Source organism: Delphinapterus leucas, unplaced genomic scaffold (genome assembly GCF_059928025.1).
Source record: "Delphinapterus leucas isolate spDelLeu-1000000601 "Yukka" unplaced genomic scaffold, BTC_Dleu_Yukka2 spDelLeu_asBTCV2_sq25, whole genome shotgun sequence".
Lineage (NCBI taxonomy): Eukaryota > Metazoa > Chordata > Mammalia > Artiodactyla > Monodontidae > Delphinapterus > Delphinapterus leucas.
The window spans coordinates 7,590,907-7,865,656 of record NW_028322234.1 but is presented as its reverse complement, the minus strand read 5'-3'; the positions used below and the strand labels follow the sequence as shown (position 1 = coordinate 7,865,656).

The following is a 274,750-nucleotide window of genomic DNA, read 5'->3' as shown; positions in this document are numbered from 1 at the left end:
ACAAAATAAAGTGTGTGTGTGGCGGAACAAGCCGGCTGTGGTCTCTGCTGAGGGGAGATGGAAGGGTCGAGCCTCTGGGGAGAGGCCAGGGACCCCAAACTCAGGCCTTGGGAGAGTTGGGGGCCTGCCACTCTCTCCCCCCGTGACTGGCTGGGGCCCTAGAAGCCTGACTAGGAGTGTCCGGCCCTGCTGCATCCCACTCACCCTCCTGGGGCGTCTGCCCCAGGATCCTGGGGTGTGTGTGTGAGGGGCTCATGCCTGCGTGTCCGTGTGTCTGTGTCTGTGTGTGTGGCCCCTGTGTGGCTCCTGCCTGGTGCGCCTGCAACACCCACAGTTCATCCTCCAGAGGGGAGGAGAGGGCAGGAAAAAAGGGGAGGAGGCAGAGATGAAAACATTGTATTTTTATTACGTTTCATTACAAAGGATGCAAAGGTACACAGACGATAGCGTCCACGTCAGAGAGGATGGGCAGGGGCCGGCCAAGTGCGCCCTGAGCGCCCGCCCCCGCCCGCCATGGGCACCCACGCGTGCGGCCCACGGGACATCTACAGCACAATGTACATGCTGGGGGTGGGGGCAGAGCCAGCCTGGGGGAAAGAGGGACATGAGTGGGACAGGGCTTGGACTGGCAGGTTTGCATATATCAGTGCCCAGTCCCTGGAGGGGCAGGGGCAGTTTCCAACGGAGGGCATGGCGGGGTCAGTGGACCTTGACTGCCAAAGCCCTCCCTTCCGGAGTCTGGTAGCAAATGCCACAGCTGTGTCCCCTTGTCCCCGGTTGGCAGGAGGCCAGAAACGACAGGCTGGGCATCGATTACCCCCAAATTCCACAACCCTGCAAGATGGGGGCAACCCAAGTGTCACTGGCTCCTCGGGACAGGGTGCTGGGCACTGGCCAGGAGGGCAGAAGGCAGAGGGAGCTGTCTGGAACCAGTCCCTGACGTCCAGCCCCTGCCTGGGATGAGCCTGGGGCCCTGAGACCCGTGGGCCTGAGCTAATGACAAGAGGGAACTGAGGCCCGGGTCACAAGGGTCTTGTCTGTCCGCCGGCGCCTCCAGGAGCACCCCAGCGCCCAGGCCTGGGGGTGCAGGTCACCCCACCTCCATTGGGGTAGAACTCTTGTCTGTGGCCAGCCACCTGTGGCACACCAACGGTTAGGAGAGGTGCCTGAGCCCCACGCAGCCAGGACCCCCAAAAGCCGAGGAAGCCAAAAAGAGTTGGTTCAGGCCAAGCTGGCCGGGCAGGGCCTGACAAAGGAATGTCCCAAGGACCCCTGTCATATGATGTGAGGCCCCCCAAGGGATGGGGGCCCAGCGTCCACGGAGAACTCGGGCAGAAACAGACCTGTCTGCCCACTCACCCCAGGCAGGCCTCCCAGGGTAGGCGAGGTGCCAAATCCTCCCCCAGCTCTTCAGGTCACGTGGCGGGGGGGGGGGGCGGCGGCGTGGAGCTCAGGTGGCCACAGCTCCCTCACCTGAAGCGTCACCTGCAGGGGTGGTAGGCCAGGCCCAAGAGCAGCAGGTACCCTTGACCTTGCACCCCTGTGCCCCAACACTACGCCAAGGGCAGGCACCCTGAGGACTCTGACTATGGCTCCCTCAGAACCCAGTGAGGGTGATGGGTGCTGCTACTGCTGTGTCAGGGCTGGGGGCGGGGGTCTCCTGACCCCACCAGGCCTCACCACACCCAGCCTGCACCCTGGGGTGGGGATGCCTTCTTTGGAAATGCAGAAGACTCAGAATCCAGTTGGGGGCAGGAGCTCGGCAGCAAGTTTGGTTATGAACTAGCTCAGGGTGTGGAGGTCTGGGGAGGGGTGTACCATCCCAGGCGTTCTCAGCTGCCTGGAGGCCTCCAGGTCAACAAAGTTTTCTCTAGGAGAAGGTGATCATGGGGGCTCATTAGGCCCAGGAGGCTGGACAGAGGGGGGTCACCCCTGCTGCTTGAGTCCCACCCAGCACCTCCATGGGCCTCGTACCTACTCCCGTCCCCTGTGACCAGGCCGTGGCCAGCACCCAGCATGCACGCAGCCCCCAAACTGGACACCCACCCCAGCAGGATGGATGGACGACACGGGACGTCTCGCCCTCCACGCAGGAGTCTCACAGCATCTGATGGACGGACAGATGGACAGCTGTCCTTGCCCGCGCCACTGTGACACACAGGCCTCACGATGGGCCCACTTGGCTGGCCGCCCTCCTCGGAGGTCGGAGGTCGGCCACCTGAAGAAATCTGGTCAAACACACCTACGACGTCAGAACCCTCCTGCCCAGCCCTCAACACCCACAAGGAGATAACAGCACACAGGCTGCAAAGGCCGGCCAAGCACTCCCAGTGAATGGAGGCGTTGCTGGGGAAAGGGCTGCAAACACACACACCTGCCCTTGCCTTCCAGCCTCGCAGGCCTGGTCCCAGGGAACTCCGTGGACCACACTGGGGTTGGGGGCTGGACCCAACGCAATTAGGGTCCCTTCTGCTGTGTACTTGTCCCCACAGGGAAGCCTCACTGGTTTTTGGATACCGCTGGCCGTGGGCCTCCAAATTTTGCTGAAGGGTCGACCTGCTCCCTGAGCTTTCCACTGAGGGTCTCAGGGCCCCCTGCCCCAGGGGACTGGCCCCTACCCTTCTTGCCCGGAAGAGCGCTGGGGGGAAGCAAGGCGTGCAAGGAAAGCGGGGGGGGGCGCTGCAGGGTACCCCAAACAGTGCTGCCTGTCTTCCCTCTGCTAAGGGCACGGTGCGGGGGGAGGTCCTCACGGGTACCTGAGACAGGGATGTGACCCCGATGAGACTCCTCCTTCCCCAAGTCAACCCTGGGCACTGCAGGGGGTGATGCTGACAGGCGGAGGGTGGGGACCAGGGGCATGAACTCTCTTCTCTGGGGGACACAGAGACAGGTTGACCCCAGGTCTCATCCTCGGCCCATGGAGCCTCACGGGGGAACAAATTTACCACCCTGGGGGCTCAGAGGACAGAGGGTAAGCTGAGGCAGGTGGGGACACGCTGGTTGGCTCACGCTCCCGGAGGAAAGGTTTGCACAGCTGAGGGGGGCTCGGCCACAGCGAGCGGGTCTATATACACGACGCAGGGGCTCCAGCTCACACCTCACGGCGCAGCTCGTCTGAAATCACAGTATTTTCACGTCACAAGTCAAAGGGCTGATTCCCTTAAGCTGTCCTGTTTCTAAAAGTCTTGGCAACTCATATTCAATATTTAGTAGAGAAATGATATTTAAGAAAAAACCCCAAATCCCCTGTTGTAGACCCCCAGAGGCCTGCCCAGGCCCAGGAGGGGGCAGTGAACCCTTTGAGGACGCCTGCCCGCTGGCTCCTGGCTGGATCCCCTCCCTGGGAAAGCTCTGCACCTACGCCCCTCATGGGCTGAGGCTGCCGTGTTAATACAGTGTCACCTGTGCTCCTGGCCTAGGGATACTAGAAACGCGCCATGGGGCTGGACAGTCCCTCCTTCCCTGCCCATCTGCACCAAGAACCCACTGCTGGGCAGATGGGAAATGTGGGCTGACGGGGCTCCCTCACGGGGTCCCCAACTCCTTGTTTGAAAATTGCATCCAGGAAGGTTGCTTGTAATTTTATTAAGGCCATTTTTTTAAAAAAGTTCTACATACAAGTCTAATGGTAATCAAACCCTTCTATGTACATACATGTAGTTTTTCTTTAAAAAAAGAAAGAGTCCTCAACTCTTTGCCCCCAGCCCTGGAAAGAAGACGGGCCCTTGACCTGGATGGACTGACACTAAACCTAACTCCAGTCCAGACAACAGCGGCGGAGGCCAAGTGACCGAGGACAGGGGGCTTCCCGTCTGTGGGGCCACGCGGCCACTTGGCCACGTGCTAAGAGCCCGGCCAGGGAACAAGAGAGAGGGATGGTCGCTAGGATCAAATCTGGCTCCCACAGATAGAGGCGGGCGCTCCCAAGACCCCGACGGAGGCGGAAACGCACCAGGCAGGAGGTGCCAGCCCTGCTGGCAGGTGGAGGAGCGAGTAAGAACTCGAGATGCGATGTCGGAGGGAATGAAACGGACGTTCCTATTCCAAAGCAACTGACAGAACACAAAGCCAGCCCTGTCGCCCCCTCGCAGGGCCTGCAGGGCAGACGGATGGCCTCTGGTGCGCCAGTGAGCCCCGATGGATGGTCACCTGGGCCTCCTGAGGCACTCTGAGAAGCACCTGGAAACCAGCCGCTAAAATGCACACTGTTCTTTGCCTCCAAATCCAGCCCTGCCAGGAAGGGCTACGAAAGAGATGGCGGGATGGTGGGAGGGGATGAATGTCGGCTGGACCTCGGGATGGGGGTGCTGAGGACAGGCTCGTCTCTGGGGCATCTCAGAACAGAGGGGCCGCGGCTGCTGCCGCCAGCCACGGGGTCTAGGACAGGCCTGCCCTGAGGACTGGCTGGCACCTTTGGGAAGGCCGGGCAGAGCTGGGTCTTCACAAGACCCCTGATGGAAGCCGGGGCTCCTTCCCAGAAGTCCGTTAGGGATCAGAGCAGAGGCCCCTCTGGCCGCTGCTGCCAGCTTCTGCCAGAGTGCCCACCCAGGCCAGCGAGCCCAGCCCAACCTCATGTCCTTCTGTTTTGGGATAACGGAGCAAAAGTAAAAAGGCCGGAGATGCAGCTCAGACCCGGGCAGGCAGCAGACCGCTTCCAGTTAGCTTACAAATATTATAACGCTGGATTTCTAGAATAAAAACATGCTCTCAGGCAAGTGTTGGCTTGAAGGAGTCAGTTATTCATCTACAACCAAAATGTAAATACAAACCGAAAGAAACAAACCAAAAAAATGCCCCGGCCGCCTCCACCCGCCCCCCGCCCCCGGCCATTCTTTAAATAATAGTAACAGTGACCACGGTACAGAGAAAGAAAGAGGAAACAAGTCGCAAAACCCCCTAGAAATAATCCCCCCCTCCACGTGCATCCCCGACAGGCCTGGGTGGGGATTTCACAGCAAAGGTGGCCACCAAGGGGCCCAGCTGGGGGTGGCGAGGCGGGGGCATGGGCTTCCCTACTGGCCCCCGGGGGAGATGTAGCTGCTTCGCATGCTCCTTTCACATGTTCGCATCCCACCTCCGTGGGATGGAGTCTAGTGTTCTGTGTGTGCTCAGAAATATAAAAGACGGCAGTCCAAATAGTGTTTATTTCTGCTTCATGTCCGCCCACCCCCCGCCCCCGGCGCCTTCTCCTTTCGGCGGGGTGGGGCTGGCTCGCTACCTAACCAAGGGCTGGGGGCGCGGGCGGGTGGGGGGATCGGGGACAAAGGAAGGCAGTGAGAGCTGGACAACAGTCGCAAGATGCACCTCATCCCACCACCGTCGCAGAGCACGGCGCCCCCCGAGGCCGGCGGCCCTGCCCAGCACGCTTTCCGCATCTTACAGGGGGACGAGAGAGCAGGGAGGGAGGGTCCGCGGGGGCGACGACACGCGGCCTCACGCGGGAGGTGGACAACCGGGGTGGGCGGGCGGGTGGGCTGGGGCGCTTGGCGGCATTGCAAGCTCAGAATCACAAGCTCGGCCGTTTGCGAGGGACGGAGCGCCACCGTCCCCAGGCTTGGGGAGACGCCGTGGGGACCACTGACCAGTGGGGTGACGGAGCCGGGGGCTGGGCGGCCGTGTGCCGAGCGTGCGGCTCACAGACGGTCCATCCGGAAGGTGTCCTCGGTGGCCGGGTCGGCCAGGACCATGTCTGGGTCATTGAGCATGTGCAGTCCGTCCAGGGTCAGGGGGTCAATCTTGAGTTCGTCCAAGGGGAACTGGTTGTCAGAATCGAAGCTGACGTCACCGACCCCGGCCAGCGTGCTGGTCAGTTCTTTAGAGAGGCTGGGAGGGGACTCTCCTGTCACTGGGGGTGGGGGGTACACACAAAAGGCTCAGCTTGGCCCTGACTCCCCGCACCCCGACTCTGCGCCTCCATGGCTCCCATCAATGCTCAGGCCATACCAGGGAGCTCACCTGAGTAGTGTGTTCCCCAAAGGACATTTGCGATGTCTGGGGACATTTTTAGTTGTCACGACTGGAGGGAATGCTACTGGTATCAGGTGGGTGGAGGCCAGGGATGCTGCTCAACACCCCATAGCACACAGAACAGTCCCAACCCAGATGTCAGGGGACCAGGGCCGGAAAGCCCTGGGATGAGGGCTGCGACACAGACTTCAGTGTGACCTGGAGGGAGCAGGGGCCTCTCAGTCTCTGCCAGGTTCTGCCAGGCAGTCTGCTCCATGTGCATCAGGGGCCTCCCTGTGGGTTGGAGGGAAGCCCGGGTTTCCCTGCAGAGACCCAGGTTCACACCTGGGCTCCTTCCTCTACTTGTGGTGAGATCCTGGGCCTCAGTTTCCCAATCTGGGAAACATATATGAAAGTTTCGTTCTTTCTGGGCTGTTGGACAATCACAGAGGCCTGATCCTTCTCACACAACCTCCAAGGCCAAGGCTTCTACAACCAGAGCATCTCCTGCAGACCCTTGGGGCGGGGAGGAGGCACTGGGTCTGCACTCCGGCTGTGGGGAGCTCTGGGCGGGAACCCCTTCCATCCTAGAGATGTCAGTGGGGACTGCTGAGAGGGTCTCACCCTCAATTCCCCGACAGCCCTGGCTTATGAGGAAACCACCTCCGTCTTTGATAAAACCTAGGACCTTCAGGGGCATGACGAGGGGTGGGGGTGGGGGACTGCAGCGTCTGAGCTCTGCTGGGAGAAGACTCACTCAACATGAGCGTGCGCAAGCCTGGGTGCCTGGGCACTGTGCTCAGGCCGCTCGGGGCGGCCCGACGCAGCATGCGCGAGCTCTGTCAGCTGCACGGGACAAGCCCCAGCAGGCAGGGCCCACCCCACAGTCACATGCATCCCCGGCACGTGGGGGTTCAGGGGGCTGGGCAGGAGGTGAAGGGCTAGGTGAGAGACCGGTTTCATCCTGTTCTCACTCTTGAGCCTGGGACACCGGACACCTGGTCCAGGGTCCAGTGTGCGTCTCCCCAGCCTGTGTCCTGTAAGCCCAGCAGTGAGCCGAGGTCGGTGGGTTCTGGCCTCCTTGGGCAGGGACACCTCAGCCCCGTTGCGCCTCACCCCGCAGGGCAGGGACTCCATCTCCCCCGGCCTCTCACCTGTGAGGATGATATTGGGGATGCTGCCGTGGCTGGGGAAGCTGAGCTGCTGTGTGTCCGGCAGGCTCCCGTGGCTGCCCGTGAGGCCCATCATGGCCGCCTGTGAGTAGTTGAGTGTCGAGCCCGGGCTGTACAGGCTGCTGGAGCTGATGGCATTCTCTATCATGTTGAACTGCTCCAGCTGGGACAGGAAGCATACAGGTGTGAGGCCAGCCCCCCGAGCTGGCCACCCTGGGGCCCCGGCCGTGGTTGGCTGGCCGGCCTGCCTGCGACCGCCAGCACCTCCTCCCCTACAGGACGGCCAGCACCCGTGCCAAGGTACACTTGGGGCTGCCAAGCATGAGTCCCTCTGCCTTGGGGTCTCCCCGTCTCCGAACCTGCCTGGGCCTGCCGGCACACGGCCCCCTCAGAGCTTGCTGGATGGATGGATGGATGGATGGATGGATAAGTGAGTGAGTGAACAGCTCCAGGCTGCAGCCAACCCTTCCCGTGCCCACACGCCCCCAATCCCGGCCTTCACGCAAAGCCACTGCAACCTCCCGGCAAACCCACGTGCACGGCCCACACCGAGGCACCGCTGTAACAGCCACTGCCCGTCCCTACCAGCGTTCACCGCCTACCCTTCCTCCCCCCTCCGCTGGCGGCCTCGTTCTGCAGGCAGGGTGCAAACGCCAGGAGAGGCCAAGCCAAGCCACCCCCTCCAGGGCCTGGGCCTCTGCAGTCTGGAGACTGGAGAGGCTGAGAAGCTCACGCAGAGGAGCGGGCGGGGTCTGGCGAGCGTCTGCGGTGGGCGCCTGCTCACCTGGTGGGACAGAGCATTGGCCTGCCTGGCCGCCATCTGCTGCTCATAGTATGAGTCCCCAAACACGCCGCCCAGGGTGGAAGAGTGCTGCAGACAGAAGAGAGGCCCACTGTCGTCAGGGTTCCCAAAACCAGGCAGGGGGTGAAGCTGCTATGGCGTGGGGGGTGGGGGTGGTGCTCCCACGGGCTGGCTGCACCCATACCCTTCTCCCAGGACCTCACCACCGGCCTGGGCTGGGAGAGGAGGGAGGCCTCTGGAACTTCCTGGAAGATGCTCAGGACATGAGAGGCTGATGACGTCTATCTCAGGGCTCCTGGGAGAGCCCACACCCACTGGGGTGGAGGGGTGCACCCCTACTCTCGGGATGATTGCTCCTTTCCACCACCTGCTCCTGGGGAGGGGGCCTCTGCCGCCCAACTTCTCCCAAAGTGCCATCCCATCTCCTCTCCTTAAGCTCAGGTGTGGGTGAACCCGCTGTCGTCTGATGGAAGACGAGGGGCCACAGGGACCGGAAACCCCACCTGACAGGGGAAAGTGTGTGAGTGGGGCAAGGCGGGAGATACTCTGGGTGCTCAGGGTGGGATGCGTACCTTGTCAGACACGGGAGGCGCGGGACAGGCAGCAGGCCACACACACGTGGGCAGGAAGGGTGTACAGAGCGAGCACGGGACAGGCACACGGAAAGCCCCTGCCCACCTGTCCAGCCGCGGCTGCCTGCCTGCCCGTGAGGCCCTGGGGCCTGGGGGATGGCAGGCAGTCCCACTCCGGTTTGCCCAATGCCAGCTGGGGCAGAGGGATGGGGGCTGCCCCTGGGAGAGGAGCAGGGGGCTGGGGATCCTCTGAGGCAGTGGAGATGCCAAGAATAGGACTGTGGAGCTCCCGCCCATTCTCAAGATGCTGCCAGGGAGATGGCAGGACAGAGTCTGGCGGGATGTGGAAGGGAGGAAAGGGATGGCCGTGTGTGTCGCCAAGTCACACCGGAGGCAACAGACCTGGGGAAACAGATGCCCCGCCCAGGGCCCTCGGCGTCCCCGAGGCTGGGAGCTCTGGCCTGTTTCCTCCTCTGTAGAACAGGGTGGCCCTGCAGAAGTCGCTCCCCTGCGGCCGTTTCCAGGTCAGAGTCTTCACGGACCACAGGCCCTGGACCCCCCCGCTTTGAGCTCTCTATTCTAGAAAGGCCCCCGCGTTCTCTGACAACCGCCAAAGCTTGACTCTCAGGCCTCCATCCCAGAGAGGAGTTGGCCACGAGGCCCCCAGCCGCTCCGGGTGTTCAGTGGACTGACCGCAGAAAGGGACAGTCACTCCGGCTGGTGCGGTGGCTCCTGGGGATGCACATTCCATTCAAACACCAGGAAAGAGTTAGAAATGCGAAAGGAGTAAGAAGCAAAAAAGACAATGTGGCAAAAAGGCCACACCTGCCCTAAAAGGCGCCAGCCTCAGGTTTGGAAAAGGGGGCTGTGAGGTTGCGGGGTACCTGTGAAGCGGGTAGATGATGGCCTTGGCTGGGGCCGGGGGCAGGCTGTTCTGCGGCCCCTGACCCTGTCCCCATGGCCCTGACCCCAGAGAGGCCCGGCACACGCAGGAGACCCCAGATATGGCTTCTCCTGTGAAGCTACCATGAGGGTTTGCCAGAAAGGTCTGCCCAGAATGGAAGGGCTGGGGCTGGAGGGGGCAGCACAAAGGAGCCAATTCTAGCTGCCTAAGGTTCAGGGTGCAGCCGGACACACGCGACATCCGCTTGGGGCCAAGTGGGGCAAGGCGGCTGCCTCGTGCGTCCAGGGGAGATGCTGGCTGGGCCGGGGAGGCGTGGGGTGACCCAGGCCCATGGGGCTGATGAGTATGTCCCCAGAGATCCAGCTGCAGTGGGAAACCATGGTTTGCCCCCAAGCGAGCCCCTGGTTGGGGCCAGACAGCCTGCCGGCCCCGTCCTCACATCTGAGTGAGCAGCCTGCCTCCCTGGCCAGTGCCCAATTGACGGACGGACAAACCGACACACAGACACGGGCTTGATGAGACAGCGACGTGCTTTCCGCTCAGAATGGCCCACTTTGGTGCAGGAGAACCTCTCCTGAGAGTGATCTGCTCCACCCTTAAATTCCTGTCCTGCCTCACGTACACCAGCCCCAGGCAGGGCTGCCCACCTCGGGCAGGCGCCCCCTATCGCTTCCCCTGCCTGGACCAACTTCTCCCACTCCCGCGTCCCCTCAGCACCACGTGACGAGACCAGCCGCGAGAGCTCAGAGCCGACAGGGATGGACAGAGAGCATGCAGACACCAGGCTGACCCCCGGCCGGCCCCGAGCTCACTGCACCTTCCCTGCCTTCTGCGGAGTGGGGGGCTGCACGCCAACAGTCCCAGCGGGACCCCTGGCTGCCGTGGGTGGTGGAGGGAGCGCCCCTCCTGTATCAGTGAGCCATGAGAACAGCCTCAGGTCCCCTGAGGACTAGGTCTACTGTCCTGACACACAGGGCCTGGCTCGGGGTGTGCTGCTGCGAGCCTGGGAGATGGACAGCGGGGCATGTCGCCGGGGACAAGGGAGCCCACGTCCAGCCTGGAGGAACAGCTCCTCCCCCTGCTCTACCCGGGAAGTAAGGCCCTATCTTCCCCTGGCTGAGAAGGAGACTTCAGGGTCTTGGGCACTGCAGCAGCTCCTGAGGTTTCTCAGCCTGGGGATGGGGTGGTGGGGTCCTGGGGAGGCTCTGCTGCTACAGCAAGAAGTCTGGGGCCTGGATGTCAGTTTTGCAGGAAACCCTTCTCCCCTGATGGAAGGTTCGAGACAGAATGCACCCATGGATGGAGCAGAGCCAAGAGGGATTCTGAGGAACCTGGAAGGGGTGTGTGTGTGTGTCTGTGTCAGAGATCGGGGTCCTGTGGTGCCTGGTATGGAGGGAAAACCTGAGTCTGATAGACATGATCTAGCCCTGCCTGTTGCCTGGGGCAAGCCTCAGTCTCATCTGTGGGAAGAGGACGAAGACACTGGAGGGGCTGCTTCCTGTGCTGGGGGTCTGAAGGCGAGAGACACGCCATCCTAAGGGGCAGAGGGGGCTGAAGAGTCAGAGCCCCCATCACACGCTGGCCGTCACCTCAGCTGCACCCTGACGCAGGGGGAGCACGCCTCCACCTCCAGAAGCCTGGAAGCAGGAGGCCTCAGGGCGGGCAGACATGGGTGGGGACGGGTGCACGGGCTGCTCGATGCCTGCTCTGAGCCGCACGCTGGGCTCAGCATCCCAGCCACGGGGTGAAGAGCTGGGGCGAAGGCGACACCAACGTCACCGATGCGAATGGGGAGCCCGCCAACCCCACTTGGGGCTTGGCGCGGACCACAGAGGCGCCGAGGGAATGTGACAGCTCCGGGAGAGGGTGCCTTCTCCTTGGCCACTGCCCAGGGTGGCTACCCCTCACCGGTCCCCACCCCGGTGGAGTGAACAAGATGGCGTGGAGTGAACAAGATGGGGTGGAGTGAGACGGGAGGCACAGACGGCGGACAAACAGGTGGATGGGGGACACGTGGGGGGGTGCCAGCTAGGCTGGAGTGGGGGAGGCCGGGGAGGGGAGGCGGCGTCCCTTACTTGCGGGGAGCTCCCGGGGGAGAAGCCTTGATTGGAGACGGGTGAGGTGGGAGACTGGTTGGCTGGGGAGCCAGCACTAGTACGGTACTGCTGCAGAGCCGGCGCCTGTGACGACAGACAGGTCAGGATGCTCGCGGGGCCCCAGGCCTGGCTTCCCGGGACTGGCTGTTCGCTGCTGACACCCCCGGCAGGGCCCCCATCCCTCAGGTGAGCTGAATACCCAGGGCACCTGCAGGAGGGCACCTGAGCCCAGGGCCTCAAGGGGCCCTAACTCCAAACCCAACTCTGGGAAGGGTGGGGGCATTCTGTCAGAGAGCATGGAACCCAGCCTCACAGAATCGCCCTGGGGGGCTGGGGAGGGGCGGAGGGATCAGTTCTACTCAGCAGGTTTTAGAGCACTCACACGACCGCACACCACACCCACGTACGTGTGCACACAGCCGCACACGTGTGAACACGCACACCCGCAAGGGCAGGGAAGGCCAGGGCCGGTCAGATGCCCTCGGGCTGACAGCCAAGGCCACCTGGGGCACACTGCAGGGCTCCTGGCGCCAGGTAGTCACTACCACTGGTATTGCTTGGGACAAGTCCGCCGGTTACGCTGTCCACAGACTTCCAAAGGACGGCCACCTCCTCACTCGAATGACAAAGGGTCTTGGCTTCTTATCAGACTTCTGGGGGGCAGGACGAGCTCGGCCAGGACCTGGATTTAGACGCTGCTCTGGTCCTAACCAGTGAGGCCCTGCTGTGTGCCTCTGGGCAAGCTGCCTGACCTCTCTGAGCTTGTTCAGTGAGACCCAGCCGGCCGGCCCAGGGCTCCTTAAGTGCTATGTCTCCTTCATTTCCTCAGCGGCCTGTTCTGAGCAGTTTGGGATGGCGGTTGAGACCAGATGGGGCAGGGGGCTCGTGCAGGAGGGTGTGGGTGTCAGAGACATCAGCATGGTCACTTGGCAATGACCAGCTCAGGCCTTCTTCGGGTTGGAAAGAGGAAAATGACCAGAGGGACATTCTCCTCGCTTGGGTGGATCTACAGAAACTCACAGAGGAGGCCACTGGAACCTGAGCCCTGAGGGATCCACCACTCCCACGGGAGGGGAGGGGGTTGCCCGACAACAGCGCCCTGACCTGAGAGCCTGGCCTGGATAGCCCATGTCTCCTATGTCCCCCCAGGTCCACAGAGAGGCACTGCCATGGCAGGGTGTCATGGAACTGGGTGCCCCAGACAGCCCCACTGTCAGAGCCACCTCCATACCTGCTGTGTTTCTGCCCAAGGCAAGGCTTGGGTGCAGTCCCATCCAAGGGGACCCCTGAGGTCTGCCCTCTGAGGGATCAGAGCAGCCTGGAAATGTGGGTTTCTACCTGTTGGGTTACCTGCCCGCCCTGGCCAACCCAGGGGGAGCCTGTTCTTCACAGAGCACATGATGTTCTGATGACATTTATCCTGGGGCTGGCAGCCATGGGCCAAGTGAGTGGAGAGGGCTGGCTGGGCCCCAAAGGTGGGTCCCTGTTCCTCTGGATGTGGTCAAAGGTAGCTGTGACCACTCCCTTCCCATCAGGGCAACCTGGGTGAAAGTCTGAACAAGCAGGAAGGTTTGGGGTGCAGGGGTCAAAACCTAGCACTTGTTACCCCAAGCCTGGCCCCAGGCAAGGGGGTCCCATTGTCTGAGCTGCAGGCCCCCAGCCCAGGGCACTGTGCTGTATGAATCACAGAACTGGCTTCATCCCTTCTTCTCCTCCAAGTTCATCTCCATCCCTCTGGCTCTCAGAAGTCCATTCCCGAGGCCCTGAGAGCTCCGTGTTCTCCCTGCCCCCGAGGAAGCCTTGTCTTGGGTGGGAAGGGCTGAGGGGGGCAATCGGGGCTATGGGGGAGGGCTTGGCAGCCAGACGTGGGGTGGCCCGTCCTGGGTGAAGTCTGGGGCACCTGACCCCTGCTTGTGCCTCAGTTTCCCCATCTATACCGGGGTGACAAACTTGGCTTGAGGATTCGAGGGAGAATACCCCACTGAGCTCCCAGCCCCAGGCAGTGTTTGCCTCAGCCCCAACCCCTGGCCAAGTTGGCCTCAAAGTGGAGCCTCAAGGTGGCTGCAGATAAAGCCAGGCACCGTGACACTCCTCCTGCAGGTCTGATGGGGGTCTCCCACAGCCCCTGGGCTCCTCCTGCACAAGCCCCACCCCCCGCCCCCCACCCCCCGCCGTCAGGCCCCGCCCCGGGCTTACCGAGGCAGTGTCGATCCCCATCGGCGGCTGGCCCGAGTTCTCTGGGGGGGACTGGGGGAGAGAGGATGGTACCGTGACCGCAAGCGGGGGCAGTTGGGGCCCCCGAGTCAGGCTGGCGCTCGGCATCAGGGAGCCGCCCTGGGGGAGGCCGACAGGCACCTGCGGGGGCGGCGGGGGCGGCTGCTGCTGGGACGCAGGCGGGGGCGGGGGCGGGGGCTGAGGCTGAGGCGGCGGCGGCGGCGGCTGAGAGCCCGCCTGGGTGAAGAAGGCGTAGGGCAGCTGCTGCTCCAGAGACAGGGCATCCATGGCCACGGCCTGAATGGAGAGGAGGGCATCAGGTGGGACACATGCTCAAAGGAGTGGGCCGAGCGGGCTGTGAGCACCTGGCCCCCAGGGGACCCCCATGGCCTGGCGTGATTGACACTGAAGTGAGAGATGAACAGAGGGATGTCCAGACCCTGGACCAGGGAAGCGGAGCGGGCTTCCCCCAAGGCCCACGGAGGACTGGGCTGCAGCTCAGTAGGCCTGCCCCCAGTGAGCCTTTCTCGCTGCACACCCTTCCACACTTGCAGAGACTCAGGATGCTCCGCCCCCATCCCCCGCCTCTCTGAGCTGGAGTTTCCCCACTGTGGGCAGGCACAGGGCACCACACTCTGGTAGCCCAGCGGGGATCCAGCACCTAGCCCCTGTGGGGTCCTGCCGGGGAGAAGGAACCCCCTCCCGCCACCCTGCAGCCTGGGCACCAAGGGGAGGCTGGAGACGGTGGGGCTGACGGAGGCTCCTGTGTGGTCACTCGGCAATGACCAGCTCGGGCCCCTCTTGGAGTTGGAAAGAGGAAAATAACCAGAGGCAAGTTTTCCAGGCTCATGAGTCTGTGCGGACAGTTCCTCAGGCAGGCAGGCAGGCATGGGCTCCTGCCCTCTGAGGGAGGCTGGATATGCCCAGGAGCTACAGGATGTAAACACTTAGCAGGACGCAGGAAAGGAGTGGCCGGAAGGCAGTTTCCGGAAAGGGAAGGCAGGCCTCAGGGGTGGGGCGTGGCGGGGAGGGGAGAAGAGGCTGGGGTCACGGATGAAGAGACTGAAGACACAGCCGCTAGGAGCCACGCATGGCTCTGTTTGGATCCTGATCTGAACAAGAACCGTACAAGAGACAGAGACACTGTGGACAGCCGAGACCAGGCCGGGCATCAGAAGGTATAGAAGAACTACTGTTAATTTCGTTGTGGGTGGATAAGACCATCGAGGTCATGTTAAAAACCGAAGAAACAATATTATCTATTAGGGACTGAAAAGCAGACAAAGCGGACAAATTCCTCAGAACACACAGACTACCGAAACGGACCCAAGAAGGGAAAGGACGTCTGAGTAGGACCGATATGAGTAAGGAGGTGGGATCAGCCACCAAAAACTTTCCAGTGAAGATCTGCCAAGACCGCAGCACCTTCACTGAATTCTACCAAATGTTCAAAGAAGAATTAATACCAATGCTTCTCAAACTTTTCAACAAAATAGAAGAGGAGGGAACACTTCCTAACTCGTTCTATGAGCCTGGATTGACTAAAAAAGAGAAGATTCCAATTATGGAAATCGGAAACGAAAGGGGCAACGTTACTAACCACTTCACAGAAATGAAAAGGATTATGAGAGTACTACGAACGACTGTGTGCTGGCACGTGGGATAACTCTGATGAAACGGACCAACTCCTACACACACACAAAACTACCAAAGAAGCAGACAAAGCAAACATGGTAAATTGGTGGTGGTGGGGGGAACCTTCTCTGAACATTTTATTTGGGGAAATTGCAACTAGATCTTAAAGAAGAGAACAGCATAATAAAGAATGCCCAGTCACACGGGCACAAGCTAACAGCCATGATGGGCACAGGGGAATCCAGGCCACTGATTTCTGCATTCCCCGTGTGTTTGAAAATTTGACAACAAAAAGCAAAAAAAAATGTTGGCAAGATTTTCAGGATTCTGCTCCCTGGAAGGAGCGTGAGGCCTCCCAGAGAGGCAGAGCCGGGCCCCACCTCCCCCGCCCCACTGAGCCCTCGCACCTGAGTGATGGGTGACAGTGGGGAGAGAGTGGGCGACACCTGCTGGGCCTGCTGCCGCCTTGCCTCCGTGCTCAGGGACAGCGGGCTGACGCCGGCCGGGCGGTGCTGCGGCGAGGAGACAGGTGTGCTCATCCCTGAAAGGAAGGGAGGGTGGGCATGATGCCAGCCACTGGGATCATGGCAGGGGGCACTCACACACCCAGGGTCATTGCTGAGGACAGTCCAATCGCTCAGACAGACGCCAGTGGGCACATCCTGATCACCAAACCCGGGATGCCCCCTCTGAGGTCCCGATACCCTGACCTCAGGGTCCCCCAGCTCTGCATGGGCTCCCACCTCCAGTGCTGACCAACACTCTCCCCACAGATCCTGCCATCCCTCCAGGAGGGGCGTGTCCCGCAGGCCCTGCCAATCAGCGCTTCCCCACCTCTAGGCTACCGCATGATTGGCCCCCAGATGGACATGTGACTAGGCTGGCCAAATGAGACCCTGCCCGGGGGCTTTTGATGGAACTCCAGGAAGGGAGGTCCAGAATTGTGTGAGGAGGCATCCTGGTAACCACAAGGGAAATGAGGGGCAGAGATAGCACCTGAGCCCCAGATCCAGCCATGCTGGCACTTCCCTGGTTTCAGAGACAGTCTCCCTCCTTTTTTTTTTTTTTTTTCCTAAAATGGCTTGGGTTTTGGTTAGCTCCAACCAAATCGGTGCTGCCTGATGCTGCAGTTTCTTCTTGAGCCTCATCGTTCTCCTCACCCCCATTCCGTGAACGTGCCCCTTCCCATAACTGCTCCATTGGCCAGATCTCCTCTTGGCCCCGACCTCTGTATCTAGCAGCCCTTCCCCCCACAACACGCACCCACAACCTTCTCCTCCCACCTCATGCACTCCCCATGCTGCAGCACCAACCCCATCAGGATACCTGAGCAAGAAACTCAGTTATTTTACCTTCTTCCTGATGGAGCTTTTGCTGGGGGCGGGGGTGCTCCAAGTCACCCCTTCCCTCACCCTGGCCCCCTCCCCCAGCAATCTGATCCCTGGATGTGTCTGCTGTGAAGGAGCTAAGTGAGGTCAAGTTCAGTGTGTTGGGGCCTGCCAGAGGATCCTGGGGCACTGTGCCAGGGAAGCAATGGGCCCCCTGATGCTGGGGGCAGGAGGGGAGCCCTGGGGGCCTGGCCTGATCACCCCAGACTCAGTTTCTTTGTCCTCTCCAGTTCACCGCGAGGCCCTGAGGAGGTCGTGAGCAGGCTCCGAGAGAATCTGGCCAGCAGTCAAGGCCAGGTGAAGGTGCCTGACTCACTGGGGGAGCTGGGCCCACCCCGCGGAGGGCACCGGATCAACCTGGTTCCAGCGGGTGAGGTGGCAGGTTCCAGGGCTGGCAAGAACGCACCCAGCATACACTGACGGGAGATGACGGGCAGCCTTCCCTCTACCCCAGGCAGCTGTTCGCTGGGGCTGTGTCATCTGTGCAAGGCGAGCCCGGTCACGCCTGCACTTCCCCTCGGATGCCCTGGCCGCTCCACTCGGCTGAGCACTGCTGGGGGGGCCTGGCACCGTCGACAGCTCCTGTAGCGGAGCCCCCGGGGGCCAGTTTCTGCACAGACCTTGGGCCCAGAATCAGGCTGCTGCAAACACAGCGACGTCAAGGGAGCCATCGACAGAGGCCTAGTCAGGAGGAGTCCGGAAGACGCCTGCTGAGAGCACACTGGGAGTCGGGACCCTGCACTGCTCCCTCGTCTTCTCTGAGCATCTGACGCTTCATGTGTCCAGCGGGCCGAGGAACGCTCAACATGCACGTCGGGAGCAGATGTCGGGGCTCGGTAAGCAGCGGGGGCAGATGCCAAGAGTGGCGGGGACAGAGGGGCGACGGGGACGGGAGGGGCCCGCAGCAAACTGGAGTGCTCTAGCCCAGCTTGAGGCACACGACCTTGACCCACCATTGCTGGGCCTGACTCTTCAAGAGAAGCTGGAAATCCAGGTTTTTATGTGCATATTTGAATGTCAATTCAAAGCATCACACACACAATCGTGTAAGAAAGCCAAAATACGCTGGGGGGCTGGATTTGGCCCTTCAGCTGCCGCCTCTGACGTCTGTCCTGAAGACAAGGGAGTTTTTAATCCTCTGCTAGGCTGTAACGTGAGCTCCTGGCCTCACATGGGGCGGCCACCACCCCCTGAGACACCAGTTGGGCCAGGAGGGCCGAGGGATGCCTTGCTGTTGAGTTCCTTTTGACAACCTGGATCAACTTTAGGAAAAGAAGTGGGGCCAGCTGGAAGGGAAGCCTAGCGTGGGCAGGGACAGCTGCCAGGGGAGGGCAGCCCAGGTGGCAGGAGCCCGCCCCAGTGGCATGGAAGCCCTGTGCACGGGGCTAGCTGGCCACGGAGCTGTGCAGGGAAGGAGGACCTCAGCCTGCCCACTTCCCGCTTCCGGCATGCAGCCAGGGAAACGACTTTGGCAAACTTGGAAGGAGATGAGAGGGGCCACTGTCTCCCTGGCGGCGGAGGCCTCCGTCCTCCTCCTCCACCGGCTCCCGTCCTGACTGCAGGGTGGGCCGGGTGGTGTGGGGGGCGCTCTCCATGTGTGCCAGGGGCCGGTGGCTCTGCTTGATTTAAAACACACCCGGAGAGTGAGGCCCCCGCCAGGCGAGCTGCTGGAGCGCGGCAGGTTCGCAAACAACCGAACACATGTCAGACATTACCGGGCCGAAGCTCTGAGCCAGGCAGGCTGGGGTCTGGGCCCCACGCTCGGGGTCTGCACTCATTCCCGCATCTATGGTTTTCACATGTGTTGTGTTTTCCTGTACTTGTTTAGACTCGGCGCGGGCTGGAGGTGCGAGGCGCCCGGGCGGGCGCTGGGGGGCTGCCAAGGGCCCTCCAGCGGAGGGGGTGGTGCCCTGGAGGCTGCTGCCAAGGCGTGAAGAGAAAAACGGGGGCCGGGAAACAGCGACTCTCTGCCCGAGGGCCAGCAGCCCCAGGGCCGACCTTCTGATTTCCTTCCTTGCACGGGCATCTGTGGACGCTGCCCACCCACTGGTGGGAGGGCCACGGATCTGGGGCTCCCCTGAATCTGCTCGTTTTGCCTTCTGGGCCTTCCCTGGAGGTGTGGGTGGGTGAGTGGGTGCACACGGCCAGGGCCAGTACCCTCTGCCCGATGGCTGAGCCTCAGCGAGCACGGGGCCAGGTGCATGGGAAAAAGAACACGGCCTAAATGGCATGAGGCAGAATGTCTCTCTCCTCTTCACCACTCTGGCCTCTATCTCCTCGCCTAAATACCTAGGGAACGTCTGCACCACCCTCAACCACCCTCACCTGGCCCTGGCCCGGTCGGCACCAAAGCCGGGAATGACTCCAGGCTCCTTGCTCTCCTTCACTCCCTGAATCAACCTGGCTCCAAGGCTGGCCAATTTCACCCTGAAATCTCTCTGCAAAGCTCCCAATGGGGCTCTGCCCTGGCCCAGGGGCTGCCGCCCATTCCTCACAGTCAGCTTCTCCCCGGGGCAGTCAGAGGAAGTGTGGCAAACACGAACGTGAGTGTGTGATTCTCAGAAAACCCTGCGCGGCGCTACCCACCATGGTCGGGGCGGAGGTGCCGTGGGCCTGTGGACGGGGGCTGAGCGCTGACCTGTGCTGTGGCTCCAGGACACAGGGAGAGCACAGCGAGGCAGTGCTCTCACCGACCGCCGAGTCCGGACACATGTGGGGACACATGTGAGTCCCCACGGCCCCTTCTGCCAGTCCCACCACCAGGCTGTTGGGGGCCCGTCCTGTCTCCTCCCTGGGCGCAAACCCACGCCTCCCACAGTCAACGTGGGTAGAGGGGTCAGATCAAGGGCGTGGGAGATCAAGGCCCAGCCCAGGGGACAGACGAAAGAGCAAAATAGTGACTCAACAGCAGCACGGTGAGTGCAGAAAAGCAACCCAGTGTGAGAGGGGGCATGGGCAGGGGCATGGGCAGGGAGTCAGGAAGGCCTGCAGAGGGGAGGGGAGGCGGTCTGCGTAGGGAACGGGGTGAGGAGCCTGGAGGAGCGCTGTGTGGGTGGGGTGGCATGTGCAAAGGCCCCGCGGTAAGCCTGTTGGCTGGAGAGGAGTCGGCATGGGCAGCAGGAATTAGGGGGCCCCGCGGGTCTCAAGCTTTCACTAGGGAGGAAACTGAGGTGCTGTGCAAGGTCCTGACCAGAGGAGGGCCATGAGCTGATGGCCCTTCTGGGTGGAGAAGAGGCAGGGGCTGGTCAGGGAGCAAGCAGATGGAGGCCACGCAGGGGAGAGGGTCTGAGTGGAGGGGGACACCTCCAGGGTCCCTGCCTGAGTCATAGGAGGACGGTGCTGCCGGAAGTCCCGAGGAGGAACAGGGTTGGGGCAGCACTGGGGGATACTGGGACAGGCCAGGGGCCCATGAAACGTCCTCAGGGGAGGGGGCCGGGCTGGAGCATCCTAAGCAGGCAGCCACGGTCGGGGGATTGGGGGGTCGGGGTGGGGGGAGTGGGAGAGGCGGGGGAGAGGAACAGATCAGGCCTGTCCCTTGATGAAGGGCATGAGGAAAGCCTGGCACACCCCAAGTCTCTGAAGCCCCCAGCCCCCCCTAAGAACCATGGTCCCATCCCTGGGAGCATGAGCTTTCCCAGCCCTGGTCCTCTGCCCAGGCTGTGCCCTCTGCCCAGATGCCTTTCCCCTTGGGTCAGCCTGGCAACCCTGAACCCCCGTGGTGGACTCTGTGCTCCACCCCCATGCCTGGCATTTTGGACGTGACCCTGCTAAGTCATCATTCAAACACACTTGTCATTCTCACTAGACGGTGACCTCTGTCAGGGAAGGGAGTGTCCCCGCCACCCAGCCCAGCCTTACCCTGGCCGGCACCGCCGATGCCCAGGTGTGTCAGGTTGGCTGCGAGGTTGCCGGTGCTGCTGGAGCTGCTCAGCGCGGGGAAGGTGGGCTCCTCGGGGTCCAGCGGGGTCGGGAGGGGGGAGGGGAAGTGGATGTTGGTCAGGTCAGGCAGGGAGCCCCCCGTGTTGTGGGTGGCAGGGATCAGGGCTGTAGTGTTTTCCTGGTCGGCGGATGGAAAGATGCTGGGGGGAAAGGCCAGACAGAGGGGGCGGTGAGCTCTCGGGGTGGCGGCTGGCCTGTTCTCCCACGAAAGCTGTGGCAGGGGCAGAAGAAGGCTGGTGCAAAAAAATTCGTAGGCGCAAAATGACACCCCATAATTAGGCACTGCCCTGCTGGAGAAACGACTGTCAGCACCTCCAGTGGAACCTCAGGAAGCAGCCTATCCCTGTGGGATGGGGGCCGGGGTGAGGGTCCTCCCACTGTGTCTGAGGGGTGAGTGTGCTGGGGCTAGGACAGGGGCTCTGTCATCTCAGGGAAGGAGCGGTAGGCGTGTCCCCCTGCGGTGGGGCTTGCTGGGTGGCTGCCAGCGGCACAGTGTCCCTCTTGTCAGGATATGTAGCCTCATGAACGGAGGGGAAGCCCTGGCATCGTCCAAGCAGCCCAGGGTGGCCTTGGGCACACAGGGTGGGCCCTGCTGAGACTTACTTGATTCCAGGGACCTCGCAGGACTTGGGCCTGGACCCCGTCTGAAAGAGAAGACGGCAGAGGCTGAGCTGGCCTCCTCACGTGCACTGCTCCTCCTCACAACATGGCTTCTCCCCACCAGGGCTAAGAAATGCTCAACAAGAATGGAGTTCATCTGCAGATGAAGAACACGTGGCCCCATGGCACTGGGGGGGCCTGCCCCAGACATACCCAGGGGCAAAACCAAGAGTTGTGTGGAGATGGTCTTTCTACAGCCCCCTCCCAGCTTCAACTCTGTCTACCTGTGGGCACAGCCCAGGGGTGGCGTGGTCCCCTGTGAGAGCAGGCATTGGGGAAGAAGAGGAAGCTTGCCCACTCTTCACATCTGAACCCCCACAGGGCTGTACCATGGCTGTTAGCAGCCAGCCGGGGGACAGGGTTACTGAAAACTCCAGGCTAACACCCTGTGTCACTCCTGAATGGAGGCAGGCAGGGCTCCAGTGGCAGGGGCTGCCTCTGTTCTGTGTGCCTCTGTCCATGGCAAGGAAGGACACCACGTGGAGAAGCCTGAGGAGGCTCAAACTGCATGCCCTAAGTACACAGAGGGCGCTCCCCACACCCCCTGCTGACCCGCCTTGCAGCGGTGCGGTGCCCCAGAGCTGCGACTCCCACAGGTGACCCTGCTGCTGACGTGCTCCCTGGCCCACGCGGCCCAAGGAGAGACCGTGGCTGCCCTGGAGACCAGCCCTGGGGAGAGGGTCCCAGAGAAACCCTGTTTCCCCTTCTGTGAACCCGGGACACTATCACCATCCAAGAACTGCAGGATCCCCAGACCTGTTCAAGGACAAAGGAGGAAACTCTCTTCCGATGGCAGCAGACATGACTGGACAGAACCTGGCATGCCAGTGGCGGGCTTGGCTGTGTCACGTTCCCTTATTCCTCTCTGCGTCTCGGGCCCTGGGGCAGACACTCCTGGCTGACGTGTTACAGGAGCATGGACACACCAGCGGGGGGGGGGGGGGGGGTGGGGGTGGGGGTGGCGGGGGTGCTAGGCCTGCCTCCCATGCACACACCCAGTGCGGTGGGGTGGGGGAGGCCCGACTGGCATGTGACCAGCAGGCATTTAGCCCCTGCAGGGAATGCCGGAGGAACGGGTTTCTACTTGGCCACAGGCTCCTTAATTCCGTGGGTAAACACTCGCTTCATTACCAGATTTTTTACAAAGCACTTTGACAATGACTTTTTCTAAAGAATCTTTTCAAAAGCATTCCACGAATGTTATGGGATCCTAACAGATTTCTAAACAGTATTAAAAATTCACCCATCACCCCCCGCCCCACCCCCAACAAATCCACAGGAATTCCTTTACTGACATCCTCACAGATGCATCGTTTTGAGCGGCAGTTAAAGGAAGTCTCGCCAAGATGCTGGGCTCTGCCACCATCTTCTCACTCCCAGGATGCTGGGGCCGTCCCCCTCCCCAGAGTCACGACGCTCGCCATCTTCACTTTCTTTATGGCAGCACCACATTTGGGCATGTGTAGGGACCCTGTTGTCCTTACTGACGCACCTCTCTGCAACTAGACGTTTCAGTTACTTTTTGACTTTGTTTGGGTTCTTAGAATTTTTAAGTTTCTCCCCCCAAGTTTGAAAATCATATGCGTTCCTTGTGCAAAACTGGAACATGCAGACGGGGATTAAAAGGCCAGGGCTTCCCTGGTGGCGCAGCAGTTGAGAGTCCGCCTGCCGATGCAGGGGATACGGGTTCGTGCCCCGGTCTGGGAAGATCCCACATGCCGTGGAGCGGCTGGGCCCGTGGGCCATGGCCGCTGAGCCTGCGCGTCTGGAGCCCTTGCTCCGCAATGGGAGAGGCCGCAACAGTGAGAGGCCCGCGTACCGCAAAAAAAATAATTAAAAAGAAAAGGCCAACAGTGCTGCTCACACCTGCACTCGGGTCTCCCCCAGGGCCTGGTCCTGCACACCCAGGGATCTGTTGGCATCTTTACGTGTCTTGTGCCTTTCTAAACAGCTTTATCCTGCTCTTTCCACACACCAGTTTTATCACAAGTCTCTCATGCCTTTAAAATTCCTTCAAAGATCCCAATTCATACACACAGAGCTTTCCACACGAGGGACTAAGGACAGTTTCCTTATAAATCCCCTACTGTCGAACACTCAGGTTGTTTCCTGTTGATTTCAAACGTTCTGAACACATGCCTTTGAGAAACATAGTGCTGTCTGCTCGTTCATCATCTCCCTCCGAGTTCCTGACAGGGTTTCAATTTAAAAAAAAAAACATTCAAAATTGCTTTAGTGTTAGTGCATTTTTGTTCTATTCAAATTCATTGGGGGCTTCCCTGGTGGCACAGTGGTTGAGAATCTACCTGCTAATGCAGGGGACACGGGTTCGAGCCCTGGTCTGGGAAGATCCCACATGCCGCAGAGCAACTGGGCCCGTGAGCCACAACTACTGAGCCTGCGCGTCTGGAGCCTGTGCTCCACAACAAGAGAGGCCGCGATAGTGAGAGGCCCACGCATCGTGATGAAGAGTGGCCCCCGCTTGCCACAACTAGAGAAAGCCCTCCCACAGAAATGAAGACCCAACACAGCAAAAACAAATAAATTAATTTAAAAAAAAATTCGTTGAAATCTGTATTCATGGCACAAATTCTATCTTATCACTAGACATTTTTGTAGGCTGAACTTGAGAAATTTGTTTCTGGACCTTGAAATAACACAGAAATCCCAATCCAATTGGGAATTCCAAGCAGACTCTGTACTCTAATAAAAGCTGCAATTATTGTGCAAGTGAATGGAAGTTTACGTTTAAGAATGAGGACAGGGAATTCCCTGGAGGTCCAGTGGTTAGGATTCCGTGCTTCTACTGCAGGGGGCACAATTTCAATCCCTGGTTGGGGAACTAAGATCCCGCGTGCTGTACGGTGCAACAGAAAAAAAAAAAAAAAAGAATGATGATAAACGATGATAATTACCCAATACTGTGGGTTAGTAGAACGATCACAGGCTAAAAATTAGGAGGTATACGTTCTAAACCCTAAGTATCTTCACAGCCTTGGGCAAATCACTTAACTTCCCTGGCTTCAATTTCTTTCTTTCTTTTTTCATTGAGGTATAATTCGCATATAATATTATATTAGTTTCAGGTGTACAACATAATAATCCGATATTTGTATATGCTGCAGTGATCACAATAAGTCTAGTTAACAGTTAACATCTATCACCGCACATAAAAATATGGAACGCTGTGTGAATCTGCACATCCTCCTTGTACAGGGGCCACGTTAATCTTCCCTGCACTGTTCCAATTTTAGTATACATGCTGCCAAAGTGAACATAGACTTTAATTCTTTACATGGTTTTCACCAGTGTAACAGGCCTGCCATTAGTATTCAAGGCTTATGCAACTGGTCAAAACTGAACGAGGTTTAGGCAATTCCCTGGTGGTCCAGTGGTTAGGACTCCGAGTACTCACTGCCAAGGGCCCCGGTTCAATCCCTGGTTGGGGAACTAAGATCCCGCATGCTGTGCAGCACAGCCAAAAAAAAACATTGAATGAGGTTCACACTTCAGGGAAGGCGACACTCCCCCAAGGTGCTATTCCACCATCTTCACATGGGTTGTGCTAAAAAAAAAAAAAAAGATCAAGAAGGAAAACCACTTCCGAAAACCCTTAGGCTCTTACCTTCTTGGTGTCCCATGCCTGCTTGGAAAGGTTCTTGTCCATCTCTGATGTGGTCTCCTCCATTCCAGGGACTGTTAATAGTAAGACTGGGGGGGGGGTGGGGTTGGAGAAGAAGGAGAAGCAGAAAAGGAATCTTTGCAGCTGTGTGGTGGCACCAGGAGGGCACTTCCCTGACATACAGAGTCACGACCGTGATATGAATGAAACTACCCCAACAGTAACTTCTGGGGATTGTACTAAAGTAAAAAAGAGTTTCGTTAAAAAAAAAAAAAAGAAAGAAAGAAAGAAAAAGAAAAGTTAAAAAAAAGAAGTCAGAGAACTTGTGACTTATAAAGAAATGAAAATGAAAGCTCTGGAGCTAAGGACGGGTGTCAACTCTGCCTCTCACAGGACCCACTCAGGCCTCGGGCTGCAGAGGACAGCCGAGAATCTCTCCCCATCTCCCACGACTGGTCGCCTCACCCCGTGCACCCCACCTACAGCCATGTGGACACCTGCCTCCCCCTCTGGGCTGTCAGCACCCAGGGGCCGGGCCCTTCTTGGGCTTTTGGCACCAAGCCACGTAGCTCAATGTAGTCTGAGGTCGATCCAACCATGGTAGCTATGGCTCTGTGAGTTAGCTGCAATGCCAACCAGTCCCGGAGGAGGAAAGGAGGAGAGAGAAGGTCTAAGGGACTGGATGGGCATCGGTCGAGGCCCTGGAACCAGCTGTGCCTGAAGGCCCCTTTCCTTAAAACTTTCAGTTAACGTGAGATTCAACACTTTCTTTATGAGATCCAATTTCCTGATGCCTGTTGGAGGTTCAGTGCTGCAATAGCGCCACTATGAACATAATTAGAAGGAGGAGGTTAATTCCTCCTTCTAGAAACCTGGACTGGGGGATGGGAGGACAGCCAGGCTAACACCAGACTTCGTTACTGCCTGGGCCCTTCCTAGAGCAACGGGGAGAGGTGATGTGTCCCACCCCCCCACCCCCACCAAGGTCAACTGGACTCTGAGCTACCAGGGGTCCTTCCACGGTCACAAAGAGTCCCTGGGGAGGGCGAAGCCCACTCACCCACCCCCAAAGCCCCAAGTTCCTGGCGGACCTCCCTCAGGATAGACAGCGCCCTCTGAATTGCCCCCAGCATCAGGAACAGGAGGGAAGTGCCAGGTCCATTCTCGTCACCCCTAGGCATTTGGAATCCTCGCTTTTATTATGGAGACATTCCCTTCTGCAATCTCGCCTTTGATGCCCAATGAGCTGGAAAGATCACATGAGGAGAGCCCCTGCCCACCAAGGGGTGAAGTTCTGGTTGACCATCCTTCTTCTATCAGCAAAATCTCCCCGGTATGTTTACATACTCACACAGTGAAATGCTACCAAAGAAGTGGTAAACGTTTGGACCTGCAGTGTAAATGATTAACTGTCTGGTTTCAGTGTCCTGGAGCAGATCAGGCCCACATGGGCTTCTAGGGCTGGCCTCATAGCATCACACTCCCCTCTCTGGGTGACACTGCCCCAGTTTTTAAGATGCCATGTACCTTCCTGGAAGGTCCCAGGGATGCTGCCTCCATACCTGGCTCCAAGGAGGAACTGAGGCCTGGGCACAGATCTGCCCCAGCTGCAGGGGTGTGTGCATGACCCAGTTGGAAAGGAAGCTCTGGACAAGAGTTAGGGAACAGTTAGCCTCTTTTCCACACACTGTTGCCAGGACAGACCCTGTGGACCAAGAGGTTCTGAGCATCAGAGCCGGGAAATGATCCAGTGTGAAGCCCTGGATCAAACGATACCTGAAGCTGAACATCTAGCTCCGACTGTTGGTCACGAGCTGATAAATGCCCCTTTTCCCCGGGCTTGCTGCTCCCAACATTTGAAAGAATCTGCAAGGCCCCCAGACTGCACGGCCATACCCTGAATCCATAATCAGAAACCTATCTGAGTTTGCAGGGACTGTTTTCTCTGCCTAGAAAACTCCTACTCACTCCTCAAAATCCAACTCAAATAGCGCCATCTCAAAGTTTCCCTGAACCCCTCCCCTTGTCCCACAGCACCTGCTGAGTCTTCCTTCTCAGGTCTGTCCACCTACATATTTGTGACCTCTGGGAGCACAGCGGTCAGCCACTGGACCTGCCTGACCCCAGGAAAGACACCCATGGGCCCCGTTGATACCTTTTTTCTGGTGCACGTCCTGGGACCCACCCGTAAAAGGCTCTGGCTGGGTTGGCGTCATTGTGCTCTGGTGAAGGGCAGAGTCAGAATTGGTCCTGCGGAGAGGAGAGAGACAGTGAGCCTTGGCCCCAAAGGGGACGAAGGGACAGTCCTGGTTCCACTCTATCTGGGACCCACCCGATGGAACAGGGTGGCAGTCATGGGTCATTTTTGTGAGCTGCATACCTGAGCAAAAACCCTGAAGAACCACAACAGTGATTTTGGTTTTCGTCTGCAAAGGCTGCAGCAGAGCTGTCCCTTCGTTCCTAACCAGCCCCTGCCCATCCCTGCCCCTTCGATGGCCTTCGCGGCTTTAGGGAAAAGGTAGTGCTTTCCTGTTGAAACCCTGAAGAGAGAGGGCCTGACAGTCCCACAGTGGCCCAGCCTTGGGAGTATGAACCCATCATGGAGTCCCCTACTGGTGACCCATGGCCAAGGGGGGGGGGGTCTTGCTCCAACCAGCCCAGTGCTCCCAGGAGTCTGGGAGAGGCCCCACTCTCTGCCCCAATAACACAATCTGCCCCCAGCTGCAGGTGCCTGGAGGGAGGGTCCTCAGAAAAACCCCTCAGCTGCCTAGGAAACCAGGGGCAGCCACGGGGAGCTGGGCAGACACGCAAAGGGCAGGTCCAGCTGCACAGCCAATTCGGGGAAACAGCCACACACCCCCAACGGGGATGTCCCAGACACTGAGAGTGACGTGGAGGAAACTTGGTTCAAGGACAACAGCAGGTTACAGAGGACCGGGCTGCCTCTGACCCAGGGGCCAGCTGAGCTGTGAGGAGCCAGGGGGATCCTGGCTCCCCACCAGCTGTCTGTCCCTGAGCAAGTGTTCTGACCTCTCTGCGCGCTTTCTTATGCCTAAAATGGGGAGGATAACAGCACCAACTCCACAGAGCTCTGTGCGTCTTACATCAGTTAATGTATGTGATGGTTGAAATAGGACCTGGTATATGAACACGTGCTTGGTGGGCATTTAATTATGTTATTTTTAAAATTTATTTATTTATTTATTTATTTTTGGCTGCATTGGGTCTTCGTTGTTGGGTCTTAGTTGCTGCGCGTGGGCTTTCTCTAGTTGTGGCGAGCGCGGGCTACTCTTCATTGCGGTGCGTGGGCTTCTCACTGCAGTGGCTTCTCTTGTTGCAGAGCTTGGGCTCTAGGCGCGCGGGCTTCAGTAGTTGTGGCACGCGGCCTCAGTAGCTGTGGCTGACGGGCTCTAGAGCGCAGGCTCAATAGTTCTGGCTCACGGGCTTAGATGCTCCGTGGCATGTGGGATCTTCCCGGACCAGGGATCAAACCCGTGTCCCCTACATTGGCAGGCGGATTCTCAACCACTGCGCCACCAGGGAAGTCCCTAATTACGGAAGTCCCTAATTGAATGATATATTTTGTGCTGTGTTTTTTTTTTAACAGCTTGTTTACTTTGGGTCTTTGTTTACTGAAGTCACCTACATATGTTTTTTTGTATATGTGTGCTAAAATAAATATAAAACGTGCCTTTTTAACCATTCTTCAGTATACACTTCTGTGTCATTAAGTACATTCACACTGGTGTGTAGCTATCATCTGTGTTATTGTAGGGATTTATATTAACTATATCATTGTTGTTATCTTAGATCTTCCTAGATGACGGCATTATGGACTTTTTTTCATCTTCTAGATGCATTTATGTATTTTCCTAATCTTCTAATAATAAATATATCATACTTTTCCAATCAAATTTTCTATGGCTTTTCAGGAATGTGGGAAACAATCATAATAGAGCATTAAATAAAGCAAGCGACAACAATGAATATTCACTACAATCCCAACTTTGTTTAAAAAAGAAAAGGAAAAAAAAAAGTCACAAATAAAGGGGAAAAAAAACTCCCTGGAAGACCCCAAAACTGTGACCTCATTGTTTACAGGGATAGAGCTGATTTCTAGAAACTTCTGGATGCTTCTAAGTTTTGTCATTTTTAAGTGACTGCATATTGGTTTTCCAAGCACGGCCACGATGAAAGTATAGTTTTGTTTCCAATGAGAGGGCTGGGGGTTGGTTCTGGGTCACTGACCTTCTCCAGCTGGTGTCCGCAGGTGGCGAGAGGTACACGGTGCCATATGGGCAGCTGTCCGCGTGAGTATAAGTTAAGGGGATGGTGCTGTCAGCTGAGGCCCTGCCCTGAGCCCCAAGAACCCTGCGCTGGCCAGCCCGAGTAGCCAGGCTGCTGGGAGCCGGCAAACAGCTGGGGCCTCGGGGCGGGGGCCTTTCCTGCCTGGCTGCGAGCAGCCCCCAGGGTGCAGCCCCATCCACCTAGCACTCAGCACTCACCCCCTGCAAGCGCACGTGCAGGCTGCACCCCTTCCAAGAGGGGCCTCAGCCATGAAACGGGGGCCCGTAGGGGGGGCTGCAGGGAGTCTAGTTCAGCTGACCCTGGTCTTGACTCTTAACTTTGGGCTGACGGGGTGACTCCCAGGGCCCGAGGGCTTGGTCTGGCGCCCAGCTGCTCAAGCTCCCCCAGCCCATGGAAACGAGAACCAGGAAAGAACAGGCTTCTCTGTTCTAGAGAGCCGGGGTTCCCAGGAGCAGCCACTCAGACCGCAGTGGCGGGGGAGCCTGGCTGGTTAAGTACCAGGGGGCAGCCAAGTCGGTGGTGGGGGTGGGATTCCTCACAACCTCTCTGCTTGGCAGAGGTGCAAAGGCAAATTTTGTGTCTTCAGATCAAGCCTCCCTCTGATCTGTCTGTGTCTGGCTCAGATCTCCCTCGGCCCCACTGCCTTGGCTCCATATGGCCCCCAGAGGGGTCCACCACCATGGCCCTGACGTGTGGGTGCCCTGCTCACAGCCTTCCTGGGCCCCACTGCCCAGTCAGGCATCTGAGCGTACCCTCCCAACTCTCATCTCAGGCTGTGTGCTCCAGTGGCCTACTCTGTGTCACTGTTCCCTGTGCTCCCTTAGCCCCCGCCTGGCTAAAGGCTCCTCAGCTTGCACTGCCTCCTCCAGGAAGTCTTCCAGGGTTGCCATGCAATGGCACCCCCCTCTTGGTGGGGCCCGGTAGCCCTGGAGGACTGGAGCGGCCCTGATTCTATCACAGAGCTGGCAGCAGGCAGGTCCACCAGCTGGATGAAGTGCCCCCCCCCCATCCTCTGGGAAAAGGATATCTGCCTTCCATGTTTGTCCACTGACAGAGGCCGGCGATGTGGGGAGCCAAGGCGGCCACGCTCCCGGTACACTCTGTCCACTAGCCCATGGTGCCGGGTAGTTCGGCTGGTGTCCAGGCCTGAGGACTGGAAGGGTGTCTGGGGGTGGGGAGGGAGGAGAGGAAGAGATGGAAAAAAAGAGAGAGGAACCCAAACCACGGTTACCAGCTGTGGTCCAAGATCTGACCCCAGCTCTGCCCCCAGGATCTCGCCTCAGGGTCCCTCTACAACCCCCCTGCCCAGTTCTGGAGACACCCTCGGCTACTCCAGACGGGCTTCCTTTCCTCCTCGGCCCCTGCCCCCAGCCTCCGAGCACTGTAGGGGTGGCGGCGCGCTGGGGTTCCAGGTGCCGGGGCGGCAGGCGTGCAGTGCAGCTGGCATGCACGGGCCAGGCAGAGCGGCGCAAGCTCGGGGCCCGGAGCCGGCCAGGGTGCCAGGGGTGCAGACGGCCCGAGCACCCCCTCCCAGGCTCGCCAGGTGCAGACAGGCCTCCGCCCTCTCTCTCTGGGCCTGGCCGGCCTCCTCTCCCCACCTACGTCATCCCTGGAGGGGCCTGCCAAGAGACAGCCCCAGGGCTTCCAGCCCAGGACTTCAGGGGCCCACCTGGCCAAGTGCTGGCTCCCTGGAGGCTCCTCGTGGAGCCTGGGGCTGGTCCTGATTGAGACTCGGCCCCCACGCACTCTCCCCCACAGCCTTGTCCCAGCACCACCGGCAGCCAAGTGCAGGCACTTTCCGGAGCCCTGGCCCACAGCTTGGCTGGACGGGGCTCCCTTCCAGCACCTGGGGCTGGCATGAGGCCCCCCGGTCACGCCCGGCTCCCGCTCCTGGCTCCATGCTCCTGAGGTCCCCAGGAGCCTGCTCTCCACCAGCCCTGGTGCCATGGGCCCCTCACCATCTGACTGGGGTGAGACTGGCAGCCTTAGCTAGCTCTGGAGGCAGCTACCAGCCTCCTACCTGGCCATCTGGCCCTCGGGCCCTTCTGTCTTCTCTGGGCAGCCAGGCAAAAAGCAATTTCCTCCGGAAGAATGCCACTGGCTGGCTCATTGCTCTTCTCCACCTGTCCAAAAACCTCGGCTAGCATTCAGGGCTGACTGCTCTCCCTGGTGTTTGGGGACCCCTGGCGTCCGGGGACCCCATCTTTCTCTGACCCAGCAAGGACGCTGCCAGCTTGGGTCTTTCTGTGCTTCTGCCTCCAAAAGGCTGTGGGCCCGGGAGATAGCAGTGACCGAGGGAGGGTAGGAACCTCACTGTCCAGGCACAGACACCAGAGGACAGGGGCCGTTCATCTCCTCCCAGAGATGCCTGGAAGCCCAGAGGGGAAACCAAGGCGGCTGAAGCAGAGCCAGAGGCACAGAGAAGCTCGGGCCCAGCCACAGCCCAGCTCGCCAGGCCGAGTTAGGATCCGCGCACACGCATGTGCATGTGTCATAGGAACGAACCATGCAGCGTTGGCACGCATGCTAGGATCCCCCGGGGAAGGGGTCTCTCGACGCGACCATATGCACTTCCCCAGACAAGGGGGTGCAGAGCGAATCTGCTTCCGTTTGGCAGATGGGACACCTCCCGCTGGGCCACGGGGGCGGCCGCACAGGAATACCCAGCGCCCGCACACGTGCCGGGGATGCCGAGGCCTCAGCCCAGGGGCTCATTTACCAGAGAGACAGGAGCCGCTGCCAGAGCCTCCCCCAGATATCCGCTGGGCTGAAAATGCAAAGAACCAAGACTTTGAGACACTCCTGCCTCGCCTGGCCCCCCAGTGGGAAGCCCAACAGGCCCCCATGCACCCTCGGCCCTCAGGGGCTCTACAGCGGCCTCAGGCAGGGCCAAGTTTGGGGATGCCCAGAGAGACACTGTCCTTGACGGAGGAGGGGATGGGGAAACAGAGGAAGAGGGGAGCCAGGGAGGAGAGGAGAAAACCCAAACTAGAAAGGGCCCTGACAAAGAGGTGAGGCTTTTGGAGCATGTGAAGATCAGCATGACAGCCCCATGCATCTATCTGCTCTGATGTGGAGGCCATGTGAGGAGGGCCGTGCTCCAAGAGGCCCTGGGGATTCAGAGCTGAGCCAGCCGGACCCCAAGCCAGCCTGCGGGACCCTGGGCTGGTGCCCTGACACATCCCAGCAGCAGTGTGGGAGGAGTACAAGCTGAGGAATGACTGCGGGGTGGGTGGGGACTGAGCTCCCTGTGGGAGCGACCCAGCTCCACCTGGCCTGTCAACATGCTAACGGACGTGGCTGTTTCTGGGGCTCTGTCCCAGCAACGGGACAAGTGCGTGGCTGTTCGGTGGACCTGTCCCTGCAGGAGTCCAGATACCGTGCTGGGGGGCGGGGGGCCCAGCTATCGGCCCAGCTCCTGGGCCCACCGTGCCCCCACTTCCACCTGCAGACCAGGGTCGAGGGACATGGCCCAGGAGAAGAGGCCGGCCCTGCACCGGGCAGGCGGTGGACCTTATCTGTTCTTATTTATGATAAGGACGTGCGCGGCAGCTATGCGGCCTGCGGGAGCCGTGCTGTGTGGGTCTCTGCCAGAAAACGTTTGCAGACAAGTGGGGTCAGGCTGAGGGGCCTCCTTCTGAGAATTGCTGGGCTTGCGGATTAGTGAAGCGGGACGGAGCCAAGCCCCAGAGGCCCTGAGCAGTTCCCGCTGCCGCACAGCCGGCCAACAGGTGTAGCGGCTGCCGAAACACTCACAGCCAGACCTCGGCCTCTCTGCGGGCTCTGCTGACAGAGGATGGGCAGGGGGGATCCGGGTGAGGCCTGGCCAGGCCATCCCAGGGGAAGGAGTAGGCGGGGGCTGGGTGGGCGGCGGCAATTGTCTGGTGACCCCAGCTGTTCACAGGCTGTCATGCACGCTCTCTTGCTCTGTGGCCAGGGCCCAGACTGCAACACACTCCAGGTGGGAGGTGGTGTGGGAGAGGAATGGGGGCTCACCTGGAAGGGCAGATCCACGGTGCCGCTCCCAATCTGGTTCACGTTGGGCAGGGACCCGCCATAGTACTGGCCACGGCTTGGGCCCAGCTGCAGGTACTGGGACTTTTGGAGTTGGAGCTGCAAGAGAGAAACCGACAGCTATAGTGTGGGGGGAGCGGGGGGGTGTGGTTCCTGAGCACACCCTGCGGAGCACCATTCCCGAGGGCCCCAAGTAGTGGAGTCAGTGGCACCGGGCACAGAGGGTGTGGCACCCCCATGACTCAGATTCTCAAAGGAGCCATGATTCTCTCCACCAAAACCAGCAGAATCAGAGACCCGAGACGCCCAGGTGGCCCTCCCCAGGCAGGGAAACTCGCCCTGGGGGTGCTGCCTCCATGAACTTGAGGGGGCGTCGCCAGCTGATTCAGACAATTTGTGAATAAGCAAGAGTATCAAGTGGGCCTGGAGCCTAGAGCCTATGCAGGAGGCCCCTCACCCCCCCCAGGGGAACCATTTCTTATCACGCCAAAGGCTGCGTTCCTGGGGTGCGGGCCAGAGGCTGCGAATTTACGCCCGGACACAGGAGAAATTGTCTTTCCACTGGCCTGAATCAGAGAGGCCAGCTCAAAAGTGCAGTGCTGGCTTTCAAAGTGCAGCATGTACAATCCCTCTGACAGCACATACAGGGCGAGAGGGTCTGCCAGACCCCGCCTGAGTTCTAAGGAGTCCTGCCCAAGCCCCCAGGATCCTTCTGCCTGCCCCACCAGCCTCACGCATTACAGAGCCTTCGCATTACAGAGCCTTCGTCTGGGGTGGCTGCATCCCTGCACAGTCCTCTGCCCATCACTCGCGTGGGGATTCGTCCTGCTGGGCCAGGCCTCAGAACCAGGAGTCCGGGGCTCCCTGACCAGCCACGGCTGCCTTGGTGCGGGGCTGGGACCGGGCCTTTCCTCGCTGGAGCATCGATTCCACTTTGCCAGGAATAGCAGATGCTCGTGACCTGGTTGACACCACCGGTGGCCCTAGGCCCTCAGCCAGGTCCCCAAAGCCCGTCAGTCTGCCCAGGCTGGGATGCAGGTGCTGTGACGGAGGGGTGGCAGCTGGGCACCCGGGGAGAGGTGGGTGTCCGCTCCAGCCGGCTGGGGCGGTTGCTAGGGTCGACGCTGTGTACACAACAAGACCGGCTCACGTTCCCTCACAAACAGCTCCTGGCAGCACTCCGTTTGCTGTCCGCCCACACCGCCCGGCTCTCCCACGCCAGTCCCGGCTTCCTGGGGGGCCTCCGACACCGGAGGGGGAAGTGAAGCTCGGGAACTGGCTGCTCGCCCGGCCGAGCACCTCACCCAGGTAAACAGCTGTTTCCTGCGAGCTGCGGTGGAGCCAGGAGGGAGATTGACCTTGCTCCGTTCCTCCGCGGGTGGTTCTCAGGCATCTGTAGGGTCCGGCCCAGGCTCTGTCTCCAATGGCTGGAGACGCTCACCGTGAACACCCCACTGTGTCCCTCCCTGCGGTTGCACGAGATGAAATAGGCCAAGTAGGATGGGCGATGGGCACGGGTTACCTTGGGCCCGAGACCCGCCCCCCCCTCCCCAGGCCCTTCTTGTGTCTGAGCCACGTGGCAGGAACTAGCCTTACATCCACCTCTCAAGAACCACCTCTCGAGTACCATGTGGCCCTGGGGAGCTACAGCCCCCTTCTGGGCCTCAGTTTCCCCCTCTCTAGAGTGGGTGGTCCAGGTGAGCGTGTGTGCACAAACGCCGGTTGTGTGAGATACAGGAAGTGCTTATAACACACGTGCTTCTGTCCCAGGCTGAAAGGCCAGCTCTGGAAACCGCAGCATTCAGGAAAGTACTCTGCAAAGCTGCCACGTTCCGGCCCAGAGGGAGCCCAGACTGGGGACAGGCTGCTCGTGGCTTGTGCGCTGCTGCAACAGTGGCCCTCTGGCGGAGCCTTTCTTTCCCTTGATGGTTCCCAACCCCCATCCACTGTGCTTTGGGAATGTCAGGCTTTGTGGTGTGGCCTCTGGAGTGGACACAGTACGGGGCTCCACTCGTCCTTTGGGGGACCCCTGTGCTCACCCTCGGTTGTATGTGGGGCTGTGCAGGAGAGTTAACCTGGCCCAGGGCAGTTTGACCTTTGCCCCCAGCTCCTGGGAAGTGAAAGCCCTGCCTGATAAAAGAGTGTCTCTGTTTGCCTAGGTCCTCGGGCCACGCTGGGTATCTATGCCAACAGTGTGACTGCGGGTGGAGGTCTCAGGCCAACGCAATACCAGCTCACCCTCTGCGGCAGCTGCAGACAGCAGTCAGCAGAGTCTGCGTGGCGAACCCCAATAAGAACCCTGGATACCAAGGCTTGGGGCACATCCCTGGTTGACAGCCCCCATGTATGTCATCACACACTGGTGCTGGGAGAAGCAAGCACTGTCCATGTGATTCCCCGGGAAGGGACGACCTGCAGCTCTGTGTTGGGAAGTCTCCTGGCCGCCGCCCCACGCCAGCTGTGATCCGTGTCCTTTCACTGTAACAGACCCCGTGACCGTATGATGGTTCTCAGTGACTCCTGAGTCCTTCCAGTGAACTGCCGAGCTGCATGTAGTCTTGGGAACCCTCGAATTCTGCAGTTGGTGTCAGATGCGAAGGTGGTCTCAGGGAGCCCCTTAACTTTTGCAGGGGCTGACTGCCATCCCAGGCCTGGCCAGGAAACCCCAGGAGTAAGGTCGTCCTGGGGTGAGGAGGTGCCAGCCTGGGCTCCACCCATGGGCCTGATGCCTCAGAGGGTCCACAAGGAGGAGAGCAGAGGGACACCACCAGTCAGGGTCTAACAAGCCGCCTGACGCTGACGTTCATGCCTCTTCCCGCTGTCAAGCCACAGTCCCTCGTGCATCCCTCCACCCAGTGGTCCTCACTCTGTACCCCCTCGATGGCACTTCCTACCCTACTCTACCCCCAACCTCGCCATAAACCCGGCATCCAAGCCAGGGTCTAAGACTCAGCAGCACCTGCTGGTGGAACAAAGAAACACAGAATACATGAGTGAATGAATGGATCAATGAATGAACGCCACTGCTCCCGCTCTCAGGAGGTGACTGTCACCAGCCAGGCGACAGTCCCATTTGGAGGCCATATAAGAACGTTTCAGGACACCAACGTAACTCCTGATGCCCTCAGGAGGCTTGGGCCACCCCTTCCCCTCACCCCGTCCTCATGGGTTTTGGCAGAGGCAGGCGCAGACAGGGCAGTGAAGCCTGGACAAGGCCCACCGGCTCAAAGGAGCCGTGACTCCCAGGCTCCCCCTTGCTTTTGGCCTGTGGGTCAGACAGCCTGGGGTCCAAGTCCAGGCTCCCCAACTGTGAGAGTGGACCCCACTCCAGATGCTGAGGGCAGGCAGGTGCCCCATCACCCACGCTTTCACGGTGGCCTCCTTGCCTTCTGCTCTCCCCACTCTTCATTTCCTCTGGCCACCTGACCCCAAAGCACCCCGAGTTTGTGACTCCCCCCAGGGCCTCAGCCTGTGACAGCTCCCCCTCCACACCCACCCTGGGGGGGCCCTCCCTGACACCCCACCCAAGGAGCAGGCCCCCCCAAGCCACCTTCACACTGGCCTCTGGCTTTGTTGTTGTTGTTGTTTTTTCCCCATTGCGGAGCACAGGCTCCGGACGCGCAGGCCCAGCGGCCATGGCTCACGGGCCCAGTTGCTCCGCAGCATGTGGGATCCTCCCGGACCGGGGCACGAACCCGCGTCCCCTGCATCGGCAGGCGGACTCTCAACCACTGCGCCACCGGGGAAGCCCTGCTGTTGTTGTTTTTAATAAAGTTTTCGGTTCACAGAAAAACTGCAAAGATGGCACAGGGAGTTCCGGAATCACCCTGCCCAGCTTCCCCTAAAGCTACCCTCTTCCTTTACTGGGTCAAAAGGAAGAAAAATGATAGCACCACTGACTGACCCAGGCGTTTTCCATATGCCCCTTGGTTTGTCTAGACACGTTTACCCCATCCAAAATGCCTGGCCCATGAACCCTGTCCACCATCCCCATCCTGTAACCGCCAGGTGGCGGGCTCCCGAGATTCACGGTCTACTGGTCACAATGTGTCTGGTGCCAGCACTGCATGGGGCCACGCCGGACCCTCAGGAAGTGCTGCTTTATGTCTGGCATTGCCTCCCACCAGCATCCTGCAGCCCCAGATCTTTCCAAAACAGTCCAGTTCGTGACTCTCAAATCCTCTTGCTCCCACGTGTGAACCAACCAACCAACGACGTGGCGCCACGCCCTAGGGGTCAGAGGTGTTTCAGGGTTGAGGCCAATGGGGACACGACAGATGACCAGGAAGCACAGCATAGACCTTAGGCACCCTCTGAGCCACCCTCCCACCCCAAGTGTTGCAGACGGCACCCCTGAGCCCCCGCCATGGGCCACAGAGCCCTTCTCAAGTCTCAGCACATTTAAGCATCACAACTGCCCTGTCTCAAGTGTCCTGAGGCGACCATAACAAATTACCACAGACTGGGTGGCTTATAACAACAGGAATTCACTCCCTCACAGTTCAAGAGGTGGAAGTCCAAAATCAAGGTGTGGACAGGGTTGGTTCTTTCCAGAGGCTCTGAGGGATGATCCGTCCCAGGCCCCTCCTGGCTTCGCGGGGGGGGGGGGGGGGGGGGTGCTCCAGGCATCCTTGGCTCACAGCTGCCTCACTCCGATCTCCGCCTCTGTCTCTACACGACCTTCCCCTCTGTGTCTGTGTCTCAAATCCCTCTCTCCTTTCTCTTAGAATAATACCTGTCATTGGATTCAGAGCCCATCCTAATTTAGAATTAATCTCATCTTGGGACCCTTAATTACACCTGCAGAGACCCTCCTGCCAAGTAAGGTCACATTCCCAGGTTCCAGGGGTGAGCACGTGGACGTATTTTTTTTGGGGGGGTGGGGGGGCGTCATGAGGCATGGGGGATCTTGGTTCCCCGACCAGGGATCGAACCTGTGGCCCCTGCAGTGGAAGTGCAAAGTCTTAACCACTGGATCACCAGGGAAGTCCCCAGGACACATCTTTTGAGGGGACACAATTCAACCTAAGACAGGCCCTTTGGGAGTTCCCTGGTGGCCTAGTGGTTAGGATTCCAGGCTTTCACTGTGGTGGCCCAGGTTCAATCCCTGGTCGGGGAAGATCCCACAAGCCGTGCAGTGAGGCCAAAAAGAAAAAAAATAGTAATAAGACAGGCCCTTTGAGGAGGTTACCAGTACACTCCACTTTCCAGATGGGAAAACTGAGACTCAGCAGGCAAGGGAATTGCCCAGGGCCCTCAAGCTCAGAAATGGCCAAGTGGGGCACAGACTCCACTCCTGGAACCTGACTCTCGCATAACCCTGTGGACCAGCGGGTGGCTGGGACCGCAGAGTGTCCCAGAGGCCACATCACATCACAGATCAGAGCACGCCAGCCCTTCTGGGAGCTTATAGTCAGAGCATCAACCCAACCATTTCGGCTCTGTCAAGGGGGACCCAGCACAAGACTCACTATAAAAAGCCACTTCAGGTCCTGCTTTCGCCCGGGGCCCCTCGTTTCCACACAGGGTTCCCCCGCCCCGGCCCCTGACATAGCCTGAGCGAGGACTGGCCCTCCCACCCCCCATACAAAGTCCTTCTCCCCCACCCGACCCCCACTCCCCCTACAGAACTGTGTATAAATGGGTGGCTTCCCCAGCCTCTCCCAACCCCCTTGCTGACAGGACCCCACAGGGTTGCCTGTCAGAGCGTGCATCCCCAGTCTGTGTCCACATCCCTACTGGGCACACAACCCCCGATCCTGGCAGCGTCCAAGGGGCTGGGAGGAGTGCGGGCCACAAGGCCGGGGAAGCACGGGGGCACGTGGCCCTGGGAAGGCATGGCAGATGCAATCACTTCTCCAGGGCAGCCCCCGTCCTCTGGGACCCCCACAGGATACAGCAAATTCCCATCTGCCAAGCCCTCCCAGGCCTCGCTGTCTAGAAGGAGCTGGCCTCGGTCAGGTCCATCAGCAACCACCATGGCAACTGGCCAAGCTTCTAATGAAATTAAGGGGAGTAGCTGAAGGCTGAGCTCTGTCCTGCAAAGCCAGGGCAGGCATGGGGGCCGCAGCAGAGCACCAGAGAGGAGCTGTGAGCTCTCAGCAGACCTGTTTCCCCCTCTCACCACGAAGGCCTGCACTGTCTGGCCCTCTGCTCTCCCTCCCCCAACTACTGTGCTCTACCAGCTGAGGTAACTGCCTCAGGGCCTTGGCACTGGCCCTCCCTCCTCCAGAAGGCTCTTCCCGCTGGGCCAGCCCAACACCGCGCACCTCTCCCCCACAGGGTCACCTCCTTCCTTCCACGGCTCACTATCCAAAACCACCCGACCAAGGTCTATCTCCTCCCATTAGACCGTCAGCCCTGCAAGGACCCTGGCACAATGGAGTAGCTTGGCACTCACACGGGCACTGAGAGACCAGATAACAGATGAACATGTGAATGCAGGAACAACTAACTGTTCGATGTGCTCAGAATCCCAGGCAGGGACAATGTTTCTCCTGCGCCCACATGGGACAGCCCATTCCCCGACTCTGGGGAAACTGAGGCCCGAGGAAGAACAGGCAGCTTCCCAAGTACACAAAGAGCCACTCGTGAGAGGCAGGTGGAGAGCAAATCCCATCTCAAGTGCAGGATCCTTCTGGGGCCTGAGTGCTGAGCAGGACCCCAGGGGATTCGCACACCCTGGCCTGAGCACGGCCCCTCAGGGCTCCCCTAGGTGGAGTCCTCAGCAGGCTGCCAAGAGCAGAGGGGTCACCTTTGGGGGTTATTCCCTGGGAGGGAGAGACCAGGGCTTCATCAGGTTCTCCAAGTATTCCAGCAGCAGTAGGGGCCTGTGGAGGGAGCCCCAGAGAGCCCCTGAAAGGGTCTGATTCTGAGTCACGTGGAGCTGCCAGTGCATTTTCCGGGGCCAGCAGTCCCTGAGAGGTGTGTGCACCCCAGTTAGTCTGGCTGTGTCCCTCCAGGTTCCTTCCAAGGCCTGGCCCCAAGTGCCTGCCTGGTCTTAGCTTGCGCACCAGGCGTGAGTTTGGGGAGGGGAGACGGCCCCTCCCAGGCTCCATTCACAACATCTGTGGGTCGTGCTGTCTCTCCCCACACCTCTCCTGCCCGCTCTGGAAAGGATCGGAAACCTGGGGCTCTGGGGGAGACGGCTGTGCCTGCACAGGTACCCAACCAGGAAGGCCCGGAACCACTCTTCTCCCTTCTTAAACAATTTTTTTCTTTGTTATCAAAATAAAAGTCACACAACATAAAATGAACCCTTTGAGGGGCTTCCCTGGTGGCGCAGTGGTTGAGAGTCCGCCTGCCGACGCAGGGGACATGGGTTCGTGCCCCAGTCCGGGAGGATCCCACGTGCCGCGGAGCGGCTGGGCCCGTGAGCCATGGCCGCTGAGCCTGCGCGTCCAGAGCCTGTGCTCCGTGACGGGAGAGGCCGCAACAGTGAGAGGCCCACGTACCACAAAAAAAAAAAAAAAAAGAACACTTTGAAATTGTACAATTCAGTACCATCTAGTACATTCACAGTGTCATGGGACCATCACCTCTAGCCAGGTCCAGAACATTCGCATCACCCCAAAAGAGACCCAGCGCTCATTAGCAGTTGCTCCGCATCCCCCCACCCAGGGCCCCGGCAACCACTAACCTGCTTTCTGTGTCTGTGGATTTGCCTGTTCTTGATATTTCACAGAAATGGGATCACACGCTATCTGTCCCTCTGCGTCTGGCTTCTTTCTCTCAGCGTGGTGTTTTTAGAGTTCGTCCACACGGCAGCACGTGTCAGAGCTTCATTTCTTTTTATGTCTGAATAATATTCCACCGCATGGATGGACCACATTTTGTCCATTCATCTATTAACGCACGTGTGTTGTCCCACCTTTTGGCGACTGTGACTAGTGCTGCCGTGGATGTGCATGTACAAGTATCTGAGTCCCTGTTTTCAAATCTCTCAGGTATGTACCTCCAAGTAGAACTGCTGGATCATATGGTAACTCCATATTTCTCTTGTTGAGGAACTGTCAGACTGTTTCCCACAGCTACTGCACCATTTTCCATTCCCACCAGCAGGGCACGAGGGTCCCAATTTCCCCATATCCTCATCAACACTTGTTAGTGTCTGTTGCTTTGACAGTAGCCATCCTGATGGGTGGGAGGTGGTATCTCATTTCAGTTCTGATTTTCATTTCCCTGATGACTACTGAGGTTGAGCATCTTCTCATGTGCTTATCGGTCACTGTACATCTTCTTTGGAGAAAGGTCTATTCAATTCCTTTGCCTTTTAAAAAAATTGGGTTGTATGTCTTTTTCTTGTTGAGTTATAAGAGTTCTTTATATATTCTGGATCTTAATCCCTTATCAGCTATATGGTTTGCAAATATTTCATTTTCTTGACAGTCTTTTGATGCATCGAAGTTTTAAATGCTGATATGCTCCAATTAATCTATTTTTTTTTTGCTTGTGCTTTTAGTGTCACATCTAAAACTCCATCACCTAACCCAAGTCCAGGAAGATTTACACCTATGCTTCCTTCTAGGAATTTTATAGATTGAGCTCTTACATTTAGGCTTTCGGTACATTTTTAATTCACTGTTGTTGGAAATTCCCTGGTGGTCCAGTGGTTAGGACTCTGTGCTTTCATTGCCAAGGGCCCGGGTTCAATCCCTGGTCGGGGAGCTAAGATCCTGCAAGCCGTGAGGTGCGGCCAAAAACAGTAATAATTCACTGTTGTTAACTTTGTTGCTGCCCCAGTCCCACCTCACCATGGGCCCCCACGCCAACTGACAGCTCCACAGTGAGGAGAGCCAGGCTGCCCCCACGAAGCGTGCCCGGTACACTGGAGTTTCTCATTACACGTCTACCAAGCATGGGAAGGAATAATGAATGAACTCGGGAATGAATGAAAGCATCACAGGCATGTGGCCGAGCGTGGATTCCAGGCTGAGTCACCCCGGCCCCCGGCCCCCTGGCCGACTGAGACACTCCCCAGCTGCCTCCTCACTCGTTCCCAAAGTGTAAATACAGAACCAGATACACAAACACCGAGTGCGCCTCGGAATGCCTTTAATCAGGCCCTGCTGCCGCTGCCAAATCCCCATCCCTGGCTGAATCGGAGGGTCCGCTCTGAGCATGTTTTGTTTCCCTCGTTGGTGGCCGTTGTTGAGCACAGACGGTCGGGCTGGGATGTAGGAAGGGTCCCTTGGGGTCTGAGTGCAGCACAGCTGGCTCCTGGGGGGCCTCTCTCCCCTGCCCGCCAGCCAGGCACCCACTCTGGGTAGGGCCTTGAAGCAGCCCTGAGATGGGGAGACATGGCTTCACCTCCTTTTTACAAGGGGGGAAACTGAGGCCCGGGGGGAATGACTGGCTCGCCCTGAGGTCACCTGGGAAACGGGACGGGGCCTCGGTTACAATCCAGGCTCTTTTCCTGGCAAACCTCAATTTCCCGGTGGCCCACAAGGCCCTCCCCTGCCTCCTGCCTCTGGGCCCTTGCACCCACCTCACCCTTTTCTGGAACCTTCCATGGAGCTCCTTCTCATCCTTTGGGTTTCAGCTCAAACATGACAAGAAGCCTACCCTGACCCCTTACTTCCAAAATAACCCTCTGTATTAACTCGGGCTGCTGTAACAAAATACCACAGCAGATGTGTGCTTCTCAGAGTTTCGGAGGCTGGAGTCTGAGATCAGGGTGCCGGCACAGCCTCTGGTGAGAGGCCTGCAGAACGCTGCCTTTTCCCAGTGTCCTCACGTGGCCTTTCCTTGGGGTGTGTTCAGTGAGTAGTCTCTCTCTCCCTCTTATAAGGACACCTGTCCGATCAGATCAGGAACCCTTCCTTATGACCTCAGTTCACCTCAATCACCTCTTGCACGCCCCATCTCCACATAGGGTCACACTGGAGGCTAGGGCTTCCACACAGGAATCTGGGGAACACAGTTCGGTCCGCAGCACCCTCTCACGGATAAGCTGCTGGCCTGTGTCTGTCTGGTGGGCCAACAGGCCCTGACAGCTGGGGCCCTGCTTGCCTGGCCTCCATAGGTGCCCCAGTGACCAGCTCCCATCCTGAGCTGAGGAAGCAACCATCGACAGCTGTATCTGTTGTTGTTGTATTTTGTTAATAGTTATTTATTTCTGTGGCTGCATCGGGTCTTAGTCGCAGCGCATAGGCTCTTCGTTGCGGTACGCGGGCTTCTCTCTAGTTGTCGCGCTCCAGAGCGCACAGGCTCAGTAGTTGCAGCTTGCAGGCTTAGTTGCCCCGCGTGGCATGTGGGATCTTAGTTCCCTGATGAGGGATCGAACCCACGTCCCCTGAATTGGAAGGTGGATTCTTAACCACTGGACCACCAGGGAAGTCCTGTGTTTTGTTTCGTTTCGCTGCACTGCACAGTAGGCAGGATCTCAGTTCCCTGACCAGGGATCGAACCCACACCCCCGGCAGTGGAAGCACGGAGTCCTAACCACTGGACCACCAGGGAATTCCTAACAGCTGTATCGGGAATTGGGAAGCCCAGAACCGCCCCACACCCTGAGTCCTCTGGGAACACCCACAGCTAGCCAGGCCCAGGCGAAGCCCAGGGACCCCAGGACTCTCCCAGCAGGAGCCCCTAGGGTGTAGGGTGGGGTGGCCTGCGAGGATAGGTCTTCTCTGGACCTGTTCCGGGAGTCAGTGAGGCGGAGGTGACAAGTGGTGCCTGCTGCTCCGGGGCTGCCGAAGACAGAGATGTGATGGGGTGGACAATCACGGCTGGCGTTTCCAGAATCAGTGGCCCAAATGTAAAGTCCTGTGCCTGTTCACCAGGGTCACGGGTGGGGGCTGGGTGGGGGCACGTGCAAGGCAGCACAGAGGAGCAGGAACAGCCCAGGGTGAATCGGCTCAGCCACTATACGGGGGCTGCATGCCCACCTGGAACCTCAGGATATGACCTTGTTTGAAAATAGTTTTTGCAGCTGTGATTAGTTCAGGCTCTTGAGATGAGGTCATCCTGGATTTCGGGAGATCCCTAAATCCAACGACTAGTGCTCTCCGAAGAAGAGAACACAGAGACGGACAGGGAGAAGGCCGTGTGAAGGTGAAGGCAGAGATCGGAGAATGCAGCTACAGCCAAGGGTTATGAGGAGCCACCAGAGCTGGGAGAGGGGCCTGGGACAGACTCCCACTGAGAGCCCCCAGATGGATCCAACCCTGCACACACCTTGATCTGGGACTTCCCGTCTCCAGAGCTATGAGGGAGTAGATTTCCGGGTTTTTTTTTTTTTCTTTTTTTTCCTGTTTGTTCTTGGTTTTGTTTTGAATCTGTTTGGGGTTTTTTTTGTTTTTTTGTTTTTCTTTTGCGGTACGCGGGCCTCTCACTGTTGTGGCCTCTCCCGTTGCAGAGCAACAGGATCCGGACGCACAGGCTCAGTGGCCATGGCTCACGGGCCCAGCCGCTCCGCGGCATGTGGGATCTTCCCGGACCGGGGCACGAACCCGTGTTCCCTGCATCAGCAGGCAGACTCTCAACCACTGCGCCACCAGGGAAGCCCTGTTTGGTATTTTTTGATCCTTATATTGTTATTAAATTCTTTTTTTTTCCAAAACAACTTTTTTATTGAAGTAGAGTTGATTTACAATGTTGTGTTAGTTTCAGGTGTATAGCAAAGTGATTCAGTTACACAAATATATATATAGCTGTTCTTTTTCAGATTCTTTTCCATTGTAGGTTATTACAAGATACTGAATATAGTTCCCTGTGCTGTATAGTAGGTCCTTGTTGTTTATTTTATTTTATTTATTTTATTTTTTTTGGCTGCGTCGGGTCTTCGTTGCTGCGCGTGGGCTTTCTCTAGTTGCGGCGAGCGGGGGCTACTCTTCATCGAGGTGCGCTGGCTTCTCATTGCCGTGGCCTCTGCGGAGCACGGGCTCTAGGCGCACGGGCTTCAGTAGTTGCGGTGCGCGGGCTCAGTAGTTGTGGCTCACGGGCTCAGTAGTTGTGGCTCATGGGCTCAGTAGTTGTGGCTCACGGGCTCTAGAGCGCGGGCTCAGTAGTTGTGGCGCACGGGCTTAGTTGCTCTGCGACATGTGGGATCTTCCTGGACCAGGGCTCAAACCTGTGTCCCCTGCATTGGCAGGCGGATTCTTAACCACTGCACCACCAGGGAAGTCCCTGTCTATCTATTTTATATATAGTAGTGTGCATCTGTTAATCCCAAACTCCTAATTTATCCCTCCCCCTCCCCCTCCCCTCAGGTAACCAGAAGTTTGTTTTCTACATCTGTGAGTCTATTTCTGCTTTGTAAATTCATTTGTATTATTTTTTTAGACTCCACATATAAGTGATGTCATATGGTATTTGTCTTTCTCTGACTTGCTTCACTTAGTGTGATAATCTCTAGGTCCATCCACATTGCTGCAAAGGGCATTATTTCATTCTTTTCCATGGCTGAGTAGTATTCCATTGTATAAATACACCACATCTTCTTTATGCATTCATCTGTTAATGGGCACATGGGTGGCTTCCGTGTCTTGGCTACTGTAAATAGTGCTGCTTTGAACATTGGGGTGCATGTATCTTTTCAAATTAGAGTTTTCATCTTTTCTGGATATATGCCCGGGAGAGACTTTTGTTGTTTTAAGCCTCCCAGCTTAAGGTACTTTGCTACAGGAGCCCTAGGAAACTAACTCTGGGGGCCCAGAGAGGAGGCAGGACCACTCAGAGCCAAGCTTGGGGGAGGTGGGGACCCTGAGAATGGATGATCGGGGAAGGCCGGTGATGGGGACCCTTAAGGTGATACTCCAGGGTGAAGAAGTAAGGGTCTAGGCAGAGGGAACATTAGGGGCAGAAGTGGAAGCCCAGGAAGAGAGGGAAGACAAAGTCAGGCCAGCTCTGATGGGCAGTTACTGCAGAGTGGTGGGGAGGGAAGCACAGGTGCCCAGTCCGTGACAGCACAGGGAAGCAGTGAACGCCCAGCTGGAGACCCAGGGGCTGGTGACACCATAGTGGACTCGCCAGGCGGGGCAGTCTTGGCACACTGGGAGCTGCAGAAGGGCCCCCCCAAGACACGCCCCTGGAAGGTCCTCAAGGCACCCTTCCCCAACACTATGCCCATCCCACCCCAAGGTTCTGGGGGCTGCACTAGGTGGGACAACAGGGACAAGGGGTCTTACTGGGCACAGAGCTCCGCTGGAGCTGCACACCTCCCTCTGGCCTGCACCTGGGCACTGCATCCCAGCAGGCAGGGGTGGGATCAAGTGAGCAGGGGCCTCAGCAACATGACTGCCCCCAGCCCCTTCACCACATACTGACTGCAGGGCCACAGCCCGTCACCGTCAGGTTCAGAGGGTGGGAGTCGGCGGGGAAGGTGTGTGCAGCAGCCCAGGAGGGCCCGGTGTTTGCTCTCCTACCCCTGCCCCATACAAGCCCTGACAGGTCCTAGAGAGGTGTGAGGGGCCCCAAGTGGGAAGCAGGGGAGCCATGCTTTGCAAGCCCAAAGGCAAAGCCCAGTGCTGCCAGCAGGGCCAACTGGAGATGCTGCTCCCCTGTTCCACAGCCTGGCGTCCATGGGAGAGGAGGCCGACTGCCCCACAGGCACAGGATGGCCTGTACACGAGCGCCAGCCCCGACCCCATCTGTCTAGGCAGCAGGTCCCCACAGCGTGGTTGAGCCTCCCCCAAGGCAGGCGGCCGAGCCTAGCACACAGTGAGGCCCCTTCCAAATGGCCAAACGCACCTGGTTTCACCTGTGACCTCAGGAAGCTCTCCCGGCCTCCAGGGAGCTACTCAGCCCGGGCCCAGCAGGAGGCTCTGGGGGGAGGCCCCGGGGCTGGGGGGCTCGAGGCCAGAGGGGCTTCCAAGAGTGAGGCCAACAGAATAATCAAGTGAACTTCGAAAGCAGATCAGGCTTGAAGAAGTTACTTGGAGCTGCCCATTTCTACTATGACTGTGTCCTAACGTTACTTGATTTCTGGAGCTGATAAGATCTAGATCTCTGATATGTTTAAGTCCAAACCCCTTAGACGCTGCAGTTCTTTCCCAGTTTTGCTTACCCACAATTCATTCTGTGTAGCTAATTAAGCTGGAGAAGCCTGGGAATAATGTTTGGAACCAGGTTAATAAAGTTCCTTGCCTAGTAACAACAAAAAAAAGATAGAAAAGAAAAGAAAGAGTGGGGTGGTGGTTCAGGACAGTGCACACTCCCGACCCCTGGCAGCCTCGCCACGTGGAGAGGCATGGCGGGAAGGGTGCTTCTGTGGGTGCAGGAACCCTGACCCCAGGGGCCTCTATGTCCATCCCCCACTCTGGGGCACTATACAAGTTTCCTGGGGCTGCCGTAACAAATGATCACAAACTGGGTGGCTTAAAAAACAGGAATTTATTCCCTCACCGTTCTGGAAACCAGAAGTCTGAAATCAAGGTGTGAGCAGGGTTGGACCCTTCGGGAGGCTCTGAGGGACAATCTGTCCCAGGCCTCTCTCCTGACTGCAGGTGGCTTTCGGCAGTCCATGGTGTTCTGGGCTTGTAGATGTGTCACCCCGATCTCTGTCTCTGTCTTCACGTGGCCTTCTCCCTATGTGACTCTGTTCTGTCTTCTTGTAAGGACCCCAGGCACTGGATTCGGGGCGCACCCTATTCCAGGATGACCTCACGGTGACTTGATGAGATCTGCAAAGACCCTATTTCCAAATAAGGTCCCATTTGCAGGTTCTGGTTAAACATGAACTTGGGGGAGGGGGGACACTCTTCAACCCATCAGAGTCACCCAGTCCTGTGTCCCCTCGAGTCCCACACTAAGAACCATCCCATAACGGCAACATCTCAAAGCTCAAGCCCCAACCCTGCTCCTGCAGCCCCTGGGCCTCCCGGGCCGTGCTCTCTCCTTCACTTCCTCCGCTGTCACCCAGGGGCTGAGGGGTGAAGCCAGGTCGGCACACAGACCCGCCCAGCACACGTCAGCTACAGAGGAAATGACCCAGACCCTGAGAGGCAGGTGGCCGGCAGCGTCTGCAGAGCCATTTGGCTGCATCCATTGGGAGCCTAAACGATGTTCCTGCCCTATGACCTGTAATCCCACTTCTGGGAAGCTCTCTTGAGGAAGATGGTCCAAAAGGCAGATTTATGCACAAGGATGTTCCTGCAGCGTCGCAGAGCTGCAGAGCGAGAAGCCCGAGCTGCATGGCAGGATCCTCCAGAGAAGAGCAGGGGACACACGCCTGCCCCCAGGGCTGGAGGTGGATGATGGGGAACCCACCTTCTGTTGCAATTTCTAGACCATCTCTGTGGTTGGTCCGTGCAGGCACAGGCTGACCCGGGAGAAGGCTGGGCTATCCCCTTTCCAGGGACAACCCCAAGTGGGAACAGGAGCTGAAGTGTGCAGGCTGCAGGGTGGCCAGCAGCCCCAGAAATGCCCCATGGGACATGGGAGGAACTCCAGGTTAAAGGAAGGGCCACGGCAAATCGCATAACCAGGGTGACTGGGGCCACCTGGGCTTGAAGCGGGGACCCAACACTCCACGTTCGTCCTCCACAGGCCAGAGACTGACATGAACCCGAAAACAGGCCAACACAATGATCCTGACAGTGAGGGGTTCTGAGGGCAGGCGGCTCCCTGGAGGCCATGGGGAGAGATGCCCCAGCTGCATGGAGCAGGGGAAGGGAGGCTGCTTGAGGTGCAGAGGCCCTGCAGAGGTCAGAGGTCAGAGAGAAGGCTCCCCCCGACTCAGGCCAAGGGGCTTGGGGAGTGGTGGGAGCGTGATCTCACATGCAGACAGTGAGTCACAGATTTCCACCCAGTGTACCTGGGGGATGCAGAGAGGCATCCCCACCTCCGGGCAGGCCCACCAAAAGGGCATGGGAGGTAGGAGGGACAGAGCAGGCATGCTGGGGTGACACAAGGCAGGGCTGGGTGGGCGACAGGGTCAGAAGCCCCTAACTGACGAGGGCAACGAAGATGGTGACAGCAAGACCTAAATGGCACCTTCCCACATCCCACCAGGTGCCGACCAAGCACCTGATGTAGGTCAGCTCAGACACATGCAGTGGGTTCACTTACGTCCCTAAAAACCTAAGTCCACATCCTCACCCCAGAAACCTGTGACTTTGACCTTATTTGGAAAGAGGGTCTTTACAGACGTAATTAAGGAAAGTATCCTGGCATGGAGAAATCTTCCTGCGTTATCCAGGTGGGCCCTAAATCCAATGACAAGTGTCCTTATAAGAGACAGAAGAGGAGACACACACAGGGAGAAGGCCACGTGGAGATGAGGCAGAGACTGAGGTGATGCAGTCACATACTAAGGAACGGGGGAGCCCCCAGAAGCTGGAAGAAGCAAGGAAGACTCTGCCCCCAGACTTTCAGAGGGAGCCATGGCCCTGCTGACACCTTGATTTCAGACTTCTGGCCTCCAAAGCTGTGAGAGAATAAACTCCTGCTGTTTGAAGCCCCCCAGTCAGTAGTACTTGTTACAGCAGCCCCAAGACACTCATACCTACAGATCGCCCAAGCCAGGACAGATGCAGCCATCTCCCCTTCCCAGGGGAAGCTGAGGCTGGTGGGCGGGCCCTGAACCCCTCCCCCACGCACAGATGGTGCCCTATTACCTCTCTCTTTTAACTTGAAAACGAAGTTGAACTCCAGCAAGCACAAAGAACTACATACCACATATCCACTCCCTCAGTCTAAGACCTAATAGCTGTCACTGCTCCGTCATCTTGGCCTCTCACTTTGCAAAGTGGACAATGGAGCCCTGAGGAGGCCACCAGGGCACCCACATTACTGCCATGCTTCCCACCGGGCGACACTGGACGCCATCACCCTTGACGCACTGACTCACAATCTGCCTTCTGGGGGCTCTGAGAGCACCAGGGCCTCTGAGGGGACAGAGGCTACTTGGGGACCGTCTAGTTCCATCAGGGCCCCACACCCCTCTCACTAACAGGCCCCTCTGAGCATCCAGGTCACACGGCCCTCTTAGGCACCCCCCTCCCCCAAACAAAGGGCCCAGAGGCAAAAGACACCAAACAGATAAGCACATGCCCGGGCCTTCCAGAGTTCCCCACAAGGTCCTCCGTCCAGCAGGTACCAAGCCCACTACTGGAAACACCAAACCCACCACAGGCATGAATTTCTGACACTTTAAACCTCACGATGGTGCCACCACATGTCCCCAGAAGTCAGACAGTCCCACAGCTAGAACCGGCGGACAGAGACAGAAGTAGGGAGACTGAAGGTCATATGTAAACACGTTTACAAACTGTGGATGGACTGTTCACAACTGCCAAAAGGCGGAAACAACTAAGCGGACGAAGGGATAGAAAAGACGTGGTCCGGCTATACCATGGAATATTACTCAGTCATAAAAAGGAAAGAAGCACTGACACAGGATACGACGTGGATGAACCTCGAAAACATCAGGCCGAGTGAAAGAAGCCAGACACAAAAGGCCACACAGTGTAGGATTCCACTTATATGAGATGTCCAGAACAGGTAAATCCACAGAGACAGTAGATTAGGAGTCACCAGGGGCTGCAGGGGGCGCGTAGGGAGTGACTGCTAATGGGTACGGGGTTTCCCTTGGGGATGATAAAAATGTTCCGGAGCTAGACAGACATGACAGTTGTCCAACGCTGTGAATGCACTAAATGTCACTGAATTATTCACTTAAAAATGGTGGATTCTATGTTATGTGAGTTTCACCTCAATTTAAAAATTGGTGGCGGCTGGTAATCCTTGGTGTTCCTTGCCTTATGGCTCCATCACGCCAATCTCTGCTTCTACCCTCACACGGCCTTCTTAGAAGGACACCAATCACTGGATTCAGGGCCCACCCAACTCCAGGACAATCTCATCTCAAGATCTTTGACTTAGTCACACCTCCAAAGACCCTTTTTCCAAAGGTCACAGTCACATGTTCCAGGGGTTAGGACTTGGACATACATGTTTGGGGGACACCATTCAACCTACTCCACCAGGTTTGCTGTAAGGCTGACAGCCTGTGTCTGTGCCCACCCTCCTACTCCCCAAACCCGTGGACTGCTGCTCTCCAGCCAAGGGACCATAGGCAAATCTGTAACCTCTTGGCCTCAATTTTCTCATCTGCAGCATGGGGCTGGGAGTGCCTCCCCGGCCGGATGGAGGAGGGGTCAGAATGATTCTCACAGGGAAGCACTGCGGGGTGCCTGGGATGCAGCGAGCCTAGGCAGGGACACCAGGGGCCTGCAGTGCACGTCCACAAACCCCCGGCTCTGTGCCCAGTGAAGACCCCACTCATACTAGGCTGCGCCCCCATGTGCTTGAATGAAGGCAGGGCAAATCACTGCACCTCTCGGGGAGCTGGGGCCTCACTGAGGGCCAGTGGACCTGCTTGGTGGAGGGTCTGTTGTGGGTTGAATTGTGTCCCCCAAAAATATACATCCATGTCCTAACCTCCGGTACCTGGGAATCTGACCTTATTTGGAGACGGTGTCTTTGCAGATCTCATTAGTTAAAGCGAGGTTGTACCGTAGTAGGGTGGGCCCCAGTCCAATGACTGGTGTCTTTAGAAGATGAGAAGCGACACAGACACACAAGGGAGAAGGCCACGTGGAGACAGAGGCAGAGACTGGGATGATGCGGCCACAATACAAGGAACATCTGGAGGTACCAGAAACTGGAAGAGGCCAGGAGGGATCCTCCCCTAGAGCCTTCGGAAGGAGCACAGCCCTGCCACACCTTGCTTGGGACTTCTGGCCTCCAGAGCCGTGAGAGGAGATGTATTTCTGCTGTTAAGTCACCCAGTTCATGGTCATTTGTTACAGCAGCCACAGGACACCAAGACGGGCCTGAGGACTTACAAGTGCGTGCGTGCTGTACATGGGGAGAGGCGGGGGACTCTGAAACTCACAGTTTCTCCACCTTTACTCCGAATACACACCGCTTCTGGAAAGTGTGAGCACGTGTCTCTGTTTACAGCTGAAAGAATGGACCCTCTGCAGTTTAATTTTAAATCTCATCACCAACTGGAGAACACAAACCACCAGCTGGGATGCCAGCCACTGGAAACCGGGGCTGCCTCCTAGCAAGCGGCCCCTCGGCCCCGGCACGGAGAGGGAGCCGGACTCAGATGGGCCGTGATGGGTCCTGCGCCTCCCTCTGCCCGGCCCGCCTTGAAAACATCAGAATGAGTTTCTGACAGGTGCCAGATGCAGCAGGGAGCACAGCCTTCTGCACGCCGTAGGGGTCAGCACCTGCCGGCCTCCGGGATCCCCGGCGCCGCGGGGCAGTCTGCCAGCAGCTGCTTCGGGCCGATGCCAAACAAGTGACTTTTAAAAATGGCCTCCACACAGAACTCAGGTTCTGGGTTGAAACCGCCTCTCGCGAGCGGCTCCTTCAATGCTGCCTCCCCCTAGGATGGAAGGGGCCACGGGAAGATAAGACAAAAGCGAGATGCCCTCATTACCACGGGCCCAAAATAGCTTTTATGTTCCATTTTTCAGACATAGCACAACTCTGGAGTTACATATTAACACTGCACGCTGTTTTGTGGTCTGGGAGGCAGGATCCCAGGCCTGCCCAGGCCCACCCTGTGCCCCTCAGGCGCTCTCACAGCCCTGCCTGAGCCCCTAAGACCGCCAGCCCCCAGCGGGGCCATGGGTGGCACCTGCTCCAGGCCTGGGGATGGGCAGGGTCAGCCCTAGGGCTGCCTCACTGCCCTCAGACCACAGTCGGCCTGGCAGGGTGGGCCCCACTCGGAATTGTCGTGTCCAGTGGACATGTCCCAGGAACCGTCACCAGCCTGGGGCCACGCCGTGCCCCCCAAGGAAAAGAAAGCAAAGACAAGGGCTGAGAACGGTGAATGCCAAGGGCTTGTGGGGACGAGCAGCTGGGCAGGGTGACGTGGTGAGGAGACCACGCGAAGATGAGGCCAGAGAGGGGGCCGGGCCGGGCTGGAGAAGGCCTGAGTGCGGGGCCGAAGAGGCGGGGGCAGCCAGGGGAGCATCCCACGGCTTCCTCTTTCCCTCTTCCCCTTGTTGTTTCTGTGAGCAAATCCCAGCGGCTCCCCCTCCAGGGCCCCTGTGTGCCCCGTCTACATTCCCAGCCTGCGTCACCTTGCACCAGGATGCCCGCACAACCTCCTCCCCGATCCCCCTGCCCGAAGCCGTCTCCGCACACCGCTGCCAGGAAAGCCTTTCTTTCCTTCTTTAATTAAGTTCAAATTGTGTCACGCTCCTGTTTTAAACACACCAGTAGGTTGCTATCCTAGTTAAAATCAAAGCCAACCCCACTTTGGCAGCTCCTGAACAAGTTAAAAAGAGCTACCTCGGGATGTAGCGGTTCCGCTCCTTGGTACGTGCCCCAGTGAAATGAAGACCTACGTCCACGCTGACACTTGCACACGCATGTTCACAGCAGCCAAAAAGGTGGAGACAACCCAAGTGGCCATTGATGGGAAAATGGATAAACAAAACATGGTCCATTCACACAATGGAACATCACTCAGCCATAAAAGGAACAAAGCACTGACACACGCTACAATGCGGGTGAGCCTCGAAAACATCATGCCGAGTGAAAGCGGCCAGACACCAAAGGCCACGTGCTGTATGACTCCATTTAAGTGAAACGTCCAGAACAAGTAAATCCACAGAGCCAGACAGCAGATTAGTGGTTGCCAGGGGCTGGGGGAGGGGGTGGGGAGTGACTGCTCACGGGCCTGGGGTTTCCTCTTGGGGGGGGGGTGGGAATATTTTGGAACTAGATAGTGGTGGTGGTCACACAACGTTGTAAATATACTAAATGCCATTCAACTGTTCTCTTTAAATGGTTACTTTTATTACATGAAATTCACCTCAATAATCAATCAATCAGTGAAAATCGAACCCAACCCTGGGGGGCTGGCTGTGCCCGCCATCTTCTCCCTTGCCCCCCTGCCCCGTCACTCGGCCCCGAGTTCACACACACCCAGTACTGAATGCACACACACGTGCGTGCGCACACACTCGTGTGGGCACACCCATCCACACGTACGTGTGCTCACTCACTGGTGCACACGCTCACACCCCTCCCACCCGGAAGTGCCTCTCTCAGAGACACCCCCAGAAGCTGAAGAGGCAAAGAAGGATCCTCCTCTAGAGCCCAAAGAAGGAACCAACCCTGGCAGCATCTTGAGTTTGGACTTCTGGCCTCCAGAACTATGAAACAATAAATTCTTGTTGTTTTAAGCCACTAGGTTTGTGGTCATTTGTTGTGGCAGCCCCAGGAAACTAATAAACAGAGTGCTTGAACTGTCCCTGAAGACTCTCAGGGGGCCCTCCCCCAAATCGCCCTCCAGCTGGGTGCAGTGGCACCAGAGCCCAGGGGTAGCAGGAAGGGCCCTGGAAAGGTGCTGAGGGAAGCATGGAGGTGCAGGCAACAGGACGCAGCCAGAGCGGGGAGGCCCCCGAGGTCATCTCCGCCCCTCCGGATGTGGGAATAACATCCCAGTCCCTAACCCACCATCCTGAAACACAAAAGCTCTGCAGAGACACTTCTGGTGAGCGTGGTACAGGCCTACCAGCAGTAACATGACCAGTGGATGGGAGGCTATTGCTGTTTGCTCACAGAACATCAGTTTTTCTGCAAATATGTTCCAGGTCCATACTGTGAGGCTGCCCAGACCCCACCGTGTCTGTACACGCACAATGCCATCTTCCTAGAAATAGAGCCAATATGATTTCTGGAGCGCCCTTGACCCTCTGCTGCTCAGTCTTCCTGGGTGTGTGTCACTTGCCTGGTGTCACACTGGAGGCCCGTGGGGGGACTGCATGGGCCCCAGTGAGCACTGCCACTCTGCTGCCTCTGGGTGGGCCTGGGAGTGAGGGAAGGAGTCCAGCACAGGCTGCCCACAGGAGGCACGTGGCTGCTATTTTCAGGGTGGGTTTCCACACTCGCAGGCCAAGCCTCCGGGACAGGGAGTGGACTGTGTGGGAACAGGGCACAGCAAGGCGGGGGACTTGCTGGCAGCCAGTGCACAGGCATCCAGGGGCACCTCCTTGGGCATGCAGTTAGGTGTGCACAAAGGGGTCCCCTGCTCTGGCCTACACCCTGGGGCTCTGTGCCTGGGCGTGTTATGCAACATCCTTGTGCCTTCACGTCTTCGCATATAAATGGAATATTCCAGATGGACCAGGGCAGGAATCCCAGCCTGCATCGAGCCCCCAGACATTGAGCTAGAAGCAACCAGCTGTGAGCCTCACGGTTACAGGACTGTGTGCAAACAACTCAAACCTCCACAATATAAAATAAGACAATCCCAATAAAATTGGGAGTGAGTGGGGAGGGGAGGTGAAGGACCGGTAAATGGGCACAAAGCCCCAGCTCCCAAGCTGGGATGCAACACAGAACATGGAAAGGGTGGTTTGCAAAACCAGCTGGCTCTTGGAAGATGGTCTGGTGGGTCCTCGAAAAGTGAAACACAGAATTACCACATGACCCAGCAATTCCACTCCTAGGTTACAGACCCAAAGAACAGAGCTCAGGTGTTCAAACAGAAACCTGTACAACCATGTTCATAGCAGCACAAGTCACAATCACCAAAAGGTGGAAACAACACCCATGTCCACTGACTAATGAATGGATAAACAAACTCGATCCATCCATACAATGGAATATTACTCAGCCATAAAAGGGATGAAGCACTGATACATGCTACAACATGGATGAACCTCGAAAACGTCATGCTATGGTACTGGCAGAAAAACAGCTACAAAGTTCAACGGAACAGAATTGAGAGCCCAGAATTAAACCCTTGCATATATGAATAATTAATTTATGACAAAGGAGTAAAGAACATACATCAGAGGAAGGATAGTCTCTTCCATAAATGGTGCTGGGAAAACTGGACAGCCACGTGCAAAAAAATGAAACTAGACCTCCAACTCACACCATACACAAAAATCAACTGAAAAAGGATTGAAGACTTAACTGTAAGACCTGAAACCATAAAATTACTGGAAGAAAATACAGGCAATACACTCTGTGACATCAGTCTTGCAATATTTTTCTAGTATGTCTCTAGATAGGCAAGGAAAACAGAAGCAAAAATAAACAAAAGGGACTACAGGAAACTAAAAAGCTTCTGCACAGCAAAGGAAACCAGCCACAAAATGAAAAGACGACCCGCCGATGGGAGAAGATATTTGCAAAACATATCTCTGATAAGGGGTTAATATCCAAAATATATAAAGAACTCATATAGCTCAACAACAAAAAAACCAATTTAAAAATGGGCAGGGGAGCAGAATAGACATTTCTCCAAAGAAGACACACCAACAGGCCATGAAAAGATGTTCAGCATCACTAATCATTAGGGAAATGCAAAGCCACAATGAGATATCAACTCACGCCTGTTAGAATGGTTATTATCAAAAAGGCAAGAAATAACAAGTGCTGGTGAGGACGTGGGCAAAAGGGAACCCTCGTGCACTGTTGGTGGGAATGTTAAGTTGGTGCAGCCACTATGGAAAACAGTATGGAGGTTCCTAAAAAAAATTAAGAATAGAGGGCTTCCCTGGTGGCGCAGTGGTTAAGAATCCACCTGCCAATGCAGAGGACACGGGTTCGAGCCCTGGTCCGGGAAGATCGCACATGCCGCGGAGCAGCTAAGCCCGTGCGCCACAACTACTGAGCCTGCGCTCTAGAGTCCACGAGCCACAACTACTGAGCCCACGTGCTGCATCTACTGAAGCCTGCGTGCCTAGAGCCCGTGCTCCACAACAAGAGAAGCCACCACAATGAGAAGCCCGCGCACCGCAACAAAGAGTAGCCCCAGCTCGCCGCAGCTAGAGAAAGCCCACACGCAGCAACGAAGACCCAACACAGCTAAAAGTAATAAATAAATTAAAATAAATAAATTAAAAAGAAAAAGAATCCGCCTGCCAATGCTGGGGACATGGGTTCGAGCCCTGGTCTGGGAAGATCCCACATGCCGCAGAGTAACTAAGCCCGTGTGCCACAACTACTGAGCCCACATGCCACAACCACTGAAGCCCACGCTCCTACAGCCCGTGCCCCACAACAAGAGAAGCCACCGCAATGAGAAGCCCACGCACCACAGCGAAGAGTAGCCCCACTTGCTGCAACTAAAGAAAGCCCACGTGCAGCAACGAAGACCCAATGAAGCCAAAAAATAATTAATTAATTTTTTTTTAAAAAGCTCTGTTTGGTTTAAAATAAATTAAAATTTTTAAAAAGTCCCCTCTTAAAAAAAAAAAAAAAAAGAGGTAGTGCTTGTATACAACAGAATACTACTCGGCCATAAAAAAGAATGACATTTTGTCATTTGCAACAACATGGATGGAATTTGAGGATATTAGGCTAAGGGAAATAAGTCAGATGGAGAAAGACAAATACCCTATGATTTCACTTGTATGTGAAATAGTAAATAAATAAGTAAATAACCAAACCAAACGAAAACAAACATGTAGATACAGAGAACAGAGTAGTGGTTACCAGAGGGGAAGGAGTCGGGGGGCGGAGAGGGTGGAATGGGTAAAGGGGATCAACTGTCGGGTGGTAACTAAATTTTTGACAGTGAGCACACCGTAGGGAAGGCAGAAGTAGAAACATAATGTTGTACACATTCAACTTATATAGTGTTATAAACCAATGTTACCTCAATAAAAAATAAATTAAATAAGAAAACATGACAGAAGCCAGACACAAAAGGCCACATAATGTATGATCCCATTTACATGAAATGTCCAGAAGGGGCAAATCCATAGAAACAGAAAGTGGCTGCCAGGGCATGAGGGGAAGGAGGGAGGTGGGGGAGGGACTGCTCATGGGGACGGGTCTCCTCTGGGGGTGATGGAAACGCTCTGGAACTAGATAGAGGGGATGGTTGCACAACATCGTGAATGTGCTAAATACCACTGAACTGTGCACTTTAAGATGGTAAATTTTATGTTATGTGACTTTTACCACAATAAAACAACATGTAAGAGAAAGGAAAAGCATTCCCGAGATTCTGGCCAAGCGCAAAGTGCAAGTCAGCATGGAGGTGAGCGGTGGGTGAGACCCGGAGCGACCTGTCCCGAGCCCCCGCTCGCAAGACAATGGCGTGGGTGGGGGACGGTCGCCAAGGACCACGTCCCTGCCCTCAGAGCAGTGTCATCTAACCGGGAAGCCACCACGGCCCCACATGTGTACGCAGAAGAGGAACACAGACTGCCACGTGGCTTCTTGGCCATGGCACATCCCCTCTTGAGGCAGCCCAGGGTCAACCTGCCAGGCACCCACCCCAGGAGGGGCACAGCCGCCCACGCACTGCCAACCCACAGCGCCTTGGGGTCCATCGGTCCACGTCGGAGCCTGTGATCTGTCAGAGCAGGCAGGAGCACCGAGGCCGCAGCTGTGGCCTTCTTGAGGTCTAAGAAGCATTTTGAAAAATGCAAACTAGTGGCCAACTTCTAAATTTTTTTGAAATTAACTTAAACATCAGAATTGCTGGCTCCTCCTGTAACACTAAAAGTGCCAACAACTTGGGGCCTGGATTCCTGGCTCGTGATTTATTATCAGCCAGCGCGGGGCCACATTCCCCGCGCTGAGACAAGAGGGCTGCACAGGTCCCCTCACGCCCCATGTGCGAGTCTGGGTTCCAAGAGGGCCGGCAGGCCTGAGGTCGCCCAGCTGGCTGCAGACCCAGGGCTGCCAAGCCCAGCTTGTCCCCGCTGCCCCTCCCTCCAGCTCAGCAGCTGTGTGGACCGACCCAAGGCCTGGAGGGAGGAAGCCCCCACCCCACCCCCAGAAGCAGGCCAAGTGTGGGACAAGAAGGTACGGAGCTAGGATGTTGCATGTGGGCCAAGCGAGGCCCAGAATGCAGGTCTCACCCTGAGCCAAACCCTAAAGAAATCCACTGCTGCCTGTCCAGCATTTAACCATGAGCAGCCCCAGCCAGAGTGGACACCAAGAGGTCTGCAAAGCCCTGGGGAGAGGACATGAGCAAAGGCAAGGGGTCAGCAGTCAGGCCCAGCCCCAGGCTGGCTCAAGAGCCAGGGGTTCCTTGGGGAGAGCCCACACTACACTGCCACCCAGGGCCCCCACCTGAGGGAACCGCTCAGCACAGCCCAGGAGCCCTGCCACCCTCACTGGCTCCTGTCTTCACCCTCCAGCCGTCCCAGAAAACCCTGTATGTCTGGCCCAGCCGGCGGGGCTAGTGCCCTCCAGGGAGGGTCCACTAGGCATCGCCTGGGGCCAGCAGGACAGGAGGCCCGAGCAGGCAGTTGGAGACACGGGGAGCCAGTCACCTGAGGGTGCTGGAAAGGAGGCTGGCAGGGAAGCCAGCAGGGCCAGCAGGGGACGAGCTCTGTGGCTCATGTGCTTACCCACCAGCATAAAGAGGTCCTGGGGCACTCCAGGTTCCGGGCTGGGTGGAGGCTGAGGATTTCTGAGTGAGAGGGGCTGTGCAGAAAACAAGCAGGAAAGGGGGTTGGGGGTGGGGGAGCAGGTGGCAAAGGAGGTGACACTAGAGCTGGGAAGAGCACTCCAGGCAGGCGACCCAGTGAGTGCAAAGGCCCTGGGGTCAGAGTGAGCATGACAGGCGGAGGGGGACATGGGGGCAGGCCAGGCCACCCATGAGTGAGCAAGGAGCTAGGGGGAGGAGGGCGCAGAGCCTCACGGGATCTCACTCTGAGCGTGATGAGAAGCTACGAGAAGAATTAAAGCCAGTGACCTAGGCTGCCTTCCCTCACACAGAGTTCCCATGCTCGGAGGAGGTGGACAGAGGAGCCAGTGTCGCGCTGGCGATGGGGGAGCAGACGGCCCATCCACGGCAGGTAGGGCACAGGGCAGGTGGAAATTAGGCCCCTGAACTCAGCCACCTTCCAGCATGGGGCCCAATACGACACCTGGACAGATGAGTGGCTGTGCAGGAACAAGGAGAACCACCCAGGGCAGACGGGACCTGGAGACTCACCTGTCCCGGGGACCAAGCGCTCCCAGGCGGCACCCCTGGGTGCACTTCCAGCTTTCCAGCAGGTCCCAGGAGGGTGTTGACAAGCACACCGGCTCACCCCAATCATCATCCATGACCCCTGGCTGGTCCCGAGGCTCTATCTGTCCCTCTCTTGTCCCCATGCAGGTGCTGGCCAGCCTTCCTCCCAATGTCTCCCTCCTTCCCATCCAGACCCCAAGGCGGGGTCTGCTCCCCTGCTCCAGCGGCTGTGCCCCTCACTGCAGGCTTCCTGCCACCACCCTCAGGATGAAGTCCCACGTGCCCGCAGGAGCGTGAGGCCAGGACAGGCGCTCTCAGGATCCTGTGCCCTTGGTCCCCACCTTCTCACAGGCAACCCCCACCCCACCACGCCAAGCCTCTGCAGCTGCTGTGCCCTCTGCCAGGTGCACCCTCGCCCGCCCCCCCCGGGCGAACCTCACTCGGGGCACCACAGGGCCCAACATGGCTCCCCCCATGCCCCATCGGGCACCCTCTGCTCCAGACGCAGCTGTAGCCCTGCACCTCCAAGCACCATGAAGGCTCAGAGCAGGCACTGCTGGTCAGGCCTTTGTCGACCGGGGGTGCCTCTCCAGCCTGGTGCCCGTGGCTACCGTTGTGAGGAAAACCCCCTCTCTCCCCATTACTTCGCTCCTCTCCCAGCCTCCGCCCTGTGGTTCCCTCCCAGCTCCCTCCAACACGGCTCTCTTAAGGACTCAGCCCTCTGCTTCTCACGTGTCACCCCTTCTAGGGCAGCCCCGGATGCCAAGTCAGCCAGCAACTCCAGTGTGTCACCTGGGCCTGTGCTCGGAACGCTCTCCATCATGCTCACAGGAACCTCCTCCATCTCAGCAGCCCCTCACGAGGCTCTTGTCCGCCCAAGTCCTCCACTCCACACCCCCGCTCCTCCTGGCCCTGGCAGATGACACTGTGATCTTCCCCATGCGGCAGCCAGAAACCCGGGGGTGGCCCCGTTCTTCCCTCGGGCCTCCCCGCCGTGGCCGGCCTGGTGGTCACCTCTCCTCCACAGCTCCTGAGTCCCCAGATTCCCCCGCCCCACAATTGTGCCCCAGACAAACCCCTGCCAGGTCTCTGTGCCTCAGGACATGCTGTTCCTTCTCCTCTGTCGCTCCCTACCCACCTCCTGTCCCACCACAGAGCTCTCCGCCTCCAGGCAGCCCTCCCAGCTTGGCCCCACCCTCCAGTAACCTCTTTTCCCCTCTAAGTCAGTAGCTCCTCAGGGCAGTCAGCAGATGTGATTCCCTCCACAGGGCACCAACTGTGTGCAGGTACAGTCCTAAGGGTTGTTCACACACTGAGATGGTTAACCCCCTCTACAGAACATCGTAGGAGCGGTGATGGGAAAACTGACAGGGGCCAGTTATGTGTTTTCCCAGGGTCACACAGCTGGCAGGAGAGGAGCAGAACTTCATACTGTTAGGATGGCAACAATACCCAAAGCAACCTACAGAGACAATGCAATCCCTATCAAAATTCCAACAACACGGGCTTCCATGGCAGTCCAGTGGTTAAGACTCTGCGCTCCCACTGCAGGGGGCACAGGTTTCGATCCCTGGTTGGGGTAAGATCCTGCATGCCGCACAGCGTGGCCAAAAAAAAAAAAAAAAAAAAAAAAATTCCAACAACATTTTTGGCAGAAATAGAAAAATCCACTGTAAAGTTCATATGGAATCTCAAGGGATCCCAAATAGCCAAGACCATCTTTAAAAAGAAGAACAAAGTTGGAGGACTCATGCTTCCCGATCTCTAAACTTACCACAAAACTACAGCAACCAAGACAGTGTGGTACTGACATAAAGACATATAACACCAACAGAATAGAATACAGAGCCCAGAAATAAACTCTCACATATATGGTCAAATGATTTTTGACAAGGGTGCCAAGACCATTCAAAAAGGAAAGGACACTCTTTTCAACAAATGGTGCCGGGAAAACTGGATCTCCAAATGCAAAAGACTGAGGCTAAACCAATACCTTATACCATATATAGAAATTAACTCAACATGGATCCAGACCTCAAGCTAAAACTATAAAACTTTAACTATGTAACTAAAATTATAGAAGCTCAGAAGAAAACAGGAAAAACTTCAAAACATTAGATTTGGCAATGACTTCTTGGCTGTGACACCAAAAAGACAGTCAACAAAAAAATATATATATAAATTGGGCTTTGTCAAAATTGAAAACATTTGTGTATCAAAGGACACCATCAACAGAGTGAAAAGGCCCCATTCCCATGGAACGTGAGAAAATATTTGCAAATCATGTATCTGATAAGGGATTAACATCCAGAATATATATGGAACTCCTAAACCTCAACAGCAAAAAACAACTCAATTCAAAAATGGGCAAAGTGGGCTTCCCTGGTGGCGCAGTGGTTGAGAGTCCACCTGCCGATGCAGGGGACACGGGTTCGTGCCCCGGTCTGGGAGGATCCCACACGCCGCAGAGTGGCTGGGCCCGTGAGCCATGGCCGCTGAGCCTGCGTGTCCGGAGCCTGTGCTCCGCAAAGGGAGAGGCCACAACAGTGAGAAGCCCGCGTACCACAAGGAAAAAAAAAAAAAAAAATGGGCAAAGTAACACAAAAATACTAATTAGAAAAGATATACGTACCCTTATGTTCATTTCCACACTATTTACAATAGCCAAGATATGGGAACAAAGTAAGTGCCCAATGATGGATGAATGGATAAAGAAAATGTTTTATACATATCTATTTATACACACACACACACACACACACACACACACACACAGTACAACTCAGCCATAAAAAAAGAATGAAGTCCTGCCATTTGAGACAACATAAATGGATATGAGAGTGTTATGCTATGTCAAAAAAGTCAGATGGAAAAAAACAAATACCATATGATTTCCCTCATATGTGGAATCTAAAAAAAAAAAAAAAGAAGAACAAACAAAATAAAATAAAAACTCATCGATACAGAGAATAGATTAGTGGTTACCAGAGGGAGAGGGAAAGGGGGTTGGGGGTGGACAAAATGGGTGAAGGGGTCAACTGTATGGTGATGCATGGTAACTAGACTTGTGTTGGTGATCACTCTGCAGTGTACACAGATGTTGAACTACAATGCTGTATGCTTGAAACTTACATTAAAAAAAAAATAAAATGGGCAAAGGACCCAAATAGATATCTCTCCAAAGAAAATATACAAATGGCCAACATGTGCATGAAAAGATGTTCAACATCACTAATCATTAGGGAAATGCAAATCAAAACCACAATGAGATACCACCTCACATCCACAAGGATGGCTATAATCAAAAAGCCATAAAATAAAAAGTACTGGTGAGGATGTGAAAAAATTGGAACCTTTGTGCACTGTTGGCGGGAATGTGCAGCCGCTGTGGAAAACAGTGTGGAGGTTCCTGAAAAAATTAAACACAGGATGGCCACATGATTCAGCAATCCCACTTTCGGGTATACACCCCCCCAAAAAGTGGCAGCAGGGATTCGAACAGATATTTGTACAGCCATGTTCAGAGCAGCATTATTCACAACGGCCAAAAGGTGGAAGCAACCCAAGTGTCCAATAAATGGATAAACAAATGTGGTCCATCCATACAATGAAATATTATTCAAGCTTAAAAACGAAGGAAATTCTGACATATGCTACACCACAGACAAACCTTGAGGACATTATGCTAAGTAAAATAAGCTAGTCACAAAAGGACAAATATTATGAGTCAGTCCATTTACACGAGGCCCCTAGAGTAGTCAAATTCACAGAGACAGAAGGTGTTTAATATGGGAAGAGAGTTTCGGTTTTGCAAGATGAAAAGAGTTCCAGAGATGGATGGTGGGGACGGTAGCACCACAATGTGAATGTACTTAATGCCCCCGAACTTAAAAATGGTTGAGATGGTAAACCATTACGTGTATTTTCCCACTTTATTTATTTACTTATTTGGCCACGTCACGTGACTTGCGGGATCCTAGTTCCCTGACCAAGGATCAAACCCGGGCCCGGGCAGTGAAAGTGCTGAGTCCTAACCACTGGACCGCCAGGAAATTCCCTCCCACAGTTTGTAAAAAGGAAAAATACAAAAAGAAAATTAGCATTTCACTCCTATGGAATTCCTGCCAAAAACACACCACCGTAACCCAATGGCAAGAAAACAAGACAAACCGCCCTGAATGACATTCCACAAAAAGACTGAGCAGTTCTCTTCAAGAGGTGAAGGTCATGGACATTGAGGAAACCCTGAGCATCATGGATTGGAGGAGACTGAGGTGACCCAACGACTAAATGCAACGTGGGAGCCTGGACAGAACCTAGGCCCAAAAAAGGTCACTGAGGGACATCTGGGAAAATCCAAACGCATACAGGAGTCTAGCTGATAGGCCTGTGACAATGCTGCTGTCCTGGTCCTGTGACGCCGTTCATGGTGAGGGGCTATGGAAACTGTACTGTCTTTGCAACTTTTCACTAAATCTAAAACTCTCTCAAAAGAAAAAGTGAAAAGAAATGAATATCCCTCCCCCCCAATAAAACTGAACAGACAATTCCTAAACTGTCTCTTGGCATCTGTCACATGTCAAGCCAGGGCACATGGGTGCAAAGTGTAAGACCCTGTCCCATGGGGCACCCTGATGCCCCCCGGCACGAGGCTAAGCGCTTAGGGTGGGCACGTCATCTAATCTGTACAACTCTACACGTGGGAAAACTGAGGCACAAGAGGAGGAGTCATTTGGGGGAAGCCGGCAGAGGCAGGGCTTTGAGCCCCAATAATAGCCACTTAGACTTGCAGGGTGGGGGCGTCGCCATGGGGCGGGCTCTTGGGCACAAGTGACCCCCAGAAGGCCCCTGCTACTGACCCTCAGGGCTCCTCCCTCTGCATCTGTTGAGCCAGCAGGGATGAAATTAGCATCTCCTTGGCACCTTGGCTGCTGGGCCCATAAATCACTCCTGAGGCTGTGCATTGATTCTGCGATGATTTAATGAGCCGCTCCCATCCTAATTACAGCTATCAAAGCCCTCCCGCTTGGGAGGACAGAAGGAATCAAGGCAGCACAATGCTCATGGGTACAAAAGGACCCACGGAGGAGGGCCGCAGGAGTTTGTCTCTTCTGAACTTGATCACTGAACTTGATCTCAATGTGAGAGAGGCTCTTTAGCCGGCAGGGCATGGACACAGCAGCCCCCTGGACGTTCCGGCAGGGCGGACAGATCTCGGTCTTTGTGGGGCATGCTCCACCCACCCCACCCCCCCCCGCCGGTGTCCCCAGCCCGAGGACTGGCCAGCCCTGCAGAGCCAGCCCTGGGCACTCTGCCTGGCTGGGCTGACACTTCCTCCCTGAGATTTCCAGGCGAATGACCAGCTGGCATGCACCCACCCACCCTCCGCGCCCAGGTGAGCTGTTGTCAGATGCACGGAGGAAAAGGGAAGTGCTTTGGGTTTTCTGTTTTCAATCCTCATCAAAGTTTTGAGACATAAACAATTTCTTTTATTACTGAAAAAAAAAAAAAGTGTGGCAGGGTATGTCCCTGCAGCCCCAGCTGGCAGGGAAGGGCACACCTCAAAAGCTGTCACAGGGCTTCTCCCGTCATGAGCGTCCTTGCGGGAGCAGGGCAACTCAGGAGGGACCACCGAGCTCCCAGGCTGGATCCAGGAACAGAGGCTCAAATGCTCAACAGCCAACAAGGGAAAAGATCTGTCCTTCACAGCAGAGACTGACCCCTCCGGATAGAATGCCGTGCCCCGGCTTTGGGGTGAAACCCCTGTGACCAGTGGGGTGTCAGGATGGGACCACCTGACAGAGAAGAAAGTTCACATAGGAAATTAGGACTCAAGGTCTCTTCTCTGCTGCAGAAATGCCTTTCCTCATTATGGGGGCCACCAGAGCATAAAGTGAAAGCTATTTAATATAAACCTCCCCCATCCCCACCCTGGGGAATCAGATTCCCGATTCTTGGGTGAAAGAACTTCTGCCAAGTCAGCAAGTCCTGGTCTGTAAGGAGTCAGCGTTCATTCCCTCAGCACCCACCACCCCTTGGGGATGCCTGCCCTGGCTCCCTCCCAGGGGACTAGTCCACCCCAGACCGCTGCATCCCCTGCCCTCACTCTCCCCAGGCCTGTGCCCATATGGTGGCTGGAGGGATCTTTGCTAAACCTACATCGCACATCACTGCCCTGCTCATAACCTTTCTGGAGCACCCCACCACCCCAGAATCGGACTCTGACCCCTCACGGGGGCCCATGACACATCACCCACGGAGTTCGGCCGGGCCAGGCTCTCCCCCAAAACAGGCCTCACATCCCCCAATCCCATGGCTCACCCTTGTGCCTCGGGGCTCAGCCCAAACGCCACCTCCACCAAAGGGCCCCCCTACTCCCATCCCATTTCACTCTCTCAGAGCCATGACTTTGGGGCCAGGGACCAGCTGGCTGCTGGCATGGTTTCCCCACCTGTTCTGCAAGGTATCCCCAGGGCCCAGCACAAAGTAGGTGCTCAATAAATACTGACTGAAGGACTAGACTTTCCAGTCCAAACCCCGGCCACTGCAGGGAGACCTCATTGGGGGGCCCGGTGCTTCCTACGTTCCCCAGCCCAGGGTACCTGCAGGGCCGAACAGGCACCACGCTGCCCCAGGCCCGCCCTCCAGAGCCCACAGGGGTCTGCCAGTCCGCTCCAGACCGCTGCATAGTCAATACAAACTCCAAGTTTCTCCCTCAAACTGTTCAGAAAACTGTAGCTCTGGGAAGATCCTACTACCCACCTGGCTCTGTAGCCACTCGGCACCCGGTACACATTCCCAGATGGAAAACGGGACCCCACGCCACATTCCCACTACTTAAGGGGAGAAGCCTGACTGTGCGGTGGGAAACTGGCCCTTTTAGAGGACACTTGCACCCAGAAGATTCTAAACTGAACTAGAGATAGGCCTGCCCTCAGGGGGGTCACAGTCCAGTATCTGCTTAGTGCCTGTTGAAAACCCACTCTGTGCCTGCTGAATGTCTGCTGTGTCCACTCCATGCCTGCTGCCAAGCGCCTGCTGGGCACCTGCTGGGTACACCCTGTGTGCCTGCTGAATGCCTGCTGTGCACCCACCGATGGTTCACTCTGTGTCTGCTGAGCACCTGCTGGGTATACTGGGTACCTGCTGAGCAGGAGCTGAGTGTCTGCTGAATGCCTGCCATTTGCCCACCCAGTGCCGCTGAGTACCGCCGTGCGTTCACTGTGCACACGCCTCCAGAATCCTAGCAGCAGCAAGCACGCAGCAAGCATCTACATGCGAGCCCCATTCCGGACACGCTACCTGGGTTAACCCGTCTATGTCTCACCACAAGCCTATGAGGCAGACGCCACTGTGACCCCCGCTTCTCCGAGAGGGAGAAGAGCCCAGAGGGGACTCCCAGGTCTAAACTCACGCAGGAGGAAGCAGGGAGAAGCCCAGCAGCATGGTCTCAAGCTGGGCGCCAGGTGCTACAGGACCCCCTCACCCCAAGCACTTTCTCCCCTCCACGCCCATCTGAGAACCCTGAGGAGGAAGCCCCGGCCGCGCCTCATTTCCAACTGGCAAATAATAAATATTGACTCTCTCTGAATCCTTGGCCCGAGAGGCAAGCAGTGGCTTCCTTGTTTGCGCACCTGGACCCCCAGCCAGCCAGCGGCACCAGAGCCACCCCTGGCCAGGGCAGGGCACACCCACCTCTGCTCTGGGGTAGGGCTGGACATGGTGGAGGGAGGGAGGTGAGGAGAGGGGGTCAGAGACGCCCCAGCCAGAAATGGGGGGCTAATCCATCCTACAAGCTCCAAGATGAGGTGAGACTCTCCCATCCCCACCCCTTTCTCACTGGTTCCCCCACCTCGCTCTCCTTCCTGCTCACCTCTGAGTAAACCCTGTCATTATTACCTCTGAAATGTCCCAAATCGGCCTTCCCTCTGTCCTCACCGGTGCAGAGCCCAAGGTGCTACAGTCCCCTCCCTGCTGCAGGGGGCTCAGAGACAGACACACAGGTGGGGCAGGCACAGGGAGGAACACAATGAACGCCTGATTTGCAAAACACCATGGATGACCGCCATGGTCATCAACAGATGTACATGAATCGAAGCTCAGCCTCCAACAGGGTCCCTTATGGCTGCATTAAGAAAAATGTGGGCCCCAGATTCAGACACAGGGTCAATCCCAGCACCTCCACACACAGCAAACCACGTGACCTGTCATGCATTGGTCTCTCATCTGTGCACCAGGGGAAGCAACAGGCTCTTTCTCAGGGTGACCGCCACCACTTGCTGGGTGTACGCACCTGGGCTCTAGCAAGCATGGCCCCTGCCACTCCCGCACCTTCGTGTCACTCACGTCACCATCCTGCTGGAACCTTCCATGACACCCCATGGCCCATAAACAGGGCCTGGCCTAGGGCCCTCCATCACCCGCCCCGCCTCCCTCCCCAGCCCTCTGCCCGTGCAGTCTATGCTCCTCAAGCCCTTCCCTCCACGCACAGGGTTCCAGCAGCCTGGAAGGCTCTGCCCCACCCCAACCGGCTGGCCAACTCCCAGAGCCGCATGAGACAGGGGAAAACGTGTGGTGACCTGGGTCTGTCCAAAGGGGTCAAATCCCAGCTCTTCCACCTCGAATGTTCTGTGACATTTGCTCTCTGAGCCGTGGTTTCCCCCTCAGTAAACCCGGGAGGATGCCATCAGCTGCCTGGGGTGTTGATATGTCGCCAGGCTCAAGGTCTGCACCTCAAGGAACCGGGGGCCTCTACCGACCCCTTCTCGCCTGCACAATCCTGGCACGCGGGGGAGCACAGGAGCAGGGCTTCTCAGCCTCGGCACCCACCGACATCAGGGGCCTTGTGCACACTGCAGGGTGTTGAGCAGCATCCCTGGTCTCCGTTCACCAGATGCCAGGAACACCCACCGCCCCAAGTCATGACAACCCAAGATGTCCCCAGATGTTGCCAAATGCCCGCAGAGGCAGAACCGGCCGGGGTGAGCACCCTGTAGCACCCATTTTTGACACTTCCCCACCACTGCACTCGGGCCGGTCTCTACCCAGGCCAGACCCCACCCCTGACATCCGCATGGCATTTTCCAGAGGGTCCCTGTTTAAAAAGAAATCCCCACAGCACCAAGGACTCTGAATCCCAACCCCTGAGGCACCAGTACCCTGTCTCACGGAACAGCACGGAAGGTAGCCTGTACCACTGAGCTGACACCAGAAGCTCCCGGCGCCGAGAGCGGCAGAGGAGGCCCAGCACTCAGGCTTCGGGACGCCCGCAACAGCCCAATTCTGACCCAGAGTAACCTAAGTGACCCCGAGCAGGACCAGAAGGCCCACTGCATGGACAAGAGTCACCTGGCACTCTGCCCCCGAGCCAGCCTTGGGGACAGTGACAGCAGAACCCTCCCTGGTGGTACGGACCAACAATTACCACCAGGCCACCAACCAAGGGCCAGACAGCCCACTTACCCCTCTGACAGAGGCCAACCCTATCCCTCCACCTGGCACAGCCCTGGTGACCCCGGTGTCCGGACCTCCCAGCAAGGCCCACATGGCAGGGTCCTCAGATCCCCACTCAGAACTCAGGTCCCCACCCAGACCTCCAGAAGCAGGATCTTGGGGGAGCCCAGAGTCTGCATCCTTTAGTTCCAAGGTGGTTCAGAGACCCCCAAGAGTGTCAGAACCACTGCCCACCATCCTCCCAACCTTCCTTGTTGCTCTTGGTCAGTGGGGCTCAAACTGTGGGTGACAGCCATTGGCCCAGGGCCAGCAAACTCCTGTAAAGAGCCAGATGGTAGATATCTCCACCTCTTTAAGCCATCAGGTCTCTGCGGCAATGACTCAACTGCCACAGACAAGGCATGAATGAATGGGCGTGGCTGTGTTCTAATAAAACTTTATTTACAAAAAACAGGTGTAGCTGGCTGAGCCCTGGATTACTGGGCTATGAAACCAATTCAGTGGGTCCCTGGCATTTTATAATAAACAGAAGGGAACCAATTATATCAACTTTGCACACACACAGGGAGGGCTGGACTCCTTGGAGAAATCTGTTTCAATTGTATGTTTGTTGGTGGCTGCTGTTATGACACGAAACACAAATTTCTAACAGTGGGTCACAGTCAAGGAAATGAGTAGGCAGCCTCGGAACTAAGGCCTCAGCTTCCATGCCTGTCCCTCAGCCAGTGACACCCTCCCCTCACCCAGCCACAGACACCCCTGGTTCCACACCTACTGCAGGTCCAGCAAGCCCTCCTGGATTCCCCGGAGCAGGTGGGCCCCAGCACCGCACACCCTGAGCACCGGCCACCACCTGGTGAGTCAATATGCCTGGCAATTCCACTCCCGGGCATGTGCCCACAAGGTGAAAACAAGGGCTTGTGCAAATACTTGCACACACATGTTCACAGCAGCACCATTCATGACAGTGAGAAAGTGGAAACAGGCCATATACCCATCAACAGGTAACAGATAAACTAAATGTGGTCCATCCACACAACGGAATATTATTTGGCCACAGAAAGGAATGACACTCTGACACATGCTACGAAGTGGATGAACCTCAAAAACATCATGCTGAGTGAAAGAAGCCAAACACAAAAGGCCACATGTCGTATGGACCCATTTACATGAAATGTCCAGACACGCCAATCCATAGAGACAGAAAGTAGATTAGTGGTTGCCAGGAGATGGGGGAGGGGAGGATAGGGAGTGACTGCTAATGGGGACGGGATCTCCTTCTGGGGCGATGGAAATGTTCTGATACTAGACAGAGGTGATGGTTGTACAACACTGTGAATGTGCTAAATGCCACCGAAATGTGTATTAAAATGGTTCATTTTATGTGAATTTCACGTCAATTTTTTAAAGGCTTTTTTTTCAAAAAAAAGGTCACTCCGCATGGTTCCCGGGCTGGCCGTGAGCTTTAGGAGGGCTCTCTACACAGGACCCCGGGCTGGCAGGGCCACTCAGCAGTTCCCTATGGGAACAGAACCAGGGCTCTCCAAGAAAGCCTCCTTCCAAATGACAACTGGACCAATTAACCCAGAAGCGTGTCCCGTGCCAGCCACAGAGACTTCGGCACCCAGTCTGATCTAGACCATGGCTTTTATGGGAAAAGAGCCATGGGCATTGCACAAAGGTGTGTGTGATGGTGTCCCAAGGCCGCCGCCTCCAAGACGAGGACAATTAGTGACAGGAAATATGGAGTCCAGGGTCCAAGTGTCATGGGAGAAACAGGGGCGTGGTTGGAGAAACTGAGTCACGTTTCGGAAAAACCAAGGCCCACATGGGGCCAAGCAGGCTCTGGTGAGCTACTGAAGGTTCTAGTTTGTGTTCTTACTTCCTTGTTTCCGACACAGCGCGTGTGCTCATCCCAGAGCTACACGTCAGTTCTGCCTCTTCCCAGCTGGGATGCAGCACTGGGCCTCAGCTTGCCCATCGGCACAATGGCAAAGACGACCCTCCTCTCCGGTAGGAGGGGCTGAGCAACAAGAATGGGGTTGAGTGAAAGCCACACGGTGCCCAGCAGGGGGCAGGACCCGAGAGTGCAAAGGACAGACTTTACCCCTGACCACACTGTGACCATACTCTTGGTCAGCTCCTGACAAGATGCCCCCTCCTGCCCCAGGACCCTTGCTCTAGCTGCTGTTTCTCAGGCTTGTTCACCATCACCACCAGGCCCAGTACAGAGCGAGAGTCCCCAGTTCCTGACAATGGGTGTGTGACGGGTCCACTCAAGGCCTCGAGGGGAACATGACCTGTCAGAGAAGGACAGATGTGCACATCTGCAGACAACCCTCAGGCCCACCGTCCCGAAGCGGGTTCCGCATGGTACTTGGACTCTGCAGGCTCTGTCTCAGCCCAGGGGAGAGTGTCCCGGGGATGCCATCACAAATGACCGCCAAAGGCGGGAGCGGGGGGGGGGTGCATAAAACAACACAAATTCATTTTTGCACAGCTCGGGAGGCCAGACATCCAAAATCGAGGTGTCGGCAGGGCCACATTCCCTCTGGAGGCCCTAGGGGAGGATCCTCCCTTGCCTCTTCCAGCTTCTGGGGGCTCCACGCATCCCTGGCTCGTGGCTGCAACACTCCAATCTCTGCCTCCGTCATACATGGCCTCTCATATGTGAGTCCGGGTCTTCTCTTTTCGTGAGGACGCCAGTCACCTGACCACCCTAAATCCAGGACAACGTCATCTTGAGATCCTTACCCTACTCACAGCTGCAGAGACCTTTTTTCCAAATAAGGTCAGAGTCACAGGTTCTGGGAGTCAGGATGTGGGCATATCTTCTTAGGGGCCCCCATTCAACCTATTATTGGGTGTGGCAGATCACAAGCTGGAGAGCACTGAGACTGCTGGGGCTTTCTGGAGGTGGGGTACAGTGTACCCCATCCTCTCAGCAGAGCAGCTCGGCGAGTCCTGCGTGCGTGTGTGTGTGTTAAGGCTGCAGATGGCACCAGACACTTGAAGCAGCCGGCACAGAGGCAAATGGTGCCAAAGCCCAGGATGGAGGCCAGGACTGGGGGCGGCCTCCACGCTCAGCTAACCCGAGCCCCCGCTGCACGGTGCCTGCGGCCCAGAGGCCCGTTTTCCAACAGCCTGTGCAGAGCCACCCCCGTCACAGGGTAGGGCCGGGAGAACACCCTCCTTCAGCGCAGCCAGAGCTGGCAGCCCTGGCTGGGCCACCGTGGACTGCTTTGCACGCGGGCTTTTTCTGGCCCAGGTGCTGCTCCCTGGGATGCTCAGTGATCAGTTACAGGCAGAGCCTCCTGTGCCCTGAGCCCCCGGCAAGTGGGCGACACGCCCCCATCTCTTCCCCTCACCTCCCACATCCGGTCCACCCACACGTCCAGTCATCTCTGCTGGCAAAACCCACCACTCCGGCCACTGCCACGGCCACCTCCCTGCTCAAGCCACCTTCTCCATTCCCCAACCGGGATGCTACAGCGGCCTCGCACCATCTGCCTGCTTCCCTTCTCACCCCCTTGCCCACTCAGCTCACAGCCATCTTTGTAAGACACGAAGCGTCCTTGAATGATTAAATGGAGAGTTACCATTTGAGAGTGACCAGCAACTCCACTCCTCGGCATATACACCCAAGGGAAAGGAAGACCCGCATCCACACAAGCACTGGGACACAAACGTCCGCAGCAGCACTAGCCACAGTAGCCAAAAAGGTGGAAACAACCCGAGTGTCCACGGGTGAACAAATGAATACGCGAAATGCAGTGTATCCACACCATGGAGTATTATTCAGCCTTAAAGAGTCATGAAGTAATGGACAGCGGTGGCTACACGACACTGTAAACGTACTTAATACCACTGATCTGTACACTTATCAATGGTTAAGATGGTAAATTAGGGACTTCCCTGGTGGTCCAGTGGGTAAGACTCTGAGCTCCCAATGCAGGGGTCCTGGGTTTGATCCCTGGTCAGGGAACTAGATCCCGCATGCCGCAACTAAGAAGTCCGCACGCTGCAACTAAAGATCCCACATGTCGCAACGAAGATCCTGAGTGCCTCATCTAGGACCCGGCACAGCCAAAATAAATAAAATAAATACATAAATGTTAAAAAAAAAAAAGGTGGTAAACTGTATGTTTTGTATATTTTACCACAATTCTTAATAAAGAAAGGAAGAACTGATACACCCTACAATATGCATGAACCTCGGAAACATCACGCTGAGCGAAAAAAGTCAGACATAAAAAGCTACGTGTTATATGATTCCATTTATATGAAATGTCCAGAACAGGCAAATCCACAGAGACAGAAAGTAGATGAGTGGTTGCCAGGAGTGTGGGAGGGGGAATGGGGAGTGACTGCTAAGGGGACGGGGTTTCCTTCTGGGGTGATGGAAATGTTCTAAAATTGGTGATGGTTTCACAACTGTGTGAATATGCTAAAAACCACTGGATGGTACACTTTATTTATTTTTCTGGCCGTGCCGCGCGGCTTGAGGGATCTTAGTTCCCCGACCAGGGATTGAACCTGTGACCCCTGCAGTGGAAACTCGGAGTCTTAACCACTGGACCACCAGGGAAGTCCCCTAGATGGTACGCTTTTCTTTTTTTTTTTTTTTTTGGCTGCATTGGGTCTTCGTTGCTGCATGCAGGCTTTCTCTCTAGTTGGGGTGAGTGGGGGCTACGCTTCATTGAGGTGCGCTGGCTTCTCTTGGTGCGGAGCACTGGCTCTAGGCACACGGGCTTCACTAGTTGCGGTGTGTGGGCTCAGTAGTTGTGGCGCGTGGGCTCAGTAGTTGTGGTTCGCGGGCTCTGGAGTGCGTGCTCAGTAGTTGCGACGCACAGGCTTAGTTGCTCCGCGGCACGTGGGATCTTCCTGGGGCCAGGGCTGTCCCCTACATTGGCAGGCGGATTCTTAACCACTGTGCCACCAGGCAAGTCCCAGTACACTTTAAATGAGTGGTTTGAATGTATTGGGAATGATATCTTAATAAAGCTACTATAAAAACAAGCAAAGGATCAGGCCACTGACCATCACAAACCCTCCCAGGGCCCCTCCCTCAGGGGCCAGCCGCATCTCTCCTCTCTCTCCCTCAATATGCCAGCCTCAACCTCGCCAAGCCCTTCCCACCTCGGGGCCTCTGCGCCTGCCTCCCTCACAAGGGACACCCTTCCCCAGCATGGGGTGGGGGTGGGGGGCGCGGGGGCCTCTGTCTCACTGTCCAGGTGCCAGCCTCCCGCCCTAGCCAGTCCTAGCACATTGCTTTGCTTCTTCTCTTTGAGAGCATCGGCCTCATTTATCTGTAGCAATTCTCTCCTGTCTCCACTAAAACCATGCCGGCTCCCCAAGAGCGTGGTCCTCACATGCCTCATATGCTGCTGGCTCCCCAGTACCTAATACAGTCCCTGGGACGTGCTGGGCAAATAAAAATGTCATTTTGTGGAATAAGCAAGCTACCCTTGCTCACAGATCAGGATTCTGAGACCCAGAGAGGTTAAGAAACCTGCCCGAAGTCACACAGCTGAGCACCACAGCCCTCTCTGCACATCAGGCTGCCCAAGTCTGAGGACGAGAAAGGAGCATTCGTGCACTCACCTCTCTACACTGCGACACAAAAGTGGACGTCACACCCCATCCGCCACCCGAACTAGCCCTTGGGGTACCTGCCCCTGGGTGAAGTGACAGCATGGATCTACTCATCAGGCTCAACACCTGCTGACCGGCCTTTCACAAGGGAAGGCACTGCGGGTGCACCCATCACGACCAAGGGCTGTGCACAGACACACATCGACACGAGTGTCCCCGCTCGTTCCGGGAGTGGGCGTGCTGACCTGTGGAATTCCCCTGAGAAGAGCAGGTACCAACTTGGCCACGTCCCACCTGTTCTCAGGTGAAACGCTTGTGTCTACCGCAGGCGGAGGCAGCGCAGAAGGCTGCAGCCATGGGAGGGTGAGCAGGAGGGGACCCTGCATCAGGCGGGTTCACTCGCCTGCACCAGACACTGCTGATGTACCACGTGCCATGTGCAATAGCCGGAAAAGGCTGGGAAAGAGCTTGCCCATCCTGGTCTCAGGTGCAGGCAAAGCCACCAGCCTGCCCACAGTGGCACAGCCGTATTGGTGGGTGTGGAGTTTTGAACTATCTGCCCGGGTGCAAAGCTCGCACCCCTGCCCACACAGCGTTTCCTTCAAACTGAAGGTATCTCAGCCTTGACACTGCTGACACCTGGGGCCGGATCACTGTCTATGGTGGGAGCCGTCTATGCATCGTGGGGTGCATCCCTGCTCTCTACTCACTAGATGCCAGTAGCAGCCCTTCCCCTAGTCGAGACAACCAAAAATGTCATTGCCAAATGTCCCCTGAGGACAGAATCACCCCCAATAGAGAACACTGCTCTGTCTGTAAAAATCTAGTGTAAGTGCACCTCCGCCCAGGGCCCAAGCCCACCCTACCTCCCCAACTCCCGAAGTAAAGGAAGGCAACAGGGCGAGGGAGGAAAGAGATGGGAAACGGTTACCAGGGGCCGAGAGAACTGCTGTCTGCGAATCTTAAAAATCTTTTCTACATCCATCAACCAATGAATGGATAAACAAATGTGGTCCAGCCATACAAAGGAATACTACTCAGCCATAAAAAGGAAAGAAGCTTCCTGATACACACTACAATGTAGATGAACCTTGAAAACATTAGGCTGAGCGAAAGAAGACAGACACAAAAGGCCACATCTTGTATGATTCCATTTATATGACATGTCCAGAACAGGTAAATCCATAAAGACAGAAAACTTGGTGGCTGCCAGGGGCTGGGGGGAGGGGCAAATGAGAAGTGATTGCTAATGGGTGTGGAGTTTCTCTGAGGAATGATGAAAACATTCTGGAATTAGACAGTGGTGATGGTTGCACAACTCTGTAAATGTACTAAAAACCACTGAATTGTACACTTTAAACAAGTGAATTATATGGTACTATCTCAATAAAGTTGTTATTTTAAAGATATCTTTTCAACAACAATTCAAAAACAAACAGACAAAAAAACACCAATAATTCATTTCCAACCCTAAAGCAGAAACCAGGCCTTGGGTCATGAAGAACTGTCAAGAACCAGTGTGACCCCTTCTTCTTGTCACACCACATACATTTGACACCTACTGCATGCTAGCACACACTACATGCTGGAGACAAGATGAAGTGGACACTCCTGCACTCAGAAGCCCTGACGTATGGGCAACACTCAAGCTGCGTGCTTTCATTCATTCATTCATTCACCAACCACATCCTGAGCGAGGCCGCAAGCGGCTGGAGCAGGGACAAGCAGCACCTGGCCGACAGCGAGCACCCGACTGATATAGCTGAACAAATGCACGGAAATGAAGACACACATTCTAGTCTTAAGGTCATGATCTCAAAGAGAAACAAGCAACTAATTAAAAAGTAACGTCACCCCAAAAGCCCACCTGAGGAATCAGAAACTGAGGCTCACGGCATGGAGGTAGGTCTGCCTAGGCCAGTCAGATCGGACGCCAAATCCAGAAACCAGCGGGGTGGGTGTCTGCAGCTCCCACTCAACCCCTCCCCAAGGCCCCAGGGTACAGCACAGGGGTCCCATCGCTCTGCAGGATCGAAGCAGAGATTTACTGCCACCTGTGCAAAGCATGCTCCCCTCCCTGACCCACGAGGAAGGGCTTGCTAGACACACTCGACAAGGGAGGATACCGAGACCCAAGGAGCTTGGCACCTCACGGTGGTCGCCAGAGAGCTGGGGCCCAGAAGAAGGGCCAGGACCCCCAACCCCAGCCACAGCCAAGCCCCTGCTCCAGGCCTACAGCGGCTTCCCAGATGAGGTTAGCAGGTAACCGGGCCTGCTCCTGCACACCAAAAGCACCCAGCCATCTGAAGAACTGTCCCTCCATCCTGGTCCTGAGGGGCCAGGGGCCATCTGTGGCCAGCTGTACCTTGTCCTAGTGGGAGGAACATCACCTGGTCCCCACCATATGGGCTGCATGGGGAAGGGGCAGCTGTCTGCACTCCAAGCTCCAAGACAGCCCAATCTGCCTTCCTGATCCCGCCCAGGTCCCCACAGCGGAGGCCAGACCTTTCCCTCAGGTATCCAAAAGGGAGATACCTATCCCATCTCAGCTCTGCAAGTGGGGGTACCTGTCCTTCCCCCAACACTCAGGCAGTGAGTGCACAGGTGACAATGATGGAGAGACACCTGTCCCTTCAGGTAGCAATGGTGTGGGGGCAGCTGTCCCCCTCAGGTGCCAATGATATAGGAGCACCTATCCCCCTCCCCAGGTAACAGTGATGCTTGCAAGCAGCACCCAGTTCACACACCTCAGTATCACTGCCCTAGGTAGCAGTGATATAAAGGCACCTATCCCCCTCAGGTAGCAGTGTGGGGACACCTTTCCCCCCTCAGGTACCAATGATGTAATGGCACCTGTTCCCTCCATGTAGTAACGATGTAGAGACCCCTGCCCCTACAGGTAACAATGATGTAAAGACACCTGTCCCCCACTTCAGGTAGCAATGATGCAGGGACACCTTCACCCCTTCAGGTATCGATGATGTGGGGGCACCTGTCCCGCCCACGACGCCCGGGGCGTGGGGACACCTGTCCCCACGGGCCGAGCCAAGTCCCGCCCCCGCCGCGCGCGCCCCGCCCCCGCCGCGCGCCCCCCACCCCGTGCACGCGCCAGACACGCGCCCCCTGCCTCCCTCTCCGGCCCAGAGGGGTCGGCGCGGGCAGCCCCCTTACCCGCGCGGCCCGCGTCAGGCTCAGGTCCTTCATGACCTCCTCGAAAGCCGCCGTCTCCTCCGCTTGCTTCTGGTTGTGCAGGGCGATCTTCTCGCTGAATTTCCGCGGATTGTTCGAAGTCGCCATCTTCTCGCCGCCTCCTCCTCCTCCTCCTCCTCCTCCTCCTCCACCACCTCCTCGCCCCCCCCACTCGCCGGTGCCACCACGCAAGCGCCGGCCGGACCCGCGGGCGGCGGGCAGTGCGCAGGCGCGCCGGCTGTAGTGAGAGCGGCACATGCGCACAGGAGTGGCGCGCGGCGCGGGGGCGATGGCGCATGCGCGCGCCTCGGCGGCGCGCTTAGAGGCCAGAAGGGGAGGCGGGAGAGGGAGGGTGGAGTTTTCGGCGCAGTCGCAGTGAGCTGCCTCCTGGCCCGCTGGACAGCGGCCGTCTGGCTGTTGGGCAAGGGACAGGCTGGGCCGCTGGAGCTCCCAAGAGAGAGACTCCTGGACGCAAACCCTTCCAGGTCACCAAGATGGAGCCAGCACCCATCCCAAGGACAGGTAGCGCTCGAGGCTGAGCCTGGGCTCGGACCAGTTCAGCTCAGAGACCAGTTCAGGGCGTTGCTCATCCATGCATGCATTCATTCATTTATGGAGCGCCTATGTGTGCCAAGCGTACTGGGGGAACGGCGTGAGCAAGCAGACGTGGTCCCTGCCCTCATGGGATGCACAGTCGGGGCGGGGGGTTGGAACATAACCCACCAACAAATGACCCGAGAACTTTTCAGATGGAGAGAAATGTGATGTGGAAAATAAAACCAGTGATGGGCCAGGAGGAGAGTGATGTTAGGAAGGAAGGCTCCTATGGCCAACATGGTTTTGGGGGTGTGATCAGTCCCCAGCCCAAAATCCCAATGTCGTCCTTAACACCTTTCTTTCCCTGTTCCTATCTCCTATCCAGTTCCTATTTTCTGGATCCTTAAGCTCGGAGAACTGGAGCTACATAGCTTCAGCCTCCTCTCTGTGAATTTCTCCAGTCCAATTTTGCTCAAGGAAGCCAGCTTTGCCATGGGGTGCTAAAGGACAGGTCCAGAAATCCCACCCAGACCCAGCAGTGAAAGGGACAGCAGAGTCTCCCCAATGATGAGGTGGGGGGGGGCAGGTGACCTAGAGAGGCAAGAGGGATTCTGACACCTAGTTGTCTCTCCCCAGACAGAGGGACCCTAACCACCAATGTCACAAGTTTGTATTCAGGAGGCTCCAGGGATTTCGGAGCATGGGTGGGGCAGAAGCCAGGAGGGGCAGCCAGGGGAATTGGGGGCATCTCTAATTGCACAACAAGCACACTTTTTTTACCAGGGTGAGGGATGGCTGGAGGGGACACTGATGGAGATCATAGGGGGAAACCAACATTTTCCAAACGTGCTTTTATTTACATTTTACAACAGTTTAATGAAAAGTCCACATTAAATACATACACATACATAGATTTTAATTTGGAGTGTCCTGGGCACTGCCACTGCTCTATTTTGTCCTTCTTGTTCATATGGTTTTGAGCACTTTATTGGACTTCTAGCCTTTTTGCCTAGCAAGTATCTGCCACCTATCTGGGATGTCAACAACCAACTACCCTTCAGGGAACCCTTTCCAACTTTCAGTCCCTGGTTTGTGGTAGAGCTGGTCTCACCACTTGCTCTCCCCACAGTCTCCCCTTCAAATTGGAAGCCTTGGCCAGTCAGCAGAGCCATTGCTCTGACCAGCACGATTGGGTCAGGGCAGGCATGTGACCCAGTTTGCCCAATGAGATGCAAGTCTGGAATTTTTGTTTGAAGCATGGGAAAGAGAAGCACCCTCTTTGCTTGGGTGGCTGATTTGAAGGATAACACAGGTTTGCAGAGCCAGAGGTCACCACTTGAAGAGAGGTGGCCTGGGGAATTCCCTGGTGGTCTAGTGGTTAGGATTCTGTGCTTTCACTGCCGTGGCCTGGGTTCAATCCCTGGTTAGGGAACTGTCCTAGAAGTCGCACAGTACGCGTGGACAAAAAAAAAAAAAAGAGAGAGAAAGGTGGCCTGAGAGTAAACCCACACAAAGGAAAACAGAACCAAATGTAGGCAAAGACACTCTCAGAATTCTTGCATCCAGCCATACCTGAAGCTAGACACTCCTGCCTTTTCAGTTATATGAGCCAATAATTCATGCTCTTTTTTGCTGAAGTCGATTTGAAGTCCATCTTCTCTCCCTGGCATGGAGACTGAAGCTTCTGGGAGTCAGGTAAGGGACTGGACATTCTATTTATGTGACTTTTAGTCCCTGCCACCATCCTGAGATTGGAGAGGAAATAGTGACAGACAGCAGGGACGGCAGCTGCCCGTAACAAGTTAAGCGCCAGAGCCAGGACTGGAACTCGGGCCTGACAGCAGAGGTCGGCTTCCTTCTCTACACCAGGTTTTGTCAAGTTTAAATGAGGTTAATATATGTCAAGTGCCTGGCTCATAATAAGTGCTCAAAAAATGCTGGTTACCCAGATCACTTACATAAGGCTGCACTAAGCCGGTTTCTGCACAGAAAGATGGAGGAGAGAAGATTTCAGGGGGAGCAGGGGCCACAGCAAGAGGCCGTGCCCACAGGGCAGAGGTGAGGGGCCAGTGCTCGCCCTACTCACCCCCGTTTACCCCGCACCCCAGCAGCATCTCGATCCATCCTAAACCCTGGTGATGAGTCAGAGGAAGCCACAAGCCTGCTTATTGCACAATGGCCAGACAGTGACCAAAGCCCTCCTCCCACTCCACTGACCCCCAGCCCTGAGAAGGGTGAGGCCAGGGCGTCTGGTGACCCAGGCAGAACCCAGCCCTGACTCTATCACTTTCTCCCTTCATCAAAGGCACCTTCCACCACCCAGTGTGGCCCTGGCAGGACTTCTGGAGCAGCTCACGGTCTTCGTAAAGGGGGGCGGATCTCATGCTCCCTATGACACTCAGAAAAAAATCCAGTGGCCCGAAGGGTCCTCACACACCCTGGCCCCTCACTCCAGCCACCCTGGCTTCCTTGCTACTCCACCTCCAGGTCTTTGCATGTGCTGTTTCCTCTGCCCGCACTGCTCTCCCCCCAGATCCTTTCATGGCTGGCACCTTCTCATCTTTCAGACCTCTCCTCTGGCAGACCCACCCTGAGGGTGCTATCTAAAGTGTACCCTTGAATGTTTGTCCCATGACCCAGGAACATCCCACCCTCTGAAGGCAGCTGTGTCTGGAGTACTGTCTGCTCCCCTATAGACTGAGCAGAGATCAGAAGCTGAAAGTATGTTCACCCTTCTCAGACACTCCGGGGGCTTGAATTTCCTGTGTGATGCAGAAAGAACACAGACACACCCAATTCCCTACTCCTAAAGCTTGTTCTCTGTTGATGGCTCTGAGCACTTTAGGCCTCATTTTATACTCATCTGTGTTCATTCTGTTTCCGTGGCTCCCCAGAGCTAACACAAGACTAGTCAGAAATGGGGAATTAGGAAGGGTTTGTTAAATGAATGTGCCTGGGAAACTCCTATCTATCCCTCAAAACCCACCTCAAATGACCCCTCCTCCAGAAAGCCATTCCTGACCCCAAAGCAGAGCTGTTCCTCCCTCTGGACTCACACAGCCCTGGATCCTTCTCCAGCCAACCCTGACCCAAAGGGATAAGGAATATCCCATTCTCTCTGTCTCTCTTTTTTTTTTTTGCTGCACTGGGTCTTCATTGCGGAGCACAGGCTCTTTGTTGTGGCACGTGAGCTTCTCTAGTTGCAGCACACAGACTGTCTAGTTGTGGTGCGGTGTGGGCTCAGTAGTTGCGGCACACAGGCTTAGTTGCCCGCGGCATGTGGGAATCTTAGTTCCTCGACCAGGGATCGAACCCACGTCCCCTGCATTAGAAGGCAGACTCTTTATTTTTTCTTTTTTAATATTTATTTATTTATTTGGTTGTGCTGCGTCTTAGTTGTGGCAGGTGGGCTCCTTAGTTGTGGCTCACAGGCTCCTTAGTTGTGGCATGCAAACTCTTAGTTGCGGCATGCACGTGGGATCTAGTTCCCTGACCAGGGACTGAACCCCAGCCCCCAGCATTGGGAGCATGGAGTCAACCACTGAGCCACCAGGGACGTCCCGGAAGGTGGATTCTTAACCACTGGATCACCAGGGAAGTCCCAGGATATCCCATTCTTAAATAGCTTCACTTGAGTTACAGAGCACATCCAAGTGTGAGCTAAGAGGCAAGTCCTATAAGCTACTTCTTGCTGCCTCCATGATATAGTTTTCTCTCCTGTGCTCCATAACTCTGGCTGGCTGCCTTTTTTTCTCTGCCAGCTTCCCTAGCATCCTCTCCCACCCTTCCCTTTCTCATGTCCTCCATCCAGCCTTGCTGATCCTGCGTGGGCCTTTGCACAGGCTGTCTTCCCTGCCTAGAATGCCCTTTCCCCTGCATCCAGGCCACAGCACCCCTCAACGTAAAGCTTCTAAATACAAGCTAAATTAAAACCTAAATTCCTGTGCGTTTCTGCGTGGCCCAGCCCTTGCCAATTCTCCAGCTGTGTGACAACAGGCAAGTGATTTCATGTCTCTGAGCCTCACTGTCCTCCCGTGTGAAATGCAGATAATGGCACTCCGCAGAGCAAGCTCTTGGGAAGATTAAATAGATAATGCATGTAAAGCACTTAGCTCAGCGCCTGCTTCCTCGCAAGCACTCAACTGTTAGGGAAGCAAAACCCTACATCGAGATGTTAGTTTTCATGGCTCACTTTTCTGCACTGCCTTATATGGAATCTTAGTCAATCCAGGGTACCCACATTGCATGAAGGTGAACTCGGGCCATTGGGAGCTGGAAGGCAAAGAGGAAAACCATCCAGGGCCCGTCTTTGACTTCCAAACCAGGCCCTCATCAGACAGAGTTTTGAAAGGCAAAACAAGAACCAGGTTTGATTATGAAGCGAAAGGGAAGAACCCGATGGGAGCCAGAAACACCAGACATGGAGCTCACTCCTTACGACCGAATAAGAGGTTAGATGAGGACCCAGGCCCCTCCGCCCCCCACCGCAGGCTGAGTGTGGGATGGAAGGTAGGACGGGGCGGACTGCCGGACTGCCAAGGAGGCTGGAGTTGAGGGGGCAGGGACCCAGGGGGATGGATCTAGGGTATGGTGGGGCAGAGCCAGCCGTCCAGTCCCCACCACAACAACCACCACGCTGAAGGGACATCTGGGGAAGGCCTTCCAGTGACACCAGAGTGCCCTGAGACTTGGCTGAGCTCCAGCTAAACTGCCTCACAGAGCCCCCCGCTACCCGCTGTCCAAAAGCCCAGGACACTTACAGCCCCAATCTACTCCACAATAAAAGAGAAAGATTCCCCAAGCTCTAGGGGGCAGTGGCTGCAGAAGAGATACAGCTGGCTTTTCTTTTTGGTGGCCCAGCATCTGGAGGCTGGGGACTCCCCATAATGGGAATTCAGCCTCCCCAATGACAACAGAGGCTCCAAAGCCAATGGTGTGATCAGTCAAATTATGGGCCTCAGTTCCCCTTCGTTTCTGTGTCCCACCCTTTGCCACACCGCTGTGCATTCTTCCTGCATAAGGTAGGGGATATTTACCCAGCCCTGATTTTGAGCACATCATTTGCTTTGGCCAAAGGAATATGGGTAGAAGCAGCAGCACAAGAGTTCCGAATCTGGACCTTAGGAAGCCTCATGTGATCCCACTTGTCCTCTGGCACCATTGTAAGAGGAGAACATAGGTTGACTAGCTGCTGGTCCCAGGAAGATGCAAGGTAGGTGGAGCTGAACTTCCTGGTTACTCCACAGTCTTGCACCTGGAAGCAGAGCTGCTCAGCCAAGGGAAGCCTAGAACAAATACCCCACCCCAGCTGAGTCACAGACATGTGAAAAATATTTTTGCATGCCATTGAGACTTGGGGTTGCTTGTTACACAGCAGCAGCAGCTGACTAATACACTGAGGTACTAACTTTCCCCACTCCCTAGGGCATTGGAGCAGGACATGGGTTGGGCCAACAGGATGTTTCCAAGTGATGCAAAGACACAGCATTGGGGCAGGAGCATGTGGTTTCCAGGGGCAGCTACGGCGGAGTACCAATGGCAGTGCCAGTTGAGGCATCTGGATTCTGTGGTGGTGGCAGGAGTGACCTCACCAACCAGTTCCCTGGCATGATTTCAGCTAATCACCCTCGCCTCCTTGATTTCTACCACTTTCTGAGCCTGGTTTTCCAGCCTTCCTGCCACTTTTGTGAGGAACTGAACAGACTTCCAATGCACATTTTTGCTATTTAATTTGGCCGGTGTTTCCGCTGCTTGCAAATTAAAACCTTGACTTACATAAGATGGGGAAACCCCAGCATCTGTTACATTTATATTATAATTTTGGAACTGTTTGGATTACAATTAGCAGAATATCTGACCACTAGTATCTTAAGTGGCACAGACACTGTGATTTTTCATAAAAAGGAGTCTGGAGGTAAGAGGTTCCAGGGTGGGACTGGTGCCCCCATGGTTTCAGGGCTCTGGGAGGCAGCATCTCTGTGCCTGTCTTAACTTGCTCCTCATGGCCACAAGATGGCTACAGAAGCTCCTGGCATCATGTCCCCGTAGGAAACAGTAAGGGAGGGAAGGGGGCAATAAAACCTTTCCTGTGTCCAGAAACCCCTACCCCAGACCTCCCCTTAAAACTTGCTGGCCAGAACTGGGAAATGTGCCCAGATCGAGAAAAACCCCCACAAAAGACGTTGCCAAGAATGGCTCAGCCAAATCCTAAATTAACCCCCGAGGCTGGGCACCAGACCATGGCTCTGTTGGTGAGGAGGGTGAAATGATCGCCAGAATGGCAACAAGCGGGGTCAGCCACAAGAATTAAGCTGGGCCCTTTGTTGTGGGCAGGAGCACGGCTTCGTGGCCCTCTTGCCCTGGGAGTCTGCAGGCCAATGGTGCCCACGGATCCTGGAGTGGATGAGACTCTGCTCCCACCACCCCACCCCAAAAGCTGTCATTTGTGCAACAAACATTCAGGCTGTGGCTCCTGGGACACATGGCCAGGTGCCCCTAATAAAACTGATGCGCCGAGGCTCCACCATGAGAAGCAAAAGCTCCAGGGCCCGTGAGAACAGAGGGGCTGGAGCTGCATTCTCAGAGATGAAGCCAGGGGCGGGTTTCCAAGCTGGCCAGGTCTGGGGCAGATTCCCACCTCACACGGCTCCCCCGAGGCCCCCTTGGCCCTCGCTCACTGTGAGGCCCCAGAAGTCACACTTGGCCTCCCTCTCGCGGGCCTCCATCCCACCGTCCCAGGAGATGGCGTTTTCCCACAGCCCAAGCCCAGGTGCAGAGGGAGGCTCCTGCCGGCCACATCCAGGGCCACGGTGGGAAAGCAGGATATCTGGAAGCAGACGGGCTCTCCACAAGCTCAGTCCCTACGTGCCCAAGCTGCCCTGGGCAAAAGGTGAAGGAGGTGATGAGGTGATGAGCTCCAGACCCCTTCAGGGTGCTGTGCAGAGGAGGGCCAGGCTAGTCCAGGAGCATGTACACACGTGAGCTGTGTGTTTAATTGTGCGTGAGTGAGCATGTGAGCACGTTACACGGCCTATGAACAAGGCTACCTGTGAGTGTGACCACGTGGATGTGGGTGTCAGATGCATGAGTGCAGGTGTGCGTGTAAGCGTCTGCGTGCCTGTGTGCACGCATGTTCCGCCTCCCTCTGAAGGACACAAATGTGCACAAAGTGAAGATGCAAGCCAGTTTCTGCTAAATTAAAAACAGCTTTTTCGTGTTTAAAGTTTACAATACGAAAAATAATTTTCCTTTCTTCCGGGGGGGTGTGGGTGTGGAGAGGGAGGGGCAGGGGGCCCCTGAGAACATTCCATGAACCAGCCCAGACGGTTATGTACAATCGACCCAGTTAGATATGGCAGCACCTCCCCGCCCCCAACTCCGCGCCGGCGCCCCTGCCAGCTCGTTGGGGACAAGATGTTCTGAGGTGTGAGCTGATCTGGGGGGACTTGCAGCTGGCAAAGGCTTCTCCCTGCCCCCCCCAAAGGGGCCGTGCCTCCAGCGGGGAAGGGTTCTCTTTGGGGGAGCTCAGGTTGGGGGTGATGAGAAGGGGCTAGAATGTTCCAGTAAGTCCCTGAGGGCTGCTGTTTTTTCACTTCTATGCCCCTGGCAGTGTGGGCTCCTTACTGGTTCCCAACCAAGTTCTTTTTTCCACCCTGCACCCCCATACACACACCCAGCCTCACCCCGGGCCCCGACGGCCACTGCACAGGAGCACCAGGCCTGTGGGTACGTTTTGAGGATGATCCCAGAAGCCCCATAGGGAAGCACAGTGACTTCATGCTTCCTTTAGGACCTGCCCTGCTCCTCCCCTATCACAGCCTCTGTGGAGGGGGCCTCCCCAGCTTCCCAACCTGGAGTCCCAGGACTGAGCAGATGGAGACAGAACCTGCCAGGGGCTGTGGGGCTGGCTGATGGCAGGGGGCCGGGTCACCAGGCGCAAGGAACCACCTGGAAAGAGTCTCTGGAAGGCTGCCTTGCCCCGGCTGGTTGCCCTCTGTCTTCTGGGCGCCGGGTGGAAGGAAGTCCTAGCCTCCTTTCGTGCTGCCCCCAGGCCTCTGAGCCAAAGGCCGGCCCCACTTCCGGCTCCTCTGCAATGCTGGAAAAGGGCGAGGGGGGAGAGGAGCACCCAAACATGCAAGGACACGAGGAATCTGCGACCCATCAAGCCCACAAGCTCAGCACTGGGCCCGCTCCATCTTTTTACCATAACATTTTTATTAAATAAAAGGAAAGTATTAGGAGACGGCGTCTGCTAAGGTATGAGGTTAATTCTTTACATGGCGAGCGGGTCACAGAGACACGACATCAATCGTCCATTAGCAGCAGAAGAGACACTTTAAGTTGCCCCGAGGGGAAAAATCTCATTTATAAGACAGTGGTGCTGGCCTCTTAAAAAAAAGCAAAAGAGAATAACAAAAAAAAAAAATGGTTTTGAGGTTTAGACACCAAAGCAAATGTGGCTGGAGATGCCCAAAGCCCTTGAAGGCAGAGGCCTCACAGCCCGCCTGACTTCCCACGCAGGGTGGGCACAGGCCTGCGGCATGTCAACCTGAACACAGGGTTGCGGGGAGCAGAGGGCTGGAAAGAGGGGGAGAAATAAAAAGCACGGGACAGGCCTGTGGAATGCAGACGCACTGTGAGATTCTGAAGCAGGCGTCCCCTTTCATTCATGGGACCGGGACAGGGATGAGGAGAGTCAGCCCGTTCTTATTAAAGCCCCACACATCACCCAGGGCCAAATGGGAAGGCCTGATGCCCGTAAGGACGGTCTCTGGGAGCTGGCTGTGTTGTTTTTCCTCCTGAAAGTGGATGACAGAACACCCTGAAGGTGCTAAGACCCAGGCCAGGAATGGAAATGAGTGCCGGCTCCCTCCTGCCCAGCAGCTCAGGCTTCTTGGGGAGGCGGAAACATGCCCTTCTGGCCAACCCGAGCCAGGTACTTGCCAGCCGCTTCTCCTGCTCCTGGAGGTCCATATGTTAGAGACTTGGGGTGTGTTTATTTTAAAAAGGACGCATGCAACTCATGGGGGTTGGGGGGAATTTGGGGATCAACCGGGAACGAGTTCGTATCTGCATTTCTCAGACCTCCAGGCAGGGGGAGGGGAGAGAAGTGGGGCAAAGCCACACCACGACGCCCCAAAGGAGACCCCGATTCCCGCCCGCCAGCCAGCCAGCGAGAACTGAAGGTGGGCGAGGAAACCGCCTTGGGTGTGAGTTTGCTGCCACATCAGCCTTGTTGCTGGCAGCCTCCCCCACTGGGCACAGAGCCAGAATCTGCTTCAGGAAGGAAGGGGGGGGGTGAGGAGGGTGCCTTATGCGAGACCAGCCCGCGGGGGTGGGGATTTGAAGTTCCCCGCCCAGACACGCACCCGCCAAGCCCCTCGCAGAAACAGCAGGCGGCCAGGCCGGGAACCGGGGTCTGGGGAGCTACCTCCTGGTCCTGGCCCGGGGCAGCAGGACGGGAGCACAGGCGATGCCGGCAAAGGACTCCGGGAAGTGCAGGTCGCGCTCCCACTCATCCGTCTCGGTGTTGTACACCTGCACGATGCCTGTCACGTTGTTGAGACGCCAGTTGTAGCCCCCAACGATGTAGATCTTCCTGTCCAGCAGGCAGCAGCCGGCCTCTGACTGTCCAGCCCGCATGGGGCTCACACTGGTCCACTGGTCCGTCTCGGGCACGTAGTACTCCACAGCCAGCACGTCGAAGCAGCGGTCAACGTGGTCCATGCGGCCACCGAGGGCGTAGATGCGGCCGCCGGCGCCCACCATGGCGTGGAGCACTCGGGGCTCGCTCATGGGAGCCTTGAACTCCCACTGGTCGGCCTCGGGGTCGTAGCAGTGCAGGGCCTTCTTGTCCTCCACCGAAATGCCGTAGCCGCCCGAGATGTAGAGGCGGCCCCCAGACGAGGCACCCGCGTGGCCCCACGTGCGGCGCTTCAGTGAACAGGCGTAGCCCCACTCATTGCGCCGCGGGCAGTACCTCTCAACTGAGGCCAGGCTGCCGGCCCGGTTGCGGCCACCCGTGGCGTATACCATGCCGCACAGCACATTCAACTGGAACTGGATTCGGCTCTCCTGCATGGCCTGCAGGCGCAGCCAGCGGTTCAGGTGGGGGTCGTAGCGGTAGCAGGAGTCCACGGCGCCCTCGCCACTGCGGTACTGCAGGTGCTGACCCCCGGCCACGTACACGAAGTTGTCCAGCACGGCTACGCACGTGTGGCTGCAGCCCACCTCCATCTCCGTCAGCTCACGGAAGTGGCGGGACCCCGGCTCGGGCAGCTGGTACACCTTGCTGCTGACCGAGCGGTCGCTGTCGGTGTAGGGCGTGCCACCGAAGGCGACCAGCGAGGGCACATCCGAGCGCACGGCTGTGCGCGGCGACTGCATCTCATGCTGCCGGAAGGGGAGCACCTGGTAGTTGAAGGCCTCCAGCAGGTACTGGCGGCACAGCACATCCTCCACCATGATGTCTAGCGTCTGCACGCTGTCCACCAGGTCTGAGGACCGCATGAGCGGGAAGCGGATGTGGCAGAGCACGTGGCTGGCGCGCAGCCGCCTGGCGGGGTCGTGCTGCAGCCAGCGGACGGCCACACGGAACAGGTCAATCTCAGCGCAGCTCTGCAGCCGGTTGCTCTTCAGGAAGAAGACGAGGCGCTCCAGCGGCAGGTGCAGGAAGTCCTCCTCCTCGGCAATCTGCAGGAAGTGCCGGAAGGTGAAGGTGTCCACCGATTCCTTGAGCGAGGCCAGGCTGAAGGTGGTGGCCATGTGGCCAATGTTGAGGCAGGTCTCCACGCTCATGGCGGCCTTGAGGAACTCCTCACACAGCTCCACCACGGGCAGCATCTGCAGGAACACGGCTGCACCCAGCACGTCCTGCACACAGTCCAGGTCCAGTGTCACCTCGGCACTGTAGGCAAAGTCGATGATGTGCTGCAGGCCGCGGGCCGACACGCCCTTCAGCTCAATAACGTCCTGGCTCGTCTCCCTCATGCCGCCCGTGAACATGGCCCTGAAGGTCAGAAACATAGCATGTGGGCTCGGGGCAGCCAAGGGGCACTGTGGCTGCCCGAGCATGGCCTGGCCCCAGGACACTGTGAGCAGGGCACGGCCGGCCAGGGGAAAGCAGGCTGGATGCTCATTAAAGACAGGCAAAAGGAAAAGAAAGATTTTTAATCCACCCCTAGCCATGCATCTTCCTACAAGCAGCAACTCCCCACTCTGCCCCCCTACGTGGAGCCCTGCCTGGCCTCACCCAGAAGTGTGCGGTGCTCGGGCCCAGCTGCCTCAAAGGGCGGGGACCAGGGGCTGCTCGCTGCGGGGCTGGTGCGGCTGTGCAAGAGAAGACCAAACCTTGGCTTTGGCTTTGGCTCTGGGGACAGGTCTCCAGCCCCACATTAACACCCAGCCCTGGATGACCACGCCGGCGGCAAGTTCAGGAGACAAGGCAGGGACCCCCAAGGGCACTAGGCACTGTGGTTCACAGTGCCCAGCCCCTCACGTGGGCAGCTGGCTCCACGTTCCCCAGCCTGGGTCACTGTCACATGGGTTGGGGAGGGGTGAGGGTGCCCAGGTCAGAGTGCCCATCAGGGGGCGGTGCTAGGGTCCCTGCCACCTCCAGAGGCTTACGTGGTCAGGAAAGCCGCCTGTGAATGGCCCAAAGGAACACCAGCCCATCGTGAGACCCGCCTCCCAGCAGCAAGTAACCCCAGCTCTGTCAGCCGTGCTATCCTGCTCTGAGAAGCAGTGCTAATGCGAGCGCTGCTGAGAGACGTAGGCCCTGGGTCACAGCTCCCCATGGCCTTTGAGGGCCCCCCACCAGGAAGAGGGGTGAGAACCCCAGTGCCTGCTCAGGGTTCATGGCAGGTTCTAGAAGATGGCGTGTGCTCCAGCTTGGGGCAAGCTGGCATTTCATCATAATTATAACTACCATCAGCACACGCCTGTGACAGCCGTCTGAGGGGAGAGAACTTCCTGACATTGCCTGACAGATGCCCGTCCCCTAGTCGCAGGCCCCAGAGAAGGGACAGCTGAGCTTGGTGCTGCCGTGCGGCCACTGACTAACAACCCCCCAACCCTCCACCGCAGTGCTCTACCAGCCCCCTGGACCCTGCCCCTTCTTGTCCCCGCGAGTCCCGTCAGCCCATCGAAGGCAGAAGCAATCACGGTGACGGTGACGGGAGGGAGCATTGCCTTTTAAGGCCTCTCCAACTGCAGTGCCAGCGCAGAGGAGCCTTTAAAGGGCATTTCTGGCTGGGCCAGCCCGCCCGTCCCCAAATCCAGAATAAAAATAGAAGCGGCGCCCCAGATGGCTTGGCTGCTCCAACTCCCCAGAATGGCCCCTCTGAGCCCGTGGCGGTCAGCCAGGGGGCGCACCAGGCAAGGCACCCCAGCTGCGAGGAACATGCAGCCCAAGACGGGCACCTGGGATGGCAGGTGGGAACGCTTCGGCCACCCCTGGCAATGTGGGGCTGAAGAACCACCCCCAGGGCGGCACCCCAGCTCTCTCTGGTGTCAGGAGGAAGCTTGCCAGCTGGTCACTAAGGGAATGAGGGAGACTGTCCCCAGCCTGTGACAGCCCCCAGCTGATGAGAATGGCCCCCAGCCCTGCTCCGTGGGGCCCTCGCTCCGCTGCCCAGCCAGGCACAGGGAAGGAGCTTTCAGGAAAGGGCCTTTAGGGTAGAGAGACCTGTACACCCAGCAAGACCTCACTCATCACGTGGGGCCTTGGACAGAGCCTGGCGCACACAAGGGCTGCCGAGCAGGTGTCCCTCCCATCCCTCAGCCTGAGTACAGGTGCCATGAGGGCAAAGCTCGTGCCTGTCTTATCCCTGCTAAATCCCCAAGGCCTAGAACAGCGCCTGGCACATGCAGGCATCACATAAAGACTTAGAATGAAAACCTGACGGAGTCCTGCCACCTTCGCAGGGCAGAAGCTGCTCATCGGGCACCCACCTCTGTCCCCCAGGCATGCTCTGCTTGTCTGCTCAGTGTCCCCCACAAGTTTGAATAAGTAGCAAACCTGGAAAAACCTGCAGGCTTACTGGACTTCTCTCTAAACCCAAAGATGGGCTAACCCCAGCCATTTTCCCTCAGAGCCATCCCCGGCTAGATGCCCAGCCCTGAGATCTTCCCTCTTAGAAGGGCAGCACCCTCCACCCTGCCCCTGGGGGCCCACGCTCACCTGAAGTAGTCGCTGCAGGCGGCCAGGACCACCTTGTGCGCGTGAAAGGTCTCTTGGTTGATGGTGAGCACGACATCCAGGAGCTGGCCCTGGGCGCGGAGGGCGGCGAGGCCCTGCAGGAGGCTGGTGCTGTGGCCAGGGGCTGAGAAGGTACACTTGAGGGCCCCATTCTTGTCGGCCATGCTGGGGGAGAGCAGAGGTGGGCAGGTGGCTCACCGGCCTCAGGGCCGTCTGGTCCCTGGGCAGGCTTGGCAGGGCTCTGAAGCTGCCCCGGGTGGAGGCAAAATTGCCAGAACCAGCCCCAGACAAGTGGAAACCAGGCCTGGGTCCCAATGGTGTCTGCCACCTGCCCACTGACTGGCCGTGGCAGTGGATGCGCCTCTCCAGCCTCCATTTGCCGCCTGTGAAATGGGCGGGGTTTGATGCAGGACCTGCAGAGCCTCCCGCATCCCTTTTTTTTGTATTTGAGATGAGATTCACATAACATTCATCATTTTAAAGTGTACAATTCAGTGGCATAAAATCCACTCCCAATGTTATGCAACCATCACCTCTATCTAGTTCCAGAACATTTCAGCACTGTGAAAGAAGACCCACCCCCATTACCAGTCACCCCCCCAACCCCCCTCCCCCAGCCCCTGGCAACCACTAATCTGCCTCCTGTAACTATGGATTTGCCTGTTTTGATGTTTCATATAAATGGAATCATGCAACATGCGGTCTTTTGTATCTGGCTTCTTTCACTCAGCCTGATGTCTTCAAGGTTCATCCATGTTGTAGCGTGTGTCAACGCTTCATTCCTTTTTCTAGCTGAGTAATATTCCCCTGTGTGGACACACCATAATTCCTTTATCTGTTCACCCATCTATGAACCTTTGGGTTGCTTCCAACCTTCTCCTCTTTAAAAATTTATTTCATTAGATTTCATTCTAAAATGACCTGTGCTGGGGCTCCCCTGGTGGTGCAGTGGTTATGAATCTGCCTGCCGATGCAGGTTTGAGTCCTGGTCCGGGACGATCCGACATGCCAAGGAGCAACTAAGCCCACGTGCCACAACTGCTGAGCCCGCGAGCCACAATACTGAAGCCCGCGCGCCTAGAGCCCATGCTCCACAACAAGACAAGCCACTGCAATGAGAAGCCCACGCACCGCAACGAAGAGTAGCCCCTGCTCGCCACAACTAGAGAAAGTCCACGCACAGCCACAAAGACCCAACGCAGCCAAAAATAAATAAATAAACAAATAATAGCAAATAAAATGACCTGTGCCTACGGAGTGCTCGTTTTAAGGAACAGGACTCTCCATGTCACCTCACTGTCCCCTGTGCCCCAGTAAGCCATCCCCACAAGTAAGCCCCTCTTCTCTCCCCTGCAGGAGGCGGGGTGGGATTAGTTGCCAGCGCAGAGCTCCAGCACAGGTCTGAAGGAGGAACTCGAAACCTGCAGCCTCCCGGGTGGCACTAAGCCCCGGGGTTGGGGGGTGCCACGGGCCAGCTTCTCACCGTGGGAGAGGGAGAGCCACCTCCAGCGGGTGCTGACCTTCAAGGTCCAGCCACTCTGACACCAGCCAGCATGCCTCTTGTGCCCTGTACCCCAGGGGAGGGCGGCCACACGACCATCAAGTCACCCTGGCCGTTTACGGAAGAATTTGGCTCTGGCTGCACTCGGTGGATGCCCAGTCGAGGGGAAACGCCTGTCAGTCCTACCTTTCAGGGACACGCTGAACAGTCTCTCCGCAGCCCCAGAGCTATAAGAGGACGCAGGAGGACTGAACCCGGGCCCAGGAAACAGGAGGTCACGTGGGATCTTCCTGTCACCAAGGTAAGGAAGCCATAAAACCAAGAATAACTGCCCTAAGATGGATTTACCTATGGGGGCAGTTAGCTGGGGATGCGACAAGTAAAACAGATTCCTGCACCTCAAAATGAGGATGCACAAGGCAAAGGTTGTCTTGGAATAAAAATAAAGTTTTGAAAAGGAGAGGGGTGGAACTAACCCAAATGCCCATCAGTGGATGAATGCATAAACAAAACGTGGTATATGAATACAATGGAATATTACTCAGTCATAAAAAAAAGAATGAAACTGATTCATGCTACAACATGGAAGAAACTTGAAGACATCAGGCTGAGTGAAAGCCGCCAGACACGAAAGGCCACGTGTTACATGATTCCATTTATATGAAATGTCCAGAAATCCATAGAGACAGAAAGTAGATTAGTGGCTGGGGGTGGGGGGTGCGGAGTGCCCGCCTGAGGGTACAGGATTCCCTTTGGGGTGATGAAAACGTTCTGGAACTAAACAGAGACGATAGTTGCACGACATTGTAAAAGCACTAAATGTCACTGAATTATATACTTTAAAATGGTGAATTTTATGTTACATGACTTTCACCTCAAAAACAAAACAAAACTCAAGGACATCTGAGCCTTCTCAGGTCCTGGGCAAAACCCTGCCATGACCTCCAGGGCCTCACAGCATACAAGGTCCTCTGTGGCCCAGCCCCTATCACCCCCACTCGCTTCCCCTCATCCCCTACCACCCCCCAGCCCCTGTCCCCTTTGCTGTTTCATCTCGGAAAACTTTTGTAGAAATGCAGAGATAAATGAGTAGTTTAGGAGGCCCTAATATATCACTTCCTCCTCCAAACACAACAGAAGGGGGCAATGCCCATCAGCCTCCATGGGGTCAAGAGCCTTCCCGGGACTCTCTCAGCCACCACACCCCACCCCAGGCAAAGGCCATCCTCCCCAGCCCTCTGCTCTCTCCCCATGGCCTCCGGCTCTCTGGAACTTGCTTTCCCATTCCTGGGACTGATGCCTGCCCCTGCCCACAAATGAGGGCCAGGAATGTGGGCACTGGTCTTTCCAAGAAAGCAGGAAGAGAAAGAAGGCTCCTCGACTCCTACTGCCCACCAGCTCCCAAAACACAACCAAGGGGTAAAAGAGCTGACGCCGGGCACAAGACACACAGTCGCTGCTGACGGGAGGTCCCCGGCTCGCACAGGCCGCCCCCATCAGCGGCCTTCTGCAGAGCCTAGGGAAAAGGGGTAAACCATCCAATGGGTAGAGGGGCTGCAGGGCCCTGGACACTGCCTGCAGGCCTGCGAGGTGCTCAGGGTTCCGAAGGTGTGGGGACGTGGCGGGGGGACAGGGGACGTGGCAGGGGGACACCTCCTGTGCTTAACGGAAAACCATCCTGTCTCTGGGAGGCAGGAACACATGTGATTCAGAGCCCAGCGCTGTGGTCATCTGAGCTGGTGATACTGGGATGCCAGTGGTGTCGGTAGCCAGATCCTGGGTTTGTCCTGGAGGCTGGGTGTGCAGACCGTGGAGGGAGGGAAGGAAAGGGACCCAGGAGGACCCTGAGTCTCTAGCTTGGCTGAGTCGCCTCTCCCCACGAGGTGGAAGGGACGCCCACCTCACACGCCCCCCTCCTCTCCCAGGCAGGAAGCAGCCAGTGCTGCTGCATCCAACCCATCCTTCCTGACTGGGTCACTGCTCAGATCCGAGTCTCTGCTCTTTTGGTTTCCCAAGAACCCCACCTGACCCGTGTTCCGAAGATCACGAAGAGAATGTCATTGGACCCTCAGGATTCAGAAGGCCTCCAACTGTACCCACCCACTGGCCAGGGCTGCCCTCAGCCATACAGGCCCTGCCAGGACATCTCCAGGGACAGGGTCTTGCTGTGTCCTCTCGGCGACACCCTGTGACGGGCCTCTGGAGCGCCGAGCCAAAGTCACATCCCACATGAGCCTCCAAGGACCCCTGAGGTGCTCAGATCCATCCCCTCCCTGCCCGCCTCTCCTCATGGGCTTTGTTGTCAGCCCCTTGTCTGTTTCTCATGGGTGGGAGGACACAGCATGAATGAGACAGAGCAGACCTGCCCTCGTCGGGTGCACAATCCGGGAAATGGGGACCCAAAGTGGTCACATCATCCACAACTGGCTTCACATCGAAGCTGTGAATGTCCCGGGGGGAGGAGACAGGAGCTGGGAGCAGAGAGGTGCAGAGGCCAGAAAAAGTGGGGGTGTCCCCGGCTTCTCCTCCCAGCTCTGCCACCCCTGAGGTTAGACAGTGACGCCCAGCCTCTCCCTGGGAGCAGAGGGCTTGGCTGCATCCTGGGTGTTGGCCCTAAGGCCCGACTTCCACAGACGGCCGTCCCTGTGCAGGGCCACCTCCCCTCCCAAGACGGGCCCCCTCCTGCCTGGGGCCAGGTGCTCCACCTTCCCTGTGCAGCACAGTGGCCTGGGATCAGGGACGGCTGCTGTGACCCCTTGGAACCTCCCTTCCAGGAACAGGGTGCAGAGAAGAGGTGTGTCTCAAACCAGGGACCGTGTTAAGATGCAGACACAGACGTAGACTTGGCCAGTCTGAGTAGCCCCGGGGATAGCAGTGCTGTTCTCTGCAGATGTCACTCAGCACAGCAGGGGCTGCGGGGTATGAGGAGGTGACACGCAGACAGCACCTGTGTGCCACTTTCATCACCAGGATACCCTAGAGTCATCCAAGCCTGGAGCCTGGCCCTGAGCAGAGTGTCTGGAGGGTTGGGCCGGGACCCAAAGCCTGGGAGGTGAATTTTGGCCAGACCCACTCCGGAAAGACTGCCCGGGCTGCACCACGGCCCTTGCTGCTCCAGGCTCTGGCACCTGGTGTGAGGAGCAGAGGGCAGGATTCCGAGGCTGCCCTGCTATCTGCCAGCTGTGTGACTAAGGCACGTTCCCCGGTCCTCTGGGTCTTCATTTTCTCAGCTCTCAAATGGGGCAGGCAGAACTGCCCTGGTGGTCCAGTGGTTAAGACTCCACACTTCCACTGCAGGGGGCACGGGTTCGATCCCTGGTTGGGAAATAAGATCCCGCATGCTGCTCAGCACGGCCAAAATTTTTTTAAAAGGTGGGAAGAGCTTCCCTGGTGGCACAGTGGTTGAGAGTCCGCCTGCCGATGCAGGGGATGCGGGTTCGTGCCCCGATCCGGGAGGCTCCCACATGCTGCGGAGCGGCTGCGCCCGTGAGCCACGGCCGCTGAGCCTGCACGACCAGAGCTTGTGCTCTGCAACGGGAGGGGCCTCAACGGTGAGAGGCCTGCGTACCACAAAAAAAAAAGAAAAAAATAAACGCCAAGAGAATTACCCAAAATTGAGAAACATGGGCTTCCCTGGTGGCGCAGTGGTTGAGAGTCTGCCTGCCGATGCAGGGGACACGGGTTCGTGCCCTGGCCCGGGAAGATCCCACATGCCACGGAGCGGCTGGGCTCGTGAGCCATGGCCACTGAGCCTGCGCGTCCGGAGGCTGTGCTCCGCAGCGGGAGAGGCCACAACAGTGAGAGGCCAGCGTACCGCAAAAAAAAAAAAAAAAAAAAAAAAAAGGTGGGAAGGGGCAGGGAGGAGCAGACGTCACAGGGCTGCCATGAGGCTCCCCGGCCCCCATCACCTCCTGGGAAATGAGGGATCACAGACCCCCTACTTCCCCCAGCCTCACTTTGGGCTGGCAAAGTGCGGGGCTACATCCTGCCACCAACCATACAAGCCACTCGCATGCCTTTGAATGGGGCCAAGTGCTTGGGAACTTGAAGCTTGGAACCACCCACAGAGCACCGGCCCACGGCAGGTGTCAAGTGAGCCTGGCTGGGCTCTCTGTGTACACCTCACCTCACAGATTTTGTATGTTCCCCCCACCCAGCATTTGACATTTTGCTTTTAGCTGGCCTCAGTTTTTTCTTAGAAGTTCCTCTGAAAGTGTGAGGTGAGCTGGGAGGATTTCCTGTGCTTCCTCTGAGCTCTGGGGACTGGCGTGCCTATGCATGTTTTCACCAGAAGAAAGATCTCCCACCAGAGGCAACTTCAACCTGGGGCTGCTTGGTCCCTGGACATATATTTACAGTGGTCCTCCATATATAAAGAGCACCAAGAAATCAATACAAAGCCAGCAATGTCACAGAAGGATGTGGGTTGACGGTTCCTAGGAAAGGAAGCACAGCTGGCTGGAGAGACCTAAGACTCAGCCTCGCTCACGATAAGGGAAGTGTGCTTGCCAAAGGACTGGCTTCACCCCTCAGGTGGGCAGAGTCATGGGGTGGGCCATCTGGCAGCAGATGCTCTTGTCCATTCCCAGCAGGAGTGCGAAGAGGGACAACTCCCAGGCAGGCAGTTTGGTAGACCTAGAAAAATTCTAAAGGTTCACATCCTTGACCTAGCAAGTCTACTTTTGGGATTTATCTGAGATATACTCGCATGTGCAAGTTGAGAGATGTGTGAGGATATTTACCAAATACCATTTCTGGGGGCTGAAGATGGGAAACAAGCTAAACACCCTTTAAGGGGGTACAAAGGGCTGCCCTCCAGCAGAGCACGGAGGCCGTGCATACTCTGAGCGTTAAAACGCTCCTCTGCTGGAGTTAGGACACCCCGGCCCAGGAACCCCTACAAAGCCCATAGCACTTCTGCTTACAGGGTGTGGAGCCCAAGTTGCACCAAGGGGGTAGGAAACAGCCCCTTTCTGCATGCCTCATCCTGTCCCAGGCGCTCCTCCTCGTGCCCCCAGCAAGGCTCATGGCACCTCACAAGGCTGGTTTCCTCCTCCCATCTCACCGGTGGGACAACTGTCTCTGAAGCCCCCACCGCTACCCCACACACACTTCACAGCCTCTGGGGAACTCAGGGAAGGAGGGAGGAAGCCGGCAGGGGCCAGAGTCCCCAGCCTGGACAGAGAAGCAGGCTTGGCTGGGCGGAGGTGGGCAGGAGGAAGAGGGAGGGCCAGGGCCTGGGACCGATGACTAAGGGAAGGACCCATTACTCAGGCCGGCCCAGACAGGGGGCGGCTGGCGAGGCGGGGCCCCGGGCCCCCAGGAAGGCGGCAGCGGCAGCCCTTGAGCTAGTCCGAGTCTCCAGACGGCCACCCAAGCCACGGTCACCCGCGCTGAGTCATCGGAGCCAATGCGTCAGCAGCCGGGTCAGGGCGTCTCTGGAGGCCACTCACTGCCTCCCCAGCTGCACCCTCAGCCTGGACCTGGCCTCTGACCATGTGCCCCCCACTGTCCTGACCCCAACCCCCGCGCTGTGTCTCTCTACCACTATCATCAGGCACCCCCAGCCATGTGCAGTCCCGTGCTGAACAAGGGAAACAGCTGCTGCCTCCCTCTGGATGTCCCTGCATGGGAGCTGACAGCCAGTGGGACTAGGTGGGGTAAATGCCCACCTGTGGCAGGATCCCCACAACCTCCAGGCGTCCCCAGCCTGCTGAGCCCATTGCCCATGCTGTCGCTGGATCCTTGCTGGCGCCCCCTGTGTGGGCTCCTTCCTGCCCCCCATTCTTCATGGGGTCACCCCCCAAATATACCAGGGGCTAGAGTCCTTGCCTCAGGGCCTGCTTCGGGGGGACCCAAGGCAGGATGGCCTAGTGAGGGACAGCCACAGGAGGTACAGAGCCACACCAACAGTGACAGAGCCCCGCGACGGCGGTAGGGGCTGCCTTGGGAGCAGCACTTGGTGGGGAGGGCGCTCCCCTCCTCCTGCCCTCCCCCGGCTGCTGGCCCTGGTCTCCACGGTCGGTTTCCCAAGCCCACAGGAGAGATATGAAGCCCCGGAAAGTTTTTTTCACTGGAATGTCCAAAAAAAAAAATGGGAAAAGGCAAGACCAAGAAAGAATTTCATGGAAACATTTCTTTGGGGTTTTGTAAACTCCTTTCCCACCCCCACATGGAGCCCAAAGCTCAGGCCAGAACAGAGTCTGACGGTATTGCCCCTTTAACATACTGTTCTTACATGCAAATTCCCTCACTTCCCCTCAAAACAGAGAGCACTTCCACTTTCAAAGCCAATTTTGGTTTTATTGTCCATGTGGCTCCACGGAGCACAGCAGCGCAGTGCAGCTGGTTGGCTCGCACCCCAGCTGATGCAGTACCAGGGAGCTCCAGGCCATTCCACCTTAGGGTCCTGGGTGCATCAGCAGGGAAGACACGCACTTGGGGTGACAAAGGGAGACAGAGACCCAGAGAGGGGGAGAGAGACCCAGAGAGAGAGAGAGAGACCCAGAGAAGGGGGACAGAGACCCAGAGAGAGGGGGACAGGGCCGGGGGTGGGGGGGGAGACAGAGGTTGGGGGATGGGGATGGGGCTCTCTAGCTGCAGATGGAGAAGCGCCGGCAGCCCACTGGTGACCTCTCTGTCCTATTTCCCACACCACCAACCACTGCCTCCTATCCAGCCACAGTGGAAGCTTCTCTGGCTTCCCCTTCCTGCCCGCCTCAGACCCTTCACAAAGCAGGCTCACTGACAGAGCACATGCTGGGCACAGCCCTTCACAAAGAACTTCATGAATCCCTGGCCAGCCCAGGAGGTCAGTGCAGCAAGTGTCCCTTTCAAGATGGAGAAACTGGACTTCCCTGGTGGTGCAGTGGTTAAGAATCCGCCTGCCAATGCAGGGGACACGGGTTCGATTCCCTGGTCCGGGAAGATCCCACATGCCGCAGAGCAACTAAGCCTGTGCGCCAGAACTACTGAGCCTGCGCTCTAGAGCCTGCGAGCCACAACTACTGAGCCCACGTGCCACAGCTACTGAAGCCCGCACGCCTAGAGCCCGTGCTCTGCAACAAGAGAAGCCACCACAATGAGAAGCCCGCACGCCACAATGAAGAGTAGCCCCTGCTCACCCCAACTAGAGAAAGGCTGTGCAGCAACGATGACCCAAGGCAGCCAAAAATAAATAAATAGATTTATTTTTTTAAAAAAGATGGAGAAACTGAGGCCCAGTATGCCCCACCCCCATGGCTGCAGGCAGCTCCAGTACTGGCTCCCACTTCCCGCTCTACTACAGCCTGCTGACTCTGCCAAGGCCACTGCTCTGCCTTCCAGGCACGCAGCTCCATGGATCAAAGGTGCGTCTGAACCAAGGTCCCACATGTCCCACAAAGGCAGACACCCCAAGCCACTGTTGCTGTGGTTACCACAGTATTTCACAGCTCTGGGTACTATGCTCCCAGCCCAAAGGATGGAGTCACCATGTTTTGGCACCTGGCAGTAGCCCTTAAATGCTCCGGCTGGCCAGCAGCCCCCATGCTCACGTCAGCACGCTCTCCCCTGGGGCTGCTCACCCCAGGCCGGCTCCGCCCTCCTCACCCCCAGACAGCCGCAGCCCCACGATAAGGGGCAGCTCCTTCTGAGATGCCTGCAGTCCTCTCGCAGGGCTTGATCCCCGGGCGCGCTGGAGAGCAGATGAAAGAGCAGGGCTCCAGTGTGGACAAGTGTGGAACCCAGGAGCAGATGAAGGTCCTCAGAGCAGTGTCCCAGCAGGCCTGGAGGCCAAACCACTGAGAGAGACTGGGGGGCACAGAGACCCATAGAGAGGGGACAGAGACCCAGAGAGAGAGAGAGAGAGAGAAGAAGATCTGGCCAGGGCCCCAGATCCCATGTGCCCCTGAGCCTGGGCTCTTTCCACAGCATCAGCTGAATTGTTTATTTCTCCCTCCTGGTCATCATACTGGTTACCTCCTACATCTGCGATAATTTAAATCAGGATGCCCAGTGCCAAGGTGGACCTGCGCACCCCATGGGAGGCCAGGTGAGCCAGGCCGCCAGGCAGGGACAGAGCCTCATCCACTCCTTCCCACCTGCTCTGCCTCATCCAAGAGCTGGACCGTGGACACGTCTAGGGCCCACTGCGAGCCCACCCTGGGAGCACGTCGCCCACAGAGACGCTCTCCCTGAGCCCTGCAAAGGGGCGCCAGGCCACAGTTGCCCACCTCATCTTCAGAGCATCACCAGGCAGGGCCACCTCCCACACGTATGTCCTTGGCTCCTGCCTGTCTGTGCCTGCAGTGCAGTGACAGGGTGACGGAAGAGAGGCGGTGCTGGGTGCTGGGGAGTACCGGCAGGAGGGAACCATGCAACCTGCCGGCACCCAGGACTGGTGGCTCCTGAGAACCCCGACATGACAGCCAGGGAGGTTGAGGGTCCAGAGGGTGGTAGGGAAGGCAGACAGGTTCTAGAACCCACGTCCACCTCAAAAGAACCATCATGACTCCTCCCAAGGACCCAGTGACAGGAGCAAATTCCTAGGGGCTGGGAGTAGAGGCAGGGGTGTGCCTGGCCCCACAAGTTACCAGCCTCACAATGAGACCCCACCAGCCATCCCCAAAGCCTGGCTGGGATCCTGAGCCTGGCGCCAAACAGCCTCACGCAGTGCTGGTTCCACTCAAGGCAAGTGGAACCACCCGGTCAGTTCCGTCATCCCGCCCTTCTGAGACAGGGACAAACCGCGTGGATTCCCCCCACTCCCACAATACTCACTGGGTTACAGCCAAGAACTCTACAGGTATGGCCCACCCTCCCACAAGCAGAAGGCAACAATGACATCAAGCTCCATCACTCTCCTGCCTAAGCCCCCTGTGGCTCTCCCACAGTCTTGCTCCTCAGGGGACACGGTGAGCCCAGTGCCCCTGAAGCCCAGCTGTGACCTCTTGCCCAGGCTCTCTGCCCTCACCCCAGCCTCTGACTGGTGCCCCAGGGAGCCCAGGACGTAGGGACCTGGCCACTGCTGATGGACGAGAGGACCCTGTAGGGAGCACTTCCCCAGTCCCAGACCTGCCCAACTCCAGCAACTTCTCAAGGCTAGGAAGATGGAAGGCGGACACCCAGACCCTCCTTCCCTCATCAGCAAGCTCTCTGCCTCCACGTACCCCCACCCCTCCCCATCCTGGCAAGCGAGCACCCACTCCATGCAAGACTGTGGGCCCGGGGCAGTGCCCACCTGGTTCCCAGCTCGTCTCTCAGTGGGCAGCCTGGAGAGGGGTATACCACTATCGTCACCATCTTACAGATAGGGACATTGAGGCACAGAGAGGTTCAGGCACCCACCCAAGGCCACACAGCACGTAAGAGGCCTGGTCAGTGTCGGTCTCTCTGTAGCCCCAGGTGGATGGGCCCCCTGATCACCTCCATGATGCAGACGGGGAGACTGAGGCTGGGAGAGCTGAGACCACTCACCAGGAAGGCCAAGCCAGGAGGTGGACGTGGAGCTGGACAGTAAGTAGGGCAGGATGTGGCTCCTCAGTGGCAGCCAGGGCAAGGGTGTGGACTATCCCACTAACCCTCCAGCTGTTATGAGGGAGGTAACCCCATTCTGCCAGGTCACAGTGGGAAAGCCCCACCCAGGCCTCACACCTCTCTGACCCCAACCCAGCTCTATTTGTCTTGCCTGCCCATCGTTCCATCTGGTAAGCCATCCATCTGTTTCCAACCTGTCTCCTCGAAGCTGCAACAGGAGCCTCGCCAAGCAGGGAAGGGTGGGTTCTGTCTCCTGCTGTGTTCCGGCACCTGGCACCATGCCCAGCATGTGCTCAGAGCTCAGTCACACTTGTTGATTAAATGGCTGGATGGCTGAGTGGGTGGGTGGATGAGTGGATGGATGGATGGGGAGATGGATGATGGATGGATGGACAATGGGTGACAGGGTAGATGGACAGATGGATGGATGGTTGGATGGAAGGATGGGTAGATGGATAGACGGATGGAAGGATGGATGGATGGATAGGATGGGTGAGGTGGCAGGTGGCTGGCTGCTAGGTGGCAGCAGTGGCTGGCGCCTGACTCCTATCTCTGCTTGTTGCAGGTATCTGCTGCATATATCTGCTCTGTTACCCCTCCATGGAACCTCCTGGTCCAAGTCCTGGGACTAGGTATGTTATCCTTTGACGGCTCAACCAGGAAGCCCTCAGCAGGCTCCTCTCTGGGATGTCTGGCCTCCACACTTTACTCATGCTATTCCCCGTGTTGAAGGGCCAACTCTTTCTGCCCCCCACCTCCACCCCTCCTCCCTATGCTGCACTCTCAAGCCCACTAGCTCTTCCACGCTCCTCTATCACTTTCCCTTCCAAGCCTTCTCGAAGTAGAAGGTCTCCCCCATGACCTCCCTTGCCTTCATGGACCAGCCAGGTTCCCCACAGCCTCCATGACCCCTCAAAGCCCAGCCAGGGCCCCAATGCCAGGGGCAGCAAGGGCTACTAATAAGCAGGTCTCAGGCTGAAGCTTCGCCTGTTTTGTTCCCACCCACTGACAAGAGGCTGATCCCAGTAAGAGCCCATCCCCCCACATTATCCCTGCTGCACTGGACTTGGAGATGGGGCCACTTGAATGAGCAGAACCCCTTCACTCTACAAATTAGGCAAGTAGGCACATGACTGCATGGCCCCAGAACACCACTCGGAAACCCTGTGAGAATCCAGCACTGCAAATGCCAGCATTTCAGGACCCAGCCCAGCTGCCTCACCTGGCAGGGCAGGTATTGAGGCTCTGAAAGGGACAGTTCCACCAAATGGCATGTGCTCATGCCCGGTGGTGCTAGGCCATTTGCAGGCAGACACGGTATGGGTATGGCGCAGCAAGGACCTTCTAACAGCAGCACAAACTTGGGCATCAAGAGGGGCCTCTCACGAACATCTTCATTTTAGGGGGTGCCAACATCCCTTCCTTCTTCTGTTAAGAGCCCCGTTTTCCTCAGGGAACCTCCTTCACTCTCAGCCCCAGTGGTAAGGATCAGGAGACGCACCACTGGGCTGAAAAGGGAGAATTCATAACCCAGCCTGGCCAACCAGAGCCTCCCAGGTCCCCAGCCACGCTGACTGAGCCCGGGATAGGGAGTGTGACCCATTCGACCCAACCAAAACCTTCCCTGGGACTTTTGCTGGAGCCACCAGGATGGAAACTTGCCTCCCCACTAGGGTTGCTGGGATGATGGGGAGCAAGGTGAGGTTACCTTGCCCAGCCAAGAGCTAAGAGACGGGAGTCACAGGTTCCAGAGGAATCATCTGAGCTCTGAATTTAATGAATATAAAAACTGGAATTCTCCCTGAACTTATTTTTTATGTGAACGATGAACTTTTATTTTTTAACTGAAGGCAGTGAGTCGAGTTGAGTTTCTGGCTCTCGTAGCCAAAAGGGGCCTTCAATGTCAGAAGCCTCTGATCTGGGGCTCGAATTCCGGACGAGCCTCTGGAAAAACCACTGTGGAGTTAATACTTCTCCAGCTACCACCTCTCCCTGCAATGCACACTGGCTTCCTACCCTGGGAATGGGGACAAGGAAGCCTCACTGGTTGATCTGCAGGTGAGTGGGTGGTGACCAGACCCAGCCCAAGCCCCGCCCGCCCGTAAAGAGACAGTCCAGCCATCTCCCTGTGAAAGGTCAGCAAGCTACCCATGCCCCCTACTGTGAAAGTTCAGCAACTCTAAATGCTAAAATGCTGGAAGCGCGCCTAAGGCTGGAGCCGCAGGGCAGCCCAATGCCATCAGCCTTGGCAAGGAAAACACCACCCAGAGTTTCTGCAAGTGACTCACGTGGAGCATAAACATTTGTGTGTTCCCAGCCTCCCTGCCTTACAGCCCACGGGCTGCCATTACCCCTTGCACAACAGAGGTGGGGAGAAAAGAGAGAGAGCAAGAGAAGCCCTCCTAGGATCGACCAGACTTCACCAAGCCAGCACACAGTTATGACTTTAACTATAGTCCTGGAAGTTTTCCAAGTTGAGGCTGCCTCGGGGGTCTGCAGCGGGGCTCCCCTACATGACTGTTGCTTCACGGGCATTTTGTCACCACCACCCCCCAAACCCTCCCTCAGGAGAATGTCCCACTCTCAGCTACAGTCATGGAAGATTCCGGGTGATCACGTCTCCCTGCTGCTGCTTCCTCCGGCAGACTGCTTCAAATTCTAACATCCCTTTGAGAGGCGAGCTGTCCGGATATCCAGCCCAGCCCAGCCCAGCCCAGCCCAGCCCAGTCCGCTCCTGCTAGGATCCTGTCTTTGACCCCTGTGGAATTTTGCAGTTGTGGCGTCAGAAAACGTCTTCGGCCTCGATCCTTGATCCTCGGGTGACCCCCTCTTGAGGCCTTTAGAAGCCCAAAGATCCACCCCTCAAGATTTCCTCCAGGCTGAGCGTATTCAATTCCGGAAGCTGCTTCCCTCATAGGAAAGGTCTGCGATTCCCCAAAGGTGCCGGTTACTTCCTCCCGAATCACAATATTTTCAGTATGCGGCGAGGTGGTCTGCGGGAAGAGCTCAGCAGCGGGGCTGCTCGGCGAGGGGTCTGAAATCACGCTGGATGTGCCCCAAAACCCACTCCGCCAAGGAATGTTAGGGAAACGCTCTCATAGCCATGGGGGATGAGTTCTGTGAATCCTGAGCAGCCCTCTCTGAAGGGAAACGGGAAAGGGGTGGGGAGGAGGAAGGGACTGGAGACTCGGGGTTAACAAGTGTTAAGAGCCCGTCTGCACAGCTGTGGAGCGGCTACCACAGGAGGAGGGCGGGTCGGCCCGGTGGGGACCCAGCGGGCCCCAGCCCCCACTTCCCCCGGCAGGCAGCTGGACAGGGAGTGCGGCTGGCCCTTTCCCCGTCTTCAACACGGCGCTAAGATCCTGTCCGTGAACTAAATGGAGCTCGTGCAAAAGGGTGCTGCTCACACTGGCTTCTCTCTAACGGGGCTGATTCACTGACAACACACCTGTGAGTCTCTGTTTCTCTACCCGGACCCTGCCATTAACAAAAATCAGAAGAAGAATAGTGACCCTTGCTCGGCTGGCCATGGAGGGCCGTTCGAGAAGCCTCCCAGTCAGGCCAGCTCCCCCTGCAAATCCATCGTAGATTGTATGTAGAATATCCGCTAGACTGTATCAGAGCCTCCACAGTGAAGCCCTGCCTGCGGGGAGCACACATTCTAGGGGACACAGATCCTTAAGAACACAGAATGGACCATGAGCCTGGGGCAGAGGACGAAGAGGGGCAGACGGGGGGAGTCATGGTGGACAGAGTGGCCAGGCCCCAAGGAGGCAACACAGGAGTTGTGCAAAGCTCTGGGACAGGTCACCCCAGCCGAGGGAGGGTGAGCCCACGAGGCCCAGGAGGGGCACCAGCCTGCTGTTGGAGATGTGGGCTGTGGAAGCATGGGGGCCCGTAGGCGGGCAGGGCCTCGCCGTGGGGGCCAAGGGGGTCATGTGGAGAAGTGAATTTTGTTCTGAGACTGTTCTGAGAGTGAGGAAGGCCCCGGCAGGTGTCAGGCAAGGGACGGCCTGGTCTGATACCTGCCTTGGGAGGGTCCCGCCAACTGGAGGTAGGGGGACGGCAGCCAGGAGGGCAAGAATCGATGGCAGCTCAGAGCCAGGATGAGGTGGAAGTGGAAGAAGGGGCCAGATGGGGATGTGGCTCAAAGGTGGAAGCAACACAATGTGCCAACAGATTAAAGGAAAAGAGCAAATAAGTGTGCACGTGGTGAGTGCTCTCAAGGAGGTCAGAGAGGAGAGGCAGGAATTGAACTGGGAAGGACCAGGTCCTGGTTGTTAGAAGACCAGGGACCCTCGAGCAAGGACAGGCACGAGGACTTTCCAGAACAGGGGGAGGACTTTAAGCCCTCCAGGCCAGGTGTCCATGTCTGCTCCCTGTCCCCACTGGATGATCTCGGGTAGCAGAGCCTCTCAAGCCAAGTGGGGCCTCATCCTCCTGCCTGACGCGTCCTCCACCAGCACTCACTCTTTGGTTCACGGCAGAAACCTGAGAGCTGGTGACTCCCAACCTGGCTGCCACCATGGGTCAGCATGTCACACAAGTTCAACCTTGTATCTTCCCCAAACCCATGCCCACCTCACCATCTCCACGCACCCCCCTCAGCCCAGGCCCCCTCATCTCCTGCCAGAGGGATCCTTCCAAAACACGAATTTGACCCAGGTGCCCCCTCACCCAAACCCTGCACCAGCCCCCAGTCTCCCCACTCCTCCCTCTCACCCTCTCTAGCTCCTCTCTGCCCTCCGGACCCCTAAAAAGCCAGGCTCCTCCCCCTCCAGAACCTGCACATGCCACTTGCCTGTACCCAGAAAACAGGCCACCTCCCGAGACTCCCTTCCCCCAAGCTGATGGCACTAACCTTTAGGCTCTGCTCAACCTCATTTTAAGGAGACGCTCAGAACCTTCCGGAGAAGGCAGGAACCTCCAACTCAGCCTCGGGACATTTTATGGCAACCGTGGGGAAATGACAGCCCAACTGCTTCACATGCTGGCACATAAGTGTCCCACACAGGCACAGCCCCTCTGTCTGGGTGTCCGGGGGCCCATATGCCCAACACCAAGCACAGCGGCAGGCACACAGGAGGCATGTGACCATCGACAATCGCCAGGGGAAGAGAAGGGTATCAAATGAGTCCCATCCACAAGAGGAAGGAGCTGGGGATGCCGAGAAGTCACCCTCCTTCCTCCCCCTTCTCCAGGGCCTTCAACCCTAAGTCTGAAACATGCCCCAAGACCAAAGGGCAGGAGTGCAGAGAAGCCCCACTTTTAAAGTGTCTGGCGGGGGAGGCAGGCGCAAACCTCCAACCTGGCCCCTCTGAGCTCTCGCGTGAGGATCGGCAATAAAAAATAACCAGTTAAGGAAAGTGGGATGACACACTACGTCTACTCCCTAGAGATGGCGCAATGCTAGCAGAGGCTAATAACGCCTTTCTACCCCGACAAGAAGGCCATCCCCGAGGGGTCACAGCTACCGGATGGAAGTGGTTCAGCTATGAGACAATCAGGCTGCACAATTCAGGGCGAAGTGTGCAGTTTTCAGAGCAATTTCACATCCTGAGCTCAAGGGACCCTACCAGTGAGAAGGTGAGGAATGGGGCGCCTCACTCCCAGAGAAGGAGCTGGGCTGCGTGACCCAGCCCCCCAGAGCACCTCTGCCCAGCACTCTCTCCAGCTTACCCCAGACTCAACTGCCCCACCCCAATACTCTGCCAAGACCCACCAGCTCATGCTCTACACTCTGTTCCTAGGTGCCAGGTTCACATGGCAGCATCTGTCCTCTCAATGCTGCAGAAGCAGCTCAGACTTGACATGTTCCATTCTCCCACTGGCCCTGCCACTGTCCCTCTCATGGCCACCAAGTAATGACACTACCATCCTCCAAACTGCTCAAGCCAACAACCACAGAATGAATGCTTGTATCCCCCCAAAATTCAAACATTGAGACCTATTCCCTAATGTGATGGTATTAGAGAGCAGGGCCTTCGGGAGGTGATTAGGTCATGAGGATGCGGCCCTCATGAATGGAATTAATGCCCTTATAAAAGAGACCCCAGAGAGCTCCCTAGACCCAGCCACTATTTGAGGACTCAGCAAGGAGGCCGTGTCTATGAACCAGGAAGTGGCCTCTCCAGACACCAAATCTGTCGGCACCTTGACTTTGGACTTCTCAACCTCCAGAACTTCAAGAACTAAATTTCTGCCGTTTATAAGCCACCCAGTCTATGGTATTCTGTTATGGCAGCCCAAACAGACTAAGATACCAACTTTCTCCTCCCAACCTGCCACACTGGCTCGTTAGCAAGACCTGCCAAACACCCCATGATCCCTTCTTGGTCCATGCAGGCACAGCGGACAGAATGCTAACAGCTTCAGGACCGCAGGGCAACATTGCCACTTCCACACACACACATGTGCAACATGCTGGGTGCCCTCTGAGCATACCTTCACCCTAGTTTGCTTCTTCCCAGCTACCCTGCCCAGTGGGTCCGGGGTCCCACTTCCCAGATGAAGACTAACACACAGAGGGTTGCAGATGTGCCCAAGGCATGCAACAAGCATGTGGGTCTGATGAGGTGCCTGATGTCACCAGATCTCCCAGAATTCCTAGGAGGAGTTGAGTTCCTGTCTCTGAAGGGTCAAAGTCCTGTCTCTCCCTCTCAGCTGAAGAGAGGATGAGGCCAAAGGAACAAGAATCGTCTCAGAAGGCCAAATCATTGCCCAGTCTTTCACACAGGGGTTGGGGGGCTGGACTCTTCCAGAGCCTCAGGGATTAGTGGAGACAATCTAGGGTGCAGCCAGAGAGGGCTTGTTAAGAAAGTTTAAACAAGCAAAGGCCACCAAGCCAGGAGCAGACGCCTCAGCTGAACTGTGCCAAACCCACTCACACTGTGTCCCAGTCACGACTTCTCAGAGAAACACCTGTGACCGGCGTGGCCCTCACCCAGATACTCCTGCCTCGCCCCACAAGAAGCAGTGTGAATCAATGAGACTGGGCCCCATCCAGACACCTTTAGGAAAGATGGGCAGTGAAGAGAGGATGCCAAAGCCCCAATGTCTGAAGAAACTTCGTGGCGAGAAGGTTCCTCCAGAACTAGGCAGGCCAGGTACCTCACAGCGATGGAATTTTAGCTGGGGAGGTGTGACTCCTGGGAGAGTTCCTCCACCCCCTCACAACACACTGTAAACCTCCTCTCTCTCCAGAAGCCTGGACCCCCTCAAGGGCCTGAGATGGAGCTGAGAGGGGGCCTGCTGCAGAACAAGTTTCTTTTGTGTGAGTGAGCCTGCAGTTAGGACCCCACCTCCCCTCAGCAAGCGCCCAGCCAAGGCAGCCATGCTCTGTCCATCCCAGAGGTTCGGCTTGGTCATTAACGACCATCTCTACTAGGCAACGGGTTTTTTGTTGATCCCTCGAGATAGGAAGGAAGGAGAATAAGCTTTTCTCTTTCTTTTTTCCCCCTTGGTTGCAGAAAAGTGAAGTTGGAACAAACAAGTTATGTAATGCTGGGGGCGGCTGGGGGAACGCAGTCCCTCCTAAGGACAGTTTTTCGAGTTGTGGGACCGTTGGAAGGGCCAAGGAGAAGACAGGAACCGCCCCCACCCCTGGCCAAATGACAAAACCCTTCATGGGACAAAAAGGCAGATGCAGGCACCACCTGGAAGGCTGGAAAACCAGACTCACAGACAGGGCCAGCCTCCCCCCATCCCTGGCAGGCCCACAAGTCTCCCCGAGAAGGCAAGGGACAGACCTGACCACCTAGAAGGGACGTCCTACCAGCCAGACTACAAGCCCTAGAGAGCTTTTCCACACTCCATTCATCCATCCCTCCCTCCCAGCCATATTTCCTTTTTTTTTTTTTTTTTTTGGCTGCTCCAAGTCTTAGTTGCAGCTTGTAGACTTCTTAGTTGTGGCATGGGGATTTCTTAGCTGCAGCATGCGGACTCTTAGTTGTGGCGTGCATGCAGGATCTAGTTCCCCAACCAAGGATCAAAACCGGGCCCCTGCATTGGTACCGCAGAGTCTTACCCACTGGACCGACCACCAGGGAAGTCCCCCAGCCATATTTCTTGAACACTTCTTTCCTCTGGGCTGCCCGTGCTCCAGGCATACAAGACCAAGACTACACGAGACAGACATGCTCTCTACCTTCAAGGTACTTCCACTAATAAACACACCAAGTAGTGTTGGGTGGTGACTGCATGTTCAAGGACACACAACAGCCATAGGACCCAGCAATTCTGCTCCTGGTATATACCCCTAAGAACTGAACCCAGGTGTTCAGACAAAAACTTGTACATGCATGTTTATAGCAGCATTACCCAAAACAGCCAAAAGGTAGAACCAACCTAAATGTCCTTCAGCTGGTGAACGAATAAACAAAACGTGCTATGTCCACACAATGGAATGTTATGCAGCCATAAAAAGAAATGAAGTACTGACACACATTACATTGTGGATGAATCTCGCAAACGTTAATATGGAGTGAAAGAAGCCAGACACTGAAGGTCACATATGGTACGATTCTATTTATAAAACAGGTAAATTTACGGAATTCCCTGGCGGTCCAGTGGTTAAGACTCTGTGCTTCCACTGCAGGGGAATGGGTTCCATCCCTGGTTGGGGAGCTAATGCCTTGCATAGTCGCGTGGTGAGGCCAAAAAAAAAAAAAAAGGTAAATTTATAGAGACAGAAAGTAGATGAATAGGGACTTGCCTGGTGGTGCAGTGGTTAAGAATACGCCTGCCAATGCAAGGGACACGGGTTCGAGCCCTGGTCTGGGAAGATCCCATATGCCGCAGAGCAACTAAGCCCGTGCACCACAACTACTGAGCCTGCGCTCTAGAGCCTGCGAGCCACAATTACTGAGCCTGCGTGTCACAGCTACTGAAGCCCACGTGCCTACAGCCAGTGCTCCGCAACAAGGGAAGCCACCGCAATGAGAAGCATGCACACAGCAACAAAGAGTAGCCCCCGCTCACCGCAACTAGAGAAAGCCTGCGTGCAGCAACGAAGACTCAACGCAGTCAAAAATAAATGAATTAATTTTTTTAAAGAAGACAAACCAAGTAAAAAATGGACAAAAGATTTGAAAAGACACTTTACCAAAGATCTGAATAGCCAGTGAGACCATGAAAAGATGTCCAACATCGTTAGTTATTAGGGATATGTAAAATGCAACCAAAATAAGATACCAACATACACTTAGAATGGCTAAAATTAAAGACTGGCCACGTGAAGTGTTGGCAAGGATGGGGAGCAGCTGGAACTGTTGCATATTGCTGGTACAAATGCAGTTATGGTTCAGTCACTCCAAACAACTCAGCAGTTTCTTGAAAAACCTACAGTGCAGAGGGACTTCCTTGATGGTCCAGGGGGTAAGACTGCACTCCCAATGCAAGGGGCCCGGGTTAGATCCCTGGTCGGGGAACTAGATCCCACATGCATGCCACAACTAAGAGTCTGCATACACGAGTAAGAAGTCCGTACGCTGCAGCGAAGATCCCGCGTGCCACAACGAAGACCCAGCGCAGCCAAAATAAATAAATAAATATTTTTAAAAAATACCTATGGTGCTTGCTTCGGTAGCACATATACTAAAATTGGAACTTATCATGGCCCCTGCACAAGGATGACACTCAAGTTCGCGAAATGTTCCATATTTTTCAATCTAACCTCAAAAAATAGGAAGCAAGGGGCTTCCCCGGTGGCACAGTGGTTAAGAATCCACCTGCCAATGCAGGGGAAACGGGTTTGAGCCCTGATAGGGGAAGATTCCACATGCCGCGGAGCAACTAAGCCTGTGCGCCACAACTACTGAGCCTGCGCTCTAGAGCCCGCGTGCCACAACTACTGAAGCCCACATGCCTAGGGCCTGTGCTCCTCAAAAAGAGAAGCCACCGCAATGAGAAGCCGGTGCACCGAATGAAGAGTAGACGCCGCTCACTGGAACTAGAGAAAGCCCGCGCACAGCAACAAAGATCCACCACAGCCAAAAATAAATAAATAAGTAAATAAATTTATTTAAAAAAAAATAGGAAGCAAAAGTACAAAGATTCAATGAACAATTTTTTATATTTTCTGGGATGGGGAGGCCCTACTTGTTAAGAACCTCAATTGCTAAGGTGAGGGGTTATGCTACAGTGTGCTTCATTGATTTCCTCTGCCTCTTTTGCTCTGTTTTATTGCAACCCCTAAGTTGTTCATCACTCTAGTATTTGTAGAAAGGTGTTTTGTATTTTGCCACATCATGATAATAATAGTCCCGGTCTGACTGGCTGGTTTATAAGTTTAAGTACAAATAAATAAAAGATCCATTTTACCCTGAAAAAAAGAAAAAAAACTTAAACCTACACCTACCATAGGACCCAGTCATTCCACTCCTAGGTATTTACCCGAGGACGAAAGTATATGTCCACACAAAGATGCATACCCAGATGTTCACAGCAACTTTATCTGCAATTGTCAAAATGGAAACAACCCAAATGTCCATCAACCAGTAAATGGATAAACAAATTGTGTCCGTCCATTTAATGGAATAGTAGGCAGCAGTGAAAAAAGAACGAACTTCTGATACTTGTGACAACACAGATGAAACTTCAAAAATATTCTGTTAAGGGACAGAAGCCAGACACAAGAAGCCACATATTATATGATTCCATTCACGTAAAATTTCTAAAAAGACGAAACTACAGAGAGCGAAAGCAGATCAGAGTGTGCCTGAGGCCAGGGGTGGGAGAAGGGTTGACTGCAACGGGCTTGAAGGAATTCATTGTGGTAATGGACGCATTCTGAAAACCTGGATTGTGTTAATGGGTACATAACTCTATAAATTTATTAAAACTCAGTGAGGAGACTTCCCTGGTGGTCCAGTGGTTAAGACTCCATGCTCCCAATGCAGGGGGCAATCCCTGGTCAGGGAACTAGATCCTGCATGCCGCAAAACCCCACATGCTGCAACTAAAAGATCCCTCATGCGGCAGCGAAGATCCTGTGTGCCGCAACTAAGACCCGGTGCAGCAAAAAAAACAAAAAACTCCAAAAAACTCAGTGAACTGTTCAGCTAAAATGAGTGAATTGTATAGCATGTAACGAATTATACCTCATTCTTGCCCCAGGTTATCCCTAGCCAGGGCTCAAAGCAGGGACTAGGATTCACTGTCCCTTACATGCCACCTCCTACCGGTCACCAAATCCTGTCCACTCTACCCCCTGCATGTCTTCCCAAATCCCCTGATCTCTCTTTGCTCCCCACTACAGGCCTCCAAAGCCCAACTCATGCACCCGGACCCTCAGGCCTTTCTGAGGCACACGAGTATTAACCATTTCATCATTTATCACACTGATGGAAATTATTTGCTCCCCATAAGCTCACCAGCAAGAAAAAGTCCGAATTTCTTCCTTGGTCACCGAGGGTAGCAGACTGTCCTGGGGGACTGGGATGAGAAGGTCTAGCTTACTCTGGCCTTGTGCAATGGGAAGAGGGAGGGAGGTCTTACATCCTAAGATCCCCCCTTTCCCTCTGAGAACCCAGAACAATGCATAAAAATACCTTCAATTGCTATGCCAATTCTGCGGTTCAAACAACCAGTCTCAGGACTTGTCCAAAGGGAAAGGGGGCCTCTCTCAGACCAAAAGGGGTGAATTCTTCCACCATGATCTGAGGGCAAGACCATGCTTCAAGTTCTTTTCCTGGGGGTGAATGGGATTTACAACCCATGGGGCTTGGAGGGAGGAGCCACAAGGTCGGACCCTTCTCATGTATTTTTTAAACCTTCAGCGCTCTCTCACCATCTTCAGGCTTCCCAAGACCCATTCTAGCCCCCCAGGACCCCTGGGACCCCAAGACCTCTCCCTGCCAATCAGGACTCACTGGGACCCCCAGGGCCCCTCAGCTCCCTCTCTCAGGTTCTCCCTGGTCCCTCAGGCCTCTTTCAGGCCCTTGGGTTCACTTGAGCCTCCTACTCCCAACCTTCTACAGTCCTCACCCCTCCCAGGTCCCCTCAGCATGTCCTCAGGACCACCTTTAGGAACCTCAGGGTCCTTCAGCACCCTCCAAGAAGCCGTGGGCCTCAGCCCTCCAAATTCCCCTCAGCCCCTCCTCAGAGTCGCCCAGACAGCCTCAACAACCTCAAGACTTCCTATAGCCCCTGCTCAGGACCTCCCTGCCTCCCAGACCCCTTGGCATCCCCAGTTCCCCCATGGCCACATCACAGTCAGGAGCCCCTGGGTTTCCTTTCAGATCTCCACACCCCTCAAAGCCCTCTCAGGCCCCTAGGGCCGCATGCAGACGCCTGGAGGCCCTGGGGCCCCCAATCCGCCTTCGGATGACCCGTGAACAGCCCTCAGTCCCCTCAGTACTCCATAGCCACCTAAAGTCCGCAGCCCCCGTAAAAATCCTCGAGCCTGCCCAGGCCACTCCTCCAGGACTCCCCTTAGGTCACTCCAGTCCCGGGGCAGGTGCAGGCCCACCCTGCGGGCTGGTTCTCACCTGTTAGGGCGCTCGGGGCCCGGGCCCGCGCGGAAGCCGCCGCCACCAGCGCCACCACTGCCACCGGACGCCGCCATCTTCCCGCCGCCGCCACCGCGCGTGCTAGTGACGGGAACCGCGCGCGCCGGCCCGGGAGACTAAGTCTCCGGGGGTGGGGCGGGGCCTGCTCTGCGGAGGGGCGGGGCCCTAGGCGAGGGGCGGGGCCGGGTCTGAGGAGGAAGCAGGTCCTGGGCCGCGAGGGAGCTGGGTCTGCGGATGCGCGGGGGAGGGCAAAGGCAAGTGTCGGTTCAGCAGGAGGAGGGGGGTGGGGCCTGGGGAGACGGGCGGAGTCTGGGACGAGGCACGGTCGTGGGTCTGAGGAGGGACAGGAGACTGGTGGGACAGGGACAAGGGGCGGGGGGGCATAGTCTACGGAGGGACGTGGCCCGAGTAAGGGGAGGGACCTGTCTGGGAGAGACTGGGCAAAGGAAACCTGTGCGTGTGGGGGCGTGGCCTGGGGGGGCGAGGAATGAGGCGAGGGTGGGACGCAGCTAGGAGTAGGGGCAGCCCGACCGTTTAGTGCTGCACTTCAGGAGCGGGGTTGGCTGTGGGAAAGGGGAGCGGCGGAGCCGAGCCGAGATGAGAGGAAGGACATGGAGAAACTGGTCGAAGAAATCTGAGAAACCGCCCTCTCTCCTTCCAGGGTCACTCCCTCGCCAAGACCTCCCTCAGACTCAGGAACTCACCTGGTGCCCAGGCCTCAGACTTCCAACCCATCTTTGGGTCCCAGCCCTCCCCCATCTTCCCAGAGCCTCCTCTCTCCCATCCAAGAACCTCCACCTTCAAATTCCAGCATCTGCCCTCAGATCCCCAAACCTCCTGCTTCACCCTCGGTTGTGGTTCCCATACCCCCAAACCCCTGCCCTCAAGTTACCTCCCCCATCCTCCGCTCAAATCCCAACTCCACTCCCCCAAATCCTTGCCCACAGACCCTTCAAACCCTCACTTACACCCCCAAAGTCCATTCCACCAGACCCAACCCCCTTGGACCTCCCAGCTCCAGTGCCGCAAACACCCCTGTCTTCAGCCAGGGCGCGAAGTCCTGCATCTGTTTCCCTTTCTTCTTCCTTCTTGCCTCCCTTTCCTCTCCTCCTTTCTGGACCCCATGGAGCCCAGAGCCAAGAAGGTAAAGTTTCCAGAGCCTTTGAGGCCACCCCCCACCCCACCCCCAACCCACTGAACGCCTAGAATCTTCACCCTGGAAGCGTCCAAGCTTCCAGGATTTTCTCTCCAGCCTTGAACCCATTTATTCTTTCACCTTCTGAGTTGGAAAACCCTCCCTTGTGCAGACTCAGACAGGGTCCAAGGGTCCAAATGGGGCTCAGAGCCTTCCTGCAGTCAGCGCTGGGGAAAGGGGGTGGACATGGGGCTGGAGGGCCCAGAGGAGGAAGCAAGGGGCCTCCCTGGGTGGGCTCCTTCAGGTAGAACCAGACGCAACTGATCCATCTCCAGCAGAGGGTCGGGTACACAGTAGGTACTCAATCATTTGTGTAAAATGCTCAGGACCCTGGAAGTTGATAGATACCAGGTGCTGAAGGGCCCTGCTAACTCCTCCAGCACACAATAAGCGCTCGATAAATATTGAATGTGTGAAAGCATGAGCAGCTCACATTCCGGCTAGCTCTGCACACATCCCCTCACCTGCCTGTGGTCTGCCTGCCACTTGAGCCTTTGTTCCGGATGAACCACATGCAGGCATCAAACCCCGCTCAGCAGAGACCTTCAGCTCACACGCCGGACACATACAGCTGTAGGCAATGGCATCCATATGCACCCACACTTCATAAACACACAGATTTGACCCACATGTCAGACACATAGTCAAAGATAAGCAAGAAGAGGTTCACTGGGCCCCTGGTTGCGTGCTTACAGGTAGCACACTGCAGACGCATGGTCTGTGGACACACTAGTTACTTCAAGATCACATAGCACAGGACAGCCAGTGCAAAGGCCCTGAGGTAGCATGCCTGCAGTCTTGCCTGGTGGGGGAAAGTGAGGGAGAGGGAGAGGGAAGGAGAAGATGAGGTGGGCAGCCACGAGGGGTGGTCTAGGTCATGGAGGGCCTTGTGGACCACTGTGGAGGCATTTTCCCTGTGTGAAATGGGGGGGGGGGCTAGTGAGCAGAGGGAGTATAACCAACACTGACAGTTGGAGGCAATATCTTGACTTAGAGACATTACTTAGGAGGCAAGATTTCCTGGCCAAAAGATGTTGCTCATCCCATGGTGGTGGCCAGGGAGGAATGGGAGGCGATCCTTGCCAGGATGTACTTTGCAGGTGGAGCCAACAGGTGATACAGCAGATAGGATGTCGGGGGGCAGGCAGAGCGAGGCCAGGGATCCCCCCCAGGGTTCTTGGCCTGAGCCCAATGGGCTGCAATACCTGGAATGCATCACGGGCAGGTGGGGACAGAGAGGACCCAGGAAGGTTACTGCACACAGTCATCCAATAATGATGACCTATGGTATGGCAGAACGCACAGGCAGGGACATGGCAGACAGCGTCTGCAGGCCTGGCCACCATCTGGCCCACAGCTGGCACAGCTCTCCCAGAGGCAAAGGCCTCACCACCTGCTCCCCGCTCCAGACCAGCTGTGGGACTCACTGCCCCAGGTTGGAGCTGGGAGGCCTCCTTATAACCTCCAGGTGTTACAGAGGAGGAAATTGAGGCCTGGAGGATAGGAGATGCCTTGCTTTCCTACATCCTCACCCTGGGGCCTCATCCACCCTGTCTGCCCTTCACCATTGAGTGGTCTCAGAGCAAGCTGCTGACACTCGGGCGCCTCCTTCTGCTTCTCTATAAACTAGAGAGGTCACCATCAAATAAATTCTCACAATCTTTGCTATTACCCTTAGTTGTGCATCAACTTCTTATGAGCCTCGAGGCCTTGAGTGGGTTGCTCCAGCTCTACACATCAGTTTTCCCATCTTCAAAATGTCCTTGTGGGACAGAGCAGAAGCCCGGATAAAATAAACAATGTACAGTGCTCAGGGCCACTCAGGTAGCAGATCCTAGCTCCATGCCAGCTGTGGGCATTTCCCCTCTCCCACACTCACTCTTGGACCCTCAGCCCTGCTTGATTTTTCTATCTAACAAACTCTGCATTTTAGGTTTCCTTGTTTTAAAATGGAGATATAATTCCCATGCCGTAAAATTCACCATTGTAAAGTGTACAATTCAATGGCATTCAGTGCATTCATGACGTCATGCAATCAGCACCTCTATCTAATTCCAAAACATTTCCGTCACCCCAAAAGGAAACCCCATCCCCGTTAGCTGTCACTCTCTGTTCCCACTCCCTCAGCCCCTGGCGATCACTAATCTGTTTTCTGTCCCTATGGATTTACCTATTCTGAACATTTCATATAAATGGAATGACATGTGTCCTCCTGGGTCTGGCTTGTTTTATTTTATTCAGCATAATGCTTTTGAGGTTCATCCACATTGTAGCATGTGTCAGTGCTTCATTTCTTTTTATGACTGGGTAATATGCCATAGTATGGGGATTTCCCTGGCAGTCCAGTGGTTAAGACACTGCAATTCCACTACCGGGGGTGTGGGTTCAATCCCTGATCGGGGAACTAAGATCCCACATGCTGTGTGGCATGGCCAAAAAAAAAAAAAAATTCCACAGTATGGATGGACCACGTTTTGTTTATTCATTCATCCACTGATGGACATTTGGGTTGTTCCTCTCTTGGCGACTGTGACTAGTGTTGCTGTGAACATGCGTATACAAGCATCTGTCAGAGTCTCTGTGTTCACTTTTGGGGGGGCACATACCTAGGAGTGGAATTGCTGGATCACAGGTTAGCTCTATAAGGAATTTTTTGAGGAACTGTCTTGCATTTTCTTTTCTTTTCTTTTCTTGTTTTTTGGCCTCATGGCGTGCGTCGCTTGCAGGATCTTAGTTCCCCAATCAGGGATTGAACCCGGGCCCTCAGCAGTGAAAGCGCAGAGTCCTAACCACTGGACCACCCGGGAATTCCCTGCATTTTCTTTTCTTCCTTATCCTCTGTCATCTCCTCAAGGGATGGGGACTCTGTTTTCTTCCTCCACAGAGCCCTGGGCAGCACCCAGAATGTTAAGTAAATACACGATGCATGAACAAATCAATGTGACTCTTGGCTGAAAAAGAACTCTTAGGTTCTCTGGGTTCTCAATTTCCATATATGTGAAATGCGAATGGACTCAATCCTTCCCTTGGTAAGAATTAGTCCTGGGCTTCCCTGGTGGAGCAGTGGTTAAGAATCCACCTGCCAATGCAGGGGACACGGGTTCGAGCCCATGCCGCGGAGCAGCTAGGCCCATGGGCCACAACTACTGAGCCTGCACTCTAGAGCCCGCAAACCACAACTACTGAGCCCACACGCCACAACTACTGAAGCCCATATGCCTAGAGCCTGTGTTCCGCAATGAGAAGCCACCACCATGAGAAGCCCACGCACTGCAACAAAGAGTAGCCCCTGCTTGCCGCAACTAAAGAAAGACTGTGCACAGCAACGAAGACCCAACGCAGCCAAAAATAAAATAAATTTTAAAAAAAAAAGAAGGAAAAGAATTAGTCCCCCTTTCTCCAAAAAGGCTGTGAGCCTGACACTCAGATGCCCACAGTGTAAGCACCATGGGCTGCTAACTCGCCCCAAGCAAACAGTCACCAATTCTGCATTTCTTCCTCCCACTGCTGCCTCCACAGATGCTCAATGGCCGGAACCTGAACAGCAGAGAAGGTCAAGTGCAGAGATGGGGAGGGGCTCCTGCAGTTACACAGCAATGGCTTTGGGCTCTGCGCCTTAAGGAGTGGGCCGTCTGGGAGGCTGAGACAGAGACAGCTCTGGGGAGCCCCACCTCAGTTGGAGCACTGGGGGCAGACGCCAGTCCACAGCCAGGCAGGGCCAGGACTGCTGCTTAGAGGTGAGCCAACCCCAGGAAACCTCATGCAGGGTGGGCAAAGGAGGCCCCAGTAACTGATCCCCAGTGGAAGTGGGCTCTGGGCGAGGGGAGGAATCCCAGCTTCCTCCGTTGTTACTATTAATAACATAGTAGCCACTATGGGCCAAGTGTTGTGACATGTCCTCCCAGAGGCTTCTTCCTATGAGCCAGGGGTGCTGGTAGCTCCCCAGGACCAAAGTCACATGTGAGTGTCCGGCAGAGCCCAGCCTCAAGCCAGATCCAAATCTCACCTCGTTTCAAATCTACACTCTTCACAGCTGACTCATCCCCTCTCAGCCTCAGTTTTCTCATCTTTAAAATTGGCGTACACCCAAGGGACGTGAAATCGGGTGTTTAAACAAATACACATGCACACATGTTCACAGCAGCATTAGTCACGACCGCCAAAAGGAGGAAACAGCCCAAGTGTCCATCAAGTGACGAATGGATAAGCAAAATGTGGTCCATTCATACAATGGACTATTACTCAGCCATGAGAAGGAATGAAGCTCTGACACATGCTATAACGTGGAAGAACCTAGAAAATATGCCGAGTGAAAGAAGCCAGACACAAAAGGTCACCTTTTGTATGATTCCATTTATATGAAATGTCCAAAACAGGCAAATCCTTAGAGACAGAAAGCAGACTGGTGGTTGCCAGGGGCTGGGGGAGGGGGGTGGGGAGTGGCTGCTAATGGGAACAGGGCTTCATTTCGGGAAAAATGGAAATGTTCTGAACTAAACAGAGGTGATGGTTGCACAATATCGTGAATGTACTAAATGTCACTGAATTGTTCACTTTAAAATAGTTAATTTTAGGGAGTTCCCTGGTGGCCTAGTGGTTAGGGTCTGGTGCTTCACTGCCAAGGTTCAATCCCTCGTCGGGGAACTGATATCCCTCAAGCTGCGCAGCAAGGCAAAAAAAAGGTTAATTTTGCATTATGTGAATCTCACTTCAGTGGGAAAAAAAAGGGGAGGGGCATAGAGACCACTTCCTTCCAGGATTGTGAGCGGGGCTCAGTGACAAATAAACATAGTTGCCCTTTATCTTGCTCTCTCGCTGTCACCCCAGCCGGCCTCACTGCAGCGCCCCCTTGAAGTCAGATCTGCACCGGGTCCACCTTCTCTAACTTTACCTGCCGTCTAGAACGTTTCCTGCCTGGGTCACCCTCCCGGCCCACCACCATAGCTATACCTCCTAAGATCATACTGGGTACTCAGTGACCTCCAGACTTTGACCCTCATCCTCACAACAACCTTGCAAAGTGGGGAAAGTGAGACTCAGAGAGTGGAAGCGTCCTGCCAAGGCTCAGGAGCAGGAAATGGAGCCCCCAATCTCCGACTCCGAGGCTATGCCCTCTCCAGCACCCCATGCTGACTTCCTCTCCTCCTTTTCTTCAGGCATTCAATGAGCACTTATTGACAGCTTCCTATGCCCCACACCCTGTGATGGGCACGGAGTACATGCTCCAGACAAGGCTGAGACAGCCGTACCCCCAGGAGAACAGTCTCGCTGAAAAGAAATTGAACAAACACCCTCACTGTACTGGATTGAATGGTGTCCCCCCAAAGACATGTCCACCTGGAACCTCGAAATATGACCTTTTTTGGGATAAGGGTCTTTGCAGATATAATTAAGGTAAGGATCTCGAGATGAGATTATCCTGGATTGGGTGAGGGAGCTAAATCCAATGACTTGTGTCCCTAGAAGAAGAGGTAAATCCAAACAGAGGGAAGGCCATGTGAAGATAGAGGCAGAGATTGGAGGGATGTGGCCACAAGCCAAGGAATGCCTGGAGCCACCAGAAGTTGGACGAGGCAGGGAAGGATCCTCCTCTAGAGCCTCCAGAGGGCGCACAGCTGCCGACACTTTGATTTCAGACTTCTGGCACGGCAGAAAGGCTGGTCAGTGTGGTCTCGTGCACCCTCCCATGTTCTTCAAACCCACCACAGGTCTCTTCCTCCAGGAAGCCTTCCTGGCTGCTCAGCAGAGATCCCATTTCCCCTCTGCCTAGTCTGGCTGCCTAGCCTGTGTCCAGATTGGGGCCTTGCCAGGTTTCCAGCCTCTTGAATCCAGCACTGACTGGCAGCAAATCTGTCGGTGAATGAATAATATTTCCTTGTGCTGGCTCTGCTCTGGCTTTCCTTCGTTGCTTCCAGCCTTGCAGCTCTCTTGGGCCTCCCAGTGTCCGCACTATCACCCCAGAACCCAGCCCCCACTGGCTTCTCCTACAGGGGGAGAGGGTCCCCAGCCCGAGCTCCCTGTGTGTGACTTCTTCTAGGGAAGAGCAGAAAAACCCAACATTGAAGACAGATGGAGCCGAGTTTGCACCTTCTCTGCAATTTTTTTTTTAAGTTACCATTTACAGAGTGTTTTCAATGCCCAGAACTGTGCATTCTCGTGTATTCTCACCACACCTCTGAACGGTTATTAGTGTCCCCATTTTAGAGATGGAAAAGTGATGGCTCTTACGCTCATCTGGTGGGAATGTCAACTGGTACAACCACTTGGGACAGCCGTTTGGCAATATTTGCTAAAAGGGAGTATTTGTACACTCTGTGGCCTAGCAATTCCAGCCTTGGGCATTTTACGAGTGTCCCGGGGCTGCCACAACAAATGACCACAAACGAATGGTTTAAAATAGAAATTTACTCTCTCACAGTTCAAGAGGCCAGAAGTCCAAAATCAAGAGGTTGGCAGGGTTGGTTCCTTCTGAGGGCTCCGAGGGAGAATCACGCCTCTTCCCAGCTTCTGGTGTTGTCTCCCATTTTTGTCATCCCTTGACTTGCAGCTATACCACTCCAATCTCTGCCTCTATCTTCACATGGCCTTCTTCTTGTGTCTCTCTGCATATTCATTTCTGTCCCTAACCAAGACACTCTCACTGGATTTGGGGCCCACCTTAATCCAGTTTGATCTGGATTATTAGCTAAATTCCATCTGCAAAGACCCTATTTCCAAACAAGGTCACATTCTGAGGTTCCAGGTAGACATGAATTGGGGGGGATTTGGGGCACCACTCAACCCACTACAGGTATCCCTCCAACAGAAAGGAGGACAGGGATTCACCAAAATATGTAAACATAAATGGTCATAGCAGCCCCAAACTGGAAACAGCCCAAAGGTTCATCAACAGGTTGATGGATAAACAGACAACGACGTGTTCAGTGGTGGGATACTATACAACAAGGAAAAAGAATGACCCACTGCTACATGTATCCCACGAGGGATCTCACCGACACTAAGCAAAAGAAACAAAAAGGACACGCGTTGTGATTCCATTTACTTGAAATTCACAAACAGGCCACACTAAACTGTGGTGACAGAGGTTGGGCCAGGGGGCCACCTGGTGGGGATCATCAGGGTGGCAAATCAGTGACCACAAAGGGACACGGGGCCTTGGGGTGATGGAAATGTCCTATATCTTGATTATGGGGCAACAGGGGGGATTACATTTGTCAAAATTCATTGAGCACTTAACATGGTTGTATTATTAAATGTAAAGTTTGCCTCATTAAAGCTGACTTATTAAACAAAAATAGGGAGTTCCCTGGTGGCCTAGTAGTTAAGATTCCGGTGCGTTCACTGCCGTGGCCCAGGTTCAATCCTTGGTAGGGGAACTGAGATCCTGCAAGCTGCATGGCGTGGCAAAAAAACAAAAACAAAACAAAACAAAAAAACAGGTCGGGGCTTCCCTGGTGCACAGTGGTTGGGAATCCGCCTGCCAGTGCAGGGGACATGGGTTCGAGCCCTAGTCCGGGAAGATCCTACATGCCGCGGAGCAGCTAAGCCTGTGTGCCACAACTACTGAGCCTGCGCTCTGGAGCCCGCATGCCACAACTACTGAAGCCCGTGCATCTAGAGCCCGTGCTCCGCAACAAGAAAAGCCACCGCAATGGGAAGTCAGTGTACCACTACGAAGACTAGCCCAGGCTCGCCGCAACTAGAGAAAGCCCGTGCGCAGCAAGGAAGACCCAATGCAGCCAAAAATAAATGAATGAATTAATTAATTATTTTAAAAAAAGCAGGTCGGATGGAGCCAAGGGGACAGAAGTCAGATGTGGGGCTGCCTCTGGGAAGTGACTGGAAGGGGGCACAAGGAAGCCCCTGGGGGCTGGTGGGTACTCTGTATTTGGGTCACAGGAATGTTACCATTCATTGGGCTGCACAGTAAAAATGGGTGCACCTTGCTGTTTGTAAGTTACATTGGATTGAAAAGAAAAAACCTGGGGCTCAGAGAGGTAAGTAATTCACCCAAGGTTCCAGCAGGATAGTGTGAGAGCTGCCTACCCTGGAGCTCATCCCCACCTCCTGGTCTCATCACCCCCTCTCTCCATTCAATCAACAAGCACTTATTGTGCACCTGCTATGCACCAGGGGATAGGGATTCAACTGTAAGCACATGAGACCCGATCCCCGTCCTTCATGTTCCAGAATATTCTGGAATGTATATTCTAATGGGAAGGACAAACCTGAGACATATAAACCAATCAATGGCCAAGATCTTTCCAGATGTGATAATTGCCATGAAGGCAATGGGCTGAGAGTGACCGAGCGGGTAAGGACTGCTTTAACCAGAAGGTTGGGGAGAGCCCCTTTGAGGAGGTGATGTCCCAGCTTTAATAAAGCAGGAGACAGAATGTTCTAGGGTGTTCTGGGACATTCCAGAACATTGTGGAAGGGCCCAGAATGTTCCAGAATATTCCAGGTGGAGGTAATGTGTATGGATCAAGCCAGGTGCCTGAAAGAGCCTGAGGAACAGAGGTGAGACCACATTGGCTGGGTTGACATGGGCAAGGCTTGGAGCTAGGAGGGAGCGTGTTGACAAAGATGTATTGAGAGCAGCCTCCTCAATGTGTGGGACACAGCTGTGACCGAGACTGCTACAGTGTCGCATCATTTATTAAACCAATCATCACACAAGCAAAGAAGCAATAACTTAATTTTCAACATGATAGAGGCTTGAGCTGGGGCGTAGTGATTTAGGGGGGCTGGGCTGAGCCATGAGATCAAGGAGAGACATTCGGGCTGAAAAGTTGGCTAGGAAGAGATCAGAGTCTTCCAGCCAGAGGGAACAGACTGTGTGGGGACTGTAGGAGCCACAGGAACCTGGTGGGACTGGGTGTGAAGGGGGTGGTGGGCAGCATCACGTGATACAGGACCCCTGGAGACTTCAGTTTCCCTGTTGGGCTCACACCTGGCCCCAAGCAGGGACTTAAGCAATCCTCAGCTGGGATCTGACTTAAGCAATCCTCAGCTGGGATCTGGCCTGCACCTGCCCCCCTCACAGAAGAGAGAGGCATGAGTCCCCATTCTTCCCTCCAAGATCTTGCAGAGTGTCTCCAGGGACGCCTCCCTCCCTCCCTTCCCACCCCTAGGCCCAGAACTCAGGCCTGTCGCCAGGGAACCAGGACCGCAGGTTGCCATGGCAACCCTCACTACCCAGACACATGGGCGCTCCTGCTTGTTGCCATGACACCAGCCACCCACCCACCTTCCACCAGGCCTGCACTGGGGTACGAGAGGAAGGCGGAGGGAGCGGCAGAGAGGGTGGCATCCCAGATGCCTTGCGGAGCTGGGGGGAGGGCTGGGGACAGACGAGGAAACTGAGGCTCAGAGAGCTGCAGCAAGTCAGGACTTATCTGTGGGTAAGCTCTGTGGACCCCTGCCCCTGGGAGGAGCCTCTGATGGAGGTGAAGGGCTCCCTCTCTCCTAAGACTCCAGAAGAGTCTTCACTTGGCACTTGAGGCCCCTTCTCCAGTGAAGCCCTCAGAACAGCAGGTTATGTGAGTAGGTATTACTTTTCTCTGAATGTACACACACGCCTTCAACACGCATACCCATGCACCTGTGACACCCTCCCTTCTCCCCGGATTCTACCCATCCTTCAAAGCCCAGTTCAGCTGCCACCTCTTTCAGGCAGCCATCAGTCACCACCAGCTTGGAAGGGAATCCTCTCTCACCTCCACACATCTACACGGCTCACAGTTTCTACCCGCACCAAATGGCGTTACGCATTCCACAACTATGAGGAATCCGATCTGGGCCCAACCCTGGGCTGTTCACCGGGGTTTCAAGAACTAATGCACTAGGGACTTCCCTAGTGGCGCAGTGGTTAAGAATCCGCCTACCAATGCAGAGGACTCAGGTTCGAGCCCTGGTCCGGGAATATCCCACATGCCGCAGAGCAGCTATGCCCGTGCGCCACAACTGCTGAGCCTGCACTCTGGAGCCCACGAGCCACAACTACTGAGATTGGGTGCCATGCTACTGAAGCCCACGTGCCTAGAGCCACCGCAATGAGAAGCCCACGCACCGCAACCAAGAGTAGCCCCTGCTCGCCGCAACTAGAGAAAGCCTGTGCGCAGCAATGAAGACCCAGTGCAGCCAAAAATAAATTAATTAATAAATTTAAAAAAAATAATTAATGCACTAGGGAATTCCCCAGTGATCCTGTGGTTAGGACTTCATGCTCTCACTGCCAGGGACTCTGGTTCAATCCCTGGTCCGGGACCTAAGGTCCTGTAAGCCATGAAGCAAGGCCAAAAAAAAAAAAAAAGATTTAATGCACTAGACACTCAGCAGCATACAAACAAAGCTCTCTGCCCTTGCAGCTCAGTCTTGAGAGAGGGGAGGGAGGACAAAGAGACCGGGATCAGTCACAACTTTTCAGTTCCAAGGAACCCAACACAAACTGGCTTAAGCTAAAAAATCAAGGACAAGATGGCTTCAGGCACAGCCTGGTCCAGGACTTCCAGCAAAGGCATGAAGATGCTGTCTCTTTCCATCCCTCTAGCTTCGGACTGACATTCTCCCAGCTCAACAACCCCACTTAACAGGGCATGTCTCTCTCCCAATAAATCCCACCAATACCAGAGGAAGCTTGGGTCATGCTGCTCAACTTCCCCTGAGCCACATAGCTTTGATCAAACCAAACCAGAGTTCTGTTAGAAAGGAAGATGAGGGTGACAAGGTGACAGGTAGATTCCTACCAAGTCTATGATGGTGTTCTGAGCAGAGGGAGCAACTATAGCAAAGGTGTGGAGGCTGGAACATTGATGTCCCTTATGTCTTCAGACTAAAAGTTTGGAGGAACATAAGAGGTGGTGGCTGCCAGCTTGGTGAGGATTAAAAACCCTTAAAAGGTAAGCAGAGGAGGCACTTCCCTGGTGGTCCAGTGGGTAAGACTCTCACGTGCATGCCGCAACTAAGAGTTCACATGCCACAACAAAAACAAAAAAAATCCCGCATGCCACAAGTTAAAAAAAAAAAAAAGAAAAGGTAAGCAAAGGAAATTAGGCGGTGTCCGAGGGCAACAGGGAGCTTGTAGGAGAGGGACAAGGTCAGACTTGTGTAGAGAATGGACGTGACTAGGTGAGGCTGCTTCTGGGGTCTGAGAGGGAAACAGGGAGACACCCAAGCAAAAATAATTACTGGTCACCTGCTCCATGCCAGTTCACATGTGAGACCCTAGGGAGCTGCCTTCCTGGAGCTCATAAAATTATGTTAAACGAGGCTGACATTGAAGCAAATAATTATTAATCGACTGTAAATGTGGTAAGCACAGGGAAGATGAACGGGGAGCTGAACATGGGTATAACAGGGGATGCTGGCCGAGTCTGGGGTGGTGGGGATGTCTTTGTTTGAGGAGGAGCCCTTTTTGTTGAGAGCTTTGGTAGAACAGGGCTTCGAGGGTGTTGCTGGCAGAGGGAGATGCAAGTGTAAAGGCCCTGGGGCTGGAAGGAACAAGGTAGGGTCGAGGGATCCAGAAAGAACCCATGTCAGCAAGGGACAAAGCCTCTGTAGAAGCGGTTGGAGATGCTAATTGGGCCAAGTCATGGGGGTCCTTGTGGGTTCATGTGGATATTTGGGCTCCTCACGGCAGCACTAGACCCCAGAATTAGGGTAATCATTTAAATAGATAATGGTGATAATTGCACAACATTGCAGATGTACCTAATGCCCCTGAATTGTACTCTTAAAAACTGGCTAAAATGGCAAATTTTATGTGATGCATATTTTTTACCACCACGAAAAAATAGAGGAAAAACCTTAAATGTACATCAACTCAAACTAAAGAACCAGGAAACAGTCCTTGAGTCCCACTAGCCAGGGCTGTGCAACACCATGTGGCTGCGGGTGGCGCAGACAGAACGTTTCCGTCATCACACAATGTTCTGCTGGGCAGCGCTGGCCTGCCATCACTTCTCACCTCTGCCCAGGTCTTATTTCCTGGTGACGTTCCGGGGGCTGCTCTGAAACCCTACACTGGGCCCAGAAATGTACTCAGGGGCCTAAATTGTCTTTATGTTGAATCCTGATGCTCATGATATCAGGCAGGGTCCTGGCAGCAGGCAGGAGCCAGTCAGAACTGAAGATTCAGGAGAGCAGTAATAAAGGGGATATTTACAAAGGTGCAGCAGGGCTGGGTAACTGACATGGGGTGGTGCAGCACACAGGATGGGCAACAGTGGGGAGCTGTTAACACGCCCAGGCTGAAGGCTCATTTGGTGGAGTTGTGGCATTGGGTTGGAGGATGCAGGGAGAGAAACCCCCAACTTCTCACTCCTCCTTCCTTCCACCTCCTGCTGGTGGCCCCCCGGCTGACTCTAGCAGAGGCTGAGGGCCCAAGTGAATCAACCTCCCAGGACACAGGGCGGGGTGAAGGGTGGTAGGGCAGATAATCAGCCCCACTCAGCTCGCTCTAACTCACCTTCCCCCAACCAGTCACCCATCACCCACAGGCCTCCATCAGACCTTGGAAATCTGTGCCACATTGACCACCATGTCCCTCATCCCAAACTCTTCCCAGAAGATGCGGCCCCCACCAGCCAAGAATCTCTGGTTGCCAGCAACAGAAACAACTCTAGCCTACTTAACCAAAAGATTTACTGGGAGGATCTTGGGGAGTCTGCAGAATGGACAGGAAGGATGGAGTGCCATGGCTGTGGCCTCATCAGGGTGGGCTGTTCCTGTCCTACAAGACTCCTCTTGAATGCAAAGTGCAGGAAAGAATGCCAAGTCTGGACCTCTTGGGTAAGGAAGGGGAGAGAACCTGTGGACAGGACCCTGAGACTGCCCCCAACGGGGCAGAGCTCCATCCCAAAAAGAAAGGCGGATGGAAGCCAGGTGGTGACAAAATTAACAAATGTCCTCTTCAAGATGTGACCTGTCCATTTCACAGGAGCCACGTGGAGGCCCAGGAAGGGGCACTGACCCACCTGGGCCAGGCAGGTGGCACAAGCCGCTTATCCAGAGTCACCCCTAGTTAGGAATGTGATGTGCGCTGGGTAGCAGAGGGGCTGTCCTTCCAGGTGTCAGCTGGTTCTCACCACTCAAGCCACGGGGAGTTCCCGAAGTTCACCTCCCCCATCTCAGAAAGGGCCTGGTGGGCAGGGGTCATGGCCATGTTCAGGCCAGTCCCCAAGAGACGGGTGGAAAGACCAACAGAAGCAGGCTCAGTCCAAGATGGGTTTTATATCATGGTTTATTCCTCCCGACCACCATGCTGCAACTCCCAGCATGGAGCTACCCACCACCTCCCCTCTTGGGGGTGGGGGGCCTCCTCTCACGAGGCTACATCTCCGGTGGTGGGGTGGGGAGAAAGGGGGAAGCCCTGGAACGAAGCGGCTCCCCTGTGGCCTCAGCCCCCCAGAGGGGAGAAAGGAGGAAGGACGAAGGCAGCACAGAACTGGGGTTGAAATACTCAAGAAGCTACACGATAGAAGACAAAAGTAACACGCTCTGGGGAAGCGGGGTGTGGAGGAACCAAGGTCAGATCCCGCCCCCCAGGAGGGGCAGGGCAACCCCAGGATGGGGGGGGGAAGGGGGGAGGGGGGAGGGGCGGGACTGGGAAGAGAAGAAGAATTTGGGGAGAGGAGGAGCCCAAGGACCGTCCCACCCTGACCCGGACTCCTAGGCAACGGGCAAGTGAGACCCAAGGAGCTCCTGAACTTGGCAATGGAGGCCTACAGCTTGGTCAGGTCCAGCTTCAGCTTGTAGGGCGGGGGATTGTCTGCAAAGGCGTGCGACGGGGGAGGGTACAGGGGCCAGTCTGGCTCTACCATAAAGCCCTTGTGCTGCTCCAGAGACAGGGGCTGCAGGGGGAGGAAGAGGGAGTGAGGGCTATGAGTCCCCAACCTGGCAAGGCTCCTTCCTACCCCTGACCTAAGGTTGCCCCTACTAAGGGTGGGAGTTGTTTCCCCCATTTCATAAGGGAGTGAAGAAACTTGCCTAATGTCACGCAGCAAGTCAGGGGTCCCTGCCTCCATGGGAGAGGGGGCAGCCCTATCCAGATGAGGGAGCAGTTCTCCTCCCACCCCTGCCTGTGGGCCCCGCCCACCTGGAACTTGAGGTGCTGGCCGGGTGCGGTCACCAGGGTGGAACAGCTCAGCCACAGCATCACCAGCACGGAAAGAAAGAGGCAGCAGGCCAGGATCCAGCGAGGAAGCCCGGAGCGCCTGCCCCACCCGGCAGGCACGCTCAGTGGCCCTAGTTGGGCCAGATAGTCACTCCCCTCTGGCCCCACCCCCCTCCACCATCCCCAAGGTTCTGCAACCCACCGGGACATGCAACTGAGGAAGTCGTTGTCCTGCAGCTCATCGGACTCCACCTTGGCCTTGCTGCTGGTCTTGACTCGAATCTTGGCCTTCCTTACCTTGTCCAAGGGGCCTACAGGGTCTGAGAGAACAGGTCACCTCTCAGCAGCCTCCAGGCCTTCGCCAAGAGGCGACAGCAGCCATGGAGAACAGAAAGGAGGCCAGGACCTGGGGCAACGGGGCATTGGGTCCTGGAATAAATCAGAACCCTGAAAGATGGACCATGGACCCCTGGGAGATGAACCATGGAACCCTGGGAGATGGACCATGGAAACTTGGGAGATGCACCATGGAACCCAGGGAGATGGACCAAGGAACCCCAGGAGTTGAGAGATGGAAATCCCAATCCTCAAGGGTTCATTTGTCAGGAGAACCCCTTGTGACAGTGGAGCCACCTGTGGAAGGAACTCTGGTCTAGGCTTGGACCTTACCAACATGCACCTCCAAGGCCTCAGGGTGGGATCCCCGCCAGGTCACCTCCACTCGCTGCAGACGGGCCCCCTCGTGCCCCAGGCTCTCTACCACAGGCTGGGTCTGGGCCAGGAACAATACAGCACAGAGAAGCCCTTTAGAAAGGCACCATCTTGGCCCTAGGAGGCACCTCTCTGTGCCCCCTGCAGGTTACATTGTCCCAAGCCCAGCTGGCACCTAGTTCCCCTGGGGATAGAGAGGACACCCTCTATGGAGCTGTGAGCTGTGATACCAGGGATGCTGTTCCCTGCTAATGTGGAGCCCTGATTTGTCTTGCTCCTAAAGTAGGGATGTGATCCAAGGCATGCCAATAGAATCACAGGGATTGGCTGAGAGGTTATCACATGACTGAACCATGGCCAATCCGCTTAGTTAAAACCTCAGAGAGGTTGTCATCTAGAGCCTCAGGCATCCACCCTGCTGTGAGGAGGGATGTGCTTGCCTGAGAGTAAAGCCACCAAAAAGGACAGCAGAGTCCAGCAGTGGAGTGAGACACTGAACCCCTGGATCCAGCTGTGCCTGAAGCTTGTTTCCTGTGGACTTTGCATCCCATGAGCCAAGAACCAACTCATCCCACCTTCTTACCCTGACCACCCAACCACTACTCTAGTGCGGCCCCTGCCAGAGCCCTCACCTGGAACACCACCACCTTCCCATTGTCAGTCTGCAGGTAGTATGTCCAGGTGGAGGAGACGAAGCCCTGCGCCGAGTTGACAAGGTCATTGCAGAGGGTGGAAAACAAGTCCAGGAGCGAGAGGGCCCCACTTGGAGCTTCCAGGACTTTTCTCTGCCAGGGGGAGGCCCAAGGCACAGAAATGTCACCAATGTAGGGCATTAACCAGTGGGAGGGGAGCTGGGAGAATGGATTGTGATCAAAATTCACTAAGTGGTTTGAGGCAACAGGGCTTCATACAATGAACACAGACCTCAGCACTGTATTTGGCTGACTGTGTGCCCTTGGGAAAGCGGATTGCCCTCTCCGAGCCCTGAAATGGGGATGATTCTCTTCCCTCGTGGGGTTGCTATGAGATTTCAACTAGACAATGGTACAAGTGCCTAATATGTAGTAGCTACTATTATTAAAAATATCACCATCATTGTTCTTATTTTGACAGCATCAGGAGAGAACTCAGAATAGGAAGAAATGATAGTGCACTGTGCTTTTATGAACAGTGAAAGCCTGGAAGGGGTGGAGGAAAATGAGTGAAGAGGGAAAGGGCTTTCTGGGGAATCCCAGCCCATGCGTTTCTGGCTGTGATGAAGGATTTCCTGTGCCTCAGCTCCCCCTGATGCAGCGTTTTCTAGACTGTCTCACAGACCCTGATAGGTGAGCAGTTATTATTTCTCCCTGGAGTGGGGGGAGGGGTACTACCTGTGTGCTTGGGAGGCTGCTCCCTGCGCCTCCGTTCTGAGCCACCCCAGATGAGAGTGGCCACTTGTTCATCACGAGGAACGTGATTAGACCAGTAGCTGGCATGTAGGTGGTCAGTAGTCAGCTCTTGTGGCACTGAAGGTGAGGGAGGTGAGGGGTGGTCACAAGCCCTAGTGGCACTGGCTTTAAATCCCACCTCTGCACAGCCCTGTGTGACCTTGGCCAGTTGCTCTGTGGGCATGAAATGAGGATGACACTGTCTCAGGTGCCTCCGGGTGGCCCAAGGAATTGAGGACAGGCTGAGGTCAGGCCTGGACCAGGACAAACGCTTGCTAAGTAATGTAAACGGTGGCTGTTTTGGTGGCAGCAGGGGAGGGGAAGGGGAGAAGTCACAGAGATGATAACTGAGCCTTGGGATGTGAAATGGCTTAATCAAGGACACCCAGTAGGCCCCGAATGGAATGGAGAGCTTCAGAGACGCTGGATATGAGTGCAGATTTGGGGGGTAGAGGAGAGGGGGGATGGGCCTGGGGCCACAGGTGGGAGGGCGCCCACCTTCTGCTCCAGCTCAGGCTCAGCTTCGGGCTCCAGCTCTGGATTCTGGCTCCAGCAGCCCTCGCTGCAGGCCTGCTGCTCTGTCTCCTTCACGTAGGCCTCCACACAGGCTGCAAGAGGCAGGAGAGGGTGACTGGGGGCACAGCCCTTCCCAGGCCACCTCTCCCCACCCTGGCCCACCCATCCAGTCCTTACCTGCTTCACACTCAGCCTGTGTGGCATTGGGCTTGGAACTCCTGGCCACGAATCGGCAGATGGAGAAGAGGCGGCAGCCTCGCTCGCAAGCACTGATCAGGACGGCCCTATTATGCGCATTCGCTTTCCGGGACTCAGTGGGGTCCTCCTCCAACCCCTCCTGGAAGCGAAGATGTGGGGTTCAGGCCAGGGGAGGGGCAGGAGGAGGGCAGCGCTGGAAGCCCTCATGTGAGGAGGTAGAAGATTTGATCCCCCCCAAACCTTCTAAGGAGTTTGGGATGAAGTTGGGGAGGAGGCTAAGCATATTAGCAGGGGCTCTTAGCTCTGATGAGGAGAGAGGGAGAGGGGGCTTGAGAAAGAATAAACAACGGAGGTTGCTGGGTTTGGGTAACGGCTGGAAAACTGGGGAAGATCGAGGGAAATGGTCCCCCCCAAGGCTCCAGGGAGGAGCGCTTCTCAGGCCTCAAGAAGGAGGGGGGGCTCAGAGGAGGTTTTGTCACCCTTCAGGCCTGGGAAAATTGGGATCCGACTAGGGGGTGGGCATGAGGATAGGAATGGGGGCTGGTAGCTCTGAGGGGGGGAGGGAGGAGGATGTGGAAGCTGCTAGGGTAGAGGGGGAAGAGAAGGGGACTGTCAGGCCTGAGGAAAGTGGGGGTTGGACGCCCCAAGGGTCCTTGCGCAGCAGTGTGGAGCCAGAACCCTCTAGGCAGCATCAGGAGCCCCAGTCTCCTCCCTGCCTCAGGCTTGGAGAGACTCCAGCAACACCGAATTCATCGGAAGGACCCGCATCCCTAAACCCTCCCCCATCAGAGGGGCCCCACGGCCCCTCCCCTGCGGGAGGAACATCCCCATCCTCATCGGAGGGACCCCCGACCCCTGCGCTCACTACCATCGAAGGAACGCCAGCCCTTCCCCCACCAGAGGGACCCACCCCTATTGGAGAGCCCCCTTCCCTGACCCCTTCCCCCTCCGAGGAACCCTTGTCTCCCGCTCCGAATGGGGGGAATCGCATCCTCAACCCATCCCCCATTGGAGAGATCTCTGGTCCTCCCGCTGGCGCCGCATGCGCTTCACCTGAGCGGGCTGCGGATTAGGGTAGCGGTCTCGGCACCGCAGCTGGCAGCTCTGCGTGTCCCCGAGCTGCAGGGCGAAGGGGTCGCGGGCAGGCGGCGCGGGGGTGGCGGGCGGAGGCTGCAGCAGCAGCAACAGGAGCGGCATCAGGGCGACCGAAGCCATGGCCAGGCCGGGCGCAAGGAGCGCGGGGGACGCCGGCTCCTGGCAGGCGCGGAGGATGCGGCGGCGGCGGCGGGGACCGGTTAGCTGACGTCACCCGAGCGAGGCAGCCTGGGAAGGGGGGGTGGGGGATGCGGAGAACTGGCGGGGGAGCGGCGCTGCGGCACCGTCAGGGTGCGGGCAGGGCGAGGCAGGTGGATCGTGGCCCCTGCCGTGTGTCCCATCTCGGGGGTGCCATGACACCTCCCTAGTATCCACGCACGAGGGATCTCAGCCATCGCTAGGGGCCAAAAGGAAACAAATAGGGTGGTAGGATGGGGGAGAGATCTATTCTCCAGGGAATCAAGGAAGGCCTCCCGGATAGGCAACGTTGGAGCTGGCCACGCGAGGAGGCCGAAGGAACAGCGAGGGCCCTGAGGAGGGGATGAGCTTGTTGGAAAAGGAAACAGGAGGGCGGTGGTCGTGGCTGGAACCCAGCCAGAGAGTGGAGATGGAGGGTCGTGAGTGTCGCAGAGCTGTGTTAGAGAAGGCCTTCTGAAGGTCTGTGACATCATCTACTTTGGCACCCAAGTCAGAGATCCGGTAACGTGTGCACAGTTTGCCTCCTTTAGGAAGCCCTCCCAGACCCTCCAGGGCTCCCCCAGCCTCTCCTCCCTCTGACCCAGCCCTGATCTACAAACCTGGGGGATCTGGTCCCTGCTCTCCCAGACTAGGGGCCCCTCGGCCTGGGGCTGAGAGGGAGGCGGCACAGAGATGTTGATAGGGGTGATGGGGTGCTGCTAAAATTTCTAATTCTCATGGGAAAACTTGGGACAAGCAGGAACACTTCTGACTTCCATCGCACTCCAAGGTGACAAGAGTGTAGCCCCATGAATCTTGGGTTAGGAGGTCCCCCTAGCTTCCTCTCCGGCAGGCATGGGAGTGAGGGCTCCCCTCTAAGCCTGAGACCTTGCAAAAATGACACCCTCCCTCTCTCTGGCGTGCCCCGCGCAGGTGTCTGCCGCCTGCGCATCTTCCATCCACCCTCTGCCTCAGCAGACAGGGCGGCAGCCACTCGGGGTCGGCGTGTCAGAGGGCGCCGTAGGTTCCGGCCGAGGAGGAGGGGACTTGGGGGGGTGATGGCTGGCAAGCCCCCTCCCCCGGCCGGCCGCCGCCCTTTCATCTCCGCGCCTCGGCCAGCCCCCACATGGCTTAATCAGGCGCGGCTGTGCCTGGAGGACCCTGAACATCTGGATCCCCGCGCGGCCCTCCCCCGTCCCGCCCCTCCCGGGCTAGGCTGCCGCGACCCTGCGGCTAGGGCCTCCAGCCTGCGGTTTGCGCGAGAGCCAGGGAACCCCGCATCTAACCCACCGCGCGCCAGGCCTGCGCCTTGGGAAACAGCCATTGGTTATGACCAATACTGTTCCCCGTTTCACAGGTGGGAAACCTAGTCCCCAGGACCCTTCCGCAGAGCCAGGTTTCAAGCCCACACATGTCAATTCCAGAGCCCAGCGCGCTGAAGCCGTCCACAATTACTGTTCTTCATTCATTCCAAACAAAACACTTCCCAAGTATTTTCTTGTAACAACCTATAAGGAAGAACTGGCAGCGTTGTCCAATTTACAGCTGAGGAAATTGAGGATCAGGGTGGCAAAGGGGGTCGGCCCAGGTGACAAGCGAGGGAAGCCAAGGGAGGTGGGCAGACCCCTGCCAAGACTAGGAGGTGGGGAGTCAGGGGAATCGGGCTTAAGAGGCGTCTCTTAAACCACAACAGGAAGGAAGGAGACCCGCGCCTTTTTAAAAGCGGAAGGGGAAACTGAGGCTGGAGGAGTTGAGACGCTGGCCTAGGTCGCTGGAGAGGAGTGAGAGGGTTTGATTGCCTCCCACTCACCCCCTTTTCCGCTGCAAGAGGCTGCCTGGGGCGGGAGCGGAAGGAGGACTTGACCCCGGCCCCCCAGGTGAGCCCCCGCGCCCCTCCTGCCGTTCCCGAGGGAGCAGGTCCAGGTGAGGGGCAGGCGGGCCGGCGGGCGGCCGGGGTCGGGTTTCAGGAAATCCGCCGACATTCCTTCGGGGCTTAAGAGGGAAAGTTGACTCGGCGCCGCCCCTCGCCCCCCCCCACTTCCTACCCCCCGGGGCGGCAGGCGGGGGGGGGGGCGGGGGGGGGAGGGCGCTGCGGCCGGCCTGGGCGTGAATCAGAGGCGGGCCGGGAGTCCGGGAAGCGGCGGCCGAGGTCAGGGCGGGCATCGGACAAGCGCCCTTTATCCCTTGCCGCCCTCGCCACGACCCTGCTGACCCCCACCCCCAAGCCGGGTACAGCCTGGGGAGCGGGCACGGCTCCCTGGCGCCGGCGGCTTGCAGACAGTGGGTGGGGGGAGGGGAAGGGGCACAACTGTCACCCCCAACATAGCTGGCGCCTCCTGGAACCCAGACGTCCGAGGTTCTCCAGGGTGCGGAGAGGCAGGGAACCCAGGCCTCCGAGGCCCGGTAAACACTGGCCCTGACCTAGACACAGGCAGCTCTTCACTCCTGAGATCTCACCTCCAATGCCTATGGGGGCTGGATTTTTTTAAGTATAGACTGCACAAAGCTTGGGACCCAGGCAACCCAGCTCCCCAGGCTGAACCTCCAGGGTGGAAATGATAAAGCCCCGCCTTCCCTTGCACACATGTCCTGAACCTAGGTTCTGCTGTCCCAAGCCCACGTCCAGGCGAGACCCTCACTGTCCCTGCTTCCTGGGCACACGGGCCTGGAACACAAGGCAGCTAATCCCATACTGAGGGGTCTCAACATGGGAGAGGCAGCTCTGTGCCCTCCTCACTCCCAATGGGACCCTGAAGGGGCTGTTACCACTGCCTTTCCCTGGGGCCCCCTCAGTGCCCTGGAATTATGCAGGGAGCTGGGCTGGAGGCTCTCCCCCAAGGTAATCCTTAGGTGCAAAGACTGAGGAGCCCCTCCCCCATGTGGGGCCCTCCCTCCATCTGCCACCTCAGTACATTCCCAGCCACCTTCAAGGACTTGGGTCAATATTTGTCAGAAGTTCCATCAACGCTCATTCCCCTTCCTGCACAAAGAGGTGGTGGGACTGATGAAGAAGGGGTTAAGCCACCTGGAGAACCAAGGGCAGGGAAGGGTGCACCTAGAGGCCAAATCACTTTCCTTAAAGTCAAAGGTTTGAGGTAAAGGTCACCCAGAGGGCAGAGGGTATGCTCCAAGGAGGGGCTGGGTGAACAACCCATACCCTTCTACAGGTAAGGACCAGAGAGGGGTGGCTACCAGGTTGGGTCACACAACAAGTCCAGGGCCTGGCTGGGACCCCAGACAGCATGATTCACTGGGACTGAACTTTCTTGCTACTCTGAGGCACTGAGAATTCTCCATCCTTTCATTTTGCAAATGTTCACTGAGCTCTTCTCCTGTGGCCCTCACTGGGCCCAGCATGAGGTCCTAATGGCTCTCAGGGTGCTCACAGTCTAAAGAAAATATCTCAAGAGAAAGATGATGTTCGAAGAACTGTGTTACAAGGATAATTTAAAAAGGAGAAGGGGATGGAGGGTGCCTGGGAAGGTTGGGGGACCCCTCTGAGAATACTTGACCTGTGACCTGACGGAAGAGAAGGTGCTAACTGGTGGAAGATTTGGGGGAACTGCATCCCTGCAGGGGGAAAAGCAAATGTACAAAGACCCCCTGATAATAAACAAGCCTATGTGTTTGGGAGAAACGGGTGCAGCAGCTGGAGTGGAGTGAGGGAGAGGAAGAGAGAGGATGAGAAGAGAGGAGAAAAGGAGGGGGGAGAGGGTGGCAGGGCAAAAAAGACCTGCTTTGCTTCTTTTAAAAGCTCCTTCTGGGGCTCCCCTGGTGGCGCAGTGGTTGAGAGTCCGCCTGCCGATGCAGGGGACACGGGTTCATGCCCCAATCCAGGAAGATCCCACATGCCGCGGAGCCGCTGGGCCCGTGAGCCATGGCCGCTGAGCCTGCGCGTCCGGAGCCTGTGCTCCGCAACAGGAGAGACCACAACAGTGAGAGGCCCGCGTACCGCAAAAAAAAAGAAAGAAAGAAAGAAAGAAAGAAAAAGCTCCTTCTGCCTGCTGTACAGACAAGGGCAAGGGGATTTACCCGGGAAGCCTAGGAGGAGGCTGGGCGGCATCCCAGACGGAGATGGTGGGGCCTGGAGCCGGATGGGGTGGAGGAAAGGGGTCCGAATCTCAGAATGGGGATGTGTTTTGGAATCAGCCAACAGGATTTGCTGATGGATTGGACGTAGGGGATGAGCGAAGGAGAGAGTTGTCACGCGCACCTCCAGGTCTCTGGCCCGAGCATCTGGGTGGATGGGGGAGCCTTTTCCCGAGACTGGGGAATGACTGGGGAGGAGCAGAGACTGGGGAGGAAAATAATCAAGATTTTGCTCCAGAAGCCTGAAGTCCTCCAGGAGGGAGTCAAACGTTGCAGGACAGAGGTTGTGGGGGAGGGGGTGGTATATATCCTGGAAACACAATTCCAGCCAAGAACTGCCACCTCCACTTAACTCTCTGGACCACCTGGCAGGTGGGACTATGGCCCCATTTTTCAGAAGTGACAAACTGAGGCTCCAAAAGAATGTGCCCCTGGTGCCAGACACTATGCTAAGTGTTTAGACCGTGGAGCCTTCTGCTACGTTGCAGCTTCCCACAGAAACCCTTAGGCTGGCTAGGAGTCACCCACTGTGCTGAGGAGGAAACTGAGGCAGAGAGGCCTGGTGTGCCCCAGTAAACGACAGTGCAGTATGCCAGGGCTTTACTCTCTCCTTCACAAGCCCATCCAGCGTCCAGAATGGGGGACTAGAGGGGCGCACCCCGGACTCCATCCTTTAATCCTCTTTTCTGACAGTCTGAGGTCTGAGTTGGGGACCCAAGTAGCAGGGGTGGAGGGCAGCCGTGAGCAAGCGAGATGGGAACTCCTGAGCCCTACTCAGACACTTTTACCTGCTTAGCTGGTTAGGGACCAAGACGGAGGGTCCAGATCTCTAAGGGAACCCCTGGAAAGGGGAGTTAGAGCCCTTCCCCTCTGAGGGCACGCGGCTGGGGGCAGGGCTGCGACTCTAACAGCCGGGCTGAAGGCGGCCCCGGAACTCTCATTTCAGGCTCCCCCTCCACCGTGGCCTTGGAGGTCAGGAGCCCTTTTATCGTGGGCGCCCGAATCGGGTGGGGACCAAGAGGAGGGGGGTGATGCGCCCGGGCCTGGAGGGGTCCCGAAACCCAAGCAGTGGCCAAAAATAATAACACGGAGAAGGATCCCTACGCAAAAAAAAGGAAGACAAACTATGCGTCGCTCGGGGCAGCCGGCGTTACCTGGAGTCGGCGAGCGGCGGCCGCCCGAGCGATTAGTCACTGCGTGGCGCACCCCACCCGCGGGCCGCTGAGCGGATTTTTCGGTGGGGGGGGTGTCAGCGAGTCGGGGGGCGCCTCCTTACCGCTCTCCTCCTGGGAATCTGTCCTGCCCCGCATACGGGACCCGCGCAAGCCCCCGTCCCCTTTCCCACGGGGGCCCATTTCTCCCAGCCTCCCCACGCGGGAACTCCCTACTGAGGCCCCCGGGTGCCCCCAAAGAACCTCAGCTCGGTCCCGCTCGAGGGGGACAGCTGAGCCAGGGTAAGGTCCAGGGACGCTGTGCCTTGCGGCTTTTTCTCCGTCTTCCCTCCAGCAAAGCCTGGGGCCGAGGCTTCGCGCGCTGGAGGACCAGAAGAGGCGGGATGAAGTGGGAGGGGGAGCGCTGGGCCAAAACCGGTGGGACCCGCGCGCCGATGGCGTGAGGCGGGAGGGAGGGCGACTTTTAGGCCCCAGGGGAGGAAGGGGGGCTGGAGATGGGAGCAGGCGGGGCTCAGGGACCGCTCAGTGGGGGGCGGGGCCAGAGTTCGGGTGGGGGCCGAGACAGAGGATGGGGGGGGAGGAGCGGGCGAGGGCTGGGGGCCTCAGGGGACGCCGAAGGAGCACATGGCTGAGAGCAGGGTGCAGGGAAGTGGGCGAGGGTATGGAAACCCGACTGGGGGCTCCAGGTCCCAGATTCGGGGTAGGGAGCCTGGAGCTCGCGGGGTTGGAAAGGGAGGTCCCAGGTCGGTAAGGGTAGAGTGGGGGGTTTGGGGCCGCGGGAAAGGGCGCGTGCGGTGCGCGGCGGGGCGGAGGCCGGACGGGTGGGGCCCGCGGTGCCCGCGGGCTGGCGGGCGGCGGGGAGGCCGGTGCGGGGCCCGCCGCTCGCCCCCCCCCCGGGGGCCGGGCCGGGGGCGGGGCCGGGCGGGGCCAGCGGCGCATTAGCGCCTTGTCAATTCGGTTGCTCAGACTTGCTCTGGCCTCCGCGCCCGCGCCCAGCGACGTGCGGGCTACTTGGCCCGCGCCCCGCCTGCGCCCCGAGTCCCTCGCCGCCGCCGCTGCAGCCGCCGCCCGCCGCGCGCCCCCGGCAGCGCCGGCCCCATGCCCGCCGGCCGCCCGGGCCCCGCCGCCCAATCCGCGCGGCGCCCGCCGCCGCTGCTGCCCCTACTGCTGCTCTGCGTCCTCGGGGCGCCGCAAGCGGGATCAGGAGCCGGTGAGTAGCCGGCGCCGTGCTCCCCTCTTCTCGCCTGGGCCGAGAGCGTGCGCCCCGGGGGCAGCCGCGGGGGGAGGGGGCGCGGGCGCCACCTGGACGGCCCGGGAACAAAGGAAGGCGCCCCCGGCGCGGCCCTCGGGGCATCCTCACCTGTGGGGCGCACGGCGCCGAAGTTCCCTGGCCCGAGGGTCCGGCTTCCGCTGCCGAGGCCTTTTTACCTGGGCTCTCCTCTGGAGGACGCCCGAGTCGGCCCAGGGGGGTCGAGGGGCCGCGCGGCCTGGGACCCTCTGCACTCCAGGACGCGGTGGGCGCACGCGATAGCGTCTGCTGACTCGGAGACGCGGGGACCGCGGTTCACCGCTCTTGGGCGGCGGCGCACGCGGTAGGCGCGCTGGGTGCCGGCCCTGAGCGGGGCCCCCCCGGGTGGAGGGATGAGCCCCGTGAGGAAGGCGGGGCGGGAGGGGGCCGCTCTGGCCGCCTGGCGCGCGGCCCGGGGTCCCCGGGGACGCGCCTCTCCGCGGGCCGGCGCCGCCGCCCTCCCCCTGCGGGACCCCGCGCGCGGGGGTCCATGGAGTCCTCTCCACTGGCGGCGCTCAGAACTGTTCCCGGCCACGCTGCGCCGGGCTAGGAGACTCTAGCGAGAGAAATCTTTGTGAGAGAGTGGGTGAGAGTGAGAGGGAGCGGGACCCAGCGAGTCCGGGCACCGCAGGCCCAGCCGTTGTGGGGGGGAGCAGCCACCGGGAGCCCACAGCCCCCGCAGGCCGAGACCCCCGCCCTGCTGGGAGCGCCTGGCCTCCGGTACTCTCCGGTCCCCCACCCAATGCACACCCCCGCCAGGACACGGTCTCCACATCCAGACCCACTCTGGGACACACCCAGAGACACACAAAGACTCACACTGGCTTGTGGCCCGTCACCCTCGCCCTCAGATGTGCACACACTGCATCCCAGATGCACATTCGCACACCATCGGGGCGCACACACACATTCCATCCCTGACACACACACATTCATGGTCACACTCTTTCCGAGGGAGAGGCAACACAGGGCACGCACGCAGGCACAACCTGCCCTGGATGTTCGCGGTCACTCCACGCACCCCATCCAGGCACACAAGTCGACCCGGGTCGGCAGACACTGCACCCCAGGTGGGCCTACACTGCACAGAGCTGTTTGCAGGCTCCCTGCGGTGCTCTTTCAGAAAGAGCAGGGTCCGGTGTCCTGGAGGCACTTGCTGAAAGCCTAACATGCCCAACGCTCCTGGGCAGGTGAGGGGCTGTCCCAGGCCCTTCTGGGGTTCCTGATAGCAGTGGGGTTCCTGCCAGGCAGTGGGCAGCACCTGTGAATGCCACCTTTAGTGGCAGGCTTTGTTTCCCAGCCAGCAGAGCAGCAGGCAAAGGTGGTGGTGGTGGAAGGATTGTTGTGCGTGTGTTTTTTCCTTTAAGGGGGAAGAAATTAAAGATTCTCACACCTCGGCAATATGTTTCTACTTACGGTGTGGTGTGTCTTAGCACCTGACCAGCAGGCGGGTGGGTCGTAAAGCGTCTGCAGGTACCAGCGGGACAGGAGATGGGGACCCCCATGGGGACCCCGGGTGGAGGCCACCCTCCTGCCTTGTTTGCAGAGAATCTCACACTTTTCCCTTTTAAAACACATGGTGTTCCTTTTTAATAACGGCAGTGGCTCCAGATTGGGAAGGGGGAGAGAAAAAACTTTTAAAGGCCCCAGCTCTGCGGGAAAGGCGGGGAGGCAGGGAGCAGGGGAGGGGGGTTGTCCAAAAGCCTAGCCCAGGGATCTGCTTAAGGGAGCCTTCTAGGAAGCCCCCCAAACCAGGCCAAGGGCCCTCCCAACCTCAGTGGGCTGTCCCCAGCTGCTTTGCCTGGGCTGGAATGTGTGCATCCTGGTCCCAAATGCCTTGGCCCATTGTTTGGGGGAGGCCTGGAGGGAGTGCACCAGCCAGCCAGGGACCCCAGAGCTGGGAGGGGCCCTAATCCCAACAGTTGCTAGGCACTGCAGTGTGCTGGGCCCTCTGGACGTGGTGAGCTCATCTCATTCATCTCCCCAGCAGGTAGAACGTATTTTCCTCCCATTTTACGGAGGAGGAAACTGAGAACAGGGGAGGGGAAGCCAATTGCCCAGGTGCCCCAGCCGAGATGGGCACCCACATCCCAGGAGGAGAAGGTCTCCCTGTGACCTTTCCTGCTGGAGCTTGGGGTGCGGGACTGGCCTGTCCAGGCCCGCCTGGCCTTGCCCTCTTGCCCTGTCCCCCGCCCAGCCCGGGGAGGGCAGCTGCAGCTGCTGGCAGGCAGGCCACACCAGCCCAGGCCAGGCTGGTGTGGCAGAGGGGCAGTGCCACAGCCAGCCAGGACCCCCCTGAGAGCCCCCTTCTTGGACTGGCCGTGGGGGTGAGTGGGGGACAGGAGGGCCGTGACCCACCCCTGGAGGTTTGAGAATGGGCCTGGGGTCCGGGCAGGCCTGGCCGTGCCTCCCACCCTGCTGGGGGGGGGGGGGGCCCAGGCAGGAAGCGGTGGGTGGGCCGGGGCAGAGACGCTGGCACGCCCGAGTTCATGCTGAAGGAATTCCGAATTAGCGGGCGGCTGGCTGCCTGGGACCTCCAGGGCGGCCCCCTGGCCCCCCGCCCCCCAGCCGCCCCCGCCTCCTCGGCTCTGGCCGGCACAGCCGGCTCCTTCGCACGGACGCTGGGACCTCCGGCGAGCCCTGGGCCAAGCCCCAAACGCAACTGCGATCCCAGGCTCCAGCAAGACATGGCCCTCAAGCCAAGTTTGCCCCGGAAAATCGTCAGGGCTGGCCCCGGGAACTGTGTCCACCCCATCTCGCCCATTTGGGGCAGTGAGAGCCAGCACAGGGCAGCCGCTGGCATTTAGGGGCCTCCCAGGGAAACCAGGATCACCCTGTCCTTGGCTGCCAGGGAAGCTGGGCTGCCCCTGCCTCTCTGCCCCCCTGCAGTCCCTTCTTACAGCTGCCCAGTGATCCTTTTAAAATATAAATCCCTCCCTTGCTCAGAACCCTGGAATAACTCCTCCCTGCAGGTCTGGCCCCCTGCTAACCTCCCAGACCTCATTTCCTACCACCCCTGCCCCCCCAGTATCTTTGCACTTGCCGCTCCCACTGCCTAGACACTCTCTTTTGTATATTTTCATGGCTACTTCTTTCACTTTATTCACATCTCAGCTCAAATGCCACCTCCCTAGACAGGCCTCTTGGGCCATTTAGCTGCCACCACTGATTCGTGCTTTATTTTCTCCCTTACTTGTTCTCCTAGACATTTATTTGTTCTTTTTCCTACTGCTCCCTTGGATTCAAGGCCCAAAAGGGCATGAATTTTGGGTATCTTGTTCACCATTGTGCCCTCAGGTCCTGGCACACTGTAGGTGCTCCTTGAATGAATGAATGAACAAATGAGTGAATGAGTCCTCACCACCACTCTTGGTGGAGGGAGGGGCCCCTTCCCAGAGTCTCAGAGAAGTAAAAGAACTGGGTTAACCTCCAGAGTGACCTGGGGGCATTCGAACCCAGCTCAGCCTGGCTTAAAGATCCCACAGGGTTGTCCTTAAGACAATATTTTCACTCTTCTCAAACAATCTCATGTGGCTGATACCATGATGCCTACTTCCCAGGTGGGGAGACTGAGACTCAGAGGGGCATCAGGGGCTTGAACTGTGCATCCCCTCCCCCTCTTCTGTGCCTTGGTTTCCCCTTGGATAAAAACAGCTCTCTTTTAAGCTCTAATCTTTGGACTAGAAGGCTTCTCCAGTGGAAGGCAGGAGGAAAGGCATCAACCACGGCATCCCAGAGGCCCCTGTGCCCAGCACCCAATTCACACACAACCCAGTTGAGGAAGTCACTTCCCATCTGATCTTCCCAATGGCCCCGAGGACCGTGATTTTACTTGTTCCCATTTTGCAGATTAGGAAAACTGAATCGAGGGAAAGCATGATGATGGCAAGTCCCTTTGGATGGGGGTGGGGAGCCTAGAGCTTGCCATGGTCACTTTCAATTCCAGTGGCAGTGCAGAGACTGACAAATATAGGTTTAAATAGTGTGCCCTTCTTCTATTTGGTGACCTTAGGCAAAGGACTCGATCTCTCAGAGCCTTGTTATTTTTTTCATCCATAAAATGAGCAGGATTCTAGTAGGGGTCAGGGGACCCCTTTTTAGAAGTGCCTTCCTCCCCACAGAGACACATGTGTGAGGTTCTGGGGGTAGAAGAGAAAGAACACACAATCTGTTACTTCTAACTGTCAAAAATAAAATGGAAAAAAAAAAAAAAGCAGAGTGTGGTCGTTGTCAGAAGTATGTGCAAAGCAAGAGGTACTTGGATCTGAGCGAGGTTTGTAACCACTCAGAAAGCCCTGAGCAAGTCAGTGAGGAAGTGCTTTGGGAGGACCTGAGTTGTGGAATCAGACAGTCCCGAGGCTGAATCTTGGCTTTACCACCAACCTTGGGTTTGTCACTTGACCTAATAGAGCCTCAGTTTCCTTCTCTGTAAAATGGGGACAATCATATAAAGCTCCGTTGCAGGACTACCGTGAGTCTTGGAGGACCTAGGATGGTGGGGGATGCTCAGGGCAGCCCCATCCCAGGCCTGACAGGTGCTCCTCTCTGACCCCAGACACGGCTGTGATCAGTCCCCAGGACCCCACGCTCCTCATCGGCTCCTCCCTGCAGGCCACGTGCTCAGTGCACGGGGACCCACCAGGGGCCACCGCCGAGGGCCTCTACTGGACCCTCAACGGGCACCGCCTGCCCCCTGAGCTGTCCCGAATGCTCAACGCCTCCACTCTAGCCCTTGCCCTGGCCAACCTCAACGGATCCAGGCAGCAGTCGGGGGACAACCTCGTGTGCCATGCCCGTGACGGCAGCATCCTTGCCGGCTCCTGCCTCTATGTTGGCCGTAAGTGGGCCCCCAGGACACCTAGGGGTAGCTCTTGGGGGCAACATCTCCCTCTGGAGAGGGGCATGAATCATGGGTCCTCTGGTCTGGGGCTGAACAATGGGTATACTGGCATGAGTTGAGCGGTACAGGCCACTAGGGTGGGAATGAGAACCTGGAGACCACCCCCCCACAAGACCATCCTCAAGAGAGCCATGCAGGTGGTCCTGCCAACATCTGCTCTGTCCATCCTCCTTCCACTCCAAGGTGGGGGCCCCAGCTGGCAGCCAGCAACTCCCCCTTCCACCTGTCCACGGCCCATCCAGACCCTCAGCCCCTGCACCCCCCTTCCGCAGTTCCCCCAGAGAAACCCTTCAACATTAGCTGCTGGTCCAAGAACATGAAGGACCTGACATGCCGCTGGACGCCGGGGGCCCGCGGGGAAACCTTCCTCCACACCAACTACTCCCTCAAGTACAAGCTGAGGTCGGTGCTGGCCCTCGGGTGACATGTGTTCCGACCTGGCTGTGTGGCCTTGGCCACGCCTTCCCTCTCGGAGCTCTGGTGTCCTCTCTGCACTCCGGGGCTGCTGGGGGGAGGTTTGGGGGCCCAAAGGGACCCTCACGTGTCCTCCTCCCCTCCCGCCTCTGCAGGTGGTATGGGCAGGACAACACATGTGAGGAATACCACACGGTGGGACCTCACTCTTGCCACATCCCCAAGGACCTGGCTCTCTTCACACCCTATGAGATCTGGGTGGAGGCCACCAACCGGCTGGGCTCGGCCCGCTCTGATGTGCTGACACTGGACATCCTGGATGTGGGTGAGCCCTACCCCCCCCACCCCGCAGGGCCAGCCTGGCCCACCTGGGATCCACCCCCTCCCCCTCGGCCCCCACCAGCCCAGCCACACTGCAGCTCAGCTGAGGTCTGCGCTGCTGGTTGGGTGGGAGAAGCTAGGCATCCACCCGTCCGTCCCCAGCCCCCTGAAGCGGCCAGGATACCCCTACTCTGTGGAGAACACCTGGCCTGGCTGCCTCCCCCTCGGCAGCCCAGGTGTGCTGAGGGGGGCCCCCCGGGGAGCCGGGAGGGGGGCGCCCAGGTCTGGAGGCGCCCCAGGAAGCAGCAGCCTGTAGCTGGGGGGGGGCGTGCAGGCGGGAGGCAGGAAATGGATGATCTGCGAGCAGAATTGGGCCTAATCTAATTAGGGTGTTTCTCAGCCCCAAGCAGGCCTGTGCCTTAACCCTTTCGGCCCCTCACCAAGGCCTCAGGGGAAGAGGCCAGCCCTCCCTGCTGCCCAAAGGGCTCCCAGAAGATTCCTCGGAAGTGTTGCAGTGACTCCGTCCTCCTGCTTCCCACTTTGCTTCCTTAAGTCCTGAAGCTGCAGTGGGCATGTTCTAAGCCTCAGTTGTCCCTTTGCACCGAGCAAAGCCGTCACGTTGAGGACCTTTGTGAAGTTGGAAAGAGCAGGAGGTGGGCAGTGGGGGGGTCGGGGGAGCTTCCCAGGAGTCTGGCAGCCCGAGGGCTCCTTGGTCTCCTGGGCATAATAATAATAATATCATCATGCAGGCAGTGTCTGCTTTTTACATAGTTCCCTGAAGATAGGATTATGTTTCTCCTGTCACAGATAATAATGGTGATAACAGCTAACATTAATTGAGTGCTTCTAGGTGCTGAGTGTTTCCTGAATATTATCTAATGTAATCCACCCGTCCTGAAGCGGGGAGAGGGGAGAACGGAGGCAGGTGCCATCTAAGCCACGTTCCCTGGTATTTGGACTCAGACAGGGACCAGCCAGGTCCAAAGAGAGCCCGGTGACTAAGCCCCGCCCCGCCCCCCTAGTGACCACCGACCCCCCGCCAGAAGTGCACGTGAGCCGCGTAGGGGGCCTGGAGGACCAGCTGAGCGTGCGCTGGGTTTCACCGCCTGCCCTCAAGGACTTCCTCTTCCAAGCCAAGTACCAGATCCGCTATCGAGTGGAGGACAGCGTGGATTGGAAGGTGCCCGCACCCACCCCCCAGTTCCCCTCCTCCCTCCTCCTCTCGCCCCTCCCCACCCCAAGCTGCCCCTGCCTCTGACCCTGCCCTTGCCGCCCAGGTGGTGGACGACCTCTGACCCTGCCCTTTCTGCCCAGGTGGTGGACGACGTGAGCAACCAGACCTCCTGCCGCCTGGCGGGCCTTAAGCCAGGCACCGTCTACTTCGTGCAAGTGCGCTGCAACCCCTTTGGCATCTACGGCTCCAAGAAGGCAGGGATCTGGAGCGAATGGAGCCACCCCACGGCTGCCTCCACCCCCCGAAGTGGTGAGCACCCCAACAGGGCTGGGTGGTCCTGGGACCAGCCCCAAACCAGTCTGGGCCTCTGTTTCCTTCAAGAGAGCAGAGGTCTCAAACTCTTGGCCCCGAGGGCCAATTGTGGCCCTTGGATCTATTTTCTTGGCCTGTCATTTGGAAAAAAAAAGTTTGACCTACTGGCAGACTTTTAAAAACAATAAGTTAGAACACAAATATCCTAGATTCCCTAGAAAAATTGTCTAGAAAATGTAATAGGACGCAGCCAGAGTTACTCCACAGCCCCCATCAGCAGAGGCTGCCCCTTAAGTCAGGGCCCTTACTCTTTCAGTTGCGCCATCCCCACCTGGCCTGTTTCACCCACATGTACCCCTTCTCCAGCCCCTAAGGGCAAGTGAGTTGGAGACCCCTGCTTCTAAGACGATGGGCTGCCAACTCTCCCTATGACCGGCTTTGATTTCCCCTTCTGTTAAAGGTAGCGGGATGGGATGATCAGGGGCTGGGTCTGATTCCCTTTGCGGTCGGCGGCGGGGGGCGGGGGGAGGTATCTAAACCCATGGACCTCCCTTCTCTCCTTTGTGAAATGGTATGAAATCTTATTTGGTACGTCTGGCCTCAGCTTCCCTATCTGGAAAGTGGGGATGATAATCATGCCTGCCTCAAGCTACTGTGAGGGTTAGATGAGAGATAACCCATGGAAAGTGCTCTCGTGGCGGCTGCCACCCAAGCGTTTGCAAGTGATAGTTACTGAGACTCCCATCCCCTGCTCCCCCAGTGGTTTCACCTAAGGGAGGGCCCCTTTTCTGAGATGAGGACACCAAGGCCCCAAGGTCACACAGGGATCTGAACTCAGTTCCCTTGAAGTCCTGGCTCATGCTCCTGGGGTGATGGGGAAACCAAGGCCCAGAGAGGATCCCAGAGTCAGGGAGTGGCAGAGCAGGGCTCCAGCCAGTTCCCCAGACCCCATCCCGGGCCCCTCCAGGTTCGGCGGTGGGCGGGAACTAGCACAGCTGGGAGGGGCCTGAGCCTTGGCCCCTGCTCGTGCCCAGCACCTGTGATTCTTGCACGTGAGCCAGCAGGCGGCTGTGTCCGCTGGGGAGGCTGGGGAGGCCAGGGGAAGCCGGCAGGGGCGGTGGGGGCCGGGGCTGTGCCAGGGCCTGTCAGCGGGTCCCCGGCGTTATTTATGACGTGAGGCCAATGTCCTTATCCACCAGCCTGCTCAGGGCTGGCTGCGGCCAGCGACTGGACCGACAGGCCGGCCTCCCACCTGGCCCTCCTGGCCCACTCCCCATCCAACGGGCTGTACTCTCAGGCCTGTCCTGGGGGCTTGCCCCTCCCCCTCAGAGCCACCTCGAATTCTCTGTCTCCCTTCATCTCTCTGTCACTCACTCTCTTTCCCTGTTTCTATCTTTCTGCCTTTCTTGGTTTCTGCGTCCCTACACCCCCAGTGTCTCTGTCCCTCCCTGCTCTGGCTCTCCATCTCTCGAGCCTCTGCATCTCCTTGGCTGTCTCTCATTGCTTTCTCTCTCCCTCTATCTGTCTCTCCTTGCCTCCATCGCTCAGTCTCTGTCTCTCTCTCTCCAGCTCTTTCTCATCAGCGTCTCTCTCTTCCTTCCTCTGCCCCCTGCTCTGTCTGCTTCTCATCCCTTTGGCCCTGGCCTCTCTCTCCTCCCCCCCCCGCCCCCTTCCACTCACACCTGGCTCAGGCCACGGGAATCGGGTTCCTAGAGGGGATGTGGAGGAGGAGCCCCTTCCTTCCCCTGCCCCCTATCTCCTTGGGGGCGCAGCTGGGCTGCAGTGCAGGGCTGGGCCGTGGGGAGGATCGGGTCCCATAGAAACAGGGAGGGAGGTGCCCTAAGGGAACATCCCTCTCCTGCCCGCGCGCGCCCTCTGCCGGGCGCGCCCTGACGCTGCCTCTCCGCCTCCATTAGAGCGCCCGGGCCCGGGCGGCGGGGCGTGCGAGCCGCGGGGCGGCGAGCCGAGCTCGGGGCCGGTGCGGCGCGAGCTCAAGCAGTTTCTGGGCTGGCTCAAGAAGCACGCGTACTGCTCGAACCTCAGCTTCCGCCTCTATGACCAGTGGCGAGCCTGGATGCAGAAGTCACATAAGACCCGCAACCAGGTAGGAAGGAGGGACGCCCGGGCGAGAGGTGGAGGGGTGGGGCCAGGGGGGTAAACGGGCTGGGGAGGTAGGTCCTCAGCCCTCAGACACTGCCTCCTTCCTTCCAAGCACAGGACGAGGGGATCCTGTCCTCGGGCAGACGGGGCGCGGCGAGAGGTAAGGGGGGCCCAGGTGGGTGGGCAGGCAGGGAGACAAGGGCCCCTCCTGGTGGCCGTAGGCCACGGGCCCTCCACCCTCAGCCCTAGTTACTGAGGTGCAATCCCTTCCTCCATCTCTTACCAGCATTTACGTTTCTCTTATCAGCATTTACGTTAACACCTACTGTGTGCCTGCCCCTGTAGCCCTTAGTCTAGTAAGAGCATCCAGACCCCTTTAAAAAGTCCAGAGGGGAATGTCATCCTCAGGGATGAATGCACATAGCCACCCGGTAGCATTATATGAGCGCCTACTGCATACCGGCCCTGTGTCAAGCACATTACCTGCAGGACACCCCATGGAATAGATATTACTTTTCAGATGGGAAAACCGGTGCCTAGAGAGGGGCAATAGCCTACCCAAGGTCACCCAGCTGAAAGTGGTGGAACCAGGACCTGAACTGGGGCCTCCTCATTTGCTCTGTGCTCCTGGCCCCTCCCAGGCTCCTTGCTAAGCCTGGCTTCCCCTCTGCCTGCAGGTCCTGCCAGATAAGCTCTAGAGGCTGGGGCTGCCCTCCCTGCTGCATGGAGACCCAGGGGCCACCCCCAGACTGGGGGCCACCTCTGTACCCTCACCTCAGGGTGCCCCAGCCCTCTCGGCAGCAGCTGGGGTGAGCACTCTGAGCTCCGAGGGCCACAACAGCTCTGGCCTCCACGTGAGGTGCACCCCAGTGGGGGGAATGTGTGTGAGGGGGGCTGAGCTTCCCAGAACGCCTGCCAGGGCTGGGGGTGAAAAAGGGTCATTACTCCCCCCCTACCCAGGACCACTCCAAAGAGTCTTTTTAAATAAACAAACTATTTAGGTGCCCTGACTGTGAAGGTGAGTTTGGGGCTAGAGTGGCCTAGGGTGGGGGCTGACGAGGAATCCTGATGACCCTTTGGGATGGGAATCTTGACCTCCCAGAATTTCTGACTCTCTCCATGATCTGAAATATCTGGTTCCAAACTCCTTGGAGAGTGTGATTCAAAACACCAGAGTTTTTACACTCATGGAGTGGGGGAATCTTGCACCTGCCATCCCTGGCTTTGTGGGATCCCACCGCAGCGCAGAGAGACAGTGGAGCAGCTGCAGACGAAAGGTTCTTTATGTTCTTTATTATGAGAGGTGAGGCGAACTTGAAGAGGGTCAGTGGTCCGGTGGGGCATGACCCCAGCCAGCTGGCAGTCAGGGCAGAGCGCTGTATTTCCCATTTCCCATCTCCTTTGGCTTGTCCCTGGGGAGCCACCATCACTCGGCAGATTCTGCATCAAACCTGAGATCCTGGAGAACCTCGCTGATCGCTTCCATGGTTTTAATTACCCTACAAGAGTGGAAGGGAACTATAAATAAAACCCAGATGGGGCGAATTAGCCGCCGCTGCGCAGCTCCGAAGGGGCTGTAGCCAGCCCCGGGCCCTCTTGCCTGCTGCCAAACCTCCAGGCAGCGCTAGCAGCCAGAAGGACCATTTAGGTGCCTGGGAGGATGGGTGGTCCCACGGGTCCCGAGTGGCAAGAGAAAAGGCCATCTTGGGTGGGTGTGTGCCATCAGGAAGGTGTGCAGAGTGACTGTGGCACATGTCTAGTGGGTGTGCACACGTGTGCGCTTGGGGGGCCAAAGGAAGGAATGTGCAGGCGTGTGCCTGGTGGGGCCTGGGCGACCATGTCCAAGCTCGGAGTTGAGCCATGTGAGCAGGATTGGTGTGTATGAGGTGCGCAGCTGTGTCCTGGGAATGCACAGCGAGTCTAGTGTGAAACTGCATAGCCTGTGCGCTGGGGGAATGTGTGTAGTACATCTAGGAGTCACCAAGTGAGTACTCTGGCGTGCGCACCCTAAGGGTCGTGTGCAGATCTGCCCTTGCCAGCCCTGGGGCGCACCTGGCTGGGGGTGGGTGCCCAAGGGTGCATGTGCAAATCTAGCATGGTCAGCCCACTGGGAGGCGGTGCTCACTTCATCTTCAGCTGGTGCATCTGCAGGTTGTCCTGCCCAGTCAGCTCTGGTGTCCCCATCAGCTGCAGCAGGGCCACCTGGTTGGGGAATAGGCGGCAAGGAGGATGTCACAACTGGCAGAGGCCACCCCCTGCCCTCCCACATAGTAGGGAAGAAGAGACACTGAAGCACCGGGAAAGGCAGCGCAAGGATGGGGCCACAGCAGGTGCGGGTCTCAAGGGGCGGTACTTCGCGCAGGAGGAATCTAGGATTAGGTTTAGGGGGGCTCCTGAGGAGAGGGGCCGAGTGGGCGGGCCCTAGAATCAGTGCAGAGCGCAACATGGTCATGGCCTCATGTAGGCGGGGAAGGGGAACAGTGGTGAAATCTCAGGCAGGGATAGGTGGGCGGGGGCGGGGGTGGGGTGGGGTGGTTGGGTTGTGAGGGTTGTGAAGTAGGCGGAGTCTCAGGGACCTGCCAGGGAGTTACAATCCCAGGGTGGGAAGTAGGCCAAAAACCTCGACTGGGATTGGGTCTCTAAAGCAGCGTGGCCTGGGAATTCCAGCGTAGAGTGTGATGTGGGCGTGGCTTCGCGTGGAGTTGGCCTGGGAATGGTAGTGTATCTTGGTCAGGATTGGCTGTAGAGGCAGAGTAGGCTGGGCCTTGGATCCCTTGCGGGAGGAACAGGCCCAGAACCTAGGCTGGGATCGAGGGTGTACCCGGAAGGGGACCTGGCCTGGAAATCCAAGGCCCCCAATCAGCAGGGGGTTGAGTACCTGGCCTGGGGCGTTGGGACAGGCCAGGGCGGGGTAGGAGCATTGTAGGGGCGGGCTCTGGGATAGAGTGGGCGTGTCCTGGGACTAAAGATCTGGATGAAAAGTGGGGGCGGACAGGAGGGGGCTAACCCTGAGACTCTCGAGTGAACTTAGTGGATGACTGAGGTGGGGCAGGAAGAGGGGGTGCTGGGGCGCCAGGGGCGGGGTTCGAGGGGACGGAATCTGGCCCCTCCCCCAAGGGGTGCACAGTGGGCCAAGGCCCGAGAGACAAGCCGAGGAGTAGGGGGATACATGGAGGGGGGCGGGACCTAACCGTGGCCAGGCGCGTCTCCTCCAGCTGCTGCAGCCTGCGCACGTGGCTCGCGAGCAGCGGCTGCGCTCGGGGTCCGGCTAGCTCGGCCTCCACCGCCAGCACCTCCTGCGAGGCGGCGGCGAAGGCCTGGGTCACCTCGTGCACTGTGCTCCGGTAGCGCGGAAAGTCGTAGGGCGGGCCGTTGCTCAGGTACTGTCGGTGGCCTCTGCGGCAGGCGGGGATCCTGAGGCTACGGCCCCGGCTCTCAGGCCCTGCACCCGCATCGACCACCTGAAAGCCCTCCAAGTGTCCCCTAAACCCCAGAGTGTGGAGGACGTTCTGACTCCCGCAGGGTAACCCGAGACGGGCCCACCCCTGCGCACGCGGAAGGGAGCGATCTGGTCTCCCCGCAAATCCCGCCCCACCTCTGACACCGCGGCCCTGTGGGGACCCAGTTCCTCCCCCAAGGCACGCTCATCCCCGGAGCGGGCTGTGGGCTGACCCCTCCCCTCCCCTATGCCCTCACTTACTCCTCCAGCCGGCGGAAGGCCTGCGCGCGCTCAGCCTGCAACTGGTGGATGCGCTGCACCAGCGCCCGTATCGCGGCATCTTTCTACGGGGCGAGGGGCACGGCTAGGGTATGAAGCCGGCGCCCCCGCGCCTGCACCGCCCGCCCCGCGCCTGTTCCCGCTCGGGCTCGAGCTCACCCAGGGCCACACCAGCTGCTCGCGCTCCGGGGCTCCAGTGGTTTCCGCATCACCGGGCACCGCGGGGACAGCAGACTCTGCCGCGGCCTCAGTGATGATCATGACTGCGCAGCTCTGGTCCCACCCTGGAGCAGGTTGCTCCGCTGCGCCTGGCGCCCCCTGCAGGCCCGGAGGCCTCTGGAGCCAGCTTGTGGCGGCCAGCTAACCTGGAGACCCCGGGGGAAAAATGGGGAGCGAAGACTGGGGGCTTCTCAGGCCTGACACCCTCCACCCACCTCCACCCCTGTGCTTGTTCCCGACCGGCGCCTGCCTTAACGTTTTCGACCTTAAATGTACGGTTCTGTATACAGCAAGGCTGTCCTTCGGCTTGTTTCTATGCAGCTATGTCAAAACCCGACTTCAGGGCTTCCCTGGTGGCGCAGTGGTTGAGAGTCCGCCTGCCGATGCGGGGGACACGGGTTCGTGCCCCGGTCCGGGAAGATCCCACATGCCGCGGAGCGGCTGGGCCCGTGAGCCATGGCTGCCGAGCCTGTGCTCCGCAACGGGAGAGGCCACAACAGTGAGAGGCCCGCGTACAGAGAAAAAAAAACAAAACCCGACTTCACTTCCTCACATCCCATCCCCACTAATATAAAGAAAATTGAATCCAAGAAGTGATAGCTGATAGCCATCATCTAATGCCACAAGGTTGTGACAAGAGTGGGATTTGAACTCAGGTTCTGACACTGGAGAATTCAAGTCACTGGCACCCACAGGTTCTGTGTGAACTGCTTTGAAGAGGGGGGCCTGTGCAAAAGGCCCTGAGGTGGGAGTCTGGTGCAGGCCTGAGGTCAAGGGTGGGGGGTGGGAGGGTTCCTATTAAGTACAGAGAAGGCCTGGGACCTGGACATAAAACTGCCTAGTTTGAGCTTCAGGAAGCTTCCTCCTCCCTTCCTCCTCCAGGAGTGGACACAGGGTAGACCAGAAAGATGGTGGTGGCCTGGCCTTAGGGAGGAGGGGGCAACTGACAAAAATGAAACTCAACTGAGGCCTGAAGTGACAGCCTTTAGCTGGCACTCCAGGTCTCAGCTGTTCTCAAGCATCACTGTCTAGGCCTGGGTTGTCACCTACAGGAAGCCCCAATCACCCCAAGACAAGCAGAAACATGGTGTTGTCAGGGCACTACCAGCCCTCACCTGGCAGACATCAGTCTTGGGTGGGACCCAGGAGCTCCTAAAGGTCAGTCAAAATTGAGAACAGGTATTTTACGCTAGGTGGGGTGTTCCTTCCTACCCCGCCATCCACCTACACCCGAACACCTCCAGGCCCCAGATGTGAGGGTTGTTAATGTGCCTGACCAGGTCCCACCAGTCCCTAGGCTGAGGTCTTTATTCCCATATTACAGATGACAAAATCCAGATGGTCGGGCTCACTTAGGCTATGTGGCAGAGGGCCAGGAGTGAGACTTGCCTGTGCTGTGGTTATGACAACTTTAGACATGAAGGGCAGAGACCATGGCCCACTTTACTGGTAAGACAACTGGAACCCAGGAGAGAGGACCCCCAAGAGCTATGAAGAACTGAGTGACAGGAACTCCCTAAGGGAGATGCCCGCACCTCGGCCACCTCCCCACTGGACAGACCAACCATATGGACACCAGTTACTGCTCCAGTCAACGAAAGGGAAACTTTACTGAGGCCCCAGGGCCATGGGGCTTAGGCAGGAGGCCACCCTGCGGGCAAAGAAGAAGCCGGTGGAGGGGCCTTATTTGACCTTCTTCTTGGGGCGCAGGTTGTTGGTGTGGCCGCACTTCTTCTTGCGGCAGTTGACAGCACGGGGGTGCAGGCGAGCGTAACACCTGTGCGAGGACACGAGCGAGTGGTGAGGGCACATCCCGACCCCCACCAGGGCCAGCCCACACCCCCAATCTGAAGAGTACATACTTGCGGCAGATCATCTTGTCGCAGTTGTATTTCTGAGCGAGCTGGCGAAGGGAAGGCTCGATGATGCCACCTCGCAGACGAAGCACCAGGTGCAGGGTGGACTCTATAGGAAACGAAGGGCAGAGAGAGACAGTGACTGAGCCTAGGCTCACCACCTCAGTCCCACAGGTGCAGGGCAGCCTCCAGTGCCCTGCAGACCAGAGCTTCTCATGTGTGACAGGGACACATCGGAATCCGTTGCGTGTTCTATGTGTAGATGGACACACCAGCCCAGCCCACCCCACAGAACCTCCACGTTGTCATTTCCCACCAGTCCTCGGGGAGTCTGAGACTAATATAAATATACATCAACAGTGGTGTCCATCTGGGTTTCCCCAAGGGCAAGGCAATTTCTAAGTGGTGCAAGGACGACCTTTTATTTTCCTAGGTAAGACATTTAAGTCTTTTGCTGCAAAAAGTGGTGCCGATTTTCTTTACAGTAACCACATTGAGAAACACAAGAATTAAAGAAAAAAAGTGAATAAGAACATGAGAAACCATCACCATTTGGAAATCCTGGTGGAGATCCTGAGATGCTTTCCAGCGATGGAAACAGTACCTTACAAAGCAATACTCCCTAGCCCTATGTGATCCTCACCTTAAGAACAATACTCCTCTACAGCCCCCTCCCGGTGCTGAAGAGGCTGTCAGCTACCCATCCTGGGTCCTAGGCCTCACTGAGGTCCTGTCTAGCCACCCCACCCCCATACCTTTCTGGATATTATAGTCTGACAGAGTGCGGCCATCCTCCAGCTGTTTGCCCGCGAAAATCAGACGCTGCTGGTCAGGTGGAATGCCTAAGAAGAGAGCACTTCAGTTACTAAAGCTCTGGGAAGAATACTATCAGCAGATCTCCCCTCCCTCCACAGGGCTGTGCCAGGATCACCCAACTGTCAAAAGGGAAAATGAGGTAGAGAGGACAAGCTGCCTTCCCAAGATCACACAGGGGAAGCACTGGCATGGCTGAGATCTGTCCAAGCACCCATTCCACAAGGGACAGCAGATCCTCAGGGCTGAAGGGCCCCCATTTTGCGGAGCACCCAGCCCCAACCCAACTCACCCTCCTTGTCTTGGATTTTAGCTTTGACATTCTCAATGGTGTCACTGGGCTCGACCTCTAGAGTGATGGTCTTGCCCGTCAAGGTCTTCACAAAGATCTGCATCTCTGCGTCTGCTGGGGAGACAGGGGGGAGAATGGCCGGATGGAGTAGTGAGCACTGAAGGTTTGAGCAGCCCGAGCTCACAGGCTGGCCAGCCTTAGTTCCTGACAGCCCTGTGCCGGCATCGACTTCAAATGCAGGCCTGCCCCAGTGCCTGTTTCCTTCCACCCTGCAAGCCAGCAGCTTCGTCTTTAAAGATGGAACGAAAAGTACAGGTCTACGGCACCACCTTGCCAAGAACGGTCTGGAGGTCCCATCCTTCCTCTCCTCCGCCAGCCCCCAGTCTTCCTGCAGCCGGGGTAGGAATCCCATCTTAGTAGCAGCCCCCCAACACACAAGCTTTCCTCCCTACAGTCCCTTCTCCTAATTCCAAGCTCAGACACCCAAAACTTTGGCTTCCTTCTGGGTTACGCCCTAATCCTCAGACCACATTTCCTGCCTTTGATCCAATCCATAAGTAACAACTGCCAACCACGTGCCTGATACTTGTTTACACAGGTATTTCCGTTTTTTCACTTTCCAAGTCTAGAAAACGGCTGCTACTACCAAACTCTACTTACAGATGTAGAAAAGGAGAGAGACCCAACTCAAAGGCTTAATATTTTTAAATGGACTGGCAGAGTGTCTGCCACGAGACAAAGTTACAGTTAATACTCCTCCCCATTAAATCGGATCTGCCCCGAAGGACACATCCTCGCCCCAAAGCCTCGTCAGATAGCTGGGGCCGGCGGAGCGGGCAGGCTCCTCTTCCAAAGGCCGGCCGGGGCCCAGTTCGGGCTCGGAACCCGGCCCAGTGTGCCTTGCTAAGCCGCCCCACAGGGCCTAGCTCGCCTAGACGGATTCCAGGCCGCCCTCTCCGCTGCCTGGGCCCCCGCAGGCTACCGCCCAACCCTGGCCGGGCCATCACCTACCTGCTCCGTCGTCTCGTTGACGAGAAAGAGGGCGGTTGAACCGGAAACCGCCGATTCGCCGCCGAGGGCGCCTGCGCACCGAGCACGCTGCGCGCCTGCGTCACAATCCGCGCCGCGCCCCGCCCCGCCCCTATGTTGCGTGCGGGTGCACGAAGCCGGGGCGCCTGTGAGCGGCTGGTGCCCACCTGCCTCGGGGTGCGAGCTCCGCCCGTCGCGTCACGTAGGAATAATGCCGCACCTTTCCTGGTGTTTCTGCTCACTGTTTCCAGGCCGCCTGAAGACTGCCCGCACGTAGCGGGTGCTCCGGAAATATTTCAACAGAGTAGGGGAAACTGTTTTGTGCTAAAGTGGAGGCATTAAGCAGAGGGTCTGAGGGTCCAAGACGCAAGGGTCGAGGCAGGAGGCGGCGTAAGGGCCGAACGTGTTGGAGCCACTGGAGGCCGGCCGCTGTGCACAGATGGATTAAAGGGCGGGTCCGTACAGGAGCACGGAGAGCAGGTGGGGCTGGTGCATTCACCCAAGTAAATGGGGTGGGACCCAGGGTCTGTTTAGGATATAAGACGGAGGAGACTCAAGGATGGCTAAAAAGTGCTGGGCGCCGGAAAGCGGTGAGAACTGAGAAGTTACCTGCGGGTTTGGCAGCGTACCTTATTTCCTTGAACACTTCCCGGCGCCCCCTATGGACCAGGCAAAAGCAGACACTCTGAAGTCTGGGAAGAGGCCTTTAATAACATAATTTCTAAGTGCTCCAAAGATGAGGGGACTCTGTGAGAGTGTCTGATAGGGAATGAGACCCCAGCTCCTTGAGGAGCCCACCTTAGGGCTGAGATTTGGAGGAGGAGTTACTCAAGGAGGTAAAGGAATAATGTTGTGGGCACTGGGAATAGGACATTTGAAGGCCTGGTTGGTGACAGGAAGTGGGGTTATTATGGTTGCCACCACTGGAGACTCCCACTCAAAGCACAGCAGCCCACTTCTTTCCAGCTCAGTGGTGCCTGGCTGTCCATAACCATCCTGTCCCACATCCAGCACTTGCCCCCATTCTGGACTGCTGGGCCCAAGGATGGAAGCAAGCCACTGCTAGGTGCACCCTTCCCTTTTTAGTAACAGAGTCTTTTTATTGATAACTTCCCAACAGCATCTGTAAACATCGGGTACAAAAATATTCTGCTTAACTCTGTTCTCCAAGGTGGCTCGGCTTGCTCCACGGAGGCCCCAGGAGAAGCCTGCTGGGCCCTCAGGGTCCACACCTCTGGTCCGAGAAACAGGGCCTAACCAGGCTCGGTGCTGAGGGGATGGCTAATCTCTGCCTTGAGGCTTCTACAACTGTCTCAGAAACCTCTTTGAGATAATGATTGGAGAAAGTATTCAATACTGTCATTGGAGTAAGGGGCAAGGAGACCAGAATTAGTAGGCACAGGGGTGGGCTGGGGTGAACTCAGACATGACAGTGCTTGGCCACCTTGAGGAGGTCCTGACCAGGGTGCTGGGGCAGAGGACATCTGGCTCTGGTCTCTGGGAACCTTTAGGTGTTGCTCAGAGCAGACCTCAGGCCTGGCTCTGCACCCAACCCGACTCCAGCTGGACTGGTCATCCCCTGGCCTGGCAGAGGGGTCTACAGAAGAGAGATGTTCTCAGTGAGGAAGGAGGGGGAATGATAGATCCCCAGGAATTCCATACCCCAGGGAGGGAGACTTGTCCCCCAGTGAGCCCCAAATGACAGGTAGGGTGGCAAAGCTGACTGTCTCAAGGCAGGGTTACCCACTGCCACCTCAGACATCTGGGCAGTGGCACCGCTGCTGCCCTGAGACCTGTCCGAGCTCCTGGGAGTAGGGCTACTCGCCCGGCGTCTCCTCGTCATCTGTATGGCTGTGGCCATTGATGGCAGGGGAGCCGGGCCGGACGTGGGACAGGTCCTCGAAGCCGGGGCTGAGGGAGGGCGAGACTGTGTCGGGGCTGGTGTCACATGAGCCTGTGCTCTGTTCCGAGGTGGCAATGGTTGTTGTGGTGCTGGGCGGGATGGGGTCTTCATCCTCGTCTTCCAGGAGGGACGCCTCCGGGATGTCTGGGGGAAGGAGGCCCAGGAGTTGGCTTAGTCACCATGCCAGGCACTGTGATGAGGGATTAACTAGGCCCGGGACCCCTGACAGCTACCCCCACCCCATGGGACATAACTTGGTTCATTTTACAGATGAGGAAACCGAGGTCCAAGCAGGTGAGAGGCCTCTCTTTAAGGTGAGGTAAGGTAAAGACTCAGGTTCTCTGGGGTTAGGCCTATGTGGGCCCTGGGGGCAAGTCTGAGCCTGGCTCTGCCCTCTTGACTGTGTCACCTGGGCCAGGCCCCTCACCTGCCCGTGTCTCAGCTCCCTGCTCTATAAACTGGGAATGATGGCATTGCCTTTATGCCTGTGGTTGTCAGCGGCCCTGGAGTGGGGAGCTGTTGGCCCATTCTGCAGACTGGGTAAACTGAAGCTCAGCATGGAGGACGCTGTGCTTCCTCTGACAAGTCACTGCCCCTCTGGGCACAGTCCCCACCTCATAGGTGTTTGTGGGTAACAGCCTGGCTCGTAGGGGTACGTGACATTCAATGGGCTAAGGACTGTCATCATTCTTGTCCACATTCCCTCGTGTGACCTCCCCCAAGGGAGGAGGCTCTAGTCCCAACACCTGCTCCGCAGGTTGCCAAGAAGATCAGGCCAGCACTCCCGCCCCTGCCCCAGGTCTTACTGGACCCACTGCCCACTAGGGCCCGGGCTTGGTGTCAGCCCTTGAGGTGACCTTCCAGAAGCCAGCCCTGGGCTGAGGGCCCTGGCATCCAAGGGCACAGAGCCCAGAAGCGGGATGTAGGAGCTCTGGGTGACACTTACGGCTGAAGGCCTCCGGGTGCTGCCTGGCCAGCTTCCCTTTCAGTGTCCTGCAGGGGAAGGGAAGGCACACAGGGCTGAACCTGCAGAGTGTGCAGGCTGGGCCTGGTGCAGGCCAGGAACCTCCCCGTCACTGCTTGTCATACTCTGCTCCAGGGCTGGAGGTAGGACTGGGCACTCAGCCGGCGGACCTCCCACCCCCGGGACGGATGGCAGCTACCCAGCTGTCACCCAACTTCTGCGTGTCCTTGGTGCTGGCTCTGCGTGCTGGCTGGGCCCTCTACCTGCAATGCCTCATGTCTAAACCTCTTCTACCAGGACAACCTTCCAGGAAGCTTCCCTTCCCCTTGCCTCAACAGGCACTCCTCTGGGTGACTTGTCCTAGCCTGTCTCTCCATCCCCGGGGTGAGGATGTCTGTGGGGGCCAGGAGTGCTGACTATCCACACCCCAAACACCGAACACTGGCACTCACTAAACTGAACTTCACAGAGAAGCACCTGCTTCCCTTTTTAACCTGGTTTTTCCTTTTTACCTGAAGTAACGCAGTTCTGTTTACAAAGAATTACAAAAGGCTCTTCAGAGCAGTCTCTCACCCTTGACTATGGCCAGCCAGCACTGTCCCCCCCAACCCCCGCCCCCCCCCGAAGTACCACTGCTGCTGCATCCCTGCCTGGGTGGACACACTTATCTCCTTCCTGAGTGACACAGATACACACAAAAGGTGTCAACCCTTGTGGTTTCTACTCTACTCCCACCCCTGCAACACCACACGTGGGCAACCAGCCTGGTGAGATGCCCCAGAAAAGATACGCTTTGATAAAGGATTTATCCGGCCTGTCTTGTGATTTCTGCACAGAGCATGCTCCAAGGAAACATGTTGCCCTCAATCTGTGGCACCTGCTCTGCCAGCAGATGCGGCTGCCCCCGGAAAAGAAGAAGCAGCACAGTCAGCCAGAAATACAGCTGTAGTGCCAGCTTGTTCCAGGCCTCGGCGCCCCAGCAGCAGTTGTTAACGGCAGCAGTGGTGATAGGAGCTCCGGGGGCCGTGTCAAGCATTCTATGTGGCTGGGGACTTGGACATCGTCTTTCTCTGTCCTCATGGAAACCAGCTTGAGAAGGACCCGCAAAATCTGGCAATCTCATTTTCCTCTTGAGAGAAGTCCTGGGTGGAGGCCAAGGGGGACATAAGGCTAGCCTTTCACTGTCTGCTCCTGCCTGCCTTTTGCATTATGGGTCTGGCACTATGTTGCATTTTCAAAAAAGGAATAAAATTTAAATTCAGAAACTCCAAGATTTTCAGATCGTCTCTAATACTAAGTGTGCAATGAAGCCTCGTAAAACAAGCTGAATCTCCCCACCGCCCTGCTATGTGGAGAGGACAGCCCTTATTGAAAAGAGGAGGAACCCTCTTTTCAGGCTCAGAGGCTCAGAGCAGGAGGCAGAGACTGGAGAGCCAAGCACCCACCTGATCCTGCGGAAGATGCTGTCCAGGTCCCGTTTCATCTCCACCAGGGTCCTTGTGTGGTGCAGAAAGCGCTCGCTCATCTGCTGCAGGCGGGCACTTGACAGGTTGTTAAAGTTGAGCAGCATCTCGTTTGTCTTCTCAAAGCGGTCCAGCCTGGTGGCGGAAAAAGGGCACCGACTCCTCTGCTCAGCCTCCAGGTCCCTGCCAACTGATCCTGCTAGGCCCTTTCCTGCTCCATGACCTTTGCGTAGACCATTCCCTTGTCTTGTGGAGCTCTACCTGGTGTTTGAGCCAGCTAGCAAACTCCTATTCAACTTTCAAAACCCTACTCAAAAATCCTACTCAAGTGTACCCTTCTCATGTAGCCTTAACCCTCTCCCTCAAGTAGACTCTTTGACACTCTGACTCCCCTAGCCCCAGCTTCTTTCTCTTGCCCAGCCCTGACAGCCCGAGACCAGGAAGGTTCAAGTCTGATTTTGTCTCCCCTCGGTCTGGGAGTTCCCCAGGGTCAGGTCTGAATCTGAACTAAAGACCTAGGAGAGAGATGGGTATGCTGAGACCCAGACATATTCAGCACCACTGTCACAGGGCAAGAAAGGTAAGGTATCAGGTCTGTGCTGTGTTGTAAATGGAAGGACGAGCCTTTGGCTTAAAGACACAAAAATAAAGCCCCAGGAGACCATGTTTCCCCCCGAAGGTTGTGTCAGCCCTTCTTCCCCACAGAGCAGGCCGGAATTAGGGTGAGGCTATGGTGGACACAGTGCCAAGCCCCAAAGAGGGCAAAGGCCATTCACAGCCCTTCCAAGTGACCCTGGGTGCTCCACAGAGACAGCCTAGGCTCTGAGAGAACAGGTTCCCAACAGGAAGTGAGCCGACTGGCTCCCTTAAATCCCCCAGCAGTTCCTTCCTTATCCCCCTCAAGTCTCCCCACCCCAGGCCTCGGGAAAGGAGCTGCTGTGGTCCCCGCCAAACTGTCCGCAGCTGCGAAACTGTCCCAGAGCCCTGCTTCCTGTGCCAAGGCCTCGCCTTCAGACCAGGAAGGAATTTACTTTGGAGCCAGCCAGCAAATTTGCTCATTTCCTTCATTTTATCACCAGTGTGGGCCCGGGGTAGAGGCGGGCAGGGCAAGAATGCTGGCCAGCAAGTGGATTCCTTCCCATACCGGGGGCCCAGGGCCCTTGGCTTCCACTCACATGTTCTTCTGGGCCAGGATGATGGCGTTGACATCGTCCGCATTCACCATGCTCAGGATGCGGCTACAGAAGACCCTCGAGGCCGAGTCCGGGGGGTCCATCTCTTCCTCCTCCTCCGCTGCCTGAAACAGGCAGGAAGAAAGTGTTTTCAGTCTGCATCAGGAAGTGGGGGGAGGTGGGATGGAGAGGAGGGGCTGGGAACCCCACAGGCCACCTGTCCATAAGTGGGTCATGCCACCTGAGCCTCAGCTTTGTCATGCCAGGAACTCGGGGGTGTTTCGAGAACCACAGGAGTTCCTATTTATAACTTGCACCCAAGCACATCACAATCCCATCACCCCTCCCACCTCCACACCTGCCCCTCTCCATGTGCCCAAAGCTACAGGCACCTTCCTCCTGCATAGACCTGCCCCCCTCCTCCTGGCTGCCCCCTCAAATCATCACCCCCTCCAATGCCTTTTCTCCCAAGAGGTCTTTGATGACTACCCCTATTCTGGTCACTCATCACTTCACCTTTTTTTAATTGCTCCACTGTCTCATCGCTTCCTGAAATTATCTTAGTTATCAGTTAACCCTTTTGCCTGTCACCCCCACAGCAACATTAGCTCCAATAGAACAGAGGCGTGTGTTCTTTCTTGCTCGCTGCTCTGTCTCCAGAGCCCAGCCCAGAACCTTGTTCACAGCAAGGGATTGCCCGAATTTAGTTTGATGAAGGCAAACAGAACCTTTCAAACTCAGCTCTGAAGCTAGACTTATATCAGCAAGTTAAAGCCAAGAATTTCAGGCACTGGCAGCCAGGCTGTGGGCCCCAGCAACCCAGATGGCTCTGTGGCTCTTGGCTCCCAGCTTCCCTGGCACACAGATGCTATCCCAGCAGGTGGGGACTTCCTGGACCATGCTAGGGCAGGAGGGACCACAGCTTCAGCACTGACCCTCCTAAGGAGGTTCAGAAAAAACCCAGAATTCTGACATAGCTTGGCTCTGAGGTCTGCACGTTTAATCGTCGACTGAAAGGCCCACTTGCAATTGGTTAAGATTCACACACAGGATCAGGAAGGGCTTTCGGAGCCCACTTAACTACCCTCCTCTTTATTGAGCACCTACTGTATACTAAACAAGACACCAATTTCAAACCCTGGCAATTGTTACCATCCTTATTTATACATGAGAAAATTGAGGCTCAGAGACTGAGGAACTAGGCCGTTGTCACACAGCCAGTGAACATGGGTCACAACTCAAACACCCACAGACCACAGGATCCACAAATATGTGACTCTGACGTTCAGTAGCTACCTGTGACAGGACAGCTGCTTCTTGCAGCACCTGACTCCTGCCAGACTTCTGATTGTTTCCAGAAATAAACCTGAAATATGGATTTCTTTTTCCTGTGAAATCACCTCATTTACAAATGTTAGCAACTAATATTTTTCTTACCCCAACACCATAGAGGCCAGGAGTACGTATCTATTTGTGCCCAGAATCTGGCTATCAGTTTGCAGCCATTACTTGCCTTCTGGAGATAAACTGCCACACCTGACGAAATCCACCACCTCCCCAATCACCATGTTTGAGCTCCTTCTATGTGCCAGGCATGGACACCCACACCCTCCACATTTCCAAAGAAGATCATGTATAAAGAGGACACTTGGGCTCTCAAAGGACAGAATGTGGCGGGAAGCCCACAGCTAGAGCCTGGCAGGTGCAGGATTTGGACCTGTGGGAAATGGTTCTGCTACCAAGATGGGCTCTTTCCTGTCTCTGGCTCCCAGATGTGAGGGCTGAGGGATTCAAGGCACACTCCCCCACCAGCTGCCTCTCACAGGAAGCCTTCCCTGACTAACTGCTAATCTGGCCCACATACAGAGTGGAAATGACCCAGCATGGGCTCTGATCCCTGCTCCAAATATATTTATGGGGGACACACGCAGAGAGGGAGACTGTGTGACCTTGGGAGAGTCACCTCACTTCCTAGATCCATTTTCTCACCCAGAAAATAGGTATAACAAAGAATCTGAGTCTCACAATGCTGTCTGTGGGGACTAAAACCAATAGTGCTAAGAGGTGCTGGGCTCGGAACAGTCATTTTCTCCAAATGGAGTGTGAAGAAATCCTAGGACTGGGCCCGGGAATCAGTATTCTAATGAGGGCCTCCCTAGTGCTTCCAAGAATACAGAACAAACACTTATATAGCACTTCATTTAATCCCCAGTCTCCCCTACAAGGGCATCTCCGAGGGCACCAAAGGCTCCCAGGGGTGGTCTCAGGTCACACACCAATACGGAGAGGCGCCGCAACTCCACCCAAGTCATTTAACAGAATTTAATTTGGCTGCCCAAGCTCAGCAAAACCCGCGAGGCGGGGCGGGGCTCACAAATCCCCTCATGCCCCGCCCCTGTGAAGCGGGAAACTGAGGCCCAAGCAGGTCAACGCCCGATTCCGGGAGACACGGCACAGCCTGAACACAGGCGGCCCCAACTCCCGCGCCTCGGATCCAGACTCGGCCCATGGCGCCGCCCGCGCGTCCACCGCGCAGACGGGGAAACTGAGACCTGTGCGCAGGAGGGGTGCCCAGATGTTGCCAGCGGCGCGCCCCACCCCGCTACAAACCGAGGACCGCTCCCGACCCGGCCCGGCTCCCCAGAGGCCCCTGCGTCCCCAGCCCCACCCCGAACTCGGCCCCGGCGTCGGTGGCAGCAGCACCTGCACATCTGGCGGCCTTGCTCGCGCTTCCGGGATGGCGCCCGCGCCGCCACGACGTCACCACGCACCATGCGTGCGAGCGCGCGTGGCGGCGACGTGCCCTGGGCTGACTTGCGTGCGTGGAGGCGCGGCAGGAACGGGTGGAGCTTAGATGCAGCTTCTATTTGCGGGTGCATCACAACAAATAGCCAATCAAGCAGTCTCTCTCGCGCCTGCGTAGTTTCCAAAGCCTGAGCTCCAAGGCAGACCGGAAGGGGGGAGGGGAATGGGAAGGGAGGATGAAGCAACCAATTTTATAGATAGTAAGACTGAGGTCCGAGAGCGGCAAGCATTCCCACAGGGTCATATAATCCTCGAGTGGGCTGTGGTGGATCCAGACCCAAATGTTTTGCTTTCCAGGCTGGGAATCAGATTCACTCGGGTTCAAATACCCTGCTGCGTTTTTGGTAATCTTTTTCTGGGCCAGGATCCTGCATTGCATTTAGTCATGTCTCCTTGGTCTCTTCCACTCTGTGACAATTCCTGTCTTCCTTAATCTTTCATGACCTTAATACTTTTGAAGAGTACTGGTTTTGTAGAACACCTAACATTATGGGTTTGTTCAATATTTCCTCATGATTAGACTGAAGTTGAGCAGCTTGGGAAAGAATCCCACAAAAGTGATGTTTCCTTCCCAATGCATCATATCAGGAGGCACTGGGATGTTGATATGTCTCATTGTTGGTGACGTTAACTTTGATTACTTGCTTAAGGCAGTGTCTACCAGCTTCTCAACTGTCAAGTTACTATTTTCCTTTGCAATTAATAAGTATCCTATGGGGGGATACTTAAGAGACCATGTAAATACCATTGGTGTTTTGGTCTTGGGTTTTTTTTGTTGTTGTTTACATATTTTTCACCCTTTAGTTTTAGCATCCATTCATGGCTCTTGGCAGCAATAATGATTACTTACTATGTGTTTGCATAATGGTGATTTTTAATTTAATTACTAATTGGAATTCTGTTGTAAACAAGAGCTGTCCATTCTTCTCAAGTATTTATATCACTATGGAGTCATGAGTATTTATTTTATTCTGTGCCTTATAATTAATTTCTATATTATTTATTTTACTGCCCCTTTAATTTAGCTCCTATGTCCTTTTAATATGTCTCCATGTTTCTGTGAGTACGTCCTTACTTTTGGCATCACAAGATGTTCTGTGCTTGCTTTGGAATATCCCTGGAATCAGCCATTTCTCCAAGGAGCCTGGTTCTGCTTCTTGGAGAATGGTATTTAGAGACCAAGATCTGGGTGCTGGGTGTGCTCACTGCTACCCAGGTATTATTGCTTAGAGACCCTCTCAGCAGTCAGAGCTAGGAAATACATGTATGTCTACTAACCCATGCATATACACATCTATTTTTAGTTCTATATCTGTTCCCTTGTGTCTCTACTGAAAACCATGAGTTCATACTGAGATGAGGATGCGTTAAGTGAGATAGCCCAAGTTAAATGCATGAACAAAATGGGGCAAATAGTAATTGCTTGGTAAGTGTTAACAATTATCATTAGTTTCTGGGGTCTTATGAAATGTATGTTATATATTATATGTCTGATTTTTCTGTGTCTCAGTTTGTTAACTGTGAGTCTGGGTGAACCTAGCATCTGCCTCTTAAGGTTGCTAAGCGCTTGAGAGATACACACATACCCTTGGGCACATGGAAGACTCTTTGAGAGCCCTGGAATTGGCATATCTGAGTTCTAATTCCAGCTGTCACATCCTAGCTGGGTAGCCTTGAGCAAGTGGCTTAACCTTAAGAAATCATGCAGGTTAATTCCTTACAAGAGGGGTCCCCAACCCTGGGCTGTGGACCAGTACTTGTCCTCAGCCTATTAGGAAACAGGCTGAACAGCCGGAGGTGGGCGGCGGGTGACCAAGCAAAGCTTCATCTGCCACTCGCCATCACTCCCCATCACTCACATTAGCACCTGAACCATTGCTGGCATTACGGCCTGAACCATTGCCCCACCCCACCCCCATCCGTGGAAAAATTGTCTTCCACGAAACCAGTCCCTGGTGCCAAAAAGTTTCGGGACCGCTGCCTTACAACAGAGTTTGGCCCATTGTAAGCCCTTGGTAAACTGAGGGTAAACTCTATTATTACTCTCACACTCTCCTGCCTTCATTCATTGAAAAGTAAATGATGATCAGGAATCTTGTACATTCTTATAGTTCAACCAACAGTTTTAAAAATTGTTCAGTAAACCCTCTAGTCACCCCTTCTGGGTTTGGCCCATATTCTGAGAATCCAGAAAATACTCAGTCCCTGCCTAGCCTTGGAGGATGAAGGAGAGTCTGACACAGACAATCCCAGCCCTGAAGGGAACAATGTTGGGTTAGAGGGAGGAGAGACTCAAGGCTGGAGGAACCTACAGAATGGGGTTTGAGGACTTCTGAAGGCCAGGAAGCAGGTACATCTGGATGGAGTTTTGAGGTAGGATTAGGAGTTTTGCAGGTGCTGACAATCATTCAGGACTGAGGGGATCACAGGAGCAAAGACAGGATGGTGGGAAAGCACATAGTGTGGATTTGATCTTTTAAGAATTGTGGAGCTCCATGAGCCAGACAGCAGCCAGTGCTGAGAAGAGCCTGGGTGGCAGCTGCTGGGTAAAGTAGAACTGTGGCTCTGTCTGCATGGCTTTGCCAAGCTGTAGCAGAAGAGGCCCAGACTGGAGAAACCAAGCTTTTCAACGGGTCTCTTGGGCTCTATTGGAAGCCAGGGAACAATTACGAGGGTCCTGGAAGGGGTGGGGGCTGCACATTGAAGCCAAAAGGGACTTGGCTGGTCCAAAATGTTTTCCTTTTTTATTTTGTTTAAATTTTATTTATTTATTTTCTTGGCTGTGTTGGGTCTTTGCTGCTGTGCGTGGGCTTTCTCTAGTTGCGGCGAGCCAGGGCTACTCTTCGTTGCAGGGCGCGGGCTTCTGATTGCGGTGGTTTCTCTTGTTGCTGACCACGGGCTCTAGGCGTGCGGGCTTCAGTAGTTGTGGCACATGGGCTCAGTAGTTGTGGCTCACGGGCTGTAGAGCGCAGGCTCAGTAGTTGTGGTGCAGGGCTTAGTTGCTCCGTGGAATGTGGGATCTTCCCAGACCAGGGCTCGAACCCATGTTCCCTGCATTGGCAGGTGGATTCTTTTTTTTTTAAATTTTATTGATTGATTGATTTTTGGCTGTGTTGGGTCTTCATTGCTGTGCGCGGGCTTTCTCTAGTTGCAGTGAGCGGGGGCTACTCTTCGTTGCGGTGCATTGGCTTCTTATTGCTGTGGCTTTTCTTGTTGCGGAACATGGGCTCTAGGTGCACAGGCTTCAGTAGTTGCAGCACGCGGGGTCAGTAGTTGTGGCTCACGGGCTCTAGAGCGTAGGCTCAGTATTTGTGGCACACAGGCTTAGTTGCTCCGCAGCAGGTGTGATCTTCCCAGACCAGGGATCGAACCTGTGTTCCCTGCATTGGCAGGCAGATTCTTAACCACTGCGCCACCAGGGAAGTCCTCCCCCCCCCCCCCACCTCTTCTGACTGGGCAGCCTTCCTTCCTCCCCGCCTTCCTTCCTTCCTTCCTTCTTTCCACAATGATTTCCCTGAATACCTCCCCCTGTTTTGTGCCATGCAGTATGTAGGCCTCAGGACTAAAACAATAAGAAACAATGTACCCTTCTCAGATTTTGGGGGTCTTCCAGTCTACCGGGTGAGGCAAAAGTCAACTGATGGCACAGACACAAGTGAATCAGTTATGAAGTGGAGGTTCATTTTACCAAGACTGCGGCCAATCAGGACACCTGGCCTTGCCATGGGGAGGTCAGGGATGGCTTCCAGTAGGAGGTGACCTCAGAGCACCTATCTGACAAGTTACCGCCAAAAGCCAGTTACCTTCTCCAGTGTTAGCTACCTCCAAAAGCCAGTGTCCTGCTCATTTATTCATTAATTCATTCAATTATTCATTCATCTATTGAACTCCCATAGGGCCTTAAGCATCATTCAAGGAGGTGGTGAGGACAAAACAGACAAAATTCTTTCCAGGCTGGAGCAAAATGGGGGGAAGGGGGGAAGCAAAAGAATGAACAAGATCATTCTGGAAGGGGGTAACTGCTGGGAAGAAAATAAAACAGAGTAAAAAGGAGTAAGTGCCCCCTCTTTTAAAACATGAGCCATAAAAACCCTTCTAATCAATGCTGCCACCTTCTCCTGGGGCCGTGGGCACCTTATCATGCTCTAGCAGAAGGTGCAGGGAGGAGGGACTCCTCCCAGTGGCCCTGCTCTCTCAGCAGTTAACCTAGCCGTTATTGAGTTCCTCCTGTATGCACCAGGCCACCCTCCCGGGATTAGACAGACCAGGTGCAGGGGCGGTGTAGCGGGGCGGAGGTTCTGTGTGCTCTTGGACACGTCGCTCCCCTTCGGGGTCTCGGGTCTACAGAAGTAACTAGCGGTTCAGAGTGGGTTATCCGGCAGTCTGGCTGCCCTGACCTGCAAGCCTGAGCTCCTTAAGGAAATACCATTTAGTGTTGTCCTCCCAACAGCCCCCAAGGTGAGAGTGCGCGCATAGAGGTGTTTATCCCCATTTCACAGATGAGCAGAATGAAGCTCAAACAGGGGTTGTATGTCTTGCCAAGATGCGCGGCACTGACCCGAGAACTGACTCGGATCTTCAGCCCCCCGCCCCGCCTCCGCCTCCGCCTCCGCCCTCGCCTCCGTCCAGGGTTGGCGCGACGGCCTCTGCCCCTTTAAGAACGCCCCACGGATGCAAGCAGGAAGGGGGCGGTGCCTGTGCCTGAGACGGATGTGCTCGCGCACCAATGGACGCTGCAGTCACCGCGGCGGCGTCCAATGGGCGCGGTGAGGGCGGTGCTGGGCGCCAGAGCCTGGTTCCCGAGGCGCGGCGGCCGCGGCTGGGGGCGGGGAGGGGGGCGCAGGACCCCAGACTGGGGTCCCGGAGCCGGAGGCACGTGTCCCGGGGCGCCGGCGGGGTAGCGCTGGCCCGGAGCGCTGCCCGGACCTGGGCTAGTCCGGGGGCCGGCGCGGCAGGGGCTGCGGCTGCTAGGCGGAATGAAGGGCCGCGGGGGAGGCGAGCCGGGGGGCGCGGGGGTTCTGAGTGCCGGAGAGGGCGCGGCCTGGTGAGGGCAGCTGGGGGTGGGGGCCACGGAAGGTCAAGGGCAGCGGCTGGGGGCGCTGCCGGCGGAGACGTGCAGGGCCGGGGGCGCCCGAGGGTTGCGGGGGGTCGGGAGCCCCAGACTGGTGGCGTCAAACAGGCGTGGGGCGTTGGGAACTTGGGTGGGAGGTTGACGGTAGGCCAGGCCGGTGCAGGGGGCGTCTGGAGAGCGTAGGGTGTTATGGGATGGGGAGGGGGAGCGTCTGGGGATATCAAGGTGTTGAGGGGCGACGGGCCAGCTGTGGGGGAAGCTGGCCCGGGCTGGGGTCAGTGCTTGGGGTGGGGGGAGGGCTATTTATGCGAGCGCAGGAGATTGTGAGGGTGGGGGCTGGGAGGGTCTCAGAAAATGGGACCCGAGCCCGGAAGGAGCAGGCAGGTGAGGGTTAGGGAGGGGATGCTGTGGGTTAGAATGACGGCTCTACCACCGCCAGAGCTTGGGGCCTGGGGGAGGCGGACAGTTCTTGATGGTCCAAGGAAGAAGCCGTGGGGGTCTCGACCACTCCTCCTCAAAGGAGGCTACTTTGAGAAGGTGGTAAGAAGGCCTGAGGAGAGGAGAAAAGGCTCTCAAGGAATGGCTTGGGTCAAGGTCCCTGGTGTTGGGGGCGGTGGTATTAGGTTCAGTGTATGGAAGGAAAGCCTTGGGGCTTCTGGGTGGCTCCCCTTAGGAGAAGGGACAGCTGGAGGTGGGGAGCTCTGGTAAAGATTCAGTTATTTTTCCCTTGGGCTCTAAAAAATAGTCTCCCCAAGATCTCAGGGGTTGTCCCCCTGAAAAAAATCCCAGCACCAGCTCTGGACATTTAAGCAGATAAAGCCGTAGGTTCAAATCCTGCCTCCTGTGGTTGGCTTGCTCTGTGACCTTGGGCAAATGGCTTTGCCACTCTGGGCCTCAATTTCCTTTTTTGCAGGGGGAATGTTCCCTACTTCCCCGGGGTGTTTATAAAGATTAAATAATAGTTAATAATAGCTAACACTGTTTGAACCTGATGCCAGGGCTTGATGAGTGGGTTGTTAAGTCCTTTGGACAAACCAGGGTTGTTACTCTACCCACCCTGTAGATGAGGAAACTAAGGCCTGGAGCCCCTGAGTCACACAGCAAGTGATCGGCGGTGTGGAGAATGGAGGCAGAGGAGATTTGAGGGGCTTGGTGGGATTCTTACCCCCATCCATTCTCCCCACCAGGGCCAATTCCCATCCCCCCAGCAGCATGGCATCCTGTGCTGAGCCCTCTGCTGTGGACCCTGAGCCCACTGCCCCGCCACCTGCTGGGGTCCCACCACTTGAGGACTTCGAAGTGCTGGACGGGGTGGAAGACGCAGAGGGCGAGGAGGAGGATGAGGAGGAGGAGGAGGAGGAGGATCTGAGTGAGCTGCCGCCACTTGAGGATGTAGGGCAGCCCTCACAGGAGGAGGCCGAGCAGCCCGGGGCCCTGGCCCGAGAGTTCCTGGCCGCCATGGAGCCAGAGCCTGAGCCCGCCCCGGCCCTGGACGAGTGGCTGGACATCCTGGGTAAGGAGCAGGGGTGGCTCGGGTTGACCGACAGGGCCTGGACAGCTCAGGTTCAGGAGTGACCTTGGCCTAGGCCCTCTCCCCCTGAGCCTCATTTCCCCATCTCTGTTGTGAAGGAGGTTGGAAGTAAAACATGTGGTAACTACGTTGATCGCCAGCCACAGGCAGTTGCTCGAGACACTTCATGTTTATGCCCTTTTCTTGCCTCCCCACCCCATGACTTGCTTTCGCAGACCTGTTAACAGGGCTCAGAGAGGCTGAATCACTTGCCCAGAGCTGCACAGCCAGCACAGCAGGCACTGGCAGCTCCCAATCCCCACTTTTCTTGGCATTTGTCTGGCAAGTGCCTGTCCCCAGAACAATGTGTCCTGAGGTCAAATAGATCTGTGGAACATTCCATTTTGTTCATCCCTGTGTCTGGTTCATAGTATTCATTAGTGTGCTAATTGTTCAGAAAAGTCCTGCAAGAAAGAAAGTAGGAGAACCCACACATGTGCCACCCCCATGTACCCCATCACAACAACTCTAGAAGATAAACACAGCGCTACTAGTTCTGATGTCTAATACACTAAATAATGCTAATGACCACACAAATAATAGTAAAACATTATTACTACCATCATTAGTGCTAATGATACAGTAGTATCAAATAACACTGCTACTGGTAAAATCGAATTGGTACTGATTTCACCTCCACTACAGATATAAACCTTACTGCGCCTAAAAATAACACCAGGTGATATTTACCGAGCATTGGTTCTGTGCCAGGCCTGTGCATCATCTTATTTTATCCTCACAACAACCCCACGATGTAAGTCCTACCATATCCCCGTTTTACAGATAGGGAAACAGGCTCAGAGAGGTGAAGACACTTGTCCAAGGTTGCACAGCCTCCTTGGCTGTATTAAAGTTTGGGAAGCTCTTCTCTAATGATATTAAGAGCTGCCCTGCTCCCTGCCTGAGCATGAGGATGGCTCTGTTTGTTTATATTCGAGCCAGCTGCTTTCTGAAGTCAGAATTCAGGCTTCTAGACAAGGAAACTGAGGCCTTGAGAGGGGATGTGATTCTACATCCCTGGGTTTACCTGGGTGAGAGGCAGTGCCTGGTTGAGGTCCTATCAGCATATCCACTATTAGTGCCCAGAAGCCTCAAGACACAGGGGTCTCTTGGCATCCACTAGATCATTGGTTCTCAAACTGGATGCAGGGGCATGTATAAATTGGGGAGCACTGCAGAAATTTGGAACACTCTAGAATATTCCATAGTATTAATAGATCTCTCTGCCCCTAACCTTTAGACTAGGGTCTACTCAGACTCATGGTAGTATTTCCTAGACCAATGGAATATTGCGGAATACAGGTACTTGTTGGAACGTGGGTGACTGCAAATGATGTCCGTCTGACGTGCCCCATAGGTGTAAGCCCTCTATTGCCCCAGCAGTTGTCATGGCATGACAGTGGATGTCATCATTGCGGGGGCTCCTTGAGTGGATTCATGAGAGCACGGGGCCTCATGCCTGGTACTCAGTAGGTGTTGGCTGTGGCCATTTGGCCATTCCTAAGATCGTTTGGGGTATGGAGGGGAACATAGTGCTCTCTTCGGCAGCTGGAGGGGGGCGTTGGGGGCTACTTTTGCTTATAGGTCCTTCTGTGATGTGGTGCTTTGGTCGGGACACAGTCCTGGCATCACAGGTGCTCTGCTAACCAAGCAAACTACTCACGAGGTGTCACCAGGATACCCCCTGATCACCCCATTTCATGGCTGGGTAAATTGAGGTCCACATGTCACAGGGCTGAGATTGGAACCGGAGGAGGGAGGAGAGGGTAGCTCCAGAGTCTCATTACTGGGTATCCCTGCTGCCCTGATTGTGGTCGGCAGGATGGCTTTTCTCAGCCCTTTGCCCTCACTGAGCCTTGACTTTCTTTTTTCTTTCTTCTTTTGGCCACGCCGCCTGGCTTGCGGGATCTCAGTTACCTGACCATGGATTGAACCCGGGCCCCAGTAGTGAAAGCCCGGACCCGGAATGCTAACCATTAGGCCACCGGGGAACTACCTTGGTTTTCTTAAGATAACAGACCAGCCAGCGTTCACTGAGCCCATCCTTGGAGCCAGTATCATCAGTCCCCAAATCAATCCTTTCATGCCCAGTGTCCAAGCCGGGGACACCGAGGCCCAGAGGCATGGGGCCACCTGCCCAGTAGTGGCAGAGTGGCCACTGAAAACTCAGCTTGTGCCCTGGTGCTGCGCCACCCCCAGGATAGGCAGGGCTGGGGAGGGGGGAGTGCCCAGGGGGCAGCTGCCCATCTGAGCTGCTCAGTGACAGGCTGCTTGTCCCTGCTCCGTGGCAGGGAATGGGCTGTTGAGAAAGAAGATGCTGGTTCCAGGCCCACCAGGCTCAAGCCGCCCGGCCAAGGGCCAGGTGGTCACCGTGCAGCTGCAGACTTCGCTGGAGAATGGCACACGGGTACAGGAGGAGCCGGAGCTGGTGTTCACTCTGGGTGACTGTGATGTCATCCAGGTGGGAACGGTGCAGGGCCTGGGCAGTTCTGGGTGGGGAGGGGCTGGGGTGAGATGCAGGGGAGGTGGTGGTGGTGGTGGTGGCGGCCGGGTGGGTGGGCACTGCTGTGCTGCACCTGGACCCACTCAACTCATGCCGCTCCCCTCCCCGACCCCAGGCCCTGGATCTCAGTGTCCCGCTCATGGACGTGGGAGAGACGGCTATGGTCACTGCTGATTCCAAGTACTGCTACGGCCCCCAGGGCAGGTGAGTACCTGCTGCCTGCAGGGGTCCCTGTGAGGGTTGAGGAAGTGGGTGGGACGGGTTGCTTCCCCATCTCACCCCATCTAGGTGCACATTTTATAGAAAAGGAAACAGGCTCCGGGAGGGGAACTCCCGCACCAAGTCACGGAGCTCAAGAGTAGCAAGAGTTAACTTCCCTTGTGTTTTACTGAGGAGGGGGTGACGGCCCTTTCCCGCCTGTTCCCACTGAACCTAGTGTGTCTGGGGTTCAGTCATGGTGGCCGCTGGGTCTGAGTGCTGTCCCCACCCCATCCCCCAGCAGGAGCCCATACATCCCCCCACACGCGGCCCTGTGCCTGGAGGTGACCCTGAAGACTGCCGTGGATGGGCCTGACCTGGAGATGCTCACGGGGCAGGAACGCGTGGCCCTGGCCAACCGGAAGCGGGAGTGTGGCAATGCTCACTACCAGCGGGCCGACTTCGTGCTGGCCGCCAACTCCTACGACCTCGCCATCAAGGCCATCACTTCTAGTGCCAAAGGTGACTGCCAGGTCGAATCCCAGCACCTCCTCTGCAAAGCCATCCCCACTAGTGCTAGAAACTTCAAGCCACAGAGGGCCCCAGATTCAAAATGTTCTAGAAAATTCTAGAATATGGATAGATGTTTATGCCTAGTCTTTAGCTGTTTCTAGACTTGTATCCCAGGTCCGTGGACTGTTACGGAGGGCAGGTAGGTGTTGGAACGTGGGTGACTACAGATATTGTCAATCCATGATCAGGCCCTCGTTCACTTAGGCTCCATTTTTGTCGACTCCTTGGGAGTGCCCTGAGGACGGCACTGGTCTTGGCCCATGTTAGAGATGGGGAAACTGAGGCCAGAGAGGCCTGAGGTCCCCCAGGGAGTAGGTGGTAGAGGCCCCAGCACTGGCATCTTGAAAACCCCCCATTTCCTGTGACTGGGACGCTCAGAGACCCTTCCCCCCCCCCCAGTCTCCTCCAGTACCAGCTGCAGCGGGGTGGGCCTAGGCCTGGGTCACATAATCCCTCTGCAGATGGTTGTGGGCGGCTGGCGGTGTGGTAACAGTGGCTGTAGTTGAGTGCTGTCCCCCAACAGTGGACATGACATTCGAGGAGGAGGAGCAGCTCCTGCAGCTGAAGGTGAAGTGTCTGAACAACCTGGCAGCCTCACAGCTGAAGCTGGACCACTACCGTGCAGCGCTGCGCTCCTGCAGCCTTGTGCTCGAGCACCAGCCCGACAACATCAAGGCGCTCTTCCGCAAGGGCAAGGTGAGCTGCAGCTCACAGGCAGCAGGCGGGCAGGCTGGCTCCCTGACCTCAGAGCAGTGGCGCTGGTCCCAAACCCTAGATTTGAGATAGGCACAGGTATCAGTCAGCCAAGCTCTCTGGGGTATAAATGGGGAAACTGAGGCTCAGACAGGTGCAGGGGTGTGGCCTGGGTCACAGCAATTCATTGACTGAGGCCAGATTTTTTTTTTTTTTTTTTTTTTTTTGTGGGCTGCACTACACGGCATGTGGGATCTTACTTCCCCAACCAGGGATCAAACCCGTTCCCCCTGCATTGGAAGCGTGGAGTCTTAACCACTGGACCACTAGGGAAGTCCCCTGACTGAGGTCAGATTTGAACCCTGGGTCTTAGGTTCCCCCTACTCCCCGACACTGCCCTTTGGCCCATTGGTAACTGTTCCTTGCATATAACCCTTTGTGACTCCCATCTCCCTCAGAGTAAAAGCCGGGTTCTTATTTCAGCCTTTAAGGCTTTGAGCTATCTGGTCTTCATCTCCTGCCATCATCTTCCAGTACACTCTTGCTTTTTTGCACGCTGCTCAGCTTCTCCACTACTTGTTGCCTGGGCCAGGTCTGCTCCTACCCCCGTGCCTTTGCACAGGCTATGTTCTCTGCTTGAGATATTCATACCCCAAATACACCTATGGGTCCTTCTCTCACCTCCTTCAAGTCTTTGCTCTGATGTCACCTCCTCAGGAAGTCCTCCCTACAACACCCACCTTGACCCTCTGCCCTGCCTTCATGTTTCCTGTGTCACTGTCAGCGTGGCCAGGTGTCATGCCTCTTGTCCATCTCCCTTACCAGAAGGTGGGGATTTTGTATGTCTCATTCACTGCTAAATCTCTAGCCCTTCAAACAGAGCCAGGCATACAGTAGGTGCTGAGTAAGTGCTGGTGGAATGTAGGAGTGAATTTGGCCTGAATGGATTTGACTTTAATTGCTTTTGTCCCCATCTCTGTTCATCTTCACTCTGTTGGGATAGGGGGTGCTTTCAGCATTTTTTAGCAGTAAACCAAGGAAACGGAAGTGCAAGCAAACGCAGGGTCACCTAGTGTGTTAATGAGAGGCCTGAGCAGGCCAGCCAGCATTTTTTAAGTACTTTTTGTGTGTAGAGTTCTGCATAGAAACGGAGAGGAGAGAAAAGATGTTGTCCCTGTTTTTCAAGGGTTTAGAATCTTCCTGTGGGGAGTGAGACCGTCTGCTCATGTAGCCTTATACATGTTTGGGTCTGCTGGTTGAAGGTGATGGAAAACTACTCAAATAGATTCAGCCAAAGGAATTAACGACTTGTGGAACTGCCAAGTCAGGGGTAACTGGCTTCAGGCACAGCTGGATCCAGGTGTTTAGAAATGTTGTGCAGATGCTGTGTCTGTCTGCCGCATTTCTCTCTCAGGCAGCCTCCTCTCTCAGGGTGACCAAGATGCTCCCTCCTGCTCTGCCAAAAGCTCCAGGCTTCCATCCTAAGTGGAAGCACTTAGCAACTGGCCTCTCAGTGGTACCAGCAGAGTTCAGGCTGGATCTCACTGGCTGGCTTGAGTCACATGCCTGGCTCTGAATCATTCGATGTGGCCAGAGCTTTGGCAGCATCCATTTGGCTTCTCGAGCCAGCCGAGGTGGTGAAGGAGGAGGAAAGACCAGCACCTGGGTCTCCTGCACAGGATGAGCCAGACACCCAGGAGAAGGAGCAGGTTAGGGGAGTGACACCAAGCCTGGTGGTCTGCTCATGTAGTCTAAGGGCTCAGGGGAGCAGTGTACGGGTGACTGGACCCCCGGGGCACTTGCTAGAGATACATTTGGGACTAGTCAGGTGGCCAGGAGCCTGGCATGGCTGGGTCTCTTGAAGGAGAACGTGGCCCACCGTGGGTCCAGAATGATATACTCCCCACTTCCTCCCACAGGTGTTGGCTCAGCAAGGCGAGTACAGTGAGGCCATCCCCATCTTGAGAGCAGCCCTGAAGCTGGAACCTTCCAACAAGGTGAGCAGAATGGGGGCACCCTGGGATTTGCTGTGCCGGCCTGTCTGGGAAGTTTTTCCTGTGGTCTGCCCCTTAGCCTTCTTGCTGTGGCTCTCCCTATGGTGTTTCTACCTGGGAAGTGGCAGGGGGTAGGTAGCTGAAGGGCCCCAGCCCACCTGCTGAGACCCTTATTGACCCTTGCATAGGCAGTCTGGACTCACCCCCAACAGGGGTCCCAGAGGCCAAGGGCACTAGCCAGCCTGGCCAATGCCAGTGTCTTCAGCTTTCTTCCCAGAACCTTCCTCTCTCCTGGTCACCCTTGCTCCACTCTATCTTCTGGCTTCCTAGGGGGATGGAGATAGCAGCCCTCACTTCGCTGATGCCCAGAGAATAGCTGACAGAATTCCCATGTCCCAGTGGTTCCAGCCCCGAAGGGCCCCAGGGCCCCAGAAAGGCAGACTGCTAGCAGTGATCGTTGGCTTCTGCTGCCACCTGCTCTCACAGACATCCCCCTCTCACAGACGATCCATGCAGAGCTCTCAAAGCTGGTGAAGAAGCACGCGGCCCAGCGGAGCACTGAGACCGCCCTGTACCGGAAGATGCTGGGCAACCCCAGCCGGCTGCCTGCCAAGTGTCCTGGCAAGGGTGCCTGGGTGAGCTGGGGCCGGCGGGCACAGGGAGGCTCCCAGAGTAGGGGCAGGGGCTATGGGCAGGGTACGCCATGCAGAGGGAGTTTCTTCATTTTGCAAACATTGATGTCTTCATGAACTGGGGTGTTGTGGACCATGCTGGGGACACAGAGAAGCCCCAGTGCTGTGTGACCAGGACTAAAGCAGAAGATAAAACACAATCTGGAGGGCTCAGGGTGGGGCTCATCCAGAGGGGAAGGGGAGGTGTACCAGAGGAGGGGACATTTGGCTTGAGTTTTGATGCATGAGTAGGAGTTTTCCAAGAGGCAGGCAAGGCATTGTCAGGCAGTGGTTTCCTGGGAGGCCTTTTTGGGGCCTGTTGCTAGCTGAAGTGCAAGACATCCGTGTTGACCGCTGACTAGCCTCCTCTTCCCTCTCTTTTATCCACAGTCCATCCCATGGAAGTGGCTGTTTGGGGCAACTGCTGTCGCCCTGGGGGGCGTGGCGCTCTCTGTGGTCATCGCTGCCAGGAACTGACCACCCAGGTGGCCGCCATCCCCTCCACTCACTGTGGACCCCACCCTGCGCTCCCTAACTCCCCCAGGCTCCCTGTCCACTGCCCTAACTGGCCTAGCCCCCTCCTCTGGGGCGGGGGCAGTGAGGTTTGGGGGTCGTGTGGCCCAGCGAGCAGGAGGGACTGAGCCCTATAGGAGGAAAGTGAGGCAGGGCCCGGGCCCCACGTCCAGCCCGGAGCAAGGGGGCCCTCATTCCTCCAGACCCAATTCCCACCCCTGACCCCACCCCCTGGGTTAGGTCCCAACAGGGTCCAGCCTCAGTTTCTCCTTCCCAACAGGCCTGGGGGCAGCCCTTCCCCCACCCATTTTCTGTCCAAGCGCCAACTCCTCCTGCCCCGCCTGCTGCCCTCTGTCCAGGTACCCCACCCCCCACCCCCCACCACACACACAGTGAAATAAAGCCTCCCACCCCGCACCCTGCTGGCTCTGGAGCCTTCTTCCACCATTGCTTGGGGCTGAGCCAGAGACAGCCTGTGCCTTGTCCAGGGTCACACAGGACCGTGGATATGGCCAAGCCAGGGCTAGAGTGGGGGTTGTCTGCTCTCAGGTCACAGCAGACCATCTTTACCAAGGGGGAAACTGAGACCTGGAATAGCGGGGCGTTACGCTCAGGGTCCCTGGTCAGACTCTGTGGGGGTTCACAGCTAGCTATGCTCCTTACCCCACCTCTCTTGACTCTGTTGCCTCATCTGAAATTGGGGACCTTGATGGGACCTAACTGGGGACTCTGCTGAGCCCTCAGTGACCACAGGGGTCTGGCTGTGCAGCAAGAGGACAGCCCCATGTCTGGGCAGCAACATAGCCAGTGCAAAGGCCTTGGAGCAGCATGGAACCTCGTCTGTTCAAAGTTGATAAAGGTGGGTGGTCAGCAGAGCTGGACCCTGCAGGGCCTTGGGGGCTATGGGGAGGGGTTGGGTTTGATACCAGGAGCTCCATCCCATCTCCTTTTCCCTACAACCCAGGGCTGTTGGAGCTTCTTTCCAAAATGTTGCCCACTGTCACAACCAGGACAGCCAGAAGCAGTGTTTGGGCCTTTATTAACCTGAGTTCCTCTCACTGCTGCTGTCTCTGAGATAGACCACACAAGTGTTCGGCCTGCCGCCATCCATTACAGTCCAGGAGTAGAAGCAACTGGCCACAGCCACCCAGCAGAAGGTGGCCATCAGGCCTGGAAACTAGATCTTTGCCCTGCCTGCTCCAGGCCGTTGCTGGGCCACCTGGATTACTCTCGGGGCATAAATCGGGGTGGCTTGGACCTGCTTCTCCTCTCCACCATTCAGCCCCCTTAGGTTTCTACCTTGTCCTCAGACAGGAAGGGGGCTCCATGGAAGGTGCTGGGACGGGGACCATGGGTTGGCCAGGCTCGGGAGACCTGCATCTCAGGCAGGATACCCCCTCTTTCCTCAGTCTCCTTGACTTCAGGCTGGGAAGCTGGCCTGAAGGTTGGCCAGCGGGACTGTGGGCCGGCTGGGTTGACTTCCTGGCCTGGGTGTGAGAGTCACCACCGCTGACATTCCTGAGCACTGATTGTGTGCTGGCAATGGGGTTAGTCCACTGTTTACCCACAGCAGCCTTGTTCTGTGCCCATTTTTCATGTATTCTGGGGACAAGTCCTTTGTCGTATAGGTATATTGTGAACGTAGTTCCCACTCTGTGGCTCACTTTTCATTTTCTTAATGATGTCCTTCAAAGAGCAGAGATTTAAAATTTGATGCAGTCCAATTTGTCAGTTTTTTTTCTTCCATTCCATGTGCTTTTTGTCAATATTTGCTGAGCCCAGCTTGTAGAGATTTTCTAGGTTTTCTTTTAAACGTCCTATGGCTTTAGCTTTTGCATTGAGATCTATGAGCCACTTTGAGTTAATTTTTGTATGTGGTGTGAGGTTGGGGTTGAGGTTCATTTTTTTCTTCTTTTAAAATATTAATTAATTAATTTGGCTGTGCTGGGTCTTAATTGCAGCACACGAGATCTTCGTTGCCACATGTGGGACCTTTAGTTGCAGCACACAGACTCTTAGTTGCGGGCTTCCCTGGTGGCACAGTGATTGAGAGTCTGCCTGCTAATGCAGGGGACGTGGGTTCGTGCCCCGGTCCGGGAAGATCCCACATGCCGCGGAGCGGCTGGGCCCGTGAGTCATGGCCGCTGAGCCTGTGCGTCTGGAGCCCGTGCTCCGCAATGGGAGAGACCACAGCAGTGAGAGGCCTGCGTACTGCAAAGAAAAAAAAAAAAAAACTCTTCGTTGCGGCGTGTGGGATCTAGTTCCGTGACCAGGGATCGAACCTGGGCCCCCTGCATTGGGAGCGCAGAGCCGTAGCTGCTGGAGGACCGGGGAAGTCCCCATTTTTTTCCATGTAGCCATCCAGTTGTTGCAGAAACATCTGTGGGGAAGACTTACTTTTCCCTAGTGAGTTACTGTGGCAGCTTTGTCAAAAGCAACTGACCACACATGTGTCTTTTCTGGACTCTGCTCCATGGTGAGGGTCTCTGTGTCCCCTTGGCAGGTTCCACACTGTCCTGAAGACTGTAGCTCTTTAGTAATGATGGAGTCAGGCTGGGTGTGCCTTCCACCTTTGCCCCTTTTCTCCATGGTTGCTTTGGTTGTGTCCCATTATTAGCTGAGCAGACTGAGGCCCAGAGAGGAGACAGCTCCTGTCCAGGGTCCCACTACCTGGAAGCAACAGGCAGGATTTGGCCCAGGTCGGCCTGCCTCCAGAGCACATGCTCCACCCACCAGCTGGTTCTGCATCTTACTGCAAGTTAAGGCCAGGAGATGAGAAAGGCCTTGAATGCCATGGCCAGATGTGTGACTTTAATGTGTTCACCCCCTTGGTCATTCCATCCTCAGTAGTCTGAACAGGGTTGGGGTGGGGAGCCAGGGCATCCAGGACGAGGGGCATCGACGTTGCCCTAAAGGCACAAGGAGGCCTTTGGTGGGTGGCAAACGGTGCTTGCTCCTGGTTCAGGCATAGCATGTGCAAAGGTGTGCTGGCTGAATGGTGCGTGGTATGTTCAGAGGACAACTAGGATGGATTTTTCTTTCACATCAAAACGTATACCAGTGCCTTCTGTGTACCCTGTCTTGGGCGATGACTCAGCCTGAACTTGCCCTCGAGGGGCGCGACTCTCAGTGGGCTGTGAGTTGGAAGTGAACATGGTAGAATGAGCTTTGCGTGTGAGAACTCATGTCTCCCGAGCACTTCAGTGGGATGACCTTTGCATACTTCCATCTCATGTCATCCTTAAAGAACAACTTCCTGGTGGGGAGTGTTGGCTGGGGTCACCCAGTGTGGAATCATCAGTGTCTCTGAATGCTTGTGCTCTATTTCTCCTCCTGGTGGAACTCACCTTTACTCCTCATCATGCAGATGGAGCTGGTTCCCCACCAGCCTTCAGGGGTGGATCTGCAACCCAGGCCTGACCAATCAGAGCATTCTAGCCCCCTGGCCACAGTGATTGGCTCCTGGGTGGTCACGTGACACACAGTGAACTATTAAAGCCTTCTGTGGTACTTCTGCTGGAGCCATGAGGGCACCTGGAGCCCCACCTGCTTTAGAGTGGTAAAGAAATAACTCATCAGGCCTGGGTTGTCCAAACTATGCACATTTAAAGGACTGGCCCTTGACTGGCACCTGGGAGGTCATCTCTAGACTCTTGGAATGTCCTGACTGGTATAAGTGTTTACCTGAGGTCGTGGGCCACACCAGATAGTCCATGCTAACAATATGATTTAGGGTGGGGGCTTTTGACCACATGGCATCAGTTCAACCTCTGGATGGGCTGGAAACTGAATTTCATCGCATGGGTGGTCAGCCATATCTGCATGACTGACCCCTCCTCCCCAACAAAAACCCTGGACAAGGCTCAGGTGAGCTTCCCTGGATGGCAGTATTCCATGTGTGTTGCCACAGTCATTGCTGGGAAAATTCAGTGCTGTCTGCAACCAGAAGCTTGTGCCTGGTTTCTCTTGGTTTCTGCCTTATGCACCCTTTTCCTTTGCTGATCCTTATCCTTTCGCTGTGATCAATCATAGTCACGAATGTAACAGCTTTTCTGAGTTCTCCTAGTGAATTATCAAACCTGAGGGCGGTCTTGGGGATCCCTGACAACAGATGTCTTTACCCCCATCCTGAGAAGAGCTGTGAGCGCCCCCCTACCCATTGCACAAATGAGTCCTGAGGCCCCAAAAGGTAGACTTGCTGGCTCTGAGGTGCCCAGCTAAGGGAGCACCGGAGCAGGCTGCTTGCTGGCCACCCCACCATGCAAAGGGGCCAGCTCCAAACTGAGTGTTCTCATGGATCATCACGTTCCCTTTGCTGCAAAATTGTTTGCTTCAAAATCACAAAGGTCCATTTGCTCTGACTTAGCATCTCAAGTTTCAGGAAGTTCTGGGACAGATGTGCAGAGATGTGTCTCTAAGGGCTGTGCGTTGCAGAAGTTTTAAGGAGTTTCTAGGATTTCTCATCCTGTGTCATCCCAGGTCTGGGAATGTGGTAGACCTCACTCCCATGATTGTGTTGTTATTGGGCACAGTTTACCTTAAGATAACCTGGGTGGGCCTGACCCTGCTGGTTGTAGAAGAGGAAGTCAGAGGGATTCAACATGAGGGAGGTCTCTATTGCTGAGATGGAGGGGGCCACGTGGCCAGCGCCTGAGAGTGGCCCCCAGCTGACAGCAAGGAAGTGGGGACCTCAGTCCTACGACCACCAAAAAATGAGTTCTGCCAACAACCTGAAGGAGTTTGAACACAGATCCTTCTCCAGTTGAGCCTCTGGATGAGGACACAGTCAAGCCAATACCTTGATTACAGCCTCATGAGACCCTGAGCAGAGAACCAGTTAAAACATACTAGACTTATGACTCACAGAAACTGTGAGATAATAAATGTTCCTTATATTGAGTCACTAAGTTTGAGATACTTTGTTACACAGCAATAGGCAGCAATAGCAAACTAATACATATATTAGCGATAGCCAACTAATGAATAGTGGGTGTTCATCCCAGTGTGGTTTAAAAACCCACAAACTGCAAAGAACATAAATGTCTAATGGAAAGAGGTTATGTACATAAACTCTTGTAAACCCATTAATAATAATAACAATTTCCATGACGATGCCATTTGCCTTTGGTCTAGGGCCAGGCTCTTGGGTAAATGCTGTTATTATCCCTATTTTATGGATGAGCAAAATGAGGAACAGAGAGGGTGAGACACATCCAAGGCTACAAGGGGTGAGGGTCAGGCTAGGGTCACTGTTCCCATCACAGAGCTAGACCTTTTTCAATGGGCTTGTTACGTGGAATGTATGTTGAGAGGCTACTCAAGGTGATCAACTGGCTTCCAATTTCTTGGGTGACCTAGTTCTTAAAGGCTTTTGGAGAGCATGCCAATGCCTGATGATTTCCTCCATTATCATTTCAGGGGTCCTGTTGGGAGCCACTGGGGCATTCAGTGTAAAGTGGAGAAAAATCAATACTTGTTACCAAGCACTACAGCCCATGGTTGCATTGTTCCTAAGTCTTTTAACTTCTCTAAGGGCTCAGTTTCCTCATCTGGCAGATGGGACCAAGCCACTGTATCCACCCCGAAAGGCAGTTGTGGGTGCCAGACACTGAGCACAGAGCCTTGTGTGTTTTAAACACTCTACGTGGGGTGACTGTTACTAGTACTGTTGTCTGTTTCTCAGATGAATCCACCTACACTCAGAGAGGGGAAGTGCCTTTCCCAATGTCACACAGCAAGCTGGTCAGCACTTAGAGCTGGCTCCTCCCATGTTCTACTCCATTCAGCAGTCTGGCTGTCTCTCCCCTCCCCATCCTCTTAACTCCAGACTGCCTGCTCCACAGCTACCCTTCTTGCCCTTCTGCGGCCCTTCTAGGGGCAGTGCAGCCCTGGCCTGCTCCAATATTTTCCTGGCCCAGCCTCCGGATACGCAGTTGGCCACAGCAGTGGGTAAATGGGTCAGCGTGTCTGAGCAAGTGCTCGCATGTTGGTGGTAGGATGATCTGATCCTAGGTGAAGGGTGGAGGATCCCAGAGCTTTGGCCCTGAGCTCAGACAGGCTGGAGTTGGAATCTCTGCAGCAGTATGTAAGACCTTCCAGATTCTCCGAGCCTCGCTCTCCTCATCCCTGAAATGGGCTGATAGCTGTGTTGTGAGGATTAAATGAGATCATTTATTAATTCAACACATATTTCCTGAGCACCTACTCTGTGCTAGGCCCTGTGCTGGGGTTGTTCAATGAGGAAATACAGAAAGGGACCCAGGTACCAGAGGCAGGATGAAGGGTAATCAGGAGGGCTCTGGATCAGAAAGATCCAAGTTCAAAGTTCCAAGCAGCCCATTCACTGGTAGGGTGAATATCGTCACGTGTTGCCTAACCCTTTTGAGCCTCAGTTTCTCCATTTGTAAATGGAGATATTAATGACAGGTATGGAAAAAGTTTTCACAGAATCTAGCATTGCCTTTAGGGTCAGCAGTTCATGATCGGGGGTAAAGAGATGGCAGTGCCAGCCTGGCACTGGTGGGCAGAACTAATGAGACCACCTGGGTAGAGACATACACCTTCACCTTCCTGTCTTGCCTCAAAATATTCATTCTATGACCACCGTAAATTAGATTCAAGCGAGAAGAAAAACAACTCAGGAACTTTTTGCAGGTCAGAAGACCCAGGAGCCCAGGAGGAGCTTTCCTGGGCAAGCCAGAGCTGGTCTTCAGCTTTAGTTTCCCCACATGTAAAACAAGAAATTGATAAAATGGCGCAGTTCCTGTGAAAAACAGTTTGGCAGTTTCTCAGAAGGTTAAACATAGAATTACCATATGACTTAGCAATTTCATTCCCAGGTATAGACCCAAGAGAAGGGAAAACATCTGTCCACACAAAACCATGTACATAAATGTTCACAGCAGCACTATTCGTAATAGTGAAAAAGTGGAAACAACCCACATGTCCATCAGTGGATGAATGGATAAACAAAATGTGGTTTATCCACACAATGGAATATTATTCAGTCATAAAAAGGGATGAAGCATTGATACAGGTAACAGCATGGACTAACCTTGAAGCCATCATGCTGAGTGAAAGAAGCCAGTCACAGGTGGTCACATATTGTATGATTCCATTAATACGAAATGTCTAGAAAAAGCAAATTCATAGATAAAGTAGCTTAGTGGTTGCTAGGGCCTGGGGAGGGGGGTGAGGAATAACCTGCTTAGTGGGTATAGGGTTTCCTTTAGGGGTGATGAAAATGTTCTGGAACTAGATAGTGGTAGTGACTGCACAGCACTGTGAATGTACTAAATGCCACAGTATTGTACACTTTAAATGGGTTAATTTTATATGTGAAATGTTTTTTTTAATAGGAGAACTGGACAACCACCATCTCTCAGGGCCCGTGGGGATGTAGGATTTTATTCTATTAAAAGTCTACTCTTGGGACTTCCATGGTGGTCCAGTGGGTAAGACTCCGCACTCCCAATGCAGGGGGCCCGGGTTCAATCCCTGGTGGGGGAACTAGATCCCACACGCATGCCGCAACTAAGACCCAGCGCAGCCAAAATAAATAAATAAATATTAAAAAAAAAAAAAAAGTCTAGTCTTATTGCGAGCAAAGTTTACCAGCCCCCACAATTCCCCAACAACCTTAAGGAAGCCCCACCAGCCCAACCCAGCGTCCAACGCGCGCTCGGTTTGCATAGTCACGCCCACCCACTCAGCCTGCAGCTGGTTCCGCCCCCCCCCCCCCCCACGTGTTTTGCGCCGGCCTGGCCCCCTCCGCGCCCTCGTTGGGGCTCTCAACAGAAGCCAAAGGCGGAAGACTTGGAGAGACTGCATAAGTAATACATCACGTCAGCGGCTGGTGGGGCGGGGCTTCGACGGGCCTGGTTGTCAGGGTCATGAATAATACACATTGAGGCGGGGCCTGAAGGTGGGCGCGTGTCGGGGCGGAGTCCGGGCACGAAAGTGGACACCTCTAGAGTCTCGAGAGGTGGGGCCATCCGCGCCTTATGAATATGCAGGAAGTCGGGGCGGTGACTGTGGGCCTCACTAGGCCCGCAGGGTGGCGTGGCCAGCCGCGTCTCACGAATAATGCAGCGCGTCAGTGGGGGGTGCGGCGGCGATTGTGGTTCTCGCTGGATCCGGAGGGGGCGTGGCCAATCGCGTCTCATGAATAATGCAGCGCGTCAGCGGGCGGCGGGGTGGGGCGTGGCCGGCGCGCCTCTGGCCCTGGAGCCGGGAAGCGGGGGGCGGGGGAGTGATGGTCGCAAGATGGCGGCGCTGAAGGAGGCTCGGAGCTACGGGCTGTCGTGCGGGCGAGTGAGCGAGGGCAGCAAGGTGTCCGTGTTCCACGTGAAGCTCACCGACAGTGCCCTGAGGGCCTTCGAGAGCTACCGCGCCAGCCAGGTGAGCGGCACGGGGCTTGGCGCGGCCGTCGGGGACGTCGGGGCGCAGGTCGGCCTCACGCGTCCCTCTCCGTGACGTCCTTGCCTGGGGGCTCGGGGTCCGGCGTCTGAGGTGCTGATCGCGGGTTCCTGGGCCAGTGAGGCGCGGGGTGGGCGCCTGTCCGGCTCGGAGCGCGGGGAGCCTCGGCGCGGGGAGACGACCCTGGCGGGCGGCCCAGGGCGGCCGAGGGGCCCGAACTCGCGCGCCTGGTCCCGGGGACGTCTGTGTGGGCACCTGGAGGCGTCCGGGGCCTTTCCCGACTTACCCGGCACCTGGGCAGGAACTCGTTTTTTCACCTGACCAGGGGAGGGGGTGGAGGCAGCGCCGTCCGAGCACGGGAGGTGGGGGTTTGGGACTTCTCAGTCTGGCTCCTTGCAGGGTGGCTGGTAGGGAAGGCTGACTGCACTCCTGGGGAGCAGCTTTTCCGTCTAGGACGCTGGCAGGGTGGGTCAGTGGGGCACCGCTGTCGGGGCATCTGTGGGGTCCTGTTCCGTTTGTTTATGGAGGTTGTGTCTACACTTGGGGGCCGTCTTTGATGCTTTCCAATGAGGCCTCTGGAGTTGGGTTCACTCTTGGTTCTTGTGAAGGGGAGTTTGGGCAGGACCTGACAGCTTGTCTCCAACTCCCTAGGTGAACCTGAATCACTGGACACCTTTAGAAAGTGGGAGTGTTTTGGGGAGGGAATTGCTGGCATGGTGCCTCTCCCAAGCTGGGAGCCTGTTGTGGGCACCTGGGGAGGAGCTCTGGCCACTGCACCTGGCTGCTGACTCAAACTTCTCAGGGGCCGATTTGGGCCCATCTCGGGAAGTTCGAGGCGTTTCAGTTCTGCCACCTGGCCCGGGGGGTTGGAGAGAGGCTTCTTTCTACCTTCTTTCAGGCCTGACTTTGGGGCACATCTGGGGCCCGTGGTCAGAAACTGCTTCTTCCCATTTCTGTTTGTGTCATGGCGCCCTCCTCCTGTGTTGGGACAGAAGTTGCAGGTGCCCAGTGGTCAGGTCCTGAGGGGAGGTGGTTTGGGAGCCCTTTTCCTCCTTTCCTGGAAAGTGGGGGCTTCATAGTCAGTGGCTGTAGGGGGAGGGGTCTGGCATCAGGTTCAGGGAGGCCCTGCCGTGTGCGTGTGTGTGCGCGCGCGCGTGTGTACTGGGGATGGGGGGGCCTCGGGTGGGTGAGGAGAGAGACTAACTAGGAAGGAATGTGGCTTTCTTCCTGCCCTGGACTTGTTCGGCACCATTAGCTAAGCTGGGAATTTCTTCCCCTGTTTTGTTCCCAGTGCCCACCCTTCCCGCTCTTCTTCCCACTTTTTTGGACAATTTCCTTCCTGTCCTCGTGTCTCAGTTTCCCCTTCATAGAACCGGGATTTCATCTTTCTGGAAGAGTGAGTTCTCACCTTGTCAAAAGGAATTCCCCAAGGTGAGGCTGGGGTGCCAATGCAGGTGAGGAGGAGGGGGCACGGTGGCCAGCTTGAACCTCCCTTCCTTGTGGAATTCCAGCCGGGAGTCTTTTTCCCTGGGCAGTTCTGACTTGTTCCCCTGGAAGGCAGGATTTCCTAGAAACAGCTGGGGGAGAGCTTATGCGTCATGTAAATAAGGTGAGCTTGGTACCTGGTCACTGTGAGTTCGGAGCCCCGCCTTCCCTGCCATGCTGCCCTCCCTTGATCTAGTTGTCCGGAAGGCCTGCCTGTGTGTCCACCTCATGCTGTCACGCTGCTATTTTTAATTTAGGGTGTTGGTTACATCCCCTAAGCTGGATCTTCCTCCTGTGAGGGTGAAGGTATAACTGTAGACTCAAGTTCGTCCCACGGAGAGCCCAGCTGTGTATGTCTGTGTTGATCAGCCGGAAAGGGCTCCCTCGAAGAGCTTCTCCTTCTCAAGCTACTCGTGTTAACTTGGCTGGCTGGGCTAAATTTTGGGGGTGACTCAAACTTTCATTTTTCTCAGAGGCTGACTTGTCATTTAAGTTACTTGGCAGTTTTGTATTTAATCTTTAATGTAGTGGACTGAAGTAAAATCAGGGCAGCTTGGGCACAGTCAGTGTTCTTGGGTGGTGGGCATGGGGAAGGCGACTTGAAGAACTTGTTTGTGTGACTAGTGAAGTGTATTGGTTATTAACAAAACTTCATATGTTTGACTGTCAGTAGCGTCTAGAGTTTTCTGTTCTCTAGCGCTGTGGTTATATGGTTCGCCAGTGGCAACTTGTGGGGAGGGTTTTTACTTTTACAAAATTTTTACAGTTGCCCTTGAACAACACAGGTTTGAACTGCCCGGGTCCACTTGTATGTGGATTTTTTTTCACTAAACACATACTACAGTACTAGGGGACCCACGGTTGGTTGAATCTGCAGATTCAGCACTCAGGATATGGAGGGCCGACTATAAAGTTTATAAGGGATTTTTGACTGCTCAGGGATTGGTGCCCCTAACCCCTGTGTTGTTCAAGGGGCAACCGTAATTGCAAAGAGGTTTTTACAGACTCAGATGTGGCAGGGGCCTGGAGAGGAGCATGCTTCAAAACTTTCTCTGTGGCTCCTGGGAGCCTAGCTGTTGGAGTAGCCGGAGAAGTCCCTGACAGCTTCCCTCTGCAGAGAGGTCTGGAGTCTGAGCTGCCTTTGTACAGACCTAGTGACCAGCCTGGAACATGGTGGAAGGTAAAGATGTAGTCATATGTGCAGCTGCCACCGTCCAGACTTGGGCTTCACGCAGTCTTGAGTGCATCCCAAGGCACTCCCATGGATCTCCCTTTTCACTGTGATGGGTTACTTCCGGGAGAGAAGAGAGGGGAAGCGTAAACACAGCCCATCTTTCCGAGACAGCATCATGCGCCTGTTCAGAGAAGTGTCCCTGACAGTGATTGAACGGAAGTGACCTTCCCTGGGGCACCTCCCTCGACCACCTGAGTATTTCATCCTCGGATTTGGTGGGCTCTGTTGCTGAGTGATCCTCCCCTCCCCAGATTAAAAGGTCTTTGATGAAGAGTAGCATATTGTTGTTCAGGAAAAATTGAGGGCCCAGGGAGGGGCCCAAACAACCTGGGAATTGGAGCCTATCTGGGTTTGAATCTCTGAATCTCGGCTCTACCTGCGTGAGGCCTTGGGTCAGTGCCTGACCCCTCCCAGTCCAGGTCCTCCTCCTCAGAGCTATGAGGATCCCAGTGGCTGCTCTGGATCCTTCTTCTCTTTAGGATTATGAGTGTCCCAGTACCTGACCCCTCCCAGCTCCAGATCCTTCTCTCCGGACTCAGGGCCCTGCCCTCTCTGAGCTCTGGCTCCTCCTCTCAGGGCTGTTGGGATTCTTTTGGCACATGTGCGGCCCTCAGTGCAGCCCTGACCCCTCCCAGGTTCTCAGTACTTGGTGTCGGTACTCAGGGCTGGTTCCCACCTGGAGGTTTGAGCAGAGAATATAGGAGAGCCTGGGCTCCTACATTTTCCCAAATCTGATTGAGCGCCTGGTCTGTACAGGGACACTGCTCAGGGGCTGGACATTTATAAGTGACCAAATGAGTCCCCAGTCTCTCGAGCTGGCATTCTAGAGGCAGGAGACAGATGACGAACAGGGGGGCACAGAAATCAGCGTGAAGAGCTTGTCAGCAGTCATTGTCAGGAAGGAAATAAAATGGGGCGATGTGAAAGGGCGCTGCCTAGGAGATGCCAGAGCTGAGGTCTGCTGGGTGAGGGGTCCCCTGGGGGCAAGGGGTGTGAGTTCCAGGCATGGCACATGCATAGGCCTTGAGACATGAGGGGCTGGGGAGGGTGTTTGGGCAGGGGGCAAGGCCCAGGTGAAGACGTGGAGGCAGCTGCAGGGCTCTGTCCTGGGACAGGTTTAGGAAGAGGAGGTCTGCAACAATACTCTGTGACTGTTCTGACCCACGCTAGGGGCTGCTTGCCTGCTGCTAAGGGGCTAGCTGCGTGGGTGTCAGCCTGGCCATCGGTGGCAGGAGGAGCCTTAATTTAGCCTCTACTCCCCTCCCACTGTGAGGCCCCAGGAGGTGGGTTTGTCTCTCCTTCCTGGGGGGCCGCCCCACTCGGCCCTAACTAGGTCGCTTCTTGCCAGCCCTGTCTGTTTTTCATATGAGCTGTCTTTATTTTTTAAATTTTTTTGGCTGCGTTGGGTCTTCATTGCTCCACACAGGCTTTCTCTAGTTGTGGCGAGCAGAGCCTGCTCTTCGTTGGCGGTGCACGGGCTTCTCATTGCGGTGGCTTCTCTTGTTGTGGAGCACGGTCTCTAGAGCGCAGGCTCAGTAGTTGTGGCACACGGGCTTAGTTGCTCCGTGGCATGTGGGATCTTCCCGGACCAGGGCTCGAACCTGTGTCCCCTGCATTGGCAGGCGATTCTTAACCACCGCGCCACCAGGGAAGTCCCCGAGCTGTCTTCAGGAATAGGTAAATTTGCTGCCCCTCCTGGCCTCTGGCCAGGCCCCTGTAAGCCCTTTGTCCAGGCACGTGTCACCTTCTTGACAGTTTTGGCAGGAAGGCTAGCTTATTGTTCCCACTGTTCATTGGGGGCAGTTGAGGCTCTGAGGGGCAGCGTTGCCTGCCTGAGGTCATGCTGACTGTCCTCACTGGCCCAGGCTGCCTCTCCAGTTGGGCGGGAGTTTGAGCCACAGCTATGAAAGGGAGTCCCACTGTGGTCTCAAGTCCTCATGACATGCCAGCATCCCAGGGTCCCGAGAACATTGGTGACATGAGTGGCCATGCAAATTCCTGAAGTCGCCAGCTTTGACTGTACCGTGCCCTCTCCCCTGAGAAAGCTTGCAGGTGATAACCAGTGCCTGTGGATTGTGCCCTGCATGCCAGCGCTGGCCTGAGCTGTACATGTTACTTCATCTTGTCCCCTGGCTGTCAGCCCTGTGGTGGGGAGCGGTTCTCAATTCTTAGGTGAGGAAACAGGTAAAGACTCTGGGAGGCCGAGTCACCAGAAGGAGTCTCCCAGCTGGGATGGGGCTGAGAACCGGGCATCTGGCTGGAATGCAGTATGTGTGGCCTTGAGCTTTGCCTTCTCTGAAGGGTGGTGGCCGAGTGGACTGGGCTGGCCCATTGGTGTCAGGAGCATGACGTAGGGGTTCGGTTTGCATGTGTGTTTCAAGGTGGGCATTCAGTAGGTCTGGGTGGGGTGAGTCCCTCCCAGAGGCGCATGTCTCATAGGTACTGAGGGAAGGCGAGCAACCTGGGGTATGGAGTGAGTGCTGGTCATTTCTGCAGATGGCCTATGAGGCTGTGTGAGGGGCCAAGCCCCGCATCTGCCACTGTGACCCTTGACTAGGCTTCCGGCAGCCATTCACCATGGTGACTGTGTGTAAACAGCCGGTGGCTCTCGGAAACCCACCCTCTGTTGACTCATCGGCAAGGCCAGAGTTCATCACCCTTGAAGTAGTTTTGACATCACACCCGGATTGTGACATCTCTGGGGAGTCCTTGAAAAACAAGACTGTTTCTCCTGTTCCATGCATCTCTTGTCCCGGAGCAGACCCTGGTTTTGGGAAATCTGCTTCTTCATGGCAACAGCCCTGCTCAACGTGCCTGACTGGAAATCCATCCTGTGCCTTTGGGCTTGCCTCCCCTAGGTCCTTCACTTGTAGGGCCTTGCTCCCTTGCTCTCTGCCTTTATGACTTTCTCCTTGGTCTGTGACTCGCGTGGCCTGGAGGTGTCTGAGATCTCACCTCTAGCGATACGTGGCCACTCTGCAGTCACCCAGAGACCACAGGGATGCTTTCCAGAACAATCCCTGCAAACAGCCTCTGACCTGTAGTGCAGTAAGTGACACAGACAGCCACCATGTGCAGTTTTATCACTTTGCTTTTTAATAAAGAAGCTGGTGTCCAAGTAAACCATTCAGGGGGAGATCTCCTGTTCCCACACTAAGTGGCTGCACTGGAATCCGATGCTAATTATATCCTCCTAGCTGGGTCCCTCCCTGGCCACACTGAGATGCGGCTCCTGGCTGAGTCACCAGGTCAAAGGGGTGCGTTGGTGACTCGCCACAACCCTTCCAGAGGGGAGGGGGCCTCACATGTCTGTGAAGTTTGTGGGGTCACCGAACTCCTGTTTAAAAGCGACACATGTCAAAAGTTTCTTTCTTTTTACCACAAAAGCTGTAGAGTTCAGTGAAGAACACTAGCAATTCCCTGTTCCATGGGCTGTTGTTGGCACCTCAGCGCCTTCCTCTGTCTTGCATCCAGAGGAAATGGACATCACAGTGGTGTCCTCATATAATCTCAGGTCTCGATTCTTTTTTATCGCAGTGCTAAACTTTGTTTTTTAGTGGCTTTAGTTCTAGTGTGCTGTCCGGTACTGAGGGCTGTGCAGAGATGCTGAATTGCAGTGACAGGCATCCCTGGCGTACCTGTGCATTTGAGAGTGGAGCTGGAGGTTGCAGGTGCTGAACGGTGCAACTATTGTATGTTGAAATCGAGGCCCAGGAGGGATATGGTCTGGTTTGTGGTGTTGGATGCTCAGGGAGGTCAGGCCTAGAGGTGGGGAGGCTGGGGGTGGAGACTTTGATGGCCTGAGCTGGGGTCCACTGGGGTCGGGCAAGGGGACAGATGTAGAAGTATTTGGGCTGTACCTGGTTGGGGGAGGCGGACATTTCTAACCTTTCCTGATTCTGGCCATAGGGCAGAAGTGTCTTTGCACGCTCGGCTTACTGTCATGCCTGAGCTGGGTTTGTGAGAGTCGGGTTATGCAGGGCTTGATGAGACGCTAATGGTCACCTCTGGAGTGACTCTTGGCTGGAGGAAAGGCGACTGTGGCTGATCAGAGAGCTGCTGCAGGTCTGTGGTGGGTGAACAGCATCAGCATCATCGTCATTGATGTGGAGCGAGGTGGAAGACGTGCGTGTGCAGCCGTGGTGATGCTCCTTCAGGGCCCGTATCTTTCTGGGTTGCTACCTTTGTCTCAGGGTGTGGATGTCATGAGTTTCTTGCCAGTGTCGTAACCAGTGCAATTTGAAGGCGGTTTAGAATGGATGTGGTGGCCTTGGAAGCCAGCAGCCTTTCTTTTTCTGGTTCTTGGATTGTGTTCGTTGCTCAGGGGCAGTTGGATAGCAGGTTTCCTTTATTGTGCTGGCATTGACCAGTTTCTGGACAGTGGGTGTTCTGGACACTGGGGGAGCCAAGGCTGGGCCTGGACATAGGGGCTGCACCCTGAGACAGCATTTGGGTGTCAGTGTCACCCCAAGTCAGCCTCATGGGCAGGCGAGCAGGTGGGCTACGCCGTCCAAGTGCAGATAACATTGGGTCGAGGGCCCAAGGCTTGCTTAGCACTTCCCAGGGTTCCCAGGCACACTCCATAACAGGAGGTCCTGGAGAAGTTCAGCCCACCTTGGACTGCTGTGCTTTCAAGAAATTAATGAGCCGCCGATGATCAAGGGCTGTGGTTAATGCTCCACATCATTGCTCCATCATCGGTGTTCTCCTGGTAGACCTTCAGAAAGGGAGACTGCGGCTTGGCACAGGACACCTTTCCCGAGTACGTGCCCTTCCACCTACCCTGGTTCCTAACCCAGGCCTACTGGGAGGGTGTCAGCTCCTCACTGTTTGCCTTGCTGCCCCTGTGTCTGTCTTAGATACTAAGGGAGGGTGTCCTAACAAGGGAGTGCCTCCCTCAAAGGATGCTACACGTTGGGGTCAGGTAACCTGGCTCCAGCCAGGTCCTGCTGACAGCCTGGGGGCCCCAGGCTGCTGGCTCCCTCCCAAGCCTCAGTTTCCTGGGTTGAAGCAACACCTGCAGTTGTAGTGGCCTCCCAGGTCAGATGGGCGAAACGTATGGATGCTGACTACTCCTGCCCCCGTGTGTGTGTGTGTGTGTGTGTGTGTGTGTGTGCGCGCGCGCATACTCTACAAATGATCTGAGAAAGTGAAGCCCTTCAGAATTTAAAATATCCACTTCTTTGCCTCTATCGTCAAGGATTTTTTTGTAAAGTAAAGAATGACTAGATTAAATGGATTTCCCCAGTCTTTTTTAGCCACTTTCCTGCCTGGAAGTCCACCGCACTGTGTCGGAGGGAGCTGGGCCCTCTCATGCATCCCGCTTCTTGATCCCTCGAGCGGCCTCAGTGGGCACTACTGGTGGAGCAGGCAGTGAGCAGAGGCCAGATGGAGCTGAGGAGGGACAGGAGGCCGTGCCCGGGTTTCTGGAGACGTGTCCGGCTGGGCCTGGGGATGACTGCTGAGCCCACCGGGTTTGTGGCTGCTGCCAGCGGAGTGTGAGGAATCAGCCCCAGAGCCCAGGATATGGTGGCTCCATCTTTGCCTTCAGGTTGTGCTCAAGCTTGTGAGTATTGGGGAGTCACACAAGGGCAGTCTCGAGGGGCCAAACTCCCTCTCCATTCGAGAATGCTGTTCCCTAGGTATGTGAGGAGGGGTTCCTGGCCCTTCCATCATCCAGCTTGGCTGAGTGTGGCCCTGGCAAAGGTGTGCAAAAGCCGAGTAACGAGGGGCCACCCTGTCCGCCCCTGCCCTTTCCTGGGCCCCTCGGCTTCTTTTTGGACAGGAGTGGCAGGACACGGGCATGAGAGGCCTGAGGAGTCCCTGGCCTACCTCTCTCCCCATCTGGATGTATGCCTGTGGCCTTCGTGTCCTGTTTATTAGACTGACTGACTTGGTCTCACCCTGCAGTCCCCACATCCCTATGGGGGAGGCCAGCTGAGGGCATGGTGATGATGACTGCCAGGCGGGAGAAATGCAGCGGCGATGGGGAGGGAGGTGCCCTTGGGAAGCAGGGCAAGTGAAACCATCCGGGAAAGGCCTAGAATGTCAGCGTGAGATCTGAGAGAGCGGCTGAAGGAGGGAGGCTGGTAGGGAGGCTGGGAGGGTGGAGCAGCCAGAGGAAGTTGGGGGTAAGGAGTGCCTGAGCCGGAAGCTGGGGTTAATTTCATCATCCAGGGAAGCCCTGAGTGAGTAGCTGTGACTCCTCTGCTTTGTGTAGGTGTAGACGGCTGCAGCCCCTTCCTGGGGGCTCCCTGTGGAAGGCTTGACCCCATGGCTGATTTCACTGTATGCATGAACATTTTCCCTTGGGGGCTTCCTCCTGTGACAGGCAGGACTGGGGGCAGGGTTGTGGTCAGGGAGGCCTTGGGAGTGCTAAGACCAGTCAACCCCAGTCTTCACCTGGGATCTCTCAGAGCCTTTTCTAAAAAAATTTTTCATTATTGTTATTTTTTATTTTTATTTTTTATGCGGTACGCAGGCCTCTCACTGTTGTGGCCTCTCCTGTTGCGGAGCACAGGCTCCGGATGCGCAGGCTCAGCGGCCGTGGCTCACGGGCCCAGCCGCTCTGCGGCATGTGGGATCTTCCCGGACCGGGGCACGAACCCGTGTCCCCTGCATCGGCAGGCGGACTCTCAACCACTGCGCCACCAGGGAAGCCCTATTGCTATTTTTTATCTTTTTTTTTTTTTTTAAGAGTGAAACCATATATAGCTGAGACCACTCCTATTTATTTATATCTGTGTTGGATCTTTGTTGCTGCACACGGACTTTCTCTAGTTGCGTGGAGTGGGGGCTACTCTTGTTGTGGTGCGCGGGCTTCTCATTGCAGTGTCTTCTCTTGTTGCAGAGCACGGGCTCCAGGCGCGTGGGCTTCAGTAGTTGTGGCACATGGGCTCAGTAGTTGTGGCTTGAGGGCTCTAGAGCGCAGTCTCAGTAGTTGTGGCCCACGAGCTTAGTTGCTCAGCGGCACGTGGGATCTTCCAGGACCAGGGCTCAAACTCGTGTCCCCTGCATTGGCAGGCGGATTCTTAACCGCTGCACCACCAGGGAAGTCCTGTTATTTTTTATCGTTAATTGTAAAATTCACATAACATACATTTACCATCTTAACCATTGTTAAGTGCACAGTTCAGTGGCATCAAGTATATATATTCACATTGCTGTGCAGCCATCACCACCATCCATCTCCAGAACTTGTTCATCTTCCCAAACTGAACCTCTGTCCCCGTTAAAAACTAACTGCCCGTTCCCCTCCCCCAGCCTCTGGCAACCACAATTCTGTTTTCCGTCTCTATGAATTTGATGGCTCTAGGGACCTCTTAAAAGTGGAATCGTACAGTATTTGTCCTTTTGTGACTGGCTTATTTCACTTAGCATAATGACCTCAAGGTTTGTCCATGGTGTAGTATGTGTCAGTATTTTCTTCCATTTTAGGGCTGAATAATTTTCCATCGTTTTGATCTACCACTTTTTGCTTATCCATTCATCTGTCAGTGGACATTTGGGTTGTTTCCACCTCTTGGCTGCTGTGAATGATGCTGCTGTGAACATAGGTGAACAGTTATCTGAGTCCCAGCTTGCAGTTCTTTTGGATATACACCCAGAAGTGGGATTGCTGGATCATATGGATCATATTCTATGTTTAACTTCTTTTTTTCTTTTTTTTAAAATAAATTTATTTATTTACTTATTTATTTTTGGCTGCTTTGGGTCTTCGTTGCTGTGCGCAGGCTTTCTCTAGTTGCGGCCAGCTGGGCCTACTGTTCGTTGCAGTGTGCGGGCTTCTCATTGCAGTGGCTTCTCCTGTTGCGGAGCACGGGCTCTAGGTGCACGGGCTGCAGTAGTTGTGGTGCCAGGGCTCAGTAGTTGTGGCGCATGGGCTTAGTTGCTCCGTGGCATGTGGGATCTTCCCAGACCAGGGCTCGAACCCATGTCCCCTGCATTGGCAGGCAGATTCTGAACCACTGCGCCACCAGGGAAGTCCTATGTTTAACTTCTTGAGGAACTTCCATACTGTTTTCCATAGCAGCTACACCATTTTGCATTCCCACCAACAGTGCACAAGGGTTTCAGTTTCTTGACATCCTCACCAACACTTGTTATTTTCTCCTTTTTTTTTTTTTTTGATACGCGGGCCTCTCACTGTTGTGGCCTCTCCCTCTCCCGTTGTGGAGCACAGGCTCCGGACACGCAGGCTCAGCGGCCATGGCTCATGGGCCCAGCCGCTCCGCGGCATGTGGGATCTTCCTGGACCGGGGCACGAACCTGCGTCCCCTGCATCGGCAGGCGGACTCTCAACCACTGCGCCACCAGGGAAGCCCTATTTTCTCCTTTTTTTTTTTTTATTTATTTTTTTAATTTTTTTTATTTTCTCCTTTTTTGATAGTAACCATCCTGATGGGTGAGAGGTGATCTTGGAGCCTTTAAAATGTACTAAGATGCCTGTGACTCTCTGGTGAGAGTTAAGGTCTGAAGGGCCTCTGGCACTTGTTGGACCATTGATAGGCTCAGGAGTTCCCTGTGAAGGTGACAGAGAACCTGACCCCAGCAGAACGGAGGCATGTTGGCACCCACACTTGAGGTGGGCTTGGGCTGGCTTCAGGTCCTGCCTGAGGGAAGATTTTGAGAGGGTCACCCCTGGGAGCAGATGACAGGAAGGGCAGGGAGAGCAGGTGTGGCCCCACCCTGAATGAGAAGCTGTGGTCAAGTGGAGATGACAGTGACAAGGGGAGGATAACAGTAATGAGTTGAGATAGCAGTGCCTGTGTAGGAGCCTGGGCCCAGTCAGGACCCAGGTCTCTAAGTTGGGAGAGTTAGTACGTACCTTGGGTGGTCTGGAGAACCTGTGGGGGGGGCAAGCAGTGGGGGCTGAGGGCCAGGGAAGGGTGGGAGTGTGTGTGACATGGGGTCAGCTCAGGTAGCTCAGCTCTCTGCCACCCTCACAACTTCCTGCCCTTCCAAAGGCAAGACTTCTGTGCTCCCCACTCCCCCTAAAACCAAAGAGAGGCCCTGAGGTCATGTGACAGGGAGGGTCTGGGCTCCTCCCTGCGGGCACCTGAGGCTGCTGGGCCCTACCCTAGTCATGAGCTCCGATGTGGCAGAAGCTACTCGACTTTTGTGAGTTCAGCAGTTTGTGTCCCATGTTGAATCACAAGGGGACTGTTTCAGAAAATGGGCTTTCTTCCAGGTGGGAAGCGGCTTGGAGACCCCAAAGGTCAGGCACTGCCCTTTGTGGGGCACTGGGCAGGTACAGGCTGAGCTTCAGCCTTCAAGACCTCCAGTACCGTTGACCGCGCTCCTGCCCTTGACCTGGCCTCAGGGCCTGTGTGAAGGTGCATGAGGGGGAGGAGGAGCAGTGTTTTTTTCTGGACCCAGTGGGCAGATGCAGCCCGCTTGCCCTCGGTGGGGACTTCAGCAGGTGGGCTCCCTGTGCAGTCCTGCTTCTGCCTCCAGTTCTCTTGCATGGTGTGTGTGCATGCGTGCGCGCGCACAGCGTGCACCCTGGCCCCCATGCTTTTGGTTCCCTCCATCCAGGGGAGGCTGATCTGAGAGGGCCCGAGGGCCCTGGTTGGGGTGACCACCCTGTTATGCTGCCCTGGGCTCAGGGTGACCTGCCTTCTCTTACTACCCTGAAGAGAGTAAGTGGGCCGGGAGGTTCCTTTTTCCTTTTAAAGTTTTATTTATTTATGTGTTTATGTATTTATGTATTTATTTAGGCTGCACCAGGTCTTAGTTGCAGCATATTTTAGTTGCGGCATGCAGGATCTTTTTTTTTTTTTTTTGGCTGTGTTAGGTCATCGTTACTGTGCGCGGGCTTTCTCCAGTTGTGGTGAGCGGGGGCTACTCTTCGTTGAGGTGCGCAGGCTTCTCATTATGGTGGCTTCTCTTGTTGCAGAACACGGGCTCTAGGCGTGCAGGCTTCAGTAGTTGTGGCACCCGGGCTCAGTAGTTGTGCCTCGTGGGGCTCTAGAGTGAAGGCTCAGTAGTTGTGGCGCATGGACTTAGTTGCTCCGTGGCATGTGGGATCTTCCCGGACCAGGGCTCAAACCCGTGTCTCCTGCATTGGCAGGCAGATTCTTAACCACTGCGCCACCAGGGAAGCCCATGCAGGATCTTTTTTGTTTTTAGTTGTGGCATGTGGGCTTCTTAGTTGCGGCACGTGGGATCTAGTTCCCTGACCAGGGATCGAACCTGGGTCCCCTGCATTGGAAGTGCAGTCTTTTTGGGGAAATTCAGCTTCCTGCTGTGGACCTTGTGGTTCTCCCCACATCTGGAGGGAGTGATTTAACGGTCCCGGTGCAACACTTCCAACAAGGGGAAAACCCACTGAATTGAGTCAGGACAGCCTAGCTCACAGGGGCTAGAGTGGGGGCAAGCTCAGCTTGGCCTCGCCCTTGATGGTGGGTCCCTCCCTGCCACATTTTCAAGGTCCTGACAGTGAGCCAGTGCCACATCGCCCTTCTGACTGCTCCCTTTACCTGTGGGATTAGTGGTGGAACTGATGGGCCTTCTTTTTGGCCCTGAAGAATCTGAGGTCTCTTGGGCCCAGTGTTGCTGCTGTAGCTGTTGGCCCCCAAGACCAAGGCCTCGGTAGTTTGCCACCATGTTAGGTGAACAGAATCGGATAAGGATGCTGATGAAGTGCACTGTTACGGCATGTTCCTTTTTTCAGTGTCAGCCTTAGAATCTAAAATGAGGGCCAAATCTGGCCCCCACCTGTGTTTGTAAATAAAGTTTTATTGGGACGCAGTGGTGTTGTCTATGGCTGCTTTTGCACTGCAGCGGTGGCAGAGTTTTTGCAACAGGGACTATCTGGCCCTCAAAGCCTGAGACATTAACTCTCTGGCTCTTTACAGAAGAAGCCTGCAGTTGCTGGTCTGGAGTGTTGGGATGGGTGTGTTTAGCAGACTGTTGCTGTCCTGAGGGAAAGCTCAGGCCTCGGACCCCTGGTCCCTGGGCTGTTGCCTGCAGCCCTGTGAGCCCTGGCAGACAGCTTGCCATGGCATCTCAGGGCTAGACCGATGCTTCAGAGGGTCCTTTTTGTCCAGCCTCTTCATTTCATGGATGGGATGTCTAGAGAATGGTGGTTGGCCCACGGTCACATCAGCATAGATAAATCGAGCCTCAAACCCAAGGGTGTCCACTCTGGGACTGCCTGCCCTCCCAATTTCATGGAGACTCCGAGGCTTCCTGCCCCTCTTGTGAGTCACTGGGTTTCCTGGGAGCAGCTTTTCTCAGGCACAGTGACAGGTTTGGCACAGCTTCCAGTGGGCCTGGCCTTTTTATTTGTGACCTTCTGGTGAACTCTGGAAACATAACTGTGCAGCCTGGGTGGGAAGGGCTGTGTGCGTGTCCCTGGCCGAGCTGGGAGGGTGGGCGTCTGCCTCTGATTCGAGTCAGGCTCTGGCTGAAGTCCTCCTCGTCCCTCAGCCTCAGCTCCATGGGTGTACAGTGGGGCTGGTGTCACCTTCCGAGGGGAGATTGTTTCCAGTAAGGGGTCAGTTCCCACAGTGTTTTCGAATGTGTTTCATGACATGAGGAACAGTCAGATGACAGTGGTTTCAGATGGGTCCCTTGTGTGGAGACGACGGACAGCAGGCCTCTCCTGCTCCCCAGGAGTGAGCTGTCCTCAGGCGGGGCCCGGGGGTTGGCGTTCGGTGAACCTTTGGAGTGTTCTCAGCTCTGGACGAGTGCTACCTGTAGTTAGATTCTGACAAGTGCCATCTGTAGATGATTCTGAGTTGGACACTAGAGAAGGCCTTCTTGGGCAGGCCTCTGCCAAGGGGCCGCGGTTTCTGGGTTCTGTTCGCAGAAATGGCATGATTTTGCTGTTATCTGATGTCATTTCTCCCTTTGTAGAATCAGATGGGACTGTTGAGCTGTGGCAGGGTGGGCAGGGGGACCGTGTAGGGGGAAGTTCGAGGCAAGGGGGAGGTCCACAGGGGGATCATACTGGGGACATCCCAGGGTGGAGAGACTGCTGGGAGATGTCTGGGGCAGGGACAGGCCACAGCTAGAAGAATGTGTTCCTTCCTCCTCTGGTTGTACTCTTTTTGGTATTGGATGCTCACAGATGTCTGCTGGTTCCAGCAAAATATGCTCAGCTCACAGTGGATCTGGCTAGTGCGATGAGGACAACCAGCCCTAGTCGCCTGTGTCCAGCTTGTCTCCAGCCTGCTCTGGGGAGCGCACCAGGCCCATGCTTGCTCCCTTACCTGTGCACAGCGTCCCACTAGTCGAGAGCCTTGTTTGTAGAGCCACATGACATGGTGATCCGTGCCAGCTTGCCCTGACAGGAAGCGGAGCTGTGTTAAGAAGGATTCTGAGGTGGTGTTTGGCCTGGAGTGTAGGATTAATGGTATGTGGCCCCTGGCCCTCCCTGGTCTTAGCCCTGCCATCTAGCATCTCTGTGGGGAGGGTCCCTTCTTGTTATTGAGCAGGTGAGGTTAGTGACCCCCCAGGTGAGCCTGGGCTGTGAGAGTGGGGCCAGCGAATGGGGCCTGCCAGTGCCTGGGTATGCGGGGCTCGGCTCACAGGCTGTCAGTGGAAGGTGGACTGATGCCATGCTACAAACGCACAAAGCTTTGGACCTCTTTTTCCCCAGGGGTTGAAGGTGGCTCTCCAGAGTCTGTGCCCCAGAGCCGTGGCTCTGATTGCACTTTGTCCTGGGTCTTCACACAGCTCCTGCCACCTGCCTCTCTTCCTCCTGGTTTTGGTCTCTCATGTAAGAATTCACTGAGGCCTGGATGCTTTCGTGTGACAGGAATTGCCAAGTGTGTGATCTGCTGGGCACAGTTCCGCTTTGGTGAGTGGCTGGTCTGAGCAGACGTGGCTTCTGCCTCCGTGCCCTCTTCTTGGAGCTCCTGGTGCTGTTCCTGGGGCTCAGCCATTCAAGAGCGAGCACACAGAGTGGGTGTCCCCCTGCTGTTGCTTAGCTCAGGGGGCGGGCGAACTGGAGGTGTTGAAGCAGGTCACTGGAGGACGCAGGGCCCAGGCCTGGGGCAGTGAAGCAGGATACCTCGAATTGGCTGAACTGGGGCTGGTTTTGAGCCAGCCTGCAGACCTGGGGAGGCTGCCCACTGCTCCGTGTTCATGTGGGCACCCAGCAGGCCTAGGTACAGAGGTTCCGGGTGTCTGAGCTCTGTACCTCAGACAGCTGAGGGCCGGGGTAGGGAGGCAGGCCGTATTGTTTCTAAACTCCCACTGGTATTGACCATGCATGGGCTGGGTGGCTGCAGAGTGCAGCGCAGGACACGGGTTGGGGAGAGGGGACTGGCTGGACGGTGGCACCACTCTCTGGACCTCATTTTACCCCCCCGCGGGATGGGGGTCATGTTGTGGGGTCTGTGCCTTCCTTCCATGCTGCAGCCCTAGCTGTCTAGCAGAAGAGTCAAGGCCTGGGGTGTCTCTGAAAGGTAGGCATTTGCTCCTCTGTTGGAGCCATAGGCCAGGGATCTCCTGGGTGCAGGCATCATAGACCTCAGGCTAGCCGGCTCCTCTGCTGCTCAAGGTTACGGGGTCTTTGCGGGCCCTCAGAGCCTGTCGACTGGACAGGTTGGTGGCCGGACTTGGTGGTGGCTGTACAGAGCTTAGCAGAGTGGGCATGTTCCATTGTAAATAGCATTTCCCATGACAGCCCTTAGAGCACATTAGAGGTGGTGAGCGGGGACACAGTTCATGCACAGACGCTGCCGGGCCTTAGGCAGGATGCAGGCTGGGGAGCTCTGTTTGTTTAAAGTTGGGTCTTGTGTTCTTGGTTGTTACTTATTAAGCCATTGATTAACCTTGTGGGTGGTACCGAGCTGGCCTTAGGCCTGGCAGGTGGGGTCTGAGCTCTGCAAGCTGGCCAATTCTGGACGGAAGAGCATTGTTGCTTTGAAAACCGGGTGCTGGGATTGAGGATTCTGGAGCCTGTAGTTGCTTCCCCTTCTGGCCCAGTCATAGATGAACGTGACTGAAATCAGATGTGCACAGCAGTTTCACATAGGCGTCCAGGAGGAATCCTGAAGTCTGCGGAAAATTTAGGGGAAATTTAGAACAGTGATCCCCACGTCATCATTTTCACTCAGGATGTGCATTGAGATTTTGGTAACTCAGAGAGTCACAGGACTGCATTTGAAAAACAGAACAGGAGTGGCGTCAGTCAGCCTACGCGGGCAGATCCCTCAACAGGGTGGCTGGCCTCCTGCCTCTCTTCAGTCCCCTGCACCGCCCCAGCCTGTCTGCATGGTGGCCGAACACCCGTTGCCCAGGGCCTGAAATGAAATAGTGTGTGTGTGTCCTCTGCACACTGCAGCCACCTGTTGAGTCCTCCCCAGGCTCTGAGGCCCAAGCGAGGCCCTGGCCGCAGGGAGTAAGCAAGTGGGATGCTGACATGTGGGGTCCTGGTCAGCCCCAGGCATCTGGCCCAGAGCACCTGTCCTTAGGTGGACAGGCCGGGCTGCAGCCAGGCCCCAGGTGTGACATCCCAGTTTTGGAGTGCCTGGCCCTGTGCCGAGCATTGTGGGCCCTGAGTGAAGAGCGACAGTCCCGTGGGCTCTAATTCCACCTACAGGTCAGGAGGGTTTGCTGGAGAAGGAACATTTGCTGGAACCTGTTGGAAAAGTGGAATTCCTGGGGCCAGAGCCGGTGGTGGGGAAGAGCCTACACCCCAGGAGGCCCAGGAGGCTGTGCTGAGGAAGAAGCCCGGCCCTCTCCCAAGAGTGCCGCGATCAGACAAACAGGTCAGAGTGCTGGGGAGGGTGGCCAGCACACGGCACCGCAGGGCACAAGCTTCAGGAAACAGTGTGTGTGCCTGTGCCTCAAACACTTTTCCTCTAGGTCTCTATGGGCCTCTCCCCCTACCTTTGTAGTCTCTGCTCAGAGGGCTCCTCCGTGTGTCCCCGGCACTCAGCGTGTCCCCTGAGGTGTGAGTGCTCCTGTCCCAGCGTCTGGTGCCACATCGGCACTCTGTAGCAGCAGGGTGAACCATACCATATGAACATGTGGTGGGACCGTGTCCAGGAGGGGTGCAGGCCCTGTGTGGTTGCCTTGTCCAGCTCACTCTGCCCAGTCTGTTCTGTCACTCCAAGGGCCAGCATCCTGCTCCAGATTCAGGATGCCGTCAGCTCAGCTCCCTCAGCAGACCCCTGCCCTGGAGGCCGTAACTGTTCTCAGTGGGGGGACTCTCCTCAGTCACATGTGTCTGATTCTCTCCCTTCCTCATTCTCCAGCTCTGCCAGATTCCTTTTCCAAATATAAAAGCTCTGCCACCTCCTTCTCACCAGCTTTATCCCAGTACTCACCCCAGGGTGGTGGTATTCCCTCCCAGAGCACCATAAAATCCCCTCTGGAGTTGCTTGGGGCAGCAGCGCAGGCCCCAGGGTGGACAGTGCCGCTGGAGGACCAGCGGCTCACAACACCTCCTCTGCGGCGGGTCTGGGCCTGGTGTGTTATGCTAATTTGAACGTTTTTCTTTTTGAGCACGGTTCCCTTTTTACCAAGTAAAACCAGCTTAAAATGCCACTTTATAAAGCAGGTGACAGGGGTGACTCTGGCGGGGGCCGGGGAGTCCTACTGGGTGGCCCATGCCATGGGGGTTGGGCCCCAGCTCTGCCCAGGAACCCTTGGTGAGATTCTGGCCTCATCCTGGGCAGTGTCCTCCCACACCCAGGGCTTTCCAAGCCTCCACAGCCTGCCTGGGTTGGGGGCACCCCAGATGGCAGCATTGGGGCATTTGCTTGGAGCCCCGTATGCTCCTTCCTGGGCATTGGCAAACCTTGCTAGGCTGCTGAATGCTTTCCTCAGGTAGGGGCTTTTGGATTCTGCATTTATGGGCCCAGAACTTCTTCCCTAAGTGAGCTCAGAAGCAAAAAGAGGAAGGTCATTGAGTTTCCTCGCAGAACCCTGACCACGCTGCACGCGCACGTTCCTGCTCCTCTGTCCTGGAGATCTGGGATGCGGCCGCTGGTGTTGCTGCTCTTTGTCTTCCTTCATGGATAGGGTTTGGGAAACCCAAAAAGCTGCTGTTTGGGGTCCTGGAATGTCCTTGGTGGGGATATTTGACCTTTTGACTCTAAAGGTTTCCTCCTAATTTGGCTGGTTGGAGGGTTTTCTGTGGTGGTGTGGTCCCCATTTGCAGAATTGACAAAGGCCGGCTCACCCTGGGTTCTGGCTGCCCCAGCGGTCTGCGGCACCGCTGTCGCCAGTGCCTCCACCTGGAGCAGTTGGTGCAGGCCTGCACCCCTCCCTCCCTAGGGGTCTGTGCCCCTTGTCCCCCTCACCTGGGATGCCCTCTGTCCCCTCCTGACTCACTCCTGTCACACCCACGACTCACGGAAAGCACTCTGTCAGCATAGATAGCTCTGTGGTCATGGCTCCCGGAAGCCTCCCTGCACCCACAGACACGGGGCCTGCCGTGTGTTCTTGTGCCGTCACCCCAGGGTCGCCGTGTCTCTTCTCTGGTTACACTGCTTTCCTGGAGCCCTCATTCATCTCTGGCTGGGGGTGTGGGTCCTTAACGGGATATCCAGCCACAGTGATAGGGGCCACTCCTGTCCTACAGAGCTCTGGGACATTTGGTGGCCTAACGTGGAGTTTCTGCCACCTGTTACAAACCCCTCATTTGTAACAGCTGGGTGGTGTTGCCACTCACTGCTGCTGGGGGCCCCTGTGGGCGGCGATGTGCGATTCACAGGGCTCCCGGGGACCCCGCTGCCCAGGCCCCAGCATTCTCTCCTTGACAGTCTCCTCGGGAATTCCCTGGCAGTCCAGTGGTTAGGACTCCTCGCTCTCACTGCCTAGGGTCCGGGTTTGATCCCTGGTCGGGGAAATAAGATCCCACAAGCTGTGCAGCACGGCCAAAAAGAAAAAAGGCCTCCTTTTTAGTGTCGGTGCTCTTGCTGCCTCCCCTCCTTCCTGCCCACCAAGAAGCACACTCCTGGAGTCCAGAATGCTCCCCAAGGACGGAGTGTACATGAGAGGGCCTGGCACACACCAGGCCTTTGCCGTGAGCCTGTGAATTTGATTGGGCCTTCTCTTTCTGGATCAGTGGTTTCCGACTTTGTTTTGCTCTTACATGGTGCAGCCAGCTCTTAGGCACCAGCCAGGTGTGTCAGACAGACCAGTGGGAAGTGCCTCACTCCCACAGAGCACACCTTGCTGAATGCTGAGGCCCCTCAGGTCCTGCCCCGTGACTCCAGTGCAGCCTCATCTGCTCCCGTGAGCAACTGGCACCTGGCTCAAGATACTTGGCCAGCCCGACCACAGACTCGAGGGAGGGCCAGGCTCTGCTGTCCTGTGGGTTGTGCCTTGTTCCCCACTGCCCCCAGCAGCTGACCTTTCATGCCACCTCTGCGAGCGTGTCCCAGGACGTTTCCCACTTCTTTTTGCATACCAGATTGTCTTATTCTTCCTAATTTTGTGGTAGTGCTGGGCAAAAATGGTATCTCTCATTTGTGTTTTCTTGGTGGCATCTCATGTATTTTAGCCACTCGTACTGTCTTCTCAGTCTGTGCCACTCGTCGCCTTTTCCTCTTGGTGTGTGTGTGTCTTTGAATGGGCCTCACTCCCGCGCCAGTTAACCCCCTCAGCTCTCTCACTGGGTGCCACCTGAGTGCTGTCTGCTCTCCAGAACGGCATTGCGGCGTGGTCATTTCTTCTCCCAGGTGCGACCCACCACACACTTTTTTAAAAAAAATAAATTTATTCATTTATTTATTTATTTTTGGTTTTGTTGGGTCTTCATTGCTGCGCGTGGGCTTTCTCTAGTTGCGAGCGGGGGCTACTCTTCATTGCTGTGCGCGGGCTTCTCACTGCGGTGGCTTCTCTTGTTGCGGAGCATGGGCTCTAGGTGTGTGGGCTTCGGTAGTTGTGGCACACGGGCTCAGTATTTGTGGCGTGCGGGCCTAGTTGCTCCGCGGCATGTGGGATCTTCCCAGACCAGGGCTCAAACCCGTGTCCCCTGCATCGGCAGGCGGGTTCTTGACCAGTACACCACCAGGGAAGCCCGTGACCCACCACACTCTTGACCGAACAAGATCGCCTCGGTTTTGGCTTGGCTGTCCCTGTGAGTGACACTTACTCATAGGCTCTTCTCTGGCAAGTCAGCTGTGTAAAGCTGGCAACCAGCTGGCCATTTGTCACTTGCTTGAGTGTGACCGTGGACCCAGCTGGCTAATGACTTTGAAGCACTTAGACTGTGTTGTTAGACTATTTTCCAGGGTCTTGGGTTTGCTTCCATTTACCTCAGTGACATATTAGTGGAAAAAACGTGCTTGTGGATTGGAAAATACTAGTCTGTATAGCCCCTGTTGGTTCCCAAAGTTATTCCATATATGTATAGCGTTTGAGCCCACACCAACTTCAGGAAGCAGGGGTGGTCAGTTAGGGCCACTGTGCCAGGCCATGGGAGGCACTGCTTGTCCCTGGGTCAGAGTGAGGGCTCACTGAGAGGTCCGGGCCCCTGTGCCATGCTGGCCTTGGCTGGGATGAGGATGTGCCATCCATCAGCCCCAACACACAGCTGCTTCCCTGAAGGAAGCCATAATTCCCCCATCATCCCTTCATCCTGCAAGGGTGGTTCCTATTTCTACCTTTGACAGAATCAATTCCTTGAGGAGGAATCTGCTGACAGGTCCTGCTTGGAGAAAACTGGATTTGACCTGCAGGATTTCAAATGTCATGACCAGAGGGTTGATGGGGCTGCTGTTAAAGGAATCCACGACAGACGTCTGCGTGGTGAGTGCTTGGTGAGCACCATCTAAGGGGTTCAATCAAATGCTGAACATGCACTGGGGTCCTTACGGAGATACCCACCACGTACATGGCAGATGTGGAAACATGAGTGTGGCTAGTAATCATGTTTTACTTAAATGAGCTTATTATTATTACTTTTATTATTATTGACTTGTTATCACCTTGTTGAATATTATTTGAGGTCATCAATACAGTTTTGGGAAAGGTTCCCTGGCTCTGATGGTTCCCTTGGTTTGGGGGGTGGGGTGCTCCCTTTGTCTGGGTCTGGCCTGTCAGCCGTCCCTGGTGGGGACGAAAAAGGCAAGAACAAGGTCATTCCCGTTTCTCAGATGAGAAAACTGACCACACAGCTGGTTAGAGGGTGGTTTCCCTCACTCTGGAGGTCCTCGGAGGTCTCTTGGCCTTGCCTTCTTCCTTGCGTCAGGGTTGTTGTTTGTTTTGTTTTGTTTTAAAGAGTGTTGCAATACTTTATTTTCCAGCGTTCAGAAACTGAGAGGCAGGAAGGAGCCGGAGGTCACGTGCGTGGCAGAGCCGGTTTGTGCTGTTCTGTACGTTGTTTCAGCACAGCCCCGTGTGACCAAGCCAGAGAGATTAAGTGTCTTACTTAGGTCACACAGCTCTTAAGTGGAAGCAAATCCTCTGATCGTAGTTCTGGGCCCTGAGACAGAAGTTTTGCTTTTGAGTCCCAGCAGCTGCTGAAAGCCCCAGTGTATCATTCCTGTTCTTAAGCCTTTGGTTCCCTGTCTCTGCTGGGACCGGTTGACTGATGTGGAAGCCTGGCAGGTGCACTGCTCCGATCTCCTATAAGGAAAGGACAGGACACCTCCAGGTGCTGCCTCAGCTTTCAAGCAATGCCCAGCCCTTCCCCCCCAGCTATGGGTTGGGTTTGAATGGCTTGGAGTGGTGTGGAGGAGGGGACCCTGGACCTTGGAGTGGGTTAGAACGTTTTGGCTTATCGTCCCTGCATAAGGCTGTGAGTTTCATGTGACGTTCTCCTTAACCCAGCCCCCGGGGCAGCGTGGTGGTGATGTGAGGCTGGACCAGCCGAGGGCCCCCAGTTTCCCCTGACCTCTCATCCTGGTTGATTCTGTGTTCCTAGCCTAGAAGTCCGGAAAGCGTGTGGACTGTACTGTGCAGTCTCACTGCCGATGCACGCGACTGTCAGTGCCAGCGAGACACTTCCGTCTTCCTTTCCTAAATAGACCTTCTGGTCCTCCTTCCGCTGAGGCGGCTGGCCTGGAGTCCTGCCAGGTTCTCCTTCTGTGATGGCGCAGATTGTAAGCTGCTCCTGAAATCTAATTTCAGGCCTGAGATAAAACGGTTTTGACCTGAGGTTGTTGAGTTAGGAAGACAGGAGACTTGAGTTTTTCCTTCTAGGGGTTTCGTGTTGCTGGAGTGATGTTTGCTCGCTTAGAAGACTCGGTATTCTGGCCATGGTGAGAGTCCACTGTGCTCCTCCTGTCGCTGAGGCTGGCCTCACTGTGTCTCCTACACAGACTACCCTTCTAGAAACTTTAAAAAAAGTTGTTTCTTGCGCCTGACCTGGTTTTATTTATTTTCGAGCTCAGGAAGACGTGTTCTGTCACTCACAGGTGTGGCACGTGGCTGGGTCTCCTCAGGTTTGGCCTGTTGAGCAGCTGAGTGGTGGAGGCAGCATTTCCTGGGTCACCCCTCGGGGGACTCTGCTGCTTCCTGAGCCTGGAGGTTGCTCTGGCTCCGTTGTCTCCGAGATTACAGAATGCTCACTGCAGGAGGCTCCTGCCTCTTTTGGAATCTCAGCCAGTGTCTGCGCTTGAGGTCCTCCTGTGTGAGGCAGGGGCTGCACCACCCCTGGGCTCACACATGGTTCTCCTTTGCTCCAGCGTGCCGCGTGGCACACGCTCATGCACGGCCGTCGCAGCTCGAGGCTGTCAAGATCTGAAGTTTGTCTTGGTGATGCCTAAAGGCACCTGTGTGGGGACCTGGCCGGTCTGGGTTGAGTCCTCCTTCCCTCGTCGTGGGGCTCAGGCATGGCCCGAGCCTCCGTTTCTCCCTCTGTGAGGAGGGAGCAGTTGCCCCTTCCCTGGAGGTTGCGAGGGACTGAGTGGAGTGTCAGATGAAGGGCCACGTGAAGGGGTGTCCTCTGCTCATCGCTGTCACGCTGGGGAGAGGATGCACTCGGCCACACCTCCACGCCTGTCCAAACCCTGGTCATCGTCTTTTGGGGCATGCAAATCCCCGCCGTCAGGGCAGAGAGCAGGTGTGCCAAGGAGAGGCCCCTTCTGGAGAGTGCAGGGGACTCTGCTCGGCCCTCCTCCCTGAGCCCTGTCACCCCAGGCTCAGGTCAGAAGGTCAGCAGAGGCACTGGCCTCTGCCAGATCTTTCCCTCAGCCCAGGCTGAGGTACTTGGGGTCGGCCCGCCCATCCCCTACCCTAGTGCAGACTCCCCGGAAGTGGCTGTGCAGGGGACCTGGCTTCTGCCGGCCCTGCCTAGCGCCGGGGTCCCCTCTTCCCTCCCATCACTCTACTCTGCCCGGCTCAGCATCCTTAAGACTGGTCTCTCTGTTTGGACCCCCCCCCCACTTTCCTCCCTCAGCTGCAGTGGGGAGCTAATGGGGACACGAGTGAGAAGGAATGGCAGAGGCCAGCAGCTCCCATCTGGGGTCTCCTGCTGCTCCTTACTGGCTCCTGTTCTGTGCCCCAGCTGCCCAGAGCAGTGGTTGACACGCGTGTGGGACCAAGCAATGCCCCTTTGGGTGATCAGGCCCTCTCTCCCTGCTCCGTTTCCCTGGTCTGGCCTCCCTTGAGGTCTGTCACCTCCCATCCTTCTGGTCTTGGCTCAGCGCCCCCTCTCATCCCATCAGAACAGCCTCTCCCAGTGTCACTCTATTGTCCACTCTTAAACTGTGCCAAGGGACCCTGAGTGGACAGGGCAGCGTCTGTCTTATTGGCTGCTGGGTCCCCGCCTCCTGCCTCCATCCTTCCAGCTTGCTGTAGTGCTTTTGCTGCCTTCTCCAGCTATTAAGTCCTAGGCGAGATGGTTCTGAGATTGCACCTGCCAAAGGTGCCAGGTGTCCAGGTGTTGCCAACTCAGGAAGTGGAGGGAGAGGATTCCAGTCTGGCATGGGCAGAGCCGATGCAGCTCTGAAGGCAAAGAAGATGCTGGGAGATGCAGTTACCTGGTCTGGCGCCCAGAATGCTGGCAGATGAGTGTGGGGTGGTGGGAGGGGTCCAGCTGAGCAGAGGTAGGGAGTTGGAAATCTTCGTCTGTGGTCTTTAGTGCCAGGCAGCAGAGAGGAGGGACCTGGGGGGTAGAAAGACCTGGGGGGATTTCAGGGAGGGTCTTTGGTCTTTGGGGATCCTCATGCCCTGGGATAGATTTCTAGTATTGATTTTTGTTTCTGATTACCTGCCTGGTGAGAGAGACCTTACTGTGCCCTTGTAGGACAGGTCACCTCTTAGGGGTCTCTGGGACTGTCCCCTCCGGAGGGCACCTGTGTGCTGGGACCAGAGCAGACAACACTGGGAAAAGTGATCAGTGACCCAGCAGGCCTTTCCCAGGCTGCAGGGTAAAGGACGGTGTTTCCCAGGGACCAGGTGGCTGGTGGGCCCTCTCCCTTTGTCTGTGGGGCTGTCTAGGTATGGACGTCCTGCCTGCCCTACCCGTTGGGTCACCTGGGTAGGTTAGAGAGGGAAAAATATGCCATGTTCTTGTCATTTCATCCTCCTGAGTGGGGCGTCTCGCTCCCATTTAATGGTCTCTGGTTTTTGCCCAAGATGAAGCCCCAGACCCTGCGTTCAGGGGAGCCCAGCCCTTTCTGCCCTGGCTAGCAGCCTCAGAGGGGACAGAGGTGTCATTATGCTGCCTAGAGCCCAGGCAAGCTCTGCAGTGCTGCAGTACAGAGACGGTGTTTTTTGGTAGGTGCTGGGTAGAGCTTCCCAGCAGGGCCTGGTGGGCAGCTCTGGTGACAGCGGCCCCTTCTCACCACCCTGGGGTCTGAGCTGCCTGTGACGGTCTCCTTCTTTCCTTTTTAGATTCTCATACAAATCCCTGGGCTTGTAGAAATGGTTTGTTTTTGGTACATCCCCCACTTTCCTTCTTAGTTACCCTCCTGGTCTGGTCTTGGTGCAGAAGACGAAGGCAGCCTGCCCTCGCCTCTGCTTGTCCAAGTAGCTTTAGAAACCGCACCAGATCAGGAGCAGCAGTTTGGCCCAGCCTGCTCTGTGAGGTGTTCAGAGCTGCCCTTTTCATTTTGGGGGTGGGAGGGGGTCTTAGGAGGAATTGCTGGGTGTGGGGGAACAGGTACTTATTCTAGCCTTTCCTGGTGTCATCTCAGCCCAGCTGATGGAGGTCCGACTGAGGCCAGCACACAGGCTCTTACTGCCAGGGGGTTTGGGGAGATGGGGCAGGAGGGACAGCCACTCCAGGGAGTAGGCAGCCTGACGCTGCAGAAGGGCAACCTGAGTGAGAAGGCGAGGCTTTAGAGAGGGGCCTGCTCAGGGGGAGGTACTCCAGACAGGCGGAGAGGGGGGGTCATTCATTTCCAAATGTCCTCTCAGTTGTGTGACACCTTGTGGTGCCTGCATGCACCTGTGTTCATGATGTAATAATGGCATTTTAAATAATTGGAACCAGATGTTCTAGGACTCAGCCATGTGTTCCCCACTGCATGGAGGACCCCCCCGCTCCGTGGGCATCAGCAGTACTGGTGTGGAGGCCGGGGTGCTGACATTCCATGCCCGAGTTAGCACTTTACGTGGCTTATCTGGTGATTCCTCACCCCCAACTTTCTGAGGCCAGGAGTAAATAGTGTTTTAGAGACAGTGGATTAGTGGGGGTAATTTTTTTTGAACACAGCCTACTTTATAAGCACCTTCCCAGTCAGGCTGTCATGGCCACATCCTATTTGGGGCAGCTCCTGGTAAGTCACTGAATCACAGACAGGGGCCTCGGCCCTTTCTGGGCATGATCCCTCTCAGATGCCTAAAATATGTAGAATTACCAAGGAAATGTGCTACACAGAGAGTGAATAAAGTATTAAAAAGGAATGTGTGACCTAGTAACAAATTTATTATGTTGATGTGTTAAGTGATGAGATCTAGCAGTGGATCTAGTTGCTGTAATTTTGAAATTGTGGTGAGCAAAAATGGTGTTTGAAGACAGCACCAAACCATTATTTGATGCGCTAAAGCATATCAGAGTTGATACTGCTCATAACTGCTGTAGTTTGTTGCCTGCCTTTGTAACTGAAGGAAATGCTAAGTTACAGTTAGTGGAAATAGATGTGTTTTTTCTTCCCACCCAAATTCAAGGACGCCCCAAATGTGAGCCCTGTTCTGTACACTTCTTCCGAAGTGGGGCCCTCAGCAGCTGTCTCGGGCATGGACCTCTGTAATCTGCTGTGAGGAATGAGGAAGCTTCCTAGTCTCAGTCTTGGAACCGGGGCTCCTTTGAGAGCTGGACAACCCCTTGGCTCTGGCCAGAACCTCTTGTGGTGCTAGGACGTCAGAGAGGTCCCAGAGGAGGGCGGGGATGAGTTGGGAGCCAGCACCAAGGACCCCAGGGCCAGTCTGAGACAATCTGAGTATCAGGATAAGTAAGGACTGGAATGCGCTTGAGACCATTGCAAAAGGCAGTCCATGAGTCTGTCCATATCAGGGCTCTCCAGAGAAACAGAACCAATACGAGTGAAGGAGTGAGAAGAGACTTGTTTGCGTGTGTGTGTGTGCGCGCGCGCGTTTGGCTGAGCCTCGCGGTTTGTGGGATCTTAGTTTCCCGACCAGGGATTGAATCCAGGCCATGGCAGTGAAAGTGCGGAGTCCTAACCACTGGACCAACAGGGAATTCCCTTGTGTGTGTTAAAAAAAAATTTTTTTTATTGAAGTACAGTTGATTTACAATGTTGTGTTAATTTCTACTGTGCAGCAAAGTGATTCAGTTATACATATATATACATTCTTTTTAAAATATATTTACTATTATGGTTTATCATAAGGATATTGAGTATAGTTCTCTGTGCTATAGGGTAGGACCTTGTTGTTTATCCATTCTGTGTATAATAGCTTACATCTGCTATCCCCAGCCTCCCACTCCATCCCTCTCCCACCCCCCTCCCCCTTGGCAACCACAAGTCTGTTCTCTATGTCTGTGGGTCTGTTTCTGTTTCATAGATGGTTCATTTGTGTCATATTTTAGATTCCACATATAAGTGATATCATATGGTATTTGTCTTTCTCTTTGACTTACTTCACTTAGTGTGGTAATCTCTAGTTGCATCCATGTTGCTGCACATGGCATTATCTCATTCCTTTTTATGGCTGAGTAGTTTTCCATTTTATATAGGTACCACATCTTCATTATCCATTCATCTGTCCATGGACATTTAGGTTGTTTGCATGTCTTGGCTATTGTGAATAGTGCTGCTATGAACATAGGCGTGCATGTATCTTTTTAAAAATTATTTATTTATTTGGCTGCTCTGGATCTTAGTTGCGACATGTGGGACCTAGTTCCCTGACCAGGGATCGAAACTGGGCCCCCTGCATTGGGAGCGCTGAGTCTTAGCACTGGACCACCAGGGAAGTCCCATATGTATCGTTTTGAATTAGAGTTTTTGTCTGATGTATGCCCAGGAGTGGGATTGCTGGATCATATGGTAATTCTATTTCTATTTTTAGTTTTCTGAGGAACCTCTATACTGTTTTCCATATTGGCTGTACCAACTTACATTCCCACCAGCAGTGTAGGAGGGTTCCCCTTTTCCCACATCCTCTCCAGCATTTGTTATTCATAGAGTTTTTAAATATTTATTTATTTTATTTATATTTATTTTTGGTTGTGTTGGGTCTTCGTTGTTGTGCGTGGGCTTTCTCCAGTTGTGGTGAGCAGGGGCTACTCTTCATTGCGGTGCACAGGCTTCTCATTGCGGTGGCTTCTCTTTTTGCGGAGCGCGGGATCTAGGCGTGCGGGCTTCAGTAGTTGTGGCACGCAGGCTCAGTAGCTGTGGCTCACGGGCTCTAGAGCACAGGCTCAGTAGTTGTGGCGCATGGGTTTAGTTGCTCCGCGGCATGTGGGATCTTCCTGGACCACGGCTTGAACCCGTGTCCCCTGCATTGGCAGACAGATTCTTAGCCACTGTGCCACCAGGGAAGTCCTCGTAGAGTTTTTAATGATGGCCATTCTGACCGGTGTGAGGTGATACCTCATTGTAGTTTTTTTGTTTTTTTTTTTTTAAAGACTAGGTTTTATTATGGTTTCTAATTTAAACTTGAAAATATGTTTCTATTTGGGTTTTTTTTTTGCGGTATGCGGGCCTCTCCCTGTTGTGGCCTCTCCCGTTGCGGAGCACAGGCTCCGGACGCGCAGGCTCAGCGGCCCATGGCTCACGGGCCCAGCCGCGTCTGTGGCATGTGGGATCTTCCTGGACCGGGGCACGAACCCGTGTCCCCTGCATCGGCAGGCGGACTCTCAACCACTGCGCCACCAGGGAAGCCCCTCATTGTAGTTTTGATTTGCGTTTCTCTTAATAATTAGCGATGTTGAGCATCTTTTCATGTGTCTATTGGCCATTTGTGTTTGAGAAGAGACTTCTTGTAAAGAATTGGGTCATGCAGTCATGGGGGCTGGCAAGTCCAAAACCTGTAGGGCGGGCTGGCAGGCTGGAGACCCGGGGAAGAGCTGATGTTGTATCTTGAGCTCAAAGGCTGTGCGGGGGCAGAAGTCCTCCTTTTTCCAGAGGATCTTGGTCCTTTTTTCTCTTACAGCCTTCAACTGATTGGGAGGGTTGTGGAGGGTAATCTACTTTACTCAGAGTCTATTGATTTAAATGTTAATCACATCTAAAAAATGCCTTCACTGCAGCTGGTATTTGACCAAGCAGTTGGGTTCCCTGGCCTAGCCAAGTTGACACATGAAATTCACCATACTGCTGATGGTAGCATGTAAATAAATTAGTGGAGAAAAGGGAGGGCTCCTGCTTATGGTGGGATGCCGAGGCTGCCAGAGACAGGCACTGAGTTTTACAGTCACCACCGTGAAGCTGTGGAGGGTGGGGCTGGCTGAACCTGGGCTGTGGGTGGAGAGCAAGCGTCTGTTGTGACCCGCATGGGGAGAAGGCAGACCGAACGGGGTGGCCCCGCCTGGGTGATCAGAGTTAACCGTCCCAGAAGGGCAGACGGGGCACTCGCAGAGGGGAATGGGGTGCCGTGGAGGACGATGGTCACCTCCCGTCATGCGGATGGAGCACAGCGCAGTTCATCACAGTTACACTAGGTAGACCCAAAATGTAGCGTGCTCTAGTAAAGAAAAGGCAGGGGCGCCTGTATCCTTCAAAAATGTCAATGTCCTAAACGTCAAAGAACAGCCAAGAGGGCTTCCCTGGTGGTGCAGTGGTTAAGAATCCGCCTGCCAGTGCAGGGGACACGGGTTGGATCCCTGGTCCAGGAAGATCCCACGTGCCGCGGAGCAACTAAGCCCGTGTGCCACAACTACTGAGCCTGTGCTCTAGAGCCCACGAGGCACAACTACTGAGCCCACATGCCACAGCTACTGAAGCCCGTGAGCCTAGAGCCTGTGCTCCGCAACAGAAGACACTGCAATGAGAAGCCTGCGCACCGTGACGAAGAGTAGCCCCCGCTCGCCACAACTAGAGAAAACCCACACACAGCAACAAAGACCCAATGCAGCCAAAAATAAATAAACAAACAAACAAACAAACAGCCAAGAAACCTCCAGATTAAAGGTGGCTGATGAGGCGGGGTGGCTCAGTGCTGTGTGCTGTTCTCCTCACTGGAGGGAGGGCAGTGAGAGGACACCACCGAGCCAGGTGGCAACGTGGAAGGTAGACAGTGGTGCACAGTGTCCCGTCAGTAATGAACATGGTGAAGCTGGCGACTGTCACGTGGTTTACTCCTAGGAGACGCACTGAGTGTTTAGGGGTGAAGCGCAGTGGTGCATGCAGCTTGCTCTCAATCGGTTTGGGAAAGCAAGCACGCGCACCCAAATCTATATGTTATGGCATGCATGTGTGCGTAGGGGCAGAGAGCCTGTGGGCAGGCGGGGAAGAGTTAGCGGCAGGTCAGTGTGGGGTTTAAAGGTACTTGGGTATTCTTTGTGCCCTTGCAGCTTTTCTGTGAGCTTGGGATTATTTCCAGACCATATTTAGGAGAGATAGCCAGGCAGGGACGTTTGTTCCCTGCTCCCGGAAGCAGCGTCTCACCTGCCACACGGTGTGGTTAGGGCTGGCTCACGTCTCTACTCTGCATGCAGCTGAGCCCTGACTTGGGTGACCTGGTGCCAGACCATCTGCCCTGGAGACCAGCAGTGATAGGACATCCTCCCTCCTGGGACTCATCTTCAGGCCAGCCCAGCATGTCTGTCAGGGAGATGTCCTCACCTGGTGGCAGGAGTCCGAGTGAGCGTGCCCCACTGGGAGCCTTTCTGAGGAAGCCTCAGTTGAGGAGTCAGCCGGATGGATCCAGGGAAGAATGCCTCGGACAGTGGCTTGCGGGGGTGTCACACAAGTGCTGGGTTTGAATATCGTAAAGGGGGTCACCGTGAGCCCCCAGGGCTGCAGGATGTGATTTGAGGAATGCTTATAAGAGTCCTGGAAGGACTCCTCCTCATTTACATCTACACTCTGTTCTTACTCAGATCCGCAGTTTGCTCAGCAGAACTCCAGCTGCCTCCTGGCTTCTGGGGCGCGTCAGCTTTACACAAATACACAATGCTTAATCTTGTCACTTTGAGCCGAGATCAGTCACTTTTGTTTTTAGGCAGGTGACAAGATGTTCTGTAAAAAGGTGGCTGACGGTTTCAGACTTCTGGCTCATTTGTGCTTTCAGGGCAAGACTCTCCTCCAGCAGGCTGATGAATGAAAATGGATCTGCAGAAACAGGAGCGCCCTGTGCAGCTCCGGCGAGGACGCTGGTCAGCCAGTTGAGGAGGGTGACAGGAGCATCCAAAGCAGCATGGCCCCATTGATGCTGAAGGAAAGGCAGTCAGGGGAAAAGATCTGTCCTAAAGTAGTAGAGGGCCCTCCGCCTCCTGGTTTGGGGGGCCGTCCTGGGTTTCAGTGTGTGCTCTGCCGCTTCCTGAGCTGGTGACCTTGAGCAAAGCTGCTGGCTTCCCTGAGCCTCAGTTTCCTCATGCACCCAGAGCTGATTGTGGAAACACGTGACCTTGTCCACGGGAGGTCCCCATGGTTACGCTCTTGAGGGCCAGTGGGTGCAAGCTGCTGGCAGAACACATGCTGCTCCCACCCCAGAAGAGACCAGCATTGCTGCCCCACCCGCTCTGCAGGATGGGCCCAGTTTGGTGACATTTCTCGTTGGGCTGTTTGCTCTGGGGGCAGGTCATGTTTCTGGGGGCGCAGTCAGTTAGTGGACCTCGGTGGACACCTGTGCACAACTTAACCCAGGAACAGGGCTGATCCTTTTGCTGAGGGGAGCCAGGTGGCAGCTGATGTGTTTGGAGAGGCGGCCTGGGCCAAGCGTCACTCGCTGCTCACCTGCCGGGGGCCCGTGGACACATCTCTCAGAACTCCAGTTCAGAAGGAGTGTGGTGGAGGCAACCCGCCCCTCAGACTTCCCAGTCAGCCCGTCTGTGCTCAGAGGGGGCTGTACTCACCACCCGGCAGCGGCAGCTGGCAGAGAGCCCTTTGAGGGGTTGGTCTGAAGCCAATGGCTGGGATGACAGCTGGATGGGCAGCTGGGCCCTGCCGCCCTGGGCTCCAGCAGCTCCTGAGTGTCCAGAGTCTGAAAGTCCAGGTTGTTCCAGGAAGGCCTCTTCTGTCTGTCAGGGTGATAGAGGATCCTCTTGTTCCCAAAGTCTGACACCTGGGTCTGTCGGAGGCCAAGCAAGGATCGGAAGGGACTGATCCGTTCTGGGCTCTGATAGTGATGAGACCTGAGTGCCCGACAGCCACACGGGTCCTCACTGTGGAGATGCTCTGCAGGTGCAGGACTCAGGGCAGTGTTGGCTCCCAGGGCCTCCCCGAGGGTCCAGCACAGCCTGGCCTCGGCCAGGTCAAGTTAGGTTCTGTTTCTCAAAGACAAGTTTAAAAATGTGCCGATTTCATACAGCCTGCTCCATGTCAGACCCTGTGAAGTTGAAGGCTTTCTTGGGACGTGTAGCTGGTAACTAGGGGCCCATATCTGAGCCAGCCACCTGGCTGCTCAAAGCCCTATCCCCAAACTGTAGGCTGCACCCAAGCCCAGCTCCGTGCATGGTGCCCTAGTGCTCCTCCAGGAGAAGGAAGATTGTGGGCTGAATTCAGCGATGTTGGCTTTCTGAGGCCTTGCTGCCCAGAACACACACCTCACACGTGTTTGTTTGTCACGTTTGTTCTTCTCTCTCCTGCCCCACACATTTGAGGGCAGGCCAGGACGAGCCCTGGGCCCAGTCAGTGCCCACCCCCTGGTGCCATAAGAGCAGGTCAATGACCAAGGGACCTGCAGGCGGGTCCCAAGCCCTAGGCCATCTTTTCTCCTGGATTTTTTTTTTTTTTTAACAAATTCTTGTTATATTTCTTTTGGCCCTGCCACGCAGCTTGTGGGATCTTAGTTCCTGACCAGGGATTGAACCCACGCCTTTGGCAGTGAAAACGCAGAGTCCTAACCACTGCACCACCAGGGAATTCCCTTCTCCCAGATTTTGATGGCTCTTTGAGACTTTTGGAGTTTTCTGGCTCAAAATATCAGAGTTGGGCTTCCCTGGTGGTACAGTGGTTAAGAATCCGCCTGCCGAGGCAGGGGACACGGGTTCGAGCCCTGGTCCGGGAAGATCCCACATGCCGTGGAGCAACTAAGCCCGTGCACCACAACTACTGAACCTGCGCTCTAGAGTCCGCGAGCCACAACTACTGAGCCCGTGTGCCACAGCTACTGAAACCCGCGTGCCTAGAGCCTGTGCTCCGCAACAAGAGAAGCCGCCACAATGAGAAGCCCGCGCACCGCAACGAAGAGTAGCCCCCGCTCGCCGCAACTAGAGAAAGCCCGTGCACAGCAACGAAGACCCAACGCAGCCATAAATAAATAAATAAATAAAATTAATCTTTGAAAAAAACATATATATCAGAGTTGCTAGAAAGAGAGAGGTTACCCAGCTCTCTGGGGAGGTTGGCTTGTCCAGACGTTTCTCCAAGCCTCTAGGATGTCTCTGGAACCCTCAGGAACAGTATCCCAGCCTGTGCTCCAAGGCCATGTCTCTGACCCAACCTTGTGGTGGAGGCAGCCTTTACTGCCCAGCTGCTCGAGAATTGGCTCTATTCAGAGGCAGTCTCCCTTCCCGGGGTCCCCAGCTGGTGAGTGGTGGTGTGTTCAAGGCAGGGTCTGCATGGTGAGGCCTTTTCTGTGGTTCTGAGCAATTAGGATTTACTCCTTTGCAGTGGTAGAAGTGGCGGAGGGTGTTGAACATGGCCTTGAGCTGATGCCTGAAGCTGGTCAGAGGCTGGTGGGGTGGAGAGGTAACATGGACTGGGAGCATGTGTCCGAGGTGACACGGTGGGACCAATGCTGAGTGAGCTCCTAGGCTGGGAGGGCGGGTCCCTGACCTGGCAGCTCCCAGATCCAGATTGCAGGTCATTTGTGTGTGTGAGAAGGACATACAGGAGAGTGACCCTGCTGTGGGCACCAGCTGGAGGCCATGGGGTGGGGTGAGGGATCACATCCCAAAGGGGAGGGAAGGCCGAGTTCTCAGCCATGGCATTTATTTGTCTGTAATTTGTGCCTGCATCTCCTGGGACAGGTTTGGGGTGCTTTGCAGGTGATGAGAAGGGAGCAACTCGAGCTGAGCCCCATGCCGAGATGCAGACCAGCATCCTGGGCTGCGCCCCAGAGTACCCAGGCCATCTAGGTCAAGCCCTCAGCTTCCTCCGCTGTAAGATTCCATCCTCGTCACTGCTGTCTGAGGGGGAGAGAGAGAGCGAGCGAGCGAGCGAGCGAGCGAGAGAGAGAGAGAGAGAGAGAGAGAGAGAGTGTGTGTGTGTGTGTGTGTGTGTGTGTGTGTGTGTGTGTGGTCATGTTGCCCCCAGGCCATGGGAAGAGGACAGGTTTGGGCACAGTGAAGTTTGATGCTGAGTTCAGTGCCTGTTGATGAGTTTTAGTGCGTATTTAAAAAGGAAAAACAGGGACTTCCCTGGCAGTCCAGTGGTTAAGACTTCGCCTTCCAATGCAGGGGGTATGCGGGTTCGATCCCTGGCCGGGGAGCTAAGATCCCATGTGCCTTGCGGCCAAAAAACCAAAACCTACAACATAAAACATAAGCAGTATTGTAACAAACTCAATAAAGACTTTAGAAGCGGTCCACATCAAAAAAAAATTCTTTTTTAAATATTAAAAAAATAAATAAAAAGGAAAAACAAGCCCACTCAACATTCAGGCTCCTGGCGAGGCACGTCAGAAGCACAATGGTGCAGAGTGCCCCAGGTATCTTTCTGCCTTTTTGTCTGCATTTCCGGAGTGCTTCCATCAGCCTTGTCACGGGCTCCCTGAAGGAGAGTAAGATGAGGCCAAGGATACAGCTCCCTGAGGTGGGCTCCTGCTCAGAGGGAGGGGGCCTCAGGTCCCCGGAGCAGAGCAAGGGGCCTGGGCTGCAAACTCCAAGACACGGTGCTGTGGTTCTTTGCGCAAGCTTGCTCTGTTCCCACAGGGCAGCGGTAACACACGCAAGATGAGATCCGAGGTTCGGCCATCTGGGGACAGGGAGCTGAGTCCAGCGTGTGGACCTGGCTCCTCCGCAGGCTGTGCTCAGTGCTGCAGGCTGCATGTGCCGGGGGCGTGCAGCAGGTACTGACGTGGGGCGGCTTCTTAATTTTTCTATTTGAGGAAAGGCAGATGGGAAAGATGAAATAATAACGAGGCAAAGGTGTTGAAAAGAGGGCCTGGCGCAGGCGTGGGTTGCAGAGCTCAGAGAGGTGGCAGGGTTGGTGGCTCATGAGAGCGCACTCCCCTGGAGGCAGGCCTGGGATGTGCTGCGGGCAGCTGTGGATGGAACAGGGCTCAGCGGAATAGGAGCACTTTAATGTGAAGAATTGTTTAGCAAATGTTTGTCTCATCCCATTATGACGGGGTCACGTGCATTTCACAAAGAGTTTGGATAAATTGTGAAATTGGGATACAGTCTAATGGGGCGGTGACCAAGCATGAGCCGTGTGAGGGCCCCAGGACTGGCCTTCCTGTGAGGTTGGGATCAGCTCTGCTGGTGGAGTGGGGCCCCCAGCCCTGCCCTGTGACCTCCAGCAACCCTGCCCCCCCTCTGTACCTTATTTTCCTCAGTCGTAACAGCAGGAACCCTGATATCTGAGTAGTGGAAGATGGGAGTGAGTTTCTTGATGGACGCCTGCTGTCCTTGATACCACAAGTCATCATGTTCAGTTTGGCTGTGATTTCCATGGAGAGCCTGTGCCCAGCAAGTCCGTGCAGCTCCCCTCCAGTCAGGGCTCAGATGCTGCCCACCCACCGACATTTAAGTAGAACACACACCAGACCCTGCCCTGCGGGTCCTTTTGCCCTTCCTGTGTACCGACGTCCCCTGTGCTCTGACTTGTCCAGTGACCCTCTGTAGAGTCACTGCTTTGGACACCTGGGGCAGTCGTGTCGGCTGGCACACGAGGGACACGGGACCCAGCAGGGGAGTGGTCTTGGTCCCACATGGCCTAGGCCCGACTTGTTGGCTTTATGGGTGTGTGAGCAGTGGAGCAGCATGTGCTGCCGCTCAGGGTGAGGCAGGGGTGTCAGGGGCAGGCAGGACACCACCTACCCCACCCCACCCCACGGGTGTTGTGAGGCTGAAACCAGATGATGTCCTCAAACCCTGCACCATCTGGCTGGTCAGCACCCAGGGAGTGTCTGGGGTCATGATGCAGAGAGCATGCAGACATGGGAATCTGAGAGAGACCCTGCAGTGGGATCTGGGGTGGGGGTGGTGTTGGACCCAGCAGTTCTCTGGAACTTCTTTTTGTGGAGAGGAGAGGGAAGTTGGTAAGAATTTAGAAGATTTTAATAAAATGGAGCCATTTAAAAGAAAAGAAAGGAGCAGGACTTCCCTGGTAGCGCAGTGGTTAAGAATCCACCTGCCAATGCAGGGGACACAGGTTTGAGCCCTGGCCCAGGGAGATCCCACATGCCGCGGAGCAACTAAGCCCGTGCCGCACAACTACTGAGCCTGTGCTCTAGAGCCAGCAAGCCACAACTACTGACCTCGCACGCCACAACTACTGAAGCCCACGCGCCTAGAGCCCGTGCTCTGCAACAAGAGAAGCCACCGCGATGAGAAGTCTGCGCACCACAACGATGAGTAGCCCCCGCTCGCCGCAACCAGAGAAAGCCTGCGCGCAGCAACGAAGACCCGACACAGCCATAAATAAATAAATTAATTAATTAATTAATTTTACAAAATAGAATTAAGGACTGCTTTTTGAAGGACATTGTTAAGAGAATAAAAAGACAAGCCACAGACTGGGAGAAAAATCTTTGTAAAACTCATCTGCTAAAGCTCTGGTATCTAGGATATAAGAAGAACTCTCAAAACGCAATAATAAGATGACCCAGTTTTAAAAAATGCGTTGGAGATTTGTATAGCTTCACCATAAAGATTCAAGAATGGCAGATTAGTCCATGAGAACATTCCACGTCATCAGGGAAGTGCAAGTTGAAACCACGAGATACCACTTCACACCTACGAGAATGGCTAAAATAGAAAACCTGACAACATCAAATCCTGACATGGGCGGGGAGCAAGTGGAACTCTCCTTCCTTGCTGATGGGACTGCAGAATGTACAGCCACCCTGGAAGCCAGTGTGGCCATTTCTCATGAAGTTAAACATACACTTACCATTCGGACCCAGCCGTCACGCTTCTGGCGGTTCATCAGGTGAAATGAAAATGCGTGTCTGCACAAAAACCTGCATGTGAATGTGTATAGCAGTTGATTCATTAGTCCCCCAAACTGGAAATGACCCCCGTGTCCTAACTTAGTCTGCAGATGGATGAACAGACTGTAGTATAATATGGTGGGTTAATACTAAGCAGTAAAAAGGAATGAACTTCTGGTGACAGCAGCGTGGTTGAATCTCCAAGGCATTATGCTAAGTATTGTGTGGTCGGCGGATAAGGGCCCCCTTATCTATTGATGTCCAGGTCTTAACCTCTGGAAGCTGTGAATGTGACCTTGTGTGAAAAAAACGACTTTGCAGGTGGGAGTAAGTTAAGGATTCTAAAGCAGACTCACAGATACAGAGAACAAACCAGTGGTTACCAGTGGGGAGAGGGAAGCAGGGAGGGACAGTATAGGAGTAGGAGATTTTTTTTAAAAGGGTTATTATGGGATTATTTGAAATCATGTGGGTGAAACTTCTGAAAATTGTAAAGCACTGTAGAATTTAAAGAATTTTTCATTCAATAAAAAAGTTTTTAAAAGTTTAAAACAATAGTAAAATATGATAAATGTAAATCTATGTTTAGGTCAAAAAAAAAGCCAAGAAAAAATTATTTTAAAGAGTTAAGGATTCTGAGATGGGATTATCCTGGGTTTATGGGCCCTAATTGTGATCACAAGTGACCTTTTAAGAGAGAGCAGAGAGAGATTTGATGCAGAGGAAGAGAAGGTGATGTGACTACAGGGGCAGAGGTTGGAGTGATGCGGCCATAAGCCATGGAATGCCTGGAGCCTCCAGAAGCTGGAAGAAGCTAGGAAGGATCCTCCCCTAGAACCTTCGGAGGGAAGTCAGCCCTGCCAGTGACGCTTTGATTTCAGCCCAAGGATACTGATTTCTGGCCTCCAGGACTGAGAGAATAAACTTCTGTTGTTTTATGCCACCAAGTTATTGGTGACTTGTTACATAGCCACAGGAAACTAATACAGTATGATTCCATTTATATGACCTTCTAGAAAAGATGCAACCATAGGGACAGAACACAGATTGGAGGTCGCTGGGGATGAGGGGAGAGTTGGAGTACAGGTGGGCATGTGGGAATTGCAGCAGAAAGGAAGGTGGCCCGTCTGGTGCTGACCATGTTTATTTGCTGACCCAAGAAGAGCAAACAGAAATGCATGGGAAGGTGTCAGGGCCAGTTGCAGGTGATTTACATCTGTTTTTCTAATCCTCAGGATGTCTTAAAATTTTTTCCCTAAACTTTCTGTGCACTTCTGTGACTTTAGATAGAAATATTTGCTGTGCTGGCCACCATGTGGGTCCTGATTTACACCTGGCTTATGGCCACTTGGAATTCCTTTTCTTGCCTTTCTTTACATGTCCCTTCACATAATGATGAATGTTGTGCCGTCCTCCCGGCCAAGGGGAGGAGCTGCTGTGGGCCCCTGTGCTGGCCTGCCATGCCCTTGCTCTGCTGTGACCTCATCAAGTAAGGGTAGAATCTTATCAGTGTGTCCGCCCAGGTTTCCCAGCTTGGCCCTGAGCTGGCCACGCCCACAGGACTGATCTGGGGATGCATCCCAGGCCTTTCTACCCGCCTGTGGTTCACACAAATGGCCCCTCTTGGTCCCAGACACTGTCTAAGCTCTCTGTGGTCTCAGCATCCCACTCGGAACCTGCCAGGAAGTCGCAGGCAGGATTCCTGAAAGACGTTTCCCAATCGTCTCTGCTTTACTGGAAATTGGGGGACAGTTGCCAGGAGGTTGGCTGACAGGCTTTTTCTCAGGACCTAACCTCCCCCTTTGCTGGCCACGCACTGCTCAGGAGAGGTTGGATCCCAGCTCTGCAGAATCAGCTCAAGGGCTACGTTTGTGCTTTGTAGAATCAGAAAGACAGACTCTTTAAGGAGGAACAGAAGCCTTCCCTCCCGTCACTTTCCACAGGCACCTCTGAGTTACGGGGGCTTCAGGCCACAGGAGCATGCTGCCGGGGCACAGTTGCCACTGCCCCCTGTGGGCACTTCAGGACCGAGAGGGGCAGTGTTGGGTACTGATGCTCCCCACGTTCAGCCAGTGGTGGGCATCCTGGGACTGTGTCCAGATCTGCCCCGTCCTTGATGGTCCTTCCACCTCCACTGGCTCCAGCCCTTTCCCCCACGTGAAACACCAGCTCTGTGCTCACCAGCCTCACACCCTCCCACACCGTCCATTCAGTGTGCCTTGGGTGGAGGGTCTTGTACATGTACACTTAAAAAAAAAATTATTGTGGGATAGGGAGGGTGGGAGGGAGGGAGACGCAAGAGGGAAGAGATACAGGAACATATGTATAACTGATTCACTTTGTTATAAAGCAGAAACTAACACACCATTGTAAAGCAATTATACTCCAATAAAGATGTTAAAAAATATATATATATATATATATATTTATTTATGGCTGCGTTGGGTCTTCGTTGCTGCACACGGGCTTTCTCTAGTTGTGGTGAGCGGGGGCTACTCATTGCTGCGGTGCGCGGGCTTCTCATTGCGATGGCTTCTCTTGTTGCAGAGCACGGGCTCTAGGTGCACAGGCTTCAGTAGTTGTGGCATGCGGGCTCAGTAGTTGTGGCTCGTGGGCTTAGTTGCTCCGCAGCATGTGGGATCTTCCCGGACCAGGGCTTGAACCCATGTCCCCTGCATTGGCAGGCGGATTCCTAACCACTGTGCCACCAGGGAAGTCCTGCACTTTTAAATTTTTAAAAATTATTTTATACAGCAGGTTCTTATTAGTCATCAGTTTTATACACATCAGTGTATACATGTCAATCCCAATCGCCCAGTTCATCACACACACACACACACCCACCGTGGCTTTCCCCCCTTGGTGTCCATACGATTGTTCTCTACATCTGTGTCTCAATTTCTGCCCTGAAAACCGGTTCATCTGTACCATTTTTCTAAGTTCCACATATGTGAGTTAATATACGATATTTGCTTTTCTCTTTCTGACTTACTTCACTCTGTATGACAGTCTCCAGATCCATCCACGTCTCAACAAATGACCCAATTTCGTTCCTTTTTATGGCTGAGTAATATTCCATTGTATATATGTACCACATCTTCTTTATCCATTCGTCTGTCGATGGACATTTAGGTTGCTTCCATGACCTAGCTATTGTAAATAGTGCTGCAGTGAACATCAGGGTGCGTGTGTCTTTTTGAATTGTGGTTTTCTCTGGGTATATGCCCAGTAGTAGTATTGCTGGATCATATGGTAATTCTATTTTTAGTTTTTTAAGGAACCTCCATACTGTTCTCCATAGTGGCTGTATCAGTTTACATTCCCACCAACAGTGCAAGAGGGTTCCCTTTTCTCCACACCCTCTCCAGCATTTGTTGTTTGTAGATTTTCTGATGAAGCCCATTCTAACTGGTGTGAGGTGATACCTCGTAGTTGTGATTTGCATTTCTCTAATAATTAGTAATGTTGAGCAGCTTTTCATGTGCTTCTTGGCCATCTGTATGTCTTCTTTGGAGAAATGTCTATTTAGGACTTCTGCCCATTTTTGGATTGGGTTGTTTGTTTTTTTAATATTGAGCTGCATGAGCTGTTTATATATTTTGGAGATAAATCCTTTGTCTGTTGATTCGTTTGCAAATATTTTCTCCCATTCTGAGGGTTGTCTTTTCGTCTTGTTTATGGTTTCCTTTGCTGTGCAAAAGCTTTTAAGTTTCATTAGGTCCCACTTGTTTATTTTTGTTTTTATTTCCATTACTCTAGGAGGTAGATCAAAAAAGATCTTGCTGTGATTTATGTCAAAGAGTGTTCTTCCTATGTTTTCCTCTAAGAGCTTTATAGTTTCTGGCCTTACATTTAGGTCTCTAATCCATTTTGAGTTTATTTTTGTGCATGGTGTTAGGGAGTGTTCTAATTTCATTCTTTTACATGTAGCTGTCCACTTTTCCCAGCACCACTTGTTGAAGAGACTGTCTTTTCTCCATTGTATATCCTTGTCTCCTTTGTCATAGATTAGTTGACCATAGGTGTGTGGGTTTACCTCTGGGCTTTCTATCTTGTTCCACTTTTTATTTTAAATCTTTTCACATGGGTATGTGCATGGGTTGTGGGACAGAGATGAGAATAACGATTGCCCCCTGGCTGTCAGTCTCACCCTCTGAGCTTTTACCCATCTTGTCTCAACTTTTCCCTGTGCCCTCCTCATTTCCCCATTTTTGGTTTGTTTGGTTTGCTAGAGCATCTTTAAAACGATCCCAGGTATCTTTTCATTTCATCCATGGCTATTTTAATCACTGTGTTGAATGTCAACAGATACAGACTTGTGTTTTTTAGACATCGCCTCCGTGCAGCTCCCTGAGAGCACCCTTGCTGGCTCTCCACAGGCTCTTCACTGAGGCTAGTTCAAGTAGGGTCCACGCAGAGCCACACGCGACATTCGTGTTAAGTCTGTGGTAATTTATAGCACTCCATTCTTCCCCTCGAGCCATTCATCTGTTGAAGAAACCAGTTCATCGGTCCCAAGGAATTTCCCATGTTCTGCCCTGGCAGTCACTGTCCTCGTTGCTTTCCACGTGGCAGCAGCTAGCTCAGGGCTTCTCGGCCTTGGCTTCACTGACATCTGGGGCTGGGTTACCCTGTGGTGGGACCATCCTGTACACCGTAGTCTGTTGGGCAGAGTCTCTGGCCTCCATCAGATGCCAGGAGCAGCCCCCCACAACCAAGTCATGACATCCTAAAATGTCTCTGCGTGTCGCCAGTGTCCCCTGGGGCAGTCACCCAGTGGAGAACTGCAAGTGTAACTTGTTGCCTTACCCACTGCACTTCCTACAAACTGGTTGCTAGACCTGGAGGTGGATTTCGTAAGCCACTTCCTGTTGCTTCACCCTCGTAAGTGTTCTTCTCCATGGGGAGAGAGAAGAGGATCCCGGCAGTAAGCTTCCTTCTCGCCCTCGCCCCATCTTAGGGAAGAGGAGTTTCGGGCCAGGATTCACACCTTCTCCCGCAGGCCTGCCTGTTGCCCTGACCGTCACTGCCCTGTGCCCACCCTGTTTTTTCTTACATGCATCAGCATCTTTATTAAACAGGTTTCTTCACCCAAGTTGCGCCCCCCGCATTGGGGAGCTGCCTGGGGGCTGAGTGACCTCAGGGCGCGGACGCCCCTGCCCTGCTGTGTTGAGGCCTCCCCACTGCCCACCACTGCCAGGCCTCCCAACTCAGCCCTGGGCTCTCAGTCAAAGCATGGCACTAGCAGTGACACTTGTCCCGAGCAGCTCCTGGTTTCTTCCTCCCTGCACTGCTAATGGGGGATGGTGTTCTGCTACTTGGGGTGCTGACAGGGCCGGTGTGGGGGTCGGTGCCTGCTGCTCAGGAGGTGCCACACTGGGCAGCTTGGCCCCGGGGGAGGGTGTGACCTGTGAGCGTGTGATGTGAGCGACACAAGCCCTCAGAGGGTCTGAAGAGACTAAGCGTGTCGTGTGTAATGCTGCCAGCCTGAGGCGTAGCCCGTGCGTGTACCAAGTGTGACAGGCATGGAGATGGGTGGTGTTGTGCCTGGGGGGTGTGTGTCATGGGAAGTTACATTACCTGGTGGCTTGTTAATCACCGTCTGAGGGCTGACCCAAAAGCTGCTGAGGAGACAGGGAAGTGGGCATTGCCCGGGCTAGTCCGTCAGTCCCTCTTGGTCCCTAAAATGTAGAGGAGGTAACAGGGTGGCAGGTACCCCTAACAAGCGGTGCGTCCCTGATCCTGTGAGCTGTCAGCTCCTGCAGGGAACAGCCAGCCAGAACTCAAGGAAAGACCATGTTTGCACGTTCAGCCCATGCACCACCAGGGGCGTCCTAGCTGCTGGGGTCCAGGGCAGGCTGGGTGGGTCTGGAGGGTGACGCTGGTCCTACTATAAAGACACCTCTGCCTGTTTGCTCAGAAGACACTGTTGGTACCACATCTACTTTCTGAGAGGGCCCACGAACCCAGGGGGACCCCTGTCTCGCTCATACCACGGCTGCCCTCAAACCTTGCCTTCTCGGGCTTCCCTGGTGGCACAGTGGTTAAGAATCCGCCTGCCAATGCAGGGGACACGGGTTCGAGCCCTGGTCCGTGAAGATCCCACACGCGGTGGAGCAACTAATCTAAGCCCATGCGCCACAACTACTGAGCCTGAGCTCTAAGGCCCGTAAGCCACAACTACTGAGCCCACATGCCACAGCTACTGAAGCCTGCGCGCCTAGAGCCCGTGTTCTGCAACAAGAGAAGCCACGACAATGAGAAGCCCATGCACCACAACGAAGGGTAGCCCCCGCTCACCGCAACTAGAGGAAGCTCGCACGCGGCAACGAAGACCCAACACAGCCAATCAATCAATCAATCAATAAAACAAAAAAACAAAAACCTTGCCTTCTCACCCACGGCTGCTGTCTCTGCCACCCTTGCTGCCTGCAGTCCAGCTCAGCATCTCCGCTTCATCTCCTTATGCCATGTGCACTGTGCCCCTTACTTGTTCCTTCCGTGTGCAGTCACGGCCATGTGGTGTCCTCTCTGTGTCCAGCTGTCCCACTCTGTGAGGCATGGCCTGGGACCCTCGAGGCTCGGGAAGTACCCCTTGAGGGCAAGAACGGGTAAATGGTCCGACCAGGCCAGAGGTGCACGTTCAGCATGTCCAGCGGCAAATGTGCGAGTCCACCTGCTCCACGTCCCCAGAGCTGAGGTGCAGGAGGTCCGGGTCAGCTCTGGCACCGGGAGACCATGCCCTCCCAGTTAATCTCCTGCAGTGGGTCAGATGGTGTCAGGACCCTGGGACAGTCTGCTCCCATCTCCCCCTCCTCCTCCTTGCCCCTGGTTGCCACCCATTTAGTGTTGCACATCCAAATCCCACACTTCATTATTGTTATTTATGCCTTCAACTATCAATTATCTTTTACAGAAACATAATGAGAAAAAGGTCTTTCATGTTCATAAATGTTCACCATAACCTGACAGTCTTCATCCTCTGCGCAGATGTGCATGTCCATCTGGTGTCACTCTCCCTTCCTCCTAAAGAACTTCCAGAACCTTCCTTGTAATGCAGATCTGCTACAAATAGACTCTCAGCCTTTGTCTGAACAAGTCTTTATGTCACCTTCTCTTTTCACTGTATATGGAATTCTGGGTTGGCAGTGTTCTGTCCTCAGTATTTTGAAGATGTCCTTCTGTGGTCTCTGAGCTTGTTTCTGACATTTGGCCTCGTGAGCGCTTCTCCGTTTGTGGTGCATCAGTCAGCCCGCTGCACTTGTTTGCTTATGGTGTGTTGCCACGTGGTTCTTTGTTTTCTGCTGGAGCTTCTTAGGTCAGTGGATTTATAGTATTTGTCACATTTGGGGGTTTGAGGCCATTATTTCTTTGGATATCATGCCCTTGGGATTCCAGTTACATGTATAATGGAATTCTTAGTACTGTCCCACAGTTCACCATGGCTTTTTTTTTTTTTTTTAGTAATCTTTTTATTTTCCCATATGCATGCACACACGCATATCTACAGAGTTCTTGTCGGAGTGTGCAAGCGGCGTGGGAAGACAGTTTTCACCTAACATACGTTTCTGGGCCATGGCCCCGCACCGCCATCTACGCAGCACTCCATGGCAAGGTTCCAGAACGTCCCACGCAGCCTCGCGGCGCTCATTGCCGCGGTGAGACATCTGGACGTCTTCCTCATGTCCGGGCACTACTTCGGCTTTTCCGTGTTCCTACTCACACAGACTGGCCTTGGGCGCCCGTGGTAATACTCCTCCCCTCATGCTTCCCACGCCTGGATTTCCCACCGTCTAGGGCCACGGGCTGGCCTTCCTCACCTCCCACAGTCTTCAGACACGCAGCCGGGCTCACCAAGGCTTTGTTCATTTTCCTGTAGATTTTTTTGTGTGTGATTCATTTTGGGTAAATTGACATTACTTTGTCATCAGATTCACTAACCTTTTCTTCCACAGTGTTTAACGTTAATCCCACCCAGTAAGTATTTCATCAAGATACTGCATTTCTCAGCTCAAGAAGTTCCATGTGACTCTCCTCTGGTACTTCATATTCCTCTTCTCACCAGTTCAAGGTTCCCTTTAAGCCCTTGAGCATTTTAAATTTAGAATAGTTGCTCTAAAGTGAAACCCTTGTCTGATAATTCCATCTTCTCTGTCCTTTCTGGGTCTGTTTCCATTGACTGATTTTTCTCCTGGGTTAAGGTTCACATTTTTCTACAGCTTCACATGTCTGGAGAGTTGTGGGTTTTGGATACTGTGTGTTGTAGATTCCATGGGATTGTCTGCTGGATTTTATTGTCTTAAAGCGTGTCAGTTCTGCTGGCTGCTGGCAGGCAGTTTGGTTAGCAGTGGATCAGCTGATCTTGGGGAAGCTTGTTTTTGAGATTTCTTAGTAAGGGGAATAAGAGAACCCCTTAAATGAGGGCTGGTTTAGCTCCACTGCCGAGCGGTGCAGCGAGGACTCCTCTGGGCTGGCTGTCTATGGCGTCTCCTGGCCCATATTCCTGGGCTTGGGGCCCCAGCCCAGGGAGAGACCCGAAGCCTTCCTGGGCAGCAGCTCAAGGCCCCCTGCAGGTGCCAGGAGCTGTCCCTCTGCACTGTCCCTACCTTCATGGGCCTCTGCCCACACATGCAGTTCCTTCGGCCTCCCTGGCCCGTGGTCCAGAGGTTCCTGGAGGCAGCGAGCTGAGCAGTCCAGAGGCTCCCTTGGCCGTTTCCCTTCTTTCACATCTCTGGCCAGTGCTGCCTGCATTCACTTTGAAAGCATTGTTGTGTGTTTTGTCCAGCACCCTAGTTGTCACCAGTGGATGGCTTGTCTGGTCCCAGGTGGTCTGTCTGGCCCTGACATGGGGGCCTGCTTGTGAAGAAACTGAGAAGATTCAACGGGACAGCTATCTGTCCATTCACCCCTCCAGTGAATATTTCCTGGGCTTGGGTGGCCCACCATGGCCTTCCAGTGGTGGAAAGGCCTGCCCCCTCTAAGTGGAGTGCAGGGCATGAGTCACCGGCCTAATCACCAAAATCCCCAGACAGAAGGTTGGAGGTGACTGCAGCAGACGTGGCTGTGTCCTCCTGGGGTCAGCCTACAAGTCCCTGAAAGGCTCAGAGAACAGGAGGCTGCAAATGTGTGTACCACCCAGCACAGAGAACCGTGGAGGTGGCAGGTGGAGTTGGATCCTGGCCCTGTGTGGGTTTGGGCGAGTCAATTGACCCTCTCTGATGCTTGAGGTTTGTGGTGGAGTTTAGCAATAACAAGCCTAAATGCAGCTCTTAGCCTGCGGCCTGCAGGATGTGTTCCTGGGTGCCATGTGCCCTGGTCCCGTGGTGCCCCCCCTGCTCAGGATGGCCCTGGGTCCCGAGCCTTCACCAGGCTGTTAAGACAAGGGAAGTGCAGGCGGGCTGTTCCTCAGGGATCCTGGATCTTTGGCTTTCAGTGTGGCCTGCCTACAGGAGGTTGGAAGTTGCCGGCCTGGGGCCTTGAGGCTGCTCTGCCCAGGTTTCCCCGGAGCCTTCAGGAGCAGCCAGCATCAGACCTGCACAGTGTGCAGCGCTGCTGGTAGACCACAGCCACTCCTCCTCCCACCAGCCCAGTGGCCACCCACTGGAGTCAGGCACAGGCCTTTGATGGGTGGGGCTTGTGTCCTGAGCGCACCCAGTGGACACCCAGCAACCTCCAAGTGAGGGTCCCCATTGGCGTCCACTGCAGCTTGCTGGTTGGAGCGGGAATTAGCCCAGATGGTCCTGTCCTGCCTTGTTTAACAGCAGAGGGTGGAAGTGGGGCCATGGCCCCAGGTGCTGGGAGGCACCTCTGTCATTGTGAGCGACCCATATGACAGGGTTTCCAGAGGGGCCCACGGCACTTGGGGTTACCCTCAGACTACCTGCCCCACTTTGAACCTGACTCAGAAGGAAGGGAGAGAGCCGATGAGTTTATCACGTGACCAGCTTCCTTCCGATAGTTTCTTGGAGGTGACAGGGCTGGATGCACTTTGAGTAATTCAAGTAAAGTGTATTTGCTTCACAGTAAGCACCTGAAAACTTCTGTTTTGATCTAAAACAGATCTCCATTTCAAGTAGCCCCTACGCCACAACAAAACAGTATGTGCCAAAGGCCACTTTGGTGGATGTTGAAGACGCACAAGTAGTTTTTAAGTACACTTTAGAACACTTTAGAAAATTCTCTTTTCTTAAACCTTCTTGTAAAAATTTTAATTTTGTGGTGCTTCATTAAAATGTTATTGGGCCTCCAAGCTGGGAGTCTGTGACAGGTGGGATGGTCACATGCCAGTGTGCAGGACACTCCAAAATCAGAGACTCCTGCAGCCCTTGGAGAGGTGCCCTGGCCAGTGCCTGTGTTTCCTCCTGGAAACCGGATGCAGGGGACACAGTGGTGAGCAGGCAGCTTACCTACAGGCACCCCATGTGGAAAGGTCTGCAGAAAGGATCAAGGCTGTTGCCCCCAGGACAGAGGAAAACTGATGGGCGAGAGCCACAGCCAGCTTAGGCAGCTGCATTAACCCAGATCACTGAGGGTGGGCCCTCTGGTGCCAGCACATGTGCTTTTGACTGCTCTTGGTCGCCAGCTGTTCGGCAGCATGGGCTGAGTGCCATTAGAATACACCTCAGGGGAGGGACTTCCCTGGCGGTCCAATGGTTTGGACTCTGTGCTTTCACTGCTGAGGGCCCGGGGTCAATCCCTGGTCAGGGAACTAAGATCCCACAAGCTGCAAGGTGCAGCCAGTCAGTCAGTCAGTCAGTAAACAAACAGCCACGGAGCAACTAAGCCCATGCGCCACAACTACTGATCCTGCGCTCTAGAGCCCGTGAGCTACAGCTATTGAGCCCACGTGCCACACTACTGAAGCCTGCACGCCTGGAGCCCAGGCTCTGCAACAAGAGAAGCCACTGCAATGAGAAGCCCGTGCACCACAACGAAGAGTAGCCCCCGCTCGCCGCAACTAGAGAAAGCCCGCGCACAGCAACAAAGATCCAACGCAGCCAAAAATAAATAAATAAAATAAATAAGTAAATTTATAAAACAAACAAACGAACGTACCTCAGGGGAAGTCCCTGGCGGTCCAGTGATTAGGACTCTCTGCTTTCACTGCCGAGGGTGCGGGTTCCATCTTTGGTCAGGGAACTAAGATCCCATAAGCCGTGGAGCGTGACCCAAAAAAATGGAAAAGAAGAAAAAAGAATACACCTCAGTCATTGACCAAGTGTCATTGACTCCTCTTTTTGTTCCAAAGTCTTCCAAATGGGGGCTCTTGTCCCCTCTGCTGGCACAGGGGCTGGTGGAATTTAGACAGGTCTTGGCTTGGTGTCTTTTTTGCTAATAACGATAGACAGGTGGCCCATCACCTACATGTGTGTGTGCGCACGCGTGTCCGTATGCACGCACACGCGCACAGTGGTATGAGTGAATTGCTCTGTTGTTGATGAGAAGGACCTGGCCTGATCCTCCTACTGGAGGGAGGAGACACCACAAGAACCCATGTGGCCCGGACCCTGGTTCTGTGATGAAAGTCAGGCGGCATGGGGACACACACTTGAAGCCAGCCCTCCTGGCATAGTGGAGGAAGCTTGGGATTTTAGACCTCTTGGCTAACTGCTCTACAGTATAAAGTCTTACTCTTGGTGCCCTTGGGAACTGAATGACTTTGTGAGAAAGGAGTCTCCCAAATAACTTGCTTGACAACTAGGCCAGTTAAATGCTTCACTAGATGGCCCACAGGGAGCGTGTGATCCAGGGGGAGGATGGCCCACCACACCATCGAGTCAGCCAGGCACCAGGGGGGCTGCCCTGATGGAGTCTCTTCTGGGAAGGTGCACCCTTCTTAGTTCCTCTCCTTCGCTACCTAAATCCAGGCTCGCGTCATTGCTGACGTCATGGCCCCTGTCCCCCAAGCCCCTGGAACACAGAGGCTTTGCTGTGTGTGGATGACAGACACACATGGTGCTATGGTTAGCCCCGAGCTGAGTCTTGCATAGAGGTCTGGACCGAGAGATCTGGGGGCATGAGAACCAAGTCCTGCATGCTCTTTACTACCATGGTGTCCCACGTCTCTGCTCCGGGCTTTGCACTTGCTGTTCCTTGGTCAAGAACACCCTGACTTCCTAGCTTTCATGATCAGGTGATGTCAGTAGAGAGCTCCGTAATAACGACCGACAGGGTGGCTTTACCTTGACGCTGTCTTTGCTGTGTTCTTGTGTGTTCTGCTGTTTCCCTTCCACCCACTTTATATCACTCTTGCACTGAAAATGGTTAACAGACGGGAGTCTCTCCCCATGTTCAGGTGGTGTTCCTCAAAGCCCACATGAGTCTTCAGAGAAAGACCCTCTGTATGCCCTAGGGCAGGTCACAGCATTATGGAGGCATCATTTGTAACCCATAGAACTTCCCCATTTTAGGTGTATAGTCAGTGAGTGTTAATGTTCTACCCAAGAAGTTCCCTCCAGCCCTTCTGCAGCCACTCCCCACTTCCAGGCACTCACTGATCTTTAGTTTTGCCTTTTCTGGAACTTTATATAGATGGAATCATCCATCGTGTGGTGTCATATGTTGGGCTCCTCTCACTTAGCTGGTGGCTTTGAGGTTTGTCCACGTTGTGTCCATCAGGAGTTCGTTTCTTTTTATTTCTGGGTAGTATTCTGTTGTTTCTCTGTCCACCAACTGATGGACATTTGGGTTGTTGGCTATTTTTTGAATAGTAAGAGTAATTCTGCTATGTACATTTATGTATGTTTTTTGTGCAGACATATATTTTCATTTCTCTTGGGTATATCCCTAGGAATGGAATTGCTGGGTCATGTGGTAACTCTGTGTTTAGCCTTTTAAGAAACTGCCAGACTTTCCTACAGCACCTTGTATGTTCCCACCAGTAAGGGACGAGGGCTCTGGGGTGTTGTCTTTTTTCTTTTAGCTAGCCCAGTAGGTGCCTGCGCCGTCTCTTCCTCACTGATGAGTAAGGGCTTCTGCCGTGCTTATTGGCCACCTGCAGGTCTTTTTTTTTTTTTGCGGCACGCGGGCTTCTCACTGCTGCGGCCTCTCCCATTGTGGAGCACAGGCTCCGGACACGCAGGGTCAGCGGCCATGGCTCACGGGCCCAGCCGCTCCACGGCATGTGGGATCCTCCCGGACCGGGGCTCGAACCCGTGTCCCCTGCATCGGCAGGCGGACTCTCAACCACTGCGCCACCAGGGAAGCCCAGGTCTTCTTTTTGATCTCTGTCTTTAACCCATTTCCAAGCAGAGGCCACTTAAATGTTGCACCTGCAGGGGCCCAGCTAGGCGGGGCCCCCACCGGTGCTGCTCCTCTAGTACTCTGAACAGCAGCCCAGGCAGTGGTCTGGTTGTGGTTTGCGGGACGGGTCATCTGGTCCTGAGCCTGCTTTGAAGGGAGCCTGGCCCCTGTCTCAGCAGCACGGTGGCCCTTGTGCCTGCAGGGGCTAGAGCAGCACAAGGGGCTGGAGGACCTCCCATATTATATATAATATGGGACCTCCCATATTATATATATATTACATATATATAATATGGGACGTCCCATATTATATATATATTACATATCCTGGCGGTGAGGAGTGTTGTGCTTTAGAAGTGTGGGGTGGTTTCTGGGGGGTCAGATCCCATGGAGGTAAGTGCTAGAGCTCCGTGTGACCTCTCAGGTCTGCTCCAAATGGCAGAGTCCTTGGAGATCCTTGGCAAAAGGGGAGGCTCCTGGTAAGCAAAGTGGGGTGAGTGTGTGGCCCACAGGGTCCAAGCTGGCTGAGCCCTGTCTCCCTCACATGCCTACAGCCCTTGGCCCAGTTGGTGACGGGGTCACGGGCACCAAGATGCCAGTCTGCCCATTGGTTGGTTCTCCCCACATGTATGTAGCTCCTCTACCCACCCAGGGCTTGCGGTGGGCCTGACATTCTGGGTGGGGAGCAGACAGGTAGCCACTCCAGATGCTCTGAGAGAGACGTGGGAGGGCCCAGGTGGGAGAGCCTCCCCTCCCTCTAGGGGGCGCTAGGGTGGAGACCTGAGAGGTGGGCTCTGATGGAGGTGGGAGAGCCCAAGACTTTGGCACCCTGTGGAGGAACTGGGGAGGACAGTGGGCACAGAGGCCAATTTGGGCCCTGTGGGTTTGGGGGTAGAGGGAAGGGGTTGTGGTGACAAACCAGCACCACCCTGTCGGGTGATGTCTGCTACACAGAAGGTGGGTGCTGAGAGCCCCAAGATAGATGAGAAAAAGAGGTGCGACCCTCCATCTGGATCCGTGTTCTTTCTAAAATTCCACCAGAAGGCTGATCTCTGAATAGCTAAAGCTTGAATTATTTTGAGTTTTTTGGTGTATTTTTTCTTGTGACATTTGGAAATTCCGCCACTCCAAGTGCAGTGACAAGCTGCTCTGAAGCTGTGACGTGGGAGCTGGGCAGGCGTTGGGCTCTGTCCTGCCAGGGTGTTGGGGGGCAGGGCGTCACCTCATCAGCCTGCCTCCTGGCTGGTGGTGCTCACCCACCCCGATTCCTTTCCAGTGGGGTGTTTCTGAGGCAGGATGACCTGGGCTGTTGTTGGTTTTGGGAGAATGGTGAAAGGGGGCTGCCCATTGCCTGTATCTTCACTCTTGCCTCTCATGTGTACCTTCAGCCCTGGCCCCTGTGCCATCTGAGGAACTCCTATTGATCCTTCAAAACCCTGCTCCAGTAACCTTTCCTGTAACTTTCAACATGTGTGGGTTTTATTTCACCCCCTCCTGAAAACACTGTCCTTATCTGGCTCCTTGTATGACTGGGAAGTGAGTCTTTGGATTTCCAGATATCTTTATTGACATTTTTCCATCTTGCTTTTTTGCAGGACTCTGTTTCACTGAGACCTTCGATCCGATTTCAAGGAAGTCAGGGGGTGAGTCTTTTTTTGGTCTTAATCATATTTAGAATTGTGGAACTGGTGTGCTCTCTGCCCTGTTAGGGCTTGCTGGGCACAGCAGCCGGCTGGGAGAGGTGTTTTGGCCCCATCCACCTTTGTGCCAGGCTGGGCCCTATGCTGAGTCAAGGTCTGCCTCTGGTTGCCTCCAGGCTAGTCCTGTGGCTGGGGCCACACCAACAGGCCATCTGTGGCCTGAAGGCAGCTCTCCTGTCCAGTGGCTCTTCAGTCTCTCCCACTTCCTTCCTGTAGCCGCCAAACCCCTGTTCTGACTTGATCTCTGTGCTGATTCAAAACTATGGCCCCAGAGCCCAAGCAAGCCTGGAACTGTGCCCCCCCCAGGGTGGGACGCTTGTCTCTGTTGGTGGACCTGGGACCATGGGTGTTTGTCTGGCTTAAAGGTATTTGATTCTAAATAACCATCTTACAGAAAAATTGGGGAATGGAAGAAAGGGTGGGTTGTCTATAATCCTTACCCCCCCAGGTCTTAGGACCCCCATATCGTCCACCTACCAAAGGTGCTTTAGAACACTTTAGTTTTTCTTCTAGTCTTCATTGCAAGTCTTTTTTTTTTTTTTTAAATCTGAAGAGTTGCCATATGTGTCTAAGTCAGTTTCCACCTGACAGCCTGCTGGCTTCTTACAGAACCAGGGGTTCTGTGGGTTTTGCCCCAGCCGGCATGCTCCAGAGAGATGGAGCCTTGAGGAGATATGTGTTTGCATGTGCAGATACATTGATACCAAGAGATTTATTGCAAGACATTGACTCATGTGGTAGTGGGGCTGATGAGTCTGAATTCCATGGGGCAGGTAGGAGCTGGCACTGGGGTTCATAGGTGAGCTTCTTCCTCCTCAGGGAGGCCTTAGTTTCCTTCTTAAGGCCTTCAGCTGATTGGATGAGGCCCACCCAGAGCATGGAGGGTCATCTCCTTAAAGTCCGTTGGTCGTGGGTGTCACTGCATCTACGGAGTACCTCCACGGCACACCCAGATTACCATTCATAGAGTCTTTGGGGGCTGTGGCCTGGCCAGGGGGACACACGAACTGACCATCACCCCAAGACCAGTCAAGGTCGGTGAGGCCCTTAAAGGCCCCAGGGCCCTCCTCCCAACACCACCACCACCCCCCCCCCCCGCCTCCCCGCGCCTCCTCTGGGGCTTCCTCCACACCTTCATTGGCCCCATCAGTCTTCTGCCAGTCACCCTTTTGCAGCCTCCACTTTATCTTCCCTGAGACATTTCCCCAGGGGTTGGAGGTCAATGCTGGGCTTGCTGCCAGACTGGCCCAGTGGCGCCCTCTTGTGGCCCATGGTCACTCCATGCCCTCAGCAGCCGTGGGAAGATGAGGAAGCCAGTGCACGGATTGGTGTTCATTTATCCAGTGAGAGATGCTTTCTAGTCAGCAAGGCACCACGTGGCTGCTCATAGAAGCGCTGTGAGGTTCTCCTGGGTTGTACCCCGTGTCGCCCAAATTCCTGTGCAAAACCTAAGAGCCACATCCATTCAAGTTAGGGGTCCCAACATCTTAGTTTTAGACTTACGATTTGCCCACATTTCCTTCCTTCTGGGCATTCTCATGTGTAATGGAGTTCCTAGAAGGTTCTGAGGGTGTGGAGGCCCTGCGCTGCAGCTCGGGGCAAGCCAGGCCATGAGTCTCCACTAAGAGGCTATTCCCTGTCTGAGACCATGTGAGGGCTGGAGGGGGCTGTGTGACGAGGGGGGTGCTTTCCCAGCTTGCTGTGAAGGATCAGGTGCTAAGTCTGCCCCTTATGACCTCTGGACCTTGTCCTTCTCCTCCTGGGCATTGATGGAATGTGACCATTCCTCCCTGCCAGGTGTGAGAGGCCTGGCCTGGTGCCAGGCACACGGCGGACTCTGTCCTGACCAGGCCATACCTGCATGGTCACCCAGAGCGGAGGAGGGGAGGAGGCAGGGTGCCTCGCTCTCCGCTCCCACTTCTCCCGGTCGCTCCGTACACTCCACCTGTGAGGTTAGAAATAGAGTAGGAGGCTGGCAGGTGGAGTTGGGCAGGCTCATTCAACGTTCCTGATGCTTGGGCTGACTCGATGTTCCGGACCCCGTGTAGGCCGACGGGGCCCACTTCCCAGAGGCCCATGAAGCTGGCAGACTGAAGATTGAGACCCTATTTGCTCCTTAGCTCAGGGAGCTTGGCCAGATCTTCTCCCTCTGTCCCTTGGCCTCCCTGCCCAGGAGATGGGCCACCCACCTCAAGGGTTGTATGCAGGTTAACATGGCCTTAGGAGAACCAGAGTCCTCCCTGCAGTCCAGAACCCGCTCACTCAGTTCCTGGTGCTAATCCCCACCTGATGTGAATGCAGTACAGCTGGCGTAGGGTCTCGGTGTCACTCAACTCCTGGGTTGGGAGTCACATCCAGTCCAGCCACCTCCCCGCCTGTGCTGTGAGCGCCACAAGGGCTGGGTGCTGTGCGGCTGGGCCCCGGTGTTGGCTGGTTCCTTGGGGCGACTGTATGGCATTGCCAGGTTCCCCGGAGAGCCTGGCCCCACCTGTAGCACGTCCATCATCTAGGGCATCTAGGGCATCGTCTTCAGAGCAAAATGCTCACCTTTGTTTCATTTGCCGTGTACATGTGTGTTCTCTGCCCTCTCACAGACACTGAGCTAGCTGGCTGACCTGGGCCCCTCTGCCATCAGGGGTCACTTCTAAGTTGTCAGCCCCTGACAGCTGGTGAAGCGTCAGGCGGCAGAGGGGAAAAGAAAACCCCACTTGGCCGGCTGCAGCCCAGCACTCTTCAGTTGATGAAAAAAGAAAGAAAGGGAAGTAGGGTTGGCATCCAGGGCTGTTGAAGGCATTTGCATGTGCTGCAGCAGGAACCCAAACGGCAGTTTACAGAATGAGGTTTGGTGGCACTTGTCAAGGGCCCTTGACTGGTGTCTCTGTGATCTAGGAGCCAACTCTGCGGGAATCATTAGGGATGTGTGCAAGGTTGAGCCACAGGGGTGCTTGTTGCTGTGTCACGGGGATGGAAAGCCCGGGAAGGGGCGGGCGCAGGTGGGCGGGCGTTGTGCACTCCCGCTTCCCAGGGCCCACAGTGTGCGGGGAGTGGCTCTCGAGAAGGGAATAGGTGCTTAGAAAGCGCCCTGGGTCTGGGGTTGAGGAAGCTAGCCTCCCAGTGGGCGGAAGAGGCCACTACAACTCTTAGGAGTTGTATTTAGCTGCGCAGTAGTAACTCTTTACCCAAAATATATTTTATTCTGAGGGTTCCCTGGAAAAGAAAGATAATGAAAACAAACGTTCTCTGAAAACCCCTCTGGCTGGAGAGAGCCTGGCTCGTCAGTTTGGTTCCTGTGTGTGCCTGTTTTGTCTTGTTCTTACCTGACTGGAATACCAAGTGCTCCCCACCATTTATCCCCCACCCAGCTCGGGACTTGATTTGTCTCGTCGAAGTTCCCACCTGCACCGCAGACAGGCCAGGCCCCGCAGGTCTGGGGGAGGGCTGCCGGCCTGACTTGGGACAGATTTCAAAGGGGGTTGATTTAAGGGCTCTGGCAGGGACTCGACCTACTCGCAGCGGAACCAACACCCCCTCTTGGGCCTTAGGCCTCAGAGGCGGATGTCAGTCCCTCAGGTGCCCAGGACCATTTGGGATGGGACAAGGCTGTTTGTTGCTCCAGGTCCATCTGTTCGTCTGTGCACACAGACACATGGCAACTCCCTCTGCCTCCCCATAACCAGGAGTTGGGGCTAACGTCAGATGCACCCAAACCTGCCATGCTCGGGCCAGCTGAGGGCCACGTGGCAGCTGAGACCTGGTCCAGAAGGCACACGTACTGCTAAGCGGGGCCCAAGTTTCAGAAAATGTGTCGAGCTCTCCGCTGTCACAGAGAAAGCCGCGCATTCCTGAGCCATTCGTGCCCAGCTGGCTGGTTTCCCTGCTGGTTTCCAGCGACTGGTAGCCATTAACCAGCATCGTTAACCAGCAGCAAAACAGCCTGTTAACCAGAGGATTCCATAGGGGGTGGTGCCACAGAGCTGGGAAGGGCCTGGGGCTTCAAGAACCTCCAGTGCCAGGCTCCAAGCAAGCTCCCCTTCCCACCGTCCTGCAGCCCCAGTAGCAGCACAGACCGTCCTCTGGGCTCTGTGCTGTGCCCCCGCCTCCAGGATTTTGGAAGTGGCCATACATACCCATGTGGAAAAGGTTCTCACAGGGTAAAAGGATCACATTGAAGGTTCCACCACACCCCTGCCCAGAGAGAAGCACGGTTGCATCAGGACTCGTGCTGTGCGTACCCTCTCCTTTCCTCGTAGGGGCGATAGCCTGATGGGGACTGTGGCAGCCATGGCAGCCACTGCCCTTTGAGCAGACTGAGATGGAAAAATGCCACCTGGGGAGGCCTGGTCTCTGCCAGAGCCGGGATGTGGCGAGGGGAGAGGATCAAGGTCAGGATGGAGGAAGAGCCACCCGTGTTGGGGTTCAGGCTCCATCGGAAGTGCCTTTTGATTTTTCTGACTTTGTGGTGCACAGTCTTCCTGCCGCATTCTGGGCGACTGCATCAGTGTGTACCTGGCTGCGGGTGCATCTCCCACAGTGACCCTCAGAAGCATATGAGTGCTGGGTTTTCAGTTACTTCTATAGTGGAGAACAAAAGTCACATCTGCAAAGGGACGAGCAGACAACACAGGGTGGCTACTAGTGCTGGACGAGATGCTGCACACGCACTGGAGCGTGTGTGTGTGTGTGTGTATACATGTGTGTTTTCCTGCCCGAGGTGAGTGATAGCAGGCAGTCTGGGTTTGAATTTTTTAGATGCTGAGTGTGAGCTGCTCCATCTCTTTTTGACCCTCATAAAGAAACAGGTGTCTGTGTTGAGATTAGGGCCTGCGTGGCTGGCCAGGGCCGACCTGGCATTGCCACCCTGCTGGTCTCCTCCATGGACTTTGGCCTCACCCCCCCGCTGGGGGGGGCCTTGCCCCCGAACTGCATTGACAGGATCATGCTGGAGGGCCAGGAGGGAGTGCTGGACAGACCCCAGCTGGGTGGCCGGGTGGAGCTGGGCCAACGGGGCAGCCTTTCTCCTGGGCAGCATTCATCCTGGCGGGGACGTGGGGGACAGGGATGATCATTGGCCCAAGGTCATTTGCAGTCCTTGGACGGCTGGTGCGGACTGTCCCTCTCCCCCAGGCCAGGCTCTTCCTGCCCTGAGCGGCTGTGCCTGGGAGCCACTCTGTGACGCCTTGGCTCTCAGTGTGCACGGCGGGGGCCTCTCTTTGGAGCAGGGACTGGCTGTGCATTGAGGGGGTCCTGCAGCATTTTGAGCCAGCCCTGGGTTGTGTGACCTCCCAGCTTCCCTCATGGGTCTACACACCACCCTGAGGGCTGGGGTAGGGGAGCCGCATCCCTCCCTGTGGCCCAAGCTGCCGTGTCCTCGCTCTCACGGACGAGGCTCAGACAGGCTGAGCTGCCTGCAGTCACACGTGACGGCTGGGCACAGGGCAGGGGGATTCAGCCCTGAGCCGCATTCTGTCCAGTGCTGGTGAGGCGCGTTAGCGTCCTCACACAAGCAAAGAGGAGACACGCTCGCCCTGGCCTGCTGGGCTGGTGCGACGGCCCAGGAACGAGGCCTGCTGCCCCTTCTTGCTGACCACCTGTGACCCCACCTTGTGTGTCTGCCTAGCTGTGATGGGCTCCTGTGCTCAAGCCCAGGGATTACTTTAAGGCTGGTCACCTCTGGTGATGGGTTCTGGAGGCCCTTCCACTGCCTGCACAGGGGCTGGCAGCCGGAATGTCAGGTTTTCCTGTCTGTGTTTTTCAGCAGCTGCTGGCCTTCACCCCGTGTGGGCATGGGGCCAGAGGGTCGGCCTGGAATAAAGTGGCCTCTGGATGTCCTGCCTACGCTGAGCCCTGCACTTCGGCCAGGACTAGTGCTGTCTGTCTGTCTTTCAGGCAGGCCGTCTGTCTGTTCTTTCTGGCGGCTGTGGCTTTGCCTCGCTAGGCTACAGTGGTGCTCTCTGAAGTTGGGGTTACATAAACCATGGCACACGCATCCCCTGTCATGGTTGATTGGGGGCAAGTGCTGCCCCTCTGTGAGCCCCTCGGGGCCCGTGCCTGCCTTATTCACAGACACCCAGGTGGAGTCAGTGTTTGGCCTGGAGGAGGTGGAGAGGGCGTTGCTAAGTAGGAGTGCGGGTCAGGACATCTCGTCCTCTCAGCATGCCCTGCCCGCTGCTGACGCCCACCCATCTTGTCTCATCTCATCTTTACGGTTGTCCTGAACCAGATCAGCCCTGTTTGGTGGGGAAACTGAGTCATGGCCCAGCTTGGGGTGGGGTCCCTGCCTCTGGTTGTGTGCTGAGTGCTCTGTGCTCCTCAGACTGAGTTGCCATTGCTGCTTAGAAACCAGACATAGGACCCCACCCCCCTGCCACTGCATGAGAACCCAGGACCCACCAGCAGCCTGTCCGTGGTGACACGCTGGTCCTGTCACTGTCGGGAAAACAAAGGTGCGTTTCAAAGGAATGTGGTTGCACATTCCCACTGTAAGGGGCATGCTTCAGGGATGGGCCTGGGTCCTGTGCTGGCCCATCCTGTGGTCCCCTCTGTGCTGTGGACCTACCGGTGATGTCCCCCCCTCTCCACGCAGCACATCTCCATCCCCCAGCCTGACTGCCCCACGGAGCCGCGGACGTTCTCCTTCTACCTCTCCAACATCGGCCGTGACAGCCCCCAGGGCAGCTTTGACTGCATCCAGCAGTACGTCTCCAGGTGAGCCTTGCCCAGGCTGCCTCAGGTCTCCCAGTGGGCAGACCCGCCTCCCCCGACTTCCACTGTGGCGTCCCCTGCCGCAGCCTGCTGTACAGATGTTTACCCACCACCTCCAGCCCCAGCGCCCCTTCTTCCCCTTCTCAAGTGAGCTACCCTGACTCCTTACAGTGTGTCCAGGGCACAGGTCTAGGTCCTGGCGTGCCACCTGTGGCTCAGGGACCTGGGTTCCCTTGTTTCTTTCGGGTCAAGATGTGCCTTGAAGAAACCCTGTTGCCCAAGTCAGCACCAAGCCCCATTTCTTGGACATGGGGGTGGTGACCATCTCTCCTGGTCATCCCAGGTGCTCATCCCGGCTTCTGGCCCCTTGTCTTGCAGCCATGGGGATGTCCACCTGGACTGCCTGGGCAGCATCCAGGACAAAATCACGGTGTGTGCCACCGATGACTCCTACCAGAAAGCGCGGCAGAGCCTGGCACAGGCTGAGGAGGAGACGCGGAGTCGAGGCGCCATCGTCATCAAGCCCGGAGGCCGTTACCTGGGTGAGGATCAGGGCCTGGGGCTCCACCTGTGGGGGCCTTGCACCTGCTGGGCAGCTGTCGGGGGAGCAGGAGAGACTCAGGGCCCATCCAGACCAGGAGCGGGAGTGACGGGTTGACAGAGGTAGGATGAGCTGGGTCAGTGTTGGGTCAGGATGGAAGGTCCTTCCTGGGTGGCATCTGCTGCCTTCTGAACCCAAGATGGACTAAGGGACCCGAGAATTCCAGGCATTCTGAATCTCAGGGCTCCTCTCCCAGGCTGTAGCCTCAGGGACCTCTACCCATCATGGAGACTCACCCTACATGAAGCCAGAGCTTCGGTCTGTCCTCCAGCTGCCACCCCTGCCCTCACCTGCCCAGGTGTCTCCTTCCCAAGACCGACGTGGCGGGGGCAAGGTGCAGATGACGAGATGCACCCTGTGGCGGGCGGCCTGCTGCCGTGTTGGGGCCAGCGAGGGGCCGTAGGGTGGAGACCAGGAAGGAAACACACTGATCCCTGTTCACTGGGAAGGCTCTGGCCCCTTAGCATCTGCTTGGAAACAATTTCGGTGAAGCCGAGACACTGACAACGTTAAAAGTACAGGGAGAGGAGTACTATCTATTTATCCATTTAGAAAGCCCCGTCATCTTGCTGTAGTCTTCCCGCCTCCTGGATGCAGATGGAGCTAAGGAGTCATTGGAATGCGTTGCCAGGCAAGAAAGCCCTGAGAGAGGTGTGAAACGGCTTACAGCAAGGGAGAACTTGATGGCTTTGGGGTTTTTTTTCTTCTTTAAGGAAAAGCAAGAGCGTTTCACATTGCTCCAAAGAGCATGCGACTTTCCTTGCTTGGCAGTGGGGTTGGCTCTGAATGAAACCCCAGACGGTGCAGGAATCTGTCCTGCCTGTCAGCGCTGGGCCCCAGTGGATGTGGCTGTAAGTGACCAGGGAGCCTGGGCCCTGGGCCGTAAGCTGCCCAAGAGGTGCCAGCCAGAATCTAAAAGGGCTTCAGAGCCTGCTTTTGCTTCAAGATGCAAATGTGGACATTTGTACACATTTGAATAAATTTTGGGTGGGTCTTTCAGCCAAAAACTTGGTCCAAAATTCATGTTACGGTGCCATTTCGGGTACAATGAAGGTTTTTGCAGTAGTTTACGTTCTGGTGGAAACGCTCGTGTCCTGGCCTCTTAAGCCACCGACGTGCACGTCCTGGGTGTGTCAGGCCTCTCCCCCCACCCCATGTTGGCCCGTCAGATGGGTCCTCTGGGGACGAAGTCTGGCCCTGAGGATTCTAAAAGCACTTCTTCCCTGTGTTCATTTGACAAATCAGATTTGAGGGATACATGCAAAAGGAAGTCGTCGTGGAGAGGTTTCTGGCCCAAGAATTCAAGATGTGCGCTGACTTTGCTCAGCAGTCCTCGTTCCTGCAGTGGCGGGAGCGCCGTCCAAGGTGGAGTTAATGACTTAGGAGTGGAAGCACCCTCCCTCGAGAGCAGTGCTGGAGGCTCCGTGGAGGATCCCCTTGTACGTCTCTGTTTGCAGCAAGAGGGTGGGGGATCGGCCTGCTGCCCCCGGGCCTCCAAGCACAGCCGGGTCTGCCCAAGGAGCACTTGCCAGGGCCACAGCTGGGGAGCTGCTCACACCCTGGGGTCTCTAGAGCAGCTGCCCAAGTGGCCCTGACGCCTTTATCTTCCTTCTTCTTTTTCATAAAAAAGAATGACGGATCCTGTGGGACCAGCATAGTGCTGTGGAGTTCAGCCTCTGGGTGCCTGCCTCTGGCAGTTATGGGACTCCCTTGTTAACATCAGCCTCCTCTCCCCATATGGGTCAGGTGTTTTGGGTCCCCAGGATGTAGGCTGCCCATGATGAAGTCAGTTAAGGCTCTAAGCCGGCTTCTCTTTCCTGTAGCTCCTGCTTCTGAGACTGTGTGGCCCTGCAAGTGCCCACTGAGCTGTTTGTGGTCAGCAGGTGGCAGTCTCGGCCGCCCAAGGGCCCCACTGAGCAGGTGGGACTGGACGAGGCTTGAATTGCCTTCCTCTTGGGCTTAGTGAGAGCTTGGGGCTGTCGGCCATCGGCCATCCACGGGTGTCCACGAGCTCACTCAGGAACTTGGCGTCGGCCCCAGGCAGTGGGACACGGTGGCCACTCCCTCACCCCTTCCAGTCCCTAATGCCTGGCTCTTATTGCAGGCAAAAAGGTTCAGTTTCGGAAACCGGCCCCGGGGGCAGTGGATGCTGTGCCCTCCCGGAAGCGGGCGACCCCCATCAACCTGGCAAGCGCCATCAAGAAGACCAGCGCTGGCAGCGTTAGCGGGGGCAGCGGGGTGTCTCAGAGGCCCTTCCGTGATCGGGTGCTGCACCTCCTGGCGCTGAGGCCCTACCGGAAGGCCGAGCTGCTGCTGAGGCTGCAGAAGGACGGCCTGGCCCAGGCGGACAAGGACGCACTGGACGGCCTCCTCCAGCAGGTGCGTGCTTGCCCTGGGCTGGCCTGGGCTGCGCATGTGGCACTCACTGTCCAGGGCCCTCCTCCTTACCAGCTGCGGACACACAGGCAGTGCGCGTAGCACAGGGGATCCAAGACTTCAGTCGCACAAGGTTTTTAGAATTGAACGAAGTCTGAGGAACCCGCAAGCATGAGTTAGCAAGAGCTCGGGCTTCACAGTCAGACAGCAAGGGCCTCCTTGTTGCTCATCAGTTGTGGCTCCAGGCAAGCGGCTTCATGTCTGGGCCCTCAGGCTTCCATCTGTGGCTGGGGCATGACCACAGCACCTCTCTTGGGGTCAAGAGCTAAGCGGGCAGGAACGTGGTGGCAGCAGGTGGAGCCTGCTGTTAAGCAACCGGGGCTTTGGAGCAAGGGCGGTGGCCCCAGCACCTTCCTGAGGCCCTACCCTAGAGGAGGCAACTTGAGGACCCCTGAGAAGGTGAGTGGCTCACTCCGGCTTCACCACATCAGCTGGGCCATGTGGATACCACTTTGCCATGAAGTGGGGATGGGCCACCTCAGAGCGCTGTGAGGATGGCACAGCCAGCAGCAGTCACGCCAGCATCCTGAGGAGGAGGCATGGCCCTGCCTCAGATACTCTGGACACTTGGATGGTGCCTCCTATAGCAGAAAGTACACGCCGTGACCATCAGTAGCTATGTCTGAGGATGAGTTTCAGATTTACCGAGTTCTTCAGCAGGCCTCTGGGCACTTCTCTTCCCCATCCCCAGTGCAGTCCAAGGCCGCTGTGACCACACAGCACGTTTGTTGGGAGGATGTCGGCATGGCTCTCATCCCCCCGTGCTCTGGCTGGGGTCCCTGTGTTACCCATTACCCCCCGAGAGTTCAGGGCAAAGGGAACGGGTGAAGAGGGAAGAGAGGCCTCTGTGACATTCCCCTGCATTCCGAGGCGCAGATGCAGGTCTGGGCAGGGGCTGGGCCCCATCCACAGAGCGAGCAGGTGAAGGGTGCCTCCCCCATCCTTCACCCGAGGAGAATCCTCTTGTGTCCTGAGGGCTGAGGTGCTCACCAGAGACTCACGTTTCTGTCAGGAGCGCCCATGTCCACTCACTGGGTGCCTTTGTGCGGATTTGGCCTCCTGAGCCGCTGTCCCCCACGTGCAGGTCATGCTGGCAAGAACTGAGCAGCACTGTTTCTCCCTGCAAGCTTAGGAGTTGGCTCGGGGCCTATTAGAAGATAGATGCATGGCTCTGGAGCCCAGAAGTTTTCTTTGGCAAAGGGGCTTGCCAAAGCACCCAGAAAGCTCTAGAACCAGGAACAACATTCCCAGGGCGCTCGTTTCCTTGGAAAGTCGCGTGCCGGCCTTGCCCCTGGGAAATTGGGGGAAGTATGTGGGAGGCCCTTTCCCTGGGCTGGGGGCCACCCAGAGCTGCCTCCTGCAGCACGGGGTGACCGCAGCAGGGCTGAAGGGAGCTGGACAGAGGCATCAGACATGAGCCAAGACTGGAGACAAGTGCGGCAGCCACGCCCACCCCTGGCTGTGCCCGTAGCTTGCATTGCCATCCAGCCAGGCCCTCAGCCCCTGGTATAGCGTTCTTAGAAATGCCCTTGCTCCCGCTCTCTAATCTTGTCCTGTTTGTGCCCAGAATAAAAAGCACAATGCAGAATGTGACCCTCAGCTGACCGAGCACTTGACTACACCTGAGATTTACCCACTGAGCAGCCCTCAGACGCGGCAGGGATGCCGGGCTCAGTTCTCTGGAGAGAGAGGGGTCTGGTGGTTCTGACTTAGGCCTGCCTGGGGCACTGCTCCATTTTTAACCCCTGTGACATTCTCATTGCTCCTGGTCCTTTCCTGGGACCAGAGAGGCACCATACTGGGCTCCAGCTTCTCCAGTGGACTTGGGTTTGGCAGCTCCTAGGGGGTGGCCCAGCCAGTGTCTTGGGGTAGAGCATCCTCCTCGTGCCCGCTCTGATTTCTCCTAAACTGCCCCAGCTGCCTTGTGCTTCTGTGTTTACTACCCAACTTGTTCTCCGCAGCGGTGTGGGGGGCAGGAGGACCCCTGCCAGCTTGGGGATGGGAAGGTGTCGGGGGCTGTGCCTCACCCAGGATGCTCATTTCCAGCCCCCGCAAGTGACCAGGGACTCTGATGAACAGCACTAACAAAACCACACTGCTCAAAGGCGCCTTCTCTATTCCTTCTGGGAAAACAGAAAAGATTTAAGGTGTTCCATCTTCCTGGTGGGAGTGTTGACGGGTGGGTGGCTCTTCCGGAGAGCATTTTAGCAAAACGTATCAAGAACCATAAAAATGTTCAGAGCCTTTGACCCACTAATCCCACTTCCGGGAAGCTGGCTGAAGAAAACCATCACCAGCATGGAAAAACCTGCACGAGTGACATCTGTTTATGCTACAGAGAAACTGGAAACGGTGTCAGCATCCAACAAAGGAGAAACGTTTGAGTACATCACAGTGTAGCCACTTGGTGGAATATTACTCAACCATTAAAAAATACTCCTTGTGAAAACTGCTGTGATGTGGAGAACTTGTAGTCTCAGTGATAGCGAAAAACAGCGTGCCAGCCACATGGCTACACACGCGTGTTCTGGAGACCATGGTGCCCAAGCGAGACACTCAGGGAAGTGCCCGCTTCAGGTCAGGGGCCTGAATTCCGTCAAGCATCTTACGGCAAACGTTTTAAATCCAGCTTCGCAAAGAGTCTTGGAGACAAGCTCAGCTTTTGTTAACCAGCAGCAGCAGGGCTGGCTGGTTGCAGGGAAGGTGGGCTCAGCCTGGCCCCTGGAGCCACCACTCACCGAGCACCCCAGTCTCGGCCGACTCTGCCACAGGAGGTCTGAATCCGAGAGCGGGTATGTTAGTCCATTGGGCTGCTGTAACAGAATACCATAGACTGGATGGCTTATATACCACAGACATTTACTTCTCACAGCTTTGGAGTCTGGGAAGTCCAAGATCAAGGCGCTGGCAGATTGGGTGTCTGGTGAGGGCATGCGCCCTGGTTTATAGACAGCTGCCTTCTTACTGTCATCACAGGGGGGAAGGGGTGAGGGAGCTCTCTGGGTTCTCCTTTATAAAGACACTAACCCCATCATGAGGGCTCCACCCTCATGACCTAATCACCTCCCAAAGGCCCCACCTCCGAATACCATCACCTCAGATTAAGGGGGTTAAGATTTAACGTGGACTTTGGGAGGACAAAAATGGTTCAGTCCATAGCAGGGGGATGGGCTGGTGATGGAGTCTTGGGAGTATAGATGGCAGCCTCCCCTTTTTGGAGCCAACCTGGCCTCCAGCAGCTGTAAGACGTGTATATATGGACCGCTGCCCTGACCCTTCTGCACCCCGAGGGTTGCTGCGCTGGCACGCAGGGGAGCTGTAGGGTGAGGTGTTGGCTCGGGGAGGGAGTGTGCTGTCCTCTTTCCCCTTTCACGTCTGTCTCCGCCTCTCCCTGCCCCCTCGCAGATGCTTTCAGGAACACCTGTCTCTCTCGGGCTTCACACAAGGTGACACCAGCTCTGTCTTGCAGGTAGCCAACGTGAATGCCAAGGATGGCACGTGCACGCTGAAGGACTGTGTGTACAAGGATGTGCAGAAGGACTGGCCCGGCTACTCGGAGGGGGACCAGAAGTTGCTGAAGCGGATGCTCATCCGGTAACTGCCTCCCTATCCCTGAGCAAGTTCCCAGCTCCTGGACCTGGGGCAGATCTCATCCCAAGGATGCTGGGGGGGCCTCATCTGGCCCCAAAGGCTGCAGGGCCCGCAAGCAGGATGGAGGGGTCTGTGGAGACTGCCTGGGTGGCCCACCGTGTCCTCCTGTAGGGAAAAGGCCAGTCCTTACCGAGTGGGGTGGAGGGTGTGAGTCACCATCTTGAACACCAGAATGCCCGGACAGAAGGCCCCAGACCGTTCCTTCTGCCCGCTCTTGCCCTTCCTGTCAAGGTTGCTTCCAAAACCTGCACATCCCCACAGGCGTCTGCTGCGGGCCCTCTTCCTTAAAAAGAGCCTCTCAAGGACGAGAAGCAGAGAGAAACAAAACAAAACTCCCCACAGACAAGATTAAGCAGCATTAATTAAATGCATCCCCTCTCTGGTTAATTGGGACCCAAAGTCAGGAGTGGCCACGGTAGCTCTAGGGAGAAGTGGGTGAGTAGGCCCCCATCTGAGGCAAGCAATTAATGATTTCCTTCTCAATTGATGCCTGGCTCCGGAGCCCGGGCTGTGAAGTGAAGTGCTGTTCAGAACAGCCTGATATGCTAATTAGTCCTTAAGTGATTTCTCAGGGACTTGGAGCTATTTATGAAGGGTTTGGGGGTTTTTTGGTTTTTTTGATTTTTTTTTTTTTTTTTAAGTTTAGCTGTTTAAAGCAGTAATTGCGTCTGGAAAGCAGAGCTGAGTCGGGGCCGGTCTAGGTGAACCCTGAGTTCCTCCTTGGCCCTGCGGGACACTCACCTGCTGTCCCGGGGTCACTGCTCTGGCTGTCTGGAGGTCTCTGGGTGCTCAGGGAGGCTGAGAGGAGACGGTCTCGGCAGAAGGTGCCCCCCCGGCCCCCACTGCCCTCTCTGGGGGTCCTCTGTTGCCCCAGCAAAGCACATCCTGGGTAGGCAGTCACCTCCTGCAGGTGTTCACATCTATCACGTTTTTTGGCAAAGGGTTGAAATAGTCACTTACACCCACCCTAGTGCTTTGAGGTGGCCAGGGGCACATGGGGGGGGCACCTTGAGGCTGCTTCCACTCTTCCTTCCTTCAGAGCCTCTCACTGGGTGCCTCTCGCTGATCTCAGACCCCAAGCGTCTTGGCCTCCCAGAGCTCCCGGGAAGGGGTGTGGCCGAGAGCAAGCAGCCTGTCTGCATGTGAATGGGTGTGGTTTGTAGGAAACAGCGCCTGGGCTGAATCTTGAGGGGTGTTAGGTGGGAGGTTCCTAGGGATGCGGACTCTGGAGCTCAGTATAATGCCAAGCTCACGCTTCCTCCCTTGTTTTCACTCTGGGCTGTCTGGATGCTCTTCTCTCCGTCTGCGTGGGCCGCTGGGAGAGCAGCCTCGCCGCCGGAAGCCTGTTGGGAAGCCGACAGCTCCTACTGCCCTTGGAAGCGTGAACTGATTGGCGCGCAGAGGGCAGGGTCAACACCCCTGATGCCCGCAGCCACACAGAAGGTTTCTCCAGGCGCCCCTCTGCACAACTTGTTTTTCTTTAGGTTGCTCCCTCCCTGAAGAAAGCCCCAGTTATAGCAGGTCTTGATGCTGTGGTCTCACGGCAAGAAGGAAAAAAACAGGATCTTGGGGTGTTTCTGTTGTTACAGGCAGGGTGTGGGGACTTGTGTCACCCCAGGGGCTATAACACCTCCTTTTCCTACAGCTTGTTCTAAACTCGTACCTGACTTAAACATGCTCATGCTTCCAGGGTCTGCCTGGGCCCCCGTGGCTTTGCTCTGCACAGACGTGCACTCCCAGCATCTCGGCTGTTGACCTGGATGCTTCCTCTGTGCTTTTAGTCCCCACGTGTGTAGCTGCTTGGGCCTGGCCTGTCCCAGGAGGAGTCTGTGGACGTCGCAGTGCAGGATGAGGCCTCAACTCCACCTGGCCCTGAAATCAGTCACCCCGGCCTGCCCGTGTCCTGGCCTCACCTCCCCCAGGGCACAGCCTAGACAACCCGAGCCTCAGTCCGTCTCGCACGCATCATGCTTTCCCTGGAGTTGGTAACCTGCTTGGCCGAGTTGTTACTTTCTCTGCTCAGCGTTCTGTGTCCTTCATGTCCAACCCCAAGCTCCCCGTGGTTGTCCCGTGGCCTTTTATCACTATCAGGGTATCAGGGGTTCCACCGGGAGCTGCCCCCGTCCCTTGCGGGTCCTTCTGTTCCTGGGTCTGTGATTCTGCCCTGGGGTTGAAGGGACGCAGCTCTTGGAGCATCTCTCAGAGGAGAGGGCTTTGGGAGGTCCATCTGTCCTATCTTCACGCCTGGGTGGTCGTCACACTGAATTGGCAGTTGGCGAAGTCTAGTCTTCCAGATTGGAAGGAACTTTCCCTCTATGTTGAAGACCTGGACCCCGGAAAGCCACGGAGGTTCCCTTCCTGGCCCTGTATCCATCTGCATGGTCACAGGATGGCCTGGCGGGTGCTCTGGGACCGGCGCCCCAGCCCTTGCAGTCTGAAAACTTGCCTCGTCCTTCTTCCCGTCCTGGGCGTGGTTGTGAGAGGCCTCACTGTCCTCCCTCGCCCTTCCTCATTCTGCCACTGGGGGCTGTGCTGCACCGTTCACCATTGTCTTCCCTGTTGTTTCTTTTAATTTCTTCTACTTTTGGAAGATTTCTTCAGCTTCTCCCTCTGTCTCTTTTTTTGCCATTGTTGCTAGTTCCCAAGGTGCAGCTACCACTTCTCTCTAGTTCCAAAGCAGTCGCCCCAAAACGAAACCCCACGTTAACAGTCACTCCCCGTTCCCCCTCTCCCAGCCTCACTAATCTGCCTCTTGTCTTGATGGATGTGCCTGTTCTGGATGTTTCATATAAATGGGATTATGTACTCCAGCCTTTTGTGTCTGGCTTCTTTCACCTGGATTAGGTTTTTGAGTTTCGTCCACACTGTAGCACGTGTCAGAGCCTCACTCTTTTTTATGGCCAGGTAGTATCCTATTGTGTGGGCGTTTTGTTTATTCATTTATCTGTCCATGGACACTTGGATTGTTTCCACCTCTTCATGATTATGAGCAGTGCTGCCATGAGCATTCATGTACCAGGACACGAATGTAGCTGACATCGATTTTCAGTTCTCTCAAATATACACTGAGGAGTGGAATTGCTGGGCCATATGGTAATCCTGTGTTTAACTTTCTGAAGAACTGCCAGACTTTTTCTCAGTGGCCACGGCATTTTACATTCCCACCAGCAGTACACAGTTCCAGTTTTTCTACATCCTCACCAACACTTGTTATTTTCCATTTTTTTGATTCTAGCCATCTTGGCAGGTGTGAAGTGGTATCTTATCATGGTTTTGATTTGTGTTTCCCTGGATGAATAATGATGTTGAGCATCTTTTCATGTGCTTATTGGCCATTCGTATGTCTTCTTTGGAGAAATGTGTATTTAAGTTCTGTGTCTTTCTAAGGCTATTAAGGATGGTGCTTTTCTCGTGGATTTAAAGTTTTCATCCCCTTACAGAGTCTCTCTTTCTTTTCAAATGCATTTTCCTGTCTATTTTGGGGTCTGACATTTGTTGCCTGGAAGCCCGGGTGCGCAGCCTCTTCAGGACTTTCCCATAGGCAACTCAGCCTCCTCAGGAGCACTGCTGAGGCGTTTCTGAATCCCCCATAGGCCCCTCTGTTTCCTCTTCTCCCGAGGCCACGTCTCTGTCCATCCTGTGTGGCCCGAGCATCCTGGAGAAGGCCTGGGCTCCTTCACTCCTGAACATGCTGTGGGCTCCCTTCCCTGCTGCCCCACAGCAGGCCGGGACCCAGAGCAAGGCTCTGGGGGGACAGCCTGGCAGGGGCCCCTCTGCTGAGGTTCCTGAGGCACCCATCCTGGGCCCGTGGGGTTCTGTGGCCTGGGACTCCGTTTTCTTGGATCCTATAGGACAGTCACCACTTGTACTTCTGCATTGAATATCATTGCTCGTTTCTCTCTCTCTCTTTTTTTTAATAAATGTATTTTATTTATTTTTGGCTGCGTTGTGTCTTCGTTGCTGCACGTGGGCTTTCTCTAGTTGTGGCGAGCGGGGGCTACTCTTCGTTGCGGTGCACAGACTTCTCACTGCGGTGGCTTCTCTTGTAGCAGAGCACGGGCTCTAGGCATTGTGGGCTTCAGTAGTTGTGAGACGTGGGCTCAGTAGCTGTGGCGCACAGGCCTAGTTGCTCTGCGGCATGTGGGATCCTCCCGGACCAGGGCTGGAACCCGTGTCCCCTGCATTAGCAGGCGGGATTCTTAACCACGGCGCCACCAGGGAAGCCCCCTCGTTGCTCTCTTTTTCCCTTTCTCTTTTATGCCTTTTTAGTGGGGGCTTGAAAGAGAGTAGATGTAAATACCTGGTTCTCTGTCTTTAACCGAAAGCTCTGGTTGCTTCCGTGTGGCTGGAGCAGCAGACTTGCCCTCAGCCTCGTGGATTGTGTTGCCCCAAGTGCCTGCATGTTTCGGGCCTTTTTCCTGTGGCTCTGCTTGCATTTCAGGCCACCGTGGAGGGGACAGCAGCAGTTGTCTAGAGTGTGGCTGTTGGTCAGGGGCTGGGCTCTGCTTGTCACTGGTTAGAGCAGCGCAGACATGGCCCTGGACCTCAGCTCAGCTTCCCTGCAGGGCGTGGAGGGCCCTCGGCACCACTCCCAGCACCTGGCCAGCTGCCTGGGCTCCCATGAAACGCACAGTCTCTGGGAGTGCAGGAGGCTAAGCGGAGAGCCCCCTCCCCCCCGCCGAGCCGGGGTGACTGTCGGGGGCCTCCATTTGTGTGTCAGGCATTGGGGTGTTTCTTCTCTCTTCCCTGGCTACATTGTTGTGCTCGCGTCCCGCCGGACTGGTGGCCACCCCTGCCACCCATGGAGGTGCTGTGGCCTGGGCTCCCAGGACGATGGGAGCTGAATCTGGAAGGCCCTCCCACCACAGACCAGGGCATCTCAGTCCTCTTCTGTGTTCTCTGTTTCTGCAGTGAGTGTTGTTTATTAGGATGACAGTTGTTTTTAAAAGTGAGGACCAGCACCCCAGTGACAGCAGCTCCCCTGGGGACACAGCATGGATCTTGAGTGTCTGGTCAGTTTTATATGGGTCCTTGGTCTCCATGGTAATGGGAGTCTAGATGAGTGGGTGGTCATCTGACCCTTCTCTGGGCACAGAACACCCAACGGGACAGTCCTCCTGGCAGTGAGGCTGGGACCTTGGCCACAGGGCAGCTGTGGATAAAGCCAGGGTGGAATGTGCTCAGGCTGCTGTCTGCCTGCCGGGCCCTGGTGTGCCCATCACACTGAGCCCTGCTCTGGTTCTGCTCTGGAGTCAGGCCCTCCCCAAATCACTGGGCGTGAACGGGACAGCGTGGTGTCAGTGCAGGGACAGGTGGGCGTGTGTGCGCCCCACAGGGCACTGCCGAGGATCCCTCCAACCCACCCTGCTTCTCCTTTGCAGGAAGTTGTGCCAGCCACAGAGCTCAGGCGGCCTCCCTGGGGACCTTGCGGCCAACAGTCCTCCAGGCGAGCATGGGAGCTCAGCCTCACCCCCTCAGGTAGGAGCGTGGTGGGGAGGGAGGGTGGGTCTCACCAGAGCCAGTGGGCCTGACCTGACCTTGGTTCTTACGGAACCTGTTGGGCTTTCGGTTCAGGGCTGGCAAGCTTTCTTGAATGAGTGAACAGCTGGCTGGGGGTTGGGTGTCCTGGGCCTGGGACTTGGTTATGGTTCCTTGGTTTACCTGTGGGTATGTGGCCGAGGGAGGGCAGGCTGCTGAACCACACTGAGCCTCCTGCTTTCTCTGTATGGTGGGCGCTCCTGCCTCCCAGGGCTGTTGGAAAATCAAGTGTATGGCTGCAGCCCAGCCAGGGCCCAGTGGGGTCCTATGAGCAGTGGCCACGGCCACGTTAGTCAGTAGTCGGGAAGGGCATTTGGGGGGGGCCTTGCTGTTGGGGGCTTGATCTTCACCTCGCCGTTGCTCGAGCTGTTTGGTGAAAGCTCTCCCCACCCACCTGCATGCTCTGACTTATGAGTCCCATGTCTCCATCCCTGCTTGGGAGGGGCCAGCCCCTCTTCTCCCTCTTCCTCCTCTGCCCCGGAGGCACCCAGCCTAGGCCCATGACCCGTAAAGCCTCCCTGTGGCTGTAGGGCCGTTGTGGAGAACAGAGGGCCTCATTTCACTTGCGTCCCCACTGCTTCCCTCTGATCCTGGGTTGCCCATCTGCCTTCTTTCTCCCTACCGCTGCTTCCCTGGTCCTGGGCCACCTGGTCTGATCCTGGCTCCATTCCTGTGGTCTGGCCTTGCCTCACAGGCCTCAGCGCTCTTGTCTGTGAAATGGGGATGAAGCCTGCACCGTGTCACAGGGTTGCCATGGGGATCCAGGTAGCCAGGGGCCTGGAGGTGTTGGCCCTGGCCTGCGGGGCTGCCCGGTGTCACTCAGATTGGCTCTGTCACTCCCCACCGTCCAGGGGAGATGCTGAGCACAGTGACGCTTTAGACCGGTTCCCAGAGGTGGCCCTCCCGGGCTGCAGCCAGGTCCACTAATGACCCAGCGCCCTGCCTCCGCTCTGGTGGCCTCTGGGCCCAGCTGAGAGCTGAGACCCTGGGCAGGCAGCCGCTGCTGAGCTCTGGGCATCCTGGGCCTGGCTAGTGTTCGCGCGCCCCCATGTGGTCAGCGTGGGCCTTGCGTGTGGGCACTGGGTCTCCTCCGGGCCTGCGGTGCCCAGCCTCTCCCCAGTAACTCTAGGCACAGGCTCCCCTCTGAAATTGTCTCCTTTCCTTCCCAGAAACGGCCACAGCCTCCTGATTTCATCGACCCTCTGGCCAACAAGAAACCCAGGATATCGCACTTCACCCAGAGAGGTCAGCCTGCAGTCAACGGGAAATTGAGTGTGCCCCACGGCCGTGAGGCGCTGCTTCCCACCCCGGGCCCGCTGGCTGGTACAGACGCCCACCTGCCCCTGCGGCTGGAGCCACCACGGGCCCACGACCCCCTGGCCGACGTCAGCAACGACCTGGGCCACAGCGGCCGGGATTGCGAGCGTGGGGAAGTGGCCGCCCCGGCACCTACTGAGTGCCTCAGCCTGCCCCTGCTGACGGACTGTGCCCAGCCCAGCAGGCCCCATGGCACCTCCTTGCACGGCAAGTCCAAGAAGAAATCCAAGAAACACAAAGACAAGGAGAGGGCGGCTGAGGACAGGCACCGGCCCCGGCCGCCAGACCAGATGTCGGGCCCCCTTGGAGCCCCACCAGTCGCCCCGGGTAGGTGCCAAGAGGCAGGCCTAGGGGCGGGGGCTCTGCAGGAGGGTGTCACCAGGAGCCTGAGCACCGGCCCCATGCCCACCACCCTCACTCCACAGAGTGCCGAGAGGGCTGCCCAGGAGCCCCCACTTCGGCTCAGCCTGCACATTAGGCCTCTTTGCCTCCTGTGTCCTCGCACCGGCTCGTCTGTGACTGCCCTGGCATTGTTATTCTGAGAGCCTCTGGCAGTCCTGTGTGTACCAGGCCAGCTCTGGGGGCCAGGGGCTTGGAGCCTGATGGAGCTGAGGCTCACGGGAGGAGACATCACACAGGGAGAGCAACAGTTCCAGGGCCCAGCTCTGGCTGCGGGGAGGTCCCAGACACAGAGAGAGAACAGGGTGGGACTGGGGCTCAGGGAAGGCAGTGGGGGGCAGGGCCTGGTGGAGAGGGAGGTGGGCAGCCCCTGAATCACCAGGGACCTGGTGTGGCCTGCTAGGCGAACATTTCAGCCTGTGGAGAAAGGGTTTGGGAGGTGGGCCCAGAAGGAGGTGGGAGACTGTCCATAGAACAACAGAAGGTAAGAGCCAGAACACGGTCTTGCAGTTGCAGCCTGTGAGGAAGCTGGCAGTGGAGAGACCCTCAGCAGGATGAGGGGTGCAAGGCTGCCCAGGGCCATGTGCTGAGCAGGGAAACCTTCTCGGGCCCGGGGCACTGGGGAGGCGCGTGGATGGGCTAGGATGGCGGTGGGGCTGGGGTCATGTCCCCCAGAGCCGCCCCGCCTCCAGTTATAGCCCTAGGCACCTGAGCCGAGCACCCCTTGTGGCTACTGTCAACCCCAAGAATAATTCAGGAGGCTGCAAATAAGAAAATCGTGTATTTGAGGTCTTAAAAATTACAGTTCAGGAGACATAGATTCAGGTGAGCGCGAAAGAGTGTTCTGAGGAGGAGAAAGAGTCGGGCTTATAAAGACAAAAAGCCACGAGTTTGTTAAAGGTTGCCTGGTGAGGATGGTTTAACTCTGACGCAAGTCAGAAAATATTTGTTTTAGGTTAGGGGTCCAGTAAGTAGACAGTGTCACGAGTGTTTTTAGGGTAGGGGGTCTGATGAGTAGATAGGCTGTCACAAGTTTCTGACAGATGACTTCATCGCATCAGAAGGTCAGATTCCATCTAGGCTGAGACGTGCACAAGTCACACTTCCTTAATGGCCTCTTGGTTCCATTTTTAGAGAGCTCTCTTAGCAATACGGACTCCATTGTGAATTTCCTTTCATGTAATTTAACCTTATCAGCACGTCCTGGCAACAGAGGCGCAGCCTTGGGGGCCACTTCACCTGCTGCAGCTTTCTGATTATTTCCTCAGGAGGGTTCCCAGCAGGGGGCATTCCTGGATGGGGTGGAGCCACTTCTCCTTAAGGCTTTTAAATTTGTCCTCACCTATCCTTCACGGGCTTGCCAGCCCCTCCCTCTGTGGCTGGAGGGCAGGTCCTGGAAGAGCAGGGTTGGTCCGGTGAAGACGGACATTGCAGTTCCGTCAAGTCCCCTGGTATTCCTCAACCCTGTTGCACGCTAGGGTTCCTAGCACCTGTGGGTGGGCCACAGGGGAGAAGGCGGCCCGGTTCCCAGAGCACACGCCATCTGATCCGGCTCCTCCTCAGGGAGACAGGCTCACGGGAGGAGACATCACACAGGGTCACAGAGACATCACTCAGCAAACTGCTGAGCAGCCGGGCAGCGCATTCTGCCCCAGATGGCAGAAGCGGATGCCGTGTGCTTCTGGCAGGGCCCTGGGCGGGAGCACTGTGGGGCCGGGCATCAGATGGGGCCAGGAAGATGCTGCCCAGGCCGGCCCACACGCAAGGCTCAGATGGCTTTGGGTCCTGCCCGGTGTGCGTCAGCTCCAGGCAGCTTCTCCCCAAGCCGAGGTGAGAAAGTGACATTTGGGGTCAGGCAACCCAGGGAGTAGAGGCCCCAAGGAAAAGGAAAAGGGTAACTGAGGCACCAGAAGCTGGGTCTGGCGCCAAGTGATCCACCTTAAGCCGTCTCTCAGGCAGCTCAAGTGATAGTGGTAATAGGTGGGTGGGTGCAAAGCCCCCCCAAGCTCCCAACACACACACACACACACACACACACACACACACACACACACCACACACCACACACCCCTGCTGTAACATGTTGTCCCCAAGCTCCCAGCACACACACACACACACACCACACACACCACACACACCCCTGCTGTAACATGTTGTCCCCAAGCTCCCAACACACACACACACCACACCACACCACACGACACCACACCACACCACACACTCCCCTGCTGTAACATCTGTTGTGACTCCTTCCTGGGTTGGGGGCACGTGCAGGCAGGAGCTACCCACCCACCGTTAACGATAGCATTGTTCTCTGAATGCTCCCCCAGCCTTGCTGGAGAGGGCTCCAGGTCAGCCCCTGAGGAAGCTTCCTCGCCCTTATGTCCTATGGGCCAGAGGGATGGGCATCTGTTTAACCCACCCTTCTGCGTGACACTGTCCCCCTAGTCTGGCCCTGCTGTCGGAGCCCTGCCCTGTGATCGCCTCTGACCCTGACAGGTGTGGCGGCCTCCACCTGTCAGGCAGGTGGCTCAGCTCAGCCTCCCTGTGGCCCCCACTCTCGAGGCCCCCCTCTGGCCATCTTCATCCCCCTATGCCGCAGGCCCACTCCTGGGTCCTACGCCCACCCTCGTGCCTGCCCCCGACTTTTGCTCAGGCTGTGGATCCCTCCTGTGGCCAGAGGGTGCCTTCCTGGGCAGGCTGGCATGCTGGGTGGAGGGCTTGGGCTCAGCCAGGCCAAGCTCAGGCCCACTGACCCCTGTGTGGAATTGGGGGCACCCTCTCTCATTGGCACCCAGACCTGGGTCCTGCAGGGTGAACTCGCAGACATGTCCCTGCACCCCCTGCCCTGGGGAGGCACAGGAGAAGCTAGTGGAGGGGACACATGGGTGTGGGAACCAGCTCGGCTGGTGCAGGGGCAGCCAAGTGACAGCCTCACGCAGCCAGTGCCGGAGCAGGAGTGGGGACCACAAAGGTTTGCCACAGGCTGGACCCCAACAGTGTCTTGGGTGCCAGGTCAGTCTGACCCTAAGCCTCAAGGCGGAACACCCCAGGAGGCCTGTCCTGTGTGGGGTGTGGGTGGTGGGAGTGTAGACTAAACCCTCATGTATGTGCCTGTTGGGCTGCATTCTGGGGAGGCCACAGCCTCTTCAAAGATGACACCCAGGTGGGGGTGGGCTCCATCCATTGGTGGGAATTGCACCTCGCGCTGGAGTATAAAACCACAGGAGGGCTCAGCAAACTGCTGATCCACTGGGTGGGCTGCTTCCCTCTGAGAGAGGCACAAAAATAAGCACTCAGGATATGCTTCAAAGCGATAAAATTGCTTCTAAGTTGTGGGGAGGGGGAGGCCAGCTGGAACAGTTTCCCAGGGGAAAAGGACCGGACTGTAGCTTTGGTCGACTGCAGCCTGGGCAGCCCTTGAGCCCTGTGGACAGTCTTGTGTCACAGTCCCTGGCCTCTCAAGCCACCAGCCCAGCCCTGTTCCGGGGCTGCCTCTCTGATCCTGAAGTCCCATCTCTGGTGTGAGGAACGGGAGGATGGGGAGAGGGGGTGGCTCAGACCAGGGACCGGAGCCTGCAGAGCCTGCGACTCCATCCACGGGGAGAGGTGTGGACAGGAGCCAGGGCTTTCCCTGGTGGCCGTCTGTCTTTGTCCTGTAGGGCTGGAGCCCGGGATACCCCTGGGACTCGATTATCCAGGGGTCACCGGTTTTCAGCTTAGTGATCTTTTACACGAGGTCAGTGGAGGCGGCAGAGGCTCTGGACGAGTTGCCGAGGCTTTGCCCTGCAATGAATCCGTCCTTTGGGGTGCTTGCTGAAAACGTACCCACGATGCCATCTCTGCACGGCTGTGCTTTGGGGACACACACCATGCTGCCTCGCCACTTCTCCCACGGGCTGAGGGCACTCCTGGCTGCAGCTGGACCCCCGAGGTAGCCAGACAGCACTTGCCCAGTGCTCATGCCTCCTTTGCCGGTCCTGGCTCCCGCTACGTGGCCTCAGCAATCCTCTGCACGCAGCGTCCCCTCCAGGGCCTTCAGACAACAAGGCATCAACCTTCTGAGGATCTCACCGTGGACACACGAGCTGTGGACTCAGGAGTTATGCATTTGCTCTTTGTAGGTTTAAATGGGACCTGCAGCAGCTCAAGTGTTCCCACGTCGACCTCGGAGACTCCCGACTACTTGCTGTGAGTACTTCCCTTGCCGGCTGTGCCTCTCCCCTCCCGGCCCCTGCCCTGCACGTTAGCAGAGGCAGAGCTGACCCCAGGCCATGTGTGTGAATTCCTGGCCCAGTCTGCTCGAGGTCAGGGCTGCTTCCTGGGTGGGGCCGGCCGCAAGGCTGTGGGCACTTCCAGGCTCTCTCCTGCCGCCCCCTGAGCCCCTGTTGCCCCTCTCTCTGGTCTCTCCAGAAAATACGCCACTATCTCCTCCTCGGAGCAGCGCCAGAGCTACAAAAACGACTTCAATGCTGAGTATAGCGAGTACCGAGACCTGCACGCCCGCATCGAGCAGATCACGCGGCGCTTCACGCAGCTCGATGCCCAGCTCCGGCAGCTCTCCCAGGGCTCCGAGGAGTACGAGGTAGAGCCCTGCCCACGCACATCCAATGGCTCTGCCCGGTGCTGGCATCCTCGGGCATGTTCCCTTGTATTCTGGGCTGAGGGCCCTGCTCGCCCCTCCTTCCCACTCCCCAAGTGGTTTAGGCCTGTCCCTGGAGCTCAGCGTCCTCAGCAGTGGGGCCGGCTGTGACCGACTCCGCAGGTGGGAGATGACCCACAGGGGCGGGGGTGGTGTTCCGAGCAGTGGAGACAGCGGGGAGCAGCAGGCTGGGGTGCCTGTGTCCCCATCTCTGAGAGCGCCTGGGGTCCCCTCTGCAGCCCACTACCCACGTCACACGAGAATTCTCAGTCCCCCAGCCAGGAGGGGCTGGCCAGGCCACACCCCACGGCCCATCAGAGCTGTCACAGACACAGTGGGGGGTGGGAGGGGATGGAGGGTCCTTGGGGTTCCCCCGCCCCAACCCTCTTCCTCTGGCCAAGGGCACCTGGGTTCCCCAAGCCATCCCATGTGGGAGCTCACTGCAGGGGGCTTGGTCACCAGCCCTGGGACGCCAGCCCTCCCCCTTGTGCCACCTTTCAGCGCTGGTTACCCGACTGCAGGGCCAGCCCTGATTAATCGTGGTGTTGGGGTCCATCTCCCCTGGTGGAGGCCACTTGGGTTTCCAGAGGAGATGGCTCGTGATTGGGGCAGAGAAATGGGGCCTCTGAGGGTCTAGGACAGAAAATCCCCAGGGCATCTCTGTCCTCCCTCCTCCCTGCAGGCCCCACAGGGACACTCCCCAGGTGGTCAGGGGGCCTCTGCGCTTGGCCTTGAACGGTGCACAGGCCAGCTGGGTGCGAGGGAAGGGGGCCGTCCCATCTGCTCTTTGCCTCCTCCAGAGGCTCTGACCAGCCCGCCCCTCCTACCGCGTGGCCTCGTGCTTGTCCCTGAGGCTGGGCGCCTGCCCCTCGCTCCCCTGGCCCAGCTTCCTCCCCCACCTCCTGCACTGCTCATCCCCCAGCCTGCCCCCTGCCCCTCCTCTGTGCTTCCTCACGCCATCACGCCATGCTGAGGCCATTGTCCCCCAGCATGCGGTGACCTTGCAGGTCGCAGGTTATCAGGGAGAAGGGGACATTCAGTTGGGGTGTCCTGCAGGTAATGCATTGTTCGCTTTCTCTTTTGTTTTTCCTCCAGACTACTCGTGGGCAGATTTTACAGGAATATCGAAAAATCAAGAAGGTAAGTCTCCATCCCTTTGTTGGGGGTAGGTGGGGTGGGGTCAGAAGCTGTTTCAAGATGAGTGGCGCCGAAGTCTGGGAGAGGAGGGAGGGAGGAAGGGCCTCACTGGGCTGGTCTCAGGCCCTCGGAGTAGCCCTCGCCCCTGGTCACAGCTGAGGAGCTGAGCCTGTCGTATGAGCTTGGGTGCAGCCCCCCACCCCCGCTCTCCCAGTGTTTGATGGGCACAGCCCCAGGTCCTTTCCGCCTCCCAGCCTTGGGCTCCCTGACAGTCTCCTGCGATGTGGTTCCACAACAGCAGCTCACGTTCCTGAGGGCCACATGTGCCAGGGCGGCTCCCTACCAGCTAGGCCCCAGCCCAGCGTGGAAGCTTCATGACCTATCTTGCCTCAGCCTCTCACCCTGGCTGTGACGTTTCCCAGGGTGGAGCCGAGGGGCGGAGCGGGGGTCCCTGTCACAGCATGGAGAGTTCAGGCCTCAAGCAGGGCGAGTGGGAACCTGGGGCAGCCAAGCGGGGCAGCTCGAGTTCGGGTTGGGCTCTCAGCCTTGGCCGTGTGGGTGAGTGTCAGCCCGGCCGCTCTCTTACAGACCAACACCAACTACAGCCAGGAGAAGCACCGCTGCGAGTACCTGCACAGCAAGCTGGCCCACATCAAGAGGCTCATCGCTGAGTACGACCAGCGGCAGCTGCAGGCCTGGCCTTAGCTCAAGGCCACAGGGCAGGAGGCCCCACCCAGCCAGCCAGGCCAGCTCACCTCACCGGGCTGACCGTTGTTCTGGATGGTGGGGGAGCTGGGGGCGAGGGGGACTGAAGATGAGGAAACAAGAGATTTATTTGAAAAAATAAACGTGAGGAAGACGCATTCATCTGAGCCAGGAACGCCGGCTTTCAGGGGAGTCCCTGCAGCCCTGGCGCCCACAGGTCACACAGACCCAGGTGGGGTGTCCACCTCCCCCAGGGCCCCACACACCTCCTGAGCAGCCTCCCCACCCAGATGGGCTCCCCAAGAAGCCCACCTCCTCGCCAGCACCCCCCCCCGCCCCCCAGGGGCTTCAGCTTCCTGTCAGTGAAAGACTCCAAGGCCGGCCTGCCTGCCTGCCTTTTCTAGTTTTATACAAAGACAGCCACTTTTAGCTACTGCTTATGAGACTTGAGTCTATTTTTATACGAAAGAGAAAGCATCTTTTTTCTAAACCTGTGCCTCCCCTCCTTGGACGCCCAGGGTCTACGCGCTGCCCTGTGTCCTTTCTACAGTATTACAGATGCTCGGGAAGTTCGGCGTTGTTTCTGCGAGCTCCAGGGGCTCCCAGGAGAGAACCCATGGTGGGCGGGCAGGGGTGCCTCTCCCACGCTGGTCTCCCTCACACACAGCCTCTCCCTGGCTCTAAGAGGGCGGGCAGGGCAATGCGACCCCCGCAGCTCTATTTGGAAAACTCCAGCTGGTCCAGGAGCAGCTGCTGGGAGCCACCAGGCCCGCCCTGCTATTCCAGGCCCTCAGCTGTCAGGGGTCACTGGGAGTTTCTGTGCTTGTAGCCCGCGCTCTGCGGCAGCAGTGTCGGATTTTATTTTACTGTCTTCTCAATTCTCCCCTTTGCTGCTGCTCTTCATTTCGCACTGTTGAGACCAAGTGGTCTCCATGCTGTTGACCTCGCCCCACCCCTCAGCCCACTTGTGGGTCCTGGGGTCGTCTTTGCAGAGCCGCCACGGGGTTTGCACTCAGGGAGGGGCTGGGGCGTCGATAGAGCCGGGGGCGGGGGGGGGGCGGGGGCAAGAGTGAGCTCGGAAAAGGCGCCGGATCCACCCATTTTGGGGGTGCTGGCCCGAGGACACCCCAATTGCTGCTTAGTCACTGTGCCTAGTCTAATGTCCCCCAGGGCGTCAGGGGGCGTGCGTGTTTGTGTGTGAGGGACCCCCGGGCGCGGTGGGGTCTAAAGCGAGCGTTCACATGAATTCAAAGCCGTGTTCAGCCAAGCCACAACTGGGGAAGGTCATGGGGGTGGTTGCAGCCCACAGCCCAGGGGTCACGGGGGCGGAGGTGCTGCCGGGAGCCGTAGCAAGGGAGAGCGGAAATGCTCACGTAGACACGTCTAGTTTTCTGAGCTGTGGCGGTGTCTCCTAATGGCTTCCCAAAGAGCAGGCACGCCTGCATTGTGCCCACCCCACCCCAGAGTCTCTGTGGGACCCCTGGGGTGCCTGGAGTGCCGAGGATGCTGATCCTTTCTGTTTCAACAGCTGTTGTTTTGTTTCTCATTTGGGATGGAGAGGGGGAAGGGCTGAGCAGACCCTGGGACCCCAGGTTCCCCCGACAGCCATCTTGTACTCAGCCTGGACGTGCAGACTCAGGTGAAATGGGAGCACTCAAGGAGGCCCCACCCTGGAGGGCCGAGCGGCCCTCTGCCCTGGGATCCAGTTCAAGGGACTCTCAGTTCAATTTCCTCCTCCTCCTCATTGTTTTTTATTGTTGTTGTTTATTTTCTCCTTTTAAGGAATCATGAAGCTAAGAAAAGTTTTGTGCTTTGGGGGTTGATGGACAAAAGTTCTAGCTGATTAAATATGGTCTAACTTATTGATACTGTTTTGTTTTTTTTTCCTTTTAATATTGTACTGTGGAGAAAAACTTTTGAGCCATGGAGTTGGTGTTTACAAGAACTTTTCACTTTTGCCAAAATGTTACAATTGAAAGGCGTCTGCATCTTTAGTTTCCTAATGTTTTCTTAGAAGAACTGGTGTCCTTTTTGTACACTAAACAGGTGAATGCTGATTTTTTTCAACCTACAATAAATTTCACTGAACTGAGCCTGTCGGCCCAAGCTGGAAGTGTATGTGTCATTCCCTGGGGGTGGGCGGCTGGTTCTGCGTTGGGGTGGGTTGGGGTGAGGAGGCATGGTGATGGGCGGGGCACAGGCTAGTACTGCCAGAGCCACTGCCCGGGAATGAGGCGGGCAGGTGGAGGGCTGAGCTGAGGCGGAGGGCCCTGCAGGTAGGTGCCAGAGCAGGAGGCCAGACAGCCTGGTCATGGGTGAGAAATGTCAAGAGATGGGAGGTGGAAGCAGCGGGGAGCCATGGCCGGTGTATGAGAAGGGCAGTGCCCCTGTGGAGTGTGCAGGGTGGGCTGTGCCAAGCAGGGGGGTCCCCGGGGCTCCCACAGGGCCAAAGCCCCCAGTAGGGGGGCCACGTGGGGCAAAGGGAGTGCCCTTATTGGGGGTAACAAGCTGTGACTGACTGATGAAACGGCAATGAGTAACGGCACTGCTTGATTATTCCTCCCGGGCCACACGCTGGGGCGGGGGGGGGTCCCCTTGCCGCCCCCCCCCCATGGAGACATGGACACCAAGGCCCAGTGGAGCCCCACTGGCTCAGGACACCAGCCGGATGGCCATCCTTGCCCCTTGTTCTAGGTGAGGAGAAGGCAGGGGGCAGGTTCTACCCTCCAAGGACACAGTGGGGGGGAATGTTTATTTTAGGAAGGAAAAACAAAGAATAAGACCAGGATTAAAGGGGTCCAGGGGTCAGGGACTGTGGGCCTTAGCCTCCCTGGTGGCCCTGCTGGCCAGTGGCCTTGGCCTGAGTTCTGAGGCGGCCCAGGAATCTGAGGGGCGCGGGAGGGGAGGTCAGGCAGGCCCCGTGGGGCAGAATGTACCCTGCTCCCCAGGCGGCCTGTCCGTGCTGTTCTAAGGGGTAACGATGTCCATGCCGCCACAGCCCCGGGCCCAGGGCCGACACCTGCCTCCTTCGGCCTCCCGCGCCTCAGCCTCGCGTTGCCTACCCGCCTCCCCCACGGCCCCCACACTGCCCCATGGCACCATGGCCACAGGCGGTTCCCTGACCGTCCTTTCCCGAGCCGACGGCACCTGAGTCCAGTCCCTCAGGGGCCCAGCAGGGTCTTCCCACCCTCACGACCTGCACCGTGGCCAAGGGGCTTGGGGTCACCCACCGGCCCCTGCCACTTGCCAGACAACAACATCCTGCACCCGGATCCTGTGGCCCCTCCTGTGCACCAGGCTCCATCTGGGCGCTGGCACTCAGCAGTGACCTCAACAGCTTTGCCCTTGCCCTCGGAAGCCTGCGGTCTGGTGGGATCGGGGGTCTCCAGTCGCTCACTGCTCACCGCCAGGCAGCACACTCACCCCGTGTCACACACCGAGGCGGTCCCCGCAATGGCCTTACAGCACCAACTGACAGCTTGGAATCAAAGCAGCCACGTCCCTCCCAGCTGCCCCAACACTGACCCTCCAGGGATCCCGCCCGGGTCCGCTCTGCCCCCACCACCCTCCTGCCAGCACCTCCCACAGGTTGTCCTGTGAGTGCTGGGGTTTCCCAGGGCTGGGTCTTTGGGGACCTTTCTGTACCCATTCCTGTGACATCACACACAGCCTGAAGGCACAGCCTCCCGCAGATTCTCCGACACCAACTGGAGGTCCAACAGTTCCATTATCAGGTCTAGCATCAGACCCCCACAGGTGAAGGGGCTCAGGCCCCCACTTCAGACACCCGCCACAAGTCCCTGGCCACCCAGACTTCTGACCGACCCACTATAAACCAGGGGTTCCCTCCCGCCCCCTCAGAGGTTTGGTGAGTTGCTAGAATGGCTCACAGTGCTAGGAAAACACTTCAACAGCCGAATGGAGGAGAAGCCAAGAGCAGGGTGTGGGGACTGGTACAGGGCTGCCATGACTCCTCCAGGTGGGCCACCCTCCCAGCACCTCCATGTGTTCCCCCGAATCCTGTTGTTTAGGGGTTCTTTTCACAGAGGTTCCATTACATAGGCATGATTGAGTAAATCGCTGGCCATCGGTAATTTTTCTTTTTCTTCTACTTTTTGGCCGCACCACACAGCATGCGGGATTTCAGTTCCGCGACCAGGGATCTAACCCTCGTCCCCTGCAGTGGAAGGGCGGAGTCCTAACCACTGGACCACCAGGGAAGCCCTTGGCCATTGGTGACTGAACTCAATCTCCAGCCAGGAACCGGGGACAAAACCCAAATATTTATTATAAGGAATTCCCTGTCCCCAGCCCTGAGGGTCTGCCCTGGTCCCCAAACTGCCTCCCTCTCCCTCACACCCAGCCCCGTTTCATCTGCCCCTGAAACCAGTCCCCCAGGTTTTTGCCTGGGCAGCTGCTCTTCAAATCGTTGATAGGAGATGTCTGATTATCTCAAGACCCCTTCCAGCAGCCACCTCCTCCAAGCAGTCTGCCCTGCCCACCCCTGCCTCTTAGGTCCCTCTGGCTGGGAGTGCCCCAAGTCCACTTCTGAATCCCCTACACTGGGGCCCCTTGAGGGCAAAGCCTGGACCAGAGTCTTAGAGCCCCCACTCCCCAAGGCCAGGCTCTGACCAAGTTTCCTGCAAACGTTCCCAACGATCCACCTTTTGGGCCAGCTCCAGTGGTGGAAACTTTCCAGCCGGAGGAGGCCGCTTGTTTTGGAAAGTTCCTGGGGGAGCCGCCCCCGCCCGCCTGCCGAGTTCCCACGCTCCTTTATCACTGGGCGCTTAGAGGGGCTCAGTGCTTTGCAGGCCTAGCTCCTCCCAGCTGGCCACCTCTGCCCTGCCCATCCGCTTCCCTCCTTTCCCCACAGAACAGTCTCTCCCCCTGCCCCCACTCCAGCCCGGCCCTATCAAGCCCTCCTGCTATAGGTGAGGACACTGAGAACTCGAGGACTCGCAGCCACCCCCGCTCCATGCGAGCCCTGTGGGGGTGCAGTGCCTGGTGGGTGCTGCTGCTCAGGAAGTGGGAGGAGGAGGCAGCCTGGGCTGGAGGAGCGTCTCGCGTTGAAATCCGAATCCTGACTTAGTCTTCTGCCTCAGTGTCCCGTGCCTCAGTTTCTCCAGAGACGCGCCCCCTGGTCCCCCTCACGCAAAGAATGAGCTTCCTAGCCTAGCTCCACCTCCTGCCTTGTGGTTGGGGCCTGGCGCTCACTTACAGCCTTAAAGTCCTCTTTTGTAAAATGGGGATAAGCGGCCGCGGGCCCTAAGTTAATCACGCGCGCCGAGCTAGGGCCGGGGCGGCGGGGGGTGGGGGTGGGAGGTGGCTGCGGCCCACGTGATTGCCGGGCCGGGGACCAGATAGCCGCGGAAGCTCCGGGCAAAAGGGCCTCGAACCCGAGCCCCACAGCCGGTGCGCGCCCTCCCCCCCGCGAGCGCCCCTCCTCCCCTGCGCGGGCGGAGCGAGGGGCGGGGCGGGGGTGGGGCCGCGGCTCTTTTCTCTGGAGTTCGCGCGCCCGGAGCCCTAGCTGTCCCCCGCTGTGCCAGCCGACTCCGCGCCGGTGAGTGCCGCCCCAGGAGGGGTGCAGGCTCCCCGAGGACCGAAGTCGGCTTGGCTCGGCCGGTTCTCGGGTCCCCTCTGACCTCCTGGCAACCCCGCGCCCCCAGCTCGTCGCGATGGAGGCCGCAACTGAGTTCGTGGTCGAGAGCCCCGACGTGGTCTACAGCCCCGAGGCCATCGAGGCGCAGTATGAGTACCGGACGACGTGCGTCAGCCGCGAGGGCGGCGTCCTCAAGGTAAGCGAGGGACCGACCGGGCGGGCCATGGGACTGGGAGAACCAGGGAGCCGGGAGGGAGCGGGAACTGCCCAACTTCTGCGACTCGCGCCGTGCAGTGAGGCGGGAGGGGCCTGCGGCCCCGCGGCTCACCGAGCTGCCCGCCCTCAGGTGCACCCCACGTCCACGCGCTTCACCTTCCGGACCGCCCGGCAGGTGCCCCGGCTCGGGGTCATGCTCGTCGGCTGGGGCGGGAACAACGGCTCCACGCTGACCGCT

General features: G+C 56.1%; 11 protein-coding genes, 1 long non-coding RNA gene, 1 other non-coding gene and 1 pseudogene across 39 annotated transcripts in view; 6 read left to right on the top strand and 8 right to left on the bottom strand.

The window, feature by feature from the left end:
• The window catches only part of COMP (cartilage oligomeric matrix protein), a 7,747-nt gene extending 7,495 nt beyond the window's left edge, over positions 1 to 252 (top strand). The window contains exon 19 of the mRNA XM_022558671.3: positions 1 to 252. This exon is cut by the window's left edge and continues 173 nt beyond it. The gene's annotated coding sequence lies outside the window, so the exon portion shown is untranslated.
• Positions 253 to 386: 134 nt separating this feature from the next.
• CRTC1 (CREB regulated transcription coactivator 1) lies at positions 387 to 78,540 on the bottom strand. 8 transcript variants are annotated; one of them, XM_022558839.3, is made up of 15 exons: positions 78,397 to 78,540; positions 33,255 to 33,371; positions 31,978 to 32,025; positions 30,286 to 30,423; positions 29,199 to 29,260; positions 27,106 to 27,200; positions 24,954 to 25,039; positions 21,272 to 21,312; positions 20,588 to 20,808; positions 15,749 to 15,882; positions 13,689 to 14,003; positions 11,472 to 11,576; positions 7,903 to 7,989; positions 7,101 to 7,281; positions 387 to 5,845 (listed from the first exon to the last, which is right to left on the bottom strand). In XM_022558839.3, exons 1-15 carry the CDS (start codon positions 78,520 to 78,522, stop codon positions 5,634 to 5,636), a joined length of 1,968 nt encoding a protein of 655 aa, XP_022414547.1. In that variant the 5' UTR covers positions 78,523 to 78,540; the 3' UTR covers positions 387 to 5,633. The 8 variants fall into 8 exon arrangements, with proteins under 8 accessions (XP_022414547.1, XP_089761434.1, XP_022414548.1 ...); XM_089905308.1 differs by lacking the exon at positions 31,978 to 32,025 and having other exon boundaries at positions 13,689 to 13,739; positions 13,848 to 14,003; XM_022558840.3 differs by lacking the exon at positions 31,978 to 32,025.
• Positions 24,500 to 24,606, bottom strand: LOC115803112 (U6 spliceosomal RNA). The gene has a single exon (XR_004023774.1). It is a non-coding gene; the product is annotated as a U6 spliceosomal RNA (small nuclear RNA).
• An 8,605-nt stretch (positions 78,541 to 87,145) lies between the features above and the next one.
• Positions 87,146 to 115,771, bottom strand: KLHL26 (kelch like family member 26). 2 transcript variants are annotated; one of them, XM_089905306.1, is made up of 3 exons: positions 115,655 to 115,771; positions 92,138 to 92,314; positions 87,146 to 89,965 (listed from the first exon to the last, which is right to left on the bottom strand). In XM_089905306.1, the coding sequence occupies exons 1-3, from the start codon at positions 115,729 to 115,731 to the stop codon at positions 88,378 to 88,380; spliced, it is 1,842 nt and encodes a 613-aa protein (XP_089761432.1). In that variant the 5' UTR covers positions 115,732 to 115,771; the 3' UTR covers positions 87,146 to 88,377. The 2 variants fall into 2 exon arrangements, with proteins under 2 accessions (XP_089761432.1, XP_089761433.1); XM_089905307.1 differs by having other exon boundaries at positions 92,138 to 92,532; positions 115,655 to 115,738.
• On the top strand, positions 112,737 to 112,830 carry LOC115803111 (U6 spliceosomal RNA; annotated as a pseudogene).
• Positions 115,772 to 130,460: 14,689 nt separating the features above from the next.
• On the bottom strand, positions 130,461 to 135,068 carry TMEM59L (transmembrane protein 59 like). The gene is made up of 8 exons (XM_022558788.2): positions 134,892 to 135,068; positions 133,818 to 133,977; positions 133,623 to 133,732; positions 132,330 to 132,482; positions 131,656 to 131,758; positions 131,189 to 131,306; positions 130,969 to 131,086; positions 130,461 to 130,723 (listed from the first exon to the last, which is right to left on the bottom strand). The coding sequence occupies exons 1-8, from the start codon at positions 135,051 to 135,053 to the stop codon at positions 130,595 to 130,597; spliced, it is 1,053 nt and encodes a 350-aa protein (XP_022414496.2). The 5' UTR covers positions 135,054 to 135,068; the 3' UTR covers positions 130,461 to 130,594.
• Positions 135,069 to 141,357: 6,289 nt separating this feature from the next.
• On the top strand, positions 141,358 to 151,879 carry CRLF1 (cytokine receptor like factor 1). The gene is made up of 9 exons (XM_089905305.1): positions 141,358 to 141,581; positions 146,215 to 146,496; positions 146,832 to 146,961; positions 147,129 to 147,298; positions 148,317 to 148,474; positions 148,609 to 148,777; positions 150,697 to 150,884; positions 150,993 to 151,040; positions 151,558 to 151,879. The coding sequence occupies exons 1-9, from the start codon at positions 141,470 to 141,472 to the stop codon at positions 151,576 to 151,578; spliced, it is 1,278 nt and encodes a 425-aa protein (XP_089761431.1). The 5' UTR covers positions 141,358 to 141,469; the 3' UTR covers positions 151,579 to 151,879.
• A 274-nt stretch (positions 151,880 to 152,153) lies between these two features.
• REX1BD (required for excision 1-B domain containing) lies at positions 152,154 to 156,285 on the bottom strand. 7 transcript variants are annotated; one of them, XR_002642653.3, is made up of 5 exons: positions 154,758 to 156,285; positions 154,581 to 154,663; positions 154,072 to 154,300; positions 152,933 to 153,082; positions 152,154 to 152,379 (listed from the first exon to the last, which is right to left on the bottom strand). XR_002642653.3 is itself a non-coding variant. In XM_022558440.3 (5 exons), exons 1-5 carry the CDS (start codon positions 154,805 to 154,807, stop codon positions 152,307 to 152,309), a joined length of 534 nt encoding a protein of 177 aa, XP_022414148.1. In that variant the 5' UTR covers positions 154,808 to 156,285; the 3' UTR covers positions 152,154 to 152,306. The 7 variants fall into 7 exon arrangements, 6 of the variants coding, with proteins under 6 accessions (XP_022414148.1, XP_022414146.1, XP_022414147.1 ...); XM_022558440.3 differs by having other exon boundaries at positions 153,006 to 153,082; positions 154,072 to 154,322; XM_022558438.3 differs by having other exon boundaries at positions 153,006 to 153,082.
• Positions 156,286 to 156,403: 118 nt separating this feature from the next.
• UBA52 (ubiquitin A-52 residue ribosomal protein fusion product 1) lies at positions 156,404 to 158,882 on the bottom strand. 2 transcript variants are annotated; one of them, XM_030762302.2, is made up of 5 exons: positions 158,790 to 158,882; positions 157,779 to 157,892; positions 157,429 to 157,515; positions 156,680 to 156,782; positions 156,404 to 156,594 (listed from the first exon to the last, which is right to left on the bottom strand). In XM_030762302.2, exons 2-5 carry the CDS (start codon positions 157,879 to 157,881, stop codon positions 156,501 to 156,503), a joined length of 387 nt encoding a protein of 128 aa, XP_030618162.1. In that variant the 5' UTR covers positions 157,882 to 157,892; positions 158,790 to 158,882; the 3' UTR covers positions 156,404 to 156,500. The 2 variants fall into 2 exon arrangements, with proteins under 2 accessions (XP_030618162.1, XP_089761430.1); XM_089905304.1 differs by having other exon boundaries at positions 157,779 to 157,889; positions 158,790 to 158,863.
• A 611-nt stretch (positions 158,883 to 159,493) lies between these two features.
• KXD1 (KxDL motif containing 1) lies at positions 159,494 to 167,118 on the bottom strand. 4 transcript variants are annotated; one of them, XM_022558437.2, is made up of 5 exons: positions 167,013 to 167,098; positions 164,313 to 164,434; positions 163,120 to 163,272; positions 161,657 to 161,703; positions 159,494 to 160,854 (listed from the first exon to the last, which is right to left on the bottom strand). In XM_022558437.2, exons 2-5 carry the CDS (start codon positions 164,411 to 164,413, stop codon positions 160,625 to 160,627), a joined length of 531 nt encoding a protein of 176 aa, XP_022414145.1. In that variant the 5' UTR covers positions 164,414 to 164,434; positions 167,013 to 167,098; the 3' UTR covers positions 159,494 to 160,624. The 4 variants fall into 4 exon arrangements, with proteins under 4 accessions (XP_022414145.1, XP_089761426.1, XP_022414144.1 ...); XM_089905300.1 differs by lacking the exons at positions 159,494 to 160,854; positions 161,657 to 161,703 and adding an exon at positions 161,710 to 162,816 and having other exon boundaries at positions 166,978 to 167,118; XM_022558436.3 differs by lacking the exons at positions 159,494 to 160,854; positions 161,657 to 161,703 and adding an exon at positions 161,710 to 162,816.
• Positions 167,119 to 171,888: 4,770 nt separating this feature from the next.
• FKBP8 (FKBP prolyl isomerase 8) lies at positions 171,889 to 181,317 on the top strand. Of its 5 annotated transcripts, none has more exons than XM_022558587.3 (9): positions 171,889 to 171,986; positions 173,373 to 173,698; positions 176,047 to 176,216; positions 176,374 to 176,462; positions 176,758 to 176,978; positions 177,553 to 177,725; positions 179,642 to 179,719; positions 180,220 to 180,351; positions 180,778 to 181,317. In XM_022558587.3, exons 2-9 carry the CDS (start codon positions 173,398 to 173,400, stop codon positions 180,862 to 180,864), a joined length of 1,251 nt encoding a protein of 416 aa, XP_022414295.2. In that variant the 5' UTR covers positions 171,889 to 171,986; positions 173,373 to 173,397; the 3' UTR covers positions 180,865 to 181,317. The 5 variants fall into 5 exon arrangements, with proteins under 5 accessions (XP_022414295.2, XP_089761420.1, XP_022414294.2 ...); XM_089905294.1 differs by lacking the exon at positions 171,889 to 171,986 and adding an exon at positions 172,617 to 172,725; XM_022558586.2 differs by lacking the exon at positions 171,889 to 171,986 and having other exon boundaries at positions 176,047 to 176,162; positions 176,761 to 176,978.
• A 605-nt stretch (positions 181,318 to 181,922) lies between these two features.
• On the bottom strand, positions 181,923 to 189,153 carry LOC149744064 (uncharacterized). The gene is made up of 2 exons (XR_016391474.1): positions 187,955 to 189,153; positions 181,923 to 187,043 (listed from the first exon to the last, which is right to left on the bottom strand). It is a non-coding gene; the product is annotated as an uncharacterized LOC149744064 (long non-coding RNA).
• Positions 189,122 to 270,789, top strand: ELL (elongation factor for RNA polymerase II). Of its 4 annotated transcripts, XM_089905292.1 has the most exons (14): positions 189,123 to 189,300; positions 210,622 to 210,757; positions 241,465 to 241,512; positions 248,153 to 248,274; positions 248,650 to 248,813; positions 250,118 to 250,237; positions 250,977 to 251,251; positions 254,778 to 254,902; positions 260,341 to 260,437; positions 261,667 to 262,141; positions 266,338 to 266,404; positions 266,627 to 266,798; positions 267,951 to 267,995; positions 268,581 to 268,810. In XM_089905292.1, the coding sequence occupies exons 2-14, from the start codon at positions 210,701 to 210,703 to the stop codon at positions 268,695 to 268,697; spliced, it is 1,884 nt and encodes a 627-aa protein (XP_089761418.1). In that variant the 5' UTR covers positions 189,123 to 189,300; positions 210,622 to 210,700; the 3' UTR covers positions 268,698 to 268,810. The 4 variants fall into 4 exon arrangements, with proteins under 4 accessions (XP_089761417.1, XP_089761418.1, XP_089761416.1 ...); XM_089905290.1 differs by lacking the exon at positions 210,622 to 210,757 and having other exon boundaries at positions 189,125 to 189,300; XM_089905291.1 differs by lacking the exons at positions 210,622 to 210,757; positions 266,627 to 266,798 and having other exon boundaries at positions 189,122 to 189,300; positions 268,581 to 270,789.
• Positions 270,790 to 273,981: 3,192 nt separating this feature from the next.
• Positions 273,982 to 274,750, top strand: part of ISYNA1 (inositol-3-phosphate synthase 1) — a 3,611-nt gene continuing 2,842 nt past the window's right edge. The window contains exons 1-3 of one of the 2 annotated variants that reach the window (XM_022558477.3): positions 273,982 to 274,257; positions 274,364 to 274,492; positions 274,643 to 274,750. The exon at positions 274,643 to 274,750 is cut by the window's right edge and continues 54 nt beyond it. In XM_022558477.3, the coding sequence (XP_022414185.1) occupies positions 274,373 to 274,492; positions 274,643 to 274,750 (228 nt within the window). In that variant the 5' untranslated portion in view covers positions 273,982 to 274,257; positions 274,364 to 274,372. Of the gene's footprint in view, positions 274,493 to 274,642 lie in introns of both variants that reach the window. The other variant, XM_089905293.1, reaches the window with a different exon arrangement.

Excerpts from the sequence above, each read along its gene's own strand:
- CRTC1 (XM_022558839.3), bottom strand. The coding sequence starts at position 78,522 with ATGGCGACTTCGAACAATCCGCGGAAATTCAGCGAGAAGATCGCCCTG. Across the intron at positions 15,883-20,587 it reads CATCGGCGGTGCCGGCCAGG|GGATGAGCACACCTGTCTCC; the intron begins GTAAGGCTGGGC and ends CCTTCCTTTCAG. Across the intron at positions 14,004-15,748 it reads CACTGTCACCCATCACTCAG|GCCGTGGCCATGGATGCCCT; the intron begins GTGCGAGGGCTC and ends CTCTCCATTCAG.
- KLHL26 (XM_089905306.1), bottom strand. The coding sequence starts at position 115,731 with ATGGCGGCGTCCGGTGGCAGTGGTGGCGCTGGTGGCGGCGGCTTCCGC. Across the intron at positions 92,315-115,654 it reads GGCCCCGAGCGCCCTAACAG|CATGGCCGACAAGAATGGGG; the intron begins GTGAGAACCAGC and ends GCTCTCCCCCAG. Across the intron at positions 89,966-92,137 it reads CTGGCCGCCTGCAGCGACTA|CTTCAGGGCCATGTTCACGG; the intron begins CTTCAGGTGAGC and ends TATGTTTCTGAC.
- TMEM59L (XM_022558788.2), bottom strand. The coding sequence starts at position 135,053 with ATGGCTTCGGTCGCCCTGATGCCGCTCCTGTTGCTGCTGCTGCAGCCT. Across the intron at positions 132,483-133,622 it reads AGCCTGAGCTGGAGCAGAAG|AGAAAAGTCCTGGAAGCTCC; the intron begins GTGGGCGCCCTC and ends TCCCCCTGGCAG. Across the intron at positions 131,087-131,188 it reads TTCCTCAGTTGCATGTCCCG|GCGCTCCGGGCTTCCTCGCT; the intron begins GTGGGTTGCAGA and ends CGGGTGGGGCAG.
- CRLF1 (XM_089905305.1), top strand. The coding sequence starts at position 141,470 with ATGCCCGCCGGCCGCCCGGGCCCCGCCGCCCAATCCGCGCGGCGCCCG. Across the intron at positions 141,582-146,214 it reads GCAAGCGGGATCAGGAGCCG|ACACGGCTGTGATCAGTCCC; the intron begins GTGAGTAGCCGG and ends CTCTGACCCCAG. Across the intron at positions 148,475-148,608 it reads AGGACAGCGTGGATTGGAAG|GTGGTGGACGACGTGAGCAA; the intron begins GTGCCCGCACCC and ends CTTTCTGCCCAG.
- REX1BD (XM_022558438.3), bottom strand. The coding sequence starts at position 154,859 with ATGATCATCACTGAGGCCGCGGCAGAGTCTGCTGTCCCCGCGGTGCCC. Across the intron at positions 153,083-154,071 it reads AGGAGACGCGCCTGGCCACG|GTGGCCCTGCTGCAGCTGAT; the intron begins GTTAGGTCCCGC and ends TTCCCCAACCAG. Across the intron at positions 152,380-153,005 it reads ATGCACCAGCTGAAGATGAA|GGTAATTAAAACCATGGAAG; the intron begins GTGAGCACCGCC and ends CCACTCTTGTAG.
- UBA52 (XM_030762302.2), bottom strand. The coding sequence starts at position 157,881 with ATGCAGATCTTTGTGAAGACCTTGACGGGCAAGACCATCACTCTAGAG. Across the intron at positions 157,516-157,778 it reads TAAAATCCAAGACAAGGAGG|GCATTCCACCTGACCAGCAG; the intron begins GTGAGTTGGGTT and ends CTCTCTTCTTAG. Across the intron at positions 156,783-157,428 it reads AGACTATAATATCCAGAAAG|AGTCCACCCTGCACCTGGTG; the intron begins GTATGGGGGTGG and ends CGTTTCCTATAG.
- KXD1 (XM_089905300.1), bottom strand. The coding sequence starts at position 164,413 with ATGGACCCCCCGGACTCGGCCTCGAGGGTCTTCTGTAGCCGCATCCTG. Across the intron at positions 163,273-164,312 it reads ATCCTGGCCCAGAAGAACAT|GCTGGACCGCTTTGAGAAGA; the intron begins GTGAGTGGAAGC and ends TTCCGCCACCAG. Across the intron at positions 162,817-163,119 it reads AGCATCTTCCGCAGGATCAG|GACTTCTCTCAAGAGGAAAA; the intron begins GTGGGTGCTTGG and ends GCCTCCACCCAG.
- FKBP8 (XM_089905294.1), top strand. The coding sequence starts at position 172,658 with ATGGTCCAAGGAAGAAGCCGTGGGGGTCTCGACCACTCCTCCTCAAAG. Across the intron at positions 176,217-176,373 it reads GTGACTGTGATGTCATCCAG|GCCCTGGATCTCAGTGTCCC; the intron begins GTGGGAACGGTG and ends CCCCGACCCCAG. Across the intron at positions 176,463-176,757 it reads TGCTACGGCCCCCAGGGCAG|CAGGAGCCCATACATCCCCC; the intron begins GTGAGTACCTGC and ends CCCATCCCCCAG.
- ELL (XM_089905290.1), top strand. The coding sequence starts at position 189,166 with ATGGCGGCGCTGAAGGAGGCTCGGAGCTACGGGCTGTCGTGCGGGCGA. Across the intron at positions 250,238-250,976 it reads TGGCGGGAGCGCCGTCCAAG|GCAAAAAGGTTCAGTTTCGG; the intron begins GTGGAGTTAATG and ends CTCTTATTGCAG. Across the intron at positions 262,142-266,337 it reads AGCCCCACCAGTCGCCCCGG|GTTTAAATGGGACCTGCAGC; the intron begins GTAGGTGCCAAG and ends TGCTCTTTGTAG.